General features: G+C 42.3%; 2 protein-coding genes across 7 annotated transcripts; one reads left to right on the top strand and one right to left on the bottom strand.

Annotated features, from left to right (window-relative positions):
• Nucleotides 1-122,303: 122,303 nt before the first annotated feature.
• LOC125457680 (probable cationic amino acid transporter) lies at nucleotides 122,304-208,603 on the top strand. 6 transcript variants are annotated; one of them, XR_007248672.2, is made up of 9 exons: nucleotides 122,304-122,494; nucleotides 146,855-147,359; nucleotides 173,444-173,680; nucleotides 175,127-175,344; nucleotides 182,191-182,337; nucleotides 186,510-186,718; nucleotides 189,381-190,258; nucleotides 198,091-199,355; nucleotides 207,932-208,603. XR_007248672.2 is itself a non-coding variant. In XM_048542233.2 (9 exons), the coding sequence occupies exons 2-9, from the start codon at nucleotides 147,056-147,058 to the stop codon at nucleotides 207,957-207,959; spliced, it is 2,289 nt and encodes a 762-aa protein (XP_048398190.1). In that variant the 5' UTR covers nucleotides 122,304-122,494; nucleotides 146,855-147,055; the 3' UTR covers nucleotides 207,960-208,603. The 6 variants fall into 6 exon arrangements, 4 of the variants coding, with proteins under 4 accessions (XP_048398190.1, XP_048398188.1, XP_048398187.1 ...); XR_007248671.2 differs by having other exon boundaries at nucleotides 198,091-199,446; XM_048542233.2 differs by having other exon boundaries at nucleotides 198,091-198,358.
• A 17,447-nt stretch (nucleotides 208,604-226,050) lies between these two features.
• Nucleotides 226,051-250,404, bottom strand: LOC125457852 (claudin-11-like). Its single transcript, XM_048542543.2, has 3 exons — nucleotides 249,956-250,404; nucleotides 229,805-229,969; nucleotides 226,051-228,601 (listed from the first exon to the last, which is right to left on the bottom strand). The coding sequence occupies exons 1-3, from the start codon at nucleotides 250,179-250,181 to the stop codon at nucleotides 228,357-228,359; spliced, it is 636 nt and encodes a 211-aa protein (XP_048398500.1). The 5' UTR covers nucleotides 250,182-250,404; the 3' UTR covers nucleotides 226,051-228,356.
• Nucleotides 250,405-288,358: the final 37,954 nt, after the last annotated feature.

The raw sequence follows: 288,358 nt of genomic DNA, 5'->3' as shown, positions 1-288,358 counted from the left end.
CTGAATCCAAGGTAGTGGATTGATGTGTTTCGCACAGGCTGCACAATAAGTGAAGTCAGTTGTTTCTGAGGACAATTTATGTGCCTTATATAGCAAATTTAACAGTAAAATGTTCCCAAGCACTTTGCAGACGTAATCAAACGATTGTGGAATTCAACTGAGGACATTTTGGGACAGGTGATCACCATGCTAGTTAAAGGTAGATTTTCAAGGTGGAGTGGTTACTGGAAGTTAGCTGAAATTAATGACTGCATTTTTGTTTGGCTAGACAAGTCACATATGACAATACAGAATGGTCTCAGCTTGTTTGCGGGGCTTTGGAGGTTTGAAACTGCATGTCATTGTGGAGAGTTCTTGAGCTTTATTTGCAATTTTTTTCAACTGGCAACTAGTTTCCAATTTGCTATGATTAATATTGATGGCTTTTGTGTCTCAACAGCGTTCTTGAATTGCAGCTTTGAGAACCCCACTGGACTTGTGACACTTACAAATTAGAAGTGGGTGATTTAAGCTTGCCCCACCATTTGGCAAGACTTTGACTGATCTGGTTGTGGCCTTAAGTCCATTTTCCTGCTTATACCCATATACTTTGACTCAATTATTTGTAAGAAACTACTTATCTCAACCGTAAACATATTAAATGACACAACCCTTACCACTGTCTGGAATTGCAGACTCAACCTGCTGACCGAATATTTTCTCTTTCTCTCTGCCTTAAATACAACTTATGTTTTAAACTGTATCCATCAGTTCTAGTTTCCCCAGAGGAAGAAATGTCCTTTTGGCTATTTCTGTCAAAATTTTGAATGCCTTAGTTGAGCCTACCTCTGCCATTTTAGGCAGTGCTCTCCTACCCTAACGAGTTGCTATATGAAAATACTTTTCACACCCAAATTGTCTGCCATTGTGGATCTGATATATCAGCACTTCAGTTAATTGCAGCAGCCACTGTGATTTAAAGTTCTTGTTGAATATGTCATGGATTTCATTGGTACCACGTTATAGTGTCTTCTGCATTCCCCCCACGCAATCTGTTTCAAAGGCAAGACAGATTCTTCAGTGCCCCCTCAAAACCAAAGCCCAAAACTCCCTATTCTCTTTCTGACCTGAACCATAGTCCTTTCTAACAGCCTGGGGCATCAGGAAGGGGTTTTGGTGGCTAAGTCATATAAAATGGCTTTTCTCTCTCATTCCATTTCCCTTTATTCAAAAAAAAACTGAAAGCAACTTCACCTCTAGACTTGAAAATGAATAAGTTCTTGGTTTATGAGCATTATGCAATGTCCAAAAACCCATAAAATTTTATTTTCACCCTGCTTGTTTGTCTGGAAATTTTAACAGGATAGTGTAGAGGGAGATGTACTCTGTCTCTAACTCAGTGCTGTATCTGTCCTGGGAGTGTTTGATGGGACAATGTAGGGAATATTTACTCAAATAATAGGAACTGCAGATACTGGAGATTCTGAGATAACAAGGTGTAGAGCTGGATGAACACAGCAGGCCAAGCAGCATCATCGGAGTAGGAAAGCTGATGTTTCAGGCCTAGACCCTTCTCCAGTTTAAAAGAGTAGAATTATCTTTAATTGCAGTTTATAAGTGTCGAGAGACCGGTACTTGCAGCTTAACTCTGTGTAAACCCATGATATCCCTATCCTGTGAGTGTTTCATCAGGACAGTGTTGAGAGGGCTTTACTTTCAGTTTGAGAGTAGCAAGAGCTTTACACTAACCAATCATGGAGACTATCACGAAAAATTTACATGGTACCTAACTCCACCTGTCCCTGTCCTGGGAGTGCTTAACAGAAACAGTGCTGAGGCCAGTTTATTTGCAGTTTACTTTGATTTTAAAAGAGTAGCGGGAGCCTGATAGATACCTCACCTATGCTGTACCTGATCTGAGAGTGTTTGACAAACTACTGTGGAGGGAGCTTTGCTTCCAGTTTAAACAAGTAGGGAGGGTTTACTTTCAGTTTGTAAAAGGAGTGGGGGCTTTCAACTGGATCTAACTCCTTGCTGTATCTGTCTTGGCAGTGTTGATGGAGACTGTCTAAAGGGAGCTTTATTTAGTATCTAACGTCATGCTGTACCTGACTTGGGAGTGTTTGATGGAGACAGTGCAGAGAGACCTTTCATCTGAATCTAACCCCATGATGTACTTGTCGTGGGAGTATTTGATGGGGACTGTAAAGGAAGCTTCACTTTTAGTTTAAAAGCATAAAAGGAGCTTTAATTTGTTTAAAAGAATAAAGGAAACTTTAGTCTGAATCTAAGTCTGTGCTGTGTCTCTCCTGGAAGTTTTTAGTGGGACTCTGGGGACCTTCAATGTATATAAGCCGGTGTCCACCAAATTGTCGGTCATAAATAAATGAAACACCACTCTGATCAAATTTTGTATGTCTCCTTCCATCAATGTTTTGAACAGGTAACCATTTCACATTGAAACTGTGCAACATTATCTTACTGTTTACTGGAAATACCAGCAGAGGGCAACATACGACAACATTTGGTGAAGCACAAGAGAAACACTGACTTAACATGGTGTCAGAGATTTATGGGAAATGCAGTTGGAGTTATCCTAATGGTTCAGAAGGTTAAAGGTCAAATATTCACCCTAGAGACCAGACAAGCCCCAGATTTTACTTGAATTCCTGAGCAAACTTTGTGAGAATTGGCTGAGAAATTGAATCTTCTGATGGACAATTCCCCTGCATCTTCAACTACCTCCCTCAAAAAAATGTATTAAAGTCAGAATTTGGATGAATTTTAAAGAAGTGTTCTGACCTGAAACTTTCCTGTTCCTCTAATGTTGCCTGCTGTGTTTCTCTAGCTCTATGTTGTGTTATCTCCAAATCGTAACAGTGTCCAGCAAAAGAGGTTTAAAACCAGCTCCTAACCAACTATTAAACTGACCATCCCCCTCCTCCCAACTCACCAGTGACTGGAACTATGCATTGCCAGATACTGACAAAGCCCCCAACAATTTCCACCCTTCACACGTTATCAGAGCTGACACCTCCCCAAGGCCAACCTGAAGCTGACCATCGTGGAACCAACACCACCTGCTTGACAGATCTAAACCCTTCACCCTTGGTGGAACCCAGCATGACTTCAAACTTGATTGACACTTTTGATGCCGTGACCAAGAAAACACGTGCGCAGAGTGGTAGACGTTGTCTACATGGACTTTAACAAGGCCTTCACTATGGTTTTGCATGGTAGACTGGTTAATTAGGTTAGATCACATGAGATCCAGGGAGAGCTAGCCAGTTGGAAACAAAATTGAATTGATCGTAAGAGTTAGTGATGGTGAAGGATCGTTTTTCAGACTGGAGGCCTGCGTTCGGCAGAGTTCCACAGGGATCAGTATTTTGTCCATTGTTGTTTGTAATTTAAATAATTGAGTTGGGTTTCAGTAGAGGAGGCATGATTAGTGAGTGGCAGATGACACCAAATTTGGTGGTACAATGGACAATGAAGAAGGCTATCTACCAGTATAATGGGATTTTAATCAACTGGGCCAATGGGCCGACAAGTGGCAGACAGAACTTAATTTAGACAAAAGCAAGGTGTTGCGTTTTGGTGGGAAAAACCAGGGTAGGATATACACTGTTAATGATAAGTGAGAGTGATGTTGAAGAGAGGGATCTGGAGTTCTGGTACATAGTTCCTTGAAAGTGGCGTCTTAACAAACAGGGTAGTGAAGAAAGCGTTTGATATGTTTGCCTTCAATAGACAGAGCATTGAGTGAAAAAATTGGGACATCATGTTGCTTCTGTACAGGACATTGGTAAGGCCACTCTTGTACATTTCTGGTCATTATTAAATTGGAAATGATGTACTTGGCTGAAAATAATGAACAAAAATGTACAATTTCACTGCTCATTGCGTTGACAGTCCACCAATTAATTGGGAGCATATGGAGACTTGCAAGAAACTTACAGTGGGATTCAAGAATTAGAGAGTAGATATAATGGATGTCTTCACTATTCTTGTCTATATTTGGATAATTAATGAACAGAGAGGGGCAGAGTTCCTATGGTTCCTGAGAGAGAAACTAATGTGTTGAGGAGAATTTTCGGCAGCAGAATATTTCTAGTCCAATGAGAGAGGTGTCACTGCTGGACCTGGTTCAGGGAAAGAGGAGAGCAAATGCATTAGGTGACAGGAGGTGAACTTGCAAGTAGCAGTGATCATTATGAAACAATGTTTAGGTTGTACATAGAGAGGAGAAAGAATTATCCAGAGTAAGGATTAGTAACTAGAGGAAAACCAAAATCAGTAGTGTAAGAATGAATCAGATAATTACCCATGAACAAAAAAAACTACCTTCCTGAGAGTTCACAATACTTCCCAGTTCCAAATCATCCCAAAAATTTTGAAATTGTGCCTTGTATACCAAAATCTAGGTCATTGAAAGACCAGGCGTCCTAACACTGACCCCTGAGAAATTCTGCTGTGAGCATTATTTCAAACCAAACAAGAGCCATTTACGACTGTTTGCACAAAACACTGGTCCAGCCACAAGTGGAGTCTTATGTCCAATTCTAAGCTCCCCTATTTGCAAAGATGTGAAGAAATTAGAGAGAGCTCAGAAAACGATCATGTGAATGATTCCAGTATGAGGAATTACTGAAACTTAGCTTGAAAAAAGTGAAATGGTTCTTTTCAGTGAAAGGACAATTGAGAGGAGATCTGATATGCTGGAGGGGGAAGTGGGTGCAGTAGCAGAAACAGACTGAGTGTGAGGTAACAGAGAGAAGTTGATATTTCCTGTTGGTGCAGCAGAGAGGTAATTGACCTTCCTGGGCATTGCTGGGCACTCCACAGACACAGGTGGCAATGTCAGACAAGCAGGGTCTGGTGTGGTTGTGTCCTCTGCCAGTTCTGGGAAAAGACAGCATTCCTCCATTGCACCACCCTCTCCTACAGGGATCTCCAGGTTCCCTGCCCACATAGTAAGCTGCCACTATTTCCTTATTTCCCCTGGTCAAAGGTCACAAACTGTGCAGGACAGCTCCAGACTGTCATTGCATGACCAGGTGCACAATGGCTTTTTAAATATTACACCAGCAGCAAGTATTCCAGGGGTGCTCAATATTCCACCCCCCGCAATTTACAGAATTGGGCTAGCACCAGATGAGAGTGGCATTATATGGGTCTGGTACCAATTAATGAAACAGGTTAGACCAATATCTGAAAAGAAAGAACATACAGGACAAAACACTTTGGCCGTAGGTGAACTGGTTCCTTGGAGAGGTTGCAGAGATATGATGAACCGTATGGCCTTTTTCTGTGCTGCAGCTATTCTGAGATTCTTTAGTAGGTTCAAGGGAGTAAATTGTTCCTCCTGTTTCTCTGAATGTTATTATTGATTCTGCCTCCACCCTATTTCACTCCTATGTATGTGGGACGATAAAAAGATAATTTGCAGTTATTCCTCTGGTTACTGACTATCCAGGCAGTGGAAAGCACAGAGCTACTGAGAACAGCATTTGCAGCACAGAATGTGGGAGCAAAGGTGCAGGGTGGCTTTAGTAATCTGCCACTCTTCAGTCCAATTCTACTGATTCTAAAATTGTCTGTGGTGAAGAGAGTGTATCCTGTGCTTCTATTCTCAGTCAAGGATACAACAGTAAGTATTGAACCTAGCTTTGTTCTGTGAAACAATAGTCATTGCATTTGTTTACAGTAGAATTCAAGGTAAATACAGGATAAAATATGCCCTGCAGAGTTGTCTAATCTGGGAGGAATAAATCCTCTTTTAAAATCACTCAAACTTTAAATAATTACCATATAGTTTATTAATGTAATAAGAAAGGCTAATCAAATGTCAGGGTTTATCAAAGGAAATTTAAAATGCGCAGAAGTTATGTTAAATTTGTATCGAACTTGATTATCCATACTAGGAGATACATTTTGTGTTCTTATGAAAATGATATTCATATACTAGAGAAGGTCACATCTTACAAGTTCAGCAAGTGATAAGGAAGCGACTGGAACGTTGGTCTTTATTTCAAAGGGAATGGAGTATAAAAATACAGGGGTCTTACCAAATCTACTGTTCACGCAATAGCTGGAATTCTGTGAACAGTTTTGGGCTTCATCAAAGGATAGACATAATGGCATGACAGGCAGACCAGAAAAGGTTCACCATGCTGATCTGGGATATAGAGGGAGACTGAGTATATTGGTCCTGTGCTCTTAGAATCATGTAGTCAAACAGCATGGAAACAGGCCCTTCAACCCAACTTGTCCATGCGGACCATGTTTCCTAAGCCGAATTAGTCCGATTTCCCTCATTTGGCCCATATCCCTATAAACCCTTCCCTATCCATTTACCAGACCAAACATCTTTGAAATGTTGTAATTGTATTTGCCTCTAACGCTTCCTCTGGCAGTTCATTCCATATATGCACCACCCTCTGTGTGAAAAATGTGCCTCTCAGGTTCAGTTTAAATCTTACCCCCTCACCTGAAACCTATGCCCCCTGGTTTTGGACTCCCCTAACCTGGAGAAAAGACTTTGGCTATTCACCTTACCTATGACTCTCATGATTGTATAAACCTTGAAAAGGTTATCCCTCAGCCTTCTACATTTCAGGGAAGAAAGGTCCCAGCCTATACTGGCTGTCCTTAGTTAAACCTTTCAGTATCAGTAATATCCTTGTAAATCTTTTTTGCACATTTCCTAGTTTAATAACATTCTTCCTACAGCAGGGCAACCAGAATTGTATGCAGTACTTCAAATATGGCCTTACCAATGTTTTAAACAGCTGTAACATCCGAAGTGTTTACTCAATACTCTGACTGATGAAGGCAAGCACGCCAAACACCTTCTTCATCATCCTACATACTTGTTACGTCAATTTCAAAGAGCTACATACCCACATCCCTAAGTCTCTCTGTTTGACAACATTCCCTGGGGCCCTACCATTTAGAGGGTGACACCATGGCTCACTGGTTAGCACTGTTGCTTCACAGTGCTAGGAACCTGGGTTTGATTCTGCCCTTGGATTACTGTCTGTGTGGAATTTGCCCATTCTCCCTGTGTCTGCATGTGTTTCCTTTGGGTGCTCTGGTTTCCTTCCATAGTCCAAAGATGTGTGGATTAGGTGAATTGGCTGTGCCACGTTTCCCATATTGTCCAGGGATGTGCAGGCTAGGTGGATTAGCCATAGGAAATGCAGGGTTACAGCAAAAGGGTAGGTGTGTGACTTTGGTGGGATGCTGTTTAGAGGTTCAGTGTGGACTGGATTGGCGGAATGGGCTGCTTCTACACTGTAAGAATTCTCGGTTTAACTGTGTATGTCCTGCCCTGGTTTATCTTACCAAAATACAACACCTCACATTTGTCTGCATTAAACTCCATCTAGCCCTGTTGATCAAGATCCCATTGTACTCTTAGATGACCTTCATCACTGTCCGCCATACGCCAATTTTGGTGTCATCTGCAAACTTACCAACCATGTCTCCTATATTCTCATCCCAATTGTTTAAATAAACAATGAACAACAGTGGACCCAGCAACGATCCTTGTGGTACTACTAGTCACAGGTCTGCAGTATGAAAAACTATCCTTTACCACCACCCCCTGTCTCCTACTGTCGAGTCAATTTTGTATCCAACTGGCTAACTCTCCCATGATCCCATGTGATCTAGCCTTACTAACCAGTTTCATGCAGAAACTTGTTGAAAACCATGCTAAAGTCCATACACACAACATCTATTACTGTGCCTTCATTTATCTTCTTTGTCACTTCTTCAAAACACTCAATCAGGATTGAGAGGTTTTACCAATCAGGAAAGATTGAAGAGAAAAGGATGCTCTGAAACTTGAAAGTGTTCAGCAACGATTTACAAGAATGTTGCCAGGATTGGAGGGTTTGAGCTGTAGGGAGAGGTTAAGTAGACTGGGGCTATTTTCCCTGGAGTGTCGGAGGGTGAGGGATGACTTTGTAGAGGTTTGTAAAATCATGAGGGGCATGGATAGAGTAAATAGCCAAGGTATTTCCCCAGGAGTAGGGGATTCCAAAACTAGAGGGCATAGGTTTAAGGTGAGAGGTCAAAGATTTAAAAGGGGTCTGAGGAGCAACTTTTTCAAGCAGAGGGTGGTGCATGTATGAAATGAGCTGCCAGAAGAAGTGGTGAAGGTTGATACAGTTACAACATTTAAAAAGAAACTGGATGGGTATACGAATAGGCAGGCTGAGAGGGACATGGGCCAAATGCTGGCAAATGGGACTATATTTATTTAGGATATCTAGTTGGCTTGGATGAGTTGGACTGAAAGGTCTGATTCCATGCTGTGCAGCTGTATTTCAATGACTCAAAGAGAAAAGTGAAAATTGAGTGAGTGGCCAAACGGAGGATATTAAAATTGTGAATGTTAAGCTGATAAACAGAGATATTTTCACTTGTGGCATAGATAAAAACTAGATGAATACGTGCATGGTGGTCAAAAATAAATCCAAACGGGAATTCAAGCGAATTATCTTTACCCAGATAGTATTGAGAACATGGAACTTACTTCCACAGGGATAATGGGAAATGCAGATGCTGGAGAATTCCAAGATAATAAAATGTGAGGCTGGATGAACACAGCAGGCCAAGCAGCATCTCAGGAGCACAAAAGCTGACGTTTCGGGCCTAGACCCTTCATCAGAGAGGGGGATGGGGAGAGGGAACTGGAATAAATAGGGAGAGAGGGGGAGGCGGACCGAAGATGGAGAGTAAAGAAGATAGGTGGAGAGAGTATAGGTGGGGAGGTAGGGAGGGGATAGGTCAGTCCAGGGAAGACGGACAGGTCAAGGAGGTGGGATGAGGTTAGTAGGTAGATGGGGGTGCGGCTTGGGGTGGGAGGAAGGGATGGGTGAGAGGAAGAACCGGTTAGGGAGGCAGAGACAGGTTGGACTGGTTTTGGGATGCAGTGGGTGGGGGGGAAGAGATGCTGCTTGGCCTGCTGTGTTCATCCAGCCTCACATTTTACTTACTTCCACAGGAACTGATTGAGCTGGATGACATTGAACATTGAAGGAAAGGAGAGAGACTTGCATTTACATAATACCGCACAGAGTCTCAAGACATCTCAAAGTGATTTATAGTTAATGAATTAGCTTTTGAAGTCTAGTCATTATTGTAAATTAGGAAATGTTGCAAACAATTGTACACAGCAAGATCCCACAAACAATAATGTGACCGTGACCAAAGAACCTATTAGTGATGAACAAGGAATAAATGAATACATTGCTGGGTGGGAAGAGTCCCATGTGAATCTGCATCTTGGAATACAACAGTTGGGCTGGATGGCTTGTTTCTGCACTGTAATTTTGATGTAACTGGGCAAGCAGTAAATATTGAAGTAAGGTTTGAACAGGAAAGTCCCGTCGGCTTTGCGCATAGTGAGCCATTGGGCTACATTTTCTAAAGAGCAGCCCCTGTCCTGCAGCACAGATTGATGCCAGTTCGCTGACCTGGCAATGGGGGAGCTTAACTGATGTCGATACCACCTCTCTGCAACTATCTCACCCATCCAATTCCTGAGTCGGGGAGAGTAGCTGAGGTATGGTCAGGCAATCATCTAACCAGGGAGCAGCTGGCACTTGGTACACCATCCCTTACAGTATGGTGGGTAGCACCAGCATTTTGCTCTGCCATAAAGCCTTCCCTAGTTGAATAGCTCCATACCAGATAGCACAAATCAACTGAAGCTCCTGTGCACTGAACTTCAAAGGTATGATCGACACATCACCCTTCATCTTTGTGGGATTTATCCTCACTGCTATTTCATTGTTGATGGCATGCAGTCTAAACGTCTAATTTTTGTGCACATTGTCTCCTTTCCCAGCAGTAGTGTGTTGCATTGTAGCTTCTTTATGTAAGCTCACCAATCACTACCCCCCGGTACCCCCTCAACACACACGCGTGCGCACACACGCATGCACACACACACACATGCACGCACGACTGGTAACTATAAGATAGTTGTATTTATTTCGAGACTTTCAACAAACAAATCTATTTTCAGGTTACAATACATGCAACAGCCACCACCACAGATACTGACAGCTGCAGCCCATTGGCTGAATGCTGCTTTACAGCCAGGTTCCTTATGTGATATGTTTACGTTATTTGCATACTTTCTTAAAATGATATCACAATACTTGCACCACATCGACTTGGTTACAGCAGTTTACAAGGGCCAAATGGTTGGGCTACAAATGCTCGCCCAGCCAGTGACACCTGAATGCTGCGAAAGAGTTAAAGTGCACGTTGACTCGTTAATAGTTAACATTCGGAGAGGCATATTGGACTTGAAATGATAACATTGTTTCTATCTTTACAGATGTTGCCAGATGTGCTGAGCTTCTCCGGCACTTACTGGTTTTATTTCAGCTATGTTTACATTTTCAGCACATTTCTCAAAACCTTTGCAATTTTCAAAAGAAAGTTTTAAGCAATCAAGAGGAGCACCTGGATTCTCTATAGCATAAGTCCATTGCTTCACCCAGAGGAAGAAGATGTCAAGATCACTGTCTTGACTCAGTTAGTAGCTTGTGCTTTCCAGCTCAATTTCAGAGGCAGCCATACAAATATACAGGGAGCTACACCAATGCAGTGCTGAGGGATGATCCCCTCCAGGGGAAGAAATCCTCTAATATTATGAAGAAGAATAGGAAATGTCATCCCATTATCCTGGGACAATGTTAACCATTAACCAACACCAGCAGAACAGAACTTATTCGGTATCACAAAGCTGTTTCTGACAGCTTGTGTATGCAGATTAGCTGCCATATTTCTTACATCAAAACAACAACCACACTTTAAATTGACATTTGGCTGTAAAATGCTTTGGAGTGTTATAAAAGGTGCTATCGAAATATACGTTTCTGTTTCTTTGTCAACAACGCTCACATCCTTACAATGCATTTGAAGAGCGAATTAATAATTAAAGAAATGATGCCATTTTAACTTGTGATATCGTCGTGGTGTATGAATGTTTTTCATTAGAAGCCTCTGTAATCAGTGTAGATGATTGTTGTGCTCATAATGTACATGCCACTGAACAATCAGACAATTGTGATTTCATTCTCAGCACTGCTAATGGAACAGTTTCCTGTCAGTTCGGCTTTCTCTCAATGCTCCACCTAATAGCGCCAGATTCCGGAGGATGTCTGGCTAGAATTCAGGGTTACTCACAGAATAAATACTGTACATCCTGAAAGCCACATAGCTACGAGCTTGGATTGGAGGAATAGGAAGATTATTTCGAAGCTTTCTGCCATTTTTCAATCCCAGACATGATTTCTGACCCAGTCATAACCAGCTGACTTCATCACTTTGCTTCCAACACTGCAGATTATCAGAAGTGTAAAATCTAGAAACAGAGTTTGTTTGTATGAACTGGGAAGTGAAGCTACATGTAGTGCAGTGTTCATTGTTCTAACACACCTGCTTCCTAGCAGCACAAGCTCTTATTGCTATGTCAAAGAATGAGATAGAAGAAAGCCTTGAGCTCTAAAGTTTGAATTCAGCACCTGTGAAAAACAAAGAGAAGGGTAATGGCTACACATTCATTCCAACTCTGCTATCCCCAGGTTCTAGTTTGCACCTAGTTCCACTCAGCCATCATCCCATCTGCCCACTAACCAACATTGGCTCCCAGTTCATCAAGCTTTAGAACGTTATCAGATGATTGGATAATACAGTCACATGTATTAGTTGGAATTTGATTATATGATAGCATCATGTTTCTTAATTTGAATAAAATTAGACAATACAGTCATGTGTGCTAAAGTAGACTATGTCAGCACTGTTGGTTAGAGGCACGGATGCGCTTTAGAATGTCATCCCTGTTTTCAGACTCCTCCATGGATCTCACCCCTCCCTTTCTCTCTAATATCCTCCAGCTCTGTACAAGCACTCTAAATAAGAGCAAGAGTAGACCATTCAGCCCCTCAAGCCTGCATTATCATTTAAGAGCATCATGACTGATCTGTTTGTGTTTTGAATGCCTCTTTTCCATCTGCCTCTAATGACATTTTATTCTTCTGCTTAACTGGAAACTGGTCACCGCTGTCTTGAAAGTATTCATTGACCTCACCTCCACCACCTTCTGAGGCAAAGAGTTCAAAGTCATATTACTCTCTAAGAGAAATAAATTCTTCTCATCTCTTGTCATCTCTGCAATCCTCTGATAATTTTGGTCTGATCAGCACCCCAGATTTTAATTGCTTCAACATTGTTGGCTGTGCCTTCAGATAGCTGAACCCTAAATTTTTCCACTTTTCTTTGTCGCTGCTTAAAACCCTTCACTTTGAACAAATGTTCCCAAATCATTTGTCGTAACTTTGAATGATAAGGCCCAGCGCAAAATCTTTTCCTGGTTATGCGGCAGTGAAGCATCTTGAGACACTCGGTTGCATTTATGGCATCGTCATCAGGCTGCAGCATGATTTGACAACAAGAGAATCAATTTTAAAATGAAGGTATTGTGTGATTATTGGTGATCAAGGGAAATGTGATTTGGGGAACTGAGGAAGTGGTCAAAGACACTGTTTAATGGATGATGTTTTATGGATTTGGTCAAATGAGTTAACTTCATGTAAAAGGTGAGATTAGAGGAAGCCAAGAGAGAGGGAAAAGAAGCATGGCAGAAGGCATCACGGAGGTGACGTGGAAATTACGTGAAAGAGAAATTAAAATAACTCTGCAGAGGCTGGTATCCTGTCACCAAGTTACCCTTTATTTACACGTGCATAGTACATGGCTTCATGAGAGTCAGTTCTCAGAGTGAACAGAATCTCTGACACTCCCGTTTACATCTGTCAGCCAGGGCTCACTCATTTTACCAGATTAACAGCACCAATCAGGGAAATATTTTATGAGGACTATCCAGCTGACCTTGTTACAATCAAAACACAAACTATTCACTACTTACCCTGAGGGAAATTGATCTAGGGTCAGTTGGTATGATCTGAAAAGTTGGGGCAAGCAGATTCAATAATAACTTCCAAAAGGGAAATAGAGGACAAATTCTTAAATGAAGATTGGAATAATTAAAAGACTTTTTCATAGATCTCATACAGATGGGCCAAATGGCCTCTGACAGATTCCCTCTTAGACCAGATCAGATTTGAATTACTTTGACTAGGCATTTATTCATACATGTATGAGAGATATATGTATCAAAAATGGCATACAGCTCGAATCTTTATTACACGATCAAATGTTTTATACCATTATTACAGATACCAACTTGCTAATCAACCATTTCTACAGGTAATAATTTCCAATCAAAAGGTTACACATTTACTCATCCGTGCCGCTAACCAACAGTGCTGACATAGTTTACATTCCAGGTTAGCACACATGACTGTATTGTCTAATTTTATTCAAATTAAGAAACATGATGATATCATATAATCAAATTCCAACTAATACATGTGATTGTGTTATCCGATCATTTGATAACATGTTCACATTTTCTATCTGTGAGTACACCTTCTAACTATAGTTATGTTCTTGTGATTACCAGAAAACCTATCCCCTTTCAGTCTCTTTCTGTACGGAAAGTTTCTAACCTCAGGTGGAATGACCCCTCTGGGACAAGTGACGCAACAATTTCCAATTTCTCTTCCATTTTTCTCCTTGTTATGTCATCTAGATGTGCATGCAAGACACAGCTAATTGCTGCATTCTAGTTTACAGCTGGTACAGGAGGCCTTGTCATTTTTCTCCTGAAACAGCCATTTCCTGGTGAATTCCTGGAAGGAAGTAAGTGTGTGTAAACAAGACCTGTTCAGACTGAAAGGCTTTTCCTGCCCTCTTGACAGAGGTGACTCATTTTCCAACTCATAGGTCAGACCAGGAAAGAACATTTCCTCCACAGGTGCTTTCCAGTTAACCATTGATTCATGTGCAGTTTCTCTCAGCTCACCGTTAAATTTACTGCAACGTCTCACATGGAATTTTAAGAAAGATGATTCATGATTCCTGGGCTTCCCAAAGCTCTTTCCAGCCAAATAAGTTCTTTTTGAAATGTGGTTACTGTTGTATATGTTAGGAATATGCACAGCAAGCTCCCACATACATAAATGAGCCAATATATGGATTGTTTTATTTTTAGTTCTGTGATGTTGAGTTGGGAGCACACCCCTTCTTGTCATAAATACTGTAGTTGAATAGGAAGATGAGAAGAGCAAGAAGCTATTCACTGAGACATGGCTGATAGTTGAATGCATTCCCAGAGCAATACTCAAGAATTGTTGCACTGTAAGATAAGATTTTGAATCAGATCCCTGTCTTCTCTCTCCACGTAGACCATAACACGATTTTGAAAAAGAATAGGGGATTTCTACCCATTGTCCTGGGCCACTATTCAGGCTTCAACCAACATCACTAAAACATTTGTTGCACTTTGTTGCTTCTAGGAGCTTGCTGTGCACAAATCAGTTGACACATTTCTAACATTTACAGCAGGTGACTACTCCTTGACAGTATCAATCATGAAGTGCTTTAGAGTGCCCTGTGGGGAAATTCAAATTCTTTCTGACAGCTGAACATCTCTGCTAATCTGCTTATGCTCAATGAATGTCGCTGCAACACATGGATTGAACCCAATGTAAATCAGTCTGAAGGCTAAAATCTGTGCAAATGCTAGCTGGCCTTCTGCGGGGGGCCCTGTTAGAATATATGGATTCGAACCCTTCTCCATACCCTAACTACATTCAAAGATACTATTTCCTGGACAACATGATGAACCAAGGCCCTTTATCAAGTGGGGATAAAGGACCCCAGAACCGCTGTTTGGAGAAGATCAGGGGAGCTTTCTCTCTAGTGTCCTGGAGCTAGCAATCGCTAAAGCAGATTAACTGGTCATTATCATGTTGTCGTTTGTCTGAGCTAGCTGTATGTATAATGAATGCCTCATGTCTTACATCACAACATGTGACCACACATGAAAAGGAAATTAATTGATTAGAAAGTACTTTAAGGTTACTTGAAGTTGTGAAAGATGTTATGCAAATGCAAATTCAGATGTTGTCCCAACATGATGAATGTCTTAGAGTGACCATAAGCCCTGGAATTGTACCTAATGTGGATCCTGTTGGATTTTGAGCAGTGAGGAAGGTAATGTATGAGGTTGCCCACAGTGTGGCACTCTACATAGCCAAATCCATCCCCAAATAATTCATATCAAAACCAATGAAAGGGTTTTGAAATATAACGTGCTGAAACACCTTTTCTTAGAATGGTAGGATCTTCTTTTTTTTAACTTCAGTCATTTATAGACATGAAACATTTGATACTGTACAGGCAGAACCTGCAAACGGCATTATCTGTACTTATTTAGTTAATATAGTTAAAGATACTTCGCAGGAACTTTATCATTAAGAAAGTTAGCACTGAGCAACATACTGAGCCTGACATCCAAAAGCTATGTGAAAAACTAGATTTTTGGGAGAACCTTAAGGGAGGGTAAAGAGGGATAGAGAGGGAGGTGGAGAGGTTTAGGGAGGGAATTGGTGTGCTTTGTTCCCAGGCAGCTGAAGGCACAGCCCCCAGGGAGGGTGCAATTAAAATCAGGGATTGTGCAACATTGGAGCACAGCAGAGAACTTGGATGTCATGGAGGGTGGAGGGTGTTACAGAGTTAGGCAGGTATGAGGCCATCGTAGGATTTGGACATGAGAATGAGAATTTTAAAATCAAGACATAGCCCAATTGGGTACAAGTGTAGGTCAGTGACCACAGGCATTGATAGTGAATGAATTTGGTGAGGGTGAACGGTTTTGGCTAAACTGAAATTGATAGTTCCTGGAATAAGGCTGGAGCCTGATCTGGGCAGTCTATCAATTCTTTTCTAGAAATTACAACTGAACACCAGATGAAAGCAGAATTTCTCTCCTTGGTGTTGCATTGTTTCAAGGTTTGTAGAACTCGTGTTTACAGCAGAGGAGGATCAGCTAAAAAATAAGAGATAGTAAGACTGTTGACGCTGGAGTCAGAGATAACACAGTGTGGAGCTGGAGGAACACAGCAGGCCAGGCAGCATCAGAGGAGCAGGAAAGCTGATGTTTCGGGTCTCTGAACAAGGACCCCAAACCGAAACATTAGCTTTTTTGCTTTTCTGAAACTGCCTCGTCTGCTGCGTTCCTCCAGCTCCACACTATGTTAGCTAAAAAATAAGATTATTTCAGGCAGGTATGAGGCTATACAAACAAGAAGTGGATGATTGAGATTTGATAATAGTCACATCAATTTGACATTGTGACCCTTGAGAATTAATATACAGTGATAATATGTTTTTGACTGAAACTGGCAATGGTACTGCCTGGGGCAGAGCACAGGTTAATAGCAACTCACTGATATTTCACATCAATCGATCAATGTCTCTCATTGAAATTTAACAATGGAAGGGAAGGAATAATTTGTGAAACCCAAAAATACTATGAGCAGCATGAAATGATCGGTTTTGGCAAGTCCAATCCCAGATCACTTGAATTCCTCCGACATCTGTCAATCATAAGATAAAAGGATATCAGACACATGGGCACAAAATCACCTGTAAATTCTTCTCCAAGCCACTTATCATCCTGATTTGGAAATATATCGCCGTTCCTTGAGTATTGCTAGGTCAAAATTCTTGAACTCTCTCCCTTACAGCATTGTGAGTGTTCCAACACCCTAAGGACCACAACAGTTCAAGAAGGCAGCTCACCGTGAATTTATCAACAGCAACTTGGGACGGGCAATATTGGCCCAGCCAGCAACAACCACTTCCCAAGTGAAAATGATAATGATGAATCAACTTGCAATTGTGAACTTAGCAGTTTGCTAGGGTGCTGGAGTAGGGAAAATGAATGTTGAATGAAAATGAGGGAGGAGAATGAGGATGTGAAGGAAGTAGAGCATGATGTCAAACATTTAATACATTGTTATGAACTACAGGAGGAAGATGCTTGAAATGCTTGAGCGGAAGCAGAAGAGAGGATGCAGTTGAGGGAAGGAGTTAAATTTCCAGACTGGGGTTTGAACCCTAAACTGCTGATCCAAAGCGAAAGTGCAAATTCTCTCTTCTTTTTGAACTTACAGGACTGAATATTGAAGGTGTTCTGTTGATCTGTCGGGAAGTAATTTGCTGAACTTGAAAACATAGTTGTCTCAGAACAGTGCAAGGATGTATTTCGAGAACGTATCTCACAGTTGTCGAACTCTCCCCACAACCCAGGATGATTTCACATGGTTCTAATTTCTCCACTCCTGCCCTCAGCTCGTTCAATTCAATACCACGCTCACGGTGAAGATCACACACACTGCATGTCACCTGTGTTGATGATTGATGGGGCAAATATCCTGAACCAGATGTGGGTTTTGGCAGCTGTGCGTCTGAGTGTGAGCAGGGTTAACAATGACTGCTAAAGATTAAACAACAAAGAGACTGTGAATCACAACATGTTTTCAGCACATGAACTCAGCTCTTGAGGTATAATAGCTCTGCCTCTTTGCTGCTTGTGTAATGAGACTATTTTTCCATTGCATTTTCCACTATTTCAGAGAAAGTACTTTATAGCCAATGAAATATTTTTCTGGGACGTGTGGTCACTGTTGTAATGTAAGAACCATGGCAGCTAATTTGTGCACAGCAAGCTACCACAACCAGCAATGTGATAATCATCAGATAATTGTTATGGTGTTGCTGATGGAGGGATATTGATCTTTTTTGGTGTTGGAAACACTTCAAATCCTTTCAGAAGTATCACCAGCAATACATCTTCAAAATCCTACCAATCCATTTGCAAATAGACGGTCCAATATCAGTGTCCTCTCTCACGTCAACATCCCCAGTATCACGTGCTGATTAAGGCTAATCAATTGTGTTGGGCAGGCTTCACTCAAGACTTCCAAAAAAAAATCTGTCCTCCAATCCTCATCATGACACACAGTTACAGGAGGAAAAACTTCAATTTCACCCACAAATTCTCTCTGCCAAAATGTGATAGCATCACCGAATTGTGGGAACTTTGGGCCTATGGCTGCCAAATTGGACAAGAAGCATCCGTGAAGGTACCAATCATTTCAAGTGAGTCCAACAGGCCAAATACGAACAATGGAAAGAATGTGCAAAAACCTGAGCATGCCATTCACCCAACTCTTCAAACACCACTTGCCCCATCTGTAGCTAACTGTGTGGTTCTAGTACCGGATTTCTGAATTTTTCTGAAGAAAGATCCCGAAATGCCAACTTTTGTGCTCCTCTGATGCTGCCTGGCCTGCGGTGTTCCTCCAGCTCAACACTGTGTTGTCTCTAATATTCGGCTGTTTTGTTCTCTCAGGACCCACAACACAGGATTGGAAGAAAGTCATCCTCAGTCTCAAGAAGCTGCTGAAGGAAGGAAGAAACTTGCCTTGTTCTTCTTTGAAATAGTGGCTTTGAGATCTTTTGGATTCACTTGAGAGGACAGATGGAGTTTCAATTCATGGAATGAATAAATGGTTACAGAGCAAGGAGAGGTCATTCAATCTATTCTGGTAATTCTGGCTGTCTGTTAAAGCTTGAAGCAAGTCAGTTTACTTTCCCAGGGGGTGTAAGCTATGGCTTTTAACCAGTAACTAAGAGATTTCACAATTTTTGAACCAATTATTCTGTTTCTCCTACAAGGAAGTAAAAAGTACCTGGGGCGTCACAGTGGCTCAGTTGTTAGCACTGCTGCCGCACAGCGCCAGGGACCTGAGTTTGATTCCACCCTTAGGTAACTGTCTGTGTGGAGTTTGCATATTCTCCCTGTGTCTGTGTGGGTCCCCTCTGGGTGCTGCACTTTCCTCTTGCAGTCCAAAGATGTGCGGGTTAGACGGATTGGCCATGCTAAATTGTCCATAGTGTTCAGGAATGTGTAGATTAGATGTGTTATAGGGGGATGGGCCTGGGTGGGATGTTCTGAGGTTTGGCATAGTCTTGTTGGGCTGAAGGGCCTGTTTCCACATTCAGGGATTCTATGATCGAAAGAGACAGACTGAGTATAGCAAGCCCTTGCAAATGGTTGTACTTTTCTACTGTCATACTTTTAACATTATTCCTTTATTCTTCTAGTTTTTATTAAGAAGGGCTTTAATGTTAACTATGACCTCATTTCTTTTTTTTCTACTTATTCTATGAAGGTAATGTTTAACTTTTTAATTTTATTTCTTTTGCTACTTTGCACCAAAGTTTTTTGTACCTAGCTACTTTTGTACCTAAGATGGTGCTACGTATGGCGATAGTATATGTGCCCCTGTATTTCCGTACTTGAATACACATGACAATAAAATCTAAATCTAAATCAAAATCTCAGTGAACTGCATGAATGGGGGCATTGAACTGCCTTCCAAATGTATTCCCTGCATTTGTATTAACACCATGTCTTTTTGTTTATTGATGCCTGTTTGTAAATGTGTGTCGTGTGAGTTGAACATTGAACATTGAACATTGAACAATACAGCGCAGAACAGGCCCTTCGGCCCTCGATGCTGCGCCGACCTGTGAACTAATCTAAGCCTCTCCCCCTACACTATCCCATCATTATCCATATGCTTATCCAAGGACTGTTTAAATGCCCCTAATGTGGCTGAGTTCACTACATTGGCAGGCAGGGCGTTCCACGCCCTTACCACTCTCTGAGTAAAGAGCCTGCCTCTGACATCTGTCTTAAATCTATCACTCCTCAATTTATAGCTATGCCCCCTTGTACAAGCTGAAGTCATCATCCTCGGTAAAAGATTTTCACTGTCCACCCTATCTAATCCTCTGATCATCTTGTATGTCTCTATTAAATCCCCTCTTAGCCTCTTTCTCTCCAATGAGAACAGGCCCAAATCCCTCAGCCTTTCTTCATTAGGCCTGCACTCTAGACCTGCACCTTTTCCAATGCTCCCAGATCCTTTCTGTAATGGGGCAACCAGAACTGCATGCAATATTCCAAATGAGGCCGCAGTTTTGTGCAGTTGCAGCATGACATTACAGCTCTGGAACTCAATCCCTCTACCAATAAAACCTAACACACCGTAAGCCTTCTTAACAGCACTATCAACCTGGGTGGCAACTTTCAGGAAGCTACGTACATGGACATCAAGATCCCTCTGCACATCCACACTACCAAGAATCTTTCCATTGACCCGGTATTCTGCCTTCCTATTGTTCCTCCCAAAGTGAATTACCTCACATTTATCCATAAACAAAAAATCTTTCCCAATACGATGGTATAGTTATTATGAAAATCATCTGAGGCTGAGGTGTTTCCACTATGCAATCTTGCATGTTTTTAATCAACCAGCTAGTGTATCTAATACATGTGCTCTTTCATGCTGTGTAATTGATTGTTATTTTTCATTGTTAGTATAGTCAGAGTTTCTACATTGGAGGGTCAAACTGTTCCTTAGAGGATGGAACCAAAGAGACCTAACAAATGTAAAAAAATGTTGAATTATTTTTCCGAGCCCTGCAAAAATAATCTGATCTGCTGCTCCCTGGGACCCTTCATCCATTTTGAACCATGACCAATATAGAATCCCTAAAGTGTGGAAGGAGGTCATTTGGCCCATTGAGTCCACACCTATTTTCCAAAAACCATCCAACTCAAACCCATCCCCCACTCTATCCTGTAACTTTGTATTAACCATGGCCAATGCACCTAACCCGCGCATCTTTGGACTGTGGGAGGAAACCTATGCAGACACGTGCAGAATGTTCAAACTCCACACAGGCTGTCACACGAGGCTTCAATCAAACTCGGTCCTGTACAGCAGCAATACTAAACATTGTGCCACCATGCCACAGATTTTTGAGACCTCACTTGGGTGAAATGCACTGGATACTTACGTGGCTCATCACAGCTCTTTTGCTGCACAGTAAATGCAACAAACATTCCAGTGACTAATAAAATTTTGTCTCTTGCTTGTAATTAAAATGGCTAAGTAAGCGTTGGTCTTTATCTAAAGAGGAATGGAATATAAAGGATGTCATGTTGCTGTTGCAAGACTTCCTGTGCTATTGTACCTTGAGCACTGCACCTAACTGTGGGCATTGCACCTCAATAAAAATAAAGTGGTCTTCAAGGAAGTGCAGTGCAGAGTCAACAGAACAACTTTGGAATAAAAACAAATTTTATGACGAGGTTAGAGTTTTATCTAGTTGAAGTATGTGTCAACAGTTCCTAAATGTTTACCTGTAGCCATAAACCCTTTAATTCTAATAAATAATAATTGCCATTGAATATCAAAACTGCTCTGTATATTCTGTTAACCTGGGTCTAAACAGACAAGTAAGGTGGGGACTTCTGTGTACTCTGATAAAAGTCTTCAACTTCTGTGATAACCCAAGGAATAGCAAAGCTTGATTTCCAGGATGCCACCCAAGTGATGTGTTACATCAAAACATTGGGGTTGATCTTTGAGTAAGAAGGTCAAAAGGAGACAACAGCAAGCCAGCTGCCAGTTTTACTGATTGAGTCTGTGGGATTGACACAAGGAGGGATATAACGCAATCTGGGAATCTACTATCACCCACTTCATGGTAACACAGAAAGGCCTGAGTGCCTGCAGAAACCTGATGAAGGAAACTACATCTGGATTATGTCATGATGGGTTCAGTGCTGCAACCTGACTTGTACCTGGTGCAAGCTGGCGACTGAATAAATAGGCTTGTGTTCTGTATGTCATTCTGTTATCAGCTGTTCTCAGGGCTGTTAAAGCATTGCAATTACCTGGATGCAGTTTTCTTAAGCATGTTGAAGTTCTTAAAGCAGTTTTTGGGAGGACATAAAACATGCCGTGGCACTTTTGGAAGATATACATTGTTGAGAATAGTTTAATGTTTGATTTCTGCCATCTCCATCTGACACCTTTTCCTTCTCTGACACAATGTCTCTCATCTCGCAGTCTTTGTCAGCAAGCCTTTCACAGCTTTTCCCCTAACCTATCCGCTCTAGCTTGACTCACATAATGTGCTCTCCTGGGTGACTGCCTCAGAGTGCCAGGGACCCAGGTTCTATTCCAGTCTTAGGTGACCCTCTGCATGGAGTTTGCACATCCTGCCTGTGTCTGTGTGGATTTCCTCTGGGTGCTTCGGTTTAGTCTCGTAGTCCAAAGACGTCCAGTTAGGTGGATTGGCCATGCTAAATTACTCATTGTGTCCAGTGATGTGTAGATGAGATAAACATGATAAATATAAGGTTATGGTGTTAGACTGGAGGTTGGGTCTGGGTGGGACACCATTTGGAGGGTCTGTGCAGACATGATAGGCCAAATGGTCTCTTTCTGCACTGGAGGGATTCTATTACTCAGCACAATCTCAGTAAGGGAATTATGAGTTATTGGGATAAAGTAGGGAAGTAGAATTGTGGATTATCAGATCAGCCATGGTCTCATCAGCTGGCTGATGGACAGACTGGTCAGCCTCTGCTCCTATGTCTTATGGTCCATGGTCAAGGATGTCAATTGCCTACCATCAAATTGTGGAATGATATAATGCTGATACAATGATACAATTGGGCCCAATGCATCTGAGTCAGCTTTTTGAAAGACCACTCCAGTTAGTCCCATGTTCCTGTCTCTCATAAGATTTTGTCTTTAATGTTTATCCAGTTCTCTCTTGGAAAGTTCTTATTGGATCTACTTCCACCGTCGCTTCAGGCAATGCATTTTAAATCACCATAACTCACTGGGTTAAACATGAATTCCTAACCAGCTTCTTCTTTAGTGCTGAATCTGGGACTCAAACTTCCTTACCATTGGCAATAGAAGATTTTTCCTATTTATACTATTTAACCACTAACAGTATTGAATGCCCCCTACTCAATCTCCTTCTATACTTTAAGAACAATCTCAGATTCTTCAGCCTCTCCATGTCTCTGTTCTATATCCCTGCTCTCATTCTCATCAATGCCTTCCTCACCAACTCCAAGGTCTTGATGTTCTTCCTAAAATATAAGGCTAGAAATAAGCATAAATCTTCAGCGCAGGCCTGACCAGTGATTTAGAATGATTATTGCTGCACTTTTGGACTTTGCATTCTCCTTTGCTTCCATAGTAGTTTGCAGCATACTTTTCTGCACAAAGAAATATTGATCCTTAACAATTTCAGAATGTAATCATAACGAACGATTTTTCCAGCAGTGGGTCATTCCATTGTTACTCATTTTACCTCATGTGCTCTGCAACATTACTCTTTAGCAACAAGCAAAACTAGAAGCAGTAGGCCATTCAGATCTTTGTGAATGTTCTGTAACTCCACAATTTCATGTCCGATCCTGTAACTCAACACCATCTTCCTGCTTTCTCGTTAAACCCCCCTGATATCTTTAAAATCTAAAATTTTGCCTATCTTTCTTTTGAATATACTCAGTGACTTGGTCTCCACAGCCTAGTGTGGTACAGAATTCCAAGGTTCACTACCCTGTGACTGAAGAAATGCTTTTTCCATCTCAGTCCGAAATGATCTACCCTGTATCCTGAGACTGTGTCCTGGTCCTAGGCTCCCCAACCAGTGAAAACATTGTCTTTGCTGTCGGTCTGTCTCAGTTAGAATTTTATACATTTCAATCAGATCACCTCTCATCCTTCTAAACTCTGGTGTTCTGCAGGGACCTGTTCTGGACCCTCTGCCCCTTGTGATCTTTATAAGTGACTTGGATGAGGAAGTGGAAGGGTAGGTTAGTAAGTTTGCCGATGACACGAAGCTTGGTGAAGTTGTGGACAGTATGGAGGGCTGTTGTAGGTTGCAACGGGGCATTGACAGGAGACAGAGCTGGGCAAAGAAGTGGCAGATGGAATTCAACCAGAAAAAGTGTGAAGTGATTCATTTTAGAAGGTTGAATTTGAATACAGAATATAGGGTTATTGGCAGGATTCTCAGTAGTGTGGAGGAACAGAGGGATTTTGGGGTCCATAGATCCCTCAAAGTTGCTACCCATGTTGATAGGATTGTAAAGAAGGTGTATGGTGTGTTGGCTTTCATTGGCAGTGGAATTGAGTTTAAAAGCCGCGAGATTATGCTGCAGCTCTATAAAACCCTGGTTAGACCACACTTGGAATATTGTAATAAAATGTGAGGCTGGATGAACACAGCAGGCCAAGCAGCATCTCAGGAGCACAAAAGCTGACGTTTCGGGCCTGGACCCTTCATCAGAGAGCCCGAAACGTCAGCTTTTGTGCTCCTGAGATGCTGCTTGGCCTGCTGTGTTCATCCAGCCTCACATTTTATTATCTTGGAATCTCCAGCATCTGCAGTTCCCATTATCTCTTGGAATATTGTGTTCAGTTCTGGTCATCTCATTATGGGAAGGATGTGGAAGCTTTAGAGAGGGTGCAGAGGAGATTTACCAGGATTCTGCCTGGACTGGAGGGTTGGTCTTACGAGGAAAGGATGAGGTAGCTAGGGCTTTTTTCATTGGAGCGAAGAGGATGAGAGGTGACTTGATGGAGGTGTACAAAATGATGAGAAGCAAAGATAGAGTGGATAGCCAGAGACTTTTTCCTAAAATGGAAATCACTATTACGAGGGGGCATAATTTTAAGATGATTGGAGAAAGGTACGAGGAGGTGTCAGAGGTAGGTTCTTCACACAGAGAGTGGTGGGCATGTGGAATGTGTTGCCGGCATTGGTAGTGGAGTCAGATACTTTAGAAACTTTTAAGTGGCTCTTAGATAGGCACATGGAGGTTAGTAAAATGTAGGGCATGCGGGGTAGTTTGATCTTAGTAGGATAATAGATCAGCACAATATCATGGGCTGAAGGGCCTGTGCTGTTTCCTCCAGTTATCCACCCTGTCACAGGCTTTCCTTTAGTCATGTCATCCTCTCCACCCTTTTCCCATGTTTGTGTGATTAGCTGTATTCCTCGAATGACCATTGGTGTCTCTTTCCATCAGGGAGAGCCAACTTACTATATATAACCGAGGGACATGCTGCACAATTTGGGACGTGATGAGGAACTAAGGCCTCTATGAACTACCACAGACAGGATGAAGATTAATCCCACATTACTGGGGTCTTTCTGCAACACACACTTGCTATCTGAGCTAATTGATCCCCACCTCACACATGTTTAAAACCTTTTACATCTTTAACATCTTCACATTCTGATGAAAGGTCATGGATCTAAAACACTAACCCTCTTTTTCTCTACATGTTGCCAGGCCTGCTGAGTAGCCTTTTCTCTTCAACCACTCATTGGATAGTGATCCATAGCAGGAGTGCCAGAATCGATATTCTGCCACAGTCTCTACTGTTAGCTTAAGGAAAGCAAGGGAACTCTCCACTGACCAGTGAAATCCTCTTGTTCACAATCGCAGCCAATTTAGTATAGGGCTGAAATAAAAGCAGAAGCTGCTGGAAATACTCAGAGGAGGGGTCTTTCTGAGGTGAGATTGAGAGGGGGAGTGTGTGTACTTACATTTCAGTCAATGACCTTTAGGCAGAAAATGGCTGGTGGACTGAGAGTTGAAGTAGTTCACTGAGCTACAATGAGAGCTCTGAACATGAAAGGCAGCCCAGGTGTTGATTTGTATCTGCCTCTTCTGCAAAACCTTACAAGACCAGTATAATTCTCATCCTTCTCTAACTAACCCTCTTCCATTATCTTTTGTATCTTCATGATTGACCCCTGATCTGTAGGTGTGTAAGAGCGCATGGGCATGTCGGTGTGTGTGTAGCAGAGGTGTGGTGTGTGGGGTGTTTGTACGTGCATGTGTGTGTTTGGGAGTGGGTTTCTGGGGTGCTTGGAAGGGTCTGTTGAGTGAGCATTGAGGGCTTTGCCAACAAATTGTGTTTGCATATGATGCCCTTTGCAGCAGAAAAGTCCATTTGCTCCTTCTCCTTCCTACAACATCTTTGCCTTTACTCTCTTCTTTTTTTCATATCCACCCCATGCACCCCGCTCTCGACTCATATCAAGTGTGTGTTCCAGTCTGTCCAGTTGGAATAATGAGATCTGCAGGTGTGCCCATGGCCATGTGGAGTCCAGATGCGGACAGGAACACAGTGATGTAGAAAACAGCATAAAACCCCTTTCAACTCACACTTCAAAGGGAACAAGCACTACTTGCTTGCTTGGCAGGGCACCTGCTAATTGTTTTCTGCACATTTTCCAAGTAAGCAGAGCTCATTTTTGATATTTCTGATTGAGAAAATGTGAGTTTTTAAAGCAATGATTCCCGTGTTTCCAAATTCCATCCCTCTTTCTGAGAACGATTAATCAAGTAGCTTCTTAGATCCCTTCCCAGCCATGACACAAAGAGTAATTATTCATCAAATAACAATATACTCCTCAACCCAAATTCAATGACTATAGCACTTTTTGCCACATCAGGATGTCTCAAAACAATTCACCACCTTTGAAGTGCTTTTGATGGGTAGTCACTGTTGTAATGGAGGAAGCGTAGCAATCAATTTGCACACAGCAAACTCAAAATATGGCAATGAGCAGATAATCTGTTCTGGCATAATTGATTGAGAGATTAATTATTGCCCAGGATACTGGGGAGAAATCCTACACCCTGCTTCCAAATAATATCTGTGGGATCTTTTACACATACTTAAGGGGCGTGTAAAAGGGATAGAGTTATTGTATTAAACAAAGTAACATGCAGGTCCTAATTTGCCAGAGCTTGGGCTTTTAGATTAAAAGACATTGGAGTTGATCATAGCTTAATATGCAAAGTTCTAAAGGGGGTGATGGTCTGTGGGCTGCCAGTTTTAGTCATTGAATCCCGCGGGATTAAACACAGAGAGGGATATAAAACAATTTGGGAATCTCCTATCGCCAGCTTCATGGTAACACAGAAAGCCTGAGATCTACCCTGTGTGCCTGCAGAAACCTGATGAACAAAACAACATCTGGATTATGTTGTGAAAGGATCTGATCCTGCAGCCTTTTTTGTAGCTGGTACAAGCTGGAGGCAGAATAAATAGATTTGTGTTGAATGCTGTTCTGACCTTCTGGTAGATAAGTCCAACTGTTCCCTGCACCAAATTTCCCTTTAAATTCACACATATCCATGTCTGCCTTAGTTCATCTGCTGCTAAAGTCTCAACTATGTCTTTGTTATCTCTAAATTTCACAAAGCCTGGCTGGCTCTCAAATCCTACTCTGTATAAACTTGAGATCATCTGAAACTCTGATCCCCATGTCCTGACTTTCACCGGATATCCTTTGTCTGTCACCTGTACTGTTTCCACTTCTTAGGCCAGAGATAGACTTCAAGATTGTCAAATAAAAGCAGAAAGAGCTGAAAATGCTCAGGTGACACATCCTCTATGGAGAGAAAATATTTCAGGTATTTTACTTTTGTTTAAAATTATCATCCTCATTTTCAAATCACTCCTTGGTCTTGCCTCTTCTTATCTCCGTAATCCACTCCAATTCCATAACTCACTGAGATTACTGTGCTCCTTCAAGTCTCTCATACATCTTTAAATTTCATTACCTCACCATTGGTAGACATGCCTTCAGTTACCTGGGCCACAAGCTGTGGAATTTCCTCTTTGCATCTCTTTGCTTGTGCTTTGTACCTTACTCTTAACACATTGGTGCTAATATCTGAAGAAGGGTTATTGGACCTGAAACATTAACTCTGTTTTCTCCTTCACAGATGCTACCAAACCTATTGAGCTTTTCCAGTAACTTTAGTTTGTTCCTGATTTATAGTATCTATAGTTCTTTTGGATTTTATGTGCTAATATCTCTGCCTGGCTCATTGTTAGATTTTTCTTCCTGTGAAGCTTTCTGCGACATCTTAGTAGGTTAAAGATGCTATATAAGTACAAGTTGTTATTGTGTTGATGAACTAAAATATTGCATTCTCTTGGAAATAGTGACAGAAGCTGCTTGTGGTTAACGTTCAACTGTCAGTCAGCTTCCTTCCCTCCCCTGTTTAACAAACACATTTGGAGTAAGATTGAGGCCCTGGGTGGTGCAGGTGTGGATACCTCGCTGATACTGAGCATAGCTAATTGGCTCACAAAGGCAGAAGAAATGGTTCCTGGATTTTCGTTCGATCTTGCAATTTGACTGAAAATCTAAATAAATCTGTATAGAGGTGATTTGATTGATTTGATTTATTGTTATTGTATCTCAGTATAGTGAAAATCTTTGTTTGTGAGCAGTACAGGCAGATTGTCGTAAGCAAGGAACTACAAACCATAATGTGCTTAGGCACAGTGAGGCATACAGGTTATACTGCACAGAGTTAGGCAAATCAAGGTCAATATTAACAAGATCAACATTATTTGAAGCTAGAGAGTCCATTCAACAGTCCAGTAATGGCCGGGAAGAAGCTGTTTCTGAGCCTATGGGTGCATGTGTTCCAGCTTCTGTGTCTTCTGCCTGATGGAAGAGATTGTAGGAGAGCATTACTAGTGTAGGAGAGATCTTTGTGATGATGTTGGCAGCCTTTCCATGGCAATGAGAAGAGTAAATGGGATGGATGGAAGAGATATCAAGGCCCGAAACGTCAGCTTTTCTGCTCCTCTGATGCTGCTTGGCCTGCTGTGTTCATCCAGCTCTACACCTTGTTATCTCAGATTCTCCAGCATCTGCAGTTCTTACTATCTCTGTGGATGGAAAGTTGGCTTCTGTGCACACAATCTTCTGTAGTTTCTTTTGTGCTAAATAACAGGTTAGAATTTGTTTTGCATCCGCCCCTTTGAATTCTTTGAAAACAGTCAATCCCTTAGCCAGTTATAACTGAAAGAAAAGTACTGAGGAGGCCAGTGATCTGAAATAAAAACAGAAAATGCCGGAGAAACTCAGCAAGCCTGGCTGCAACTGTGAAGTGATAAACAGAGTTAATGTTTCGAGTCTAATATGACTCTCCTTGTTTCCTTCAAAGCCATTTCCCTCAAATACGTTTTCCTGACTTACCACTTCTATTATCCTTTGAAGAATTGGCTTTATTAAAATGCTTTAAAATGATCATTAATAGGTCTCTTGCTGTGTTTATTATGGTAGATTTTATGGCAGTCTCTTGTTTCTATGCATAAACATTCCTTATAAATAATATTCAGATGTGTGGAACAAAAAACAAGCCACATTTGTTACATGTTGCAGTACCAGCTTCCAGTGCTTTGTTGTCGAGGTTGATCACTCATCCTTTCCTCTCTTTTTAATAAGATTGTGGACAAAATTAAATCAAATTAGCACTGACAGCTGCCCCAACAAAGAGGTAAATGTAAAGCTGCATAATTCGACTTTCTAATCGGAAAGAGACTGACCCACCCAGGGCAATGGTAAGAAAAATCAAAACAGGAAAGAAACTTACCAACCATAAATTTCACACAGAGCTTGGCTGGTCCATGGAATGAGCTGCAAGAGGAAGTGGTGGAGGTGGGTACAATTACAACATTTAAAAGGCACCTGGATGAGCCTATGTATAGGAAGGGTTTAGACGGATATGAGTCAAGTGCTGGTAAATGGGACTAAGTCATGGTGGGGTTGTCTGGTCAGTGGACAAGTTAGATCAAAGATAACAAAGTGTGAGGCTGGGTGAACACAGCAGGCTAAGCAGCATCTCAGGAGCTGTTTGGCCTGCTGTGTTCATCCAGCTTCACGCTTTGTTATCTCGGATTCTCCAGCATCTGCAGTTCCCATTATCTCTGATCACAAGTTAGATCAATGGTTCTGTTTCAGTGCTATATGACGCTATGACTATAAAATATAATTTTGGAGCATGTAGTGCTGCATTCCTGCTCCCATTGTGATGACAGATTGTGAAAGGGCCAAAGCAAACTAGCAGACACCACAAGCGCCCTCTCCAAAAACACCTAAGCGTGGATGTCACAGCAGAAGAGATGGAGGAAGTTGAGTGCAGAGAAACCCTCTCTTGCCCACTGCCTGGGCCTGTTAATGACCATCTTGGCCAGACCCCAGAGATTATGCACAAGGAAGCTCTCTGACCTGTCCGCCCATCTGCATCAGATGCCCAAAAACCTTGCTCTCTTCTCACAGCAGGATGCCAGTAGCCAAAGGTGATCTGAAATGACTCAAGGTTTTTTTATTTTCCTTTTGGTCACACCTCTGAACCCTCCTTCAGGGAACTAGGAAGATTCTATTCAAAGAAAGAGGAGGAAGCCTCAAATCTCTCCCACCAATCAATAGATCACAGCTGATCTATATATTAACTCCATTGACCTGTCTTGGTCCTGTAATCCTAAATAACCCTTGTCTTATATGAATCTCTCAACCTCAGCTATTCCATTTTCAGCTGTCTCCCACCTTCAAGAGCATTTTTGGAGGGAGGAAGGCAGGGAGAACCAGATTTTTTACTCTACGTTCTGTGAGAAGGTGCTTTCTAACTTCACTACTGTACTGCTTGGTGCAAATTGAAGATCTCTTTCCTCTTGTTTTGGACTACTCCTACCAAGGAGAATAGTCTTTCTCAAATCCTTTAATCATCTTTAAGATAGGAACAGAAACAATGGAACTGGAGAAGATAATTCATTCCATTGAGTGTGATCCACTATTTAAAAGGATCACAGATGATCTTCTATCTCAACTCATTTCAAGTCTGATATCTGCATCCCTTGATCCTTTTAGTGGTCAAAACACTTCCAGTAGATCACCTTTTAATCTCCTGTATATATTTCAACAGCCTTATCTACCTAACGAGCCTTCATAATTTAACTAGCCCAGAATCAATTTCAATGTCCTGGTTGTATTTGTGCGGGCAATCGTTTCAGTATTGAAGGGTTTGTTCCTTCATACAGTGAACAATAAGCATTTATTGTAGGTTGTGAGTAGAGAAAAGACCCTGGAACCATTTGCAAACAGAACGGTATTGAATTGATTTTAGGTTTGCAGTGGTTGGATTGTCCTTGCTCGCAGGATTAATTAGCACCCAGAGTTTTTTAAAGGCATTAGTGATTTTGGCTTCAACAAGGGACCCTCTGAAATGTCCACTTTCTTCCTCAATCGAGGATTCCCTGACACTGTTGTCGACAGGGCCCTCGAGTGGGTCCAACACATCTCCCGCACTTCCACCCTCATCCTTTTTCTTCTCTCCTGCAACAATGATAGGGTTCTCCTTGTCCTTATCTACCATCCCAACAGCATCCAACATCCCAAAGATCATCAGACAACATTTCCACCACTTTCAGCAAGATGACACCACCAGACACATATTCCCCTCCCCTCCCTTGTCTGCTTTCCACAGGTACTATTCCCGCTGGCCCACTCTTCCTTCACCCCCAACACCTCCCCACAGCACCATGGCACCTTCCCCTGCAACTGGCGAAGGAGCAGCACCTGTCCATTTACCTCCTCCCTCCCCAGTATACGAGGACCCAAACATAACTTCCAGGTTAACACTTCACCTGCACTTCCCAAAGCCTAGTCTACTCCTATTGCTGCTCACAATGTGGTCTCCTCTACATTGGGAAAATGAAACATAGACTGGGTGACTGCTTCACAGAACATCTATATTCTGCTCACAAAAATGACCCTGAGCTGGCAGTTGCCTGCCACTTTAACACACCACTCTGTTCCCTGGCCAACATCTCTGTCTCTGGCTTGCTGAAGTGTTCCAGCAAAGCTTAGTGCTAGCTGGAAGAGCAATACTACATTTTCTGCTTGGGGACCCTGCAGATGTCCAGACTCAATATTGAGTTTCATAATTTAGGGGCCTAGATTTTCCCATGTCCTAGCCCCCTACCCCATACACTACACCTTGTTATCACATAGCCTGCCATTACACACTACATATTATTAGTCACTAACAATCCACATTAACATCTATTCATCTTCCTAGCTAGATCATTATCAACTCCTATGGCTATCCAACTGCTTTTCTCTCTTTCAGGCTCAATCCTGTCATTTACTCCCTAACCTACCCTCCTCTCCCCATTTTCTGCATATAAACCAACACTTTCCCAGTTACCATCAGTTCTGAGGAAGTGTCACCAGACACAAAATATGAGCTGTGATTTTTTCCTTCACAGATGCTGTCAGATCTGCTGAGCTTTTCTAGAAACTTTGTTCGTGAATAGTGATATTGAATTTGAGTTGGAGGTGAAGGGATAAATCTCAAATCGGACACAGGAATTCCACTAGATAATGTTAAAGCACAGAATCCATCTGACATAGTCAATTCCCTGACAAAGCTTCCCTCTGTCCTCAAAATTGGTGATGGAACAGAAGATCTGAAGGATCTGAAGGGGAAATGTGGCATGGTTAAGTCTGAATAAAGAAGTTGGTGCAGTTCAATGCTCATGAGCTAGGATCATAATAAATTAGTGACCCTTGCCTGGAGACTGGTCGTAATAAACACAAAATATTGCAGATGCTGGAGATCTGAGCCAAACACAAAGAATTCTGGAGAACCTCAGCAGATCTTGCAGCATATGTGGAGAGAGAAATAGACTTAAAGTTTCGAGTACAGTATGTTTCATCTTCAGAATGCTTGTTTAGTAAAAAATTTGGGGCTCCTTGTCTGGAATCTGTGTCTACATATGAAATGAATAAGTTAGAGTAGGGAAAGTAAATTGTCTTTTGAAATCAATCTGAAAACAAAACAGATAAATTACAAAAGATATGCTTGAGTTTGTGCAACTAAATTTAGAGATATCCATCTTTGGTGAAATGTTTTTCGAGGCGAATCTCAGGAAGTTGCTTTTGAGAATGTTAAAGTTCTGCCCTCGGACAACTAAAAGATTGAGTGAGGCATTTAGGATTAGAATTTGGCTTCATAGCCAGAAAGCCCTGACTTCAAAAGTGGGGGCAACAGTCTACAGTGCAAATTGAGGATGATGAAGTGAACAGCAATAGAGATATTAACATAGGCGCAGTGGAAATTAGATATTCAAGATAAAGTAAAGGAAGGAAAAATGAGAAAGGAGGTGGAACATGGAGAGAAGAGAGAGAGATTTAAGACATGAGAAGGAAAGGGAATTTAAATTAAAACTGCCTTCAGGAGGCAGCTTGAGTGTACGCAGCAGGAATGTGAAAATCTTAAGAAATTTGCTTTTAACTGGTGGGTACGTGTATTTAAAACAGAAACCACTGAAATCCCAACAAATTAGTTCTCCATGAGGAGTTTAAAGCTTACATCTTTCTCAATAAGAACACACCTTGAGGAGCATAAAGGCAGCTATACTAACTGATGATGGTGAAATGATCCACAGACTCATGTTCCAGAAAAAGTCCTTCCTTAGTCCGCGTCATCTGACTGAAAAAATTAGAGCTTAGGAAACTGAGCACCAATAGGAGAGAGAGATCATCCTCAAGACTCAAATGGGATGGAAAGTGATACAAAAAAGCCCATGTATTTAATCATTGAAAGAGAGGGCACTTCCAGGCCAACTGCTGGAAGTTACAGGAAAAGCCAATAGAATTTATCAGTGCACCTAAATCCCATACAGACAATGGCATCAGCCAGAGCATCTGGCAGGCCCATCCTAGCTCTAAATATGTCTGTAAATCCTAATAGAAAGATTCTTGAGAGCCCAGAAGTGGGTAATGAATCCCTGAGAGTTGCCCTGAGATTTTGTACCCAACTGAAGGGTGGCTACATACCCCCCACATGTCCTACCTCTTGGGTGAGGGGAGCAAGCCTGTAGTTTTTTGAATGAAACCAAACTCTACTGCTATTCCTTCAGTGTTGTTGGGCAGAAGTCATGGAACTCCTTATGTAACTACATTGCGTGTGCTTACACCACAGGAACTGTACCAGTTCAAGAATATGGCTCAACACCTTCTTAAGGGAAATTAGAGAGAGCTAATAAATATTGGGCCAGTCAGCAATGCTCACATCCCATGAAATAAATAAAACAAATTTCACCCCTCTAACTGACCCGAGCACTAAACTCCCAGGTTTCCCCTCCTATGGGATATTTGAACAAACCTAAATTGCTTGAGAACAGCTCAGGGAGATTTGTCCACTTGCTCCACAAGTTGGAGATGAGGAACAGCTCAAAATGTGACAGTGACCATCCAAAGCCTTTTGAAGACCACCCAAAACACACTGAATGTCTTCCCTGAGACTTCAGTCCTAGTGTCTCACAGCCATTCACACCATGCCAAAGAAGCCACTGACTGGATTGTTAACTTTAACTTCAAATTATAATTATTTTCTTCGCCACACAAAATAATAATAAGCTACAAAGTGTTTCACAACCATTGGAGAAATTTTTTGTAGTGTAGTCACTGTTCTATTGTAGAAAATACAACAGTCAATTTGCCTGTGGCAACCTTTATCGAACAGAAATTAAATAATGACCATATAATTTGTTTTACTGAAGTTCAATGAACAAGTAACTTAGATGCAAGAAACTGGGTAGAGGTCTCATGCTATTCTCCATAATTGTGCTAAAGAAATCCTTTCAACAACATTAGATCTCAGACAGGACTTGACCTAATTTTCTGTCAAAATATAACACCTTTGAAAATGCAGCTCTCCCACATTGAATCTTATGTTTGAATTATATGCTTATGTCTTGGAGCTAAATTCAAATGTATAACCTTCTGATTCACAAGTGAACAGCTTTTTGTGATGCCAGCTGGTGGTAATTCTGGACAAGTCAGATCTCAAAGTGAAACCTGACTTGATAGATCATAGCTTATGCTTTTGCAATTTGGCTTCCATGGTAGTCAGTCACAGAACATATTCATGCAAGACTGCCAATGGTACACAAAAAAATAAAAAATCATTGCATAAAATAATTTTAATTTAAGAAAACATCTTTGTAAAAGTCTCATAAAAAGCAAAAAGGAAAATTCAGTCCTTTTCATGGCAATTACTTGACAGACACTAACCCTACTGAAATATCTGTTCTTTCTTTACCCTTTAACTTCTTCATCAACTGACTCTTTCCAGACCCTCACGTTGGATTGATGAAACAGCATAAGACTCCTTTTCGGCTCTGACTATCTGAAGACTATTTCCCAGTTCTGGCAGCCTGTGCATTTCTATCAACTCACTTAGCCTGAGAATTCTACAAATTAGGAAAAACTACCCTTTTGTTGGTATGTCTTCTCTTCTGGACTCAGCCAACTAGTGACACCAAATGATCTGTTTCTGTGAAGGTCATAAAATTCAATTGTCTAAACATTCAACAATCAACTCACAGGTAGCTGGCTGAGTCATATAACTTGACACACACTTTCTTGGAAAAACTGTCTTGAGTTTACAACCCAAAATGATTTTTAAAATTTACATTAAAACAACTTACCTTCACTGAAGTTAAAACTGCAGTCAATTTTTCCACCTATTTTAAAGTGAAGCTCCTAAATAATGACAATATTTGGGATGGCACAGCACCACAGTGGTTAGCACTGCTGCCTCACAGCACCAGTGATTGAACATAGAACTGTACAGCCCAGGAACAGGCCCTTTGGCCCATGATTTTGTACTGAACATGATGCTAAATTAAACTAATCCCTTCTACCTGCCCTTGATCCATATCTATCCATTCCTTGCATATTCATATGCTTATTAGAAGTCCCTTAAGTACCCCTATTGTATTTGCAAGCTAGGTGAATTAGCCATGGCAAATGTGGGGCTTGGGTGAGATGAACTTTAGAGGGTCAATGCAGACTTAATGGGTCAAATAGCCTCTATTTGCACTGTGTGATTCCATGATTCTACACATTACACACCTGCAACATGACACTACCCAATAAACCATGGATTATGCATACTAAATGCATCCAATATTTTACTTCCATTGGTTGAGTTGAACTTGTTGCATTGTACATTTTCATAGTTTGTAAGGATACAATGCTCCATAGGATATATTCACATGCATTCCTAGACACATATTCAGTTACTCTCAAACTCAAGCACACTCAGAGAAATTTCCTTTCATGTTTAGGTGCTCTAAAGCACATGTATATATTTCCGTACATACACATACATCATGTAAATTCTCCCTCACACGCATGTTACAGCATCCAACAACAGCTTATAGTTTAGTATAATATCCCAACATACTTTGAAGGAATTATCACCAAACAAAATGTTAGAATGAGCCATAAAAATAGATATTGGCACAGTGCAATGAAAGCTGGGCATGCCGAAGCGGCCAGAATTGGTGGACGGCAAGGATCTTTCAGGACTGTAGAGCTGGAAGTGGTTACTGAGATTGGGAGAAGAAATGCCGCAAAGGGATTTAAATAATTAGATGAGAATCAGTGGAGTCAGACTGGGGTCAGTAAGTGAACATGACACTTTACAGAGGTGGACGTAAGTAATCCATTTGATAGAGAACATGCGTTGTTGGAAGTTCAGCTCTGGGTTAAATAGGTCAAACACATAGGAACATTCCTACACAGTTTATTGTATAGAGATCAGGAAAGATATCCTGGTTAATGAACAGACTCTCCTGTGCACAGACTTTCAAATAATGCAGTGGGGCCCTGCTATTTTGAGATTAGTTTGGGCCATTTGTTCATTTCTGAAGAATTTAATACCCTGAGAAGGTCAAATCTTTAGTGCTTTGTCTAAATAAGGCAACAAGAGCATGTTTTTGAAGAAATGGAATGCGAAGGATGCACCTGAGGTCATGCAGCCTGATTACAACTTAAGATTTGACCAGCATATGTGTGCCAGTAACTAAATCTGTGAGATATGGGCTTTGAAACTAATGTACCTCAAATGTAACTCAATACTTGTGACTTATGGTTCCTGTGTTCTGGGCAGTGTTGGCTAGAGAGAGTAAAATATGTCAAATAGCTCGAACATATTCTAAAACTAATTATACACTTGTCATAGCTTTTCAATCAGAGAAGAATGTTTTCTCTCACGTGTGGACTACACCTCAACACATATCTCAGTGGCCACAACTTTGAGAGTTCCTGGAGTAATGGAAAGGGCTACATAAATGCGAGTCCATCTTTTAAAACTGCAAAGCAAGTGACACCAATGCCTTGGACGGTTACTGAATGGAATTCAATAATAAATATAAACAAGTATTCAGCCATTGAATGAAAGAGAGATTTTAATGAGATATAGGTACCACTGGCTCAACCAGCATTCATTGTCCAGAGGACGGTTAAGAGTCAACCACATTGCTATGGGTCTGGAGTCACATGTAGACCAGACTGGGTAAGGATAGCAGATTTAGTCTAATAGAGGTCTACAGCATGGAAACAGGCCTTTTGATCCAACTTGGCCATGCTACCCATTTCCCTCCCTAAAGGGCACTAGTGAGTCAGATGGATTTTTATGACAACTGACTGTGGTTCATGGTCACCACTGGACTTTCAATTCCAGATTTTTATTGAATTCAAACTCTACCATCTGCCATGATGGGATTTGAACCTATGTTGCCAGAACATTAACCTGTAGTTCTGGATTACTAGCTCAGTGATATCACCACTGCATCCCCATCTCCTGACAGTGGATTGTGTGTTGTAGAGAATAACGCCAGATGCAAACAATTACTTTTGGTTCATGGTGTTCTATGAGTCTATACAGGTGTCCCAGTTGGGAAAAGCAAACTGAATAGAGACCAGTGTAAGCTAACATTGGAACCTGAAGAATAAAAATAAAACAATTTAACTATCACCTTGTGCACGCAATATGCCTGCCAGGGTGGTATAGTATATCAGCGGTTAGCATTGTTGCCTCACAGTGCCAGGAACCCAGGTTTGATTCCACCTTACGGCAACTGTCTGTGTGGGGTTTGCACATTCTCGCCGTGTCTGCCTGGGTGCACTCTGGGCCTTCTGGTTTCGTCCCACAGTCCAAATACGTACAGTTTAAGTAGGTTGGCCAATGGCCTTTGCTTCACACTGTAGGGATTCTATGAATTCAACAACTCTCCAAATTTTATATATTTTTTTTCTTTCAGGTCTTGACTAATTTCTGCTCCAGGACTTGCCTGTCCCTATCTCTTGAAATCTCTTCCAACACTTCGACCCTCCAAGAACTCTGCCCTCCGCTCAATCTGACATCTTGATCATCTCTGAATTTGACCATTCAACATTGGTGGCCATACCTTCAGCTACCTAAGCCTAAAGCACCGAAAATCTCTCTAAGCATTTTTATCTCTCTTAATTACTCTCACTCTTCCTTTAAGGTGCATTAAACTTTTGAATATCTGTGAGTAGCTTGTAGAGTTTAATGTTGCAGCATATATGCAAGCTATTGTTGTCACTAATTCAGTTTTTGGGACAATTCCACAGTAACATCTCACACCTCCTGGAGATGCAATGGGCTAGCCACTGCTTTATGGGCTGAAGCTGATCGGTTTACAGACATCATCCACATGTGAAGGACTGAAGATGCCCACAACTGGCACGCTTTACATTGGAGTCCCTCCACTTTTGACGGAAACCATCTGCTCCAGTATAATCTGTTTTTATTTATAATTTAAGACTGTTCCTGCACCATCACCATCCCTGAAGCCTTGGTCTAAAACATAGTAATATAGGACAATGAAATCGCACTTCTTATGATATGCTGCATTGGCCTGTCAGAAAATTACATAAATTTGCTTTAATGAGAGCATTTTCCTGGTGCTTCTGGCACAAAATCTTGGCAAAAGAGCTCAGCTTGAAGAATATTGACTCAACTATTCTATTTTCCACAAAGGGATGGGAATCTAAGATTGCCTTTGTAAGATTTAGGCAACTGGATGAAAAAGATTAAGAACAAAAGTAGAACTTTCCTTCCAGCACTAGTTCTGAAAGATGCAAGAAGAGAAGATATATGCACAGGAATCTGCCAATAGACATTATAAAACTAACTGCAATTAAACTAGATCATTGCTGTTCTTTTATCTCAACCCCATACCATTTAATTCTTTGGGTGTCCTACAGTCTGTAAGACCATAAGGCATAGGAGTAGAAATTAGGTTATTCAGTCCATTGAGTCTGCTGTGCCATTTAATCATGGCTGATAAGTTTCTTAACCCCATTGTCCCACTTTTGCCCTGTATCCCTTGATTCCCCTGACAATCAAGAACCTATCTATCTCAGTCTTAAATATACTCAATGACCTGACCTCCACGGCCTTCTGTGGCAGTGAATTCTTTGGATTCACCACTGTCTGCCTGAAGGAGTTTTGACTTATCTCTGTTCTAAAAGATCTTCCCTTTACTCTAAAGGGACTAAAGGCCCTTGGGTCTTAGTCTGTCCTACTAACGGAAACATCTTCCCAACATCCATTCTATCCAGACTATTCAGCATTCTGAATTCAGTATTCAGTTTCAATTAGATCCTCCCTTTTCCTTCTGAAGTCCATTGAGTATATACCCAGAGTCCTTAAACATTCCTCATATGTTAAGCTTTGCATTCTTGGGACCATTTCCATGCATGTCCTCTAAAGCGGCTCCAGGGCCAGTCTAGCTTTCCTGAGATAAAGGGCCCAAAACTGCACACAATGCTCCAAATGTGGCCTGACCAGAGCCTTATAGAGTCACAGAAGTACATCCCTGCTTTTACATTCAAGTCCTCTCAAAATAAATACCAAAGTTGCATTTACCTTCCTAACTACTCACTGAACTTGCAAGTTTGCCTTAAGAAAATCCTGTACTAGAACTCCCAAGCCTCTTTGCACTTCATATTTCTCAATTTTCTCCCCATTTAGAAAATAGTCCATACCTCTAATCTTCTTACCGAAGTACATGATCTCACACTTTCCTATGTTGTACTCCGTCTGCCACTTGCGCATGAATATGACTGTGTCTTGCTTTCACATGACGAGTCTATGAGAAAACTCCTGACTTTGAGACTACCCCGAAATGTTAGTAAGGAGGACTTTGCAGTGTCGACAGGACTGTGTTTGCCAGTTGTTTCCAATGCCTAGGTTTGAAACCAGGTGGTTCGTCCAGTTTTATTTCTATTTTGAGACTTCATGTTACAACTGAATGGCTTGCTTGGCCTCTACAGAGTACAGCTGAGAGTCAACCACATTGCTGTGGGTCTGTAGTCGCCAGTAGACCAGACCAGGTGAGGACGTTAATTTCCTTCCCTCAAGGACATTAGTGAACCAGACGAGTGTTTTCGCTAATCAGCAATGGTTTCACGGTTATGCCAGAACATTAAATCATCCACCTCTGTGAAAATAACTCCGATTGCAGCATCTAGCACTGAATGTATTTAACTCTGTTCCATTCACCCTTCTTTCAAGAGCTGTCTACTTTTTGATGTAGGAACTGCAGATGCGGGAGAATCTGAGATAACAAGGTATAGGACCAGATAAACACAGCAGGCCAAGCAGCATCAGAGGAGCAGGAAAGCTGACATTTCGGGACCAGACCCATCTTCAGAAATTATATTTTATATTCAAGTCCTCTCAAAATAAATACCAAAGTTGCATTTGCATTCCTAACTACTGAATGAACCTGCAAGTTTACCTTGAGAAAATCCTGAACTAGACCTCCCAAGTCTGAAGAAGGGTCTAGGCCCAACACGTCATGCTTTCCTGCTCCTCTGATTGCTGCTTGGCCCACTGTGCTCATCCAGCTCTACACCTTGTTATCTCCTTTTTGATGTGCATGTCTTCAGGAATCAGTTATAAAATTGTACTAAGCTTGTAGTCATTCTTCCTCTCTAGTCCTAAGCAGCCAGTGCTGGCTGGTTTCCAACTGCAACTCCAATTCCACTCATACCTCGCGCCCTCCAATAGGAGATGTTAGTTAGTGACAGGGGCCAACAATCCCACCCATGCTTTATTCCACCTCCCAGTACCAGGTTGCTGAATTTTATTTTCCACCCGCTCCCAATGATTAGTACAAAGAATATCTTCTTCATTTACAAAAGTTCTGATTTTTTTTATTTGCTTTATGCTAGATCACTTCTTTGTGTCCAGCAGCTGTTTTTCTGTTGGAAAATGATCTTGAGGCCCGAATAGTGGCCTCTACATTGATCGTTTACAAAATGGGATAATTCAGAGACACAAAGAAGGATAGGATTAAGTAATAACTTTGTCATTGAATAGTGTATTCTTTTCAGGATTCTTCAAGCTCAATATCTTGCAGTGACCATTAACCAGAAACTGAAACGGATCAGACTTAACAGCAGCATGATTTGAAGAGGTTGGCAGAGGCTGTGTACTCTCATCACTGACTCCTCAGGGCCTCTCATCACATTTTATCTCATCTCCTCCCTTTAGAGCCTCTTCACATCTTCATGGCACAAATCAGGAATGTGGTGATACACTCTCCACTTGTATGGACATCTGCAGTTCTGAAAACACTCAAAAAAAACCTGACACCATCCTAGACAAAACAGACCGCTTGATTGGCATACCTATCCATCAACTTAAACACCCACCACAGTGTTACTATCTACAAGATGTACTGCAATAATTCATGATCAACAGTGCCTTTCAAATCTGTGTGCATCGCTGCCTGGAAGGACTAGAGCAGTAAACATGTGCAAATTCTACCTACCTGCAAGTTCCACTCTGAGCCACACAGCTATCCTGACTTGGAACGAAAATGTCATTCTTTCACTGTCACTGAGACAAAATCATGAAACTCTTTTCTAGACAACAGTTATTTTGGAGGATGAAAAATAAATCAAGATATAATGGCTGATAAAAAACAACATTGAAATAATTGTGGGTATTTTGTTCTTCATGTCGATTAGCTGAATCAAATTGGCAAAAGTAGCTTTCAGAATGAATTCATAATATCTTCACAGGAATACTAGAGTAAAACATTGTGGAACAAATTTGTGGTCAGATTATTTAAAACCTGGATATAGAGTCATAGAGTTAATCAGCACAGAAACTGACCCTTTAGTCCAACCAATCCACATCGAACATAATCCCAAACTAAACTAATCCCACCTGCCTGGTCCTGGCCCATGTCCCTCCAAATGTTTCCTATTCATGTACTTATCCAAATGCCTTCTAGACGTTATCAATATAGTGTGGAGCCAGAGGAACACAGCAGGTCAGGCAGCGTCAGAAGAGCAGGAAAGTCAATGTTTTGGGTCAGGGCGCTTCATCTGAAGTGACTTTCCTGCTCTGCTGATGCTGCCTGGTCTGCTGTATTCCTCCAGTTCCACACTGTATTACCTTTGACTCCAGCATCTGACGTTCTTGCTGTCTTTTAGACTTTGTAATTGTACTTATATCCACCACTTCCTCAGGCAGTTCATTCCACATGTGAACCACCCACTGTGTAAATAAAAATTTACCCTCGTGTCTTTTTTAAACCTGTCTCCTCTCACCGTAAAATTGTGTCCCCTAGCTTTGAAATCTCCCATCCTGAGGAAAAGACAACTACAATTTACTCTATTTATATCTCTCATTATTTTATAAACTTCTATAAGGTTTCTCTGCGACAGGACAGGATTAATTCATGATGTTATGGAAAAGGATCCTCTGCCATCCTGTTGCAACCGTGCGTGTTTTACATCTCAGAGCTGTGGAGAGATGACACTAGCTTCTCCTGTATGTGTGAAACAGATTTGATTTGAAATGCCTTAAGATTTATCCTTCTTGCTTTTCTATTAGCTTCTAGCTCTTTTGACAGGTTTGGTTACTTTCCTGTGATTCCACTCCCAGGTTTAAACATTCAAGCAGTGTGAGCAACATCAGTTACAAGTCTCAAATAATCAAGCAGAGAAACGTTAAACACTACAGTAAACAGCTGAGGATCTCACACCAATCCTTGTGTTACTCCACAAATTACAACTGAGCAATTTGTAACTGCCTCATAATCCCTTCTCTGCTTCCTGTCCATAATCTAATCCTCCATATTAATACAACATCCCTAGCTACTTGTATCATTATGTTGAGAATTAACTTTCTTTGTATTAAACATATTGTGCAGTTCTACCTTAAGGGCTCCCCAAGGCATGGCTGAGTAATGTAGTTAGTAGCTGTCTCATGCAAACCAGAAAAGGTTTAGCTTTCTGTTGCTGGCCCTTTTGCTGAGACAGCCGGAACTGATTCCATGGGTGGAGATGGGGCTGTTATATTGACATCCGGATTCACTCGGAGTCCTGCCAATCTTTCCACCCAAAGTGCAGGGAAATAGTAAGACCTTTAACAACTTAAATATCTCAAAGCCAATAAAGTAATTTTAAATTGCACTTAGGTTACAGTATAGGAAACCTGAAGTTTGTCAATTTCCAGTTGAGTATAGGACAGTCAGAACTTGCAGTTAGAAAAATTATGTCACGACCCAGATTTGAAGCAAAATCTAATGTAACACCAGGCCCTGCAATATTGCAATTGTGATTGGAAGCGAGAAATTCACAAACCATTTGATGTTTCACATTTTAATTAGGAGCATGTTCAACGTATGAATGACCAGTGATTTTTTTTTAATTAAGAGTTTTATGTTTTATTAGATTTCTCCCCACTTATAGATTCTAAAGTTCACCTCTGCACCTTTGAAAGTATCAAATTATTTGAACTGAGCACAGTGAATACCAATAGGCAACTGGACCATAGTTTTTATTAAATTGTGAGAGTTAAAATACGACCATGATTTGGGTGCAATGATGTGTAAAGGTGGCTTAGTGCTCAGCATTGCTGCCTCACAGTGCCAGAGTCCCAGGTTCAATTCCACCTTCGGGTGACTGTCTGGAATTTGCACATTCTCCCCGTGTCTGTGTGGGTTTCCTCCTTGTGCTCCAGTTTCCTCCCGCTGTCCAAAGATGTACAGGTTAGGTGGATTGGCCATGCTAAATTGCCCATAGTGTTCAGGGATGTGTAGATTAGGTGGTTTACAGGGGGATAATCTGGGTGAGATGCTCTGAGGTTCAGTGTGGACTTGCTGGGCTGAAGAGCCCGTTTCCATGATCTAGGGATTCTATGATTTGTGTAAAGTTGCATTGTATTGCCTTGAGACAAGATGATTCAGTGGTGGCCTGATTGAGCCTTGCATTCGTTCCTTGATCCAGCTTATCTCCAGTTTGTTAAAGTTTTCCACCTTGTGTTCAAACCCCTCCCTGAATTATCTCTGGTTTCTTCTCCAGCTCCACAACCTTCAGGATGCCTGTACTCCTTTGATTTTAAGCTGTAACCTGATTCTGCCCCATATCTAATGCTTCACATCGGCAGCCACGACTTTAGCTCCCCAGTCCTAAGTTAGAATCCAAGAATTTTACCGTACAGAAGGAGGCCATTTGACCCTTCATGTCTGTACTAGCTGCTGAAACAGCTACCCAGCCAGCCCCATCTTTCTCCGTAGCCCTCTAACTTCATCACTTCTGCAATTTCGGTTCCGACATTCCAGAAGTTCTGGAATTCTATCTCCAAATTTCTCCACCTCTCTGCTTCTCTCTCCTCTTTTAAAATGCTCTTTAAAACTTGTCTCTCACTGAGCGTTTGGAGGAGACTCCTTAATAAAACAGTAAATGTTGAAAATGCTCAGAAAGTCTGCAGCATCTGTGTGGAGACAAATAAAGTTAACATTTCAGACAGACCCTTCACCGAAACTAATATCTCCGTAAGTGGCTTAGAGCCAAATGTCAGATGACTGCTGTGAAAGTTTTTGGGGTGTTTTACTGCGTTAAAATTGCAATATAAATGCAATTTGTCATTGATGTGGAGCGTAAGTGGTGAGATGATGCTGGGATGTTCATTAGCCATCACATAAAAGAATCATCAAAGAGCTTTGAGTGCTTTATGTTTCCTTCATTCCCTTAACATTCATTCAGATATTCAGACGCCAATGTCAGGTCATTTACATCTCAGTCATAAATATGTTTTGATACAAGAATAAAGGTTTTGGTATTTAGAAGTTTAACACAAATCTTGCAAGTTACGCCATTTGGCACAGTTTAAAAATAAACTGTTTATGTTTGGTGAATAAAAGTTGCTATCTGTTTTGACAAAGAAAACCACCATTACAGGGAAAAGCAGAGGTAGAGCCAGAAGCTCAATCAATAGTAATCACAAATGTATCCGTCCTCATTCAAATCACAGCAATTTCCACTAGGGCTTATTCGTGATTGCCAACCTTCCAATTTTGTCCCACCGGCTTCAAGAGCAGAGGATTAATTTCATGGGCATTCAGATCATGAATGGAGGTTTCTTTCATCCTTTCCTGAGACAGCAACATCACTGGTTGGGTCAGCATTTGTTTCTCATCCTTAATTTCCCGCACAAAGGTGGTGGTGATGAGCTGCCTCTGGAAGTGTCCATGGGATGTAATTGCACCCACACTGCTGTTGTGGAGGAACTTCCAGGATTTTGACCAAGTCACAGTAAAGAAACAGCTACATAGATCCAAGTGAAGATAAGACTATAAGACCTTTAGCCAGACGAGTAGAAATCAACCATCTGTGCCATTAGTCCATTCCAACTTCAATTAGATCATGGCTGATCTGATATTTATCAACTCCACTTTTTTTCATATCCCCATGCTCTTGATTCCCTTACTGATTAAAAAACTTTCTGTGATAGGACTGAATTAGCTTACTGGCCCAGCATCAACAGGCCTCTGTCGTAAAGATTTCTATGGATTCAATACCCTCTCAGACAAAAACAGTTCTTTTCAGCTCAGTTCAAAATGACCTATGTTAGTTCCTGAGACTGTGCTCCCCCTAATTTTGGACTCCTCCTTAGCTAGGGAAACAATTATCTCTGCATCCAGTCTTTTCAGCCCTATCAGAAATGTATATGTTTCTTATACTTAGAATCCCTACAGTGTGGAAACAGGGCCTTCGGCCCAACAAGTCCGCACTGACCCTCAGAGCATCCCACCCAGACACATCCCCCATAACCCACCAAATCTACACATCCCAGAACACTACGGACAATTAAGCATGGTCAATCCACCTAGCCTGCACATCTTTAGACTGTGAGAGGAATCCAGAACACTTGGGGGAAACCCATGCAGACAGAGGGAGAATGTGCAAACACCACAGTCGCCTGATGGTGGAATTGGATCTGGGCTCCTGGCACTATGAGGTTAATCGCTGAGCCACCGTGCTGCCCTGCAAAAATTGCGTTCAAATTGTCCTATCCACCATGATGGGAATTGAATCCAGATACCCAGAGTATTATGTGGGTCTCTGAATTAATAGCCTAGTGATAATACCACTAGGCCATCACCTCTAATTTCAATGAGATTCCCTTTCATTCTTCTAATTTCCTGTGAGTACAGAACTAGCCAACTCAATCTCTCCTCATATGGCAAACGTAAATCCAGGAATCAGTTGAGCCTGCAAGCTTTGCTGAAGATGCAGAGTTGCGATGTTTAAGCATAGCAGAGAAAAAAAGATGTCGAAAAATGTGCAGGGTAAGTAGGTTGCCATGCTAAATTGCCCATAGTGTCCATTGATGTGCTGGCTAAGTGAATTATCTGTGAAAAAAGCCAGGCTACAGAGATGAGGTGGGATGTGAGTCTGGGTGAGGTGCACTTCAGATGGTTGGTTTGGACTCAATTGGCTGAATGGTCTGCTTTCACACTGTAGGGATTCTATGATTCTAAGGCAAAGTATACACATGAGGATACAATATGTAGGGGTGTTTAACACAATGTGAGGTTGCTAAGATTCTACTCTTTCACGTAAAAGGTTACGGGGCAAGACAGGAGTACATGGTGTTGTGGGTAATTTACTGACATGGATAGATTGAACAATTAATTGGAAGCAGAGATTTGGAGTTAATTGATTTTTTTCAGGTGGTAAATTATAATCAGTGGAGTGTGACAGTGGTCAAAGCTGCGGTCCCAACTATTTATAATCTATATTAGTATCTTGGATGAAGGCACCAAATGTATTGTAGCCATATTTACTGCTGATAGAAGAGAGCTAGTAAACTCTATAGTGAGGAAGACACGCAGAAAATACAAAGGGTTGAGTGGGTTCAGTGATTTGGAATGAGATGGCAGATGGGGGCATAATGTGGGAAATCGTGAGCTTATTTATTTTACAGGAAGAATAGAAAGACAAAATGTTATTTGATTGGAGAAAGACCACAGAATGCTGCAGAACAGATGGATCTGGGTATCCTCATACATGAATTGTAACAAAATTAACACACAGGTACTACAACTAACTAGGAAATCAAATGCAATGCTGGTCTTAATTGCAAGTTGAAATGAATGCAAAGTAGCACTAGCTTGTCACACCTGTAGTTATAAGTGATTAGTGAGACCATACCCAGAGTACTGTGCGCAGGTTTAGTTTGCCTTTTTAAGGAGTGATATACTTGCATTGACGGCTAGACCTGAGAGGTTCATGGGGATAATTCCTGAGATGAAGGGTTTTCCTTTGAGAAAAGTTTAAGCAAGTTGTCATATATAATTGGAGTTCAGGAGAATGAGAAATGATCTTGTTGAAGAAGGTAAGATTTTGAGAGGACTCAACAAGATAGATGAAGAGAAAATGTTTCCCTTTTTAAAGGAATGTAGAAATTTCAGTTTCAAAATAAGGATTGTCCATTTAAGATGGAGACAAGGAAAAATTTCTTCCCTCAGAGGATCATTAAACTTTGGAATTCTCTTCGCTCAAAGCATGGAGGCTGGGTTGTTAAACATGTACAAAGCTAATTTTTGATTTACAAGGGATTCAAGGGTTGTGAGGTGCAAGCAGACAGCAAAGTGGAGTAAAAATTATAATAGATCAGCCGCGATCTTACTGAATGGTTGAGCGAGTTCAACATTCTGAATGGCTGACTCCAGCTCTTGTTATGTTCTTTCCTTCCACTGCTGATTTAACCTGGTGCCTGAGAAGTGGCCCTCCAACTTGTGATTAATGATAAAAGAGTGAAATACGATGATCTGTTGATTGTCAGACTGATCTGTGTTTTGGGAATGAGGGTGCCAAGCAGATTTGTAATTTTCATGGGGCACATGCACTACTTCAGTCTAACTGAAACGTGACAACAGTAGACTGTCGTAAGCTGCTATGTGGAGCACTACTGGTGCTCCTTCCACAACAGATTCAGTTTCTTCTTGTGCTTCCCTAAAGTGCCTGTGCACTCTGAGTCTCCTTCTGCCTGCAGCTCCAGTCCTTACTGCTGTGCTAGGTCAGCCTGGCCCATGTACCTTTCCAATTTGGTATATTAGCTTAGGATAAATACTGGGCCAGGGCATAGGGGAGAACATCACTTTTGTACTATGAATAGTGACCATGGCATTTTTTCCATCCACGCAAGAGGGCAGATAGGATAACAGTTTAATATTTCAATGAAAAGAGTGTTCAGCATTTTCTCAGTATTGAACAGAAGTGTCGGCATAGACTTGCACTTTGAAGTCTCTAGACTGAGATTTGAATTTGCAATGAATGGCTTGCAATGAGCCAGGCAAAGAATTTTTGTTTACTTCATTTAACTTCGAGTGATTGCTGTGGTCAATTTTTAATGTGGTTTCCCTTGAGGGTTAGAGTTTATAATCTGTTTTCTCACCGTATTTGAGGAATTTTGCCAGTTTGGTGGCCTAATTTAAATGTTGTGTGCTTATGATGGAGAGCCATTGCTTCACACTGAGTCAGAGTTAGTGATACTCAGCAGCGAAAATTGGCAAAATATGACATAAAATGAACTTTGTGAAAATGACAGGTAGGCATAGTTTATATGTGACACAATATTAGCTTCCTTAGGCATTACAGAAAACAACTCTTTACTCACGGTCGGCTGCAGTCAAACATGTTCTTTTCAAGGCTATTATTATCAGATTGGAGATGGTCTGAGTTAAAGATTGATGCAAATTCTGTTTCTTTTACTGCAAAATTGCATTTAATCTGTCAGAAGCTAAATATTCTTGCCGTGTTCTCATTAATTTCTGTCAAAGCCTGGAATCTGCAATTAGAGAGATTGATATTCATTGCGTAGCCTCAAGCTGAATTTTCACTATCTTTTCTCCAATTTCTCTCTCACAGTCCTCCACTCCTATACCGTTAGACTTTGATTCACAGAATCCCTACGGGGCGAGAAAGAGTCTTTTGGCCCACGGAGCCTGCACCAAACCTCTGACGAGCATCCCACCCAGACCTGGCTTCCTCACCCTAATTCATGTAACCCCACATTTTAGCATGGCCAATCCACTTAGGCTGCACATCCTTGGGCACTGCAGACAATTTAGCATGGCCAATCCACCTAACCTGCATATCTTTGGAGCGTGTGGGGAAACCAGAGCGCCCCGAGGAAAGTCACGCAGACTGGGAAGAACATACAAACATAGGCAGCCATCCAAGGCCGGAATGAAACCCATGCCCCTGACGTTGTGAGGCTACAGTGCTAACCACTGAGCCAACGTGCTGCACCAATCCCACAAGATTCTATCTGTGCCTGTTCACCCTTGATAGCTTACCACACTTTCTGGCAGAGTGAAAGTGCAATCAGTGAGAGAGAGAACAACAGGACCCCACAGATACCAGACACCCTGACCCTGAATCTTTGAATCTTCTGAAGACTGCCGAAAGAGTTTGGGTTTCCCACAACATCTTAACAAAGGCTATTTTGACGTTGTTTGTATTTCATCGAGTAGTGAGGATGGAGGGGTTTAATGACTCGGTAAGGTCGATAGAGAGAACCAATTGCCTCTGGCAAATGAATCCAAAACAAAAGGGTTTGCTGCAAACTTAGAGCCAAGGCCATGCAGAAGTGATGTCAGTAAATACTTCCTCACACGATGAGACTGTGGAAATCTGGAACCCTCTCTCACAAACAGCTCTGGATGTTGGAGATTAATTAAATTACTCTGATGTGAGATTCATAGATTTCAGTTATTCATGGGCATTATAGATTTGGGAACAATCATGTGTAGAAAGAGGGTGTAATGATCAAATGATGTTATGGCCGGACTGTTAATACAGAGACCCAGGTAATGGGGATTGGGTTGGAATCCCACTGTGGTAGATGATTGAACATAAATTCAATAAAAATCTGGAGTTAAATGCTTAATGATGACCATGAATCCATTGTGGATTATCAGGACAATCCCATTTTATTCCATTAAGTCCTGGTGGGAATGAAACTCTCATCCATACCTGGTCTGGACTGTATGTCACCCCAGACCAACAGTAATATGATTGACTCTTAACTGCCTTCAGGGACGGGCAATAAATGCTGCCCTAACCAGTGATGTCTTCATTCTGTGAATGAATGAAAAACAAACATGTTTTAATCAAACAGTGGAACCTGCTCAAGGGCAGAAAGACCTACTCCTGTTCTTATGAATTTAAACTAATGGAAGATCAGAATGTGTAAATGAATGTAGCAAGAAGGAATGTCTTACATTTACATAGTGCCTTTTATAGTCACCAAATGAACCAAAGTGCTTTATAATTAATTGATTACTTTTAAAGTTACAGATATAATGCGCCAGGAAAATATATATGTTCAAATTCATCCTCTCAATAGTCACTTGATGTAATGTTAATAGAGTTATTGACTTTCTCAGAGACCAATACCTTTTAATGGGTCAACAATAGACCCACACATGAGGTGAGGAAATCCATTCGGTGTTGAAGAGACTTGGGAACCAGATATTCAAGGTCATCTTCTCCCCACAAGCACTTCTTTATGTTATGTACCAAATTACTTAGATACTGGATATCAAAACATTATTATCTAAAAGAAATCAATCCATTTTTTCTTTGAATGAAGCAATATCAATGAATTCTGTTGTCTCCCTAGGGAATCAAGTCCACAACTGGCATTTGTTCATTAAATATTATTTCCAGAAATTGATTTTGATTTTACCCACTTTCATATGCAGTTTCAGTCCAGTGATTCTACTATTATGGACAATGTGAAACATAATGGCATTATTCAATAGGTAGCATTCTCATCTCCATAGTCGAAGTGTCACAGTCATAAGGTCATAGAGTCAAACAGCATGGAAGCAAACCCTTCAGTCCAACTAGTCCATGCCAACCATGTTCCCAAATTAAACTAGTCCCACTTGCCTACATTTGGCCCATATCCCTCCAAACCTTTCCTATTCATATAATTATCTGGATGTCTTTTAAATTGAGGCTGTACCTGCTTCCATCAATTCCTCTGGCAGTTCATTCAACATGAACAACTCATGGTGTAAAAATGTCATCCCTCACATCGTAATAAAAATATTTTCCTCTTACCTTAAAAATATGCTGCCTAGTTTTGAACTCCCCAGTCTAGGGAAAAGACCCTTGCCATTTTATCTTTTCTATGCCCCTCATGATTTTATAAACTTCCATAAGGTCACCCCTCTTCATCCTACACACCAGTAAAAAACGTTCCAGCCTATCCAGCCTACTCAAACCTTCCATAGAACATAGAATAATACAGCGCAGAACAGTCCCCAAATGACACCAAAATTGGAGGCTCAGTGGGCAGTGAAGCTCATCTAAGATTGCAGAGATCTTGATTAATTCAGTCAGAGGGCTGAGGCATGGCAGATGGAGTTTGTTTTGGATAAATGTGAACTATTGCATTTTGATAAAACAAACAAGGGCATGGCTTATACAATTAATGGTAGGGCCCTTGGTAGTATTGGAGAACAGAGAGACTTAAGGGTTCAGGTACATAATTCTTTGAAATTTGTGTCACATGTAGACAGGGCGGTCAAGAAGGCATTTATCATGCTAGCTTTCATTGCTCAGGCCTTTCAGTATCGGAGTTGGGATGTCACGCCAATGTTGTACAGGACATTGGTGAGGCATCTCCTGGAATACTGTGTACAGTTCTGGTCACCCTGCTGTAGGAAGGATATTATTTAACTAGAGAGTGTTCAAAAAAGATTTACCAGGATGTTGCCAAGAATATTAGAATATTGCATGCAGTTCTGGTCACCCCATTACAGGAAGGATGTGGAAGCATTGGAAAAGGTGCAGAAGAGATTTACCAAGATGTTGCCTGGTCTGGGGCGAAGGCCTTATGAAGAAAGGCTGAGTGACTTGGATCTGTTCTCATTAGAGATAAGAAGGCTAAGAGGGGATTTAATAGAGACATACAAGATGATCAGAGGATTAGACAGGGTGGACAATAAGATTCTTTTTCTGAGGATGATGACGTCAGCTTGTACGAGGGGGCATAGCTACAAATTGAGGGGTGATAGATTTAAGACAGATGTCAGAGGCAGGTTCTTTACTCAGAGAGTGGTAAGGGCATGGAACGCCGTGCCTGCCAATGTCGGTAACTCAGCCACATTAGGGGCATTTAAACAGTCCTTGGATAAGCATATGGATGATGATGGGATAGTGTAGGGGATGGGCTTAGATTAGTTCACAGGCTGGTGCAACATTGAGGGCTGAAGGGCCAGTTCTGCGCTGTATTGTTCTATGGTTCTATGTCCTATGATCTAAAGGAATATATCCTGTGGGTTTCATTCTGGCTGAGAGGATCATGATTGCCAATTCAAATCACACTGTGTCAAATTGTGCAACTAATTTATAGGAAAACTTGTTGATTCTCTGCACACTTGTTGTCTGATATGAGGAATACTTAAAGGGAGAGATTTTCATGGTTAAGGGGAAAGGAGGGAAGTCTGGATAGCTCTTTCAGGTAGCTAGCATAGGCTGCCTGGCCTCCTCTTGTGCCTTGCAGTTTTTGATGCCCGGTCACTATATTATGAGACAAGCACATGAGCCCTTCTTTTAAAGGCACATTTGTTTTCTCATTATTGTAACTTTTTGATTTTTTTTGGGAAAACTGCACAACAGTGGATAAGCACTGCTTTCTTCCCACTACAGGAGGCAGCTCTGATAATTGAAGTACTCCAGCTGCATTCTTCCATCAAGTGATGGGAGCGAATGGCCTAGTGGTATTATCGCTGGACTATTAATCGAGAGGCCCAGATAATTGAGAGATCCAAATATTCGAATCCTGCTATGGCAGATGGTGGAATTTGAATTCAATAAATATCTGGAGATAAGAGTCTAATGACGACCATAAATCCATTGCTGATTGTTGGAAAAAGCCATCGGGATCACTAATGTCCTTTAGGGAAGGAAACTGCCATCCTTACCTGGTCTGGCCTACATGTGACTCCAGACCCACAGCAAAGTGGTCGACTCAGAGCTGCCCGCTGGGTAATTAGAGATGGGCAATAAATGCTGCCTTGCCAGTGATGCCCACATCGCGTGAATGAATAATAAAAATATTCACATCACACAAATTCCAGAAACTGAAAATGTCCAACAGCAGAGAATCTAACCATTGCGCCTTGATGTTCATTCCCATCTCTGAATCCAGCTCCTACCATCTCTGAACCCAAACCCCATCCCTCACCCCTAGCAACATGCTGGGGGTTACCGTTGACCAGAATCTAATTAAATCAGCCATATAACTAGTGTGGCTATGAGAGTAGGCCTGAGGCGAGGAATCCTGTCGTGAGTAATTTGCCTCCTGACTCCCTAAAACCTGTCCATCTTCAGCATGGCACAAGTCAGGAGAGGGATATTGTGCTGTCCACTTGCCTGGATTGTTACAGCTCTGACAACGCTCAAGGGACTTAATGTGATGCAAGACAAAGTGGCTTCATACCTGATTCAACACCTTCAACATTGCACTCCTCTATCATTGTTGGACTTTGGCAACAATATGTACTATCCACAAGATGCACTGCAGCAACTCACCACAGCTCCTTCAACAGCACCTGCAATCTCTATCAGCTGGAAGGACAAGGGGAGCAGAAGAATGCACACACCACTACCTGCCAGTTCCTCTCTAGTCCCTCACGATCCTGACTCAGGGCTATGTTGTTGTTTCTTCACAGTTAGTGAGTAAAAATCCTGGAAATCTCTCCCCAGCAGAATCTACACTCTAAACACGGCAGCATTTTAACAGTGTAGCTCAGTGCCACCTTCTCGAGGCAATTAAAGATGGTTGAGACATGTTAGTCTGGCCAGCAATCCTTACGTCTCATCAATGAATAAAAGTAAAATTAAAGTAGAATGAGTCGGCCTACAGCCTTGATTTCTCACTAACTGAAGCCAGAAGTTGCCATGGTGACCTCCTGCTCATTTCTTCTTGTTGATGGGCTTAAGCATGTTGTGCATTGTTCTGCAGGTCCTCTCGTTGCATTGAAATTGCTTTAAAATCAACCTTGTGGTTCAGTCAATGTGTTCTATTTTTGCATATCTTTCTGGTGACTACAAACATTGGCAAAGGCCTTGAGAGTAGTTTCCTGAGCACTTCTCTAAAAGATGAACTGGCAGAAAAACAGATCCTTCAGAAATAGGAAAGTCTAAATATTGCACAAATACTGAATACATTTATCAACTCCTATCAATTCAGTTCAGCTGCTTCAACAACCCAGATGTTCAGCAGCAAGTCCAACATAAACACAAAATAATTTAAAACATTTCAGCCTGTCTGATATGATAGCGTCAAGGTTCTGGTGGTGGAGTGGAGGTAGGGGGTTGGGTGCACATACAAAGCCGGATCAACCATGATCTAATTAACTGGGGAACCAGGATCAAAGGGCTGAAAGGTCTACTTTCACACCTAGGTATGTGTTCCTGTACATTTACAACCAGACCAGCCACATCTGAGGTTTAAAGTTCAGATTCTTCTGTTAAAATCCTTAAAATGCTTCCCCATAGCTATGATGTCCTCCAACCCTATAATCCTATGCAATCTCTAATGTCCTCAAATTCTGGACCCTGGAGCACCCCTAACTTTAATTCCTTTACCTTTGGTAGTTGTATCATCAACTGCATTTTTATTAATTAGACTTGGGATGTGGGCATCACTGGCCAGGCCAGCATTTAGTCCCCATCTCAAATTCCCAGCAGCAGCCAAAAGTAAATTGCTGTGGGTCTGAAGACACAATTAGGCCAGACCAGGTAAGGATGGCAGTTTTCTTCACTAAAAGACATTAAGCTTAGGCCCCTATCTCAGGAATTCCCTCAATAAACTCTTCCATCTCACCTCTTTAAGATGTTTTTTCGAACTTACCTCTTTGACTAAGATTTCAGTCATCTGTTTCAATAACACTGTATGTAGCTTCTCTGAAACACTTTAGGACATTTTATTATGTTTGAGGTGCCATATAACGGCAAGTTTTTGTTGATGGGTGTATGATCTGGGTAAAAAAACAAAGTTCTTGAGTTACAGCATCTGCAGTTCATTCGGTTTTTATATGATCTGGGTATATGGATGTATGTGCTATAATATGGTTATTGAATGAGCACGACTTTGGATTCAATGTGCACTAACAGAGTTGCATGCTTTTTCAAAGGTGTGACTGAAAGTTCACTGTGGACATTGGAGAGTGTTTTTTAAACAAAGCTTTCCATAAATCACATGACTGATGAGAATCACTGACTTTGCTGTTGTAGATCATTCCGGGGCTATTTTGAACAGTCACTGACTCAGAAATGTTTTACCTGGTTCAGGTGGAGGAAAAAATACTAAGGACAAGCTGAGTTGGAGAAAAGTTTGCTAAGATTATGTTGCTAAGCACATCACCCATTTCTGAAATGAAAACATTCTTGTTGAGTTCAGAGTGAAACACATTTGTTGTATTGAACAATTGATAGAGGGAATGTCTTAAGATTGTATTTTTGGACTTCACTGACTTGACTGCAGTACCAGAATAAATGTCCAAATCTTTGACAACAAAATGTGAGGCTGGATGAACACAGCAGGCCAAGCAGCATCTCAGGAGCACAAAAGCTGACGTTTTGGGCCTAGACCCTTCATCAGAGAGGGGGATGGGGTGAGGGTTCTGGAATAAATAGGGAGAGAGGGGGAGGCGGACCGAAGATGGAGAGAAAAGAAGATAGGTGGAGAGAGTATAGGTGGGGAGGTAGGGAGGGGGTAGGTCAGTCCAGGGAAGACGGACAGGTCAAGGTGGTGGGATGAAGTTAGTAGGTAGATGGGGGTGCAGCTTGGGGTGGGAGGAAGGGATGGGTGTGAGGAAGAACAGGTTAGGGAGGCAGAGACAGGTTGTACTGGTTTTGGGATGCAGTGGGTGGAGGGGAAGAGCTGGGCTGGTTGTGTGGTGCAGTGGGGGGAGGGGACGAACTGGGCTGGTTTAGGGATGCAGTAGGGGAAGGGGAGATTTTGAAACTGGTGAAGTCCACATTGATACCATTAGGCTGCAGGGTTCCCAGGCGGAATATGAGATGCTGTTCCTGCAACTTTCGGGTGGCATCATTGTGGCACTGCAGGAGGCCCATGATGGACATGTCATCTAAAGAATGGGAGGGGGAGTGGAAATGGTTTGCGACTGGGAGGTGCAGTAGTTTGTTGCGAACTGAGCGGAGGTGTTCTGCAAAGCGGTCTCCAAGCCTCTGCTTGGTTTCCCCAAATCTTTATCCTTTTGTTTTCAAGCAAATGTCCAATGCAAATATCTCTGCAGAAAAATATGTTTCTTTTTCCTCCTTTCCTGAATTGAGGGCTATTTAGAGGAATAAATATCACAGAATCCCTATATTGTGGAAGCAAGCCATTTGGCCTGACAAGTCCACATCAACGCTCCAAACAGCATCCTACATGGACCCACCTCCTACCCTCCATTTCCCATGGTTAATCAACCTAGCCAGCACATCCCTGGACTCTATGGGCAATTTTAGCAGAGTCAATCCACCTATCCTGCACATCCTTGGGCTGTGGGAAGAAACCAGAGCACTCGGATGAAACCCACAAAGACACAGAAAGAATGTATGTCTCCACATAGATGGTCTTCCAAGGTTGGAATCAAACCCAGGTTCTTGGCACTGTGAAGCAGTAGTTCTAATCACTGAGCCACTGGGCTGCACTGTACTTCGGTCTCTAGTGCTTTTAAGTACAAACAAGAATACATTTGTATTTTACTGATCATATACGGCAACCAATTATTGCACCTTAATTGAATAAAAATCCCACAATTGTGTTTACGACGAAACTTGGATGATGAATCTTTTTATCTCGTGATATGACATGGATAAGATGATCAGGTATCTCAGTAACTGAAAGAAAAAAGGTTGTTTTATATTACAACATGTGGGACCAGAGCACTAATGTGCTATTCCTGCCTTGTTCACAATACAATCAGAGTCTGCGTGCAAAACAGGGTTGGTGAAAGATCTACTGTTCAGCTTCAAAGAGACATATAATTAGAATTTCATCCCTGATCAACTGGGAGGAAGGAAGTGTTGATTTTGACAGTCTAATTTAGGAGAGAACAGATGAATATATCCTGATTACTCCACATAGGTATATTGTGCAACAGCAGAAGTCACTTAACTTTCAGAGTCTCTCTGAGTTTATCATAAGGGAGGCAATTATGTGAATTTTTCTAATGAGTGCAGGCCACTGTAGCTGATGCCAGTAATGTCCTTCCAGCAAGTTGCAACTTTTCTGTTTCAACCAACATTTGACAATGTCCAGAAAGGAATTACGTAGAAACATATGTAAAAACATAGAAGATAGGAATAGGAAGAGACCATTCAGCTATTTGAGCCTGCTCCACCATTCTTTATGATCATGGCTGATCATCCAACCCAATAGCCTAATCCTGTTTTCTCCTAATAACTCTTGATCCCATTCGCCCCACGTGCTATATCTAGTTGCCTCTTGAATACATTCAATGTTTTGGCATCAAATACTTTCTGTGGCAATGAATTCCACAGGCTCTTGACTCTTTGGATGAAGAAATGTCACCTCATCTCTGTCCTAATCAGCCATGACTGAATGGCAGAGCAGTACCAATGGGCCAAATGGCCTAATTTCTGCTCCTATGTCTTATGGCCTTATGGTCTTAAATCATCTACCCCAAAGCCTTGTACTGTGACCCCTGGTTCTGGACACACCCACCAAAAGGGAATACCCTCCCAGCTTCAACCCTGACTAGTCCTGCTGGAATTCTACAAGTTTCTATGAGATCCCCTCATTGATCTGAACTTTAGCGAAAATAATTCCAATCTGGTCAATCTCTCCTAATATGTCAGACTCACCATCCCTGGAATCAGCCTGGTAATCCTTTGCTACACTCCCTTGAGAGCAAAAGCATCTTTCTCAGAAAAGGAGACCAAAATTGCACACAGTATTCCAGGTCTGGTCTCATCAAGGCCCTGTACAACTGCAACAACACACCCCTGCTCCTGTACTCAAAGCCTCCCGCATTTTCCTTCTTTACCGCCTGCTGCACCTACATGTTTATCTTTAGCGACTGGTGCACAAGGATGCCCAGGTCCCACTGCACATTCCCTTTCCCCAATTTACAACCATTCAGGTAGTAATCTGCCTTCTTGTTTTTGCTTCCTAAGAGAATAACCTCACATTTATCCAGTATACTGTATATGCCATTGATTTGCTCAGTCACCCAACCTATCGAGACTACCCTCCAACCCAACATGTTCTCATTTGCAAACTTGGAGATGTTACATTTTGTTCCCTCATTCAAATCATTAATGTGTATTGTGAATGGGGGGGGGGGGGGGGGGTCCTAGCACTGATCCATATGGCATCCCACTAGTTAATGCCTGCCAATTTGAAAAGGACCCATTAATTCCTACTCCTTGTTTCTTCTCTGCCAACCAGTTTCCTATCCATCTCAATACGCTTCCCCCAATTCCATGTGCTTTAATCTTGCACATTAATCTCTTATGCGGGACTTTGTCAAAAACTTTCTGATAGTCTAAATATACTATATCGACTGCCTCCCTCTTGTGAGCTCTATTGGTTACATCTTCATTGAATTCCAACATATTTGTCAAGCATGATATCCCCTTCATTAATCCACACTGACTCTGTCTGATCCTACTACTGCTTTCTAATGTTCTGCTATAAAATCCTTGACAATGGATTCGAGAATTTTCCCCACTATCGATGTTAGGCTCACTGCTCTATAATTCCCTGTTTTCTCTCTACTTCCCTTTTTGAATATTGGAGTGGCATCCATCACCCTCTAAACTCCAGAGACTATTCCAAAGCCTATAGAAGCCTGGCAGATGAATACCAGTGCACCCCCTATTTCTAGAGCTAATTCCTTAAGTACTGTGGGATGTAGATTATCAGGCCTTGGGAATTGATCAGCCTTCAAACCCAACAATTTTCCCAGCACCATTTCTCTGCTAATATTGATCTCCTTCAGTTCTTCTGTCTCATTAAATCTTGTATCCTCCAACAATTCTGACATCTGATTTGTGCCGTCTTTTGTGAAGACAGAACCAAAGTATATGTTCAGTTGTTCAGCTATTTCTTTGTCCCTTATTGCACATTCCCTCATTTCAGTCTGTAGGGGGCCTACATTTATCTTTACCAATTTCTTTCTCTTCACATACCTATAGAAAATCTTAGTATCACTCTTTCATGTTCCCTGCAAGCTTATTTTTGTACTTTATCTTCTCCTTCTTAGTCAAGCCCTTGGTCCTTCTTTGCTGAATTCTAAACTGCTCTCAATCCTCAGATTTATTATTTTTCTTGGACAACTGTATGTTTCTTCCTTGGATCAGATACTATCTCTGATTTCCTTTGTAAGCCTGGATTGGCCCCTTTTACCCATTTTGCTTTTGTGACAGACAGGAACAAACAGTTGTTGCAGTTCCACCATACATTCCTTGAATGTTTGCCATTGCCTATTCACTGTCATCCCTTTAAGCAACTTTCTCCAATCTATCAAGGTGAACTTATGTCTCATATCCTTATAGCTTCCTTTTCTGAATCAACAACCTCACTCTCCATCTTGGTAAAAAAATTCTATCATGTTATGGTCTCTCTCTCCCAAGGAATCTTGCACAGCTAGATTGGAAATGATTCCCTTCTCATTATACAGCACCCAGTCTAAGATGGCCTGCTCCGTTCCTCTAAATATTGGTGAAGAAAATCATCCCATATACACTCCAGGAATTCCTCCTCTGCGACATTGTGGCTAATTTGATTTGCCCAATCCACGTGCAGATTAAAATTACCCATGATCACCGATATGCCCTTATCATATGATTCTAATTTCCTGTTTAATGCATTCTTGACATCACCGCTGCAGTTTGGGCGTCTATATATGGCACCCACTGATGTTTTTTTCCCCTTGGTATTTCTCAACTTTACCAGACTCCACATTGTCAGAGTTAATATCCTTTCTCACTATTGAGCCAATCTCCTCTTTAACCAGCAATGCCACTCCTCCACCTTTTACTTTTTGCCTTCCCTTCCTAAATACTGAATACCCTGGGACCATCAGTTCCCATCCCTGGCCACCCTGCAGCTATGTCTTCATAAGCCCAATTACATCATAACCGTTTGTATCTATCTGCATGATTAGTTCATCATTTTTTTGCAGATGCTCCACGCATTAATGCACAAAGCCTTTAAGCGTGTCCTTTCGACAGTGTTTGTCTCCTCCTTATTTTTCTCAATAGCCCTGTTTGAATCTTTTTCTGGTTTCTCAGCCTATCACTTTCCTTATTCCCTTTTCTACCTTTTGTTTTTGTCCTTGCTGCCTTCTTCTCTGACTCTTTACATAGGTTCCCATCCCCCAGTATATTAGTTTAAACCCTTCCCAACCGATCTAGCAAAAACTTCCCCTCCGACATCAGTACCAGTCCTGCCCAGGTGTAACCATTCAATTTGTACAGGTCCCACCTCCCTCGGAACTGCTCCCATTGCCCCACGAATCTGAAACCCTTCCTCTGACACCATCTTTGCAGCCACATAACCATCCAATATATCCTGTCATTACTCTTCTTGCTGGCACGTGGCACCAGTAGTAATCCTGAGATCACTACTTTTGAGGTCCAATTTCTTAACTTTTGTCCTAGCTTCCTGTATTCTGCCTTTAGGACCTCATCCATTTTTCTTTACCTATGTTGTTTGTGCCAATGTGTACCATAACCACTGGCTCTTCACCCTCTTCCTTTAGAATGTCCTTTGCCTGCTCCAAGACATCCTTGACCCTAGCACCAGGGAGGCAACATACCATCATTTGCGGCCACAGAAATGCCTGTCTATTCCCTTACAATTGAACCCTTACAATTATTACACTGGCACCATTTTTACTCCTCCCCTGACAAGAATGAGATCAAAATAACAGCAATTCAACATCATTAGTGATGAAGAATCTTGTTTGTAGAAGCAAAGTTTTGCTGTATTCTTTGAATGATGTCCTGTAGTGCTACATTGCCAACCAGTAGGAAGGACCCTCCCTATCACCTCTGTCGGTCCCAATTCATATCCTAAAAACTTTGATACAATCCTTAATAACATATTAATTTTCAGAGCCTCTGTCCCAATTGTGTAAATTCTCCTTGTAATGTATATCTCCAAGTACAGGTGTCATTCTAAAAAAATCGGGCAGCACTCCATCCAAGGGCAATATTCATTTGATGACATTTACAGAATAGCTCAGATTATCCAGGAGTGTGGTCTAACAAGGATTGGTTATCAGGCTGGAAACCTGTGACCAGCGGTGTGCAAACAAAGAACAGTGCTGGGCCCACTGCTTTTTGTCAATTATGTAAATGATTTGGGTGTGAAGAGAGGAGGAATGGTTTGTGATTTTGCAGATGGCACCAAAATTGGAGTGCACTGCGAAGAAAGTTACTCAGAGTACAACAGGATATTGATCAGATGGGCCAATGAGTCAAGGAGTGGCAGATGAAATGTAATGTAGATAAATATGAGGTGTTGCATTTTGGAAAGGCAAATCAGGGCAGGACATATACTCTAAATGGTAAGGTCCTGGGGAGTGTTGCTGAACAAAGAGACCTTGGAGTGCAAGTTCGTATTTCCTTGAAAGTAGAGTCACAAGTAGACAGGATAGTGAAGAAGGTGTTTGATAAGCTTGCCTTTAATGGTCAGTGCATTGAGTAGAGGAGTTAGGAGGTCATGTTGCGGCTGTACAGGACATTTGTCAGGCCACTTTTGAAATATTGCATGCAATTCTGGTCTCCCTGCTGCAGGGAGGATGTTGTGAAACTTGAAAGGATTCAGAAAAGATTTAAAAGGATGTTTCCAGGGTTGGAGTGTCTGAACTATAGGGAGAGGCTGAACAGATTGGAGCTATTTTCCCTAGAGTGTCAGAGGCTGAGGGGTGACGATGAGGGGAATCGATAGGGTGAATAGCCAAGGCATTTCCCCCGGGGTCCAAAAACAAAGGCCATAGGTTTAAGGTGAGAGGAAAAAGATTTAAAAGGGATCAAAGGGGCAACTTTTTCACACAGGTGATGGTGCGTATTGGGAATGAGCTGCCAGAGGACGTGGTGGAGCTAGTTAAATAACAACAATTAAAAGGCATCTGGATTGTTTTATGAAGAGGAAGGGATTAGAGGTATGTGGCCAAATGCTGGCAAATGGAACTAGATTAAGTTGACAGGCCGACGAGGGGAGAGGCCATTCTAGACTTGGTGCTCGGAAACGAGCCGGGGCAGGTATCAGATCTTGTGGTGGGAGAGCATTTTGGTGATAGTGACCATAACTGCCTCACATTTTACATAGCTATGGAGAAGGAGAGGATGAGGCAGAATGGGAGGATATTTAATTGGGGAAGAGGAAACTATGATGCGATTAGACATGAGTTAGGAAGCATGGACTGGGAGCAGTTGTTCCATGGTAAGGGAACTATAGACATGTGGAGATGGTTTAAGGAACAGTTGTTGGGAGTGATGAGTAAATATGTCCCTCTGAGACAGGCAAGAAGGGGTAAGATTAAGGAACCTTGGATGACGAGGGCGGTGGAGCTTCTAGTGAAAAGGAAGAAGGTAGCTTACATAAGGTGGAGGAAGCTAGGGTCAAGTTCAGCTAGAGAGGATTACATGCAGGCAAGGAAGGAGCTCAAAAATGGTCTGAGGAGAGCCAGGAGGGGGCACGAGAAAGGCTTGGCAGAAGGAATCCGGGAAAACACAAAGGCATTTTACACTTATGTGAGGAATAAGAGAATGGTCAAAGAAAGAGTAGGGCCGATCAGGGATAGCACAGGGAACTTGTGTGTGGAGCCTGAGGAGGTAGGGGAAGCCCTAAATGAGTTTTTTGCTTCTGTCTTTACGAAAGAAACCAACTTTGTAGTGAATGAAACCTTTGAAGAGCAGGTGTGCATGCTGGAATGGATAGAGATAGAGGAAGCTGATGTGCTGAAAATTTTGTCAAACATTAAGATTGATAAGTCGCCAGGCCCGGATCAGATTTGTCCTCGGCTGCTTTGGGAAGCGAGAAATGCAATTGCTTCGCCACTTGCGAAGATCTTTGCATCCTCGCTCTCCACTGGAGTCGTACCTGAGGACTGGAGAGAGGCAAATGTAATTCCTCTCTTCAAGAAAGGAAATCGGGAATTCCCCGGCAATTATAGACCGGTAAGTCTCACGTCTGTCGTCTGCAAGGTGTTAGAAAGGATTCTGAGGGATAAGACTTATGACCATCTGGAAGAGCATGGCTTGATCAAATACAGTCAACACGGCTTTGTGAGGGGTAGGTCATGCCTTACAAACCTTATCGAGTTTTTTGAGGATGTGACTAGAAAGGTTGATGAGGGTCGAGCTGTGGATGTGGTGTATATGGACTTCAGTAAGGCATTTGATAAGGTTCCCCATGGAAGGCTCATTCAGAAGGTCAGGAGGAATGGGATACAGGGGAACTTAGCTGCTTGGATACAGAATTGGCTGGCCAACAGAAGACAGCGAGTGGTAGTAGAAGGAAAATATTCTGCCTGGAAGTCAGTGGTGAGTGGGGTTCCACAGGGCTCTGTCCTTGGGCCTCTACTGTTTGTAATTTTTATTAATGACTTGGACGAGGGAATTGAAGGATGGGTCAGCAAGTTTGCAGACGACACAAAGGTCGGAGGTGTCGTTGACAGTGTAGAGGGCTGTTGTAGGCTGCAGCGGGACATTGACAGGATGCAGAGATGGGCTGAGAGGTGGCAGATGGAGTTCAACCTGGATAAATGCGAGGTGATGCATTTTGGAAGGTCGAATTTGAAAGCTGAGTACAGGATTAAGGATAGGATTCTTGGCAGCGTGGAGGAACAGAGGGATCTTGGTGTGCAGATACATAGATCCCTTAAAATGGCCACCCAAGTGGACAGGGTTGTTAAGAAAGCATATGGTTTTTTGGCTTTCATTAACAGGGGGATTGAGTTTAAGAGTCGTGAGATCTTGTTGCAGCTCTATAAAACTTTGGTTAGACCGCACTTGGAATACTGCGTCCAGTTCTGGTCGCCGTATTATAGGAAAGATGTGGATGCTTTGGAGAGGGTTCAGAGGAGGTTTACCAGGATGCTGCCTGGACTGGAGGGCTTATCTTATGAAGAGAGGTTGACTGAGCTCGGTCTCTTTTCATTGGAGAAAAGGAGGAGGAGAGGGGACCTAATTGAGGTATACAAGATAATGAGAGGCATAGATAGAGTTGATAGCCAGAGACTATTTCCCAGGGCAGAAATGGCTAGCACGAGCGGTCATAGTTTTAAGCTGGTTGGTGGAAAGTATAGAGAGGATGTCAGAGGCAGGTTCTTTACGCAGAGAGTTGTGAGAGCATGGAATGCGTTGCCAGCAGCAGTTGTGGAAGCAAGGTCATTGGGGTCATTTAAGAGACTGCTGGACATGCATATGGTCACAGAAATTTGAGGGTGCATACATGAGGATCAATGGTCGGCACAACATTGTGGGCTGAAGGGCCTGTTCTGTGCTGTACTGTTCTATGTTCTATGTTCTATGTTCTATGTTCTATGTTCTAAGTTAGGATATCTGGTCAGCTTGGACGAGTTGGACTGAAGGTTCTATTTCCATGCTATACAACCCTATGAATCCAAAACTCTATGAAGCTTTGTGCAGCCGAAGCATGATTTCACCCCCTTCATATTCTAGTTTACTAGATATAATGGCCAGCCTCTCATTAGCCAATTTGACTCTATTTTGATAGCTCTTCATAATGTGTTAAGGTTGCTTGTACTTGGACCCCATGATTTTTTTTGAAGTTACAGAACTTCTAGCTTATCAATGTTTTGAAAGTTTGATCCAACTCTACCCTGTTCGCATCCCGAAGTAGATGACCTTGTATTTTTTTCCATTGTAATTCATTTGTTAGGCATTTACTATTTACATAATCTGATCAACATAGTTGCAAGTGGGTAGATATAGTGAGCAGAAAGAGTATACAATGGGTTTAACAATTTCATAAGGTTTGGCAGAGTGAATATCATGTAACTCTCAACTGGCACTTATCACCTTCTGGGCTCCTTTCATTCAGTCGCACAGCACTCCTCTGATCAACTTGCAACTCTTTTCAGCTTCCTCCTCAAATCTCCATCACATTTGAAAACACTCACACTCCTCTTATAGCTGTGTTGCACTATTTCAGCTTTAGCTTGACTTGTCAACCAATTAACCAACTTTCCCTTTTCTCCTGTTGTATGAAGTGTTGCGATTGAAGTTTGGCATTCTCGTGTTTGCTCTGCTGAATGTGAGATGGAAAGCTTTGACAAGATATTTCTCTTTCAAAAATAAACAAACCAATATCTTCAGGATGAGAAGGTTGGGTTGGGGTGAAGAGGGTGACTTCTAATCTCATGCAAGGGGCCAGTCACCACTGACAAATTATAGGAGATTTTCATTGCGAACAAAGCCTGTCGTTCGGTCTACATTTCGATGATATTAATAATAAATCTTTCATAAGGGTTATCAAATATTTATAAATTACACTTTGTTTTGTGTAGACAGATTTACTGATCCATTACTAATGAATTATGACAACATATCAATGACTCTTAGTAAAGAGAGCCCCATAATTCTGCTTAGTGTGATCGCAGTGGAAGAGGGAAGAAAACAATCGATCAGAAATGGTCATGTTAATGTAACTCTACAAACAGTCCTATTAAGAAGGTTTCACTTAAAGTTACAGCAAGTATGCTTTGTCATAATAATAGTGCAATTGAAAGGCAGGTATATATGAATTGATTGTGTAGTTAATCTAGACAATATGCATAAGCAGATACATTGAACAAAAACAACTAACATTTATGTCATGTCGATAATGCTATAAAACTCCACAAGGTGTTTTAGAGGAGTATTTAAACAGAAATTGACAGAAAGCCTCATGAGGAGATATTAATACAGGTTTCCAATTCTGGATGTGAGTTTGCTCACTGAGCTGGAAGGTTAGTTTTCAGACGTTTTGTCACTTTATTTTTATTTGAAAAAAATATACTTTATTCATAAGATGTACAAAAAATAAAACATTGATACACCTACCCAGACACGCTCCAGGTTACCCAGGGGGTACGTGCACCAACTAAAGGAAAAAAACAAACAAAGAACAAAAAAAAGCAAAGAAAACACCCCGGCAGTCGTCACCCCGCACAGTCCCCGTTGGCCCCCTGACCAGTTGGGGAAGGCACCAGCTGGGCCCAGTTACCAGATAGGGCCCTTTTTTCTATTCTGGACGAGGGGTTTCATACCGTGGTCTTTCCCCATCGCGCCTTGGCGGCGGCTGCCCCAAGCTTTAGTGCGTCCCTCAGCACGTAGTCCTGGACCTTGGAGTGCGCCACTCTGCAACACTCGGTCGGGGTCAGTTCTTTCAGCTGGCAGACCAGCAAGTTGCGGGCAGACCAAAGAGCGTCTTTCACCGCATTGATGGTCCTCCAGGCGCAGTTGATGTTGGTATCGGTGTGCATCCTGGGAAACAGCCCGTAGAGCACGGAGTCCCGCGTCACGGAGCTGCTCGGGACGAACCTCGACAAATACCACTGCATCCCCCTCCAGACCTCCTGCGCATAGGCACACTCCAGAAGGAGGTGATCGACAGTCTCGTCCCCCCCCCGCAGCCGCCTCGAGGGCAGCGTGCGGTGGCGCAGAGATTCCGGGCATGCATAAAGGATCTCACTGGCAGAGTCCCTCTCACCGCCAGCCAAGCAACGTCCTTGTGCTTGTTTGAAAGTTCTGGCGATGAGGCATTCTGCCAAATGACTTTGGCAGTCTGCGTGGGGAACCACACGACGGGATCCACCCTCTCCATTTCCCGAAGAGTCCCGAGGATACTACGTGCTGACCACTGCCTGACGGCCTTGTGGTCAAAGGTATTTCCCTTCAAAAATTTCTCCATGAAGGACAGGTGGTACGGGACGGTCCAACTACTCGGACCGTTCCGCGGCAACGAGGCCAAGCCCATCCTTCGCAACACTGGGGACAGGTAGAACCTCAGTAAGTAGTGACACTTGGTGTTTGCGTACTGAGGATCTACGCACAGCTTGATGCAGCCGCACACAAAGGTAGCCGTCAGGGCGAGGGTGGCGTTCGGTACGCCCTTTCCCCCATTTCCCAGGTCTTTGTACATGGTGTCCCTGCGGACCCGGTCCATCCTCGACCCCCAAATGAAGTGGAAGATGGCCCGGGTGACCGCAGCGGCGCAGGTCCAGGGAATAGGCCAGGTCTGCGCCACATACAACAGTACCGAAAGCCCCTCGCACCTGACAACCAGTTTCTTACCCGCGATGGAGAGGGGCCGGAGAGTCCACCTGCCCAGCTTCTGCCTCAGTTTGGGGATACGCTCCTCCCAAGTCTTAGTGCACGCTCCAGATCCACCGAACCAAACACCCAGCACCTTCAGGTAGTCTGTCCTGACGGTGAAGGGGATGAAGGAGCGGTCGTCCCAGTTCCCGAAGAACATGACCTCGCTCTTACCCCTGTTGACTTTGGAACCCAAGGCCAGTTCAAACTGGCCGCAGATGTCCAACAGCCTGCTCACCGACCGACGATCGGTGCAGAAGACGGCGACATCGTCCATGTACAGGGAGGTCTTGACCTGAAGGCCTCCGCTGCCTGGGATAGTCACACACTTCAGGCTCACGTCCTTCCTGATGGATGCGGCGAAGGGCTCCACACAGCACAAGAGCAAGGCAGCGGAGAGCGGGCAGCCCTGCCTGACTCCAGATCTGATGGGAAAACTGTCCGATTCCCACCCGTTAATCGAGACTGCGCTAATGATGTTGGTGTAGAGCAGCCAGATCCAATTGCGGATGCCCTCCCCGAACCCTAATTTCGAGAGGACATCCCTCATGTAAGCATGAGAGACCCTGTCGAAGGCCTTCTCCTGGTCCAGGCTGATGTGGCAGGTGACCACCCGCCTGTCCTGTACGTAGGCGATCATATCCCTGATACGCGTGAGCCTCTCAGCGATCTTCCTGGCCGGCACAGCACAGGTTTGGTCAGGTTGAATCACCGACTCCAGGACAGACCTGACCCGGTTGGCTATGACCTTGGCCAGGATTTTGTAGTCCACGTTCAACAGTGAAATGGGACGCCAATTCTTAATTTCTTCCCTCTCCCCCTTCCTCTTGTAAATGAGGGTGATGATGCCCTTCCTCATAGGCTTGCAGATTTCCCCTGCCCGAAGCGCACTATCGTACACCTCCAGCAGGTCCTGGCCGACCAGGTCCCACAGAGCGGAATACAGCTCGACCGGTAAGCCGTCGCTCCAGGGAGTCTTATTCCTCTCCAAGGACTTGAAGGCTCTGGTCAGATCGTCCAGGAATATCGGCCGGTCCAGCCACTCCCTCGTGCCGTCGTCTAAGACCTCCGTGAAAGATGACAGGAACGACTCGGAGGCCCTGCTGTCCGTGGGCTTCGTGTCGTACAGTCCGGCATAGAAGGATCTGCTGATCCTCAAAATGTCGGGCCGAGACGACGTCACCGAGCCGTCGTCCTCCTTCAGCCGGCTAAGCACAGAGCTCTCTTTGTGCACCTTCTGAAAGAAGACACGCGAGCACGTCTCGTCCTGCTCCACGGAGTGGACCCCGGACGGGAAGATTATCCTGGAGGCCTCCGCAGCAAAGAGCGAGGCTTGCTGGCCCCTCACCTCGTGGAGGTCCTCCGTGACATCGACCCCCATCAACTGCGGAAGGAGCAGGTTCTGCACCCTTTTCTGGAGTCGCGACAGCTTTCCCTGCCTCTCTCTCACCTTCTGAACACCCTTGAGGACAAAGAACCTCTTGATGTTCTCCTTCACCATCTCCCACCAGTCGTTCGGACACTCAAAGACGGGTTTCACGGTTCTCCAACCTGCGTACTCCCTCTTAAGCTCCTCGACCGTCTCTGGGGTCAACAGAGCCGTGTTGAGCTTCCACGTCCCCTTGCCGGCCAGCTGGTCTTCCTGTAAATGACAGTCAGCCAGCAGGAGGCAGTGGTCAGAGAACAACACCGGCTCGACGCCGGTGGACCTGACCGAGAAAGCCCGTGACACAAACAGGAAGTCTATCCTTGAGCGAATAGACCTGTCTGGCCGCGACCAGGTGTACCTCCGCTGCGCACCATCTGCAGGGGTGCTGAAGATGTCGAGCAGCTCGGCGTCCTTCACCGTGTCCATCAGGAATCCAGTTGACTCCCCCCAACCGCTGTCCCCACATCGGATCTTCCATCTGCATCAATGATGCAGTTGAAGTCTCCGCCTAGGATGACCGGCCTGGACGTAGCCAGCAGGGGTGGAAGCCGCTGCAGGACGGCCAACTGCTCACTCCGTACCGCGGGGGCGTACACGTTGATCAGCCTCAGGGGAGCGTTCCTGTAGGTGATGTCAGCCACGAGGAGGTGCCACCCACCACCTCCTGAACTTGAGAGATGGTGAAGTTGCGCCCCCGCAGCAGAATAGCTAGGCCCGAGGAGCGACAGCCGTTACCCCCCGACCAGATTGAAGGCCCACAGGTCCAGGTGCCGGACCATTTCCCGTACCTGCCAAGGTGTGGTATCCTACACTCCTGCAGAAACAGGAGGTCTGCCTTGATGGTGGTCAGGTAGGCCAACGTGGATACACATCTTGCGGTGGTCTTGACGCTGCGCACATTAATGCTCGCAACTCGTACCCTCATTGTGGGCAGTGACCACAGTACCCTCCCCAAGTCCAAGGTCCAGCCCTTCCATCTGTCCCTTCATGCCCATTGCCCGGGCTAACTGCTGGATGCTCTCCGGGCTGAGGAAGCCGTCCGTGCTGCCTTCTGGGTGGCATCCCCCCATCAGGTGTACGGAGGCAGGAGAGTCTGGCTCTGGGTCAGGTTGGGGACGCGTTGTTTCCTCCTTCCCGCCTGGAAGTTTCGGGGGGCCCTCCAGAGCCCCAGTGGCGCGTGGCTGGGTGTCAGAGGGAGCCTCAGGATGCCTCCCATCACCTGGAAGCGGGGTGCTGCTTTCTTTCTCCCTTGAGATCTTTAGCTTCTGCTTTGGGCGTGCCTCCTCCGAATCTCCCTCGTCAGAGGAGCTCTTGTAGCCCCCCTGTAGCTGCCTCTTCCCGCCTGATGGTTGTGGTTCCTGGGCCCGCTGACGCACCTTCCTCCTCGCTTTCCGGACCATCGTCCACTCCCCTGGGTCGCCTGTCACCGCCTCCATCGACTCCGGGTTGTCGCGGGGGAGTGGAGCCTGGAGGTATGCTTTGCTGGCCTTGGGCCCATCCTGCGGGGCTGGGCCCTCCTGCACGATCTGGCCCTCCTGCACATTAGTGGGGTCCCTGCAGGGCCCTGGTGCCTTCATCTCCTCCGGCGGGGCTGGCCCTGCATCGCCCCTGCTGACGACCTGGGTGTAGGTGTTCCCCCGCCGCGGGCATGCCCTATAGAATTGGCCCGCTTCCCCACAAAGGTTGCAGCTTTTCTCTCGTGGGCAATCCTTTGCAAGGTGTCCCTCCTCCCTGCAGTTCCTGCAGATGGTGGCTTTGCAGTCGGCCGCCACGTGACCTGACCTACCACAGGCATGGCAGACTTTAGGTTGCCCTGCGTAGGTCAGGTAGCCCTTGCTCCCTCCGATCGCGAAGCTGGATGGTGGGTGTACAATGTTCCCGTCCGCGCCCATCCTCAGTGTCACCTTGACCTGCCTCTTACTCGTCCAGATGCCAAAGGGGTCCATGATGTCAGTTAGCTCCCCTTCCACCTTCACATACCTTCCAAGGAAGGTCAGGACATCAACTGCTGGCACTTGCGGGTTGTACATATGTACAGTCACCATACGGCTCCTCTGCGCTGGCATCACCAACAGCGGGACAGCGGTCAATACAGAGAGGGGGCCGTCACCTCTTTTCTCCTTGAAAACCTCCAGGAAGCGCTCGCAAAGCTTGGCAGTCCTGAAGGTTACATCGTCAAACCACCTCCGGGGAAATCCTGAGGGCAGTAAATGTCCGCAGCAGCGAACTCGCAACAGTCCAACAGGACCCTCTTCACGAAGAAGGTGCGGTCCACAGGTGCACCTTCATCCACCTTCTTCACGGAAACACGGATGGTGTTCCGGACCTCCTGACCTGGGGCACGAGCACTGGCCGCAGCCATCGTTGCAGGTTGGCTGCTCCCCTGAGCCAGCGTTCGGCCGAAGCCAGCATTAAGATCCACTGGTTGCAAGGGTGCACAGCCAACCCGACGTCCTCCTTTCACTTCCAACACAGCGTTCTCCTCCTCTCGGTCCACAAGAGAGTGGGTCCTTATTTTGTTCCAGATGTAAGCTGGTTCACTGAGCTGGAAGGTTTGTTCCCAGATGTTTTGTCACCTTTTTTTCTTTTTTTATTTGAAAAAATATACTTTATTCATAGAATGTACAAAAAATAAAACATTTATACACCTACCCAGTCATGCAAGCCACTCCGGGTTACCCAGGGGGTACATACACCAACTAAAGGTAAAAAAAAACAGAGAGAAAAAAAAAACAAAAAAAAGAAACCACCCCGGCAGTCGTCACCCCGCACAGTCCCAGTTGGCCCCCTGACCAGTTGGGGAAGGCGCCAGCTGGGCCCAGTTACCAGATAGGGTTCTTTTACCTATTCTGGACGAGGGGCTTCATACAGTGGTCTTTCCTCACCGTGCCTTGGCGGCGGCTGCCCCAAGCTTTAGTGCGTCCCTCAGCACGTAGTCCTGGACATTGGAGTGCGCCACTCTGCAACACTCGGTCGGGGTCAGTTCTTTCAGCTGGCAGACCAGCAAGTTGCGGACAGACCAAAGAGCGTCTTTCACCGCATTGATGGTCCTCCAGGCGCAGTTGATGTTGGTCTCGGTGTGCATCCCGGGAAACAGCCCGTAGACCACAGAGTCCCGCGTCACGGAGCTGCTCGGGACGAACCTCGACAAATATCACTGCATCCCCCTCCAGACCTCCTGACGGTGAAGGGGATGAAGGAGCAGTCGTCCCAGTTCCCGAAGAACATGACCTCGCTCTTACCCCTGTTGACTTTGCACCCGAGGCCAGTTCAAACTGGCCGCAGATGTCCAACAGCCTGCTCACCGACCGACGATCGGTGCAGAAGACGGCGACATCGTCCATGTACAGGGAGGTCTTGACCTGAAGGCCTCCGCTGCCTGGGATAGTCACACACTTCAGGCTCACGCCCTTCCTGATGGATGCGGTGAAGGGCTCCACACGGCACACGAACAAGGCAGGAGAGAGCGGGCAGCCCTGCCCGACTCCAGATCTAACAGGAAAACTGTCTGATTCCCACCCATTGATCGAGACTGCGCTAACGATGTTGGTGTAGAGCAGCCAAATCCAATTGCGGATGCCCTCCCCGAACCCCAATTTGGAGAGGACGTCCCTTATGTAAGCATGAGAGACCCTGTCGAAGGCCTTCTCCTGGTCCAGGCTGACGAGGCAGGTATCCACCCGCCTGTCCTGTACGTAGGCGATCATATCCCTGATGACCGCGAGGCTCTCAGCGATGTTCCTGCCCGGCACAGCACAGGTTTGGTCAGGATGAATCACTGACTCCAGGACAGACCTGACCCGGTTGGCTATGACCTTGGCCAGGATTTTGTAGTCCACGTTCAAAAGTGAAATGGGACGCGAATTCTTAATTTCTTCCCTCTCCCCCTTCCTCTTGTAAATGAGGGTGATGATGCCCTTCCTCATGGACTTGCACATTTCCTCTGCCCGAAGCGCACTAACGTACACCTCCAGCAGGTCCTGGCCGACCAGGTCCCACAGAGCGGAATACAGCTCGACCGGTAAGCCGTCGCTTCCGGGAGTCTTATTCCTCTCCAAGGACTTGAGGGCTCTGGCCAGCTTGTCCAGGGATATCGGCCGGTCCAGCCACTCCCTCGTGCCGTCGTCTAAGACCTCCGTGATAGACGACAGGAACGACTCGGAGGGCCTGCTGTCCGTGGGCTTTGTGTCGTACAGTCTGGCATAGAAGGATCTGCTGATCCTCAAAATGTCAGTCCGAGACGACGTCACCGAGCCGTCGTCCTCGTTCAGCCGGCTAAGCACAGAGCTCTCTTTGTGCACCTTCTGAAAGAAGAAACGCGAGCACGTCTCATCCTGCTCCATGGAGCGGACCCTGGACCGGAAGATTATCCGGGAGGCCTTCGCGGCGAAGAGCGAGGCTTGCTGGCCTCTCACCTCGCGGAGGTCCTCCGTGACATCGACACCCATCAACTGTAGAAGGAGCAGGTTCTGCACCCTTTTCTGGAGTCGCGACAGCTTTCCCCGCCTCTCTCTTGCCTTCTGAACACCCTTGAGGACAAAGAACCTCTTGATGTTCTCCTTCACCGTCTCCCACCAGTCGCCTGGAGACTCAAAGATGGGTTTCACAGTTCTCCAACCGGCGTACTCCCTCTTAAGCTCCTCGACGTTGTCTGGGGTCAACAGAGTCGTGTTGAGCTTCCATGTCCCCTTGCCGGCCGGCTGGTCATCCTGTAAGTGACAGTCGGCCAGCAGGAGGCAGTGGTCAGAGAACAACACCGGCTCGACGCCGGTGGACCTGACCGAGAATGTCCGTGACACAAACAGGAAGTCTATCCTTGAGCGGATAGACCTGTCTGGCCGCGACCAGGTGTACCTCTGCTGCGCTCCGTCTGCAGAGGTGCTGAAGACGTCGAGCAGCTTGGCGTCCTTCACCGTGCCCATCAGGAATCTGGACGTGACGTCCAGTTGACTCCCCCCACCCGCTGTCCCCACGTCGGATCTTCCATCTGCATCAATGATGCAGTTGAAGTCTCCGCCTAGGATGACCGGCCTGGATGTAGCCAGCAGGGGTGGAAGCCGCTGCAGGACGTCCAACCGCTCACTCCGTACCACTGGGGCGTACACGTTGATCAGCCTCAGGGGAGCGTACCTATAGGTGATGTCAGCCACTAGGAGGCGCCCCCCCCCACCACTTCCTGAACTTGAGAGATGGTGAAGTTGCGCCCCCGCAGCAGAATAGCCAGGCCCGAGGACCGACAGTCGTTACCCCCCGACCAGATCGAAGGCCCACAGGTCCAGGTGCCGGACCATTTCCCGTACCTGCCGAGGTGCGGTATCCCGCACTCCTGCAGAAACAGGAGGTCCGCCTTGATGGTGGTCAGGTAGGCCAACGTGGACACACATCTTGCGGTGGACTTGACGCTGCGCACATTAATGCTCGCAACTCATACCCCCATTGTGGGCAGTGACCGCAGTACCCTCCCCAAGTCCAAGGCCCAGCCCCTCCATCTGTCCCTTCATGCCCATTGCCCGGGCTAACTGCTGGATGCTCTCCGGGCTCAGGAAACCGTCCGTGCTGCCTTCCGGGTGGCATCCCCCCGTCGGGGGTGCGGAGGCAGGAGGGTCCGGCTCTGGGTCAGGCTGGGGACACGCTGTTTCCTCCTTCCCGCCTGGAAGTTCCGGGGGGCCCGCCAGTGCTCCAGCGGCACTTGACTGGGTGTCGGAGGGAGCCTCAGGACGCCTCCCGTCACCTGGAAGTGTGGTGCTGCTTTCCTTCCCCCTCGAGATCTTTAACTTCTGCTTCGGTGGGCCCTCTCGGAATCCCCCTCGTCAGAGGATCTCTTATAGCCCCCCTGTAGCTGCCTCTTCCCGCCTGATGGTTGCGGTTCCTGGGCCCGCCGACGCACCTTCCTCCTCGCTTTCCGGACTGTTGTCCACTCCCCTGGGTCGCCTGTCGCCGCCTCCATCGACTCCGGGTTGTCGGGGGGGATCGGAGCCTGCAGGGGTTCTTTGCCGACCTCGGGCCCATCCTGCGGGGCTGGGCCCTCCTGCACGGCCTGGCCCTCCTGTACACTAGTGGGGTCCCTGCAGGGCCCTGGTGCCTTCCTCTCCTCCGGGGGGGCTGGCCCTGCATTGCCCCTGCCGGCGACCTGGGCTTAGGTGGTCCCCCGCCGCGGGCATGCCCTATAGAGGTGGCCCGCTTCCCCGCAAAGGTTGCAGCTATTCTCTCATGGGCAATCCTTTGCAAGGTGTGCCTCCTCCCTGCAGTTCCTACAGATGGTGGCTTTGCATTCGGCCGCCACGTGACCTGACCTACCACAGGCATGGCAGACTTTAGGTTGCCCTGCATAGGTCAGGTAGCCCCTGCTCCCGCCGATCGCGAAGCTGGATGGTGGATGTACGACATTCCCGTCCGCGCCCATCCTCAGCGTCACCTTGACCTGCCTCTTACTCGTCCAGATGCCAAAGGGGTCCATGATGTCAGTTAGGTCCCCTTCCACCTTCACATACCTTCCGAGGAAGGTCAGGACATCAACTGCTGGCACATGCGGGTTGTACATATGTACAGTCACCATACGGCTCCTCTGCGCTGGCATCACAAACAGCGGGACAGCGGTCAATACAGAGAGGGGGCTGCCACCTCCTTTCTCCTTGAAAACCGCCAGGAAGCACTCGCAAAGTTTGGCACTCCTGAAGGTCTCGTCGTAAAAACCTCCTCCAGGGAAATCCTGCAGGCAGTAAATGTCCGCAGCAGCGAACCCACAACAGTCCAACAGGACCCTCTTCACGAAGAAGGTGCGGTCCACAGGTGCACCTTCATCCACCTTCTTTACAGAAACACGGATGGTGTTCCGGACCCCCTGACCTGGGGCACGAGCACTTGCCGCAGCCATCGTTGCAGGTTGGATGCTCCCCTGAACCAGCGTTCGGCCGAAGCCAGCATTAAGATCCACTGGTTGCAAGGGTGCACAGCCAACCCGATGTCCTCCTTTCACCTCCAAGACAGCACTCTCCTCCTCTCGGTCCACAAGAGAGTGGGTCTTTATTTTGTTCCAGATGTAAGCTGGTTCACTGAGCTTGCCGGTTTGTTCCCAGATGTTTTGTCACCATTCTAGGTAACATCAACAGTGAGCCTCCGATGAAGCGCTGGTGTTATGTCCCGCTTTCTATTTATCTGTTTAGGTTTCCTTGGGTTGTTGATGTCATTTCCTGCATTGGTGATGTCATTTCCTGTTCTTTTTCTCAGAGGATGGTAGATTGACTCCAAATCAATGTGTTTGTTGATGGAGTTCCGGTTGGAATGCCATGCCTCTAGGAATTCTCATGCATGTCTCTGTTTGGCTTGTCCTAGGATGGATGTGTTGTCCCAATCAAAGTGGTGTCCTTCCTCATCTGTATGTAAGGATACGAGTGATAGTGGGTCATGTTGTTTTGTGGCTAGTTGAAGTTCATGTATCCTGGTGGCTAGCTTTCTGTCTGTCTGTCCAATGTAGTGTTTGTCACTTTCCAATTGTCTAGTAGTGCATAGAAAGGTTTAAGGAGGGAATTCAAGAGCTTAATATCCAGAGAGCTGAAGATTTGTGAGTTCGAATCACGCCTTGTCAATTTGAGAATTTGAAATTGTATTTTCAAAAAATTTTATGAAAAATGGCTAATAGAGCTATCAGATTGTTAGAAAAACCAGTTTGGTTCTCTAATGTAATGTTAGGAACAAGACCTGTTTTCGTATTCTGTCTAGCCCAGTGTTTCCAGTCTCACACCAGTGTGATTGAATCTTGACAACCTTCCAAATTCGCCAAGTAAACCAATAAGTGATACCCAGATTAACCAGGTTTGGACAGTGAATGTGGCCTTGCCAGTCACATCCATATCCTGAGAATTATTTCAAATACAACTCCAAGTCAATGCCAGATGTATTCCATCTTTGTCACATGTAAATATCCAAGAATAAAAATGAGATTTTGTTTGAGAGAGCAGGAAGTTTGTTTCATGAACAGCAAGTAGAATCAGTGGCAGGATCAGGAACACACATGGTGTGTCCAAGCTGATATGCAGGTTTATTCTACGAGGGTTGCAATGTGAACCTCCAAATTTAGAAACAGGCATTGATATTGCAGTGTTAGTCAATATTGCATGATATCTTGTGGGATAGCAGTTATATTATGCTTAGCCAAATCACCTATTTTACATTTTGTCCAGTATCATACTAAACCCCAAAAAGTCATCAGAAGTAACATTGATTCACAGGAACAGGAGGTGGCCATTCAGCCCTCCAAACCTGTTGGCCTGTTACTGTTGTGTATTTCAATTCAATTCGAAAGCATTTGACAATAAAAGCTGGAATAGGCCATTTTGCTCATTGACACTGCTTTTCTACTCAATATGATCAGAATGAACATCAGCCTTGATTTCCCTACCTCATACTATCTGCACATCTGTGGTCCCCATAGAATCCAATGACCTGATAATTTTAGTCTCAAATATAATCAACAAATGAACATCCACAGCTCTCGAGAGTAGAAACTTCAAAAGATTGACAACCGTCTGAGTGAAGAAATGTCTTCTCATCTCATTGCTGAGTTCTGTGATCCCAGCTCTATACTCTTCAGACAGCAGAAACATTTTCTCAGCAGCCACTCATTGAATATTTTATCTGCTTCAGTTCACTTTTCCCAACATCAGGGAACTATTCCTCTTTAGACAATGCTCTCATCCCATGAATCAGTCTAGTACCTTCATTACACTTGCATTAAGGCAAACTTATCCTTCCTTCAGTCACAAGATGAACACTATGAATATTTACCAGTTAGAATCTCTTGTGTTATTTACTAAACAAAAATTTAATCAGTTGTTAAATTTTCAATTGACTCACAATCTCAAAAAATTATTTTGGGGAGGAAGCTCTTAATTTCCACTTCCATTTATGTGAAGAAGTGTTTCCTGACATCCTCTCTAAGCAGCTTGGCTCAAATATTTCTTCCTAAACTCAGTGTCCTTGCTCCCCATGGCTTCACCCCTTCCATTTTTAGTCTTGAATGAATTATTTCCCCTGTTTCCTTCAATCTCCTTTTCAGTGCTTCTGAAAAACATTTGTTTGGTGCTGGTCTTTGCCTGTGCTAGCTCTGTAATAAATCTGTTTATACTTACAATGGTCTTTGTGTGGGAAATCCTTCCTGAAATTGGAGCAGTGTGTACACAAAGAACTGGTCTGCCTCGGCTTAATATCTGTGTGTTTATTTAAAACAGATCGTCAAGCCTTTTGGTTTCCCTCAAACAGCTTTTCCTGTTACTGGTTTTCTCTTCAGTTTTTATCTTTGTACCTTGTTGCCATTTGATCTTTCCCTGATTTTACCCCATTCACAGATCTTCCCTTTTCTTCATTTCTTTCCTCCCCAAATTTTTTCAGATTTGCTGAAAAATCATCAGTTGGACTTCTTAAATCTTCTGGTTTGGTTATTTATTTTATGGGATGTGAGTGCCACGAAATAGTGCTGGGACGTTTACTTCAACCACTGCTATCTTTGTGCTGTAGATCTACCCACAATACTGTTAGGGAGGCCTATCCACAGATACTGCCCGAGCTGCTGAAATATTTCTGACGTTTTATGACTTTTTTTGTATCAGATTTCCAGGATCTGCAATATTATAATTTCTTGTATTAAGAGCAGAAGGACATGTTGATAAGAACAGGTAATGTTGGTTGGGATGTGTAGAATGATCTACTAGATAAGCTGGGCTAAATGCTCTGACTTTTGGCTGAAAATTATGCGTGATTAATTCTTTGTGTTTACCAACTGCTTTTGTCAGGTTCTACTTCATCTCTCGATCTGCTCTGTGATGTTATCCACACCAATACCCCTCAGATAGTTGCTGCTGTATCCTGATAGAAAGTGTTGGGCAGCAGAGAATGTGAAGGGAAGATTATACAACATTTGCCATAGAGGAGTGAAATGATGGTTCATTAATGCAATAGAGAGTTTGTCCTTTAACCAAAGAGTAAACTGAGTGTAAAAAAAACAAAAGAATTGTAAATCAGGAACAAAAACAAAGTTGCTAGAAAAGCTCAGAGATAATGGGAACTGCAGATGCTGGAGAATCTGAAATAACAAAGTGTGGAGCTGGATGAACACAGCAAGTCAAGCAGCATCTTAGGAGCACAAAAGCTGACGTTTCGGGCCTAGACTGGCTCACAACATCTGTGAAGGCAAAAACAGAGTTAATGTTTCAGGTCAGTTCTGAGGAAGGGTCACTGGATCCAAAACATTAACTAAATTGACTATAGCTTTGGGAACCTGAAGAAGGAGAGAGGCTCCGAAAGCTTGTGTTTTCAAATAAATGTGTTGGACTATAACCTGGTGTTGCGTGATTTCTGGCATTAAATATTGAGAGTGGTAGGCCATGAATCTTGCCGGGAGCTGGATATAATGGCAGAATTACAGTACCTTTACCTTATCTGGCTGAGGGTCAGTAAGTACCACCTCTGATTCAGTAAGTTGTGACTTCAAGTCAAGCTCCAGAAATTTGGGTACATTCACATATCAAAACTGAAGTGAGCGCTGGATGTCTTCAGGATGATGCATTAGATTGAGGGCCTATCTACCCTGTTAGATCATGTAAAAAATTCCACGGTAGTTTAGTGGTTAACAGTACTGTCTCACAGCACGAGGGGCATTGGGGTTCAATTTCACCCTCAGGCAGGCGTCTGTGTGGAGTTTACACATTTTCCCCATGTCTGTGTGGGTTTCTTCCAGATGGTCTGATTTCCTCCCACAGTCCAACGGATATGCAGGTTCTCTGGATTGGCCATGCAAAATTGACCGTAGTGTCCTGTGAAAAAGATATGGGAAATATGTAGATGAGGTGGGTCTGGGTGGTATGTTCTTTGGAGGATCAGTGTGGACTCAACAGGCCAATTAGCCTGCTTCCTCACAGTATGAATTCTATAATTTGAGGATGAATGAGAAAGATATCCCATCATCAATATTTAGGTTTCAACCAACATCACTGAAGCAAATGTGTTTTTTGTGAGTGAGCTGCTGTGATTTCTATGGATGTACAGTTCATAAATTTAAACAGTGACTCTGTTTCAAAGTAGCTGCACAGACTGCAAAACACTTTAGTCTGTGAGAGGCGTTACAGAAATGCAAATTCCTCTTCACTGAATCTTGATAAACAGCTATTATAGGATGTCAATGTGATTGCCTCTTAACACTCCCTGGGGTGACTTCAAAATATCATTCAGTTGTACTGTATCGTGACCATACCACAGGCTTTACCACATCGACTCCCATGCTTTGAAAAGGTATCTTGTCTTCTCAGTGTGACCAGGGATGTAAAATAAATGCTAACCTTAGCGTTGACACCCACATGCTAAGACTGAAATATAACCTTGCAGCTGTTGTTCTATCTCAGTGCTGAAACTTGCAATGACTTGAGTTGCCAGTGTGGAAGCTGTAAGTGAGAAAGGAAGTCAGACAGAAGTGTTCACAATACAGAGGGTTGTAAGCATAAACTGGAAGTGTGAGATTGTCAGTTCGAAGCCTGGGACTGCACTGAAAGTGCAAATTTGTAAAGTTGTTTATCTGGATAGGATGTGGGGACAGAGATGGCAAAAGTGTGAATTCTTCTCCTAGTTGTACTTGGGGTGTATATTTCCACAAGCGGAAACAAATAACTCACACTTAAGCAGCAACATTTATTGCCATAGGTCTCCACAAAGTGTTTTGTAATTTTTGAAGCTTTTTTGCATGCAGTAAATGCTTTATAAGGTAATTGTTCAAAAGGATTTCATGTTCATAATACAACATCATTCAATCTTCGGGTGGTGACAGTCAAGATTAACACAGGACTCAAAAGAGAGCAGTTTTTTCTTTATTATTCACAGGAAATGAGATTTTCTGACTAGGCCAACATTTATTGCATGTCCCTAGTTTCCCTTGAGAAGACAATGGTAAGCTGCCTTCTTGAACTGCTGAAGTCCATATACCCACAATGCCACTAAGGAGGGAGTTTCAGGATTTCCAAGTCAGGATGGTGAGTGGCTTGGAGGGGAACATGTAGATGGTGGCATTACCTTTCTCTTTGTAGATGGCAGTAATTATGAGGGTATGGAAAATGCTGTTTAAGAGGTTTGGTGAGTTTCTAATAGAGTGTTTTGTAGATGGTGTACACTGAATATGAATGTGATCCTTATTAAGCAGTCTACTTTGCATTTATGGAGCCAAGCATGAATGTTGTTGGAACTGCACTCATCCAGGCAAGTGGGAAGTGTTCCTATACACTCCTGACTTATGCTTTGTCATGGAGAACAGGCTTGGTGAAGTCAGGAAGTGAGTTACTCACTGGAAGATTCCGAGCTTACAATCTGCTCTTGTAACTACAATACTTATATGACTAGCCCAAGTGGTAATGCTATTGAATGTCAAAGAAAGATGCTTGGATTCTCTCTTGGTGGAGATGGCTATTTGCCCAACATCTAAGTGGTGTGAATATTACTTGCTACTTCTGTGCCTAAGTCTGGATATTGTAAAATCATGCTGCATTTGGGCATGGACTGCTTCAATATCTGAGGAGTCGTGAATGGTGCTGATCATTTTGCAATCACCAGCGAACATCTCACTTCTGACTTTATGATTTAGGAAAAGTCATTGCTAAAGAAGCTGAAGGTGGCTGAGGAACACCTGCAGAGAAGCCCTGGATGTAAGATGGCAGGCTTCCAGCCACTACAACTATCTTCTTTTGTGCCAGGCAAGAGTTTGTTCCCTGATTCCCATAAAATCCTGTTTTGCTAGGGTTCTTCAATGTGACTCATGGCTAGATTGATGTCAAGGGCTGTCACCCTCACTTCACCTTTGGAGTTTGTCTCTTTTGACCATGTTTGAATCAAGGTTAAAATAAGGTCACAAGCTGTATGGTGCTGGTGGAACCCAAGCTGGGAATCACTGGGCAGGTTATTGCTTAGCAGGTGCTGCATGATAACACTGTTAATGGGATGTTCCATCACTTTACTGACAACTGAGAGTAGACTGATGGGGCAGTAATTTGTAAGTTGAATTTTCCTTCCCTTGTGTATATAGTGTATATAACCTGGATAAGTTTTCACATTGTTGCATAAATGCCAGTGTTATAGTTGTATTGGAACAATTTGGCTAGGGTGCAGCAAGTTCTGGAGCAAAAGTCTTCAGCATAATTGCTGAAATGTTGGCCAGGCCCATAGTTTTTATGGAATCCAGAGCCTCCAATCTTTTCTTGAAATTGTGTGGAATATTTCAAATAGGTTGAAGACTGGCATCTGTAATACTGGAGGAGGCCAAAATGAATAATCCACTCGGTATTCTGCAGATTGCTGTGATTGCTTCAGCCTTATCTTTTGGATTGATGTGCTGTGCTCTTCCCAATATTGGGGATGGGGATGTTTGTGAAACCTCCACATCCAGTTCGTCAGCTAGTGAGTTATTTAATTGACTCCTACCATTCATGAGTAGATAAAGCATGACTGCAGAGCTTAGATTTGATCTACTAGTTCTGAATTCACGTAGCTCTGTCTTGGCGACCGCTTCACAAAACATCTATGTTCTGCTCTCAAAAGAGACCCTGAGATACCTGTTGCCTGCCACTTTAATGCACCAGCCTGCTCCCTGGCCAATATCTCTGTCTCTAGCTCGCTGCAGTGTTCTAGCGAAGCCCAACTCAAGCTGGAGGAACGACACCTCATTTTCCGCTTGGGGACCCTACAGCCCTGCGGACTCAATATTCAGTTCAATAATAAATGATAATTCTCAGACAATGAGACAAGCTTGAGACTCAGCATTTAGAAAGGAGGTCCGGATTAATTGGGACGTAATGCAGAATAGGTATGTTTGAAGGCCTCCTCACAGACCAGTTCCTGGTCTTTGCTAAAGAAGCCATTAATAGTTCCAGGCAGGAGGCCATGAGGAAATGGTGGGAAAACTGACTGTATGCCCTCTTCAGTAGTTATATCCACCCCCACCCCACCAGTACATGGAGGGAGAGCATGGATACCGATGCAGTAAATGGCCTGTAGACACCGTAGGGGCTTGCCTGCATCATTATCCCAAAAATAATAATTTAACTTAAGTTTGATAAATATTCAATGTACTTTAATAAGACTTCATTAAAATGTGCATATTTTGATTTACAGTGCCCCACCACTTGAAAGAGTAGAGAAAAGAAGCCTGGTGACAGTGAGCTACCCAAACCAGACTATGATAACTCCTGTTGAAATGTAGGACACCTGACAACCAATTTGCACACAGAAAGATTCACCAATAGGCACGTGATAATGACAAAAAAAATCTCCTTTAGTAGCATGCAAGGAGAATGAGTACAGGTACAGGATATCAGAAAAAACTCTCCTTTTGTTCTGTGAAATACCGATTATAAGATCTTTCATATAGGAATATAGGAACAGAAGTAGCCCCTTGGGCCTTTTCTGCCAAACAATCAGGCCATGGCTGATCTGTGGCCTAACTCCATATACCTGCCCATGTCCCTTAATACTTTTATGCTACAAAAATTTATCTATCTTAGATTTAAAATCAACAACTCATTCTGCATCAGCTGCCATCTGGAGAAGAGAGCTCCAAACCTCTACCACCCTCTATGTATAAAGGTGTTTTCTAACATCTCTCCCGAAATGCCTGGCCCTAATTTTTAGACAATGCTCCCGAGTTATAGAATCCCACACCAGAGGAAATTGTTTATCTTTACCTAATCTGTCTTTTCCTCTTAATATCCTGAGGGCAGACAGTGCCTCAATCAAATGCCTTATCTGAAACAGAACACTTTTGATGGTGAAATATTCCCTTAGCACTTCACTGGGTAAGCCAGCCTGGATTAGTTGCCCAAATCTCTTGACTGCAGATGAGAAGAATTGATCATAAAAGTAAGAATTTAAGTTTAAACTATATAATGTATTGGTGAAAGCATAATTCAAATACTATATGTAGCTTTGGTCTTTTTCTTGAAGGAAGGATGTAAATGGTTTGAAGGTGGCTCAGAAGAGGGTTACAAAATGATACCTGGAATGAGTGAGTGATAATGGGAACTGCAGATGCTGGAGAATCCAAGATAATGAAATGTGAGGCTGGATGAACACAGCAGGCCCAGCAGCATCTCAGGAGCACAAAAACTGACGTTTCGGGCCTACACCCTTCATCAGAGAGGGGGATGAGGTGAGCGTTCTGGAATAAATAGGGAGAGAGGGGGAGGTGGACCGAAGATGGAGAGAAAAGAAGATAGGTGGAGAGGAGAGTATAGGTGGGGAGGTAGAGAGAGGATAGGTCAGTCCAGGGAAGACGGACAGGTCAAGGAGGTGGGATGAGGTTAGTAGGTAGGAGATGGAGGTGCGGCTTGGGGTGGGAGGAAGGGATGGGTGAGAGAGGAAGAACAGGTTAGGGAGGCAGAGACAGGTTGGACTGGTTTTGGGAAGCAGTGGGTGGAGGGGAAGAGCTGGGCTGGTTGTGTGGTGCAGTGGGGGGAGGGGACGAACTGGGCTGGTTTTGGGATGCGGTGGGGGAAGGGGAGATTTTGAAGCAGGTGAAGTCCACATTGATACCATTGGGCTGCAGGGTTCCCAAGCGGAATATGAGTTGCTGTTCCTGCAACCTTCGGGTGGCATCATTGTGGCACTGCAGGAAGCCCATGATGGACATGCAATCTAAAGAATGGGAGGGGGAGTGGAAATGGTTTGCGACTGGGAGGTGCAGTTGTTTATTGCGAACCGAGCGGAGGTGTTCTGCAAAGCGGTCCCCAAGCCTCTGCTTGGTTTCCCCAATGTAGAGGAAGCCACACCGGGTACAGTGGATGCAGTATACCACATTGGCAGATGTGCAGGTGAACCTCTGCTTAATGTGGAAAGTCATCTTGGGGCCTGAGATAGGGGTGAGGGAGGAGGTGTGGGGGCAAGTGTAGCATTTCCTGCGGTTGCAGGGGAAGGTGCCGGGTGTGGTGGGGCCGGCACCTTCCCCTGCAACCGGAGGAAATGCTACACTTGCCCCCACAGCTCCTCCCTCACCCCTATCCCAGGCCCCAAGATGACTTTCCACATTAAACAGAGGTTCACCTGCACATCTGCCAATGTGGTATACTGCATCCACTGTACCCGGTGTGGCTTCCTCTACATTGGGGAAACCAAGCCTCTGCTTGGGGACCGCTTTGCAGATCACCTCCGCTCGGTTCGCAATAAACAACTGCACCTCCCAGTCGCAAACCATTTCCACTCCCCCTCCCATTCTTTAGATGACATGTCCATCATGGGCCTCCTGCAGTGCCACAATGATGCCACCTGAAGGTGGCAGGAACAGCAACTCATATTCCGCTTGGGAACCCTGCAGCCCAATGGTATCAAAGTGGACTTCACCTGCTTCAAAATCTCCCCTTCCCCCACCGCATCCCAAAACCAGCCCAGTTTGTCCCCTCCCCCCACTGCACCACACAACCAGCCCATCTCTTCCCCTCCACCCACTGCATCCCAAAACCAGTCCAACTTGTCTCTGCCTCCCTAACCTGTTCTTCCTCTCACCCATCCCTTCCTCCCACCCTAAGCCGGACCTCCATCTCCTACCTACTAACCTCATCCCACCTCCTTGACCTGTCCGTCTTCCCCAGACTGACCTATCCCCTCCCTACCTCCCCACCTATACTCTCCTCTCCACCTATCTTCTTTTCTCTCCAACTTCGGTCCACCTCCCCCTCTCTCCCTATTTATTCCAGAACCCTCACCCCATCCCCCTCTCTGATGAAGGGTCTAGGCCCGAAACGTCAGCTTTTGTGCTCCTGAGATGCTGTTGGGCCTGCTGTGTTCATCCAGCTTCACACCTGGAATGAGTGAGTTGTTTTAGAAAGATAAAATAGACAGGCAGGGCTTGCTTCAGAAGGGCAAAGGGTGGCCTGATTGAAATATATGAGATCCTGAATAGCCTTGACAAAGTGGATGTAGAAATTATGTTTCCTCTTGTGGATGAGTCCAGAACCTGGGGACATTGTTTAAAATTAGAGATCATCCTTTTATGACAAAGATGATGGTATTGTTTTCTCTTTGAGGGTTGTATGACTTTGGAACTTTCTTCCTCAGAAAGAAGTGAAGATGGAATCATTGAATATTTTTAAGGCATGAGGAACTATACTTTTGTTAGGCAATGAGTCAAAGGTTACCAGGACTAGATATGAATACGGAATTCAAAACCTCCATTATCATATTAAATAGCAGAGGGGATGAATGGTCTACTCCTGCTCCTCATTTGCATATTTTTATGAAACGTACAACCATCTGACACAAACATTCCCACTGAGCCACACACAGAGACCATAGAATATAATATACCAGAAAAACTTATTTTCAGACTCCTGCAGATTTCTCTCTCTCTCCATGTACGTTAAAAATATTGAGAAATCTATCACCCTTTAGACAATATTCAATTTTAATGTTTTTAAATCTATTATCCAATTAAACTGCACTTCCTTGATAATGGTATGGCATTTAAATTGTACGTAATCTCTGCAATGTTCTCAGTGACTCATTCTAGTGACTCATCTTTGTTCCTTTCTGCGATGAATAACTTGGTGACGCTTCAATCAATCTTCTTTGGACTAACTTTGAATAAATAGAAGGTCAGCAGTAAAGGGTTTTGGCAGCTGTTCTGTTTAGCTCTGGATTTGGATGAAAATGTGAACTGTGGCCCTTTGAAAGATTCAAATCTCACTTTTCACTTTGAGCCAATTCTCCAAGCTCATGCTTCATTGTAAAACTAAAGGAGCATGACTCTGATGTAAGCACAACTCTCCAGATAAGGCATCACACTGAGGCATTGTCGATCTGGTTTTGTGCTGAAAGCAGACTCGATGACACTATTTGAGGACTTGGGACATTCTTCTGGGTTGGGGATTGCTACTTTGCTGGAGTTCTATGCTTTCAAGTGCAACATTTAATCTGCCCTTTGAGTTGGAGCAAACAATGTCACTATTTGAAGACAAGGAGGGGACGTTTATTGTAGGTACATGAGTCAATAATACTTTAGCTAATGTCAGCAAGCTAGCTTAGCTATTCTCTTCTCTCATAGCCATTAATGGGAGCTTCCTGTGTACTAACAGTGACATGTCTCCAATTGTATAACAATGACTGCATTTAGAAAGTACTTAATAGGCTATAGAGCATCTTAATACCTCTTGAGATAAGGAAAGATGTGAGAGAAATACAAGGGCAAAAGGGTGGCATGGATACCCACATGGGTTCCAGTCATGCTTGTCTCTTTGTGGGGCACGTGAAACATTCCTTGCTCCAGTCCTACTCCGGCCTCCAAGCACAACTCTTTCTCCAGTATCAATGGAATCATGAATGCTGTTTCTCTCTCTCATCCAGAATTGTAAAAAATTATATACTTTGCTTCCAATTTCCACGCTGCTCTCACTTCATCTGGTCCATCTCTGACTCCTCCTTTCCTCTCCTTCAAATCTGATCCTGAGCTTCCAGTTGCTTGCCACTTCAACACGCTACCTTGTTCACTGGCCAGATTTCTGTCTCAGGTTTGCTGCAGTGCTCCAGCAAAGCTCAACACAAGCTTGAAGAACAGCACCTCATTTTCCGCTTGGGAACTCTTACAGCCCTCTGGACTTAATGTTGAGTACAATAACTTTAGAGCTTGAGCAGCTTTCCCCATGCTTTCCCTCACCCCACATAGCAGACCTTGTCATCACATGGGCTGCTACCACACACTACCCATTGTCAGCTACTAATAGTTCTCATTGGCAGCTTTTCATTCCCCCAGGCTGGTCTTTATACATTCCTTTGACTGTCCAACTGTTGACTTGTCCAACTTGTTGTCCAAATTTGACTGTTTCCTTCTCTTTGGGCTCTATCTCAACTTACCATTTACTCCTCCCACTCCCCTACCCTATCTTCTACATGAAAACTATCCTTTTCCTAGCTATCATCAGTTCTGAAGAAGGTTACTGGACCCGAAATGTTAACTCTGATTTCCTTCCACAAATACCACTGGATCTACTGGGATTTTCTAGCAATTTCTGTTTTTGTTTCAGATTTCCAGCATCCACAGTTTTTTTGTTATTTTGTCAAGAGAAATACCACCCCTTTCTTTCTTTCTAATTGTATGATGACATAGATCACATATCTCTCACCATCAGGAGCAAATGTTACTTCCATATGAAGCAAAGTAGGATGTGCCAGAAATGACAGAGAACACACCTTAGGATGAGAAGCTAACCAAGTGAAGTGACAATGATGAACAATCCGAATGTTGCCATAAGAACACCCAGTCAGAATGTAAATGAACGTGGTCCTCAAACAATGGGTATGGGTAAAGATTTGTAGTCCTACTATTTTCAATTAAGAATGATGGTAGGCTAATGGGAGAAGAGCATTATGTGATCATGACACATTCTACTATGTCAGACTAGGAATATTTTGCAAGCATTTTCAACCAGATATAATGCACCAAGTTCTACTAGGACTTTGTCTATAGAGCCCCAACATCAAGGACAGCTATTTCCACACAACATTAAAGTCAGCTGTTGAATTTTTTTTTAACTTAGAGTCATAGAGATGTACAATATGGAAACAGGCTCTTCAGTCCAACTCTTCCATGTCAACCAGGTCTCCTAAATTAATCTCGTCCAATTTGCCAGCTTTTGGCCCATATTCCTCTACACCCTTCCTATTCACATATCCATACAGATGCCTTTGAAATGATGTAATTGTAACAACTTTGACCACTTCCTCTGGCAGTAAATTCCATATCTGCACCACCCTCAATGCTCTCCTGGCCAACATCTCACCTTTCACCCTGCATAAATTTAAATCTAGAAGCTCTCCACTTACTGTCTAGATCAGCCACACCTCCAGTGGTCACTGATACACACTGGTCCCATTCCAAGTAAACTTAATTTTAAAATTTGCATCCTCATTTTCAAAATCCCTCCTTAGTTCCATAACCTCCTCTAGTCCCTCATTCATCCGAGATCTCTGCACACCTCTAACTCTGACCTATTACTACTCTTTGGACTTTGCACTGGCGCTGTTGGTCTGGAGTCTGCTATAGAAATGACCAAATTTTTACCTGACGACAATGGAGAGGAGAAACGATTGATGTTTACAGATTGAAGAATCTTATGATGCAGGAGGAGGCTTGCGCTTGTGCTGGCTTCTTGCAAGAGCTAGCCACTTAGTTCCACTCAAGCCTATTCTTGCTCCAAAGCCCTGGGAGTTGTACCATTCAAGCTTTTTATTTTTCTTTTAAATTATTGCTGAATCTGCTTTCAGTGCCGTCCCAGGCAGCATATTCCAGAACAGGGTAACACACTGCCTTAAACATGTCTCCTCATAGTACCTCAATTTTTTGGGCTCATTTAATGCTTGGTTTGCACTGTAAAGTTATGCCAACAGTGTATGTTCAATTCCTGTTCTAGTTGAGGTAATCATAAAGGACACTCCTTCTCATTCATTCCTTTTGCTCGAAGCATAATGACTCTCAGGTTAAATCACCACCAGTTGTCTCTTCTGAATGAGAAAATAGGGTTATGGTGACTTTACCTTTTATTTTTATGAATTTTTGTTTACCTTTTGCAGAAATCATGCAGTGACACACATAAGGACAAGTGAATTGGAAGTTGTAGATGGAAGCAATTATTTCTGAAAGCGTCTTTTACAAGTTATTGTTTGGGAAGTGAGAGAGACAAGATTTTCTAGAGTGAAAGCAAAGGCCAGGAATGTTTGAGATGAATGTACGTCTACATTGGAATTTCTCTTGTAAACCTGAGTTGATAAAATTGATATAGCTAAAACAGGACTGTTGTGACGGTGAACAGATCCAGCATTTGTGCAGAATTTAGACCACATATCTGAATTACTTGTTTCTTGTTAATTTCTCTTTCAGGTGAGGTGTTCATGAAACACTTTGCAAGACTTCCACTGAAGTCTGTGATTGACAAGAACATATGAACATAAGAATTTGGAGAAACATAAGTGCATTTGACCCCTTGAGACTGATGTACCATTCAACAAGATCATAACTGATTTCTACCAGAAGCCCAAGTTGATGGACTATATTTATACTCCTTAATTCTCTTGCCTAAAAATCTATGGATTTTAATCTTAAAATATGCTGAACTACTGAAATGCCACAAAATTATGGCACAGAGAAATTGAAATATTCATAATTTCCTGAGAGAAGAAATTTATCCTCATCTCATTCCTAAATGGCTGAGACCTTAACATGAGACAAGAATATTATGCTTTATGCTTCTCAGCTGAAGAACCATTTAATGCACATCAATAGCAGAAATTGAATTAATAATAGCCACTGTTATTATTCAAGGTTTAACATAATGAAAGAAACATAACAATCCAGATGCATAAATTGATGCTCCAGACGCAGGTTGCTTTTAAATTCATTCACGGTATGTGAATATCACTGCCTGGGCTGACATTTATTGTCCATTCTTAAGTGTCTCTGAGAAGGTGGAAGTGAGTTGCACTGTTGAACTGCTGCCGTTCATTTGGTGCAGGTATACTTAACAGTGGTCTTTGGGAGGGAGTTCCAGGATTTTGATTCAGTAACGGTGAAGAAATAATAATATATTTCCAAGTCAGGATTGAAAGTGGCTTGGAGGGGAATTTGCAGATGTTGATGTTTTCATAACGCTGCTGCCCCTTTCCTTCGAGATGATGTTTGTGGGTTTGGAAGATATTGTTTGAGGCCATTGGTGAATTAATACAAATGGGGCACATTGCTGCAATTGAATGTCGATGGTGGAGAAAGTAAATGTTTGCGAATGTGGTGCCAATCAAGTGGTCTGCCTTGCCCTGGGTAATGTTAAGCTTCTTGAGTGTAGCTGGAGCTGCAAAAAATTGGGAAAGTGGTGAGTATTTTATCAAATTCTTGACTTGTGCCTTGAAAATGGTGAACAGGTTTTGGGGAGAGTCAATTGCTCACTGCAAGATTTTTAGCTTTTGAGCTGCTCTGGCTGTCACAGTTCAGCTTCTATATGAACATAAAAGTAAAAAAAGAACAAGAGAAAAGGCCACTCTACCTATTGGTTCAGTTCTGCCACTGAACAAGACCACAACTGACCTGATTTTAACCTTAGATCTACACTCCTCCATGCTCAAGATAATCTTTCATCCTCTGATAATTAAGGATCTATTTTCCTCTGCCTTAAAAGTAGTTAAAGATTCTGCATCAATTGCCTTGTGAAGAAGGGAATTCTAAAGACTCACACTCTCTGAGAGAAAAATGTTCTCCTTATCTCTGTTTTCAATGGGTGACTCCTGATTTTTAAACTATGATTCTTAGTTCTAGACTGTCCTATATAAGAAAACATTCTTTCCACACCCACCCAACCAAGTCTCTCAGAATCTGATATGTTTCAATTAAGTCACCTCTGACTCTAAATTCTAGAGGAAACAGGCCTAACATTTCCTCATAAGGCAATCAGCTCATTCTAGGTATTAGTCTAGTAACCCTTCTCTGAGCCACTTACAATGCATTAATATCCTTCCATAAGGATGGTAACCACTACCAGACACAGTACTCCTTCTGTAGTTTCATATCCCTACAATAATATTCTCCCTACTCTTGCATTCAATACTCCTTGAATAAAACATGCTATTAGTTTTCCTGATTACTTGGTAGATCTGCTTACTAACTTCCTTTGACTTGTGCACTTGGACACCCAGACTTCTCTGCATCTCATAGTTCTGTGACCTCTCATCATTTCGATAATATGCTTCTTTCCTATTCTTTCTGCCAAAATAGACAATTTTATGCTTCACTGTCCATTTGCCAGATTGTTGCCCACTCACTTAACTTTATCCCTTTGTAGACCCCTATTGTTCTCTTCACAACTTATTTCCTTACCTATTTTTCATCATCAGTAACGTTTGCTTCCACATCCTTTGTCCTTTCATTCACATCACTTATATAATTTGTAAAGTGTTGAGACCTAGTACTGACCCCTGAAATATGTCACTCATGACATCCTGCCAGCCTGAAAAAAAAAGTCATGGGCCTCAATCAAACACTTCCACCATCTACAATCCGACACCACCACCCAAGACATTTTTCCATCCCCACCCTTGTCTGCCTTCCAGAGAGACCACTCTCTGTGTGACTCCCTTGTCCGCTCCACACTCCCCTCCAACCCCATCACGTCCCGCACCTTCCCCTGCAACCGCAGGAAGTGCTACACCTGACCCCACACCTCCTCCCTCACCCCCCCATTCCAGGCCCCAAGATGACTTTCCATATTAAGCAGATGTTCACCTGCACATCTGCCAATGTAGTATACTGCATCCACTGTACCCAGTGTGGCTTCCTCTACATTGGGGAAACCTAGCAGAGGAGTGGGGACCGTTTTGCAGAACACCTCCACTCGGTTCGCAGTAAACAACTGCACCTCCCAGTCGCAAACCATTTTAACTCCCCCTCCCATTCCTTAGACAACATGTCCATCATGGGCCTCCTGCAGTGCCACAATGATGCCACCCGAAGGTTGCAGGAACAGCAACTCATATTTCCCTTGGGAACCCTGCAGCCCAATAGTATCAATGTGGACTTCACAATCTTCAAAATCTCCCCCTCCCCCACTGCATCCCAAAACCAGCCCAGCTTGTCCCCTAACCTGTTCTTCCTCTCACCTATCCCCACCTCCCACCTCAAGCCGCACCTCCATTTCCCACCTACTAGCCTCATCCCGCCTCCTTGGCCTGTCCATCCTCCCCAGACTGACCTATCCCCTCCCCACCTCCCCACCTATACTCTCCTCTCCACCTATCTTCTCCTCTATCCATCTTCGGTCCGCCTCCCCCTCTCTCCCTATTTATTTCAGTTCCCTCTCCCCATTCCCCTCTCTGATGAAGGGTCTAGGCCCAAAATGTCAGCTTTTGTGCTCCTGAGATGCTGCTTGGCCTGCTGTGTTCATCCAGCTTCACACTTTGTTATCTTGGATTCTCCAGAATCTGCAGTTCCCATTATCTCTGAAAAAAGAATGATTTGTTCTCACTCTTTGCTTCCTGTTAACCAGCTAATCTGCTACCCATGTTACCTGCCAAACCATTAGCTTTTATGTTCTGCAATAACCATGATTGTTCACTTTATCAATGCCTTCTGGAAATTTAAGTAGGATGCATTCACTGGTTTCCTTTTACTCACACCATATGTTCCTTCTTCATAAAACTTTAGTAAATTAGTTAATTATGATTTTCCTTTAATGAAAGAGTTATTTTACCTATTTTCAATCTAAAAGAGCCTTTCCTGAATCCAATAAGTTTTGGAAAATTAAGACCTAAAGGTAAACTATCTCCCTACATATTACTTTTAAGTCCCTGGGATGAAATTCACCAAGACCCTGGGATTTGTCAACTCATAGCTGTCAATGTCTTCATGATGACATGCTTCCCTTTCAATTCCTGACTGACAGCTCTTTCCAGGATATGATGAAGGGTCTAGGCCCGAAACGTCAGCTTTTCTGCTCCTAAGATGCTGCTTGGCCTGCTGCGTTCACCCAGCTCTGCACTTTATCTTCTGTTATTAATTTCCTAGACTCATTTTATATGGGATCAACGCTTTATTTCATTAATCTTTTTTTCTTGTTTAAAGATCAGAAGAAACAACGCCAATCAGAGTTTTATATTTTTGGCTAATTTTCTCTAGTCCAATAGTTTTACCCTCCTTATGAATCTTTTTGTAATTCTTTGCTATTTTCATACTCTGTTCAATCCTCTGATCAGCCACCTCTCTTTGCATGTTTATATGTTTTTTGTTTTGAGTTTAATACTATCTTTGGCATTTCTAATTCATCATGACTGGCAGATACACCCTTTAGGAATTTTCTTATTTGTTGGGATGGATCTATTCTGGGTTTTCTGGAAAATCTCCGTAAATGTTTGCCACTGCATCTCTATTAACCAATCGCTTAACCTGAATTCCCAGTTCACTTTCATTAGCTCTGCTTTTATGCCCTCATAATCATCCTTGTTTAACACAATAGTCTTAGGTCAATAATTTTCTCCCTTAAACTGTATGTAAAATTCAACCATGTTATGATCGCTGCTACCCAGAAACTTTCACTGCAATGTCAGCAGTTAATCCTATCTTGTTGTTCAAAACCAGGTCTAGTATAACATGCTTTCTGGTGGTGTCATAACAGGTTGGTCTAAGAAATTCTTCCAAAAAACATTTCTGGAGAATGGATTTTGATAGTGGAGGGTTCAGTTAATACCATTGCATGTCAATAGGTTAATGATTAGATTCTCTCTTGTTGGAGAGGGTCATTGCCTGGTGCCTATGTGGTGTAAATGTTGTTTGCCACTGACAACTTATACCTGAATTTCATCTTGATCTTACTGCATTTAGACATGGACAGCTTCTGTATCTGAGGAGTAATAAATAGTGCTGAACATTGTGAAATCATTGGCAAATACTTCCATTTTTGACATTTCAATAAAGGGGCTGTAATTGGTGAAGCAGCTGAATATGGGTGGGCCCAGCATACTATCCTTTGGAACTTCTGCAGAGATGACCTGGGTCTGACATGATTCAATGACAGCTGGTGAATTTATGTTCAATTAATTATATAATCTGGAATAAAAATCTAATGTTCATAATAGACTTTCTTATTAGACCCATCTGTGTCCTAATGGGAGGAAGTCCTGGTGTCCTTACCCAATCTTTACTAATATGGTACTCCAGACCTACAATGATGTGGTTGATTCTAAACCATCTTCTTAAATGACCTAGCAAGGAACATATTTATATTCAAGAAATCATCTCAATTGCACCTTTTGCAATGGAGACAAAAAATTCATTTCTAAATTGTGTCTTACATTTCCAAAGCACACTGCAAAGGGGTTCACAAGTGATGAAGCACAATTGTTTTGCACAAAGTGTGACAGCCAATATGCATGAAGTGAGCTCCTGAAAATGTGATTAAAGACCAGACAATTTATTTTTGTGTCATTGTTTCGTGGACAAATAGTGGCCATGACATTGAAGAGAAATCCCTGTTCCTCTTTGAATTCATGCATGATTCCTTTGCCTACCAAAGAGATAGTTGAGGGTTTCAATTTAACATCAAGCACATCTGAAAGTACACCTTCATCCAATGTAATTGTAGAAGTCTTGTTCCTAAACAATGTTTGATTTTTGTTATTCAGTGCAATCTCATGGTTAACTCGTCTGCCTGTCTGTGTGCACGTGTGGAAGAAATCATGAGATGTTTCAAGTACTAATTTGTCGACCTTAGTGAATTTGGTTTAATTGTTTACTTCTAGTTAGAATCTAATTACCTGTAATCATGATAATAGGGTTTATTTAGAAATCATGGGTGAGCAAGAGTTACAAAGGAGGTTCATATAGTAAAAGCAGATCTTCTATGAATCACAGCATGCCCGCTTGTTTTCTTTATGGAGATTGGAGATTGCACAATCCCTCCAGCTAGAATGTAATAGGATGTTTGGTAGTCATGGCAGCAGCTACTTTTGCTGTTGGAGTACCTGGTATGACAGGTGCAACATCACAGTAATGCATCATGAGTACTTGCTTAGATGTTCGTGGTCAAGTCTCTACAGAAGGACTTGAGCCCACAACCTTTGGAGATGGTGATGAGAGTGTCATTCAATGAACCACAGCTGACATAGCAAACAGAACCAGGGATGGAAAGTTAGTGCTGACCTTACAAATGTGACTACATTCTGAGAAAGAAGAAAGCAGTTTGCCTCACACTGCAGAGATGAGAGAAACTATTAACACAGCAACAAGGACAAATGGGGAAGGAGTTGCCTGGAAAAATTGGGCCTCTGTCAGCTGGGATATAAAAATTTCTAGCCTAGCCTACTGAATTAAAATGATGCAATGATTTGACTGAAACTTATCACTATGTGCCTGCGCTTCACATGAGGAAGATCAGTTATATTGTCACGATTCACGGGGGTAGTGTACTGAAAATCAAACTCCACTATTTCTGGAGTCATCACAAAGTTAAGGCTTTTAAAATAAAACACAAAGCCTTCAAACTATCTAATTTTCAGACCCAGGTTGTTAAAAAAACAATAGAGTCCTGGTTTTTGTACAATATTCACTAATACAGATCATTAGATTCTAGCTACAGGTAAACAATTAAACTAAATTTCATAAACTCTTCAAATTAGAACCCTAAACCCCTTATAACCTCTCCCTACACAGACATGAGCAGGGAAGCAAAATACATGGGTGGATGGAAAATTGTTAAAATGGTTCCCTAGTCTTTGTTTGCAATAACTGTTCAGTTATGCTTATCTGAAATTTCTTCCCGGCCTTCCTTTTTCTAAATGCTTCTACTAGTTGGCAAGAAGCACAGGGTCACTGGTTCATAGATGAAACTTTCTGACTGATTCAATTCAAAGTTACGACTCACAGCATCTGCTGAAAGAAGGATAAATGGCTCTTCTTCTGGTTCAAGGTTGGAAAGGACCGTTGTCATTGGTAACCAGTCCCTAATTGACAAACCTATCAACTCACTCACAAACAACCATTTGGCTTCATTTCATCTGCACTTGGCTGGAGTTCCCAGCTATAAAAACAGGGTTCACAATAATTAACAAGTGGGTCGATTTGAAAACTGCTGATTTCCTGGTAAATCCCTGGTTTACAAAACAGTTCTTTCTCATTATAGTCCACAGCTTTAAGAAGTACAAAAATAAAAAGACATGGTCCTGTAACATCTATTCATTCAAAAGGCTCTTTAAAAAATCTATCCAATTAATTTCTGGGTTAATTCTCTTAACCTAGAAAACTTTTTACTTTGCAGGTACATACCCAATTTCATTTGAAAGTTTCAACTGAATCTGTTTCCACTGCCTCTTCCAGATAGGTAATTGTGTAAAAAAAAATCGTCATGTCTTCCTTGAGTCTTCAAATATCTTGAATCCATATTCTTCTGGCTGTAAGCCATCCTGCCACTGTTAGAAGTTCCTCCCTTCATATTCAGTTAAAACCTCTGTGATTTTAAATGCTTCTCCTAAATCTCTGATAAACTTCTTCAGTCTGAACTCCAATTTGTACAAGCCTATCTGCTCATAAGAAAAATTCCTTCACACCCAGGATCAATCTAGAACACCTCCTCTGCAGTGCTTTCAAGTGAATACATCTTTCCTTTCCACTCTATTCACAGTGTGACTTGACTAGTGCATTGCATAGATCTAGCAAAACCTCCCTTGTATTGTACCCCAGTTTCTCATCAAATGATTACTCTGAAGAGGAACAGATAAGTGTCCTATCCTCCCTAACAGCACTGTGGCTGTACGAAATGGACTGCAGTGCCTCAAGAAGATAGTTCACCGCCACTATCTTCTCAAGGGCAACTAGAGATGGGTGACAGATGATGGCCCAGTGAAGCACACATCCCTGAAAGAATAAAAATATTTATATTCACTGATGTCACCAAAAAAAACACGATTGTCTCATCATTACCTCATTGTTGTTTACAGGTTGTGTACAAATTAGAACATAGAACGTAGAACAGTACAGCGCAGTACCGGTCCTTCAGTCCATGATGTTGTACTGACCTATTATCCTAATCTGGGTTGGTCTCAAAGTGGGCTTTACCAGTTTCAAAATCTCATCATCCCCCACCTCACTCCATGGTCAATCCTCCCTCTCATCCCCACCTCCTTAACCTGACACATCCTGTCCATCTTCTCTCCAACCAATCCGCCCCTCCCACCTCACTGACCAATCCCCACCACTGCCTACCTGCACTCACCTATCACCGTCCCACCAACCTTCCCCAGCCCCATCCTTCCTCTCTCTATTTATTTCAGAGCTCCCTTCCCCTTCCCCCATTTCTGAAGAAGGGTCCTGAACCAAAATGTCAACTTTCCTGTTCCTCTGATGCTGCCTGGCCTGCAGTGTTCCTCCAGCTCCACACTGTGTTATTTCTGACTCCAGCAGCAGCAGTGCCTACTATCCCTACTGTATATGGTTTTGATCTCTTTACTTGAGAAAGGATGTACTGGCACTGGAGGACGTGCTGAAGAGGTTCACTAGGCTGATTTCAGTGTTGAGAGGGTTGATTTATTAGGAGAGATTGAGTGGACTAGGTCGATATGCATTGGAATTTAGAAGAAAGAGGGAGATCTTATAGAAACGTATAAAATTGTGAAGGGAATAGATAATATAGAGGCAGGAAGGTTGTTTCCTCTTTCAGATGAAACTAGCACAGGGGGGCATACCCTCAAAACAAGTTGGAGCAGATTTAGGACTGAGTTAATGTGGAACTGCTTCCTCCAAAGGATTGTGAATTTGTGGAATTCCACGCCCAGTGAAGCAGTTGAAGCTACCTCGTTGAAATGTTTTCACGGCAAAGTAGATTTTTGAACAGTAAAGGAAATCAGGGTTATGATGGGTAGGCGGGTAGGTGGAACAGAGTTCATGAAAAGTTCAGCCATGATCTTATGGAAAGGCAGACTAGGCTCAACAGGCCAGATGACCTACTCCTGCTCCTATTTCATATGTAGTATTGTTCTACATTAATTGGACTTCAAGTCAGCTGTAAAACATCTCTGATAGCCTGAGGTTACACAAAGCCACGTCTGTGTATATAGCAATTCAAGTTGTTTCTTAATTGTTAATACTCAAAAACTTCAAAAACATATGAAAATTCAAACACTAATTTCTATAAATTTCATCCAGTCTATTCTGCTTCAGGAAAGTCGGCAGGTAGTGAATCAGCTGCCAACAGATGCTGTGTTTGCTGTGACTTTAATTAAGTCCGTGCTGATTGTTTACTAATGAGATATCGGGATCACTGAACACACAGCACTGGAGAACAGGCGAGGAGAGGAAGAGATCTCAAAATGAGAAATTCCAAGCATGTATGTTTAGCGAAATACTTTAAACTGTTACACACGTCCTACCTACTCCCAACTAAATCCAATTTCCAGATTCTGTCCTACCTCTTAGTTCCAACTTAGAGTTAAGGCCTGACCTCTTATAATTCTACACTAAAAAAAATTCAAAATTGCACATATCTTCTGTAGTCCTTGGTGTAAAAATCAAAATAAAAAAGTTAATAATGATGATTAGCATAATGATACAACTGTGACATTTACATGATATTGAGGCTTGAGGAAGAAAGGAAACGCCAGAGTACTAGAGAAATTTAATCATTATTCTGCACATTAGAATGTGGATAAAGATTTTACAGGAATTACTAAGAATGATGGGTAGTCACAGATAGGTTAAAAAAATCATTTCAGCAATATGGGAGTGGTCCTATAGTGGTTAAGTCAGTGGACAAATAATTCAGAACCTTCCAAGATAATGTTCTGGAGAAACAGGTTCAAATCCCACAGTGGCAGATGGTGAAATCTGATTTCAATAAAACCTGGAATTAACATCCAGCTTCTGGTATTTAAAAGTGGTCAAAGTTCTCTACAGAGATTAAGAACTACTGTTACAGAAAAAAAAATTTGGTTCTCCATTGTCATTTTGGGCAGGAAATCTGCTGTGCTTCCCTGGCTTGGCCTACTTGTGACTCCGGACCCACAGTAATGTTGACTCATAGCTGCCCTCTAAGCAATTAGGTTTGGACAATATATGACGTGTGGTGTCCACATGCTATGAATGAAAAAAATGCTCAGCGCTAGATTGACCAGCATCAAGGGCTGCCCAGAATGCACTGCAGTTGGCAAAGTTCGCAAGGGTTAATGATGCAGTTTACTTGTATCAACACCACCATATCAGTACAACGCAGTTCTGTTTAAACATCATTTCCTTTGCTCTTGATCTACATTGTTTCTAGTTGTATTTAAAACTCTCGTATCTTGAAGGAGGAGAAATGCATAATTGAAATAAAAGCTCATGAATGAGAACAATTTAAATTTGTAATCAAAACAAGTGGAATCATGGACCACAGATCCACAAAACTTGTTAGGGCTGCTGCCACTTCCCTCTTACAATCAGTTGCCCTGCTAATCCCCACTATACTGGACCAGGTTGTTTAGCTCATTGGTTGGGCAGTGTCAGGTCAGTGAATTGGTGCCTCTGCCTGCTCTGGATAGCAGAAATTAACATTCGGCTTGGAATTTACACCCTGCTACATGCAGAATAAAATGGAATGATGTGTACAGACAATGATGCCATCGGCATCTGGGGATCTACATTGAACCTTTAGGAATCTGAGATGCACAAAAATTCCAGTTAAGATTATCACCTTATAGTCAGAGATTTGTGGTTTGCACCTCTTCTGCAGACAACTGATCTCACAATCCAGGATTACACTCTCAATGCCATGTTGAGGCAGTGCTACAGTCTCTCTGATAAACAGTTAGCAAAGCCTACCCAAATGGATATAACAGTTTCCTGTGACATTATTAATGTAAAGAGCGTAGATCAATGAATAGGTGTTGAGTGGCCCTGCCAATGGTTATCCCTCAATCAGCATCACAAAGCTTACCTTGTTATTATCATATTAATATTTGTGGGAAACTGCATAGCTAGGGAGATATGAGCTCTTATATTACAGCAGTGACTACTTTAAAACTGTTGTGTGTAAAGCGCAATATTCTGTGATTGTGAAAGGTGCTATACAAATGTAAGTCTTTCATTTAAAAAAACATCATTCATGTGATGGAGTCAACCACATTGTTTTGGGTCTGGAGTCACATGTAAGCCAGGCCAGATAAAGATGGCAGTTTCCTTCCCTCATGGGTATTGGTGAACAATTGACAACAATTGCATTTTCTCACTATCTGCCTTGATAGGGTTCAAACCCAGGACCCTGGAACAATATCTAGGTTGCTGGATTAACCATCCAGTGATACTACTAATAGGCTGTACCCTCCCCTTGCCAACTAAACAAGTAATTTGATGGCCCAAGTAATTGGTATCTGAGTTGAAATTGACTGTAATTTCAGAAGCTTGCTCTTAGTTTTGTGTCTGTGATTTTCTGAGGGCAGATATGATTTTAATAATATGGTTTTTATAACCCACAATCTGAAGCAATTTCCTGTCTTGGTTATTAGCTTCAGGTGCTATCATTTCCAGTCAGTGCAACATCTGATGGCTGTGTTTATGTAGCGTTGTTGATTGCAAATGCGGCTGAGCTGCAGAACAAGGAAGAACAGTCCCCTTCAAAACTAGAACAGGGTACTTTAACCTAGCACATGCATCTTTTTTGAACCGTTTTGAATGGTACTCCATTGGAGAAGAAGATAGTGTTCTCCTCAATATCCTGACCCACGTTATCATTAAACCAACACCATGAAAGAAACGGGTTGTTATCACATGGCTGTTTGTGGGAACTTGCTGCGTCTATATTTGCTGCGCCATTTCCTGTAACAGTGGCTACATTTCAACAGTGACAGTACTGGCTGTAAAGCATTTGGGACATCATAAAACTGAAAGGTGCTAGAGAAATGCAAGTTATATCATTTGTTGAGCTAGCTCCTGCCTGGCTAGTACCACGGGCCCATTGAACACTCAGAATCAGTAGCTGTTAACCTGAAAAGTCCTGAGCGGCAAAAATTGGAATACTTTGAGCTTCACCTTGTTGTTTTTTCAGAAAATATTCTCTACATTATAAAATCTACCCAAAGTAGACAGACCATTTGAAGAAACAAATTGGAGGCTATTGTAAAAAGAACCCCTTATAAAGCACATAACATATCAAAATTGGATTTATGCCAGATGTGTGTCTGCAATTCTTTTTGCAAAGAGTTGAGCATGAAGTGTTTTGGGAGACAACAGCAATGCAACTAATGGGTAAATGCAAACATATATGCATAAACACTCACACAAACTTGCATATGTACAACAAACATGCAAATATACATGAAGAAACTCACAACTGGAAACATGTCTCTGACACACACACACACACACACACACACACACACACATACACACACACACACACACACACACACAGTAATAGGCTGATATGGACAATGTTCTGAAAGAAAAAGTGCGTACTCAAAGTGTACTCCTCTATAAAAGGGGATGTGGAGGGCATTTCTAGTCAGTTATCTCAGACCAGGGATCAAACCTGAAATCAGTCTTAAATTTGTTAAGCTATGTACACAGAATCTCAAAATTATTATGGCGCAGAAGGAAGTCATTTGGCCCATTGTGTCTATGCTCACTCTTTGAGCATTTTGTCTCAGTGCTAAAGTCTGGCCTTTCCCCCTAACCTGTACATTGTTTCTATTTAAACCATCTGACTCTGTCTTGAATGCCTCACTTGAACATGCCTATACTATATGTCCAGACAATACATTCCAGACCCTAACTACATGCTGTGCAAAAAAGCCTTTGCTCAGCTCACAGTTGTTCCTTGTGCAAACTTGTGCCCTATGATTTTTTTACCTATCTACTCTGTCTGGACTTTGAAAACTTTTATTAGATTTCCCCTTAGCTTTCTCCTCTCCAACAAAAACAGACTCAACTTTTCCAATGATAACAAAGTGTGAAGCTGGATGAACACAGCAAGCCAAGCAGCATTGTAGGAGCTCAAAAGCTGACGTTTCGGGCCTAGACCCTTTATCCTCTCTGATGAAGGGTCAAGGCCCGAAACGTCAGCTTTTGTGCTCCTAAAATGCTGCTTGGTTTGCTGTGTTCATCCAGCTCCACACTTTGTTATCTCGGATTCTCCAGCATCTGCAGTTCCCATTATCTCTGATCCCAACTTTTCCAAACTTTCCTCCTACATGTCTCATCCCTGGAATCTTTCTTGTAAACCCCTACTGCACTCCTTCCAATGCTTTTACATCCATCTTGTAATGTGGCACCCAGAACGGTACATGATACTCCACATGAGGTCTAACTGCTGTCCTATATGAGTTGAAGGTTGAAGATAAATTCCTTGTTTTATAGCCTGTAGAATGAGTACAGAATAGTTAGGAGGCCATTTGGTCCATTGTGTTAGATTAGATTAGATTAGATTACCTACAGTGTGGAAACAGGCCCTTTGGCCCAACAAGTCCACACCGCCCCTTGAAGAATCCTACCCAGACCCATCCCCCAATAACCCACATACCCCTGAACACTACAGCAAGTTAGCATGGCCAATCCACCAAACCTGCGCATCTTTGGGCTGTGGGAGGAAACCGGAGCACCCGAAGGAAACTCACACAGACATGGGGAGAATGTGCAAACTCCACACAGACCGTCGCCCGAGGCTGGAATTGAACCCGGATCCTTGGCACTGTGAGGCTGCAGTGCTCATCACTGAGCCACCGTGCCCCCCCACGGTTAGTTCCAGCAGTCTCAGAGTTAAATTTGGCTAATCTCACATGCAGCCCTACAAATTGCTCTTGCTAGAATATAGCCCAAACTCAATTTGAAATGCACACTGAATCTTCCACCAGTACAACCTCATTGAGTACATTCCAGTTCCCAACCATCTGCTGTGCACATAATATTTTTCCTTACGTTACCTTTGGCTCTTTTGCCAACCCCATCAAATCGGTGTCCTTTGAATCTCAATCTTTTCACCATATCCTTACCTACTTTTCTAGACTCGTCATATTACCTGTTCTGGACTATATTATGTCCAGTCACTGGATCCATGATTCTGTAATGTTTAGCACTTTTTGCAGTTTCTCAGACACTGCAACAGCCCATGTTAATATGCAGCAAGCCCTGGACAATAGTCAGACTTAAACTGATAAGTGGCAAGTACCATTTGTGTTACATATGGACTAGGTAATTGCTATCATTGACTATTCATCATTAGAGCTCTATGAGGAGATAATATGCAATGTAGATAAAGGGGAATTTGATAAGGTATCACATATAAGGTTACTCAATAAGGTGAGCCCACGGTGTTTGGGGTAGAGAATTAGCACAGTTAAGAGTATAAAATAAGCAATTTTATGATGTCAACCTGTAACAAATGGGGTACCACAAGGATCAGTGCTGGATCCACAATTATTTACTCAACATATTCTTGACTTGAATGAGGAAAGTGAATGTACAATCAACAAGTTTGAAAATGACTTAAAATAGATGGGGAAAACATGGAATGAGGATGACACAGATTCTGCAGAGGTTTAAGAGCAAGTTAAATGAGTGGGCAAACACATGGTAGACGGAATCTAGTACGGGAAAATATGACATTATGCACTTTAGCAGGAAGAATGGAAGAGCTGAATATTATTTAAAATGGAAAGACAGCAAAAAGCTTTAAGACGGAGTATTTTGCAGATCTTTGTGAATGAATTACAAAAAGATAGTGTTCAAGTTCACCGTAAAACAGAAGACAAGTGAAATGATAGCCTTTATTTCAAAGGAAATGGAGTATAAAGTAGGTAAGTCTTTCTAAAAGTATAGTAAATGCAAGTCAGATCACATCTGGAATACTGTACAGATTAAATTACCTTATTTAAGAAAAGATATACTGACATTGAAGGCAGTTTGCAGAAGTTTCAATAGGTCGATCTCACGTATGGAGAGGTTTTCTCATGAGGGAAGGTTGAGTAGGTTGGGCCTGTACCCATTGGACTCTGGAAGAATGAGATCAAATGTTATTGGAGCAGCTAAGATTCTTAGGAGGCTTGACAGATGGAAAGGTTGTTTAGAATTTAGAGTTTAGAATTTATTGTCATGTGTATTTTTACATGAAAAGTACAATGAAAGTATTCGCTTCACCATGGTGCTTGTATTAATGACAGAAGTCATAAGTAAATTCATAAGTAGCAATAAAATGTAAAAGCAAGACATAGGTTCATCACAGTCCATTTATCAGCTCTTGGTTTCAGAAGAAGCTGATCAAAATACAAAACACACAGCTGGAATGAAGCCATTAAATGCCAGGACGAAATCAGCACTCAGGGCCATTGGAAAAACTGGTCTGAAAGCCTCCTCTGAAGAAAACTGCCACAGGGACAGGACTATGACCCTGGACAAAAAATGCTCCGCTGGGCTGCCAGAATGCTGGGCCAAAAGCATTTGCCAAAGAAAATGCCACTGGGAACAGATTGCCAGCCTGGACAAAGATTCCGTGCCGGACTGTCAGAATGCTGGGTTAGAAGTGTTCACTGGAGATTAAGCCAGACTGCCAATGAGACCTCAACCCTGGGGCAAAATCACCATGCCAGAAGACCACTCTGCAGGGCCAAGACCGCCACACCAGGAAAAGACCGCCACACTGTACTACCAGAAGCCACTCTGTTGCTGGATAAGCCATTAAATGAAGGGAAGATGAATTTTTAATATTAACTAAACCAGTTAGAAACATGGAAAGAAAAAGAAAATAAAAATTGTAAAAATGAACACAGTGGATGAGCTATGGCTCCTGGGCTGAGGAGCACGCACACTGCTTGCTACTCCGCCACTGCCATCTTGAACTGGCAGAAGAATCAAGGGCCAGAGGGCACAATCTCAAAGTAAGGAGTAACTTATTTAAGTCATACATTAGGAAAAATGTTCTTTCGCAGAGATCGGTGAATCTGTGGAATTCTTTACTGCAAACAACTATCAAGGTTGGATCATTAAGTATATTCAACACCGAAATAGATTTCTAATAATTAAAGGAATCAAGGATTATGAGGATAAGGTAGGAACGTCGAGTGGGGGATTATCAGATTATTCATGATTTAATTGAGTGGCAAAGTTGACTCAATATGAAGCAATTTCAAAGAGAAACAGCAGTGTTCTTTACATCAGAAGCCCTCCTTCCTGTCATCACTTTTATCTAAATGTCACTAATTCTTTTCAAATTATATTTCAGTATGCATAGGTACAATTTTATTATTAATGAAACCAAGTTCCCAGCAGTGAAGAGTGAATTTGGAGCTCATTATGCTCTCAGTGTTATGCAGCCTGACTCATTGTTTTCATGCTTGTATCTCGTGCTGAAGTACTTGGCTGACTGCAACTCGCACATGGAGCTTCAGGACTCAGTTGAAGAACCGCAACTTGCTGTCAATATCTGGCCATTGCTGAACATCATAGCAAAGCAATGAACAACTGGCTAACCTTTGATATCCTGGAACAGAGATCACAATTGAAATTGGAGAAGTTGCTATACAGAAGAAGGATATTTGGTCTAATATTATTGCATCCTATTAGGCCAACTCATTTGCTCTATATTCCATTGCTGTGTAAATTTTCCATTGGGACATCAGGGCCCAATATCAAGGATCTAGGGGACCCAGTGTGCTCATGCCAGAGGCCAGGGTCCCAAGGGCAGGACTTGTCATCAGAAAGATTTAAAATGCAGCTCACATGTGATAGCAACAAAGTCCAACTTCATATTGAGAATAACCTCCATGTGTTGTGTGGCAGTATCAACATGCTAAATGGGACCGATTTTGAACAGATCTAGCAACTCAAGACCTTGCATCCATGAGGCTCTGTGGGCCATCAATAGCAGTAGAACTGTACTCCAGCACAATCTGTAACCTCATGGCCCGACATATCCCCCACTCAACCATTACCATCAAGCCAGGGGCACAACCCTGGTCCAATGGAGAGTGCAGGAGGACATGCCAGGAGCAGAGCCAAGCATTCCTGAAAATAAGGTGTCAACCTGATGAAGCTACCAAACAGGGCTAATTGCATGCCAAACAACATAAGCAGCAAGTGATAGAGCTAAGCGATTCCACAATCAACGGATCAGATCTAAGCTCTGCAGTCCTGCCACATCCAGTCGTGAATAGTTGTGGATAATTAAACAACTCACTGGAGGAGGAGGCTCCACAAATGACTCCATGCTCAATGATAGAAGAATCCAGCACATCAGTGTAAAAGATAAGACTGAAGTTTTCACAATAATCTTCCGTCAGAAGTGCTGAGTGGATGATTGGTCTCTTGCAGTGGCCCACAGAATTTACAGGTATCAGTCTTTAGCCAATTTGATTCTTTCCATGTGGTATCAAGAAACCGTTGGAGACAGTATGTACTGCAAAGGCTTCAGGCTGTGACAACATTCCAGGAACAGTACTGAAGACTTGTGCTCCAACCAAGTATGTTCCAATACATTTACAACACTGGCATCGACATGACAATGGCGAAAAATGGCCCAAGTATGTCCTGTGCGTATAAAGCAGGACAAATCTAACCAGGCCAGTTACTGCCCCATCAGTCTGCTCGCAATCATCAGCCAAGTGATGAAAGGTGTTGTCACCAATGTTATCAAGCAGCACCTGCTCAGCAATAACATGCGCAGTGACACCCAGTTTTGGTTCCGCCAGGGCCACTCAGCTCGTGATCTCATTTCAGCCTTGACATCAAGGCTGAATTTGACTGAGTGTGACATCAAGGAGCCCCAGCAAAACTGGAATCAATGGATTTCGGAAGCAAACTCTTTGGCGCTTGGAGTCATACCTGACACATAGGAAGATGGTTGTGGTTGTTGGAGGTCAGTCATCTCAACTCCAGGACGTCTCTGCAGGAGTTCCTCAGGGTAATATCCTCCGCTCAACCATCTTTGCCTGCTTCTCCAATGATCTTCCCTCTATCATAATGTTGGAAGTGGAGATTTTTGCAGACACTTGCATAATGTTCCACACCATTAGCAAATCTTCAGATACTGAAGCAGTCCATGTCCAAATGCAACAAGATCTGGACAATACCCAGGCTTGGGCTGACAAGTGGCAAGTAACATTCACGCTCCACAAATGCCAGTCTGTGATCATCACTAATAAGAGACAATCTAACCTCGGCATCTTGATATTCAATGGTGCTACCATCACTGAATTCCCCACTATCAACAGCCTTGGGGTTATCAGTGACTAGAAACTCAACTGGGCTCGCCACTTAAACACAGTAGCTGCAAGAGCAGGTTAGAGACTAGGAATACTCTGGTGAGTAACACACTTCCTGACTCCCCACACGTGTCAGCCGTCTACAAAGCACAAGCCAGGAGTGTGATGGAATTCTCTCCACTTCCCTGGATGAATGCAGCCCCTACGACACTCGAGAAGCTTGGCGTCATCCAGGACAAAGCAGCCTGCTTGATTTGCTCTCCATCCACAAGCATCCACTCCCTCCACCATGACACTCAGTAGCAGCAGTGTCAATAAGATGCACTGCAGAAATTCACGAAAGATACTCAGATAGCACCTTCCATACTCGTGATCACTTCCATGTAGAAGGACAAGGGGAGTAGATAAATGGGAACATTACCACCATCAAGATCCCCTCCAAGCCATTCACCATCCTGACTTGGAAATGTTTCGCTGTTCCTTCACTGTTGCTGGGTCAAAATTCTGGAATTCTCTCACTAATGGCATTGTGGTGGCAGTTCACCACCACAATACTCAAGGGCAACTAGGGACTGGCGATAATTGCAGGCCAGCCAGTGACGTTCACATCCCACAAATGATTAGTTTAAAAAGAATTAATTACCTAGGTAATATCCTTGGGACCTGGTTTCAAATCCTGGTATGCAGATGGTGGAATTTGATTCCAATAAAAATCCAGAGTTAAGAGACTAATTGTCAACTGTTGGAAAAAACAAACTTGATTCACTAATGTCCTTTAGGGAAGGAAACTGCCATCCTTACCTGATCTGGTCTACATGTGATCCAGAACCAGTTGACTCTTAACTGCACTGTGGGCAAATATAATTGATAATAAATTCTGGCCTAATCAAGGGCCAGAATTTATTATCCGTTCTATTCAATAGAATAATCGAGGATTTAGTAAGGGGAGGTCGTGCCTGACAAACGCGTTAGAATTCTTTGAAGAGGTAACAAGTATGTTAGAGCAGGGAAACCCAGTACATGTTATCTATCTAGACTTCCAAAAGGCCTTTGATATGGTGCCTCACAGTAGGCTGCTGAGCAAGGCGAGGACCTGTGGTATTCAAGGTGAGCTACTGGCTTGGATTAAGGATTGGCTGTCTGACAGAAGGCAGAGAGTTGGGATAAAAGGCTCTTTTTCGGAATGGCAACTGGTGACGAATGGTGTCCGCAGTGTTCAGTGTTGGGGCCGCAGCTGTTCACCTTATATATTAATGATCTGGATGAAGGGACTGGGGGCATTCTGGTGAAGTTTGCCGATGATATGAAGATAGGTAGACAGGCAGGTAGTACTGAGGAGGTGGGGAAGCTGCAGAAAGATTTAGACAGTTTAGGAGAGTGGTGCAGGAAATGGCTGATGAAATTCAATGTGAGTAAATATGAGGTTTTGCATTTTGAGAAAAAGAATACAGGCATGGACTATTTTCTAAATGGTGAGAAAATTCGTAAAGCAGAAGTATAAAGGGATCTGGGAGTGTTGGTCCAGGATTCTCTAAAGGTTAACTTGATTAAGAAAGCGAATGTAATGTTGTTGTTTATCTCAAGACGGTTGGAATATAAAAGCAGCAATGTGCTTCTGAGGCTTTATAAGGCTCTAGTTGGGCCCCATTTAGAATACTGTGTCCAATTTTGGGCCCCACACCTCAGGAAGGACATACTAACCCTGGAGCGTGTCCAGCGGAGATTCACACGGATGATCCCAGGAATGGTAGGTTTAATGTATGATGAATGGCTAAGGATTCTGGGATAGTACTCATTAGAGTTTAGAAGGTTAGGGGAGATGTAATAGAAACTTACGAGATAATGTATGGCTTAGAAGGGGTGGATGCTAGGAAGTTGTTTCCGTTAGGTGGGGAGACTAGGACCCGTGGGCACAGCCTTAAAATTAGAGAGGGTAAATTTAAAACTGAAATGAGACGACATTTCTTCAGCCAGAGAGTGGTGGGCTTGTGGAATTCATTGCCACAGAGTGCAGTGGAGGCTGGGATGTTAGATGCCTTCAAGGCAGAGATCGACAAATTCTTGATGTCAGAAGGAATCAAGGGCTACAGGGACAGTGCAGGGAAGTGGTGTTGAAATGCCCATCAGCCATGATTTAAATGGTGGAGTGGACTTGATGGGTCGAATGGCCTTAATCCACTCCCAAGTCTTGTGGTCTTATGGTCACCCATATCCCATGACTGAATAAATAAACAAGTGACCAGCGTGACTGTTGTTGGAGTGAAGTCTTACAATGTGGTATTATTGGGTTGGGTTTGCCATGGGGGCCAGAGACAAGGCCACACCCCTGTCCTATGTCCAGTCTTTCACTCATGCAGAGATTAACGCAGATTAAAGGACTCCCCTTCCACTCCCCAGATAACAGATTGCCTAAAGTAATCAGGCCTGCCGACCATTTCTTCTTTTACCTGAAGCTATCTCAGAGCAAACTGGGCAGGAATAGGCCATTAGATAGTTTTTAGTTGACCACTTAAGTGCATCAATCATGCTTCCACAGGACAAAACTTGGTCCTTCTCACTGAGAACTTAATATCCATTTGATATGGGAAGCTAGTGGGGTTCTGGTTCCATCTGCCTCACTAATTTAAGTTTCCTTTCCACCTCCTGGCTCCCTGCTTCTGAGCTCATAAATTTCTACCCAATACTGCGAAAATAATCTCTTGTATTTTTGTTCAGGATTACCAGGATTTTGGCCCAGCAATGATGATGGAATGGCTGATGACGCAGGACGATGAGCGTCTTGGAGGGGAACTTGCAGATGAAGTGCTCACATGTGTCTGCTGCCTGAGGTGGTGGAGATCATGTATTTGGGAAGAGCTGCTGATGAAGCCCTGAAGCAATACGTTTTGTACATGATACACACTGCAATCATGGTGTGCTGTCTCATCTCATTTTAAGTCTTCACTTTGACAAAACAGAATGAGAGATAAGTTGCACTTTGTTTAATATCACATGAGTTTCAAGTAGGTTTTCCTTCTGTTTTCCTTAGGGGAAGTGAAGATGCTCACTTTTCAAGAGTCATAAGTTTGTTTATGTTACATTGCACCTGACAACAGCAGGTAATATTTGACACAATGAAATATACATGATAGCAGCGTCAATAACTCACTTCTGTTTGTAGAATTGATTTTTGACTTTCTTTCTATTTCCCTTCAGATATGAGCCAGTGGGTTGCCTCTTGCCCTAAAATCAGAAAGTGATGACTTCAAGACACCTTTCGGACATTAGCGTAAATTATAGTCTGGTTCTCCCAGTACAGCATGGCATTGTCGGAGGTGCTTCGTTTGGATGAAGCATTAAATTGTGCCCCTGTCTAACCTCACAAGGAGACTAATAAAATCCTACAACTCATTTTCCTTCTGATTTTGTTTTCTTCTGTGCAGACCTCTGAGGACATTGTGAAGCAGTGACTTTTGAAACCAGTGTTGGGATTGATGTCAGCACACTGATTGGCATGTGCAGACCCTTGGAGTGGCTGCAGTGGAGCTCAGAGGGAGCATTACTCACAACCAGAAACTTGAAAATCAGTCAGGGAGTTCTCCCTAGTGCTTTGGCCAAATTTTATCTTTTCATCAACATCTATTAGAAAATAAAACAGATTATGTGATTCTAATCACCTTCCTGTTTTGAGCATAGCAGACACAGGCTAGTTGACACAATCAGCACGTTCCCTACTGCGAACAGTCAAAGACATGATGTTTGATTTGGACCAGCAGTCTTTGGATAAACACACTACTTACCTGACATCACACCAGAACTGAAAAATGTACCGTATTGCACATTTCTGTGATAGGCAAGAATGCCATTAATATTTACACTATGTCATTCTGTCATGAAAATCCAGATGTGCCACTACTTCATTGAACTCTTGATCTTAGTAAACTGATATAGTTGATCTCAGTTGCAACAATGCTCACAATGGTGACGTTGCCAATGTGACCCTCTCTAGGACTAGCTGTTGCTAACATCTTTGTTAAGAGAAGCACGTTTTTGATGGAATGCTGCTAAACTTTTAATGCCTTTAAGGTTTCTCACACATAGATGACGTGTTTGCTTTATTTGAATCCAATTTCGCATCAAAGAGTTTCTGTGCACAACTTAATAAACTCTATCCTGCATTAAAAATTATTGTTGAAATGGTGTGATCAAATGAACTCCCTTGATGTATTCACTGAGAAAGCCATCATTTACTCCTTTATTACTACCTACTGAAAACCTATACTGACGCCTTATATATCTGTTGGTATTTATACAATTCCAAGTCCTACAATATCCACCATTTGGCAAACTTGTGAATAGAGTCCTAGCCACTTGTTCCTTGAGCAAGCTTGATGTCCGTCTTGTGTAAGAGTAAAACAGGGAAGGTGGCTCAACCATTGCTAAGAAGGGAAATCAGGAATGTGTTATAACAAAAGAGAAGGGGTATAAATTGGCCAGAAAAGGCAGCAAACTCAAGAACAGGGAGAAATTTAAAATTCAATGGTGGAGGACAAAGGATTTAATTCAGAAAGGGAAAAAAGCATATGAAAACAAGCTTGTGGTAAACATTAAAAAACTGACTGTAAAAGCTTGTACAGATACATGAACAGAAAAAGACTGGTGAAGATAAACATAGGTCCCTTGCAGTGAGAATCTGGTGAATTCATAATGGACAACAAAGAGATGGCAGACCAGTTGAGAAAATATTTTGGATCTCTCTTCACTTAGGAAGATACAAGTAATCTTCAGGGAATGCTAGAGGACAGAATTTCAAGCATGAAAGAAGAACTAAAGGAAATCCTTATTAGTCCAAAATGGCATTGTGGAAATTGGTGGGATTAAAGTCTGATAAGTCCCTAGGCACTAGGCTCTGCATCCCAGAGTACTTAAGGAAGTGGGCCTAGAAATAAGAGATGCAACAGTTATCATTTTCTGGCATTCTGTAGATGCTGGATGAGTTCCATTAGATTTGTAGGGTAGCTAATGTAACCCCACTCTTTAAAAAGGAAGGAGGGAGAAAATGGGGAATTCTAGGCCGGTTAGCCTGACATCGGTGGTGGGGAAAATGCTGGAGTTAATCATTAAGGTTGTAATAACTGACCATTTGGAAAGTGGTGACAGAATCATCCTCGTTAGCATGGATTCCCTAAAGACAAATCATGCTTGACAAATTTTCTGGAATTTTTTGAGAATGTGATCAATAGAGTAGACAATGATGAATCAGTAGATGTTGTGTATCTGAACTTTTAGATGTCTTTTGACAAGGTTCCACACAAGAGATTAGCGAGGGGAATTAAAGCTCGTGATATGGTAGGTAATGTATTGATGTGGTTAAAGAACTGATTGGCAGACAAGAGGCAGAGAGCTGGGATAAACAGGGTCCTTTTCAGAGCACAGGCAGTGTTGTGTAGGGTGCTGCAGGATTCAGTGCTAGGACCTCAGCTATTCACATTATACACTAACTATTTGGACCAAGGTATTGAATGTAATATCTCCACATTTGCAGATGACACTAAGCTGGGTGACAGTGTGTGCTGTGAGGAGGATGCAAAGAGGCTGCAGGGTGAAGTGGACAGACTGGGTGAGTAAGCAAATGCTTGGAAAATGCAATATAATGTGGATAAATGTGGGGTATCCATTTTGGTTACAAAAAAAGACAGGAAGGCAGATTATTATGTAAATAGCGGTAGTTTAGGAAAGGGTGACATGCAATGAGACCTGGGTATCATGGTGGAACGGTCGCTGCAGGTGCAGCAGGCTGTGAGGAAAGCTAATGGCATGTTCTCCTTCATAGCAAGGGGATTTCAGTATTGGAGGAGGGATGCCTTGCTGCATTTATGTAGGTCACTGGTGAGGCCACACCTCAAATATCGTGTGCAGCTTCGGTCTCCGAGACTGAGGAAGGACATTCCTGCTGTTGAGGGATTCCAGTGCAGGTTCACTGGGTCCTGGGATGGCAGGATTGACATATGAGGAAAGACTTGGATCAACTGCACTTACGTTCACCGGAATTTAGAAGAATGAGGGGAAATCTCAATGAAACGCATAAAATCCTGATAGGACTAGACAGGTTAGATGCAGGAAGAATGTTCCCAATGTTGGGGAAGTCCAGAACAAAGGGTCACAGTTTAAGAATAAGGGATAAACCATTCAGGACTGAGAGGAAAGAGACTTACTTCACTCAGAGAGTTGTGAACCTGTGGAATGCTCTCCCACAGGAAACAGTTGGGGCCATTTCATTAGATATATTCAAGAGGGAGCTGGACATGGCCCTTTAAAAGAATCAAGGGGTGAGGGCGAGAATGGGATACTGAGATTGTATTGAATGGTGGTGTAGGCTTGAAGGGCCAAATGGCCTACTCCTGCACCTATTTTCTATGTTTCTATGGTGCTGCGGTAAGTCATATCAAAGCTACTCTGCACGATAACAAATACCATGTGCAAATCATCACTTGTTTCCTGTTACACAGACTCATGAAAGAAACTTTGGCCTCGGGTTTTGGCCCTGACTCTACCTCTGGTTACCCAGGAAGAGGATAAAGTCTGAAAAATTTGAGGAAAAGGTGGGGCTACCAACTTCATGCTGTTGCAGGAAACTCATTGGGGTTTGCTACTAACAGGATGTTGCCATCAGCCAAAATTATGTTCTATCTAGTAGACAAATGAGTAATGTAATGTGGTGCGTGTGATGTGATATATGAGTACAAGTGACCAAGTAATGTAAAGTATGTTAGTCATATGTCCCATTGACTTGTGAATTGTATCAAACAATATATCCCTTTTACCATCCACAACAGACAATGTGCTTATCATACTCAACCAGCCTGTGCTTACAAACTCCAGATCATTGTATCCAACATGTGATATGATTCTGCTTTTAGATAATATTTACTAAGTAACCATTGCTGCTTGTGAGAACTTGCTATTAGTTTACATTAGTTGCACTATTTCCCAAATTCAATAAAAACGACCATTGCTCAAAAAGCATTTAATTGGTCATTGAACACACTTAGATAGATTATGGTCAAGGAAATGCTGCTTAAAAGCAACTTTCTTTTCTTTCTGTGTCCACCACGTCCCTACCCCACCAATGTTTGGGGTTGAGACTGGGCACGCATGACGGAAATTGAACTACCTGGCTAGCACTGCCAGAGACCTAGTACAGGCACTATAGGCTAAATGACTTCCGAATTTCAGAGCCTGACCTACTCAATCCGCATTGGAAAATGAAATTATTTCAGTTTCTCTGCTCCTGACTACCCTCCAGAGACTTATGATGCAGCGCTGGTATGTTTAATTATTGTACAGTCAGAATGATATTTGGCTGCACTCCTTCAGTCAAATAGTTTGCCAAAATTCACTGTTAAATTGTCAGATACAAAGTTGCTGTAGTTTTAATAACATAGTGGTTATGTTCTTGGACAAGTGAGTCATAATCAATAAGATCTACTGCCATTATGGGACTGGGAGAATTTAAATCAAATTTTAAAAACTGATGTCAGTAAAAGTGACCATGAATCTGTCAGATTGGAGCTACAGATTAACTTGTCCATTAATCATGGAGCGATTTGACAGATGGAGTCTGTTCCATCCATCGTGAGCTCTAAGGGCAAGTCCATTCCCCATGCTTTCTCTTGAATTTGTAACTCTTCATTCGACAGCTCCTTGTCTAATTTTTTTGTCAACGTTGCAATTGAATCTGTCAGCATCAGAATCTCAGGCAGTACATTCCAGCTCCCAATTACTTACTGTGAAATAAAACGCCAGTTTGCCTGCAGCTCCTTTGCCCATCTTTAATCAGAAAATAAAAGCAAAATATGATGAATGCTGGAAATCTGAAATAAAAATAGGAAGTGCTGGAGAAACCCAGCAGGTCTGGCAGCATCTGATATGGCTGTTCTCCAGAATGCCCTAAAGATGAGCCATTTTGGACTGAAAATGTTAATTGTTTCTCTCGCGACAAATGCTGCCAGACCTCTCTTCCTTGAGCTTTCCGCAGTGGGAGCAGTTTCTCCCTATCAACTCTGTGCAGACCCCTCGTGATGTTGAAAACCTCAATCAGATCTTCTCTCAACCTTTCATCCATGTCGAGAACAATCTAAGCTTCATCAATATATTTCTGTGATTGAATTCTCTCATCTTTGAGGCCAAACGCCAACTCTCCGACACCACCTCCTACCGCCCCCTCGATCATGACCCCACACCCGAGCACCAAACCATCATCTCCAACACCATTCATGACCTCATCACCTCAGGGGACCTCCCACCCACAGCCGCCAACCTCATTGTTCCCCAACCCCGCATGGCCCATTTCTATCTCCTTCCCAAAATCCACAAACCTGCCTGCCCTGGTCGACCAATCGTCTCAGCCTGCTCCTGCCACACCGAACTCATCTCCACCTATCTGGGCTCCATTTTCTTCCCTTTGGTCCAGGAACTCCCTACCTATCTTCTTTTCTCTCCATCTTCGGTCCGCCTCCCCCTCTCTCCCTATTTATTCCAGAACCCTCACCCCATCCCCCTCTCTGATGAAGGGTCTAGTCCCGAAACGTCAGCTTTTGTGCTCCTGAGATGCTGCTGGGCCTGCTGTGTTCATCCAGCCTCACATTTTATTATCTTGGATTTTCCAGCATCTGCAGTTCCCATTATCACTGATTCAGTAAGTCCCTCTGGTTCATCACTGTACTCAGCGAAAATGTCCAGTACGACCTTTCTAGGGCAACTAGAAACAGGACAATTATTGCCAGTGACAACTGGAGAAATAATTGTTTGAAAGACAGATATAATCAATGTTTAGTGATGTGGAAAGGAGATATTTGTCTTGTAGGTAACTTCACCACCGACATTCTCTGTCATTTTGATTCCCAATTTTGGGCAAAGTAATTTAAGAGATTCAATAGATTAATTGCTGAGGAGAAAAAGAAATATCAAGAAGTGCCTTCTAAGCATCTCTATCACGGCACTAGTGATTTCAATTTTCATTTGTTTAAGTGCTCTTGTACTCATTTCATCAGTTGCAGTAAGTAGTCTAAGTTGTCAGTCATTATGACATTATTGTCCTCCACTATCTCCTTCAACTCAGCGAGGAGCCTTTGGCAATTTAGCAATGATGATTGTTAATTAACATTTTTGTTTAAATATTGGCAGCTTCAACAACAGCACCCTCCTTCATTGCAAATTTGGCTTGTTCATTGATAACATGCTGCTTGAAACAGTTGACAGCCCTGGTTCAATGGCTAGCATGCTTCCTGGTGATTTGGAAAGCTGTGGGGTCAAGACGTGCTCTAAAGATTTAAGCATTCAGCCTAGGCTGGGGGTAGGTTGTCATGGAGTGTAGTTTTAATGTTCCACCCTCTTGATCAGAACGTCTGTTTAAATCTCACTTGTCATGGAGATGTTTCATAAAAGTAATTAAATTCAAGACTTACTCACCTAATACTGTGCTGTGGTCAGTAATGTAAAAAGCATGGGTTCAGTTCCTGGACCAGCTGAGGTTAAGGGACTCTCTTTTACAGCCTCTCACCTTGACTCCAGGCTAAATCATTCCCAGTTGTCTCTTGAATGAGAGAGCAGCTGTTTGGTCTGGTAGGACTATTAGTGACTTTATTGCTTTTAAGATGATGGTGTATCAAGGTCCCATCTGACAATAAAGGTCCCACAGTGTTATGTGGAACATAGTGGTGTTTGTGCTAAACTACAGATTTACAAATAACGTGCGTATAAATCTCTGAAAGCATTTTTTTTTGCTGCCTAATTGAACATCAGGAACGATCTCCTTGCTATCCTGAAAAATACTTCAATCCTCAATTAAAAAGTAAAACAAATAATTCAGTCCATCTCACTTTGCTGTTAATGGGATATTTTAGTGTGCAAATTGTTTGCATTACAGTAGCAAAAATTGTTAAGAGCTGATCTGATGTTAAAGAAAGGTAGCAATTTACTGCAAGGGGAATTAAGTACCGCAATTTTTTGAAGTGTCATCATTGTTCCATGGTTCTAGCTGATGGTAATACTGGATAAGTCAGGCTCCAGTGTGAAACTTTGTCACTGGGAATGGTGGGGCTTGAGAGTTGGAACACTTTCCCAAATGGGGTTATAACAGTTTTCAGAAATGGCTTCTTCTCCACGGGATAGTTTGCCCTTGTCTTTCTATTTGGTAGAGTTTGTGTTGTTGGTAGATGGTCTTAAAAGAGACTTAGTAAGTTGCTGCAGTGCACCTTGGAGATGGCACGTACAATTCCCATTGTGTGCAAGCTGTGGAGGAAATGGACGCTTAAGGAAATGATCAGATTCCAGTCAAAAGAGGTGCTTTGTCCTGGATGTCTTTGAAAGTCTTGAATGTTTTTGGATCTGCATTCAACCAGGCAAATGCTAAGAATTCCATCACAATCTACATTGAGCCTCATAGATGGCTTTGGAGTGAGAAAAAGTGAGTTATTTGCTGTAGAATTTCCAACCTCTAAACTACATTTGCAAAGAAAGTATTTATGCAACTTGTCCAATGAAGTTTCTGCTCCCAGGGTGTTGATGATGGAGTACCTAACAAAGGAAGTGCTGCTCATTGTCAAAGGAAGATGTACGGTATGACTCTGTACAGTTACCCCCTCTGTAAGTGATTTGTATTGACTTCAATATGTGAAAATTTCTATCCCAAATGGTGCATTACTGAGTGTGTGCCACATTAGGGAGAGCTCATGCTCCCTTTAGAGGAATTTTACAGGGAAGGGGTGAATCCAGGTTTAGTCGTCAATGTTAGAACAAACAATATAAATAGAAATAGGGAGCAGGCACCACTTAATGACTATCAGGAGTTAAGTTCTAAATTAAAAAGCAGGGCCTTAAAGGTTATAAGCTCTCAGTATTTCCCAAGCTATGTGCAAATTGGCATGGGACTTAGCAGTTCAGGAGAATTGACACATGGCTAAAGAGCAAGTTCACTGCCATGAGACATTTGTACTACTCTGGGACAGGAAGTGTATGCATCAATAGAATGGGAAGCAGCTGCAAAAAGAGTAAATAAGGAGTAACAAGGCCTTTAAGCTCATAAAATGGGAGGACCAACATACAAGAAAGATAAGCAGCCTATATCTATTCAGAACAGGGCAAATGGATGTAGGAGAGACAAACGTAAGACAGGACATTAATGCCAAGGGGATAAATAATTATAGAATAGGAGTCTATAGGTTGGTGAAACATCAGGTGAGAGAAAACGCTAGTAAAAATGAGTTAAAATGCCAATGCAGAAATACAGAGCATTCATAACAAAATAAAAGCTAGAAGCAATGATGCTTAGGTGGGGGGTGGGATTGTTGGAGGTGGGAGGTGGGATTCAACACAGTTAGAAATATTGAGACACAACTATGGAAAGTTCTGGGCCAGGAATTGAACATTATAGGTTGTTACAAAGCTGGAAATAATGAGGAAACATATGGATGGGGTATCTGTACTTTGTTGAGGTAATTTCATGGCAATATAAAGAAATGTTACAGTTATCAACAGGACAAAAGTAGAATCAGAAGGGAAATGTTGAATGTTTTTATTAAAGATGTTATAGAAAGGCACTTAGAAAATTCAAAGTTATCTGTCAGGGTCAACATGCATTTTGTGAAAGGGAGATCACGTTTAATGTTATTGATGTTCTTTGAAGAACTGACACGCGCTTGGAATAAAGGAAAATATGTGTAGATAATGAACTTTAATTTTGTGAGAAAGAAGGATTCTAGAAAGCAATAAAGCAACCATGGTTAACCAGAGGAGTTAGGATAGCATTAAATTGATAGCAAAAAAAACTCCTACAATTTGGCAAAGATTAGTGCTAAACCTGAGATTTTGGGAAAGATTTAAAAACAAATAAAAGACGGCCAAAAAGAAAATGGATAAGATAAACTTTGAGGGTAAACTTGCAAAAAAATGTCAATTTAAACAGTAAGTGCTTCTTTAAATGTATAAGTAGGAATTGAGAATTCAAAATGAATATAGGCCCCTTACAGACAAGGTCAGGGAAATAATAATCAAGGAGGAGTGTGACAAAAGTTGAATAAATATTTTGCAGTCTTCATGGTACAAGACACAAATGACATTACAAAATTATGAAATAGCTAATGGACAAAAAGTGAAGAGAAAATAAATAACAGTTGGTTCTTCATCGTAAATTGGTTTTAACACAATTGAACAATTATAGAATGCTATTTATAAAATGTGAATTTTCCCTACCTGTATTGGCTATAATGTGATTCCATACCCATCACTTTAAATGTCATGGTTATTGCATGATTTTCTTATAACACGAGATCTCATGAGAATGGAACTATCGCATTATATCAGAACCAACCGTAATAACTATTGCAAAAGAAAAATGCTTGGGAAACGCATGGACTAAAGACTGATTAACCCCCCTAATGGTATATGTTAAGGATATTAAAGGGCGTAGCTATAGAGATAATGGATGCACTGGTGGCAACAGACTCCTTAGATATTGGTAGTCACAGAGAATTGGAAAATTGCCAACGTAACACCTTTATTTGAAAAGGGAAGGAAACAAAAAGGTGCCAATAGGCCACTCAGATAACATCTGTTACTCGGATAATATTAGAGTCTATTATAAAGATGTAACAGCAGAGCATTTATAAATACACAATATGGTATATGATCAAACAAAGTCAGCTTGGCTTCATGATGGGGGAACCATACCTGACAAATTTATTAGAGTCATTTGAGAAGGTAATAAGCAAGATAGATAAAGGGATGTGGCGTATGTAAAAAAATTGGATTTTCAGAACGCAGTTGACAAGGTACTACACATGAGGCTGCTAAATAAGAACCATGGTATTGACTGTAGTATACGAGCATGTGTAGTGGATTGGCTAATGAATAGAATTTGTAATAACAGGGCAATTTCAGGATGGAAATCTGTAGCATGTAGGGTTTTACAGGCATCAATGCAAGGACTATAATTATTTACAACATATATTACTGATTTGGATGAGGAAAGTGAATGTACCAAAGACAAATTTATACATGACAGAATATAGGTGGGAAAGCAAGTGGTGAGGTTATGGGAGAAAGACAGGAAAGTGAATTTTAGGATTATTAGAGCAACCATGATCTCATTGAATGGTAGAGCAGTCTCAATGTTCTAAATGGCCTACTTCTGCGCCCATGTCTTAGTCCATAAGACTGTAAGAAATGGTAACAAGTGTAGGCCATTCTGCCCCTCAAGCCTGCTTTGGCATTCAATAGAATCATGGCTGATTTGGCAGGTCACACTCCCACTTCCCTGACCTTTTCCCATAACTCTTGGTGCTCTTACTGATTAAGAATCTATCTCAACCTGAAATGTACACAAGGACTCTGCCTTCACAGTTCTCTATGGTAACGGGTTCCAAAGACTCATAACCCTTTGAGAGAAGAAATTCCTCCACATCTCAGTCTTAAATTGGCACTCCTTTATTCTGAGATTTTGCTTTCTCATCCTGGATTCTCCCATGAGGGGAAACATCCTCTCAGCATTTACCCTGTCAAGCTCCTTAAGAATCCTATGTTTCGATGCGAACACCTCTCATTCTTCCAAATTCCAATCAGTAGTGTCCCAATCTGGTTAATCTTTACTCATAAGGCAATCCCTCCACTCTGGAGAGAATTCAAGTGAACATTACTTGAACAGACTCTGATGAAATAATATCTTTTCTTAAATAAGGGGATCAAAACAGGTGGCATGGTGGCTCAGTATTTAGCACTGTTGCCCCACAGGAGCAGGGACCCAGGTTTGATTCCACCCTCGAGCGACTGCGTGGAGTTTGCACATTCTCCCTATGTTTGCATGAGTTGTCTCCAGGTGCTCCAGATTCCTCCCACAGTATAAAATGAGCAGGTTAGGTGGATTGATCATGCTGGTTTGCTCATAGTGTCCTGGGATGTGCAGGCTAGGTGAATGAGCCATGGGGAATGCAGGGTATGGTGATAGGATAGAGGAGTGGGATGCTCTTCATACAGTTGGTTTGGACTCAGTGGGCTGAACGACCTGCTTCCACACAATGCTTTAGATATGGTCTCACTGATACATTTACAGCTGCAGTAAGTCTTCCCTACGTTTATACTCCAACCCCCATGAAATAAGGGCCAACATTCCATTTGGCTTCCTAATTGCCTGCCGGATCTGTGTGTTAGCTCTCTGTGTCAACTACCCTTTTAGTCTTATTGTAGACATTTAATAAGCTGTCATCTCAAAGGCAGGTAACGGAGATTTAGAAAGGGTGGTAGGAAGATCATCATGGCATGGTTCAGTTGAATGATCAGTATGAGATAGCAGAGCCGGGCCTAATGGCTGTCCAATAGTCAGTCATTTTCATTCTGGGAAGTCTCGCAGCAGTGATAGGTAAATGCAGAGAAATCGACTAGCCAGATAAATGGACTAGCTGGAGAAAGACAGCCTGGCTGGCCTCCATGTTAAGACGGGAATCAGCAGATAAAAATCCCAGATAATTAAAATAAATAGCAAGTTCTCGAATGGTAACCATTATTTGTACAAGAGCACAATAGACCCAAACTTAACAAAAAGATATATGCTCACAGGTACAAGAACACACACGCGCTAACATACAGACATAAAAAACAAATAGACGCTTTCTTCTCTCACTCCACCGGCTTAGCTCAGTATTAGGTAATATAATAGCAACTGATGTCACCAATTGTTTACTATTTGCTGTGAGTCGCCTATAAATTGAACAAAAAAAGCAGGTAAAATCCAAGGGAATGTTCGCAGTTGAATGCGCGCATTGAGCGTGCTTTAACCCCGAATTGCTGTTGTGGGGGGGAGGCGGGGGTTGGGTGAGAGCAGGGGGGGGTGAAGGTGTTGGAGTCGAGGGGGCGCTGGTCAGACAGTCTGTGTCTCCTTCCGTAACCCTAATACGTTGGGTAGTCGCTCTTTGACGCAGAGCTGCTGCTGGAGCCGGTATTTAAATAATGAATTGGCCAGGACCCACGTGATCTCTGATTCTGAATAATTCAGCGTGTTCGCCAGATCGCATCGCCCTCCTTCAATAAAACCAGCATCAAAGCGACCCTGAAGCAGTGCAAAGATGTGTGTTTTTACCTGAAACAATCCTTGACTAATCTTTTGGGGGGGTGGTGAGTGTATCTTTTTAAAATCGTTATCATTATGCTTTGTTTTTGTTCCATCCGCGGATGATGAGCCGAGCAGAGTCAATTTATTCTTTTATTAAATCTTGTTATTGTAGAGCAGAGATGTGTTATTTATTAGAAGCCGTTTATTGTTAAGGGAAACGCAGCCCCAGATGCATGTACCTGGCGCCTTGTTATTGATCACGCAGATTTTCTCTGCATGAACAGAACAGCACTGCAACAAACCCTTCAGTCATACAGTACGTCGTCATGCTTTTATCTAACCACATTGCAGTTTTCAGCAATATTTTAGCAAAACATCCTTCAAATATTAGAAAGAATTGGAATTTAATTTCTTTAGAAAAGCAGATCACAATATCTGAAGTACGTAATTCACGAGGCGGACGTGATATTGCTCAAGTTTGCAGTAACATTAGAAAAAGCAACATATCTGTCCTCTCACTCGTAAGGAAGTAGAGAAGCTGAAGTGATCCCTCCTGCACGCACTTCCATTCAGACGAAGGAGTCCCCAATCAGTCTCTCTTCAGAGGTGAGGACTTTCGGAGGTGTTTAGACTGTCCAGCAGTTTCTCTCCACCTGTTCAAGGAGCGGTGTTAGGGTGAAAAAGACTGCGAATATTCGGCACACAATTCATTGGCTGATCCCTGGTTCACCCTGAAACCGCCGAATCCGCCCACTTTCTCCCCAAGGGCCGTGCGCTGTCCCTGGTGCTGAAAGGCGAGACGAACGGGCCATCAAGACAAACAATTGTTAAAGACGGGGCCACTCCTGCCGTAGTATTCACGGATGGTGAGAAGATGTTCGATTTAGTTTGGAATCATTTAAGGGTTAATGAATGTTTTGGAGTCGGGTGTGTGTTTGGTTGGATACTGCAATGCATGCAGAGTGAATAAGATGAGTGCTGTGAGTCTCCTAAGGAGTTTAACAACCTGTCCCTATACTATTCTCAACAGTCAATGTAAATTTGACATTTTTCTCAACTGAACTGCATCTCGCCTTCCTAGGAAGAGCCTGTTTCTCCTGTTTGAAGATTGATTTTGTTTAGCTCTCCAAGGACTAAACTAGCAGCTGTTTCGCGTACTGAACTCTGCTTTGAACTAATTACACACATGAAGCCTTCAGATGTAGCTGTTGCGTATAACATCAGTATCTGTAGTATATGTGTATCTCTACATACATATCTCTCTTTATTCATTCGAGTGTTCAATTTCTTGCTCGTATAAAATATATATATACACTACTTTTACACTAAAATTTCAATGACAGATACGTATAAACCATTAGTTTGCAACTAAAGCATGAATTCTACATATAATTTGAATTATAGGTTTGGACTGGGATGATGGAAGGGCTATGCTTCTACCTTCTCTGCTCAGTTGCCTTTCCACATTGCTTCTAGTGAAGATCATATGTGGATCGTTCACATTCTGACAGTATCTTTTCTGCTCCCCCGCATTTCCCACACATCATTCATTGCCACTTTTACAGTCTTTCAAATCTGAATCACGATTCTTCCTAGTACCTTTTGTTCTTCTGTACATGTTCCATTTCAAATTATGCTCCCCAGATCCCAATAATTCCTAATAATTCCAACATACTAGATGGAATCTTATGGAGGTCTGAGTGAATGTGCTATGATGTGGTTTGTGGCAGAATCAGATGAAAAGTCCAGCATTATTGAATTCAACATCAGGAGAACTCATTCCATCTTTTTATGTTTTGCTGAGCAGCAGAGTAAGCTTCTTATTCACCAACAGGTTGCCAATTAGTTATACAGAGAAAATTGACTTGACCAATAACAATGCAGCAGGATTGTTGTTTGTTAAATGCACTGTTGATGGCCCAACTCCATATTTCACTTTGTGTCACTAAACTCACTTAAAAAGCTCAACATTGAGAAAACGTAACTTGAGAACTATAATGGATACCAGACAAATTCAGCTTGCTACTTGCTTCAAAGGACTTCAATGTTGGTTACTGGGCAACAATGTCTCAGGAAATATTCCATGGACCCTAGCACATGCATCCCAGCAGACATCTGCATGTGTTAGATTCCATTCACTAACAAGCCTCATGGCAGATCTCCAACACACTTACAGGATGTTTTTGCACTTTGGAATGCATCAGCAAAGACACTGTGCTCTAATGCTCTAATGCAACTAGTTCAGCGACTGGACCAGGCTGCATTTCAAGGTCCTTTGTTCAGTGTCATACTGAGCTGAGCTGAGTGTACAGAACATTCCTGCCTTGCATTGTCTTGCTTTGCCTCTTTGTGTTTTGCCCCTTCAATCAGAGATGTCAGGTTCATACTATCTCTATTTTGCCTTCTGTTTAGTGCAGACGTAAACGAGGAAGCTTTCATGTTGTTAACATGCTTCAGTAAAGCCAAGGGAGATAGCCTTTGCTTTTGGAGGCACCAACCCCTCCACTACACTTGGTACCTTTCCTTGCAAACATAAGAGAGTACACCTGCCCCCTCATGTCCCCTCTCACCTCCATCCAAGGACACAAACAATCCTTCCAAAGCTGGCAGCGACTCACTTGCACTTCATCTAACTCAGCCACCGTATCTGTTGCTCCTGACGTGGTCTCCTCTATATTGGGAAGACCAAATGCAGACTTGGGGATTGGTTTGTGGAGCATCTGTGCTCTGCACACACCAATCAACTGGACCTGCCAGTTGCCATCCACTTTAACTCCCCTCTCCCACTTCCCTGGTGACATGTCCATCATCCTTGGCCTCCACACTGTCAGAGTGACACCAGACATAAACTGTAGGAACAGCGCATCATATTTCACCTTGGGAGCTTACAGCCTAATGGACTGAATACTGGCTTCACCAGCTTCAAAATCTCTCTGCCTCCAACTTGTCTGTCTTCCTGCTCCTTATCCACTGACATGAAACCATTTCAAACCCTTATTGAAATGGCTTTCAATATCTCCACCCACCCCAACTCCTCAGATGACATGGCCATCCTTGGTTTCCTGCATTGCCACAATGATGCCAAAAGAAAGATGCAGGAACAGCATCTCATATTTCACTTGGGAACCCTGCAGCCCAAAGATATCAATGTGGACTTCACAGGCTTCAAAATCTCCCCTCCCCTGACTACATCCCAAAACCAGCCCAGCTAGTCTCCGGCTCACTAACCATTCCTTCCGCCTCAAGCCCCACCCCCATCTCCTACCCACTATCCTCATCCCGCCTCCTTGACCTGTCCGTCCTCCCTGGACTGACCTATTGGCTCCCTAACTCCCCACCTACATTCACCTTCATGGCTCTAACCCTGCCTCTTTGACCTGTCTGTCCCCTCTCACCCTATCTTCTCCTTTATCCATCTTCTATCCGTGTTCCTCTCTCTCCCTATTTATTTCAGAATTCCCTTCCCCTCCCCCATTTCAGAATAAGGGCCTCGACCCAAAACGTCAGTGTTCCTGCTTCTCTGAAGTTGTTGAGTCACTGATACAACAGGACATTCTTCACTAGTCGACATCAAGGGATTCTGTCTCAATATAAAATATCAAATACAAGTTTTACACTTACCTCAGCTAATGGCATACATCCATGCATTTTCTATCAGGAGTTACTGAAATTAATCTCAGGGAATGAGAAAAACATCTCCTGAGGTAATATTTCCTTACCCTTAATACACAGACAGGACAATAGCTGAACCTCAACAAAATCAGATCAATTCATTGCATACTGTGAGTTGAAATTATTTGACAGATGTCATTGGACAAGCTTTTAGAGGACCATGTTACCTCTTTTTAGATTGATAATTGCATGTGCAGAGTTTCAATCCTTTGCCCACAAAGTTACTTGAGGTACAAATTCAGAAGGACAACAGGCCATATTGAGTAATGGGAGACATGGCACTTCTATTTAGTCATAGAACAGTTACAGCACAGAATGAGGTCATTCAACATGTCTTTTTTTGCCACCTTCAAAGAGTATTACCTATTCTAATGATTTTTCCAAAGCTCTGCGTTTAATTTTTCTTCAGATAATAATTTGGTTCCCTTTTGAAAGCCTCTGTTGAACCTGCCTCCACCCACATTCTCAGACAGGACGTTCCAAACCCTAACCACTCACTTCGTTAGATGTTTTTAACCACATGTTGTCATTTGATATTGATCAATTTACTTTAAGGATTGTGAAATGTTCACTGAAAGGGAGGTAAATTAAGTTGAATTAGCGAAAAAGAGGGAAAACAAAGCTTTCATAATGAGAGAATGTTCACCTTTATTTGAATCTCTTAAAACAATTCACAATGAGATTTCATTTCTATTTTTATTCAATTTATTCAGACATATTGTTACACATTTCCAGGGCAGCTATTTCAGTCCTATATTTGTTCACTTTCTGAGCAAGAATTGGTTGGCATTTGTCACATTGTTAAATGTATTCATCTTTTCTCTGGACTTCGATTTCTAAGATTTCTTGTGGTGCAGTGGTAGTGTCTCTACTTCTAAGTCAGGAGACCAGCGTTCAAGTCTCACCAGACGTGCACAATAACGTGTCTGAAGAGTTTGAACAGAAAAAAAAACTAAGTCAAAGTTTCTGCGTGCATTCAATGTGTACTTAGTGTGCAAAAGCAGAGAATTTATCAACAAAGAGGTAGGTGTTAAGCTTAAATTTTGTTTCCATAAATTTCTTGGTAGATGAATGACAAATCATTGAACAACCAGTGGCAATTTCGAATTCATGAGAAGTTTCATCCTTGTCGTAAGCTGTAGAATGATTGACACATTAATGTTGGTGATTTTAGTTCACTCACCATCGTCATGATATACTGCTACCCACATGGGTGTTCCCCTTTGTTTGGGGTACAAGTCTACAGGCTAAGAACTGGAAAATAGGACTAGAATAGATAGGTGTGGACATGCTGGGGCAAAGAGCTTCTTTCTCTGGGAATGGGTTGGAAGGCAAAGCTGGAGTCTGTTTGAGTATGTAAGAGAGTAAACTTACTGGTGCAGCAAACACTGCGAAACTTAAAAAAAAACTAAGTAGAGATGGCTGGCCAGATAATATGTTGTAGTTTTATGATGTGGGAGCTAGCTGATCTCATTGAGAATGGCAGTGACCACATCAGCAGCAAGTGTTGCATGCTGGAGGAGCCCTAGCTCAAAATTGATGACTGTCAGTGAGGCAGATAGAGGGACCCTGCAGACAGGAACACAGGAGCCGTTGCCCTTGACATTGTCCCACAGGTATGATGCACTCGCTCCCTGTGTGGATGAGGAACGGGAGTGCCAGAAGATTGAGCCAACTGACCATGGCACCATGGTCCAGGATGCCATTTAGGAGGGGGGAGCAAAAAAACAGATTGTAATTGTAGGGGATTCCATCATCGGGGGATAGACAGTATCCTTTGCGAGCAGCATAGAGACTCCCACATGGTGTGTTGCCTGCCCGGTGCCAGGGTGCGAGACATTTCTGATCAGCTTAAGAGGATGCTAGAGAGGGAGGGGGAGGATCCAGTTGTTGTGGTCCACGTAGGTACCAACAACATAGGCAGGACGAGGAAAAAAGACCTGTTTTGGGATTATGAAGGAACAAAATTAAAAAACAGATCTTCCAGGGTCATAATCTCTGGATTGCTGCCCGAGCCACGTGCAAATTGGTACAAGGAGGCGAAGATCAGGGAAGTAAACATGTGGCAAAAAGAGTGGCGTGGGAAAGAGGGATTCTTTTTCATCAGGCACTGGCATCAGTTCTGGGACAGAAGGGGTCTATACCACTGGAATCGACTCCACCTGAACAGGGCCAGGTCCAGTGTTCTGGCAAAAAGGGTAAATAGCGTGGTTAATAGGACTTTAAACTAGTAAGTAGCGGGGAAGGGAGAAGTAAGCGTAGAGAGACAATAACAATTAATGTAAGGCAAAGCAGCAGGTTAGCAAGTGACGAGAAAGCTTCAACTCCATTGAAAATTAGGGAAGGAGAACTCAGGGGAGGTAATAGGACCCAAAAAGAAGGTGCAAAAATTGGCATAAGGGCACTTTAGCTGTTTGCTTGGAGCACTTGAAACAAGATGGATGAGTTGACGGTGCAAATCATGGCAAATGGGTATGATTTAGTGGCCATTACACAGACATGGTTACAGGATGGTCATGACTGGGAGTTAAATATCCAGAGGTATCAAACTGTTCAGAAGGACAGACAGGAAGGTAAGGGAAGGGTGTTGCTCTGATTTTTAAGGATGTGGTGGTGAGAGATGATATAGGTTCTACTGAACAAAACGTTGAATCCATTTGAATGGAAATTAAGAATAGCAGGGAGAAGAAGTCACTGTTGGTGTGGTCTATAGGCCACCAAATAATGACATTGTGGTGGAGCGGGCAATAAACATAGAAATAACTCATGCATGTAAAAATGGTACAGCAATTATCATGGGGTATTTTAACCCACATATTGATTGGTCAAACCAGGTCGGTTATGGCAGCCTTGAGGAGGGATTCATAGAATGCTGTGAACAATGTGTAATGGAACCTACGAGGGACCAAGCTATCCTAGGTATAGTCCTGTGTGATGAGGCAGGAATAATTAATGATCTCACAGTTAGAGATCCTCTGGGAAGGAGCGATCACAGTATGGTCAAATTTAAAATAAAGATGGAGCGTGAAAGTTAAATCCAGTACCCATGTCCTGTGCTTAAGCAAAGGAGAAAACGGAGGGATGAGGGAGGAGTTAGCTAAGGTAGGGAGCAAAAACTTTTCAATGGATCAATTGAGGAACAGTAGAGGACTTTCAAAACAATTTTTCACAGTGCTCAGCAAAAGTATATTCCAGTGATAAGGAAGAACTGTAGGGAAAGAGAGAGCCAGCCATGGATGTCTAAGGAAATAAAGGAAAGTACCAGAATGAAAAAAAAACACACACAAAAAGCAAAGAGTAGTGGGAAACTAGTAGACTGGGAAATCTTTAAATGCCAACAGAAAGCCACAAAAAATGTTATAAAGAAAAGTCCGATACATTATGAGTAAGCTAGCTCCAAATATAAAAAACAGGCAGCAAAAGTTACTATAAATAATTAAATCGTAAAAGAGTCACAAAGGTAAACATTGGTCCTTTAGAGGATGAGAAGGCCAATTTAATAACTGGGAATGAGGAAATAGCCAAGACATTAAACAGTTATTTCATGCCAGTCTTCACAGTGGAAGACACAAATAACATGCCGAAAAACTAATGGGACAAAGTTTATAGCACGTGAGGACCTAGAAACTATTATTATCTCTAAGGACGCAGTGCTGGGCAAGCTGCTGGGGCTAAAGGTAGAAAAGTCTCCTGGCCCTGATGAAATGCATCCCAGGGTACTAAAAGAGGTGATAGGGGAAATAGCAAATTCACTAGTAATTATTTACCAAATTTCAATGGAATCTGGAGTGGTTCCCACAGATTGGAAAACACCCAATGTGATGCCACTGTTTAAAAAAGGAAGTAGACAAAAAGCAGGTAACTACAGGCCAGTTAGCTTAACTTTGATAGTGGGGAAAATGCTCGAATCTATCATTAAGGAAGAAATAACAAGACATCTGGATATAAATTGTCCCATTGGAAACACCCAACATGGGTTCATGAAGGGTAGGTCATGTTTAACTAATTTGGTGGAATTCTTTGAGGACATTACTTGCATCATGGACAATGGGGAACCTGCAGATGTGGTGTATTTGGATTTCAAGAAGGCATTTGACAAGGTGCCACACCAAAGGCTGCTCGATAAGATAAAGTTGCATGGTATTACAGGTAATGTATTGGCATGGATAGAGGATTGGTTGACCAGTAGAAAGCAAAGAGTAGGGGTAAATGGGTGTTTTTCTGATTTGCGGTCAGTGGCTAGTGGTGTGCCCTAGGGATCAGTGTTGGGACCGCAATTGTTTACAACTTACGTAGATGATTTGGATTTGGGGACTAAGTGTGATGTGTCAAAATTTGTAGATGACACTAAGGTGAGTAGTAGAGCAAAGTGTGCAGAAGACACTGAAAGTCTGCAGAGGGATAGAGATAGTCTAAGTGAGTGGGCAAAGGCCTGGCAGATGGAGTACAATGTTGATAAGTGTGAGGTCATCCATTTTGGTAGGAATAACAGCAAAATGGACTCTGTTTTAAATGGTAAAAAATGGCAGCATGCTGCTGTGCAAGGGGACTTGTGTGTCCTTGTGCACGAATCGCTGAAGGTGGGATTACAGGTGCAGCAGGTAATTAAAAAGTCAAATGGAATTTTATGTGTCATTGCTTGAGGGATGGAGTTTAAATACAGGGAGGCTATGCTACAGCTGTATAGGGTCCTGGTGAGGCCACACCTGGAATACTGTGTGCAGTATTGGTCTCCCTACTTGAGAAGAGATATACTAGCACTGGAGGAGATGCAGAGGAAATTCACTCAGTTGATTCCAGAGTTGAGAGGGTTGGATTATGAAGAGAGACTGAGTAGACTGGGCATATACTCATTGGAATTCAGAAGAATTAAGGGAGTTCTTATAGAAACATATAAGATTATGAAGGGAATAGATAAGATGAAGACAGGGTGGTTGTTTCTGCTAGCAGGTGAAACTAGGACTAGAGGGCTTCGCCTCAAAATAAGGGGAAGCAGATGTAGGGCTGAGGGCAGGAGGAACTTCTTCACCCAAAGTGTTGTGAATCTCTGGAATTCCCTGCCCAGTGAAGTGGTTGAAGCTACCTCACTGAATGTTTTTAAGGCAAGGATAGATAAATTTTTGAACAGTAAAGGAATTAAGGGTTATGGTGAGTGGGCAGGTAAGTGGAGCTGAGTCTTAAAGATCAGCCATGATCTTATTAAATGGCAGGGCAGGCTCCAGGGGCTAGATGGCCTACTCCTGATCTTAGTTCTTATTTCTTAGGTTTCCATGTTGTAAAACTTTATGTCTCTGCAAGTAATCGGGGCACTATGGCACTTTTTTCTGAACTTTTCTTTTCACTTATTTCACTTTCCACTTACCTAGGGAATGGCAAGAATTTGATTGGTATCAGTACTCAGCAAGGCAAAGTCCTGACCTGACATTGCTTGTCAATCACAGTTTTACAACATCAATGGTGGCACCTGGAGATCTGATACTACAGAGTTGTGTACTACGATGATTGACAACACTCTGGATAATTTGAGTACGGTCAGGGGTTGTGGTGAGGATTATGTTTGTGAGCAGGAGCAGTTGGGAGCAAGGACAAGCTAGAAAGTTGATATTATAATGTTGACTGCCAGCATGACCAACATATTATGAATAAATTCACTGTCACCAATCCTTCCTATTGATATTAATCAAGCTAGTGATACTAAGTGCAGAAGGGTGGCCGTGTAATATATTCAGCAGAAGATCGGCACTGTCTTTATTTTAATAGTAAAGAACTGTTACATTTTCCTCAATAGCTAGTTACATCGTATCTAAGATATATGGTTGCCACTTATGAAAGACCAGGTTCAACTTTAGATTAAGTACGTGCTGTCAACGCTAAAACAATCACTGAACCAATATTTTGGACCAGCAATTCAACTCTTATTGAACAAATGTATAACTGAATCCTTCAGGAACAGTTCTTTATTTCCTCAAACTTATCTTGTGGGGCTTATCTTGTGATGTCAGTTAACCTTTTTCAGACATTAAATTTCTTATACAACAGTTTTATTTTCCCAGTTGAGCACCAGCAGTTGTAGTATGGGGCCCTCAACTGATGATTAAGTGGCAAATTAAATACTTTAATTAGCTGCCACGAGGGATGGCCACCTGCAAGATTTCATAGCCCAGACTGAGTCAAATGGAGGTGGGGAAGGTGGTGCAACGTCTTCTGTGCATTCCCTACTGGTCTCCAAGCTCAGTTGAAGTACGTCACTACTATTTCAGAGGCAATAATGTTCTGCATTTACAAATGGTTCTAAACACTATGTTGGTAATTTCAAGTCAACAGCAACCACTATTTTATAAAGGAACTGAACGCAATTAAAGTGATTACTACTTTCCACTTTGAATTAGTTGTGGGGATTGAACCAGAAATATGTCTTTCGAGGGATTAATATAGCTATTGATTTAGATGAAGTGCTTTTACTGAAGCTTTGTTATATTTATCCAAGGAACAATCAGAAATGGAATTTTCTGCCATTTTCTTTTGTCCTGGAGCAGATTTTGACTTTCTGGCTTGGATACAGTATTATCATTCCAGATCAGCTACCTTGTATGGAAAATATCCAGCTTTCATTTCCAAATAGCAAAGGGAAGCTAATTGACAATGCCAGGTACACAGCTGGAAGGCATGTTGAAATACATCCCCAACTATTCCCAGATAGCCAGTCAGGGTCAAATACATTTAAAGACAGCAGAAGTAAGCAATACCTAAGGCATAGTGCTGCTGGCAGACTGTTTTGAAAGGATTTACCAGAGTGATGACTCCAAAAGGTGGAGACAGTCTTCCCCTGAAGATGTGCATGTATATGGTCACACAGCAATCATGAAAGTAATGCACAGTGAAATAAGAAGGCCACACAAAACCAAAGAGAATTCGAAGGAAAATTGAACAGTTACAGGGAGAGACCAAATTAGTGAATTATTTCCTTTAAAACAAAGATAAGTGCCAATTTAATTACTGTTCACAAAATTGGGAAGGGATTTGGTAAAGGAATAAAGATGAAACTGTAAGAAGGAACTGTTTTAGTGTGTATGACAAGAAATTTATTTCATGTGCAACTAATTAGCAAAAAACACAGAAGGGAATGATTTGGAGAAGTTTTCACTTGTGAATTATGATGATTTGGAATTTACTGTGGGAAATATTGAATGACACAGATTCTCAAGATATTTACAAAGTGATTGGATAAACGCTGGAAGGCAAAAAGTGCTGTGGGAAAAGAACAGGGAGAATAAGACCAAATGTATAGGCACTTCAAACGGCCAGCACAAAGCATGTTAGGCTGAATGGTTTTGATCCGTGCTTTATCACTTTATGCAGAAGGTGGGAAGCAGGAAGCTTTTCAAGGTAAATGAAAACAGAAAGTGCTGGAAATATTCAGCAGGTTTGGCAGCATCTGTGGAAAGAGAAACAAAGCTAATATTTTGACTCTGATAAGGCTTCTCCAGAACTAAAGATAGAAATACGAGTGGGCTTAAACTATTGAAAGGAGAAGAAAGAAGAAGAAGAAAGGGGAAAGCCAGGGGTACAGAGGACGGAAAAGATTAAATGACAAAGATGTCATAGTATAAAAAAAAGGATAGTTATAGTTATAGTAAAGAGCAAAGCATATGACCAGACTGAGTGTGAGTAGCAGAAGATTAAACATTTCTCTCTGAAAGCAAAACATGAAAACCATGATTTGTGTTTAATCTGGACATATGCCTCATTTCATTGCTACAGCTATTATCGTTCACTTTGTCTTTTGTTCCACGATATCTTTGTCATTATTGTTGATACCCATTGAATTTCTACTTTCTTCAAAGCTGAAAAAATGTATCTGCTGAATATTTAGGCATTTTCTGTTTATGTTTCAGATTTCCAGTTTCTCTAGCATTTAGCATTTCTATTTAAGGTAAGCATGTTACTATTCTTTATGGAGTTAGGAGAATTGGCAGAAGCTTTCAACTGCCCAGGTCTCTCTCTTCCCCTCCCCATCCCGTCACGTCTCTAGCACCTCTATTCAAGACCTTCTAGAATTCTAATTCCCCAACTTACTTTAATGTCAAGCGGCTGGACAAAGATGTCTTCAAACCTCCTCTCGTTCATTTCACTGCAGCTGTGTGTTTATAAGTCTTGGCAATTAAAGCCAATTGTGGGTTTACACTACGTCTGTTGAACTGTAGGACCTTCTTTATGATGAAGTGGGGGACCACTTTGCAAAACAAAGCACCTCCACTCAGTGCATATGATATTTCAACATACCATTTGACTGTTGTACTTACAATTCAGTTCTAGGATTGCTGCAGCTTCCCTTTGGAAGCCCAACACAAGCTGGAGGAACAGCACTGTTCCCTTTCTGAGGCAACTTCTAGCCTCCAGGATGCAGGATTAAGCTCAACAACTCCGAACTCTTATTCCGTTTTGATTATACACCCCTTCCCCAGTGTATTATTTGCAACGTTTTGCTTTTAGCAAATTTGACCTAGCTGTGCTCGTAACACCTACCACATAACTAGGTTACTTCACTAAAACCATTGCTTTTGAACTTATGTTCTGTGACATCTGTGATCTCTAACTCCTTCACCCTTTAGCTTTTCCTGCACCTTCCCTTGTCTTCTCTTCCTTTTTTTTCCCTAAAGTATCCATCCATCACTTCCCCATGGTCCCCTAAAGAAGGTAAATATTGATGCCACAGATGCTGCCAGACCTGCTGAGTTTTAAAATGAGTTCTGTTTTTATTTCAATTCTCCATCTTCTGAAGTACATTGCTCTTGTTGAGGGTTTGCTGGGAATTGAACTGTTCTCCATGCATCAATGTTGGTCGTATATACTCATTCAATAAATTGAAATAAATTTCCCTCTTTGTCAATAGAATAATTTATGAGCCATATAGTTTGTCAGACCATTTGCAAAAGCTGCATCTTTGATAAATTGCTTATTAATCATTGACAATAGCCAGCTCCCTCTCACCTTTTGTATCCTCACATCTGTGTATTGATTTTTAAGAGTACTTTACAAAGGAAAAATGTTGTTTCTTTAGTTAATTAAAGTGCTCGGACTTTCATGTTAATGAAATTGCACATCTGAATGTTTCTAGCATGCTTCATTCCATTTTCTCATTCTTTCTTTGAAATAGCAACTGCATCCTTCCCTATCAGACCCATCTGTCTCTGCCAACTCTCTTTGTTTATCTTTTAAAACATCTCTTTGACAGTGTTCTGAAAAATGGGCTGAGCCCAGACAGTGGGACCTAATTTTGTGATGGATTTGTGTCAGTTTCACTTCAGAAGAATCTGTCAAGAAAAAAATTGCCAACACAATTAACAATGAAGTGGCTACACTTCTATGGACATAAAACTCAATGGAATGATTGTATCATTCCGAAAAATAACAATGAAGAAGTATTGGTTCAAATGTGCAGAGCAATGGGTGCAACCCATTTGGAGTTTCTATTTTCAGTTCTGGACATGTATTTCATAAAGACAAGTTGGTCTTGGGTAGGTTGCTGCACAGATTAATCGGTCCCTTCCTGAATTGTGTCACCAGGATGCAGTTCTTTCATGATCAGAGATAATGGGAACTGCAGATGCTGGAGAATCCAAGATAACAAAGTGTGGAGCTGGATGAACACAGCTGGCCAAGCAGCATCAAGATGCTTGACCTGCTGCGTTCATCCAGCTCCACACTTTGTTATCTGCAGTTCTTTCATTATAGCTTAGCTAGAAATTTATAAAGGTTAAATATAACTTTTTGCATTCAAAATCACTATCGATGGATGGCAAAATTACATGTAATTTTGTTTTTACCCTGTCATTATGGCCTGCGAAAGTAAAGTGTGGCCCACTTAAGGCAGTGATGAGATGAAATTCTCTTTCTCCAACTGCCCTAATTCTTAAGAATGACCTTCCTCAAAAGGCAGAGCTAACAGAAATCTGAATCTTGCATTTTATCGACAAAGTCCAAGATGCATCAAGTTTGTTTTTTGGAGGGGTTTCTACTGTGGGGCCTAATGAATTTTCTCACTGTATCTTACCAAACATGTCTTGTTACCCATCCATTCTTGCCCTAAGGCAGCAGCCATATCTGATTTCAGACTCACCCTAACACTTGCCATTCCCAGAACAACTCTGCATTATGTGGATATCCCTGAATTTATTGACATCCCTAGCACCCGCATCATCATTAAACACCTATCTTGTATCTTGACAAACACTGTCTGTCTGGAATGTGCTGCAAGATTTCTGAAACTTGCCCTGGATATGGCCAACAGGTGAAAATTGGAACCTTGATTTTTGGGCATGGAGCTGGAGGTCCTGCTGGACAGAACAGTGCAGATATGGGACTTTCTTTTCCTGCAGGAACAGCAGTGGAATACATGACACCAGACAATTGCAGCTTTGTCCAATGTTACCACCTGGAATTCTCAGCTCTAAAGAAGGTCAATGTCCTTCTCCACTCCATTAGCATAAGCACCATCTTTTCTCAGATATCTTACTTACACACTGCCTCAGCTATTGTACTCACCTCTGACCAAAGCTCATGCTTGACCACTTTCACCATTGCCTACAATACTTCCCTCGCACCTTATCACCCACTGCAACCCTAACTTATTTTTCACATGTATGCCCTGCTACCTTCAAACATCTGTGCATGATTGCCAGGAACTTCTGTCTCTGCATTCTTTACCACTGGGTCATTAAGCCTATATTGCCTGTCCCTATCCTTTCTGCCAAAATACATCACCTCACACTTCACTGTATCTGTCACTTGCCCGTTCACGCTGCTAGTCTAGCCATACTCTATAGTACTTAAGTGATACTATCCTCACTGTTTGCTACATCCAAACTTTGATGTAATTGGCAAATGTTGAAGATTTATCATGTATTTCGTGCCAAGGCATTTATACATATCTTTAAAAAAGAAGTTATTGTTGCACTAGCCCTTGGGGAACACCGTCATCTACTATCCTTCATTCTGAAAACAACCATCCATCTCAACTTACAGATTTTTGTATTTAGGTTTGTTTTTTATTATTTTCCAACTGCCACTGACCCTCCAATTTTACGAGATTCTAGTTTTTTTTTAAAATTAGACTTTTATGTAGCAATTTGCCAGATATTTTCTTAAAATTCAACCATTCAAAATCCAATGCATTCCTTTCACCAACCTCCACTGTTACTTCATCAAATAATTCAAATAGATTCATCAAGTAGAAGCTTGATCAACTGTTTACAATACTGTGTTGGCTCTCCTTAATTAACTCAAACCTTTCCTAACCCCTGTGATAGAGAGACTCTGAGGAGTCAGGAGGTGAGCCCTTTTGTTGATATTCCTCTGAAACATTTCTGAATGTAGTCACAAGGGTGAATAGCTTTTTTAAGACCCAGATTGCAGTCTGTGATAGAGTTGTCAAACATGCCAGCTCATAGGAGGAGAATCCCCACATATCCAATACTGTCTCATGTAATGATATTTAGTTAATTATTTCTGACAATCCTATTCCCAGTGTACCTTTGACTTTGTGCTGAAGCTGAATATTTTCTGGGCTATGATCCTGGCGATAGAAAATTAAACACATACAAGACTTTATTGCTACTGGCTTTTCTAATAATTCTTTCCATGTGTTCGCTTTTTTTTGGGTCAAGCCTCCCCATCTGTTTAGTTCTGCCTGTGGGGAAATTAAGTCCTGAGATTGACCCTGTTTTATGCAGATCAACAGTTTTCAGTCAGCCTCAACAAACCACTCTCATCAAGAAAGGGAACCATTAGCTACAGTTCGTGTTTTTGGTCATTGTGCAATGAATTGTGTTGGAGGTGCGACAAAAACTATGGTTGAGAACGAGTTGAACTGAGTTTTAATGATCTGGACAGTCAATGATGAACCTCTCATACGATGAGTGACTGGACTGGCCCCTGTCCTGCTGCGCTGATAGAAACTGAGCAAATATAGGGGAAGCCCATGATCTTGCATCCCAGGAAGCAATGAGTGTTGGAATGGATTTGGGGAGATAAATTGACTTTGGGGAAAAATGGAGCTGGCAGGTGAGAGAACTGGAATTTCCAGGATGAGCAGGTTTCCTTGTGAAGAAACTTTAAACAGGCTAGTTTTGTTTCCATTGGAATTTAGAAGAGTGACAGTGAAATGTGATCAAAGCGAATAAGATCTTGAACAGTTCTTGACATGGTAGGTGTGGAAAGCATAATGTCCCTATTGAGGCTGACTCGATTACCCTCTCTGGCAATGCATTCCACGCCCCTACCACTCTCTGAGTAAAAAACCTACCACTGACGTCTCCCCTGTATCTACCTCCACTCACTTTAAAACTATGCCCGCTCATACTAGCGACCTTCACCCTCGGAAAATGTCTCTGGCTGCCCACTCTATCTATACCTCTGATCACTTTGTACACCTCTATCAAGTTACCTCTCATCCTTCATCATTCAAAAGACAAAAGTCCCAGCTCTCTCAACCTTTTCTCATAAGATCGTCCCGCCATTCCAGGCAACATCCTGGTAAATCTCCGCTACACCTCTTCTGAGGCTTCCACATCTTTCCTGTAATGAAGCAACCAAAACTGGACACAATACTCCAGATGTGGCCGAACCAGGCTTGTGGATAGCTGGAGCCTAAAATCATGGCGCTTGAACTCAATCCCTTTATTAATGAAAGCGAACACAACATATGCCTTCTTAACAACTCTGTCCACCTGGCAACTTTCAGGGAACTGTGAACATGAACGCTAAGATCCCTCTGCTCCTCCACACTGCCAAGAATCTTTACGTTAACCCTGTATTCTGCTTTCAAGTTTGTCCTACCAAAATGAATCACCTCACACTTTTCAGGGTTAAACTCCATCTGCTATTTCTTAACCCAGCTCTGTGTCCTATCAATGTCCCTTTGTAACTTAGAACAGCCCTCCACACTATTCACAACTCGATCCACCTTTGTATCATCTGCAAACTTACTAATCCACCCTTCCACTCCTACATCCAAATCATTTACAAAAATCACAAATAGAAGAGGACCCAAAACAGATCTTTGTGGTACACCACTCGTAACTGAGCACCATGTTGAATATTTTCCGTCCACTACCACCCTTTGTCTTCTAAGGGTCAGCCAATTCTGAATCCAATCTGCCATATTTCCCCCTATCCCATGCCTCCTTATCTTCTGCGTGACTCTACCATGGGGAACCTTATCAAACGCTTTACTTAAGTCCATGTATACCACATCCGTTGCTCTACGTTCATCCACGTGTTTGGTCACTTTTCAAAGAACTCACTCAGGTTTGTGAGGCATGATCAACCCCTCACAAATCCATGCTGACTACCATAGATCAAACTGCCTTTCCAAGACATCATAAATCCTTTCTGTCCAATAATTTGCCCACCATTGACGTAAGACTAATTGACCTGTAATTTCCAGGGTTATCTCTATTCCCTTTTTTGAACAAGGGAATGACGTTTGCCACTGTCCAATCTTCCGACATTATATCCGTGGACAGTGAGGATGAAAAGATCATCATGAAAGGCCCTGCGACCTCTTCCCTCGCTTCGCGTAGTATCCTTGGATAAATCCTATCAGGCCTGTGGCACTTACCTATCTTCAATTTCCTCAAAATTCCTAGTACATCTTCCTTACTAACATCAACCTCCTCTACCTACATGCCTGTTGAATAAAATAAAGGTGACATAACATCTTAGTCACTCACAAGAGGTCTGCAGTGAGTGCTCTTAAAGTTCACAGAAGATCATAAAGCTTGATGACTCATGACTGCTGCACACACAAATGAAAAAAAACCACATACTTACAAATGCAAAAACACACACATGTTCAACAATTTATACCCACAGACAAATACAGGTTTGCATTCAACCAAATGAAATGCGCATAAATCAAGGGATGATAATATTCTTAATTTATTTCTTCTGATTCTTTAAGTTCCCTAAAGAATGTGCAGGTTTAAGTAGCAGGGTCACTGCAATCACATCACAGGTCCGCCTCTATAGGTTGTAGACAGCACCATTGTAAGTACCTCTGTACTGGGACTGTTAGGTAGATTGCATGAGCTGCTTTTATTGGCTAATATTCAGAGTGTGAGTGAAATATAAAGGAAGAGAATTGAATTTGCATTTATATTATTCCTGGGACTCTCCAAAATGCTTTATGTTGTAGAATTGCTATATGAAGTATAGTTAGTGTTGTGTTGATGGATTAAACATGGAACCAGTTTTATACACAGTATGATTCCACAGACAGCAGTAAGATAAATGACCAGATAATCTGTTCTTTCATCATATTAGTTGAGGGATAAATATTTGCAAGCACATGGGAAGTGGAGGAAATGTTCATTTATCTTCCTTAAATAGTGCCATGGGATAGCTCATGTCCATCTGCATGGGTATTTTTATATGATTGTAGAATGATACAATGCAGACAGAGTCCATTCAGGCTATCATGTTTAATCTGGCCTGCAAAAGATCTAATCAGTGAGCCACGTTTCCCAGCTATTTCTGTATTTCTACCTAAATCTTTCCTTTCAAATATTTATCCAAATATCATTTGAAAGTTAGTATTGAATCTGCTTTCATCATGTCTCCTAACAGCAAATTCTAGATCATAACAACCAGCTGAGTAAAAATAATCCTCCTCAACTTCCTTGTTGTTCTTTTGCCTAATAGTTACCGACTCTCATGCCAGTGGAAATAAGTTCCCCTGTTTGAGAAATGAGATGACGAGTATCAGTAAATGAAGATCATATTGCTCTTGTGAAATCTTACCTGTATACTCCATTGCTCTCCCAATTTTCATGTCTTCGAAATACCACAAAAGTAAAGACGTTTCTATTTTGACTTCGTCATTGGAAATTCTAGATGTTATACCTAAAAATCGCGGCCAAAATCACATGTCCATAGCCTAGAAATGGAAAATGCCTCTGCCAGAACTTTTTGTTTTCAGTTATATGAAACAGTCAATCTCCGTTGTACGGCTTATAAGGTTGACTTTAAATGAGTTGGAATCACTCCACTTTTTTGTAACAATTTATTGATTGTGATTGACTATATATCATTACAATTGAACTCAATGTGGTGAAGATCTGGTCTGTTTTAACTGAGGGTGTAAATTGTCCCACATTCCAGGAGTGTGACTCTGGTATAAGTAAAGATAAAGTCTCCATAATCCGACCAGATCATTAGTGAAAGAGGGATGGCCAGTGGTGGCTTAACCTGAGGATCACCATGCTTCAAGCAAGAGGAGAGTGTATGATGGAGAATCCTTTATGGTAACCTTGGTTGATGCAGAAATTGAACCCTTGTTGTTGGCGCTGATCTGCATCACAAACCAGCCACCCAGCCAAATGAGCACTATTAGTAAAGGCAAAACACTTTAACCCATTTCTTCTAATGTCTTGAATCTGAAATACCAATCCATGAGTTAGATGGAGATTGGTTGGTAGAATTCCTTCTTCTGGATCAGAAGGCTGTGGGTCCAGCTGAATGTCAACTGGTTGCTACAATCAAAACAAGACTTCTTTTCTCCTGAAGTGATCCAGTGATAAAGTTTTGCATCATCTGCAAATTTGGAAATATTACAGTTAGTCCCACATTTAGATTTTTTAAAAAATCAACCTATTCTATGTTCTATTCAGGGATGCCATCCCAGGCATTCCTTGGGTTGTGAAAAGGACCTGGAATCTGTTTGCAAGTCAATTTGCGTGGTCATACTTTATAGTTTAAGCAAGTCCTTCCCATTTTTATGCTCCAAAGAAACAAAAAATAAATTGGAACCTATTTAGAGATTATAAGGTGCCCATGGACAGAAAAGTCTCCTCAGTGGTAATCTTAAGATCATGAGTTCTGAGTTGTGTTGTTACCTGAATCTGTTTTACACAACTTTATTGATGAAGAATTACTCATTGTCCAGCTATCCAATACATCAATTTGGATCGGGCTTCCATCGGATTTCAGCTCATTCCTGTATCACTGCGGCTTTGTGACATCACATCATCTAAGGTGACATGCCCACTTTAGCTCTCTTCCAATGTTTTCTCCTTTCATCTATGAAAAAGCTTTGCATTATGGATGAGCTGAAGTTTTGTTTTTAATCATTACCCAGCTCAGTGCTGTTAATGTAACCCAAGAGCTAAGTTTGAAATGAAAGCAGGGCTCTATTTTAACCTGTGTCATGTTACACACTCCTCACCTCAGAAGACTATTGACATCGCAGCTCGCTGCTGATCTAACTCTTTCCATGTTAGAGTTTTCTTATGTAGGTCAAGCCCATGAGGTGTTCTGTGTTCTCTCATACAGCATATAGTCTCGGGAACTGTCGGATCCATGTATTCTATTAATATCCATTTGTAACTGTAATCCATTTCAATATACTTTAAATTGGTAGCTGCTGTTCTCTTACAATGACAGAATGAACACATGGTTACAATTCTCTCTCTGGAGTTCTCTTTGCTCTCTCAACATTGCTGACACCTGCTATGTTTGAATATTTTCAGTGCTGACCTCCATAAATATGTTGCATTCAGAATGGGTAGGAATGGGATTTTTGCAGGATAGAAAATGATAGGAATTGTAGTTAATGTTCTAAGCAAGCTTCCAAGAGAGTTAACTTGTTGAGTGACTATTGGAAAGAATGTGGGGTGGGGCAATTGGATTTGAAAGGTCACATGATAAAACCTCCCAATGTAGTCCAACAAAAGTTGACCATCTTCATTCAGAGATTGTTTGAATGATCAATTAAAAACTGAACTGTAAACCAGAAGCAAAACAGAAATTGCTGAAAAGGCTCAGCAGGCCTGGTAATATCTGTGGACAGAAATTGGAGATATTTTTTCAGGGTCAGTGAAACTCTCTCAAAACTGATGGTAGTCAGGAAAAAGTTGTTTTTTTTCATACAGATGATAGGGTGGGAAGAGGATCTAAGAAGTAAAGGATAGTTGGAGTAGAGCCCAAAGAGAGAGAATAATAATTGGACAGACTAAGGTATGGAACAATCATTTGCTAGATCAGGACTTGAGTATTGTTGAAGAAAGACAGACACAATTTGTTGAAGATTTCCATCTTGTACTCATCAGGACAATTCACAAGAATACTGTTATACCGGGAGTCAACAATTTTATAATGTAGAGTAGAGCTTGCTAATGGTTAGCACGTGGATTATGATTGGTTGAAGTGTTGCCTTGGAGAATACTCCAGTTATGTGATAGCTCACACTTAACTGTCTGCTTTGTTTAAATTTAAATCAGGCAGATTGGCTCTCATTGCCTTAATGAATAAATCATGGCTGTTACTTTATTATTCTTCTGAATTGTCCGATGAGAGCAAGTTGGGAAGCTTCACCAAGTTATATCTTTTTCAATGATACACAATATTAAACCCATTCTCACCCAAATCAGTAAAATATACGATAATGATCAGGGTCAGAACTTTTGGTTAAACCTTTGATCTCTTTGGCCCTGAACCAATTAAATATCCATTGACAAGAAGACTGAACAGAACCTAACAGAGAAAACTAGATGGTGCAAATTGAAAAGGGGCAGAGGAAAAAGAGACTTGGACCTTTATCTACGTAAATCTTTGAAGGTGACAGGGCAAATAGAAAAAGCTGTTTTGAAAAAAGCAGAGACAGAAGCCAAGAATTTATGGTAGCTATTTGTAAAGCACCGATTAGGCGCAGCCTGGAATCTTGTGTTCATTTCTTAGCACTATACTTCAGCAAGGACACAAAGATCTTGGAGAGGTTGCAGAGGAGATTACTTAAGATGGCACCGGGGTGTGAACCTCAATTCTGTGGAAAAACTGAAGAGGCTGGGATTGTAGCTAAGCCAAATAAGATATTGTTCAAAATCATGAATTGTTCTGAAAGAGTTGACAGGGAAAATCTGTTTTCTAGTGACAGCAGAATTAACAGCCAGAGGTCATAGATTTTAGCTAATTGGCAGAAGAAGCAACAGGTAGGTGACTGGAAAACTTTTTATTCAGTAAGTTGTTGTGGTCTGGAATGTGTCCACTGAAAAGGCAGTGCAAGTAAATCCAATAGTGACTTTCAAAAGGCAATTGAATGAATGTATGAACAGATAAAAATTGCAGGATGTGGGAAAAACAGAATGGTATAGGACAATTAAGTAGTTTTTTCAAAACACTGGTAAACATACAATGAGCCAAAGGACCTTCTCTGTACTGTGAAATTCTGATTCAATGAATTCAACAAATCTGATCATTTGTGGGGACACCCACCAGGAATAAATAATCATGAAGCTGTCAAATTGCATATACAAAAAAATTAATTCATTAAAACCTTTTGAAAGTTGCATAATTTTGTTTGCATAGATTGTTACATAGTTTTGAGAATGTCAATGACAGCTTCCTACATCAATGTCCTGGGTATGTCAAGAGACAAGCAATATTTGATTTAGTAGTGAATAATGAGCTGGATTTAATTTGTAATCTAATTGTGCATGATCATTTGTCAAATAGTGATCATAACATGGTTGAGTTTAGTGTAGCATTTAAAAATGAAAAGCATGAATCAGCTACTAGTGTTTTTGATTTAGGCAACTTTAGGCCAGCTTTAATGAGATGATACAGAGGCTGTCCACTGTAAACTGGAAAAATGTACAAATGTGTGAAACAACTGAAGAACAGTCAAACATGTCTAAAGAAACATTCAACACAATGCAAAACGAGTTTATAACCCTGAAAAAAGGAAAGAAACAAAAACAGCCCTGGGCAACAAAATAGATAAGGAACAGAATAAAACTTAAAAAAAAGTGTTTCCAAAAATACAAAAAAAACACGGCACAGATCCTGAGATAACAAGGTGTAGAGCTGGATGAACACAGCAGGCCAAGCAGATTCATAGGAGCAGGAAAGTTTGATGTTTCGGCCTAGACCTTTCTTCAGAAATGGGGGAGTGGAGGGCATTTCTGAAATATATAAGGGGAAAAGGGGAGGTGGATAGAAGATGGATAGAGGAGGAGATAGACCAGTCAAGGAGGCGGGGATGGAGCCAGCTAAGGTGGGGGTAGGTGGGGAGGCAGGAACGAGATAGATCAGTCCAGGGAGGATGGTCAGGTCAAGGGGGTGGGATGAGGTTAGTAGGAAGAAGATGAGGGTGGGGCTTGAGGTGGGGGGAGGGAATAGGTGGGAGGAAGGATAGTTTAGGGAGTCGGGACAAGCTGGGCTGGTTTTGGGTTGTGGTAGGGAAAGGGAAGATTTTGAAGTTTGTGAAGTCCATATTGACACCATTGGGCTGCAGGGTTCCCAAATGGAATATGAGTTGCTGTTCCTGCAACCTTCGGATGGCATCGTTGTGGCACTGCAGGAGGTCCAGGATGGACATGTTGTCAGCAGAATGAGAGGGGGAATTGAAGTGGTTCGCGATTGGGAGGTGCAGTTGTTCAGTGCGAACCAATTGTAGGTCTTCTACAAGGTAGTCCCCAGGCCTCCACTTGGTTTCCTTGATGTAGAGGAAGCCACAACGGGAACAGTGGATGCTGTATGCTCTTCCACAGCACAGATCCTGCTGAATTGGAAAGCTACAAAGACCAGCAAAGGGTTCAAAGTAGCCTTTAAGAACTACTGAAAGAGCTTATGAAAGGAAATTTGCCAGGAACATTAAAATTAATGGGAAAAAAATTTATCGTTAGATAAAGGGAAAGTGGGTGGTTAGGAGCAATGTTAGCCTACCTAAGACTGAATGGGGGATATTGTCAATGTCAATGGGTAAATGGCAGATATGTTGAATAATTACTTTTCCTTAGTATTTACAGGAGAGAAGGAAGATAGCATGCCAGAAATCCTGAGAAAATTAATAGAAGTTTGGAACAGGGGTTGGATAACATTAACCTAAGTAAAACTTCAGTAATGAAGAAGTTAATGCAGTTAAAGAGGGACAAACTCACAGGATCTGATGGTTTCCATTCAAGAGTATTAGAACAGCACATTGTAAAAACCCTATTTATAATCTTCCAGAGATCCCCAGATACAGACATGATCCGTCTGGATTGGAAAATTGCACATATCATGCCACTTATTAAGAAGGGTGAAAGGGGACATTTCTGTGATAAATCTTGGGTTTATCACTGATAAGGCTTGCATTTGTTGCCCATCCCTAATTATTCTTGAAGTTAGTGGCTTCCCAGTACATTTTTGAAGATAGGGTTAGGGTTAGGTTTAGGAACAAAAACAAAGCTGCTGGAAAAGCTCAGCAGGTCTGGCAGCATCTGTGAAGGAGAAAACAGTTAATGGTTCGGGTCCGGTGACCCTTCTTTACATTGGTTGAGGATTCTAGAACTAGGGGTACAAAGTCTGAGAATTAGGGCCAGACCGTTCCGGTACTTCTACACACAAATGTTGGTAGATATTTAGAACATTCTTCCATGATCGGCAGTAGATGCTGGATCAATTGTTAATTTTAGGCCTGAGATAGATGCATTTTTTTTGTTAAGCAAGGGCATGAAGAGTTATTGTCCAAAGGCAGATCTATGGAGTCAGGCCACAGATCAGCCTTGATTTCACTGAGTGGTGGAACAGGCTCAAGGGACTGAATGACCTACTGCTGTTCCTGTGTTGCTGTTGCCCAAATGTAACCCTGGCCCCACACAAACCTCTCATATATGTTAGTTGTTGGATAAGAAAGCTCCCTTCATTTTTTTGAACACTGTCCTTTGGAAACTTTCTGAAAAATTCAGTCCTCAACATATTGTTTTTTTCAGGTTGAACAGATTTCCAGTGGGCAGCATTCATTTGGACTTCAGTCATATTCTTAAAGGCTCAGATGGTCTTCATGTAAATAGCTGGTTTCCCTTGCATTGCAATTTGAATTATCCGCTGAAGAACTCTGGATTCAATTGATAGCTGTCACATCAGCCGAAGAACGTTCCCTAATTCACGTCTCTCCCACCTGCTTTGCCGATATGAGCGGATTCCTTTCATACCTGGACCCTCGACGGGTTCACTGGGGCGCGACTTGGATGGCATTACACTCACGGATTCTTCGCACTAAGCCTGTGGAATCTATGCTTGATGATTCCAACCAACAAGGAACGGGTCACTCCAGACTGGCCCAGGTACTCACCACGGTCGACCTTGTGTCTCTTGGAGTTGGCAGCTGTGTGGGGACTGGCATGTATGTAGTATCGGGACTGGTGGCCAAGGAGATGGCGGGACCTGGTGTCATTGTGTCTTTTATCATCGCAGCAGTGGCCTCCATCTTATCAGGTAAATGGACAAATTACTAAATATTTTTGTCTTTGTCCTCAGAGCCAAGTAGTTAATCCACTAACTGGTGTCATACTGAATCCTATAGACCAAGCAGGTTGAGGAGATGGTATTGTGGTGTAGTAATGTCAATGACAATAGGTGCAGGAGTAGGCCATTCGGCCCTTTGAGCTAGCACCACCATTCATTATGATCATGGCTGATCATCCACAGACAGTATCCTATTCCTGCCTTATCCCATAACACTTGATTCCACAATCTTTAAGAGCTCTATCCATCTCTTTCTTGAAAGTATCCAGAGACTTGGCCTCCACTGCCTTCTGGGGAAGAGCATTCCATATATCCACCACTCTCTGGTGGAAGAAGTTTCTCCTCAACTCTGTTCTAAATAGCCTACCCCTTATTTTTAAACTGTCTCCTCTGGTTCTGGACTCCACCATCAGCGGAAACATGCTTCCTGCCTCCAGAGTGTCCAATCCTTTAATTATCTTATACATCTCAATCAAATCCCCTCTCATCCTTCTAAACTCAAGTGTTTACAAGCTCAGTTGCTCCAATCTTTCAACATATGATAGTCCCGCCATTCCGGTAATTGACCTCGTGAACCAATGCTGCACTCCTTCAATAGCCAGAATGTCCTTCCTCGAATTTGGAGACCAAAACTGCACACAGTACTCCAGGTGCAGTCTCACCAGGGCCCTGTACAGCTGCAGTAGGACCTCTTTGCTCCCACACTCAATTCCTCGTGTTATGAAGGCCAGCATGCCATTTGCTTTCTTCACTGCCTGCTGTGCCTGCATGCTTGCTTTCATTGACTGATGTACAAGAACATCCAGATCCCGTTGTACTTCCCCTTTACCTAACTTGACTCCATTTAGATAGTAATCTGCCTTCCTGTTCTTGCTACCAAAGCAGATAACCACACATTTATCCACACTAAACTGCATCTGCCATGCATCTGTCCACTCACCTATCCTGTCCAAGTCACCCTGTATTCTCATAACATCTTCCTCACATTTCACACTGCCACCCAGCTTTGTGTCATCAGCAAATTTGCTAATATTACTTGTAATGCCTTCATCTATATCAGTAATGTATATTGTAAATAGCTGTGGTCCTAGCACCGAACCTTGTGGAACCCCACTGGTCACCGCCTGCCATTCTGAAAGGGACCCGTTTATCACTACTCTTTGCTTCCTGTCAGCCAGCCAATTTTCAATCCAAGCCAGTATTTTGCCCACAATACCATGTGTCCTAATTTTGCTCACTAATCTCCTATGTGAGACTTTATCAAAGGCTTTCTGAAAGTCCAGGTATACTACATCCACTGGCTCTCCCTTGTCCATCTTCATAGTTAAATGCTCAAAAATTCCCGAAGATTAGTCAAGCACGATTTCCCCTTCGTAAATCTATGCTGACTCTGACCTATCCTGTTACTGCTATCCAAATGATTCGTAATTTCATCTTTTATAATTGACTCCAGCATCTTTCCCACCACTGACGTCTAGAGGACTAAACTAACACTAAAAGAACAGGGACCAAGGTCAGCTGAGGCAACTGATGGAATTAAGTTCAATTATTAAAACATGTATTTGAAAACTACTTTCTGTGATGGTACCTGTGAAAACATCATCAGTTGTCATAAAAACCCATCTGGCTCATAGATGTTCTTTAGCAAAGGACACCCTTACCTGATCTGATGAACAGTGACTAAAGATCCATTACAAAGTAATTGAACTTAACTATCTTCAAAAATGTCCTAGGAAGCCACTCACTTCAAGAATAATTGGGGATGGGCAACAAATGCTGGCCTTACCAATGATAAACCCAAGATTTATCACAGAAATGTTATGTTGGAGAAAGAGACTATTTGGCCTATTGCATCTGCTCTGACACTTCAAATGAACATCATTATTTATTGCCTATCTCCTTTATTTCCATCCAAATAATCATCCAATGACATCTTGAATCCCTCAATTGATACAGCCTTCACAATGCTTCCAAACAGCGCAGGGCAGCACAATAGCTGAGTGGTTACTGCTGTTACCTCACAGTGCCAGGGATCCAAGTTTGATTCCACCCTTGAGTGACTGGCTATGTGAAGTTTGCACATTCTCTCCCATATCTGTGTGCGTTCCCTCTGGGTGATGCAGTTTCCTGCCACACTCTAAAGATGTGCGGGTTAAGTGGATTGGTCATGCTAAATTGTCCTTAGTGTCCAGGGATGTGCAGGCTAGGTGGATTAGCCTTGGGGAAATGCAGGATCCGAGGGATGGGGTGGGGGTGGGTGGAATGCTCTTTAGAGAGTTGGTATGGACTCAATGGGCCAAACGGCCTGCATCCACATTGTAGGGATTCTGTGATCATGATCTATATTCTAACCACTGGCTGTGTGAAAAAGTTATTATTTTCTCACCTTGTATTTGCGTTTTCTACAAATCACTTTAAATTTGCATTTCCTGGTTCTTGATCCATTCACAGGTTCTGCTGTTTTGATTTAGGCTGGAGTCGGTATAAAGGGAGACCATATTCAGGAGCATTGTACACTGACCCCTCTGACCTGTTCCAATGTTCAAACATATAAGCACTGAACTAACTAGCTTCGCTCCAAATCCTTGAATATCATTACCTCACAAAGACTAGTCATTTTCAGTGTTCAACTTTTTAATTGATCACTGGCATCAACAGGTTGTTGAGGGAATAAGTTTCATACATCAATACTTTGCGAGCAAATGTGTTTCATTTTCACCTCCAAATGTTTGGTCTGTTATTGAGGTTGTGTCCTCCAGTTCTAGAATCTCCAAAGTTTTACTTCAGTTAACCTGTCAAATCCCTTTAATCATGTTAAACACCTTGATCACACTTCAACCTTTTAAACTCAAGGGAATACAAGCTAAGTTTATACGCCCTGTTTTTTCAGCAAGGTCTCATGGGTCATAGGGGTGCTGCATGTGAAATCGGAGGCTCAGACTTCACTTCTGAGCACTGACAAATCTGGTTTTGTTCAAGCCTCATGATGATATTTAAAACCCCTGCTCATAACCAACCAGGTTTTTATTATCACTTCAAGGACTGTGGATATCAATTTGACAACGAGCCTGTGAAGGTTCTTAGAGATGTTTTATTATGGCAAAATTCTCTATAAATACAAGGGGTGGAATCTTATAGGAATCTGTGTAACATAGGCTATGGCAAGGTTTGTGACAGAATTGGATGGGAAGGCCTAACTTGATGTTAGTAGTATTTTTATGCAGTCTTCCTAACTCACAATCCCTCCACATTCTAACATAATGGATCCTGTCTGATCGCAGTAGGGAACGGTGGCTTAGCAATACACTTGCCTCTTCGCCCACATTTTCAGTTCTTTTAGTTTAGATCGAAAGCGAAAAACATCATTCCAAGAGAAAAATTCCACTCAGAATATAACACTAAATGCTTTACCTTAATCCCCAGGCTCACTACACAAAGGCAATCTGTCAATGCCCATCCTGTCTAATTAATGTGCTTGTAAAGTATCCAGTCTCAAATCTTGAATTATTGATATGAATCATCTGTTCCACATCCTAAAAGGCTTGGTTCCCTGGTGACTCTTGCTTTACTTTGATATGTGAAATTGGCCTTGTACTTGCAGAAACATTAGATTTAACATGTTTATTCATGGTGGAAAGAGAATATAATTAGACAGGATGGTAGTACATCTATACTCCAATACCATCTCTGCCAGAAAAGTTCCAAACAGAAAATTCTGTGCTCATCCTCCCTGCTACACCACTAACTGAAGCCCTTGGAGTTTCACCTCGCTACCATTGTTGTGAACTCAGTGTTGTATTAACTGGTGCCTGTCATTCTGACAGGAGCCACTGCTCTCTTTGTGGCACTGCTGAGTACAAGCAATACCTATTTCTGATTCATCAACGGCTCTTGGTAGGCAATCCTCCTGCCCCCTTTCCCCACTCCTCAGCCCTCTCATCCCCGCCTCCTTGACCTGTCCATCCTTTCTACCACCTACCACTCCTCCAACCGCACTGACCAACCGCCACCCCCACTTCCTACCTACAGTCACCTCTACTAGCTTCATCCCCACCTCCTCGACCTGTCCATCTTCTCTCCCACCTATCTGCTCCACTATCCACATTCTGTTACTGCCCCCCACCACTCACTATTTCTTTCAGAGCCCTCTTCACCTCCCCCATTCCTGAAGAAGGGTCCAGACCCGAATGTCAGTTTTCCTGCTCCTCTGATACTGCCTGGCCTGCTGTGTTCATCCAGCTCCACACATTGTTAACCCCTAGACTCTTGATGCTTCAATAAGATTCTGCCTAGCCACTCAGTTAATAACTTACAGTGCTTGGAGTCTTTTTCCCTGGGGTAGGGGGAGTCCAAAACGAGAAGACACGGGTTTAAGGTGAGAGGGGGAAGATTTAAAGGGGACCTAAGGGCAACATTTTCATGCAGGGGGTGGAGTATGTATGGAATGAGCTACCAGAGGAAGTGTTGGAAGCTGGTACAATTACAACATTTAAAAGGGATTTGAATGGGTACATGAATAGAAAGGGCATAGAGGGATATGGGCCAAATGCTGGCAAGTGGGACCAGATTTATTTAGGATATCTGGTCAGCATGGACTAGTTGGACTGAAGGGTCTGTTTCTGTGCTGTATATCTTTATGACTCTGAGTCACACTGACAAGAAAGATCTATTTAAGCTTCCATTTTCTATCAGAACTGTTACCTAATGATTTGGCCGTGTGTTGTGTGATGAATTGTAAAATCAGCCAAACGGGTTCCCTTGCCTTGTCTATGATTCCATCTATCCACCAGTGGCTCCTGTCAATCATAGGGCTGCATTTTCCCTAAGTGCAGAAATTCCCTTCTCAAGCATCTCCACTTCTCTCCTATACTTTAACATGCTGCTTCTAACCATTTCTTTGACCAAACTTTCCACTACTTATTCTCCTCCTTTAGCTTAGCACCATTGTTTTCTCTGATTAACCTCTGCAAAGTGACCCAGGGTACTTTATTTTGTTAAAGTTGCTTGCTGTTTCCAATGGCAAGATAGTTTGTATACCAGAGGTCACAAATATGAGCTTGTTGTATTCTCTATTTCTAAACTAATATAAACAAAGCTGCAGGTAAAGAGATAGAGATCGTTCATGGATACTTTGTCTTACTGCTTCTTACTGTACTGATGAACAACGGCAGCTGGATGATATGATATTGCATTACTTCCTGTGATGACATGTTACATAATCATATACCTTGCGTAGTAGCAAGCAACTATTAAAACAAAAGCAACTGGCAAAAGAACTAGAAACATGATGAGGAAAATTTTATTCAGCAAGTTGTTGTGACCCTAAAATACAAGGGCTAAAATAGTGGGGAAGCAGTTTACTGGAAATTTTGGACGTATGGCAGGAAATATTTGCAGGGCTATTTGAATAGCTAGCTTTTTCAAAAAGGTGTCATATCTTGATGAGCTAAATGGCCTTTCATAATTCTGTTATTTAGTTTATTCTTGTCATAAATTGAAGATCAGGGTAAAATTGAACTGTGTCAGAGATAATGGGAACTGCAGATGCTGGAGAATCCAAGATAATAAAATGTGAGGCTGGATGAACACAGCAGGCCAAACAGCATCTCAGGAGCACAAAAGCTGACGTTTCGGGCCTAGACCCTTCATCAGAGAGGGGTCTGATGAAGGGTCTAGGCCCGAAACGTCAGCTTTTGTGCTCCTGAGATGCTGCTTGGCCTGCTGTGTTCATCCAGCCTCACATTTTATTATCTAAAATTGAACTGTACTGCTTTGTCTTCGCACAGTTTTGGTTTGCCAGCATAGCGGATGGATCCTAGAATGAAATGCTACTCACTGGCAAGAACCTTTCGAACTGTAATCTTGGTTTGTTCATGAAAAATGGTGAAACCTCAGAGGAATGCGCTGAATAAGAGGGAAAGAGATCTTGTTACTAACTGTGGAATAACACTTCCCTCCACTTAAGCCTGAGCGCAAATCCTCTAATCAGTAGATGCCTCATGGTGACTCAACTTACAACAAATTCCATCAATTAAATAGCACATAAACAGGCCATTTGTCCCAACTGGGCTATGCTGGTGTGTATTCACAACAGGATCCACACTGAACCCTGCCGAATCTTCACCATCCCCCCAGACCTCCCACTGACTGAGGACGAATGGTCAGTCCTTAGCAAGGGGCTCACCTTTGTCCCCCTACAACCACACATCAACGAATTCCAGTCACGATTGGACATAGAACAGTTTTTCCGCCGCCTTCGCCTCCACGCCTACTTCTTCAACCGGGAGCCTAACCCTCCCTCCACTGACCCCTTCACCCGCTTCCAACACTAGTCCTCCTGGACACCACCCCCAGGCCTCCTACCCTCCCTCAACCTCTTCATCTCCAACTGCCGTCGAGACATCAACCGCCTCAACCTCTCCACCCCTCTCACCCACTCCAACCTCTCCCCCGCAGAACGGGCAGCACTCCGCTCCAACCCCAACCTCACCATCAAACCCGCAGACAAGGGTGGCGCAGTGGTAGTATGGCGCACTGACCTCTACATCGCCGAGGCCAGACGCCAACTCTCCGACACCACCTCCTACCGCCCCCTCGATCATGACCCCACACCCGAGCACCAAACCATCATCTCCAACACCATTCATGACCTCATCACCTCAGGGGACCTCCCACCCACAGCCTCCAACCTCATTGTTCCCCAACCCCACACGGCCCGTTTCTATCTCCTTCCCAAAATCCGCAAACCTGCCTGCCCTGGTCGACCAATCGTCGCAGCCTGCTCCTGCCCCACTGAACTCATCGCCACCTATCTGGACTCCATTTTCCCCCCTTTGGTCCAGGAACTCCCTACCTACGTCCGTGACACCACCCACGCCCTCCACCTCCTCCAGGACTTCCAATTCCCTGGCCCCCAACACCTCATTTTCACCATGGACGTTCAGTCCCTATACACCTGTATTCCGCATGCAGATGGCCACAAGGCCCTCCGCTTCTTCCTGTCCCGCAGGCCCAACCAGTCCCTCTCCACCGACACCCTTATCCGCCTAGCCGAACTCGTCCTCACCCTCAACAACTTCTCTTTTGACTCCTCCCACTTCCTACAGACTAAGGGGGTGGCCATGGGCACCCACATGGGCCCCAGCTATGCCTGCCTCTTTGTAGGTTACGTGGAACAGTCCCTCTTCCGCACCTACACAGGCCCCAAACCCCACCTCTTCCTCTGGTACATTGATGACTGTATCGGCGCCGCCTCTTGCTCCCCAGAGGAGCTCGAACAGTTCATCCACTTCACCAACACCTTCCACCCCAGCCTTCAGTTCACCTGGGCCATGTCCAGCACATCCCTCACCTTCCTGGACCTCTCAGTCTCCATCTCAGGCAACCAGCTTGTAACTGATGTCCATTTCAAGCCCACCGACTCCCACAGCTACCTAGAATACACCTCCTCCCACCCACCCTCCTGCAAAAATTCCATCCCCCATTCCCAATTCCTCCGCCTCCGCCGCATCTGCTCCCACGACAAGACATTCCACTCCCGCACATCCCAGATGTCCAAGTTCTTCAAGGACCGCAAATTTCCCCCCACAGTGATCGCGAATGCCCTCGACCGCGTCTCCCGTATTTCCCGCAACACGTCCCTCACACCCCACCCCCGCCACAACTGCCCAAAGAGGACCCCCCTCGTTCTCACACACCACCCCACCAACCTCCGGATACAACGCATCATCCTCCGACACTTCCGCCATCTACAATCTGACCCCACCACCCAAGACATTTTTCCATCCCCACCCCTGTCGGCTTTCCGGAGAGACCACTCTCTCCGTGACTCCCTTGTTCGCTCCACACTGCCCTCCAACCCCACCACACCCAGCACCTTCCCCTGCAACCGCAGGAAATGCTACACTTGCCCCCACACCTCCTCCCTCACCCCCATCCCAGGCCCCAAGATGACATTCCACATTAAGCAGAGGTTCACCTGCACATCTGCCAATGTGGTATACTGCATCCACTGTACCCGGTGTGGCTTCCTCTACATTGGGGAAACCAAATGGAGGCTTGGAGACCGCTTTGCAGAACACCGCCGCTCAGTTCGCAACAAACTACTGCACCTCCCAGTCGCAAACCATTACCACTACCCCTCCCATTCTTTAGATGACATGTCCATCATGGGCCTCCTGCAGTGCCACAATGATGCCACCCGAAGGTTGCAGGAACAGCAACTCATATTCCACCTGGGAACCCTGCAGCCTAATGGTATCAATGTGGACTTCACCAGTTTCAAAATCTCCCCTTCCCCAACTGCATCCCTAAACCAGCCCAGTTCGTCCCCTCCCCCCACTGCACCACACAACCAGCCCAGCTCTTCCCCTCCACCCACTGCATATCAAAACCAGTCCAACCTGTCTCCGCCTCCCTAACCTGTTCTTCCTCTCACCCATCCCTTCCTCCCACCCCAAGCCGCACCCCCATCTACCTACTAACCTCATCCCACCTCCTTGACCTGTCCGTCTTCCCTGGACTGACCTATCCCCTCCCTACCTCCCCACCTATACTCTCTCCACCTATCTTCTTTTCTCTCCATCTTCGGTCCGCCTCCCCCTCTCTCCCTATTTATTCCAGAACCCTCACCCCATCCCCCTCTCTGATGAAGGGTCTAGGCCCGAAACGTCAGCTTTTGTGCTCCTGAGATGCTGCTTGGCCTGCTGTGTTCATCCAGCCTCACATTTTGTTGTCTAGGATCCTCCTCCCATTCTGCCTTTCTTGATCTAATAATATGTTAATTTTCTTTCTGCTTTTAGTGTATATCAATCTTCCTCTTAAAGATCAACAATGTTCATCCCCCTCCCAAGCCTATTCCCTGCAGCATTGTGGTGTTTTAGTCTTTAGCTGCTGTTCCGAATTCCTGTTGAAGGCCATGATTGAATCTACGCCTACACTTTTGGGCGGTGTGATCCAGATCCCAACCACTCGCTGCATGAGCAAGTTTTCGTCCGTCATCTTTGGCTGTTGTCATTGTCAACCATGGGATCAGTTACTCCCTATCTCTTCAGTTCAGAGCAGCCCCAAGATTTTGAATAACTGTATTAAATTTCCTCTGAAACCTCTTTAGAAATAACAGTTCCAGGTTCTGTAATTTACCTAAGCCACTGAAATCTCACATCTCTAGAACTATTCTTATAAATCTATCGTGTGCTTTAATGCTTACACATAGTTTCCAAAGTGTGGTGCCCAGAATTTGTTGTAATATTCCAAATGAGGCCAAACCTGTGTTTTATAAAGAGTCTTTATGATGTCCTGGCTTTTATGCCGTATGCTTCTATTTATAACACCTAGGGTCCTGTGTGTGTTATTAACCACTTGCTAAACCTGCCCTGTTGGTTTCAATGATTTGTACACTCATGCCTCCACGTCCTGAAAATAATAGAATCATAGAATCACTGCAGTGCAGTTTGAGGCCATTTGGCCCATCAAGTCTGCACTGACCCTCCAATGAGCATTCCATCTAAACCCATCCCAGCTCCGTAACCCTGCATTTACCATGACTAATCCACATACCTGCGTATCCCAGGACCCTATGGGGCAATTTAGAATGGCCAATCCATCTAACCTCATCGAGGCATAGAATCATACAGCATGGAAACAGACCTTCTAAATCGTCCATGCCAACCAATTTTCTCAAACTGTAATGATCATACTTTCCTGCATTTGGCCCGTATCCCTCAAACTTTCCTACTCTAGTATTTTTTTTATTCCTTTGTGGGATGTGGGTGTCACTGGCTGGCCAGCATTTCTTGCCCATCCTTACTTGCCCTTGAGAAGGTGGTAGTGAACTGCCTTCTTGAACCGCTGCAGTTCTGCGGCTGCAGATTGACCCAAAATGCCATTAAGAGTGGGAATTCCAGAATTTTGACCCAGCGACAATGAGTGAACAGTGATATATTTCTGAGTCAGAATGATGAGTGGCTTGGAGGGGAACTTGCAGCTGGTGGTTTTCCCATGTATCTGCTGCCCTTGTCCTTCTAGATAGAAGTGGTCATGGGTTTGGAAGGTGCTGTCTGAGGATGTTTGGTGAATTTCTGCAGTTCATCTCGTAGATAGCACACACTGCTGCTACTGAGCATCTGTGGTGGAGGGAGTTGGTGCTATGGATGTTGTGCCAATCAAGCGAGCTGCTTTGTCCTGGATGGAGTCAAGTTTCTTGAGTGTTGTTGGGGCTGCACGCACCCAGGCACGTGGGGAACATTCCATCACACTCCTGATTTGTGCCTGTAGATCATGGACAGGCTTTGAGGAGTCAGGAGGTGAGTTACTCACCACACTATTCCTAGCTTCTGGCCTGCTCTTGTAGCCACTGTGTTTATGTGGTAAGCCCAGTTGAGTCTCTGGTCAATGGTAACACCCAGAATGTTGATATTGGAGGATTCAGTGATGGTAACTCCATTGAATGTGTTCAAATGTCTTTGAAATGTTGTAACTGTACCCACGTCGACCACTTCCTCTGGCAGTTCGTTCCACATGCACAACACCATCTGTATGAAAACATTGCTGCTCAGGTCCCTTTAAAATCTTCCTCCTCTCACCTCAAAAATGTGTCCCCTAGTTTTGAATTCCCCTACCCTAGGGAAAAGATCTTTGCTTTTCACCTTATCAATGCTCTTCATGTTTTTATAAACATCGATATGGTCACCACTCAACCTCTTACATTCCAGTGAAAAAAGTTCCAGGCTATCCAATCTTTCTCTATAACCAGTGCACCCCAGTCCCAGCAACATCCTATTAAATCTTTTCTGAATCCTCTCCAAGTTAATAATGTTAATCCCAAATTAGGGAGACCAGATCTGTACACAGTACTCCAAAAGTAGCCGTACCAACATAACCTGCATATCTTTGGATTGTGGGAGGAAACCAGGACACCCAGAGAAAACCCACACAGACAAGAGAAGAACATTTGAAATCCGCACAGACAGCTGCCTAAGGCTGGAATCAAATACAGGTCCCTGGTGCTATGAAGCAGCAGTGCTAACCACTGAGCCACCATGTCAACCTAATACTGTGCCCCTTATTTTTATATTTCCCTTCCTCATGCTTCCATAAAAATGTAGTGCTTCATAGTTCTTGGCATTTGAATTTTACCCTCATTTGTCCACACATTCTAGCAGCCTATATGTGTTTTTTTTAAAATTGGTCACAATCTTTCTCTCTATTTACATTATCTCCAAGATTGCCAGTTCTTATGAATGTACATTCCGATTTTAACAAAGAACATCTTTCAACATTCATGACGTCAGATATCAGTGTGACCCAGGATCAAATCTACCCTTCTTTACTTTAGAATTTCCACTCCTTGGTTAGCTGTTTCAGCTTATATTGATCATTGAGTAGCAGTACAGAAGGGTGTGCTGCATTGTTAAGAGGTGCAACATTTCAGATCAGATACTTATTCTTGGTCTCCACATAGCTATGATAGAAAATCTCATGGCACTTGTTGGGGAAGACAAAATGAAGTGCCTTGCTGAAATTATTCCCTTGATCAAAAGAAAATTAACAGTCAGTACTCTCCTTTGTTGTTTGTCAAATTCTACAGAATTACCTTTTCCAGCAATCCTTGTTGGCCAAAAGCCAGAACTATGTCTATGCACCAAACTGAATAAACAACTGAGGCTATGGGGTAGACTTCTTCATCCAAACTCCAGTGGACACAAATGTCTTCATCCATTTGGTTCTTTCAGGAAAAACTTCGTTCTTGCACAAACACTTAGTGTTAAGGTCAAATTCTCTCCATGGTGACCAGTTTATGAGAAGTCTGAGTCCTACACCAGTCTGGCCTGTTGTTGTAAAGCATTTACAGTATTAGGAGTGAAACCTGCCAGGGCCAATAAGCCTACCCAATTGAGACAGCCATGCTGGCTGATGCCAGGAAATCTCACTGCAGCAGGTAAGTGGGGGTCAACTCAAAAGGCCATTTGTTTTGTGTTTGTGCTCTTGTTCCATGCAAGTGTTTGGTAAAAAGCTACCAGATGTGTACATTCTCCGCATTGGAATAACGATTAGTAGCCTGCTAGTGTGAGATGCTAAGTGTGAAAACAGAGTTCCACCTGATGATTCAGATGCTATTTAAATTGTTGAATGCATTATCATTCTCAGAGAGAAAAACAAATTTAGAATTTTCATGATTACATGATTACAGGATGCCACAGGTGTATTTTTCCTGCTGTTGTAAAGTAGGAAACATGCAGCCAATTTATGCACAGCAAGATCCCAAAAAACAACAATGTGAAAGACAAGATTTTCATTTTTAGTCATGCTGGGAATGACTATTGGCCCAGGTCACAGGGAAGAGTAAATAATCCAATGATGCTGTATCAGAATTCTGGTCGATTTTGTTCAGGATATTTGAAATATTCCAGAAATGGAATATTAATTTTTCATTATTCTGGATTATTGTCAGTATCATTTTCATCAGCTTTAGCAATATTGATTATTAGCGATCATCTCAGAGGGTCAGAGAGCAAATTTTTGCAGTTATTTCTCCCTCTTAGCAGGCCCTCAGCTTTGTCTTTGCCTCTGCAGGAAATCGCATGGCTGTGGTGTGTGGTGGTGAGGAAAGTTGGGAGGACATGAAAGTGCAGGGCAATTTGGCTAATACAGTTGATTTGTTTCTCCCTGATTTTTTTAGGCTTGTGTAGAGCACGACATGAAATCTCAAAGTAAACAAATGATGGCTGAGGCAGCTAATACCAGAACTGCCAACAGTCCAAAGTTTAAATGATTGCAACCATACTTAATCCATTTTTTCAATACTTTTTGTCATTCAATCTTCGTTCATTCTCCTCCTTCAGCAGATGGCATCTCTCTATGTGAGCATTCATGCCAATTCCCATCTGCTGTTTCAATATTACCATGGTAACTTTCACAAAACACGTATGCACGATTCCCTCCCTCTAGATGCTCCTCTCTGACCTCTAAACTCTAACCTGTGCTTATTCATCATAACTGTGGACTTATCTTCTATTTGATCAATGAAATGACAGTCCTTTGCACTTGTAGCTACCAACAGAATTATTGCCTTCTTGAAACCCATATTACTGCAGTTTCCTACTCTCATCCTTTCATTTCCAGGAGCTGAGACAATGAGAACTCCTTGCCTTCCTTAACCTTCATTTCCTCATATACCATGTCTTCCTTTATAAGACTGTAAAAACCCAAGTTCAGTGTCATCTGACTCACATTTCCATTTCCCAATCACTGCATAACCTCAAACAATTTCTACAGCCCTTTTATTTGGCCTCTTTGTTTGAGGCTTTGAGGGTCATTCATTAAACTGGTTACCTGCTTCAATTATGAAGGAGAACTGGTGTCATTTGACAATGACTAAATCTAATCATAATTCTATAGTCCAAGTGCCATCTGGCACCTTGCTCTATGTCAGATAGCAATAATGAAATAAGCATCACATTGTGACGAAAAAAGCTGTGATACCTTCTGTGCTATGATCTCTGGGACCCTAGAACACAAGAATCATTAGGAATATAATCAGCAACATATCCTTGTAATACATTATAATCCTGACCTAACCTTTAATTTACCATTTCTTTAATCCAATATTTTCCAAGGCTTTGTTATAGCAAATTTGGAGATTCTGTTTCCAAGTGCAGCAGGTTGGAAATCAGAAGGTACAGGTTTAATTTGCTCAGGAACAAGAGGAGAGCTGTGCAATGTGCTGTCTGAAAGGGGGAGAAACCAGTCTAAATATTAATTTTCAAAAGGGATTTTCAGAAATGCTTCAAGGAGAAAATGTCAGTGTTTAGGTAAATTGGAGGTATGTGGGATTAATTGGATAGCACTTTCAAAAGCTTATACCGATGCAATAGGCCAAATGATCTCTTTCTGCAGTATGTTATTGTATGGAGTCATAGCTTAAATGTTACTAGACCCTGGGTGATGGGAACAAGCCCTATTAAAACAATGGGAGCTGTATTGGGTACTGTCTCATCAATGGAAAGTTTCCTGCTGGCAGGCTGCGAGCTGGATTGGTTCTCCACTCCACCTGCTTTTAAGGGCTGAATTTTAAAGGGTTACCACTACTTTTCCTTGACGGGGCCATCTTCCTGCCTTGTAAGTAGCCAGTGTGAGGAAGGTGACTTCTTTGTGGTAGCTAGGGAGCTATCAGAGCACAAGCCCTAAGAGATGGTCACAAGGTTGAGAGATAGCTGATTTGATATCAATGAGTTCACAGTGGGTAATTCTTCCATCTCATCAAGTCTGCCTGCCTTAGCACCACAAAGCTTAGCTTTTATAAACATATCAGGCGGCCCTTTCACTATGAGGCACACCATGCTTTCCTGTCGCTTTCAGCAGTGCCCTCCTATCGCAGTATATTTTCTTAAAGTGTCAAAGCTATCAATCCTCTTACTGGACAGGCAACATCAGGAGCCTGCGTGCTGTCCTGAGTTTTATAATGGGCACGTAGGCAGCCAATTAGGAGGTCTCTTGTGGTAAGATTGCTGAACCAGAGCTTGAGCTTGAGATGCAGTTTTTGGCCTGATGTTAGTGTCTAAAAGCTGGTAGTAACTTACAACCGTATGGTTCTTAATGGAAAGGAATACTTACCACCTTCCTTGATGCTGAATTGTATTATCTTATGAAGTTTAATACTACCCAAAACACTTGGCAACCCTGCAGCCCAATGGTATCAATGTGGGCTTCACCAGCTTCAAAATCTCCCCTTCCCCCACTGCATCCCAAAACCAGCCCAGCCTGTCTCTGCTTCCCTAATCTGTTCTTCCTCTCATCCATCCCTTCCTCCCACCCCAAGCCGCACCTCCATTTCCTACCTACTAACCTCATCCCACCTCCTTGACCTGCCCATCTTCCCTGGACTGACTTATCCCCTCCCTACCTCCCCACCAATACTCTCCTCTCCACCTATCTTCTTTTCTCTCCATCTTCAGTCTGCCTCCCCCTCTCTCCCTATTTATTCCAGAACCCTCACCCCATCCCCCTCTCTGATGAAGGGTCTAGGCCCGAAACATCAGCTTTTGTGCTCCTGAGATGCTGCTGGGCCTGCTGTGTTCATCCAGCTTCACACTTTATTATCTTGGATTCTCCAACATCTGCAGTTCCCATTATCTCTATTGGAATGCAAGTTCTTTCTTTTGCTGTGACTCCTTTAGAGCATTATGACCACATAGGAATAGGCAAATTCAATTTGGAAAAGCAAGGCCAAATTAATCTTGAAATTGCTGAATCATGTGCATCAAATCAGGAGAAAAGTGCTGTGCTATTATTAATAATACAAAGAAGGAAAACAGCTCCATAAGAGTGATAAAACAAGCACTTGGGACTATATTTAGGAACATTAAGCGTGACCATTTTCAAAATTGCACTTTCCAACAGCTCTGTGGATCCGAATAAAATTGTCATATGTAGGTGGCTTGAGCTGGTAGCTCATGGCCAACTGCGAGGCTGGTTAAGTAGAAAAGATGACAGTAGCATCTCTGGGGAATTTGATTAAAAATTACATAGAATCTACAGCACAGAAACAGTTCATTTGACCCAACTGTTCAATACTGGTAGTTGTGCTTCAAATTAACTCCTCGTGCCCCATATTTAACCATATCCTCATTCTTTTTTCCCCATGTGTTTATTCAACTTCTGTTTAAATGTATTGAAATTATTCAGGAAAACCACTGTTTTTGGTAGCCAGTTTCACATTCTCACCGTTGTCTGTGGAGATTTTTCCTGAATTCCTTTAATAGTAACCGTCTTTTATACATTGTCACTCATTCTATCCTTTTATGCAGGTAGAAACATTTTCTCCACATCGACCCAAATTTCCAAAATTTTAAAGAACCTCCACCAGAACATTCCTCTGTTCCCTTGGGGGTGGAACAGGCTCAAGGGGCTAAACAGCCTACTCCTGTTCCTATTTCTTTTGGTCTTTCCTAGAGAAAAGAATTCTAACCTGTTTTGTCTTTCCTGAAAAGTAAATCTTTCTGTGTGGTAGCATTCTTATATGTCTATCTGTATTTATTCTAGTACTTGTATAAAGTGTCAGTGGAAGCTCAGTTCAGAGTGTTCCTGCTTCTATTTCAAAGGCTATGAGGTCAAACTCCACTTCAGGAGGGTGAGCAGATAATCCAGGCAGACATGCCAGTGGTGGTTCTTGAGGCTCTGATTTTTTGATATGTTATTAAACTGAGGTTTTCCCTGCCCTCTCAGTCGGGTGTATAAGAACCAGATTATTGTATGAACAAGATCACAGAAGTTCTCTCTGTTGTCCTAGATGTTACTAAGCCCTCACTCAACATCTCAAGAGTAGGTTATGTGATTGTAATCACATTGTCATTTATTTGAGGACTTTCTGTGTGCATTTACTTGCTGCCTTTTTACATTATAGCAGTGATTTCACTTCCAAAGGTACTCAGCGGGCTACAAAAAACTCTACGAAAGGTGCTATAGCAATGCAATGCTTTCCTTACATCTCCAATTATCTGGTGAAACAATCAGCTGGGGTGGGGTGTGGGGGTGAACAGAATTTTGTAAAATCCTTTTCCAATTCTTTTGACAGATGTTATGTTGTGGAAGTCATGTTGACATAATGAGGAAAGATTTAACTTAACAATGAGATAGGAGATCAATGGTAAAGATAATAGGAACTGCAGATGCTGGAGAATGGAGTTCAATGGGGTGGGTTTGATGCCTGTTTTACACCTCACCAACAACTCTTTGAATTCCAGTAATATGGGAAAGGGTATAACACTTTCAAACAACAAAATCCATGTTTGCTTCCTGTTTGACAGGTGAAGTGAAAGATATCCTCTGGAGATATTCCGATAATCAGTTTTCATTGACAATACATATATTTTAATATAACACCCAAATGGAACCCTGACTTGGATCATATGTTTTTGTGCAGGTGAATTTAAAGCTGGGTTTGGTGGTGGTGTTGGGGAGGTAAGATAAATCCAGTGAACAGTTCTGGCTATACAACAGGAATTATACCAGAAATGAGTGGATTCATATAGCCCACCTACCAGTTGGCTAACTGAGCCTCTTAATCGCCCACTTAATGGCTTTTGCATACCATCACTGGCATTTAACCAGTAGGAGAGACCCATCACAAGTGGCCAGTCTGACAGATTTCCTTGCATAAGCTGGCAGTCAACTGGAGCCTGCCCCTCTTTAACCAGTCTGATGGGTGCATCAGATGTCTATCATACTCTCTCAAACCTGAACCCTCCACTCCCTCCTCAACCCCCAGCCATTTACAAAGTTACAATCTATCGCAACTAGTTTCCTTGTTGCAATCCCAGAAGACACCACCTCTCCCATTGGCACTACCAGAGCTGCATACTTCTGAATGGCCAGATGCTGCGTGAGATGTGACTTCCTGTCCCTGAGGAAGTTCTGTGTCCCATCCATTTGTGGCCAATTGAAAGAATTCTTCCCTTGGCTGGGCTTCGCTAGACTTTTAGCCAGGCCAAAGTATGGTGCAAGCAATACTCCAGGACTTGAGCTCAAATATTAAGGCTGACAGACCAGTGGAGAAAGTATCTTTTTGATGAGATATTAAATTGGAGTCCCATACTTCTTCTTGGGTGGACTTAAAATGTTACTTCAGAGCAATATAGTTCTCTCTGATTTTCAAATCCAATATTTACACATGAATCAATAACGCAAGTGGATAATCTGGTAATTGTATCATTGTTGTTTGTGTAAACTTACTATCCCATCATATTCTCTACATTAAAACAGTGACCTCCCTTAAAAATAAAAATGAAATCCTTTAAAATGTTATTATGTAACCACAGAAGATGAGATTTTGTAAAAGCTTCACAGAGGATGTGAGGAACCTACAATCTCTTCATATGGTTTAACATAGTGATAAAGAAGCAAAGTGACAGGCCAACATTGTACACCAGGAATCATAGAAATTAATTGATCTGAGTCAAAAGATATGACAATAAGAGTTGATCTAAGACCCTGTACTCAATGACGGCTCTGACAAAGCTATGGCCATCATTTTTATGAGATGAATGTGTGATTTTTCTTCCATGGGAAAACTAGCTGGAAGGCAGAGGTCCTCAGTATAAAACAGTAATGATTAATGGAAGAGGATGGATCTTATGAAGGCAGATCTAGAATTGAGACTGGTTGGGAATGGATAAGAACAAAGGAATTATAACCACATCAGAATAGAATTATGTTGACTGTGCAACACAGAAATAGGTCTTTCAACACAGTTAGGCATATTAACCCGAACCTCTTCCATCTCTAATTATATTTTCCAATTCTGCCCACTTCCAATCTAGCTCTATTCCCTAATTTTGCTTTTGTTTCTATGTGTGATTTTTCTTCCTTCTATGAAAATTGCCAATATGTTACAAAGAGTGTTCTGACTGTTCTTTGGGATAACTTTTATTTTTAATGACTGGCATTAAATTTTGTGTTTGCTAGCAGCCTGAGCCAGAATGCATTGCCAATTCTGTTGGACTCCAACAGTTTTATTTGTTTTTGGATAAATTTCTGTGTTCAGCTAGTGATCAATTACAATGCTGGGGGATGGAGTAATTTTCCAGTAGTAAGAATTCCATCTTTATCTATAGTGGTTAGATGCAGAACAAATCCTGGTCTAAGGGATGGCCCATGCAGTTAATTGTTTCCAAATGGGGCTCATTCCTTTATAGGTAGGTGATCATGTTGAGGCCATTAAAATTATGAAGAAGTTTAATATAGGTGTAGATAGAGAAGCTGTTTCAACTGTGGGAGAAACCATAAGTAGGAGTTATTAATAGAAGATTCAGTGATCACTCATAACTCCAACAGAAAATTCAGCAGGAATGTGTGTACCAAGAAAGTGATGAGGATGTGGAACTTACTACCACATTGAGGCAACCAACTTTGGTACATTTAAGGGGAAGCTAGTTAAGCGAATGAGGGAGAAAGGAACAGAAGCATGTGCCAATATGTGGGATTGGGATTGTGTAGTGATTGCAACAAGATCAGATAGATAGACCTCAGAGTATGAGTTCCCTAATTGGAGCTGTTAGCCTGGTCCAGTCAGGGAGTCCTGACTGACAGACATAAACAGGAGTGTCAGGGATTGTGGTCACTCTGGGAGCTGACTCTGAGCTATCTGGGGTCAGTGTCATGTACGATACACATGTAATTAAAGGGTGATTTGGTCATGGGATACTGGTCTTTGTGGAGTTATTTCAGATTTCTAATCTGTTTCTGTGTAGTAAATACCTTTCCTGGAAAGCACGGTGGCATGGAAGGGCTATAATGTTTGAAATGGAATTCAGTTGGCCATGGAACTCATGGTCTGAGATTCACTCAGCAATACTGTGGATTTATTCTATTCACACCTCCAGCATGAAAACTTGAGCATCAATCACATTCAGATGAATAAACTGATTATAAAAACAAGTGTTTAAAGCAAACAATTTGCACTCAAACGGTATTGTTCATGATATGGTAAATGCCTTCTTCGCTATGCTGTCTATCTGTGACTCCACTTGCAAGGAACTATGAAATTGCACTCCAAGATCTCTTTTTTTAGCAACACTTCCCAGGAACTCACCATTAAGTGTATAAAGTCTTCCCCTGGTTTGCCTTTCCAAAACACAGCATCTCACATTTATCTAAATTAAACTTGATCTGCCACTCCTGGGCCCTTTGTCCAAACTAGTCGAGGTCTTGCTGTACTTTGAGGTAGCCTTCTTCGGTGTCTACTACACCTCCAATATTGGTGTCATCTGCAAATTTGCCAACCATACTGCTTGTGTTCACATTGAGTATAGGAATTAGGTGGTCATACTGCAGCTGTACAGGTCATTGGTTAGGCCACTTTTGGGATACTGTATGCAATTCTGTTCTCCCTGTTATTAGAAGGATGTTGTGAAACTTGAAAGGGATCAGAAAAGATTTACAAGTATTGCCAAGGTTTGAGGATTTGAGCTATAGGGAGAGGCTGAAAAGTCTGGGGCTGTCTCCCTGGAGCTTTTAAGGCTGAGGGGTGACCTTACAGAGGTTCATAAAATCATAAGTGGCATGGATAGGGTAAATAGCCAAGGTCTTTTCCCTGAGGTGGGGGAATCCAAAACTGGAGTAAATATGTTTAAGGTAAAAGGGGAAAGATTTAAAAAGGACCTAGGGGGTAACTTTTTCATGCAGAGGGTGGTGCATGTATGGAATGAGCTGCCAAGGGAAGTGGCGGAAGCTGGTACAATTACAACTTTTAAAAAGGGTTCTGGATTGGTATATAAATAGGATGGAGGGAAATGGGCCAAATACTGGCAGATGGGACCAGATTAGTTAAGGATATCTTGATGGCATGGACAGGTTGGACTGAAAGGTCTTTTTCCATGTTGTACAGTTCTATTAATCTATGACTGTATCTCAGAACAAGCCAAAGTGCTTCACAGCCAGTTAACCACATTTAAAGTGTGGTCACGGTTCTAATAATAGATGTGTAGCAGTTTGTGCACTGTAAGACCCTACAAACATTAACATAGTAAATAATCTCATAATTTGTTTTTCAATAATCTTTGAGGGTTAAATGTTGACCAGAACATCAGTGATAACTCCTTTACTCATCTTCAAAATAGTATCAGAAACTTTCACATCAAACTGAGAGAACAGGCAGGGCCAGCTTTAATTCCCATCCACAATATGGTTTGGTTTCTGGGTTGACAGCGTTTAGAGATTGAATCAGAATGCCCTGTAACAGTTTAGGACAGAGATGAGCTGGCATTTCTTTACTCTTAGGGTTGTGAATTTTTGCAATTCTCTGCCACAAAGTGCTAAGGATGTTTAGTCATTGAAAACATTCACAATCAAAGGTGATACACTTTTTTGGACACAACAGGAGTATATGAAAAGGGGAAAAAGTAGAATTGATGACTGTGTTTGGCCTGGATCTGACTGAGTGGTAGATAGGTTTGAGGGAGCCATATGGGCTACTCCTGCTCCTTTCTCATTTCTTCTTGCGAATCACTTCCAAATCACAGCAAACAAATGCAGTCACTTCTTACAGCCTAGGCAATCATCTGATAAGATGCAGGAAAACAAGACTGCCAGATGTATGTATGAAATAATGAGAAAATCAAATAAGACAACATTTGCAGATGCCATCCTTGCAATTGCCAAGTTTACATTTTGTTCCAGGGACCAAACTATTCTCTTTCCTTTGTGTCTGCCTTCTCCTCTTCAAAGAGCTGATAGATGCTGGGGCACATTTCAATTTGCACTAGTATTCTGTAAAACCTGCCCCAGGTGTGTTTATTACTAGTGGTATTAGTACAGACAATTGCAGATAATACTTTTGATCATCCATTTCAATGAATAGTACGAATGAATTCATAGTTTCAATGATTGCCTAAACCTATACATAAACATTTACAATTATAAAAGAAAGTATTGGAGATGGAGTTTTGCCAGTTTGCAATTATGGGATTAAGGGAGTCTGACTCCAAAATTATTTTTTCTGATAATTTGCCATAATGTGACAGCCAATGGCAAGGTTGTTCTTTTTTTACTTGCCTCTCCCTAGTTATCTCTTGAGGAATTAGTAGTGGCGTCTTGAATAACTGCAATCTTGTGTGGGTAAAGGTCTTTACAATCATTCTGTGCAAAAATCGTGGCCCTCAGCTTGCCCCTCAACACCTTGCATGAAGTGGGTCAGGAGTGTTAATCAAAGGAAGGATTGAAACTTAACCCTTTTGCGGTTCTGTGGCTTTCCTGAAAAGTTGAGTGGGACAATCAGTGGAAGATTTCCTAAATCATAGAATCCCTTTAGTGTGGAAGCAGGCGATTCAGCCCATTGAATCACACCATTCGTCTGAAGAGTATCCACAGGACCATAAGACACAGGAGTGGAAGTAAGGCCATTCGGCCCATCAAGTCCACTTCGCCATTTAAACCATGGCTGATGGACATTTCAACTCCACTTCCCTGCACTCTCCCCGTAGCCCTTGATTCCTTGTGAGATCAAGAATTTGTTAATCTCTGCGTTGAAGGCATCTAACGTCCCGGCCTCCACTGCACTCCGTGGCAATGAATTCCACAAGCGCACCACTATCTGGCTGAAGAAATGTCGTCTCATTTCCATTTTAAACTTACCCCCTCTAATTTTAAGGCTGTGCCCACGGGTCCTAGTCTCCCGCCTAACGGAAACAACTTCCCAGCGACCATCCCTTCTAAGCCATACATTATCTTGTAAGTTTCTATTAGATTTCCCCTCAACCTTCTAAACTCTAATGAGTACAATCCCAGGACCCTTAGCCGTTCATCATACGTTTAACCTACCCTTCCAGGGATCATCTGTGTGAATCTCTGCTGGACACGCTCGAGGGCCAGTACGTCCTTCCTGAGGTGTGGGGCCTAAAATTGGACACAGTATTCTAAATGGGGCCTAACTAGAGCTTTATAAAGTCTCAGAAGCACATCACTGCTTTTGTATTCCAACCCTCTTGAGATAAATGACAATATTACATTCGCTTTCTTAATCACGGACTCTACCTGCAAGTTAACTTTTAGAGAATCCTGGACCAACACTCCCAGATCCCTTTGTACTTCTGCTTTCCGAATTTTCTCACCATTTAGAAAATAGTCCATGCCTGTATTCTTTTTTCCAAAGTGCAAGACCTCACATTTGCTCACGTTGAATTTCATCAGCCATTTCCTGGACCACTCTCCTAAACTGTCTAAATCTTTCTGCATCCTCCCCACTTCCTCAGTACTACCTGACTATCCACCTATTTTCGTATCATTGGCAAACTTCGTTAGAATGCCCCTAGTGCCTTCATCCAGATCATTAATATGTAAGGTGAACAGCTGCGGCCCCAACACTGAACCCTGCGGGACACCACCTAGACCCACTCCCCATCCCTGGAGCCTTGCATCTCCTATGGCTAATCCACATAACCTGCACATCTCTGGACTGTGTTAGGAAACTGGAGTACCAAGAAGAAGCCTATGCAGACTGGGGGAGAATATGCAACTTCCATACATACAGTCACCCAAGGCTGGAATCAAACCCACATCTCCGATACTGTGTCACCCATGCAGGAGACTGATGATAATAGCCACAATATTAATTGGATAGTTTTAAATTAATTCTTTTTAGCTTCTGACACTGAATCATAGAATCTACAGAAATACATAGAAACTAGGAGCAAGAGTAGGCCTTTTGGCTCTCCAAGCCAAATCAACCATTCAATATGATCATGGCTGATCCTCTATTTTAAAGTCATGTTTCTGCTTTCTCCCATTCCCCCGTAATGCCTTTAAAATTCAAAAATTTACCTATCTCAACCAATTTGTTCAAATTCTCAAAACTGCTGTTGCAGCTATCCTCAATTGCCATATTCCAATACAAAACTGCGGGTGCATGTGTAAAGCAGCATTAGTACTGTTGGAGAATATGGAATCAGGCCTTCACCCTGAGTGCATCTGACTGTACATGCTTGCGTGGCTGTGGCTGACACAGTTTTGTTGCAATAACACCCGTGGGACTAAATGTTGATGCCAGATATAGCTCAGAGAAAGACAGTTCATCTGTCCAAAAATCAGTGACGCAATCTTCAGAGATTAATTCCATCCACAATATGCCATCCTGTTCTAGATAAAAACACAGAAGGCAAAAAGACAAAACCCTGATGCCTGAGTTGGTAGAGGTATCTTGATTTGCACAAAGCATTTTCTGGAAGACACTGCCTGACAATAAAACTACAAGGAACCAATCAGTTTCCTGGGCTTGTCGCCCAGTTTTTCTTTGTGAAAGATTTTTGCTTACTCACTAGAATTTAAGATGTTTTGGGAACCAATGCAATAAGTCAATAGCATTTAGATAAGGAATAATCCTTATCCTTTTGAATAAACAGGAAATCAATACCAAAGAATGGCCAGACCTAATTCTCAAAACTACTATACATTTACACAGTCACATTCACTAAACAGCAATTCCATATACAGTAAATAATCCTTCCTTAGCTGAAAAAAATTGCTACATTGTATGGTTACACAGATCGTAATCCTTCTGCTGAATATGTAATGACTCCGTACAGTTACACAGTGAGAAACCCTTCCCTGCTGAATAAACAGTGATCCCATTCAGTTACATAGTGAGTGTTCATTTTTCTGCCAAATGAACAATGACACTGCAGAAATTTACCTATATCCTAATTTTCACTGCAAAAGACTCTATTGAAGAGCAACAGATGGAAAAGGTCCGAATTTACATTTTAAAATGTGAAATACATAAATGTGTTTTTAAAAAATAACATCAATAATTGCAGCTTTGAACAATTTATTGGGACTTCAAAGATGTAACTACTGATGCCTTTTAAAAAAATTCTGAGTTATGCATTTAACATTTTTAAATTTGAGTTATGATCCTTATCATTTCTTTCTGTCTTCATACCTGGTATTATTTTTAACCAAGTGGTATTTAAACATTCTGCCGTCCTGGTTCTGCTGATATCTCTGCACCATGGCTCAACGGTGCACAGTTAAAGGGCTATGGATGAGAATGTCTGACTAACATAGAAGGCCTTTACATTACATTGCACATCATTCTAATACAGTTCAGAGTACCTAGGAATTTTTTGGTGAGAAGTAACTATAAGGGCCCCCTGACTTATCTGGTACAGATGTGTGATACAGCAGCATTGCTGGCAATGGAACAATAATTTGCCAGTCGTTGGAGAAAGGAAAATTTAAGGACCCATAATCCAAATCTTTAAAATGTTGAGAGCCACATATATCTACAAAACCCAATTTTTTTTGGCTTGAACTGTTGAAATTGAATTTTGCAATTTTGAAACGACAGATTAGTGAAAACCATTTATCACACGGAGGGGAATTGTTTAAAGAAGCTTCAATGCATTTTAATATCTAAATAACTCTCAGGAATGTGGAGGATATTTTCAAACAAACAGCTGAGATAACCACATTTTTAAAAGGAGTTGAGTAAGTATCGGGTCAGGAACGTGGTTGGAAACTGTAAGAACAGAAACTGAAATGATTAAAATCTCTCCGGTGCCATAATGCTGATGGGATTGGGGAAGGGAAAGTTAATGGGAGTAAGTTGATTGTTATCGATAGTAGGCAACATATGGAAATGTAACAAGTAAAGTATTGCAGTTATAGTTAGGCCCTTACAATTCAAACAGATCGCCATATCTCTGTAATGGCTTCCAGCCCCCATCACTTAAAGATCTGCGTTCATTTAATTCTACCCTTTGAAGATCCACAATTTTAATTTTTCCACTGTTGATGGCCATACAGCTGGTTAGAATCTAACCTATGAAATTTCTTCTCGAAATCATTCCACCTTATGTTCTTCCTTAAAGTCTGCATCTTTGACAACCTGTCCCAGTAATGCCTTACATGAATGCTGTCTAATTTTGCTTTATAACACTCCAGTAAAGAGTTTTTGAGCAGAATGGTAGCTTTGGTTGTGGATGAGGTTGGAGACTTGATTGTGATGCTGGCGTGTTTGGTTGCAGATGTTTTGTCACCCTGCTAGCTAACATTGTCAGTGCGTCTCTGGTGAAGTGTTGGTGTTCTTGTCTTGTCTGTTATTTATATGCTTGGTTTGCTGGGGTGGTTGGCATCACTTCCGGTTCTGTTTTTCAGTGGTTTGTATATCGGGTCTAGTTCAGTGTATTTGTTGACGAAGTTCCAGTTGGAATGCCAGGCCTCCAGGAATTCCATTGTATGCCTCTGTTTGCCTTGTGCTATTATGGATTCGTTGTCCCAGTCAAATTCGTGATTTTCTTTGTACATGTGTTTTGAGACCAGTGAGAATTGGTCATGCCTGTTGGTGGCTAATTGGTGTTTATGTATCCTTATGTATCCTACAATATTATATTATCGGAAACTGTAAGGACAGGAACTACAACGGACCCATAATATAATATAATAACCCATCTTGATATTACGTGTTTCATCCAACTTCATACTTATTAATGTTTTGACTGAAGGTAACACATATTGACTTCTTCGCCATCTTGATGCAGGTATTTTCTCTTTTTATCTTCCAGGTGTGTGCTATGCTGAGTTTGGTGTGCGAGTACCTAAGACTACGGGCTCTGCCTACACCTACAGCTATGTGACAGTGGGAGAGTTTGTGGCATTCTTCATTGGGTGGAACCTGATTTTGGAGTATCTGATTGGCACAGCAGCTGGTGCCAGTGCTTTGAGCAGTATGTTTGATTCACTAGCCAACCATACCATCAGCCACTGGATAGTGGACTATGTTGGCACTTTAAATGGACTAGGTAGGTCAGTACAATCACTACTAGATTCAAACAAAAAGAATTTGATAGTTCTCAATGTTGACAGAAGCACTGAAATCATGATTCTTAGCGTTGGTTTTCTGTTATCTCAGTTATCTGGTCACCACTCCTTACTGTGTTCACTGAGTTAAATGAAAATAATAACTTGCACACAGTTTCATGAATATGCGGTACAGAAGAATGCCATTTGACCCTGCAACTTCATACCACAGGTTAAACTCCACATGAACTTCTGCTCACCATACATCATCTCACACAACTGACAGATTCCCTTACTCCGGTTTCCCTCTCCTGAAATGATCTTGTTATTTGCCTGAATTGTTCTCTGTGGTGATGACTTTCCTATCTTCACCCCTCTTTTCCGAGTACCCTTTTCAGTTTATTAGTACCTATGTTATATTTGCATACTTCTATTTCTGGACGACTGCCCAAAACATTTGGAAATACTTTTCCCATTTTATCTGTTTAATGTTGTCACAAGTTTGAAGCTCTCTATCAGAACACCCCTCAGTGTTCTCATTTCAAGAGAAAACAGCCCCAAATTGCAATATTTATATCACAGCTTTCAGTACATCAGGGTATGACAAAATATTTCACAGCTGCACAGATGCTGCCAGACCTGCTGAGTTTCTCTAGCACTTTCTCTTTTAATTTCAGATCACTAGCTTCTGTGGTATTTTATTTCCATTTTGGTGATGTTGTTTGAGAGATAAACATTGGCCAAGGCTCCCACGCATACTACGCACATTACTTTTCAAAAATATCAACAGAAGCTTAATATTCACCTAACATCAGAGATAGGACTTTTGGTTTAATACTTCATCCAAATGGCTACCAGAGGGAAAAGCCAATAAAACTTGGAAATAGTAAGTACTGGTCAAATCTAGAGTTCCATTTTAAGGCGTACAAGACCAATTCAGGCCAATGCCCATTCAAATAAGATTTATTGGTTCTTCCATCTGTTTTCTGCACCTTAAAAGTTTTCACTTGGATATTAGATGAATTTCCTTGTCATTGCCCCTCACAGTCCCACTTTTAACTGCATTTGCAGAAGAGCAGCCCTATGTACTGTTACAACCATTATCCTGGTCATCATGATTAAGTTGGAATTATTCTAAATTGTGATTTGGACTTATACCTGCTTAGAGCGCTTATCCTCTAACTTAGTTAACCTTAATATTGAATTCTTACAGCAAGATCTATCGGTATGAAAGAAGTTTGGAGTTTAGTCTAACATTAAACCAACCCCTTTGCTACTTCAGCAACATTCAGTTTCAATGGCTGGTAAATCCTAGGACCATATTTTTGGCATTGCTGGTTTCCAAAGTTTGCTGAAAGACCTTGATTTTAAGCTTAAAATAGTGGCTTGCTGTTGTTTGGTAAATTTGTGACTCAGTGGTCTTTGTTTGCTGTGTCTTGTTTGTACAGGAAAAGGGGAGGAATCCTATCCTGACCTCCTGGCGCTGTTCATCGCTGTTATTGTGACAGCCATTGTTTCCTTAGGAGTGAAGAACTCTGTGGGATTTAACAACGTGCTGAACATCATCAACTTGGCTGCCTGGGTCTTCATTATGTTCTCAGGCCTGTTCTTCATCAACAGCGCCAACTGGGATGAAGGAAGATTTCTACCTTTTGGATGGTCTGGGGTTAGTAACAAACCCTACAGTTCATTATTAACCAATTCCTTTTGGGAATGGGGGTGAAATTAGTTCTCAGCAGTACCAGTAGTGGTTGACAGTAAATTGGATGCATTTTAAGTTGCGACTGATTTTCCTTTCTAACAGTGAAGTAATTTTGGGGAAAATGGGAAACAGGGCTGCTAATTCTCTTCAGATTCTGCTACTGGTGAAGACTGCTTACATCAGCAAAATGTTTTCTAAACTCTGTGTCCACTACCATGGCTTAAACAGTAAATCCTAAATCTCCTGCTTAATTTACTTATTTAAGCTCAAGGATATATTAATTGATATACTGGATCAAATTTTATTGTCAGTCATCAAGTGACAAAGACCACTAAAGATCTCAGTGGAATCTAATGATCTTTGTAGCACCAGTTCCCTTTTCTGATACTAATTTTACTTTGACCTCTGGAGATCTCTGATGGTCCAGCAGTGGTGTCATGAAACAGAGTAAGCAACCAACCACACTGCAGAATTCTCTCTGACAGCAACGCAGGAACTAAAAAAGTGCTGATCATCCATAACATTTCAATCATTTCACAGAGAGTGCAAAAAAAATTGGGATACACGTTTTATTTAAACATAAGCTAAGATGCTACAAACAATCTACTACCTGTATCAATCAATACAACTCTTACTCTTCTAAACTCCAGCGGGTACAAGCTCAGTGTGTCCAACCTTTCCTCATAGACAACAAACACATTCTAGGTATTAGTCTAGTCAACCTTTTCTGAACTGATCCCAACAAATGTATTATCTTTTTTGAATAAGGAGAGCAACTCTGTACCCTGTCCTCAAGATGCAGTTTCACTAGTTTCCTGTATAACTGATGCAGATTCCTGTCACAATAAATTCTATTAGTTTTCCTAAATGCTTGCTCTCCCCGCATACCAACTTTTTAATGACTCATGCACTCAACCCTTCGGCATTTCAGAGCTTCACAGTATTCCAGCTTTTAGATTGTTTTTATTCCTGCCAAAATGGCTAATTTCACATTTTTCTGCATAGACTTCATCTGCAAGAGTTTTGCCCACTCAATTCATTGAACTATATACCTTTGTAGTGTCTTATGCTGCTTTCACAACTTTCTTTCCTACATTTATTAGTTTCATCAACAAATTGAACAACCATACCTCTGGTCCCTTCACTCAAATCATTTGTATAAATTGTAAAAATTGAGGGTCCGGCACTGATCCCTCTGACACAGTACTCATTCCATCATGCACACCAGAAAATGACCCATTTATGCTGCTTCTCTGATTCATGTTTACAAACTAATCTCCTATTCTTGCAAATGTGTTAAATATGCTATCAAATTCTTTGATGTGACACCTTATCAAATGACTTCTAGAAATCTAAGTACAGTACATCTGTTGGTTTCCCCGTTTACCCACAGCAAATGTTTTAGTCTCAAAGAGCTCCAATAAATTAACTGAACATGATTTCCCTTTCACAAAACTATGTTCTCTCTGCCTGTTTACCTTGAACTTTTAAGTGCCTTGCTATAACATCTTTAATTATACCTTCTGGCATATTCGCGATGACAGGTACTCAGCTAACTTACCTACAGTTTCCTGCTTTCTGTTTCTAATCCCTTTTTGAGTAAAGCTGTTACACTAAATGATTTCCAATCAAATGGAGTCTTCATTTTAGAAATTAAACCCAATGTGTTAACTAGCAACATCATTTAAGACCCTAGGAAAACATTCTTCTGGACACAGGGACTGGTCAGCTGTGGCTTCTACAATTTGATAGGGCTACCTACCTGGTGATTGTAACTTCTTCATTTTCTCATTCCCATCTATTTTTTGATTTACAGCTATTTCTGGGATTTTAATTCTACTCTCTATACTGATCACCAATGTAAAACATCTGTTCATCTCCCATCTCCTTATTCTTTAATATTAACTCCCCAGATCACTTTCTTTGGGACCAGTGCTCATTTTGTTAACTCTTCACATTTCACCTATCCATAGAAAAATATATCATCTGTTTTGATGGCTCTATCTAACTTTCTGTCATATTCTGTTTTTCCCCTCTATGGGCCACTGCCACCTGATTTCACTGCATCAAAGACACCTATTCCATAGCTGAACAATGATCTCCATGAAAGAATAGAAGCTCCAACTCATACAAAATCCAGCAGGAAGAGTACCTTACCAACATTTAACCAGTCATTAATCTGATAGCACATATTATTCATTCACTGTTGGGTTAGTTGCAAAAGTACAAATTAATTTAGTGTGCTTGTGTTTTAATGAATAAGCTTGATATGCTAACACTTCAGAGTAGGCTCCCAACCTTTGCATGTAGCAAGCTAAATCTATCCGCAACCATAGTTCCCTAATTTCATTTCACTATTGAGAAGCTGTAAAATTGACTTCAGTGCAATTAACTCCAAAACCCCACCTCATTTCCCATTGCAAAATTCTGACCATAAAGTTCTATTTTCAGGAGTAGAAAGATTGCTCAGATAACATGGTCTAGTTTAGTACATCCTGTGAAACTCAGTTAGAACATATCCAGCAAGGCATAATTTTTTCTAGTGTTTCTAATGGAGGCAACATGACCATAAAAAGTGAAAGTTGCTAGTATTGCTGAACGAATTGAGCTTGGACATGCGCATACTCCTGGTACTCCTTATAGTAGCGGCAGTTAATTGGAACAGAATTGACAAACTGTTTTGGTGTTTAATATATGAAAAAAAAACATTGTGAGGTTTGGCATGGGTAAGAATAACATTCAATTGTGTGTAAGAATACTTCTGGATATATAAAAAAGAATAAATTGGTTTGTTTTGGGCTCTTGTGAGCACAGTTGTGTATCCCCAACTCTAAGCCAGAAGTCCTACCTGTTTCAGAGTTGTATAATGACATCACTGAACAGGTTGATTAGAAAATATATGAAGTGGATTCTGGCTGTTGCAGAGCACTGGCGGTGTCCCTCCCACAGACCCAAAAAGCATGTGCTCAAGTCCTAGCTCCTCTAGAGGTGTATGATAACATCTCAGAACAGGCCAATTGGAAAGGTCCAACTAGTGATGATGGAGTGCAAAGTGGGGTGTTTGCAAGAACACAAACTGGTTTATTCTTGGAAAAGCGGACTGATTTGCCATAGAGTATAATCGTCTGTGTTTATACCGGACTGTGGATGGTTAACAACTAAATGTGGAAGACAGACCAACTCCTGTTACGCATTTTATTGGATGACTATTTATCAGATTTATGAAAGTTCACATAAATTCAAGTGAATTCCAAAATGTTAACATGTCCATGACTTCAACACTGCAACTTGGAGCACTTGCTGCTAGCAACCCCTGGATTTCCACATTTTCCTTGCAAGCTCCAGAAGTTGCTGTCAGCTTTCCGATAATAACCATGGGGACTAACAGTTCTGCCGTCATTGCAAATACAGGTTTGGGTTATTACATTTCGCTCTCCAACAAACAGAAGATGACTGACACCAAACTGATTTGGCCGCTGCAGATGTCCATGGAGTATTTTCATCCAATTAGTATTAATATTGTGTTCCTTTGTATCATCCTGAAATTGAATTATTTTAAGTGGTTTTCTGGCTGTATTTCAAAAGCAGCCGCCGTCAGTCACTTAAAAGTACTATGCCACAGTTTTGGAAACGGAACCAGCTTGTTTACAGCAATGTGGCTACTTAGCTTATTAGCTTGAATGTATTCCAGAAAAAAAAACCTTACTTTGGTTTGTGATGCAGCTGCTTCCCAGTTGCTCTGCGCTTGGCTTTGAGCTAATATTTGACTCTATGTTAAAGGACAGCTGAGTCCCAGAATTCAAAGAGCCTAAAAAGTATAAGGTCAGCTAAAATGGTTTATTTACTGCATGAAGCAAGGCAAACAAGAACTGTTAAGTTTGGAGAAGGAATTGAAATATAGAATGTACAGAAATAGGTTTTAGTATTGCACTGTGCAATGGGATGCGCGAAGTCCTGTGATTGTACCTTAAAGACAAACACTTCACGTTATGAATTTCAGACAAGTGCAAGTCCGTGGAAAATCTCAACAAATTTCAACCTTGAACCTGCTCCTGATCACTGTCACCAACAGCAGTGCAAGATGGGAGTTTTCACATAAATAAACACCACAATATATTCGCATCATCAAAATACTGGAAGCACAATGAACACGTCCTGTGGTTGTTTCTGATTTGAAATACTAATCAGCAAATCTGCGAATCTACATGATTTCTGGGCCTGATTTTCAGAATCAATTGCCAGTGTGTCAATACTTCTTGCGTTAAATTGACTTGCTTGGTGAAACATTATGCAATGAAATACCAAATTTTTCCTTTGCATTTCCCAAGAGGAAAGGATTTGCGTTGTACAGTATTTATGAAGGTGGCATGCCTTTTCCACGTCATCAATTTTGGTGGACTTCAATTGTTACCTTTATTACCTGTACTGGTGATGATAGTCCATCAGCTGAGACCGCAACTACTCACCTTTGACATTAACAATTTGGATGAAAGAACTGAGGATATTGTTGCGAAGTTTGCAGATGACACAAAGATAGGTGGAACAATAGGTAGTGTTGAGGAGGCAGGAGGTTGCAGAGGGACTTCGGCAAGCTAGCAGAGTGGGCAAAGAAGTTAAAAAGTGTGAGGAAAGGAGAACAGATTAGAACATCAAAGTACAGATTGTTTTCTCAATGGGGAAAGACTTTAGAAATTTGAAGCAAAAGGGACTAAAGAGCCCTAGCTCAGGATTCTGTTGAGTTTAACATGCAGATTGAGTCGGCAGTTAGACAGGCAAATACCATTCATTTCAAGAGGGCTGGAATATAAGAGCAAAGATGTGCGACTGAGGCTGTGTTAAATCATGTTGGGAATATTGTGAGTAGCATTGAGTCCCATATCTAAGGAAGGATGTTCTGATATTGGAGGTGGTCTAGAGGAACTTTGCAAGAACAATTCTGGGAATGAAGGACTTGTCATTGGAGCAGCTGTTGAGGACTCTTGATCTATACTCAATGGAGTTTAGAGGGATATGGAAGGTCTGATTGAAACTTGCAGAATACTGAGAGACCTGGACAGTGGATGTGGGGAAGATGTTTCCGCAGCCTCAGAGTAAAGGGACAACCCTTTAGAAGTGAGATGAGATGGAATTTCTTTAGCCAGAAGATGGTGCATGTGTGGAACTCATTGCCACAGTAGGCTATGGAGGCCAAGTCATTGACTGTATTCAAGACGGGGTTAGTAGGTTCTTGGTTAGTAAGGAGATCAAATCTCACAGGGAGAAAATAAGAGAATGGGGTTGAGAAGCATATCTGCTGTGATTGAATGGCAGAGAAAACTCAATAGGCTGCAAGATCTAATCTTGCTCCCAGAACTTATGGTCTTATAGAATTTGAGTACCCAATCTTTGGTCATAATGTTTAGTCTCCATGATATTTTTCTTGGATCCTGCATCTGCTTCTGTAAGACCAATAATCAATTGAAACCAAGGGGCTTCCAGACCCAAGACCTCAGCTGGGAGACAGTAATGAGTCAGTGCAAATACGAATCAATGGTGATGGTATGTGATCAAGCATCAATGTAATTACTAATCACTGGTCTTCATGTAGAAACTGGATTCCAAATAAAAATGCTAAAAAATGTATAAGTATTATTACTTAGTGTGGCTACCCTTTGACCAAACAGGCAAATGAGCCCAAGAACATCCCCATCTGGGATGGGGGCAGGAATCACCACCAAACTGTGCACAACACCTTGCCCATCATGATCTCACATCTGGGGGAGATTTAATTAGTTTGCCTGAACTAAGCAGCAGGGATTTGTATCTCCCAGCGCCATCAAAGGTTAATTGAATCTCAATTTTGAAGTTGTTTTTAAAGTACTTTAATAACTGAACTGGTTCATCTGAAAGACAGAAAGATAGAAACTGAGAATCAGGAAATCTCAGTTATGAGAAGAGACTGGGCAGATTTGATTTGTTTTCTCTGAAGCAGAGGAGTCTAGGGATAAATCTGATAGAGGCGTATAAAATTATGAGAGGCAAAGGCTGGGTAGATTGTAAGAATCTTTTCCCCAAGGCAGATGTGTGTAAGACCAGAGAGCAGAAGCTTCAGGTGAGGAGTGAGTTGCTTTAGAAGGGATCTGAGGAAAAGTTTTTTCTTCCAGAGCGTAGTGAAAGTACAGAATACACTGCCTGACATGGTTTTGGAAGCAGGTACTTTTGCAAATTTATGAAGCACCTGCATGAGGACTCAAATTCTCGGCCACAGTAGGCTATAGACAATGTGCAGGTAAATGGGATTGGTGTAAGTTGGAGTTTGTTGGTCTGTGTAAATGTGGTAGGCCGAAGGGCTTGTTTCTATGCTGTATAACTTTGAGTTCTTTCAAAACACCAGCATTAGCACGATGATCTAAATGGCCCATCAATGTTGTCAGATTTTATGTATTTTATTCTATGAAGGGAAGACTCATATTTATACAACATCTTTCATAATTTTATGATGCCCCAAAGTCTTTCACTGACAATACTTTTTCTTTCAAAAGCATGGATATAGTTCCAACGTAGGAAGAATGGCAGACAATTCTTGCATGGCAAGATCCTAAAGACAGCATTTATCAAATATCCTGATAATTGCTTTGGCTGGGGGTACATATGGACCATACTATCCAATAGTTAAGTACATCATCAGGACTGCACTGTTTGAGAGCATTCCATCTGAGCCATGACCAATACATTTATTGTATCTGAGTGCTTTCAGGATTTCCCTCTGAATCTCTATAAAGAATGTCTTTACACCCAATGATTTAAAAAATTTATACTTACTGACTACAGGTTCTCCAGGGAGCAGCAACGTGTTTCTATGCGTTTATTGGCTTCGACATAATCGCCACAACTGGAGAAGAAGCAAAGAGTCCAAACACTTCCATCCCATATGCTATCACTGCATCTCTGGTGATCTGCCTGACTGCATATGTATCTGTGAGTGGAAAAAGTTCTGTAGTTAATTGTAATCTAAATTTCCAGTGCTACGCAACATTTCTGTTCCAAACCTCTGTTTTACTCTTCCCCTTTATGACACTGTTACCAGTCCTTTCTCTAATATCTCATACGATTCTGTATCAAATTCACCCATGAAACACCTTGGGACCTTCAAATTAAGTTAATTGCACCATATACACAAAAGATATTGTTATTTTATCTATATAAATGTATTAGCATAATCATCTTCCTGTGGAGGATACTGAATCTCGACGCAATTTTATTTGTAAATTATATCCCTATCCCCTATTGGTTAGTAATCAAATCTGGTCCAGATAGGCCTAAGATTTAGTATTTGGCTTGCATTAAACTAGTTGGTAGTAATTCAGGGCTCCAGATATTGTTTTATGTTTGACCTAAACCCATCTGGGAGTGGTCAGCTTTTCATCTCCTGATTTTGATCCACTGGGAATGTCCTGTGTAGTCAGAATTGAGCTCAGCTACATGTATCTCAATGGGATTGCTTCCAACACTCCCAGGATTGTCCAGGTGTTTGTTCAAATTGAAAGTCAATCTCTGGGACACAGCTGCAAGCAACAGCCAGGAGAAGAAGCATTGGGTATGATACATAATTGTGAACTTCATAACTTTCCTTTGAACATTTACAATTATTTAAAGACTGGAAAAAGAGGGGGAAAGGCATTGTTTTTGCCAAAATAATCCAGTTAGGATATAATGATTCTGTTTCCCAGATGGCCCTGGGGAGACAGCACACTTGGTGGACAGACCATTGTCAGGCTAGTGGTTTGAGGAGGGGCATCTTGTGAAGATATCGAAACCCTTGTTTATGGTCAAACACCTACCCATATTCTTCATCTATTCTCGAACATATAGAACAGATGAGCCCAGGTATATAAGATTTAAAAAAAAAGGAATAATGGAGATGAGTAAAATAGGAAGTAACAGCAAGCCTAGGGAGACAGTGAATAAAGGAATACAGGAAAATCAACAGTTAGTTGAGAATCCAATTATTTGTCCGATCCATCGTGTGAAACCAGGTGACAAGGACCATTTAGGAAATAATTAGCATTTTTCTTTTCAAAGGCGTTGAGAGGTGGTGAAAAAGGAATCTTCAAGATTATGAAACAGTTCAAAATGATGCTAGTATAAATGATATTTCCACTGGCAGAACTACATGAAAATGGTCACTAATAATCCAATGAAATGTTAAAGGAAACATCTTTTCACAGAGAACAGTGTGAATATGGAACCACTACCATGGGCAGCAGTTGAACACAAGCAAAAAAAGAACGCAAGGATGTGTTGATAGATAAGCTGCTGAGCAGTGGGAGTAATCTCACATAGAGCATAAAAACTGACATGAACCTGATGGATTGAATTGTAAATACTTTGCATTATTCTGCATTTCATCTTTCCCCCCAGAACTATGACCAAATTCCCATGACACGATAATTAAAACAAGAACAATCAATTCAGTCCCTTAACCCTGTTTGATCATTCTATTATAACACAGCTGGTAGGTATCTTAACCACATTTCCCTTAACTTTAAATAAAATCTACAACAGTCTTGACAATTTCTCACAAGCTTTCTTTGGAATGAATTCTCTCATAACATTTCCATTCATTTAAAGGAGGAGGAAATGATCATTCAGCCCCTTAAACCTTGCCAGTTTTTCCATTAGACCATGGCAATCTGTGACCACTCTCAATATTTAATTTTTCCCATATACATTTTGAATAACAAAAAATGTCAACTTAAATTTTAAAGTGAACTCAAATGTAGTATCCAATTTTTTTAGATGAAGAGTTTTGTAATTTCATTCTTGAAAGATGTGGGTTCATCTTTTCAACTATAACCCCTATAAACCATGTAGCCCTATTGTTGCTCCCAATATCTTGCAACTTTTCATCAAATCAGCCTTTAAGCATTTGAATTCCTGAAAATACAAGCCTTGTTTATGTCATCTTTCATCATAATTGACCATTCGGGTCATACCTATAAATTAATGTTGCACTCCTTTGAAAGTGAATAGGTCCCTCCTGAGGTCTAGTACACAGATTATTATGTGCTTAAGTATGCTTAACTTGTTCGATTTGTAGTACACTATTTATGCACAGTTGATTGAGGAATGGGATTCCTTTCCAGTCGAAGAGGCTGTGTGAATTTAGACAAATAATTGATGCTTGTATACACTCCACAAAGTTTCTCTTCCATGTCAATTTACAGAATAGTTCTCAGTGAAAAAGTGGATGCATCAGCACTCCACCCAGGCCATCAACCTGACTCAATATTCTGGCCCAAGTCAGGAACTAGCCTCTCCGTTAAAGTCAAAGTACTGCAAGTGTAGAAATCTGAAAGAAACACAGAATGCTGTAGAAACACAGCACGTCTGGCGATATCTGTGGAGAAAGAAAGAGTTAGCATTTTGAGTCTAGCACGGCTCTTCTCCAGGACAATTCTGAAGAAGTCATTCCAAACTCAAAACTTTGTTTCTCTCTCCAGAGCTGCTGCCAGATCTGCTCAGTTTCCCAACATTCTGTGTTTGCTCCAAGCTCTCTGTGCCTAACCGTTTCCTCTCTCAGCAATCACATTCAAGAAATGCTTTCAGTAAGTGTTTGACGGTAGTGGCTCTGCTTAACTTTGTGCCTGGCTCTGCATTTCACTTCAATCTACCCTCTATTCCTCTAAGATCCCAACTTTGCCTCCCCACTTTGTCCTACGAATGGCAACTCCCAGTTTTGCCTGCACAGTAGTTCTGAATACAAGAGTATTTCTCGTGGAATGAGCATAAAACTTCACACAAGCAGCTTTTGTTCCCTCAACTAAACTTTTGAATGTCAGTCTAATTGAGGATTGAAGGCATGACATGCAAGAATTAAAATGATATTCACTCTGCCAACTTTGTCACCCAATAATGATTGGGCATGGGACCACTGACGGTTTTACCCTTTCAAATTTCAGGTCACTGAGGTCCTTGCACCCCATTCCTCTTCTAAGGCTTGTGAAAATGGACCAGGATTGAACTTGGGACCTTGCTAGCCTGTGGGTTGAGATTGTTCACTGTAATATACACTGAGCCTTCAATTTTAGCCATACAGTCTCCAGAACAGAACAGCCATTTTCTCCTGGATTGCATTAATAGTTGCATACACAACCTGAAGTATGTTGACTGATGGAGAAAACTGAGACAAGCGAGTGAATAACACAGCTGATATCTGGCTGAGAGCCTTCCTGACTGTTCCTGTTAAATGTTCCATTACGCTTATTTCAGCATTCATACTGTATTCTACAGCAATATGCTCCAGTTGAACAGTTGCCAGAAGTACCTCCAGCAATATTCAAGCAGATGGGATAGAATGACAGACAAGCAATGGTAACAGAGACATCTGAATATAGATCTGACATCAAACCATTAAACAGATTGGAATGAACCCTAATATAACAACGGGTATTAAAAATATATACTTTAATGAGTAATTTAAAAGGAATTACTGAAATGTGTTTATCAAACATTAAGATCAAGGATATAAGTTAAAATTAGTAAACATTTAGTAACAATGAAAGGAGGTTGATTTTGTTCGCCCATGATGTGGAGGTGCCAGTTTGGGACTGGGGTGGACAAGGTCTAAAATCACATAACACCGTTGCCCTTATCGCAGTTGGACAATAACCTGGAGTTGTGTGATTTTTTTACCTTCATTCATCCAAAGAGTGGTCAGTTTGTATCATACATTTTGAGTCAAAGGTATTGAAATGGGCATAAATCAATGCATTTCTGGAGGAATATTGGAAGAAGTTGAGCAGGTGGGTTTGAGGGATATGGGGCGGAGGTGGGTTGGTGGGATTGAAAAATATTGGAAGATGATAGATGAGTGCTGACGGAACCAATGTAAAACTGGCGTGGATCAATTGGGCTGAACAGCAGGCTTACACTTCGATATAATTCTACATATGATAGGTCTTTCAAACAGAGCACAATGCCCTGACATTCTTCTTCACATGGCCAGCTGTCAAAGGAGTGCATCTGCTGCTTTGTAGGTAGCCAGTAGACTCTGCTGGTTAAGCCTTTGCCTGCTACTTGTGGATAATGGTAAGTGTTCATTGCACTGCATTACTGACAGTGTTATATGTCTCTCCTTCCTTTACTAGGTCAGTGTTATCCTGACACTGATGGTGCCTTATTATGCCATTGACACGGAATCTCCGCTCATGGAGATGTTTGTACTGCACGGATTCCATGCAGCCAAGTACATTGTTGCTATTGGTTCAGTGGCAGGATTGACGGTTAGTCTCCTGGGCTCCCTCTTTCCAATGCCCAGAGTGATTTATGCCATGGCTGACGATGGTCTACTCTTCAGGTTGGTGGTCTCTCCTCACATTCTGAACCCCACTTATAGAGCAGGAGATTATAACTGTGAGAGGAAAACGTTTTGAGATTATTTACAGCAGGGGATACGAAAATAGCTATTGTCCTTCCCTCTGCAACATCAACTGTCTTCTAGCTTCATCTTATTTACCATAAATGTACATAATTAGCCTTGAGGTCCAGCAGCCTAGTAAAAGAGCCTGGATCCTCCTTTGAGGACCCACCACTGCATGTCCATGTTACTTTATGGCATCTTGAATGCACAAAGAAGCCATTGTCTCCTGGATTGCATTACTATTCGCATATCCAACCTGAAGCATGGTGATTGAAGGAGAAAATCACAGCCGATGGCTCAAATGACCTTTTTATCTGTTCATCATGTTAGGGAAGTCTTGGATAAATTGTGGCCTGGCTGGAAGTTAGAGTTTAACACCATAACAGAGGTGTACCTCACAACAAATACATTGCATTTACAGATTCACTGTCATGACATCGAGAGGCTCTAAACAATTCAAAATTTCCTTTCAGTGATAATGGGAACTGCAGATGCTGGAGAATCCAAGATAATGAAATGTGAGGCTGGATGAACACAGCAGGCCCAGCAGCATCTCAGGAGCACAAAAGCTGACGTTTCGGGCCTAGACCCTTCATCAGAGAGGGGGATGGGGTGAGGGTTCTGGAATAAATAGGGAGAGAGGGGGAGGTGGACCGAAGATGGAGAGAAAAGAAGATAGGTGGAGAGGAGAGTATAGGTGGGGAGGTAGAGAGAGGATAGGTCAGTCCAGGGAAGACGGACAGGTCAAGGAGGTGGCATGAGGTTAGTAGGTAGGAGATGGAGGTGCGGCTTGGGGTGGGAGGAAGGGATGGGTGAGAGAGGAAGAACAGGTTAGGGAGGCAGAGACATGTTGGACTGGTTTTGGGAAGCAGTGGGTGGAGGGGAAGAGCTGGGCTGGTTGTGTGGTGCAGTGGGGGGAGGGGATGAACTGGGCTGGTTTTGGGATGCGGTGGGAGAAGGGGAGATTTTGAAGCAGGTGAAGTCCACATTGATACCATTGGGCTGCAGGGTTCCCAAGCGGAATATGAGTTGCTGTTCCTGCAACCTTCGGGTGGCATCATTGTGGCATTGCAGGAAGCCCATGATGGACATGCAATCTAAAGAACGGGAGGGGGAGTGGAAATGGTTTGCGACTGGGAGGTGCAGTTGTTTATTGCGAACCGAGCGGAGGTGTTCTGCAAAGCAGTCCCCAAGCCTCTGCTTGGTTTCCCCAATGTAGAGGAAGCCACACCGGGTACAGTGGATGCAGTATACCACATTGGCAGATGTGCAGGTGAACCTCTGCTTAATGTGGAAAGTCATCTTGGGGCCTGAGATAGGGGTGAGGGAGGAGGTGTGGGGGCAAGTGTAGCATTTCCTGCGGTTGCAGGGGAAGGTGCCGGGTGTGGTGGGGTTGGAGGGCAGTGTGGAGCGAACAAGGGAGTTAAAATTTCCTTTAAATGGTTTGGTCTATTAGTCAAAGTGACCACTTGCAAAATTGAAGCAGTTTAACTTCAGAAATCATGCAATTTTACATCCTTAGCCGACATCATGATGATGTAAATTTTAACCCAACAAAAACACTTTTGCCCATATTCTAATGGGGAGGCAATGACCCAGTGGTATTATCATTGGACTATTAATCCAGAGGCACAGATAATGTTCTGGAGACCCGGGTTTGAATCCCACCATGGCAGATGGTGAGAATTTGAATTCAATAACATATTTTTGGAATTAAGAATCTAATGATGACTGTGAATCCATTTCGATTGTCGGAAAAACCCATCTGCTTCACTCATGTCCTTTCGGGAAGGAAACTGCTGTCCTTACCTGGTCTGGCCTACATGTGACTCCCAACCCACAGCAACATGGTTAACTCTGAATTGCCCTCTGGGCAATTAGGAATGGGCAATAAATGCAATGCCCTCACCCCATTAATGAATACGCAAAAAATTCACACCAAGTACTGTTCACTCATCAGCCAATGTGCTCACTGATTGATTGATATTAGACCAGGAACACTTTGATTTTAAAATATTTTGTCTTTGTTTTAAATTCCTTCATGCCCTACCCCCTCCGTGTTTTAGCCTGCTCCAGTTCCACAATCCTCTGAGATCTCTGTATTCTATTTCTCGTCTCTTGAGTACTGCTGTTTTTTTTTATCACTTTGGTAGCTGAGTAGCACAGAACCTCTGAGTGCTGGAATTTATTTGCTGAACCCCTCCTCCTCTCTCCCTCACTCCTCCTTTAAGATCCTCATTAATGCTTACCCCTTTATGGTCTTCAGACTTAATACTTTCTCATGTGACTGTTTGGTACATTATGTTTGATCATGTTTTGTGAAGCAGCTAGTGATGTTTTACTCCAATAAACATATGAATGCAAACTGATGATACATAATCATTTGGATATTTGAGATCAGAAGCAGAAATTCTTTTAAGTGGAAGCTACATAAACAAATGAGGGATGAAGGAATAGAAGGAAATGAATAAGGCTGGGAGGAGGCTCATGGGGACTATAAACACAAGAATAGACACATTGAGACAAATGACCTGTTTCAAAGCTGTACTTGATGTTGATATAAGATCATGCTATAATGTTTATGGTTATGGTTGTCTAGGTTTTTTGCCCATGTAAGTAACTACACGGAGACACCGGTTGTGGCCTGCATTGTTTCAGGATTCCTTGCAGGACTTCTCGCCTTGCTGGTCAGCCTACGGGACCTTATTGAAATGATGTCCATTGGAACGCTCCTCGCCTACACCCTGGTATCGGTGTGTGTCCTACTTCTCCGCTACCAGCCTGAGAGTGATATTGATGGCTTTGTTAAGTTCTTATCAGAGGAAGGTACTAAGAAGAAGGAAGGTGTGCTAGCCGAGTGTGAGAAAGAGGCCATTTCCCCTATGAGTGAAGGGGAACATTATACTGACCTTGGGAAGAACACTTGTGGAGCAAAGAACCTACCATCTTTGGGTGACAATGAGATGCTGATTGGGAAACCAGACAAGTCCAATTATAGCATGAACCATCCTAACTATGGTACGGTGGATATGAGCTCAGGAATAGAAGCAGATGAGTCCGAGAATATCTACTTAATAAAGCTTAAGAAGCTGATTGGACCTCGGTACTACACTATGAGGATTAGGCTCGGCCTGCCCAGTAAAATGGATCGTCCCACCACTGTCACTGGACGCACAGTCACCACCTGTGTAATGTTACTCTTTGTCTTGATGTTTGTCTTCTGCTCCTTTGCCATTTTTGGGGAAGAGTACATCTATGACCGGAGCTGGTGGGCCATCCTACTGATCATTCTGATGGCACTGCTGATCTGCTCACTGATCTTTGTGATCCTACAGCAACCTGAGAACCCCAAGAAGCTGCCATACATGGCACCCTGTGTCCCCTTTGTGCCTGCATTTGCCATGTTGGTAAATATGTACCTCATGTTGAAGCTCTCCAGTATAACTTGGATCCGCTTCGCAGTTTGGTGCTTCGTAGGTAAGTGTGATTAAAGGTTTGAGTACATCATTGATGCTCGAATTAGGCTGTATAAAAGCATCAAACCTGACTATGAATAACTTAGCATCATCCAGGCAGAAATATCATGAGGCATTCCACTCCTGTACATCTCAGATATCCTCATGTTTCAACGACTGCAACGTCCCCATCCCTCAGTGGTCAAGGATGCCCTTGGCTATGTCTCCTGCATTTCCCACAACTCATCCCTCACACCCCTCCCTGCAATAACAAACAAAACAGAATCTCCCTTGTCCTCATGTACCACCCCACCAACCTCCGGATCCAACGCATCATCCTCTGACACTTCCGCCATCTGCAATCCGACCCCACTGCCAAAGACATTTTTCCCTCCCCATCCTTATCTGCCTTCTGAAGGGACGACTCTCTCCGTGACTCCCTTGTCTGCTCCACACTCCCCTCCAGCCCCACCACACCCAGCACTTTTCCCTGCAACCGCAGGAAGTGCTACCCCTGCCCCTACACCTCCCCCCACCAAGCAGTTGTTCATGTGCGCATCTGCTAATGTGGTAAACTGTATCCGCTGTTCCCGTTGTGGCCTCCTCTACATAGGGGAAACCAAGCAGAAGCTTGGGGACTGCTTTTCAGAGCACCTACGCTTGGTTGGCACTAAACAACTGCAACTTCCAGTTGCAAACAATTTCAACTCCCCTCACATTCCTCAGACAATATGTCTATCCAGGGCCTCCTGCAGTGCCATCATGATGCCACTCGAAGGTTGCAGGAACAGCAACTTATATTCCGCTTGGGAACCCTGCAATGGTATCAATGTGGATTTCACAAGCTTCAAAATCTCCCCTCCCCCTACCGCATTCCAAAACCAGCCCATTTCATTCCCGCCTCCCTAACCTGTCCTTCCTCCCACCTATCCCCTCCTCCCACCTCAAGCCCCACCCCCATCTCCTACCTGCAAAGCTAATCCCGCCCCCTTGACCTGTCTGTCCTCCCTGAACTGACCTATCCCCTCCCCACCTCCCCACCTACATGCACCTTTACTGGCTCCATCCCATCCTCTTTGACCTGTCTGTCTCCTCTCCACCAATCTTCTCCTCTATCCATCTTCTATTTGCCTCCCCCTCGCTCGCTATTTATTTCAGAACCTCCTTTCCCTCCCCCATTTCTGAAAAATGGTCTAGGCCTGAAACACCAGCCTTACTGCTCCTCCAGTCCAGCTTTGCCTGCAGTTTCATCCAGTTCTACACCTAGTTATCTCAGAAATATCACAGTGCTTTTTGTATGAAACTGTAACAAATTTACGTTAAATAGAAAACCTCCACTGATTGTTGAGTACTTTTCTCTTGCAATTGTAATTGGAACAGTGGAAGATTAATGGCTAGATTTCCACAAAGTCCCTTAGGTAACACCTGACTGATGATTTTCTCTCTGCTGCATCCTAAATAAAATTTATGGGTCACTATAAGCCCAGTCCTTTGTGAGGATTGTCGAAAAAGAGAAATGAAAAGGAAGGGTGAGGGAGGCACTTCTTAATACAGAAACTTGTTCAGGCTCGGGAAATTGGGGATGGATGGGCTTGTCAGTGGTCTTATTCTGTTGTGTAAAAGCCACAGGTTTGATGGTCCTCTGCTGTAAAACAAAAAAGGCATCAACAAAAGATGACACAAATGCTCCAATCAAACATGCAGAGGATCTAAAGATAGTTCTGGCAAACACAAATGTTACAATGGTGCTGAGAGAGTAATGATCTCAAGTTAGGGTTCATTTACTTTATTAAGGATGTGAAGAGTGAAAGCTTATGAGTTCTCTACTTACTGGACTCTGCCTCCAAAAAAACACTCTGAGCTTTCAGTAACTTGTCACTTCAACACACGATCTTGATCCCTGTCCAACACCTTTGCCTTAGGTTTGCCAAAGTGCTCCAGTGAAGGTCAGTGCAAGCTGGAAGACCAGAACCTTATTTTCCACTTGGAAACTCTACAGCCTTCTGGACTCAATATCAGGTTCAACAGCTTCAGGGCTTGAGCCTCGCCCATGTCCTCACTCCAAGCCTCACATACCAGGCCTTGTTATCACATGGTCTGCTATCACATGCAACCCATTGTAACTGCGAACAGTCCCCATTAATAGCTCTTCATCCTCTTAGCCTGATCATTATTCACTCCTTTTCTGTCCAACTATCTTTCCCTCTCTGGACTTTATCACTACCTATCATTTATTCCTTACTCCCCTCTCCCCCAGTCTTCTGCATTAAAATCAATATTTTTCTGGCTGCCATCAGCTCTGAGAATGGATCACTTGACCTAAAACATTAGCTCTGATTTCTCTACATAAATGATGCCAGACCTGTTGAGTTTATCCAGTAATTTCTGTTTTTGTTCCAGGCAGTAGTCAACGGCAGTTGTTGTTCTGCAGTGTAAAGTGAACATGATTCCATTGGCTAATAATCCATGCTTAAAGATTTCTAACCCTACAAAGGATTGGACCATTTTTCAAGTATCCTTGGAAGCTATGAAAACAGGTCTTAGGGCTCCTTTATAGAGTCATAGAATAATAAAGAATGGAAACAGGCCCTTTGGACCAAACTTTTCCATACTGACCATAATTGCTCACTCAGTTCCAATTGCCTGCGTTTGGTCCATATCCCTCTAAACCCTTCCTATCCATGTCCATATCCAAATGTTTTTTAAATGTTGCCATTGTACCTGCCTCAACCATTTTCTCTGGCAGCCCATTCCATATATGCACGACTCTCTGCATGAAGAAGTTGCCCGCTAGGTCCTTCTTAAATCTTCCCCCTCTCACCTTAAACCTATGCCCTCTAGTTTTCAATTTCCCATCCCTGGGAAAAAGACTACAGGCCTTCATGCTATACATGCCCCTCATGATTTTATATATCTCAATAAATTCACCCCCCAATCTCCTACACTCCAAGGAATAACGCCCTATCCTGGCCAACCTCTCCTTGTAATTCAGGCATACTAATCCTGGCAACATGCTCGTAAATCTTCTTTGAGCACTTTCCAGTCTAACTATGCCTTTCCTATAATAGGGTGACCAAAACAGTACACAATACTTCAAGTGCGGCCTCACCAACAACTTATACAATGGTAACATAACATCTCAACTCTTGCAGTCAATGACTCAACCAATGAAGGCGAGCATGCTAACTGCCTTCCTCACAAGCTGTCCACCAGTGACACCGCTTTCAATGAACTATGTACTTGTACACCTAGTTCTCTCTGTTCACATCACTCCTCAGGACCTTACCATTTACTGTATAAATCCTACCTTGGCTTGACTTTCCAAAGTGCAACATGCCACATTTATCTGTATTGAATTGCATTTGCCAATGCACAGCCCATTTCCCCACCTGACCAGGAGCCCTCTGTAATTTTTGATAACTTTCTTCACTATCAACGATACCCCTTAATTTTGTTTCATCCACAAACTTCTTAATCATGCCTTGTATGTTCATATCCAGATCATTTGTGTAAATAGCAAATAACTAAGGTCACAGCACTGACCCCTATGGCACACCACTAGTCACAGGCCTCCAGTCCAAGAAACAACTTTCAACAATCGCCCTCTGCTTCCTATCATCAAGCAAATTTTGAATCCAATTAGCTAGACCTCCCTGGATCCCTTGCAACCGAACTGTCATGATTAGTCTGCCTTTTGGGACCTTGTCAAAGGCCTTACTACATCCACTGCCTACCCTCATCTATCCTCTTAGTTATGTTTTTGTTTGTTAGACAACATTTCCCATGCACAAATCCATGCTGACTATCCATAACCAGACCTTGCCTATCAAATGTTTGTTAATCCTGTCCCTCAGTATCCTCTCCAATAACTTGCCTACCACTGATGTCAGGCTCACTGGTCTGTAGTTTCCTGTCATGCCTTTGCTACTTTTCTTAAACAATGGAACAACATTAGCTATCATCCAGTCTTCCAGAATTTCACCAGTGGCTAAAGATGAAGAAAAACCTGTGCAAGGGCCTCTGCAATTTCTTCGCTAGCCTCCCACAATATCCGAGGAGGGGCTTGATCAGGCCCAAGGGATTTATCCCCCTTACGTGATCTAAGGCAGCAACCACCTCCTCTCTGGTAATATGTATGCCGTTCAAAACATCCCCACTTGCTTCCCTTATTTCCTTAGGATCCATAATTCTCTCCTCTGTAAACACTGAGGAAAAATATTCATTAAGAATCTCTCCCATTTCCTGTGGTTCCACACGTAGATAGCCATGCTAATCTTTAAGGTGACTTATTCTCTCCCCAGCCACTCTTCCACACTTAATACAGCTATAGGCCCTCTTGGGATTATCTTTAACCATATGTGCCAGATCCATCTCGTACCATGATTTTGTTCTTCCGATTTCCCTCTTAATTGTGCTTGTACAATTTTTTTTAGTCATATTGGGATTCACTTGAGCCTGATAGCTTAAATCCAAAGTATACCTTCTTTCTCCTGACCACAGCCTGAATATCCCTTGTCAGCCAGGGACCCCTAAACCTGTCAGCTTTTCCCTTCACCCTAACAGAGACCTATTGCTACAAAGGGGTTTAAGGCCAAACTTAGGCCAGTCAGGGATAGTGGATACAAATAATTGAATGTCATGCGATGCAAAGAAGTCTTCAGAGATGATGTAAGTTTAACAAAAAAAATCATTTTTGCTGAATAGAAGGTGGAGTGTTGCTTCTACTCCGCAGAATTCACCCTCATTATCTGTGACTCCACAAAAAGTCAACTGCTATCCTACCTCACCTCTTCCAGACCCTCACTAATCCCATTCATGGGATTTAATCTTAATTTTTTGCTAATTCATCAGGTGTGCTGCCTGTGAACTGAAATTAGCAAGTTACCCAGATATTTTTAATGAAGACTAAGCATGCTTGGGCCCTGTTTGTTTACATAGAACATTACAGCACAGTACAGGCCTTTCGGCCCTAGATGTTGTGCTGACCTGTCACACCGATCTCAAGCCCATCTAACCTACACTATTCCATGTACGTCCATATGCTTATCCAATGACGACTTAAATGTACCTAAAGTTGGCGAATCTACTACCATTGCAGGCAAAGCGTTCCATTCCCTTACTACTCTCTGAATAAAGAAACTACCTCTGACATCTGTCCTATATCTTTCACCCCTCAATTTAAAGCTATGCCCCCTCGTGCTCACCCTCACCATCCTAGGAAAAAGGCTCTCCCTGTCCACCCTATCTAACCCACTGATTATTTTATTTGTTTCAATTAAGTCACCTCTCAACCTTCTTCTGTCTAACGAAAACAGCCTCAAGTCCCTCAGCCTTTCCTTGTAAGACCTTCCCTCCATACCAGGCAACATCCTAGTAAATCTCCTCTGCACCCTTTCCAAAGCTTCCACATCCTTCTTATATTGCGGTGACCAGAACTGTACACAATACCCCAAGTGCGGCCGCACCAGAGTTTTGTACACCTTCACCATAACCTCTTGGTTCCGGAACTCGATCCCTCTATTAATAAAAGCTAAAACACTGTATGCCGCCTTAACAGCCCTGTCAACCTGGGTGGCAACTTTCAAGGATCTGTGTACCAGGACACCCAGATCTCTCTGCTCATCTACACTGCTAAGAATCTTACCATTAGCCCTGTACTTTGCCTTCCGGTTACTCCTACCAAAGTGCATCACCTCACACTTGTCTGCATTAAACTCCATTTGCCACCTCTCAGCCCAGCTCTGCAGCTTATCTATGTCTCTCTGCAACCTACAGCATCCTTCGTCACTATCCACAACTCCACCGACCTTAGTGTCGTCTGCAAATTTACTAACCCATCCTTCTACGCTCTCATCCAGGTCATTTATAAAAATGACAAACAGCAGTGGACCCAATACCGACCCTTGCGGTACACCACTAGTAACTGGTCTGCAGGATGAGTACACCACTAGAAACTGGTCTCCAGGATGAGTACACCACTAGTAACTGGTCTCCAGGATGATGTTTTGACATGTACAGTGTTTGGATAGTGTGATGTGGTCACCAAAGCTGAATTTGTTGGACAAATAAATCTGCCTCCAAAAATTATAGGGCATGTACCATATGTGATGTCACAGGGCATAATAGCTCACTATGATTTTTTCTCTTCTTTTTAGCCCTTTTAAAATAAGATATTCTGACATTGTGCACTATTCACTCTAAACTTTCTTCTTAATTGTTGTTTTGTATTCACATTCATCCATAGTCTTACTCCATGCTATTTTTGTAATCTCCTCTAATTTGACTACCATCGGAGATCTCTGTGCTCCTTTAATTCTGGCCTCTTGAGCATCCCCGCTTTTAAAAGTTGCAAATTTGGAAGCTAAGCCTTCAGCTGTCTGTGTCCCAACTCAGGAATCCCTTCCCAAAACATTTGCTTCCTCTGTTTCCTCCAGGCTAATTAAAACTAGTCTCTTTGACCAAGTTATGTGCCACCTATCCTAATATTACCACTTGTGTCTCAGTCTTAAATTTAGTATAGCAATTTGGGACAGTTTACTACATAAAGGGGGCTACGTAAATGCAAGTTGCTGTCACCAAGATGGAAGCAAAGCGTTGACCTCACTCCACCTCACAAACGTTACTCTTTATACTCTTGAAAAGAGATGGAGGTTGGCTGAAATCAAAGATGAATCATTTTTATAAAAAGATAAAAGGGGTTCCAGATGCAAAATGTTGTTAGGCTAGACTACTGTTGATTATTCCCCTCATCTTGTTGAGCACACTATCCTATGTTATGCATCTGTCTTATGACTTCCCATTTGAAGGGCAACAGAAATAATGATTAGAGAAAAATCTGACAATGCTGAAGGGAGATTTTCTGGGGGCAAACTCAAATTAGGTGGCATTTTCATAAAGATACAGCAATGTTTTCGGTTGGCAGGTAAGTCACTTCAGTGGACACAAATAAGTGAGTTGGCAAAAGAAGAGTGGGACGACGAAAAAATAATGTTACCCAGTTGAGTTATTACGATTTGAGATGAAATAGTTAGTCCAGACAGAAAGAATTACAGAGCAATGGGAAGAGAACAAGTGTTGGGATGAAAGGGATAATTCTTTCCCGGCACCTTCTGCTCTGCGTCACTCTGTAGGTGATTCTATAGCACTATATTTGGGTTTTACATATCAGCAGGTTGCAGGAAGAAATGAGGATTGTCGAGGTCGCTGGGTTAGAGATTGAACGAAAGCATTTTTAAAATTAATCTTACATGGAAAATTGGCATTGCCAGTTTGTCCAGCAGTTATTGGCCTTGGGAGAGTGATGTTGAGCCATCTCATGAACCCCTCGTGTAGGTATAACCATAATGGTCTGAGGAAAGGAGTTCCAGGATTTTTACCCAGAAAAGGTGAAGGAACGGATACAGTTCCAAGTCAGGATGGTGGAAGAGTTGGAAAGGAACCTGCACATCATAGAGTTCCCCCAGTAACTCTATGACAAATTTGGTTACCAAGGCAAAACTCATGGAAGACCATAGAACAGTAAGAATTGTGCGATAGTTTCTAAAACCACAAACCATTCAGACTCTGGAAGGAACATACTCAGTAGCCATCCTTATGGAATGGCTAGGGAGATGTGAGGAGTTGAATGGCCTTCCCTTTTTTTGAAACTTCTCATAAAATCATACAGCACAGAAGATCATTCTGGTTTATTGTCCCTCTGCTGGTTCTTTCAAACAACCTTCTAACTACGCCCAGTCCCTCTATATTTCTTCACCTCCACAGGCCTGAAGATATTGTCAAATCAAATATCTAGTTCTTTTCTGGATTTCATTATTGAGGCTGCTTCTGATAGCAATTTTGTTTTCCTGTTGCTAGGTTTACTCATTTATTTCGGATATGGAATTTGGAATAGTAGCCTGGAGATTGGAGCACGTCAGGAAGCCCTGAGTCAGAGCACGTACCAGCGCTATGATGTGGATGACAGCTTCATGGTAGACGAAAGCTTTGCCTACCCAGAGGAGGAGGTGACTCAACACCGTGAACAGTGGTCGCCAGCAGAGCAGACGGGGTATCAGGCCCAGCAGTCAATGCCTGACATTGTGGGAAATCACAGGACCTACAACAAAGGCAGGAGCAAAGGGAAGTATGTCAGGAAATCTGAAGCACTGATTGCAAATGATGAGCTAGATTATTCCCCAGAGTAAAGGGTACTAACACTCATACCCTTGGGCTAGAGTCTTGGACATCATCTCTTTTATATGAAAAAAATGCTGTCATGTGACATAAAAAAGGCAATGTGTTTCTTTGTTTTTTTCAAACTTCACTCTTTCTTACTTCTTAAAAGGATTTCATGCTCCTGTATAAATATTTGGCAAACTTTTATCCTGCAGGAAGACCAGAATTGTGATATCACAGGGATATGAGTGGACGGGGTGATTTTGTGTGATTTGTATTGCCCCGGTGTTTCATGTATGTGCAATTATATAAAAGAATTTGCCAGATATTTATCGCAGTGTCCCTTTGATCATTAAATCAGCCAAAAAAGACTTTATTTTGAAAGATTATTCTCCACCCAATTTAAATCCCAATCTTTTTCAATGAGGCATGATTGTGAATACTCCAGAATGACATTAAATTGTACATGAAGTCAGAAGCAAAGGTCAAGTTAACCTACATATCACTAGAACTGAGAGCCTTGTAACCAGAAAGAGTTGTGTCAGTTCAGTGAGTACATTCTCATTATATGTTCAGAAATTGGATGGCGAATGCTTGACCTGAAAGACTTGATCAAGATTTGATAATAGGCATTCAGCCTCAAAAATGTTTAAATGCAACGTGTTGCCTTATGTAAGTCTGGGACTGTCCAGACTCAGTCCTTAATTAGTGCAGAAGTAGCCAATTGTAATCAGTGCTGATGGGACAGGTTACCAAAAGCCCCATTGTGCCTAATTAGACAAGTGACAACATTATACAATCAGCTAAGTTTTCTGTTGTCTAACCCACTGACTCCCTGCTGTGCATACATTTTTTTTTAGAAGGGCTTGGATGTGATGCCACTCAATGTTGAATCCCCTGCTGATTAGCAGAGTCATTACTCGAGAATGAAGGAGAAGGAGGACGTTTGAAACTGCAGGTCCATTGTGAGTCACCATCTTGAGAGCAGGAACATCAAGCAGTGCTGATAATGTATAGGGGAGTTAGGAATTAGAGCATCTTTCGCTGGTTTCATGAGTAAGATTTGCCACTTCTGTTCATTTCATAAGTAATAATTCCTTTATGATTGTAAGATTTGCTGCTCCTTCATCTTTCAATACTACATCTGTGCAGGCATGAGGAATTATTGTTGTAATCAAAAGTTACACAGTTTATGTTATGACAGACTGGACTGTATTTCTCTCTGATTTTCCAACAATATTTATGCGAACTGTTCAAGTTTCTGAACTTGTCTATAAAAAGCCCTTCCGTTAGAAGTCAGGCAGGGCACATACAAGGAAGGCTAATTACTTTGCTTCCTTTCTGGCTCATAATATTATTCAACCAATGATCATGCAATTTTTTTTAAGACTCTTAAATTGCATTATTTGTTTTGCAACATAAAGTTTACTTACATTGAAAAATGATGAGTGTATCCAAACATCAGTTACAAGGCTAAAGCTGTTGGGTGCAACTGCTGTCTGATCCCAGAGGGAAACATGTGTTTTGTCATTCTTCGCAGGAGAAATGATACCTATTTCCTTGAAACAATTCATGGACTTTATACAGATTCATTTTCTCCTTAGAAAATTTATTTTTAACCCCAAGGGCAGTTTTTTAGTTGAGGTGGTGGGAGGACCCAATAATGAAAAGGAATAGAAGTGAGAACAATCTTAATATTAAGCTGAATATTGTTTTATTTTACTGTAAATAATGCTTTCAATTTGACAAGTTTCTCAGTTTGATAAAGATTAATTATTTTTAACCTGATGGTATGGAATTACCAGTTTGCACATTAATTGATGCCCTTAGCATCTCCTATTTGGATGGAAGCTCATGGCTACAACATTGGCTTTGATTTTTCAAGCTGGATTGGCTGACAATGTCTATTGAAAGCAGCTTATTCTAATTGATATTAGTTTAATGATGTTAATTGAAGGCAAGTGTTGTCCTTGGGAAGAACCACAACTTAGTCAAAATAGAGTGAAAAAAGGTAGAGATTGGAACAAATAGCCCCAGCCTCCAACCCACCATCTCTCAAATACACTTCAGAAATTTATTAGAACATACCTCTGCTTTAATTTACTACTCGAGTATTGCCATGCCTTGCCTTCCTATAGGCACAAAAAATTTCAAGCACTAAAATAATGTATTGTGCAGATAAAATAAACTTCTAAAAGGGGTACATCAAGTCTGAACCTCTAGCTCACTCTTGTTTCTTGCATCTGAATGTATGCTATTGTGGCCTCAAAACATTAACTTTAAATCAGAATTGAAACCAGTCATAGGTATTACTTGTTGTACAAACTCCCATCCATTGTCTTACTAGAATGCATGCCTGTGCAGTGTCTTTCCAAAGTATATTTGAAATATATTTCTTGTTATTGTGATGTGTGTATATATTTCCTTGCGTTTTTCAAAATGTGTGCACATTTGTAGTGTTATAACTGCATGCAATGTCTGGTACCAAGAGTAACAGAATTGAAACTTGCATTCTATATTATCTGTGTGGTATTTCTGTTCCATTCACAAACTTCACTGGCAAGACCAGCATTGTGGATTGCCCTGTTGAACCATTGACAGAAATTTGGCATGACTGAGTGAGTTACATTGAGAGCAGTTAATGGTCAATTAACTTGATGTGTCTCTGAAGTTACATATAGGCGTGCTCTGGACAGAACAGCAGGTTGCAGATTTTCTTTAGAAAAGGACATTAGTGAACCAGTCAAATTTTTCCCAATAATCTGACAGCTTCATACTCACTATTACTGAAACCAGATTTCTATTTCCAGTTTAAATGTATTTTTAATGGATTCTCAAACTTGCATAGTGGTATTTGAACTCACATTCTCTGCATTATTAGTCCCATAACATAGCCACTCAAAGATGATATCCAATTTTATGTCTGTGTGACATGCCATAAGGTCCCATTTTCCTTTTAACCTCAATATCATTCTGATGTATCTACATTCCCTTGTATCTAAAATGTCTTTTTTGGAATGGACACCTTGAACTGACCACAGTTAATTAAGATGACAGCTTTTATGTACTTTTCAGTAAAAGAATAAACTTGTTGAAAATCACCTCAAATTTCAAATGCGGGGTTCTGAAGGAGAAAGCACATAGACATTTGTGCATCAAAATATAAAAATGTGAATAGTGATTTTTATAATGAGGAAATGAATGCTTAGGAAATCCAGGAAAGTTTGAAAAAATTGTTATTTTAATGAGAATTGTCTATCCCACATTGCTCTATCATGATGTACACCAGCTTTCAGTTTGGAGTCAACCTTGCTGGTATGGGTTTGGTCTCATGTACAGGCTCAGACCAGATGTTGTTGGCAGGTTTCTCAAAGGGATGTTAGTGAACAAGTTGAGTTTTTAACAATAAGCCAACAGTTGTTTGGTCATTTTTACTGATACCGGGATTTTGTTTTCAAGCAAAATGAGCTACTCTGCTGGAACAGTACTTGAATGTCAAACCAGTAACATAACTACACTGTTGCATCTGCAAAATGCAGACTACAAGGGTGGCATGGTGGCTCAGTGGTTAGCACTGCAGCCTCACAGCTCCAGGGACCTGGGTTTGATCCCACCCTCGGGTGACCATCTGTGTGGAGTTTGCACATTCTCCCTGTGTCTGTGTGGGTTTCCTCCCGCAGTCCAAAGATATGTAGGCTAGGTGGATTGGCCATGCTAAATTGCCCGTAGTGTTTAGTGGGTTATAGGGAGATGGGTCTGGGTGGGATGCTTCAAGTAGCAGTGTGGACTTGTTGGGCCAAAGGGTCTGTTTCCATACTGTAGGTAATCTAATCTAAGAAATTCTAACAACTGTTTATGATTGGAAACTCAGAATGTAGCAATGAAGATCGGAATAAATTTCAGGAGCACATTGACAGAAATATGACAGATGAAAGTCAACGCAGAGAATGTGAGGGGAATCAGCTTCATCAGTAAAACAAGGAGATGAAATATAAAATACATTGAAATAACATGAAATAAAATGTGGGCCGGGCAGAGAGTGACACATTGTTAATCTTGATAATCTGATAATCCAGAGCCCTGGGCTTATTACTTGGAGATAAGGGTTCAAATACCACCAAAGCGTCTGATAGAAATAAATTCAACTGATAAATCTTGAAAGTACAGTTAGCGTTAGTGATGGTGATCAAGACACCTACAGTCAATTTTTGTAAAATCCATCTGCTTCACTGACATTCCTTAGGGAAGGACTTCTGCAGTCCTTCCGTGTCTGGCCTACAGATGACTTCAGACACAAAGCAGTTTGGTTGATTCTTGACTGTTCTTTGAGATGTCCCTCAAAAGCAACTCAGTTTGAGGGAAATTAGGGATGGGTAACAAATACCACGTTGCTACTCAAGCCCATATTTCATAAATGAATAAAGAAGATGGTCTCATCTGTGACAATAGTAAACATAGTTTTGCACTTTTATGTTTGATAAAACAGATTAACTGAAGTGTAAGAAAGTACTGTAGATAAACACCAATAGTCAGGGATTCATGGAAATCAAAAGAAAATAGTTGAATGAACAGAAAGCAGGACAGGACCATAGAAACATGAAGAGATCATTCAACTTATGAAAACCGAAATAACTACAGATGCTGTAAAACAGGAACAAAAACAGAAGTTACTGGAAAAGTTCAGCAGTTCAGGCAGCATCTTTAAAGAAAAATCGGCGTTAAAGTTTTGGGTCCGGTGACCCTTCCTCACAATCTATCCACTTTTACTGAACCCGAAATGTTGACTGATTTTTCTTCATAGATGTTGCCAGATCTGCTGAGCTTAGCCAGAAACTTCTGTTTTTATTCAAGTTACGAAACTTGTCCAGATTTTCAATGAGATCAGGTTAATCTAAATTTTAACTCCATCTCATACCTGTCACCTTATTTTCATAATTTTAAGATCCTTACTCAACAAAAATTCTTTGATTTCAGCTTTGAAATGATCAATGGACTTTCCACAGCTTTCTTGGCTTGTGGTGGATTAGAACTTTAAATGTAGAGGGCATGTTCAGGGATGTCAGCAAGGATAGAAGATTGGCGAAATATCAGGAAACAGAATATGCATAAATAGGTCTTTTGAAAATTGGGAGGATGTGACAAGTATAGTCTCAAAAGAGTCTGTGCTGGGCCTTTAACCTTTCACAGTTTATGATAATGACTTAGAGGAGAGGAATAATGGCATTGTAGCTAATTTTGCCAATGACAGCAAGACAGGGATGAAAATATGTTGTGAAGAAGACATAAGGAAGTTGCACGATATAGGTATATTAGTAAGTTGGTATGAATCTGGGAAACTGAGTAATGTAAGAAAATGTGAAGTTTCTCATTTTGGTAGGATGAATAAAAAAGCAGATAATTACTTAAATGGAGAATGATTGCAGAATTCCAAGATATAGAGAGATTGACGAGCTCCACCGCATTCATGACAAAATGTAAGTGTACACTCAACACAAAATCAAGAAAGCTAATGGGATGTTTTTTTTATTATGAGGGAATTGAACATTAAAAATAAGGATGTTATGCTTCAAATGTACAAGACACTGGTGAGACTACATCTCAAATTCTGTGTGCAGCTTTGTTCCTCTTACTTGAGGAAACATGTAAATGCATTAAAAGTGTTTCAGATGAGGTTTACCAGATGAATACATGAAATGAGTAAGTAGGGTTGGAGAAAGGCTGGGTTAACTCCCACTGGAGTTTAGAAGAATTGGAGGTGACTTAATTGAAGTGTATAAGATGCTGAATGGTCTTGCATGGCAAGGGTGTTTCCTCAGGTAGATCAGCCTAGAACTGGGGGCCAGTTTTTTTTTTAAATTGTGGGTTGCTCTTTTCAAACAGAGATAATGAGAATTGTTTTCTGTCTGGGAGTTTTGCAGTTTTGGACCTCTCTGCTTCAGAAGGCAATGGGCATTGGATCAGTAAATATATTTAAGACAAAAGTAGATAGATTCATGTTGGGAAAGGAAACCAAAATTATTGGGCATCCATGAGAATTTGCCATTCAAAACATAAACCATTCTCTCATTGAATTACAGAGCAAGTTCAAGGGGCTGAATAATTACAATGTGGAGCTGGAGGAGCACAGCAGGTCAGACAGTGTCCGAAGAGCAGGAAAGCCAACATTTCAGGTCAAGACCCCTGATGAAGGATTCTGACCAAAAACATTGACTTTTCTGCTCTTCAGATGCTGCCTGACCTGCTGTACTCCCCCAGCTCCACATCTTATCGACTCTGATTTCTAACATCTGCTGCCCTTGGTATCTCAAGTGGCTGAATGTCCTACTTCTGCACCCGGTTCACATATTTATATAAGCTGGTTAAATAAGTACTGATAGATACATTCAATGTTTCTGTTTATGAAATGCATGTTCTGAGGCATTGAGAGCTTACAGGAGCCCGAGATATGAACTCCCGAATCCTGGATGGAAACCAAATATACTGAATGATGTGATTTCCTGTCCATTATGTTTGTTGTGGAAGAAAAAATATATTTGATGCCCATTAGTCGGGAATAGTCATTTTAAACCTTAAAGTCAGGGAAGTCATCATATTAGACCAATGTGAGTCTTTTCCAATTCCCTTTATCTCTTTGCTGTGTCTTAAGGTTTGGAGAGCAACCTAAAGCTGACTGTAGTTGTTCCACTTTTTTGTTATGATATTGTTTATCTTGAATTGTTTAATTTGTCCCATAGAATGATAGAGTCATTGTCACAGAGGTCTACAGCACAGCAAAAAGATCTTCAACCCATGAAGCCTGCGCCAGTTAAAAACAACCACCTAACTTCTCAGTGGAATGTAACTCTAAAGGTTATTTCTTATACAATAGAACACAGCCGTTCCCACTAATGCCAATTTGCCAATCTCTGGGAGCACAATTTTTTTGTGAAAACAAAGGTTCCAATTGTTTAAATATGCTGATAAAGCAGAATTCTGACATACTAAATTTGGTGTTTTTGGCACCTAACAATGAGAGGAAATCTCCCATCCCCAATCTTTCATGAAGACTGATAACTCCCTTGCTTCCAACTCATTTTATGAATCACTTCAGTCATTAGAATAGATTTTACAGCACGTCATAAGCACCAGCATATACTTGAATGCATAAATATTCATTAAACCTGGGTTTAATGTCTGAGTTTTATTTGAATGTCAGTCTGGGGGGCAAATAAAATTCAGACCTTGAACTTGTCTGAAATCATCAAAGCTGATGTTTGAATGATGTCCCTTTGTCATTATTTTAAAGAAAGGTTAAATCCTTTGTATTGTTTGATGTATAATTCCAGGAACATGATTCCCTATATCTTTAATATGCCACAGACTATCACATGCCAAGGTAAATTTTGTGAAAGGAAGTAAATGACAGCCTGCAGTATAATTTTTTTATGTGCTTAAACTCTTTTCAATTGTCTAGTTGAAATGAACACCGAAAAACACACACTGGCCCCTGAGCCAAAAGAAAATCACGCTGAAGATGAAAGAGGGGAATGCATTTTATCTTCTAATCAACTTTTTAATTTTCATTAGAGAGCAGAGAAATAATGTAAATTGTCAGATGTCCAGCAACTTTGAAGGATATTTTTCTTTATTGATATGTTGAGAAATATTGAAGACTATGATACGGTCGTTGTCAATAAAATTCTACTTTGTTGTCGTTGGGCCATTGATTTTTGATGTTGTAGCAAACATAATGTTTCATCTCAAAAGGAACGAGAACAGATGGAATATTGACAATTAGAATATAGGAGCAAATTACTGCAGATCCTGGAATGTGTAATGAAAACAAATACTGGAGGTCATCAGGTCAGACAGCATCCATGGAGAGACAGCAAGCTAACACTTCAAGTCTAGATGACTCAGCTCTGATGAAGAGTTGACTCGACTTGAAATGTTAGCTTGCTGTCACTCCTTTTGACAGAATTAGATATGTACAGTTTTTGCTGATTTATAGAACTGTGGTTGGAGTGTAATTATTTTCCCCTCCCTGGAGGAAGGTGGTGAGAAGGCAAATAATTGCGTAGAAACACACCAACTCCCTTCCTCCCACCTCAGAAATATATTGGAGTGAGATATCAATTGTGACCCTTTCTCTTTTGTATCCTTTATTTATGTCCAGAAGTGATATTTACACACAAATGAACATCTTTTGTTTTTCCATCACCAAATCATCCATGGCATCTTTTCATCTATTAACTACCACCACCAGTGAAAAAATTAGAGTTGGTAGTGGAGAAGAGCCCAGCTGTTGGTTATTTTCCAGCCAACTTGTTCACAGTTTCAATTTCACATCTCTGGAGAAAGCTGGGATGTGAGTTTAGGTTTCTTACCACTCCAGCTGTAATCCTGACCTTCTTGACCTGCAACCAATTGTGACCCTTAAATGACCCAAATAAAAAGTGCAGATTGCAATTGCGTCTCAGATTCCTTGGGGGCACACAAGGCAGTGGTCTGCATTCTTAAATAAATATCAGTTGTGAATCCAATTGGTTCAATGGAACAAGGTTTGATTGAATTTGGGACCTACCTCCTTCTACCCAGCTTTATATTTTACCGGGTCACTTCTCAAGTACTGAAGGACTTATTGAAGATAGAATATTGAAAGAAATGTCTGAAGATAGCTTTACGTGGGAATATAGAAACATAGAAGGTATGAACAGGAGTAGGACATTCTGTTCTTCAAATCTATTCCACCGTTCAACATGATCACAGCTGATCATTCAACCAAGTACCCAGTTATCTCTTTTGCTCCATACCCTTTTAACCATTTAGCTCCAAGATCAATATCTAAATCCTTCTTGAAAATAATCGGTATTTTGTTTTCGATCGCTTCCTGTGGCAGAGCATTCCACAGGCTCACCACTTGCTGGGTGAAGAAATTTGTGATCATCTCAGTACTAAATGGCCTACTCTGTATCCTTACACTGTGAGGCCTGGTTCTGGACTCACCAGGCATTATGAGCAACTTTCGTGCTACTGCAGTCCATGTGATGATGAGAGTACTTTCACTGTGTATTGATGTAGCAAGTTCTAAGATTGTGCTCCAGCAACAAATGGAGGAACAGTCAATATGATTCCAAGCTTTATGACAGTGTGTTTGACTTGGTGGAGTTCTTTCATTATCTTTCTTTGTGCCGAAGGTGATGGGTTTCAGAGGTGGAATCGCCTTCAGGAGAGAGGTTAAGCTTAAATGGAGGAGGAGGTTGAGGTCTACTTTGAGTGGCACAGATGAAAGGCTGGAGCAGTAGCAGCATTCCAATATGTGTGCTGTTAATGTATTTCAGTCCCCTTACTGACGGGGGTTGGGTCAGCCAAAATTTCTCTTTTTAATATTTGTTGAATTTTCTATGCTGTATGTCATCTGTTTGTTATTGATAATCAACTATATTATTTTCATGTTGTTTGTGAATGAATGGTTTGGAGACTAAGGACCTGGAATGTCAGTGAAAGTGTTGTCTACAGTGACTGTCTGTCTTACATATTTCACTATTTCTTTTTGATCTAGTCCAAGGGTCAGCTACAAGAAGCAGTGACTTCAGGCTTATAATATCTGGGAATAACTCCTTCATTAATCCTTGAAAAATGCATGAAATTGATGCCATACTGCACGAAGGTCCAAAGTGCTGTAACTTGACAAAGAAAGGTATGGAGACCTCTTCACTGAAATCAATGGATGAATATGAACAAAGACCCATGGACAGACAGAGGTCGGAAACTAAATCTTGTTCTTTCGCATTTAACATGACGTTTCACAATATTTCTCACTGCTTGTTGATAGTTTCAGTACTAAACCCTACCCTGGTACCGTTTTACCCTGTAAATTGCCCTTTTGTTTTAACTCTGTAGTCTGAGTTGTGATATTGTTGAGTTTTGCATTTTTATTCCGGGAATGATTTTGGTTGAGTTTTCTGTATATCTTGAATTTCGGCTATGGAATTGCTGTATATTTGTTACAAGTATGTACACTGTGGTTTTGTTTTGGTGTGTTTTGTCTCATTGCTTCAGTTGTACCAAAACCATACAGAAAAGAAAAAACAAAATTTGTTGCAGAAACATCCAATGAAGTGACTCACTTATTGATTTATTTTTCTTATGCTCATGCTGAACTGTGCAAGATAAATACTTACATTTGCAACTAAACCTGTGTGTGTGTACATACATTTATACACAACATTAAAAGGGCCATTTAACATATTTGTATGCCAAATATGTTTGTTTGTACTAAACTTAATCCAAATATCCAATTTTTTACAGGGGATGCTATTGTATCTTTTTCCAGTTTTCCCTCAATACAAAAATAGTTTTGTATCTGCCCTGTTAAGTTCCTTTGTCACCTGAAATGCTTTCAAACTAGTGGGAACACAAATGCTGTCTATTGACTTGCTTATACAAGCTAAAATCTTGGGATCCAACTGATGTGGTATTCCTTCCAAGACCAGGGTAACCTTCCTGAGAAACAATTCGCAAGAGTGTACAACGTTACTGTTGATGTGATCCATCATATAAGTCTGGAAAACAACAATTAATCACTTTTGAATTCCAACAAACCTGAGATAAAAGCCATCATTCTATTACTTTTCTTGGAGTTAACACTTGTGAGTAACTTGGAAGATTAGTTCTTTCATGTTCAATAATGGAATAATCTTACCGAGGAAAGCCCTTCAAGCAGCCTGGGGTATTTTGTCAATCTCAGCAATTCCTCACGGTAGGTATCTGTACATACATGACACTTGGTCTCTCGTGTAAAATAAATTACATTCAGAGGACATTTGGGTCAATATAGTATTCTGCTCAGGCAGGCAGACTCTTACTAAGTTTACAGTTGTGATTTTTAATGCAGTTTGAGACATATTAACAGGCCCTTCATATATCAACATTAGTGGGCTTGAAAGGTACCCTTTGTAAAACCGAGATTAGTTAATTTTACAACCTACAGTTGCAATTTATACAATGTCATTGATAGAGAAAAATGCCACATATGCTGCAGAGAAGTGAAGTCAGACAAAACTTGATATGGAACCATATAAATAGCTGCTGGATCAAGCAAATAAAATGTTGGGAAATTAAGCTTTAAGGTGCTTCCTAATAGAAGAGAGATTTTAATTTAGACTAGTGATCTTTTTGAGGAACAGCTGGCACAAATTGCATTGTGATCCTTTTGTGGAATTCCATTGACATGATTTCCTCAGTTTGTGATTGGTAATGATATTATTTCTCTTCAGTAAAATTTCCTTTTTATATCTGTAATTAGCTGCCTGAAACACGTCCTTTTGAGATATAGTTCTGTATGTCCAATCTACCCTTTGATACCATTCTTCACTCATGTATTTGTATGCAGTAAGTATTTGCAGGTTATTCAGCAATGGGGAAAGGAAAGAGACAGATACACTGCCTGAGTGACCTCCCACTGTGCTGAAATTCCCATTGTTTCCATTTTTTTCAATATTTATTTTTGAGTTATTTGCTGTGTTTTCCATTATACCTCTGTGAATGCTTCCAGCAAAGATCACAAAGACCTATTTTTGACACAAGGATGTATTTACTTGATTTCATGAAGCATTGAGTGAGAATCTTGTACAGACTTACAATGATAAAACCATGATAAAGCCATCCTGTCTAACTGTAAAAAGCTTTCAGATAAGATAGCATTATTTCCTATTTTACAGAGGGGAAAGAATCAGCAATTGGCGATTTTTATATCACAATTACATTATGTCTCCACCTGTGACTTGTATAATCATGTCTTATCTTTGATATATGGTTGCATGTCCACATTTAAGAGTTTGAGTTCAAGAAGTCATTGTCATGACCTGTTGTCAGGCTTAGGCTTCTTCAGAAGTAATGTGTCCTAATGCCAATTATTTCCATATGTGGTAACCTGAGATATATCCGGCTCTAATTTTACTGTTGCACTTTTTGATGGCTATTATCTATTGTGCTTCTTTGTTCACATTAACATAACTCCACCACATTGTGCTATTTATGTCCAGTGGAAAGTATTCCTGTGATATCATCTCAAGATTGCTCCATGGCCCTGGAGCCCTTTCATAACATAAATTTTTTCACAAACAAGAAAAGATTGTAAATTTGTTCGGTGTTTAGTATTTGCACCTTAGTCTCAGAAACTCAAAATCAGGAATTTCAACGCATTATCCAAGTTGATATTCCTAGTTCCAGTCTTGAGGTGATGTTACAGTGAAAAACTCGAAGAGATGGTACCTTTCAGGTGTTTACTCGCTCCACCAGTGACACTCCATAGCCGCAGTATGTCTTGCCTATGAGAAGCTCTGCAGCAACATGCCAAGGTTGCTGGTACGGCACCTTCCAAGCGCTCAAATACATCATGGAAAAAGTGCAGCAGGATCATGCAAGGATCACAACTTACCAGTTCACTGCTGCGTCATGTGCCACCCTGGCCTGCAAAACTAATGGTCATCGCCACTGTTGCTCAAACAAAATTCTGGAACAGGATCTGCAAGAATACTGTGGGTATACCTACATTGTAGTGGTTGAAAAATGTGGCTTGCTATCAAGTTCCGATGGGCAAACAACAGTGGCCAATAAATGCCTACCTTGCTAGTAATCTCAAATTCCATTCAAATATAACAAGAATGAATAAGGCACTACCCACCCTCTCAGAGGATACAAATGATCACACAATCAATATTTAAAGATGAGGGGAGTCCTCCCAAATCCACCTCAACGAAAAGCAGATTATCTTACGGTTCAGAGATAATGGGAACTGCAGATGCTGGAGATTCCAAGATAATAAAATGTGAGGCTGGATGAACACAGCAGGCCAAGCAGCATCTCAGGAGCACAAAAGCTGACGTTTCGGGCCTAGACCCTTCATCAGAGGCTGATGAAGGGTCTAGGCCCGAAACGTCAGCTTTTGTGCTCCTGAGATGCTGCTTGGCCTGCTGTGTTCATCCAGCCTCACATTTTATTATCTTACGGTTCTCTCATTTTTATTTTGTGGCTCATTACTCTGTTTGAAATGTTTTTTACATCTTCAAATAAAATAGGCATGGACTGCACATTTAAAAAATTTATTGAGCATACAGTATTTTGGGACTTCTTGAGACAAAATAATTTGCCTTCTGTTTAAAAATACAGTAGAGAGGTTTCAGTAAACAACTGTGGGGGCAATGGAGCAATTTCTAGAAGTTTAATCGTTACTGTTTGAGACTCCTGTACTATGGCGATAACAATTTGCTGAATCAGCTTTCCTTTTCTCTCTGTCCTGCACCTACTCAGCACTTGAACCACAACTGAAACCTTTCCATTTAAGGCAGTCTTGTTTTGTAGGAAATACAACAGCTAAATTCTGAATATAAATCTCCTACAAGCAATGATGAGATGAATGATTAGATAATTTGATGTTGCAACATTAGTTGCTTTGTCTTCCTACTGAAATAATGTCCTAGCTTTTATTTCTAACTGAACAGGTATGAGCAGCCTTAGTTTAATATTTCATCTAATAGTACAGCCCTCCTCAGTACCAGGAATGTCAGCCTAGGTTATGGGTTTATGTTTCTAGAGGGGATTTGAGCTCACATTCTCCAGACATGACAAATGAATGTGTTATCTAGTGATCCAGGGTTGTTTAAAAGCAAGCTCTATGAATTGATTGTGTAGGCAGTGGTGGTTGGCTTTAAGAGCTTGATATGTCTAATCCATAGTTGTCACTGGAGATAGGACTGGGGTATCGCCTAGGTAGGAAAGGAAAATTGTGTCTACACACTCACTGGTTGTGATTTGGAATACGCTGACTGAAAGGCAGTGGAAGTATATTTATGAAAGATGGATAAATACTTGAAAGGGAAAATTGTACAGAAGTACAGACAAAGTTCAAAGAGGGTGACTCTTTTGGATAGCTCTACTAAGGTGCTAGTGTAAGAATAATGGGCTATATATTCTCATTCCATGCTGTATGATTCCATCATTCCAAGTGGAGAACACAATCTTCTCATTTTGTACGTTGAGGGACATCTGTCTTAATCATTCAGGGTGAGTGGCATTTCTAAAATTTCAAATGTAAATCATATAATCTACTGATTATAATCCACAAAGGTACTTCAGTCTCCATCTTCCTAAACTTGGAGCATTCACTCACTATATTATTTTTAGTATAATTTATACTCCAATAATCTGCATTGTGTATTTCTGTTAGAATTAGAATTAGCTTTATTTTCAGATGTACTCAAATGAGCACAGTGAAAAGTTTATAAGTTGCCACCTGTGGCACTAACTTAGGTAGAAAGGTAACTAGGTACAGATTCTTAAATACAAATTCTTAAGGAAAAGAAAGTTAAAAAAATATAGAAATAATAGCCAGAATAATAGTTCTACCAATCCAATCAATGTCAAAACCTAGCCTCTAGGCTGCGCTGAGCTTCATTTTTGTGGCCGGAGGTCCATATTCAGGCCATGTTGGGCCTAGAGGCCTCCATGCCGGGCTGGCAAACAGCAATGTTTTACACTACAATGCAATTTAAGACTGTGTTTGTTAATTTGGAGTGAGCAGACAAAATTAATTTTGTGGCTCTTCACTGGTGATTTCAGAGTAATGGGCTGATTGCCTGTGCAACACCAACAGTAACATAATAGTCTTGCGTAAATTGAACAATAGCATTCACTTCACAGCTGAGAACACCCTGGGAATCAATAATCAAAGAGGCGGCAGACACAGAATGGAGCTGTGGTTACGTTTTCTTGCTTATAAGAGATAGCATAAGCACCTTGCATTGTGAAAATGAACCAATAACTGGTGCTGTTCAATGAGATGAAAGCAAAGAATTATGTTCAAGTGCATGACCATTCAATGTTAGTTGGAAGCATTAAAAGATCTCATTAGAATTACAATAACTTGGAGTGGCAATATGGTCTTATTACGGCAACCAGGTTAGTGAAAGTAGGGTCTCCAATTGCATCATTTATTGCCTGTGGTTTTAGCTACAATATGCTACATTAGTCTTTCAAAGAACCTTAAGCTTGGTAACTAAAATCCTAAAGTGAACATGTATCCTTAACTTTGTTACTTCTAGATCTGACCATTCCAATGTAATGCTGGCCAGCATCCCGATTTCTACTCTTTGTAAATGTGATCTTATCCAAAACTCTGCAGCTGAATCTTATATTTTTTTGGCTGTGTCAGTTGCATAAAATTTTTTGGAGGGTTTTAACTATGAGGCTGAGTAAGATTTCTCACCATATCCGAAAATCCCGCCATGTTATAAAAATTACTTGCTTTATGGCATCTCTCTTGCCTGATTCTATCCCCATTTTAACAGAAGTTGTTCCTGGCTCACTTTCCACTCAGCAGATATCCGACAAAAGACCAGCATCCCTTGTATATGGTCTTCCTTGAGAGGCCACTGTGCATCCAGACATGCATTGACAATCTGGTGTTGCCCTTCACTGGCAATGTAATCACACAGCAGCCACAAAGCCACACAGCCCATATTGCTGACACTCCCTTGCACCATACATCCCCATTCTCTCACCCTTGTCTCTGTTTAACCCCTGGACCTCACATTTGACCTGTCATTAACTACATTCCATCTGAACACCCTCTGCAGTTCACCAGCAACCCAGCCTCAATGCCCACAGAAGATAATAGACAATAGATAATAAACAATAGACAATAGGTGCTGGAGTAGGCCATTCGGCCCTTCGAGCCAGCACCACCATTCATTATGATTATAGCTGATCATACAATCAGTGCCCTGTTCCTGCCTTATCCCCATACCCCTTGATTCCACAATCTTTAAGAGCTCTATCCATCTCTTTCTTGAAAGTATCCAGAGACTTGGCCTCCACTGCCTTCTGGGGCAGAGCATTCCATATATCCACCACTCTCTGGATGATGAAGTTTTTCCTCAACTCTGTTCTAAAGGGCTACCCCTTATTTTTAAACTGTGTCCTCTGGTTCTGGACTCACCCTCAGCGGAAACATTTTCCCTGCCTCCAGAGTGTTCAAGCCCTTAATAATCTTATACGTCTCATCAGATCCCCTCTCATCCTTCTAAACTCAAGTATATACAAGCCCAGAGATAATGGGAACTGCAGATGCTGGAGAATTCCAAGATAATAAAATGTGAGGCTGGATGAACACAGCAGGCCAAGCAGCATCTCAGGAGCACAAAAGCTGACGTTTCGGGCCTAGACCCTTCATCAGAGAGGGGGATGGGGAGAGGGAGCTGGAATAAATAGGGAGAGAGGGGGAGGCGGACTGAAGATGGAGAGTAAAGAAGATAGGTGGAGAGAGTATAGGTGGGGAGGTAGGGAGGGGATAGGTCACTCCAGGGAAGACGGACAGGTCAAGGAGGTGGGATGAGGTTAGTAGGTAGATGGGGGTGCGGCTTGGGGTGGGAGGAAGGGATGGGTGAGAGGAAGAACCGGTTAGGGAGGCAGAGACAGGTTGGACTGGTTTTGGGATGCAGAGAGAACCTCATCCCACCTCCTTGACCTGTCCGTCTTCCCTGGACTGACCTATCCCCTCCCTACCTCCCCATCTATACTCTCTCCACCTATCTTCTTTACTCTCCATCTTCGGTCCGCCTCCCCCTCTCTCCCTATTTATTCCAGCTCCCTCTCCCCATCCCCCTCTCTGATGAAGGGTCTAGGCCCGAAACGTCAGCTTTTGTGCTCCTGAGATGCTGCTTGGCCTGCTGTGTTCATCCAGCCTCACATTTTATTATCTTATGTACAAGCCCAGTCACTCCAGTCTTTCAACATATGATAGTCCCACCATTCTGGGAACTGACCTTGTGAACCTATGCTGCACTCCCTCAATAGCCAGAATGTCCTTCCTCAAATTTGGAGACCAAAACTGCACACAATACTCCAGGCGCAGTCTCACCAGGGCCCAGTACAGCTGCAGAAGGACCTCTTTGCTCCCACACTCAATTCCTCTTGTTATGAAGGCCAGCATGCCATTAGCTTTCTTCACTGCCTGCTGTACCTACATGCTTGCTTTCATTGACAGATGTACAAGAACACCCAGATCTCGTTGTATTTCCCCTTTACCTAACTTGGCTCCATTTAGATAGTAATCTGCCTTCCTGTTCTTGCTACCAAAGTGGATAACCACACATTTATCCACATTAAACTGCATCTGCCATGCATCCATCCACTCACCTAGCCTGTCCAAGTCACCCTGTATTCTCATAACAACCTCCTCACATTTCACACTGCCACCCAGCTTTGTGTCATCAGCAAATTTGCTAATATTACTTTTAATGCCTTCATCTATATCACTAATGTACATTGTAAACAGCTGCGGCCCGAGCACCAAACCTTGTGGTAGCCCACTAGTCACTGCCTGCCGTTCCGAAACGGACCCGTTTGTCACTACTCTTTGCTTCCTGTCAGCCAGTCAATTGTCAATCCAAGTCAGTATTTTGCCCCCAATACCATGTGCCCTAATTTTTCTCACTAATCTTCTATGTGGGACTTTATCAAAGGCTTTCTGAAAGTCCAGGTACACTACATCCACCGACTCCCCCGTCCATCTTCATAGTTACATGCTCAAAAAATTCCAGAAGATTAGTCAAGCACGATTTCCCCTTCCTAAATCTATGCTGACTCTGACCTATCGTGTTACTGCTATCCAAATGAGTCATAATTTTATCTTTTATAATTGACTCCAGCATCTTTCCCACCACTGATGTCAGGCTAACCAGTCTATAATTCTGTTTTCTCTCTCCCTCCTTTCTTGAAAAGTGGGACAACATTAGCCACCCTCCAATCTGCAGGAACTGATCCTGAATCTATAGAACATTGGAAAATGATTACCAATGCATCCACGATTTCTAGAGCCACCTCCTTAAGTACACTGGGATGCAGACCATCATATCCCGGGGACTTACCAGCCTTCTATCATAACAGTCTATCCAACACCATTTCCTGCCGAATATAAGTTCCCTTCAGTTCATCCATTACCCTCGGTCCTTCAGCCACTATTGCATCTGGGAGATTGCTTGTGTCTTCCCTAGTGAAGACAGATCCAAAGTACCTATTCAACTCTTCCGCCATTTCCTTGATCCCTATAATAAATTCACCCGTTTCTGCCTTCAAGGACCCAATTTTAGTCTTAACCATTTTTTCTTCTTTTCACATACCTAAAAAAGCTTTTACTATCCTCCTTCATATTTTTGGCCAGTTTGCCTTCGTACCTCATTTTCTCACCGCGTATTGCCTTTTTAGTTATCCTCTGTTGCTCTTTAAAAGCTTCCTAGTCCTCCGGCTTCCCGCTCATCTTTGCTATGTTATACTTCTTCTCTTTCATCTTTTTACATTCCTTAACTTCCCTCGTCAGTGACGGCCACCCCTGCCTCCCCTTAGGATCTTTCTTCCTCTTTGGTATGAACTGATCCTGCACCTTCTGCATTATATCCAGAAATACCTGCCATTGTTGTTCCACTGCCATCCCTACTAGGGTATTGAACCATTGAACTTTGGCCAGCTCCTCCCTCATAGCTCCATAGTTCCCTTTATTCAACTGCAATACTGACACTTAAGATTCTCCCTTCTCCCTCTCAAATTGCAGATTAAAACTTATCATATTATGGTCACACCTCCTAATGGCTCCTTTACTTTGAGGTCCCTGATCAAATCCAGTTCGTTGCACAACACCAGATCCAGAATTGCCTCCTCCCTGGTAGGCTCCAGTACAAGCTGTTCTAAGAATCCATCTCGGAGGCACTCCACAAACTCCCTTTCCTGGGGTCCAGTACCATTCCGATTCCTCCAGTCTACCCACATGTTGAAATTTCCCATAACAACTGTAGTGATACCTTTGTGACAGGCCAATTTCAACTCCTGATTCAACTTACACCCTACATTCTGACTACTGTTTGGGGGCCTGTAGATAACTCCCATTAGGGTCTTTCTACCCTTAGAATTTCTCAGCTCTATCCATACTGACTCTACATCTCCTGATTCAATGTCCCCCCTCGCAAGGGACTGAATATCATTCCTCACCATCAGAGCCATCCCAGCCCCTATGCCCATCAGTATGTCCTTTTGATAGCACGTATAGCCTTGAATATTCATTTCCCAGGCCCTGTCCACTTGAAGCCACGTCTCAGTTATCCCCACAACTTCATACTTGCCAATTTCCAACTGAGCCTCAAGCTCATCCACCTTATTTTTATGCTTCGTGCATTCATATATAATATTTTTAATTTGTTACTCCCCTCACCCTTCCTGTCAATCCCTATTTCACTTGGCCATACTGTATGATCCCTTCTTGAGTTTTCTGCTCCGTTGATTCTCTTGTCTTTCTTAACTTCTCTTATTCTCACTTTCCCTATAACTTCATTCTTAAATTTCCAGTTTGTCCCCTGCCCTCCACTACTTAGTTTAAACACTCCTGTGTTGCAGGGACAAACCTGCCTGCCAGAATGCAAGTCCCCCACCTATTAAGGTGCAACCCATCCCTCTTCTACAATTTATCCTTACCCCAAAACATACCCCAGTGATCCAAGAATTTAAATCCTTGCTTCCGGCACCTGTTCCTCAGCCACACGATCAAGTCTATTATCTCCCTGTTCCTGCCCTCTCCAGCCCGAGGAACTGGAAGCAAACTGGAGTTAACCACCCTGGAAGTCCTGCTTTTTAGCCTTCTTCAGAGTTCACTGAAGCCCTGCTGTAGAATGCTCCTCCTCTTCTTCTTTCCGGCATAATTTGTGCCTACATACACCACCACCTCTGGCTCTTCACCTTCGCCCTTGAGGATTCCCTGCACTCTGTCAGTGGCATCCTGGACCCTGGCACCAGGAAGGCAACACAGCATCCTTAAATCCTGCCTATTGCCGCAGAAACTCCTTTCAATCCCTTTCACTATGGAGTCCCCTATTACCACGGCTCTGTATGATGTCTGGCTAGTCAGCTCTGCCTCTTCGCCAAGTTTCAACTTGCAGGCCCACAGCCTCTTTGCTCTGACCTCACTTCCACCCAGCTCCCGCTGCTCTCTGCTGCAAAAAAAAATCTGCATATATTCGCCCAATCAGGGAAAATTGCATACAGGCAAGCATTCAGACAGTTCCAAACATGAAGTTTAATTTATAGGAAGCAAAAGCAAACGTAAAAAAGTAGAGGCCATAATTCACCCTTACTTTGTAAACAAGTGTTGGCATGATGATCGATGACTAGTCCATTGCCTATGATGGTCTGCTGGATCCTGCTTTTGTCTGCTGGAAATGGGTATCTGTCTAGTTTGTAGCATGTGACACAACAAAGCACAAGGAGACCTTCCCTTCCCCAGTGACCTCATCCTCCTATGAGGAAGACTACTCCCATTGTCCCAATTCCCCAGCATCTATCATCTGGCCTCACTGCTTGCTTCAGTTGTGCACAGCATAGCATGCCCGGAATATATAGCTCACTATCTGCACTACGCTGGAGAGAACCTCCACTACCTCCAGGCATGCCCAAGCAGCAGTTGCACTTTAGTAGCCCCATTTCAGCACAACATCATGGGACAAAGGGCCAGTTCCTGTGCTGCACTGCTCTATGTTGTTCTATGTTCTATTTTCTGCTCTATCATGGTCCTGATCACAACATATGTGCCAACTTGGTGCAAGTGCTGCACCGGCTAAGTGACTGACACATTACTTTGAAAAGGAAGTGCTTCCTGCACCTCAACCCATTGCCATCCCAGACCCCACCTATTCAAGGTTTCATTGCATTCATTAAAGCCCATTGTCATACTTACATTTCTCACTCCTTGTTGATACAGTACTAACCCCTACCCTGTTTCCGTTTTACCCTGTAAATTGCCCTTTTGTTTTAGCTCTGTAGTCTGAGTTGTAATATTGTTGGGTTTTGCTTTTTTATTCCAGGAATGATTTTGGTTGATTTTTCTGTACATCTTGAATTTCGGCTATGGAATTGCTGTATGTTTGTTACAAGTATGTACACTGTGGTTTTGTTTTGGTGTGTAAAGCCCATTGTCATACTTACATGACAGATGATAACATGATATTCCCCTCCTCCCAGAGCACCATTCAGCATGTATCGCAAATGGGCAAAGAGATGATTGCAAATGGAATGCAGGTGGAGTTTAATATGTTATAAAATCCGGATGGTATGCCATGTCAATGTCCTTGTATTCAGTAGATAGGGGTCCCGTGCTTTTGGCAGTCAAGCTAACATCGACTCCACCCAAACTGGGTGTTGCCCAAGCCAGTTGCATTTTGCAGATGGAGAACAATAGGTGATGACAGGGAATGTAGATTTTGATAAATAACATCAGGACTGCGGTTTGCCTGAAAACCAGGTACAAACACAATGCTTCTGTGCCTTGTTTTATTTTGCTCATCACTGACAACTTATTTCTACTCATCACGCCATGTGGAAACCCATCATGTTGAACTTTGCCTCCAACCGTCCACCTTGTCCCTTTGACCCCACATTAAACCTCAATGGTGCCCATCATGGTCCTAAATACTCCCGCTGTGGAAGCCACAAAGGTGGCCACTGCCAATAACGCCCATCCATCAGCCTACCCTGTCCACTTATAAATGGATGCTTGTCCACTTATCTCCCATACATCTTGAGTTTTTTTTCTGTCAGTATTCATGTCCCTATTTCCACCATTCCCTCTGCCCACAGACTTGAATCCCAGTCTTGTTGGCAGCAATTCCTCACTGCACCTAGAGGATCTCTCACCCCTCAACAATGAACAGAAAGATGCTCCAAACTGTATTCACTGCAAGAGCTTGATCAACTTCAACAAATAGCCTCTAGTCACGACTGATCAGACCTCAGCATTTGTGACTCCCAGATGAATGATATACAAATCACATGAATGCTTGCAATGGCCCTACAAACTTGACCATTATCTGCTCACTGACTGTAGTCCGATAAACTATCTGACTGTCGTTGCCCTAAGTGGATGACAGACCATTATCAAGCCTCTGGAATGTGAGCATTCTGTGTTCTTGACTCACAGAGACCACTTGACCGACAGCAGTTCCCTGCCTCACTGGACTGAGGACTAGTTCCCATGCACCATTTAACATGGCCATTTAGGTGAATAAATATGCCAAGTGTTGCTGCAGAAGCAGCTGGCGAATGCCTTAGGTGTTAGAATAGTGTCACAATATGAAGTACAGGAAAAAGTTACCCCAGATGTCCTCCCTTCAATCAGGGACTATACCAAATTTGGACAGACTGTGACTGACAAACATCCCACGCAGCTGTTGGAATTTAAATTAAATTAGCAAAATCTGGAATTGAAACCACAGAAGTTTCAATGACCACAAAATTATCATTGATTGTCATCAAATCTGTGATTTACTGATGCAATTTAGGGTGGGAAATCTGTCGTCCCTAATCGATCTGACCTACATTTGATTCCAGACAATGGCCCTCACAAGCTCTGTTGAAAGGCAATTAGGGAAGGGCAACAAATACTGATGCTGCCAGCAAAGCTCACACCCTATGAAATAAGACATTTTAAAAATCACTCATCTCATTTCTTGTTCACACAGCTCCCTTTGCTTCAAGTTAAGCAATATGTTATCATCTTTTTTCAAATACCTCCACTGCTTTGCTGCCAGTCTATCTCTGTTACTTGCTCCAGCTCCACGACCTTCTAACATATCTGCACACAAAATAAGGCTGTTTGTATCTTTACAGCCATTCCTTTGATGGAGCAACATAGAATGAGCATTGTTCAGGAATTCCGATTCATTTATTCGTGCAAAGTCTCAAGTATCCCAGGAATTTGTAACTGTGTTAATGAACTCTGGAGTTTCTGAGATTGCAATCCCAAAATTCCATAATGCTTGGTTAGATTTTGTAGATGACATTCTTTCCAGTGAACAGCCCACATGTTTGGGCCATCCATCACTAAAGTGTTCAGTAATAAACTGACCCTGAGTCATGTAATGCCATTGCTCAATGAGGGACGTCTCTTCAAATCTCAAAATGATAACTCATTAATTGGTATCTTGAGAACTCTGGGCATTTTGTGTTAGTGTTCCTTTATGAATGAAAAGATAAAAATTACACTGAAATCTGCGAACAATGCCCCACCACATACTTACACACAGTTAACTGACAAAACAGACTTGCGTTTGTTCTTTATTATACAATCATACAACCAGTGAACAGATTACATACGGAAAGTGTGAACTATCTACAGTTTCAATACATCACATGTAGAATGTAATTCCTGCAGATGTTCCCTGCTCACATCAATGGTTATTTTGATCTTTATCCATTATTTCAGTGTTGCATTTGCAAACTTCACAGACCACTTTCCTAGGCAAATTTATTTCTGCTATAAAATATGACTGATAATCTTTCTGCGTTGGTTTAGCCAGTTGTAACTAACTGTAACTGCTGTTTAACAAACCAATCTAACTATCATTGCTTGGTTTTATTCATATTGTGTTCCTTCATCTGTAATCAACATGATCAGTCTTGTGTGGCATATTATTTACATTACATTTGCTAGCAGAATACAGATCAGTTGGCACACCTTCCCATCCTCCTCCGACCCAATGTGGTAAACATATGGAAAAATCTTCTAGGAGAAACTGTATCTTTCAAAACTGAGTTACAGAATTATCTGATTGGGAACACAAATAAATAACACACTGACCATTGGTAACATGGAAGAACAGAGTCGAGGCAGATGTGGGTTTAGAGGAGAATGGATGTTGTACCTAGGCTTATAAATTGCATTAACATCATGCATCCTAGCCTTACTTATACATTCCGATTGTAATTTCCTGTACCAACGATTATAATGGGAACTCAATATACTTGTGGCAGCTATGTAGACTATAAAAGCTTTTGAGAAGATTTGTAGCTCAGGTTGTGATTAAGGTTGTAGACTTAATAGCTGAGACAGTGTGTTTGATTGCAGACGTTTTGTCATCGCACCTCCGTTAATGTGTTGGTGTTCTGTCCTGCTTGCTATTTATGTGCCTTAGTTTGCTGGGGTGGTTGGCATCAATTGCAGTTCTGTTTTCCAGTGGTTTGTATATTGGGTCCAGTTCCATGTGTTTGTTTTTTTTTTCATTCACGGGATGAGGGCGTTGCTGGAGAGGCAGCATTTATTGCTTATCCCTAATTGCCTAAAGGGCAGTTCAGAGTCAACCACATTGCTGTGGATCTGGAGTCACTTGTAGACCAGACGAGGTAAGGATGGCAGTTTCCTTCCCTAAAGGGACATTAGTGAACCAGATGGCTTTTTCTGACAATTGACAATGGATTCACGGTCATCATTATATTGTTAATTCCAGATCTTTATCGTTGATGGAATTCCAGTCCTCCAGGAATTTCCTGGCAAGTCTCTTTGGCTTGTGCCATTATGGATGTGTTGTCCGAGTCGAATTCATGTCCTTCTTTGTCAGTGTGTATTGAGACCAGTGATAATTGGTCATGTCTTTTGGTGTCTAGTTATAGAATCATAGAATCCCTACAGTGTGGAAACAGTCCCTTCAGCCCAACAGGTCCACACTGACCCTCAGAGCACCCACCCAAACCGATCACCTGTAACCCATCTAATGTACAAATCCCTGAACACTACGGGCAATTTAGTATGACCAATCCACCTAGCCTGCACATCTTTGGGCTGTGGGAGAAAACCGGAGCATCTGGAGGAAACCCATGCAGACACAGGGAGAATGTGCAAACTCCACACAGAGGGTCACCTAGGGGTGGAATTGAACCCAGGTCCTTGGACCTGTGAGGTAGCAGTGCTAACCACTGTGCCATAGTATTCATGCATCCTTAATGCCAGTTTTCTTCCTGTTTGGCCTATGTTCTGTGTCTCATAGTCCTTGCGTGGCATTTCGTATATTATGTTAGTTTAGTCGGTTGTGGGTGTGTGATCTTTTATGCTCATCAGTAGCTATCGCAGCAAAAAAAAAGCACAATTCACTGTTACCTCCGCGACAGACCACAACAAGAAGACACGACATGGCCAGACACACTGGCCACCCTAGCGTACATCAAAGACATATCAGAGATAACCACAAGGCTGCTCAGACCCCTAGGTAACAGGGTAGCCCACAAACCAACAACCATCCTGCAATAGCTCCTGATGAACATAAAGAATTCCACACCAACAAAAAATAAAACTAATGTAATATACAAAATACCATGCAATGACTATGAGACACAGAACATAGGCCAAACAGGAAGAAAACTGACAATAAAGATGTATGAACACAAACTAGCCACCAGGGAATTCCTTGAGGTCTGACATTCCAACTAGAACTCCATTCACAAACACATTAAATTGGACCTGATACATAAACCAGTGTAAAACGGAACTGGAAGTGACGTCATCCACACCAGCAATCTGAGGTATATGAATAACAAGCTAAGCAGAACACCACTGCTTCAGCAGAGGGGCACTAGAGGCATTACCTAGCAGGGTGATGAAACATCTGCAACCAAATACACAGGTTCAGCGAGCAAATCTGCAACCTTACATAGACTATATTTTCTTTATCATTGTAGGGGAGGAAACCATTCAGTCTACTATGCTTGTACTGGATCATGATAGGCTTATTCAGTCAGACCCAGTCTCCTGCTCCTTACACAGATTACTGCACGTTTTTCTCCTTCAGGTCTATATCCAATTTTGTTTTGAAGTTACTGGTGATTCTGCTTCCAATATCCATTAAAGTTGTGCATTCTAAATCAAAATAACTCATTGTTTAGAAACAATGTTCCTTATTTTGTCCTTTTTTTGACTCATCTGTGTCCCCTAATTAGTGAACTTCCTTCAAATGGAAGTAATGACTTCTTATCTGAAACCCTTGTAATTTTGAATTCCTTAACTTTATCTCCATTTTAACACGTTCAATCAGAAACACAGGCGGACCATCTGGCCCGTTGAGTCTGTTCCACCATTCAGTGAAATCATGGCTGATCTGATAATCCTCACCTTCACCTTCCTTCCTTGTCAGTATAACTCTTGATTCCCTTACTGACAGATTTTAAAAATCTCAGCCTTGAATATATCCAACGACTCAGTCTTGACAGTCCTCGATGGTAAGGAGTTCCTCAGGTACACTACCTCTGACAGAAGAAATTCCTACACAACATTGTTTTTACAAGAAATGGTTGACACCTCATTCTGAGATATGTCTCTGGTCCCAGACTATTCCCTAAGAGGAAACAATTTACCTTGACAAACCCCTGAAGAATCCAATAAGTTTCAATCAGGTCACCACTCATTCTTTTGCACTCCAGTTAGTAAAAGTCCAAACTGCTTAACAGCTCATAAGAAAATCATTCATGTCTGGGAACACAATATTACAAATAAAGCCAAAGCAATAATTGCTGATCCAATTTTATGAATATATATTTGAGTATTGCTGAACAAAGACAAAATAAGTCACAGCTATTCAATGATGCGTTTCTCGGGGCAATGCCTTGACCAATCTGATTCAACATGCCTGTTTTAAATTTTAAATAAAGCCTGACAGGTAACTGTCAATTGTCATTACTTGGTGAATTCTCCATGCCAGCCCTCTTCCCTCTCAAAGTATAAATATTGGTTTTCCACTTTTTTTAGGATTCTTGTAAACTGTCCTGATAAGTGCAAGACAAAAAAGCTTTGACTTTCTCTCTTTTTGGTGATACTCAAGTTCTGTACTACCAAACAGTGAGTGGATCTATGAAAATGTCCAATGTCCAGTCAACTGAAGCTGCTATCTTGTGCTCCTGAAATGCTGCTTGGCCTGCTGTGTTCATCCAGCTTCATGCTTTATTATCTTGGATTCTCCAGCATCTGCAGTTCCCATTATCTCTGCTATCTCCATAGGCAGGTTTCTGCACTAAAGTTCTGGAAAACAGGGTGGCAGCACTAAATTCTCCAGGACAATTAGTCAGAGAAGGTATGGGCTGGTTTTTATGCTAACATTTTATGAATGAATGAAAACAAAATTAAGCCACTATATGTGACCCTCCCTACACTGTCAATTCATGAAACAGATAGGTACAACATTTTAAATCTGGAAGAGATTAGTCAGAATCCAAAGGCTGTGACAATTTAATGGTTTCAGTATTTTTGTTTTTCATGTCAAATCGTGTGTCATCAGAAAACTGTGGCATCTCATAAAGTGCCTTTTTAAACCAATTAAGTATTAGATATGTCACACAGAACACAGAGATAGGAGCAGGAATAGGTCATTTACCCCATCGAATCACATGACCATTCAGTTCCTCAGATATTGAAACATTCCATATCTAAACTGGCAAGACCTGGACAATGTATCAATGTGGACTTCACCAGCTTCAAAATCTCCCCTTCCCCCACCGCATCCCAAAACCAGCCCAGTTCGTCCCCTCCCCCCACTGCACCACACAACCAGCCCAGCTCATCCCCTCCCCGCACTGCATTCCAAAACTAGCCCAGCCTGTCTCTGCCTCCCTAACCTGTTCTTCCTCTCACCCATCCCTTCCTCCCACCCCAAGCCGCACCTCCATTTCCTACCTACTAACCTCATCCCACCTCCTTACCCTGTCCGTCTTCCCTGGACTGACCTATCCCCTCCCTACCTCCCCACCTATACTTTCTCTCCACCTATCTTCTTTTCTCTCCATCTTCGGTCCGCCTCCCCCTCTCTCCCTACTTATTCCAGAACCCTCACCCCATCCCCCTCTCTGATGAAGGGTCTAGGCCCGAAACGTCAGCTTTTGTGCTCCTGAGATGCTGCTTGGCCTGCTGCGTTCATCCAGCTTCACACTTTATTATCTTAGACCTGGACAATATCCAGATTTGAGCTGACAGGTGGCAAGTAACAATCGCACCACCCAAGCGACAAGCAATAACCATCTTCAACAGGAAATGATCTAACAATCACCCCTCAACTTTCAAAGGCATACTGTCACTGAATCATTCACTCTCAACATCTTGGGGATCATTCAGAAACCAAACTAGATCAGCCATTTGTAATACGGAGGACTAAAAGAGCAAGTCAGTGCCTCGGAACCTTGCAGTGAGTAACTCACCACCTGACTCTCCAAATCTTGTTCATCATCTACAAAGCACAAGTCAGGAGAGCGAAGGAACGATTTATGTGTGACTGTTCAACAGGCTTGACACCATCCATAACAAAACAATCTGCTTGGGGTTGGTCTTCCATCCACAAACTTTCACTACCTCCACCAATGCTCAGTAGAAGCTATTCCATGCAGAAATTGAAAAAGGCATCTTAGATAGCACCTCCAAACCCAGGACCAATACCACCTAGAAGGACAAGAGCAGCAGACACACAGGAACATGAACATCTATAAGTCCCCCTCCAAACCACGTACCATCCTGTCTTGGAACTATACCACCATTCCTCCACTGTTACTGGGTCAATATCCTGAAACTGTTCCCTCAGTGTTATGGGTCCACCTACACCAAATGGACTGGAGTGGTTCAAGAGATAACTCACTACTACCTTCTCAACAACAAGTAGGGATGACAATAAATTCTGGCTAAGACAGCGAAGCCCAAATCCCACACATAAATTTAAAAAGGGCAATTTTCTCTCTCAATGCCTGACTCATGCTCCCTCCCGCAAATCCCTTGACACCTTTAGCCTTAGATATACTCAGTAACCTGGCCTTTACAGCCTTTTGTGGTACAGAATTTCAAACGGTCACCATTCTGTGCTGAAGAAATTTCCCTTCATCTCAGTCTGAAATGGCCTATGGCACATTTAGAAACAGTGACCCCATATTCTGCTCCTCTCCTCCACACCCTACCAAATGAGCCCCCCATTCCCCTCACCCCACTGGCCCAGGAAACATTATCCCTGCATCCTATCTGCCTAGCCCTGTGTTTTATGGGTAATTTGCATTGTTCAGTTATTGCTCAAGGTCAGCTCCCCTTGATTTCAATTGATTTCATTGTTTAACAGAAACTGAGGAAATAGTCATTGCTTTCGATAAATTTTCACATTTATATATATGACAGAATGTGGAGCTAACGAGAAAATAAATCTGCATGGTCTGAAAAAAAAGTGTTGCGTGGTGCAAAAGAACTCCAAATAACTCATGTCACAACTCAATACATCAGACCAACCCTATCAAACTCCTGTCCACCACCTAACTCAAATCATTCTGTTCCCTTGATACAATTTACATTTTCCACTTCAATGTTCTCTCCTTGTAACTTTTTCAAAAGATCAGTTAGCCCTTTGATGAATATGTTCCATTTGGCTTATTTTCTTACTCCTAATACCCTGGAATATATTTCTTAATCCTTTAAATTTGGTCATCCAGCAGTCTGGGGATACTTTCACCGCCACTGCTTCCTCCCCTCACGATTCCATTGATCCTCATTGTTCCCTTCCTATTTTTGAGGTTCCATTGTAGTTAACAAGTTACGTGCAAATTTGCTGACACTGAACAAAAGTACAGGACCTGGTGCAAGCCAGCAGGGATCAGGGACTAAATACAGATCTGGGAAAAAAACAACAGCATACTTTCAGATTTTTAGTTTAGTTTTGAAGATTATTCCCAATTGACAGTTAAGATGCTGCATAATACTGTTTGAGTTACAAGCCTGCTATCTTTCTTTTATACTTTACTGACAAATGCAGCTTAGGTCAGTAACCAATCAATAACTATTTAACTTTTATACTGTCTCAAATCCATAACCTGACACATCTGAATGAATCCAGACTGGATCTTGCTAATCTGCAGATTTGATGCATCAGATTGGATATTAGATTTTACATTTTTTCTCACTGAGGCAAGAGTTAATGGTTTCCATAATTTAACATTATCCATGACAAGATGGCAATAAAAATCACAAACAAGGGTTGCTTTTTCTATTCAATGTGAAGTAAAACTTCAATCTGCATTGTCCTTCAAGTCAGGAGAGAGGCTATTTTAAGGTGGGTATTTGTCATGGGTTTTACCAGTCCCTTGATGTTAGAGCTTCTCCTTGTTCCTTAGACGTGTGCACTTTTGGCATGTGTCGGGTTTGTTATTGAGTTGGAGCCTTGTGAATTGGGGTAATATTGGTTTTCCTGGCGTTGTGGTGAAGGGCCAGTGCAGCACGCAATCACTGTTCCCCCGAGCAGACACAGCATGGTGCCTATCCAACCCACAAAGAGAGAGTAGCCGAAATTGAAGAGCCGTGCATTTTGGTGGACTCCCACTGGGAACCAGATTGTGGCAACAGCTGCACAGATTGCTGTAAAATACAAACACAAGTAAAACCATACATTTATGTAACATCTTTGACAATGTCTTCCAAATAATCACTTATAAATCACTTCCAGTCTCAACTGTTGCTTTCCCTGCCCAACTCAGGCCTTATCTAATAAAACAAAGCAATTTGTTTTTCAGTAGTGCTTTTCTTGACCACAAGATGTTCCAAAGCACTTTGCCATCAGTTACGCCCTTTACTGAAATTAGTCACTATTGCAATGAAGAAAACATGGCAGTTAATAGTTAGGTAGCAAGATCCCACCAATAGCAATGAGATAATGTTCCGATAATCTGTTTCAGTGATATTGGTTGAGAGGTCAATGCTTTCAAAGGCACCAGCAAGAAGTCATTTACTCTTTTTCAAAATAACAATACAAAATCCCTTGAGTACACCTGAGACAGCAAGTGGAGCTTGGCTTACCAAACTAAATTTTGTGGTCAAGCCTGAGAAGGGCTTGAAAACTATAGTTCTACCAGTCAGTTGCAGCTGACCCCAAGCATTCTTCAGTGAGATCAGTTAAAGGAGTGATCCATTTCATTTGAAGGTCTAAGGACCGATGAACTATTTACGATTGGTAACTATAATCACTCACTAGAAAGTGGAGAGGATGAGAGGGTAAGGGACTACCCCTTAAATAAACAGACTGAAAACAGAATAACCTGATTTCTGTCACAGTTATCTCTAAGTGAGCTTGTCTGAATAGCACAGTTTTGTGTACTTGGCGCACAGTTGCATAGAACTGGACTGAGCATGCTCTGCATTGATTCCATGTGAAGGCTGAAGAGAAGTGGATATTCACTCTTTTGTTCAACTCTGGCCTTAATCCAGATCAGGGAATGAAATTAGATATGCTAACTCTCAACGAGACTCAACTTCTTTCCCACTGAGATCTTGGAATGACTGGAAGTGGTGATGTGGGGGTACATCTTTCCCAATAGTTGATCTGGGTAGTGGTGAACCAGCCATCCATTTTGTAATGATCTTGTTTTCCAATTAAAATGTTAATGTATTAGTAATGTGAGTGCGCAGTGACAATTCTCTCTTTTTTGCACATTTTCTTCAGATAGAAGTGGGCTTGCTGATTAAGCAGAAATAATTAGGCTGCGAGAAGGCTGGCCCCAGCACTGTCTACTGAATGTTGCTTAATAACCAACTACTGAGACAGTCTGGTGATCTGTAACTTACCCATCAACATGTAGAGAATGGAACCCAGCAAGGATTGCTTGTGCTTAGAAGAATGGGATTCGGCTCCAAACCTCATACATGGTAATGATGTGAGTATGAGGAGAGTTGCTGGCAGTCCCAGAATGGAGGCAGTGATCATCAGGGCTCGGCTGGTCTGCAGATAGGCTGTGTGAGGGAGAAATAACTATCATTAATATACCCATTTCAGAGATAGTGGAGATCAGTCAATACCAAGTGAGCTGATTAGTTAAGTTGCTATTTGACTTGAAGAGAGACATCACTGACTGGGGTAGTTTTTACTTTTAGTTCATTTTTAATAGTGGTTCATCATATGAGGGATAGAATCAGAGGATCGTGATACTTTATGGTATCAAAGATGGTGATTTGGCCCATCAGCTTCTTCTAGCTCTTTGAAAAATTTGATGGTGAAACAATGTAATGTGTGGCAGAATTTGGCTTTATAAATAGCGTATATAAAAAGTGCAATAACATACACAAAATGAAACTTGGATTCAATTTTTGTAAATCACAGATTACAGTTCAGTAGGACCATTGTGTCCAGTTATGGGCACTGCACTTTGAGAACGATGTCAAGATCTTGGAGAAGTGCGCAAGAGATTTACCATGATATTTGAAAAGACGAGAGAGTAGAGAGATCTGAAAAGCTACCATTGTTTGGTTAAGAGCAAAGAAGGTTCATAAAATTTTCTACAGATGTGTTTAAAATTATGAAGTCTTTAAGAGAGAGAATAGGAACAAATAATTGCAGGAGGGAAGTCATTAAATATCATTTTTAATTGCCAAAATGTTTGTGAGGAACATTAGGAGAATTTTTCTGTGTTGGGAGTTATCATGAACTGGAATGCATTACTTGAAAGGGTAGTAGGAGTAGATTGAATGATAACTTTAGAAGGAATTTGGCTATATTAGAAGCATTGAGTGGGTAGTGCAGTGGATGTTGTCTACATCGACTTTAGTAAGGCGTTTTGACAGGATCCCACATGGCAGACTGGTCAAAAATGTAAAAGCTGATGGGATACAAGGTAATGTGTCAAATTGGATCCAAGGTTTTCTTACTGACAGGAAACAAAGGTTGATGGCTGCCCTCATGAAAAATGGAAAGCTAATTCAAGTAGTGTTCTGCAGGATTTGGTGTTGGGACCCCTGCTGCTTGTTTCATACATTAACAATTTCGACTTGAATGTAGGGGTCACAACTGGGAAATGTGCAGACAAGACTAAAAGTGGTTGCATAGTAAATAGTGCGGAGGATAGCTGTAAGCTCAAAAACAATACAGATGGATTGGTGGAGTCAGCAGGAATGTGGTAGATGGAGTTCAACCCTGCTAAGTGTTAGGTAATGCATCCCAACCATTTCGACTCCCTCTCCCATTCCTCAGAAACCATTTCAACTCCCCCTCCCATTCCTCAGAAGCCATTTCAACTCCCCCTCCCATTCCTCAGATAACATGTCCATCAGGCCCCAAGATGAACTTCCATATCAAGCAGATGTTCACCTGCACATCTGCCAATGTGGTATATTGTATCCATTGCACCCAGTGTGGCTTCCTCTACATTGGGGAAACCAAGCGGAGGCTTGGGGACCGCTTTGCAGAACACCTCCGCACGGTTCGCAACAAACAACTGCACCTCCCAGTCGCTAACCATTTCAACTCCCCCCTCCCTTTCCTCAGATGACATGTCCATCATGGGCCTCCTGCAGTGCCACAATGATGCCACCTGAAGGTTGCAGGAACAGCAACTCATATTCCGCTTGGGAGCCCTGCAGCCCAATGGTATCAATGTGGACTTCACAAGTTTAAAAATCTCCCGTTCCCCAACAGCATCCCAAAACCAGCCCAGCCTGTCTCTGCTTCCCTAACATGTTCTTCCTCTCATCCATCCCTTCCTCCCACCTCAAGCCGCACCTCCATTTCCTACCTACCACCTCATCCTGTCCATCTTCCCTGGACTGACCTATCCCCTCCCTACCTATACTCTCCTCTCCACCTATCTTCTTTTCTCTCCATCTTCGGTCCGCCTCACCCTCTCTCGCCATTTATTCCAGTTCCCTCTCCTCATCCCCCTCTCTGGTGAAGGGTCTAGGCCCAAAACGTCAGCTTTTGTGCTCCTGAGATGCTGCTTGGCCTGCTGTGTTCATCCAGCTCCACACTTTGTTATGTTAGGTAATGCATGTTGTGAAGTCAATCAGTAAAAGAACATAAAATAAATGGGAACATAACTGGGAGGTGTGGATAAAGTGAGAGATCTTGGTATGCAGGTGCACAGGTCCCTAAAAGGTTGTCGTACCAGTAGGTAAAATTGTAAAGAAGGCAAATGGAGTGCTCTGCTTCATTGGCAGAGGTATAGAATATAAAAGTAGGGATATAATGGTGAAACTGCATAAGACACTGGTGAGGCCACAACTGGAATATTGTCTGCAATTCTGGTCACCACATTACAGGCAGAACATTATTGTTCTGAAGAGGGAGTGCACAGTAGATTTGCTAGAATCATAATTGAGCTGGATAATTGTAGCTCTGATGAGAGATTAAAGAGGTTGGCGTTGTTTTCTGGGAACAGAGAAGGCTGAGGGGCAATATGATTGAGGTGTACAAAATTATGAGCGGCAGAGATAGAGTAGACAGGACAAACCTGTTTGATTTGTCAGAAAGTTCAAACACCAGGGGTCATAGATTCAAGCTAAGTGCAGAAGGATTAGAGGGGGCGTGAGGAAAAACTTTTTATGCAGAGAGTGGTGGGTGTCTGGAATTCACTGCCTGAGTTGGTAGTGAATGCTGAAACCCTATAACTTTTCAAAAAGCACCTGGATCTGCACCTTGAGTGCTGAAAGAGGTTTAAGAAAGGGTATTTAGATGTCTTTGAGTTAGCAAAGACTAGATGGGCCAAATAACCCCTTCCGTTCTGTACCATTTCTATGGTTTCTCTGGTTCTTAAATGCCCCTGCCACTCACTTCCTCCTGCGATATCCCTGCCATACTCTACACATCCAATCCATTCCAATCCTCCCTGTCAGACCACTTCTTCCCATGCCATCCTGCTCACCTATACCAAGGCTCCCAATGTCCCTAGTGACATTCCATCTCCCCTTTCCCTCCAATGTTCTACCTTCCCTTCCATTTATTTCTGTCCTTTCTTCCCATGCAATCTTCCCTTTGCCCATCTTGCTTTCCACTTTTTAGCTGCTTTTTTTTAAAACTGGAAAACAAGGGTCTTGTATGTGTAAGGAGTTGGAATTGAGTGCATAGCCTTGCTGTGTAATGATACACCAATTACATTTTACCTTTACACTAAATAATTACTTATATACACTAAATAATATAATTAGTGTAGTGATTATATGGAGTTCAGTGATTGGGGCTGTTAATTTTGTCCAAACAGCGAGCCTTGTCTGACAGATAAAAACACACGTATCAGACATTCACTCCTGAGATCTACATCTGAGGGAGCTGGATGAATGTTGAGGACTCCCCATGTGACAATGAATGGTGACTTGGTGATGGGATACTGGCCTTATTCGAGTTGTTTCAATTAGTTTATTTAGTTAAACTTAGTGTCACACAAATCTTACTTAGCCTGGAAATCCTGGTTCAGACAAGGATAATGATTGCTTGTTTGCAGAAGTGAGTGGGTTTAGAGGGGGTCAACACAACAGTGATAACCTAGTATTCCGAAAAGCATTAGCACCTTCATTGCAAAATAGGAGTGTCGCATTAGAAAACAGACAAAATAAACTTCTGAAACTTTTAAGCGTTTTCACCATTGGACTTTTGCAAGCTATCTGACTATCGAACAACTAAAACCCTTGTCTTTTACCAAGTGCTGAGTGCTCCTCACTCTTTTTGACCTAACTGTTTGAGGATTATCTGTCCTGCACGATGTTTATCGAAGGAAGACATTCAAAGCTAGGAAAGGAAATCCCAACATTGACTGATTCATCTAGTTCCAGCACATTTCCTGTTAGATCATCAGACAGAAATAGGATGTGACTATAGTAGGTCCAGAATTTAAAATAATGTTTGAAATTGTGTTCTGTAATATAGCTCACTGAATTGCCGTTGATATGGGGATGAGAAAGGGAGCAGAGTGTTTTGAGTGAGGTGCTTCAGAAGCACATTGAGAAGAGGCTGAGATATGGAAAGAATGTGGATCCACAGAGTTGCATTTCAAAGTGAGTCAGGCATGTCCTTTCATAATCTGAGACACGTTCATAAAAAATAAACAGAGAACTTGGGTTTATGTCTCAAAAAGATGGTAATGAAAACTAAAATTATATTAAACTTGTATTGAGCCTTAGTTGCTAGTGTGTTTAGTGTGCTAATTGTCAAAGGATATAGAGGCACCAAGAAAAGTGCAAACAAAATGTCCAATGATGATACCAAACCAAAGATTTACCTCTTTTGGCTTTGAATCAGAAGGATAAGGGGATGACTTCTCAGATATTTCGGGGCAGCATGGTGACTTGAGACAGCATGATGGATCAATGGTTAGCACTGCTGCTTCACAGTGGATCACACAATGTCCATGTGGATGATGCACTGTCACTCTACAATAATAGGTCACTCATATCCTCTCACGCTCTGGGACAATGGTTCACAACACTGTCCCTTCACACATTGGAACAGTGATTCACAGAATGCCATCTAACCTTCTGGTACAATGTATCACACAGTCTTTTTCCGAGGAGGATGACTTCAGCTTGTACAAGGGGGCATAGCTACAAATTGAAGGGTGATAGATTTAAGACAGATGTCAGAGGCAGGTTCTTTACTCAGAGTGGTAAGGGCATGGAACGCCCTGCCTGCCAATGTCGTTAACTCAGCCACATTAGGGGCATTTAAACAGTCCTTGGATAAGCATATGGATAATGATGGGATAATAAAATGTGAGGCTGGATGAACACAGCAGGCCCAGCAGCATCTCAGGAGCACAAAAGCTGACGTTTCGGGCCTGGACCCTTCATCAGAGAGGGGGATGGGGTGACGGTTCTGGAATAAATAGGGAGAGAGGGGGAGGCGGACCAAAGATAGAGAGAAAAGAAGATAGGTGGAGAGGATAGTATAGGTGGGGAGGTAGGGTGGGGATAGGTCAGTCCAGGGAAGACGGACAGGTCAAGGAGGTGGGATGAGGTTAGTAGGTAGGAGATGGAGGTGCGGCTTGGGGAGAGAGGAAGGGATGGGTGAGGGGAAGAATGGGTTAGGGAGGCAGAGACAGGTTGGACTGGTTTTGGGGTGCAGTGGGTGGAGGGGAAGAGCTGGGCTGGTTTTTTGGTGCAGTAGGGGGAGGGGACGAACTGGGCTGGTTTTGGGATGCGGTGGGGGAGGGGAGATTTTGAAGCTGGTGAAGTCCACATTGATACCATTGGGCTGCAGGGTTCCCAAGCGGAATATGAGTTGCTGTTCCTGCAACCTTCGGGTGGCATCATTGTGGCTCTCCAGGAGGCCCATGATGGACATGTCATCTAAAGAATGGGAGGGGGAGTGGAAATGGTTTGCGACTGGGAGGTGCAGTTGTTTATTGCGAACCAAGCGGAGGTGTTCTGCAAAGCGGTCCCCAAGCCTCCGCTTGGTTTCCCCAATGTAGAGGAAGCCGCACCGGGTACAGTGGATGCAGTATACCACATTGACAGATGTGCAGGTGAATCTCTGCTCAAAATGGAAAGTCATCTTGGGGCCTGGGATAGGGGTGAGGGAGGAGGTGTGGGGGCAAGTGTAGCATTTCCTGCGGTTGCAGGGGAAGGTGTCGGGTGTGGTGGGGTTGGAGGGCAGTGTGGAGCGAACAAGAGAGTCACGGAGAGAGTGGTCTCTCCGGAAAGCAGAGAAGAGTGGGGATGGAAAAATGTCTTGGGTGGTGGGGTTGGATTGTAGATGGCGGAAGTGTCGGAGGATGATGCGTTGTATCCGGAGGTTGGTGGGGTATTGTGTGAGAACGAGGGGGATCCTCTTTGGGCGGTTGTGACGGGGGCGGGGTGTGAGGGATGTGTTGCGGGAAATACGGGAGACGCGGTCAAGGGTGTTCTCGACCACTGTCGGGGGATAGTTGCGGTCCTTGAAGAACGTGGACATCTGGGATGTGCGGGAGTGGAATGCCTCATCGTGGGAGCAGATGTGGCGGAGGCAGAGGAATTGGGAATAGGGATGAAATTCCATCTCCTATTCCCAATTCCTCCGCCTCCGCCGCATCTGCTCCCACGATGAGGCATTCCACTCCCGCACATCCCAGATGTCCAAGTTCTTCAAGGACCGCAACTTTCCCCCCACAGTGGTCGAGAACGTCCTTGACCGCGTCTCCCGCAACACATCCCTCACAGCCTGCCCCCGCTACAACCGCCCAAAGAGGATCCCCCTCATTCTCACACATCATCCCACCAACCTCCGGATACAATGCTTCATCTTCCGACACTTCCGCCATCTACAATCCGACCCCACCACACAAGACATTTTTCCATCCCCACCCTTGTCTGCTTTCCGGCGAGACCACTCTCTCCGTGACTCACTTGTTCGCTCCACACTGCCCTCCAACCCCACCACACCCGGCACCTTTCCCTGCAACCACAGGAAATGCTACTCTTGCCCCCACACCTCCTCGCTCACCCCTATCCCAGGCCCCAAGATGACTTTCCATATTAAGCAAAGGTTCACCTGCACATCTGCCAATGTGGTATACAGATTCCACTGTACCCGGTGTGGCTTCCTCTACATTGGGGAAACCAAGCAGAGGCTTGGGGACCGCTTTGCAGAACACCTCAGCTCAGTTCGCAATAAACAACTGCACCTCCCAGTCGCAAACCATTTCCACTCCCCCTCCCATTCTTTAGATGACATGTCCGTCATGGGCCTCCTGCAGTGCCACAATGATGCCACCCGAAGATTGCAGGAACAGCAGCTCATATTCCGCTTGGGAACCCTGCAGCCCAATGGTATCAATGTGGACTTCACCTGCTTCAAAATCTCCCCTTCCCCCACCACATCTCAAAACCAGCCCAGTTCGTCCCCTCCCCTCACTGCACCACACAACCAGCCCAGCTCTTCCCTTCCACCCACTGCATCCCAAAACCAGTCCAACCTGTCTCTGCCTCCCTAACCTGTTCTTCCTCTCACCCATCCCTTCCTCCCACCCCAAGCCGCACCTCCATCTCCTACCTACTAACCTCATCCCACCTCCTTGGCCTGTCCGTCTTCCCTGGACTGACCTATCCCCTCCCTACCTTCCCACCTATACTCTCCCCTCTACCTATCTTCTTTTCTCTCCATCTTTGGTCCGCCTCCCCCCTCTCCGTATTTATTCCTGAACCCTCACCCCATCCTCCTCTCTGATGAAGGGTCCAGGCCCGAAACGTCAGCTTTTGTGCTCCTGAGATGCTGCTGGGCCTGCTGTGTTCATCCAGCCTCACATTTTATTATCTTGAATTCTCCAGCATCTGCAGTTCCCATTATCACTGGATAATGATGGGATAATGTAGGGGGAGGGGCTTAGATTAGTTCACAGGTTGGCGCAACACAAGGCTGAAGGGCCTGTTCTGCGCTGTATTGTTCTATGTCCTATGTTCCATTTCACACTCTGGGACAGTGGGTCACAACAATATCCCGTCACACTCTGGAACAGTGAGCCACAGGCTGTCCTCTCACACACGGGGACAGGAGGTCACACAATGTCATTTCACATTCTGGGACAGAAGATCATCTTTTTCTGTAAATCAGGGAATGGGGCAGTGAAAAGAAAATAACATAATACCAAGGTGAGACAAAGAGTGAAAGGAAGGGAAAAGAAAAATCATAGAGAAATGTACAAGTATCAAGATAGAGAGAAAAATGAAAAGTGTCAAAGAATAGAACTGAAGGTTAGTAATTAGATGGACGAATGAAGAGAAAGAGAAGTATATCAAGACCAAGAGGGGAAAAAGAAAGAGATGGGTATCAATGAAATTAAACAGACAGCAAAATGAAGACAGACTAAGTCAGTCAGTCAGACAGATGGTGAATATCTTAAAGCCACACACGCCTTATAAAAAGGAGATAGACAATGCGAAAGGAAACCTGATCACCACATTGTTGATGCTGGGATTGGGCTGATTGCTGAGTAAATGGGTCCTGTTTAAAGGGCAATCCTGTCGGTCAAATTATTTCTCTTGTCAGTAAAGGGCAAAGTAACTTGCATTCAATGCCAATTACATAACATCACAATGATTATTAATTATTCACTTTCAAACAAAACAAAAAATAAATGAAAATCTTTGCCAAACGTTCTTTGATTTTGCCAAGTTCATGCCCCTTTAAGTTGCTTCAGCTCGCCTCATTTCCTCTGGTCGTATAGTGCAGAGCCCAGCTGCTAGCACGCTTTCACAGATTACACAACCACAGCTGCAAAAGCATTGACTTCAGCCACAATTTCACTCACACGGTGCTATCTTTACCTTGACCTACGCTTGGAACAATAACTGGGAACTGCAGCAAATTAAAAGGGCTATAAAAGGATAATTTTATCCGTGGTGGTGGAATTGTGGTTGGAAAGATTTGTTGCAAACAATCATGTGACTTTCCCCATCTAGCTGTCCACTATCTGTGGAAAGCATAGCACATTGTAGGCACAAAACTAAGAGAGATCAGGGAGTAAGAGGCATTGGTAAATCGTGGTTCTGTGAGATTAAAGACTATGTGTTCGATTCCTACTGTGTAGTGGTTTTAGCCCCTAATCCAGACTGATCCGCCTAGATCACAAGTGAGGAAAGCTGCACCATTTGAGATGTCATGTTTCATATGAGATGTTGAAACAAGGACTTGTCTGTCATCTCAGTGAATATAAAACACCTGACATCATTTCACAGAATAGTAGAATTTTCTGATGTTTGTTTTTCAACCAAAATCACAAAACTACAGTTCTCTCATTGCTGTTTGTGGGGTGTTGCTGTGTGAAAAATGGTGGCCACACTTCCCTTGCCACAGTAACTGCACTTGAAAATATACCTCATTAACTGTCAAGCATACTGGATATTCTGAGGTTGTAAGAGGCTCTGTAAATTGAAGCTCTCTTCTTTTCTTCATTATGGTTTCCAGTGTAGAGTGTGGCTTGTTTCTTGCAGAACCATGAGTGTTAAACTTTGTCAGGTGAGGCAGGTTCAGTATATTCAGAACTAAGTTCATTGCTCAACGTTCATATAATCTATGATATCACAGAATCAGACCATTCAGCCACCTGGGCTTCTTTATCCAAACTTCAGGTGAGGCTCCTCCACCTTTATTCACTGTAAGAATATGAGCTCAAAGGATATTTTTGTGGATTAGACATTTTAAAAGTTAAACGGCTCTACAGTTTTTTCTGGAAAGCTTTTTATTTCTGAGAAACAAAATGCTGTGGATTTTCTTCTGACTCAACACTTTGAATGCATTGGAAATGCTGCAAACACACTTCTAGTCATTCAAAGAACAAGGGAAACTTTCTTCTGAATAGAGAAATACATGGAACTTCTGTAAACTTTCAAAATACAGTGAATTATAAATCATCTTCACTTAATTTCTGTGCACTAAACATTGATACTGCTAGAATACGTGCTAATATCAAATGCCCGGATTGCACCATCACCATTGAAACAGAAGCCAAGAACAGAATTTTTTTGCTAAAAGAGATGACAGAGGCCGAGGACACCTTACCCAAAGACAAACATTATCAAGCTTGTGATTGCATGAGATAGTCGTGTGTGTTTGTATGTCTGTGTGTGTGTTTCTCTGGTGTGTGAATACTTTCCTGTCTTTAAATGTTTAAGAAATTGCAGCATAACTGTTCTTTAAAAGTCTGTCTTCTAAAAAAAGCCTGATATTGAGTTTATATTTTATATTGTCATAGTTACCCACAAAGGAATCAGTATTTCTAAATTTCTATGCATTTGATTGTGTATTTGTTTTAATTTAAGATTACGCACCCAGAACTGAGGAAAACTTTGAAAGGCATTTTAAATGAAAGACATTGTTGTAGATTTATTTTTAATTAAAATTTACTTGGATAATTGTGGAGAGGCACCATTGAGCATGTTTTATAAAAGATAAGCTTCAACCTTGAAGTTACAGTTGCCAATGTAACTGGCAGAAAATCAATTCAAAGCACTTGGTTTTAACAGAATTTGAATAAAAAAACTTCTGCTGCTTCATACTGTTTAAATTAAAGAAGTGTGGTTTTATTTTACTTTAGCTTGAGCAGTTTACCAACGACACGAAGATAGGAAGCATGAAAAGCAATGCAGATGGTAACTCAGCTAAGTATTATTTATAAATTAAGCAAATAGTCAAAATTCTGAAGAATGGTTCAAAGTAGGGAAAGTGAATTACATCCATTTTGATTCATTGAAGGACAGAACAGAGTGCTTTCTAAATGGTGAAAAGATAGAAACAATGGAGATCTAAAAGAGATTTGGGAATCCACATACATGAATTATTAAAATGTCACGGCTAGGTCATAGAATCATGGAGTCATATAACATGAAAACAGATTGTTTGGTCCAATATATTCATGCTGACTAGATATGCCAATCCTACCTAGTCCCATTTGCTATCATTTGGCCCATATCCCTCCAAACCCTTCCTGTTCATATACCCATCCAGATGCCTTTTAAATGTTGCAATTTTGCCAGGCTCCATCACTTCCTCTGGGCAGCTCATTCCATACATGCCGAACCCTTTCCATGAAAAAGTTACCCTCGGGTCTTTTTTAAATCTTTCCCCTCTCACTTAAACCTATGTCGTCTAGTTTTGGGCTTCTCCACTGTAAGGAAAAGACCGTGGCTTCTTATCTTATGCCCTCATGATTTTATAAACATCTATCAGGTCACTCTTGACACTTCAAGGGAGAAAAAGCCTATTTAACCTCTCCCTACTGTTCAAATCCTCCAGTACCAGCAATATCCTGGTAAATCTCTTCTGAACGCTCTCCAGCTTAATAATATCCTTCCTACAACAGGGTGACTAGAATTGAACACAGTACTGCAGATGATACCTCAACAATGTCCTGTACAGCCATAACATGACATCCAAATTCCGATACTAAACATTATGACCGATGAAGGCAAGCCTGCCAAATGCCTTCTTCACCATCCTGTCCACAAATGACTCACTCTCAAAGAACTGTGAACATGTACCTCTTAGTCTCTTTGTTCAGCAACACTCCCAGGGCTCTATCGTTAAGTGTGTAAGTTGTGCCCTGATTTGCCTTCCCAAAATGCAACACCTCATACTTATCTACATTATACTCCATCTGCCACTCCTCGGCCCATTCGCCCATGTGATCAAGGTCCTGTTGTTGGCCTTCAATGTGATAGATTTTGAATACAGGAGCAGGGATGTGTTGTTGCAGTTATACAGGGCCTTGGTGAAGCTATACTAAGAATATCGTGTGCAGTTTTCTGAGGAAGGATGCTGTTGCTTTCGAGGAGTGCAGCGAAAGTTTACCAGGCTGATTCTGGGGATAGCGGACCTGACGTATGAGACAAGATTGACTAGGTTGGGATTGTTTTCGCTAGGGTTCAGACAAATGAGGGTGAATCTCATAGGGAAGTATAAAATTCTAGCAGGACTGGACAGGGTAGATGCAGGGAAGATGTTTGATGGTGGGTGTGTCCAGCACTGGGGGTCACAGTATGAGGATTCAGGGTAGACAATTTAGGACAGAGATAAGGAGATATTTTGGTGAGCCTGTGGAATTCATTACCACAGGAAGTAATTGTTGCCAAAATGTTGAATGTATTCAAGAGGTGACTAGATGTAGCAATTGGGACAAATGGGACCAAAGGTTATAGCGAGAAAGCAGGATTAGGCTATTGAATTGGAATATCAGACATGATCATGAAGAAGGGCGGAGCTGGCTCAAAGGGCTGAGTGGCCTTCTGTTGCTCCTATCTCCTATGTTTCTAAGTACTCTGAAATAATCTTCTTCATTGCCCAATAAACCACCTATTATGGTGTCATCTTCAAATTTACCAATCATACCTCCTAGATTCACATCCAAATCACTTATATAAATGACCAAAAGCAGTACAGAGATGGATAAAAGCTCAAATTAGATCTTGACCTTTATAATATAGAGGACAACAATACAGCAGAGTTAAAGTCATGCTTTGGCTATACAAAACTCTAGCCAAACTATATTTGGAACAATGTGAACTGTTTTGGGAACCATTTCACAGGAAGAACGTGTTGGTTATGGAAAGAATGCAACATGTATTGACCAAAATTGTATCTGGAATCCAAGGCTAAACCCCCAAGAAGAGAGCAAGTAAAAACAGAAAGTGCTGGAGAAATTCAGCAGGTCTGGCAGCATCCTCGGAAAGAGAAACAGAGTTAAAGTTTCAGTCCGATAGATTCTGAAGAAGGGTCATATTAGACTCAAAACATTAACTCTGTTTTTTGCTCCACATATGCTGTTAGACTTGTTGTGTTTCTCCAGCATTTTGTGTTTTCATTTCAGATCTCCAGCATTTGCAGTATTTTGCTTTTATTTAAGAGATTAAATAAAATAGGGTTGCATTTTCTGGACTTTACAGGTTAAATAAGCAATAATTTGATCACAACTTTCAAGGTATTAAAGAGATCCAGCAGATTGGGAGAAATTTAGAGATTGATTACAGTAAGTAATTGCATTTTGTGCAAACATTAACAAGTAATAAAATGATCTAGAATGGGATAACTTAAAAAAAGAGAAGATTGTATCCCTGTTCTTTTGTAAAAACTGCCAAATTGCAGTGTACTGCTTTAGTTCCACTGGCTGTAATTCTGCCATATTTCCTTTTCTTTTATCAGAATAGTTTGGTTTAACTGTGAAAGCTAAAGGGTTTATCTTTCTTTTACATCAATTGGAAAGGCATCTGATGAATGAAAAGAAAAAAAAGACTATTTACTTTTTATTGCTTTACTTTATGTGCTTTATATTGTGCTTAGTTTGTAAAACATCTTTTATTCATTAACAGAATGTGGCTTTTGCATGTTAGGTCAGCATTTATTTCCCATTCCTAGTGCCCTTGAGTCTGAATTATTGAGGCATGGATGCTGAGTAAGCTGGGGAAATAAATAGTGATGTCTTGAGGAGAGTACACCAGTACACATTACGAAAGAGGGGTTGCTGGAATTCCTAAAACACGTTAAGGTGGATGAACCTCTGGGACTTGATAAAGTATATTCCAGATTTTGTGGGAGGCTAGGAAGGAAATTGTGGAGCACTGAGCAGAGATATTTGTATCATTGACAGCCATGGGTGAAGTGCCTGAAGACTGGGGGGTGACTAATGTTATGCCATTGTTTAAGAAAGGCTGCAGGTAAATGCCTGGGAACTATAAGCTGGCAACCCTAATGTCTCTGGGGAATAAGTTGTTGGAGGGGATTCTGGGAGACAGGATCTACAGGTATTTGGAGAGGCAAAGACTCATTTGGGATAGCCTTAGTGCTCATGAAATCATGTCTCACGAGTTGATTGAGCTTTTTGAAGGGATAATCGAGAAGGTGGACGAGGGCAGTGTGGTAGACATTGTCTGCATATACTTTAGCAAGGCCTTTAACAATGTACTTGTTACTTCAATGTACCTACATTAACAATCTTAGGATGTTGCGTAAGACTAAATTTCATGGAATCCAGTGAGAGCTAGCTAATTGAATACAAAATTGGCTTGACAGTAGTTCATAAAGGATGGTTGTGGAAGGTTGTTTTCCAAACAGGAGACCTGCGACCAGTGGTGTTCCACAGGGACTGATGCTGCATCCACTGTTATTTGTCATTTTTAGAAATGATTTGGATGACAATTTAAGAAGTATAGTTAGTAAGTTTTCAGATGACACGAAGGTTGGTGGTATAGTGGACAGTGAAGAATGTTATCTGGGAATACAGAAGATCTTGATCAACTAGGTCAGTGGACTGAGGAATGACAGATGTAGTTTAATTTTGATAAATGCAAGGTGTTGCATTTTGGTAGGTCAAACCAGAGCAGGACTTACTCCAGTCAATGTAGCACCCTGGGGAGGGTTACAGCAAAAAGAGATCTAGGGATACAAATTCATAGCTCCTTGAAAGTCGAGTCAAAGGTAGACAGGGTAATGAAGAAAGCTTTCGGCATGCTTGCTTTTACCGATCAGAGCACTGAGTATAGGAATTGAGACATCTTATTGCAGCTATAAAAGACACTGATGAAACCACATTTGGAGTTTTGCATGCAGTTCTAACCATCCTACAGTAGAAAGGATATTATTAATCTAGAAAGAGTGCAGAAAAAATTTACGAGGATGCTACCTGGGCTGGAGAGTTTGAGTTCTAAGGAGAGATTGGGTAGACTGGGACGTTTTTCCCTAAAACGTACAAGACTGACGGATGACCTTATAGAGGTCTATAAAATCATGAAAAGCATAGATAAGGTAGATAGCTAACAGCTTTCCTCTTTGGTAGGGGACTCTAAAACTAGAGGGCATAATTTTAAGGTAAGAGGCAAGAGGTACAAAAAGGACCAGAGAGGCAATGTTTTCATTGTTGTGAGTGGCTGGATTGGGCTGCCAGAGGTAGCAACGAAGGTGAGTACAATTTTGTCATTTAAAATAACATTTGAATAGGTGTGGAAGGTTATGGACCGAATGCAGGCAAATAGGACTAGATTAATTGTGAAAACTGGATGGCATGGAAAAGTTGAACTCAAGGACCTGTTTCTATGCTGTAAACTTCACTGACTGATTTCAGTTTGCTGGATATAAATTTCTGTATTGTTCAGTGTTAATATTTTTCACTTAAGTGGATCTTTACCCGAGGTGAAACTGTCAGCTGAGAAAATAACTCCTTGACATTTAAAGCGAAGCACCTGTTATTTCTTTCTGAAGAAGAGACGACAGTGGGTTCACAGTCCATGGGTGGAACTTTACCAGTTTAATGTGGATTATGTGAGGCAATGTGATATTTGAGTGTGATATGTTCGATGAGGCCCATCTCAATGTCAAGGTCATGTGTTAAATCATCCCCTGCTCATTTTGCTCAAGAGCCGTGTACAGATTCTCACCAGGCAGTGTCAAGTTCCGAAATGGTACTCGTTATTGCTTGTTAACTGCATTGTTAACAGCTCAACTCACCATGGGTTGCTCTCTCAAAGTCACAATACAGATCTGGACTGATAATGCTCATCCAGGTACTTTTAAATACAGTGCTGAAGCTATGGATGCCTATCAATTCCAAGGCCTCCAATGAGAAACAAGTTTCATCAGAAATGGCATGTAGTAAAGGAGGGATAGGAATTGGACATGTCTTGCTGTGAAGGCTCAAATGCTAATTATTCCAGTGAGTTAATAAGACAGAGAAAATTCGTTGGGCTTTGCAGCGATAATCACTCCACGAAACTCAACATAACTTCCACTTTTGCCAAAAATATTAAGATTTAGCCATACAAGGATGACATGGTAAGACAAACAATTCTCCTCAGTTTTAAGAATTTAATAATTTTTCTGCAAACATCAGATGTCACAACGTATTGAGAAATTGGACTAAAGGTTTGCATTTCAAAAAACTTTCTTAACTGTTTCAGGTCCCCCGTTAGCTACTGGAACAAAGCTCGGGAAGCTGAGTTGTGGAGGTTAACTCCAAGTATCCCTATCTCTAGTAGAAAACCACCAAGCATGGTAAATTTTGTTTTTCAAAGTTAAAAACAAGGTGACATGAATTGCAATTTCAAGTAATCAATTTAAAATTTTACCCGATGATTAAAGACAAAATACATTTTTCATTAAAAGAAGAAAGAAGAAGGCAGTTTTATATCAATGAAGAAAGTTTCAGGGAAACAAAATAGAACATTAACAATCCTGTCGATCCTGGTAATATGACTACGGTAAAACAAACTCAGCCACAATGTGTCAGGCAATCAAAAGTCAAGATTGGCTTCCTAGCAAGCAGCATTTCACAGGATGTGAAGTTCAGGCCAAGCTAAATCAGATGGAGATGGAGCTTGTTGAGGTGTAAAGCATGCGTGTGTGTGTGTGTGCGTGTGCGTGTGCGTGTTGTTTGCAATGTCACAATTTACCCTCCATGTGAGGAATGAATGGATATTTTTAAGGGCAGCAGAGTTTTGATGTGGACTACATTTAGAGAAGGTTGAAGATCGGAGAAGGGGGAATAGCCATTGATGAGAATTTCTGCAGCAGATGACCAGAGGCAGCTGCTTATGGAGTGGAAGTAGGTGCTTTTGTGTGATGCCATGGATATGAGATGGGAAACACAACTTTGGGCCAAACAGATCCATCAAATGGCAGAAGTCTGAGATAGTGAGGAGGAAAATTGTGGCTCATTCAGGAACAGAAGCAAAGTTGTTGGAAAAGCTCAGCAGGTCTAGCAGCTTCTGTGAAGGAAGAAAACAGGCTCATTAAGGACTAATTGCCAGACACAATCTGACAGCAGTGAGGCAGGGGAGATGGTGAGAGAAATAAACTAGTGGTGTTGTCATTTTGTGGATTAATTGCCATGGTGTGTCCTTCTGAAATGGGACTGGAGGAATTGGGAGGATTGGTGTAATTTGGGAGCACCAGGAATAACTGTGTGCATGCAGCAAAAGAAGCCATTGTTAGAGATCTTCTGGCTTCAATAATTTCAGCGAGTGAGGAGCCAATCCAGGGCATGGCAAGTGGGCTATAAAATGTATGAAGGGCATTGGGGGAAGATGGTGAGATCAACCATATCTTAGATTGCAAAGGTGGTGATGAGGAAAACACAGCAATATATTTTTAATGAAGATCATGGCTATCGTCTTTTGTTCACCCCTTGAGGTGAAGATGTCTGCGTTCATTATTTGTATCATTTGCCAAAAACATAAATGACAAATGATACAAAGATGATGAGAAGGAATTGGCTGTGGTTTAGATTATAGTAAGGGAGAGGTGCCGGTCATCAACCTCTCTCCGTCGTCTGGATCAATCTTCATCCAGTGATACTTATGACTAAGCATCTTGAGATAAATCAGGAGCTGTGGGTGAGGATGGCGTTTTTAAAATTCGACATGTTCGCAGCACCACTCTGATTTATTTCAAAGCTTTTAGACCTTAAATTGGTCTCATCCACTCATTCACCCAGAGTCAGTCTTCCCATGCCCAGGCAGACAAATCCATAAGTCACCGAGGGAAATAGTCACAAATCTATGTTTTAATAGCTGTTGTCATGCGGAAGCCGCAGGTGAGAACCAATACAGTATGAGCCTCTCAAATGAGTGCAATTAACCCACCAATGAGAGGTCCTACCCCTCCCTTACACCCATGTTAGAAGTGACACTTCAATCCTGATAGTATGATGAAATCCTGAAAGGAGGGATTCCAATGTAAAGTTCCAGAAAATACTGGCACAGAGCTGAGAAGAGACAATGACTTTGAAGAGGAAATCAAGTTGAAGATACACAGTGCAAGTTTGCAACAAAAGGTAATTTTTCAGAATGGAAGAGAAATTTCCTTAATTTTTGAAATTGAGTGGAGCTATGGCTGAGATGGAGGTATTCCTCAAGTCATGAAGTACCAAGAGTCAGGAAGGGAATTTGAATACTTGAGAGTTCAATGGAAATGAAGGACAATATCAATCTGGCAGCTGACGTGTTCTTGGGGACAAAGTGGAGAGGGATGGGCCATATCTGGAAAAGTCACTTGAGATCAGGATCATTCAGAATCACACATTCATTACAACACAGATGCAGTAGTTTGTTACATCATGTCTATACTGACTCTCCAACGAGCATTATGTCTTAGTGCCATTCTCCTTATATTCTTGCATTGTTTCTATTCAAACAATCATCCAATGGCCTCTTGAATGCTTCAGTTGCCCCTGCATGTGGCAGGAGCAACCCAAAGGTGGAGCATTTGTCTTGTTGAATGAAGAAAATATAATTTTTTTCAACCCTTTTTAATGTTATTTGTGGTGATGGTGGTCAGTGTTGGATGGCTAAACTGGCTGCACACAAAGTCTGCTCAAATAGGTGCTACTGCGCTTGAAGATAAGGAGCATGCTGTGAGTACTTCCAGGATTGGCCAAGGTAAGGGCATGTGTTCCAACAGGGTATCAAAGCTCAGAAGATGACTATACAGACTTTACTAGTACTTGCTGGAGGGTAGAGAGCTAAAGGCTCGGAATTCATCCTTTTGAAAGAACAACTGTAAGTTACTTGGTGGGGTGGAACTTGTTAACAGGATTGGCCACAGAAAGAAGTGGGAAGCTGAAAGCGGGCAAAAGCATGTTGCTGGCAAGGCATACAGAGAAACAATACAGAGATGCTTGTAATTGAGAGCATGGAAGTAGTGAGGGTCTGGATATTTCTGTGGTGACTTCATAAGTGAATAGGGGAGGCCAGAGGAATAGGTCTAGGCAGGACAGCTGGGGGGTCAGGTCACAGGAGAGAGTGTGAGGGGAGCTGAGACAGAAATCAAAAGGATATGGAATCATAGAGTGGGAGGATGAAGGAAGAAAGGGACATTGGAAATTTAATTGAGAATCTAATTGAGGGGACAGCAAACACCAGTGGTTTCAACGAAAATATGAGAGGGCCAAAACAAATAAAAAGTTTTGAAAGTGAGCAGGGTGCTGGAAATGTAGGAGCACCAAACACAGTATTAGTCAGTAATGTTGTCCCTTTTACCATTACTAAATTGCCAATTTTCATTGGGTCTGTTACAATATCTTGCATACTTGGCACAAACAGAATTAGGAAATATAATGTGTAAAATGACATTGGAGTAAATTATCATGCAGCAATCTCAGGAACTGTGAGAATTACACAATTATACATTCACTCAATTCGTAACCATGGAATTTTGAGCAGGACAGAATAAGGATGAGGGGATTAGGGATGGGAAAAAGGTTTTAATAGTGTGGCTGAAAATACGGCTGCTGAAAATCCTAAGATAATTATAATATCTGCCAGAGTGCCCATATATTTCTATCAGAGGCGGAAGCTGTGATACTGAGTCTCGTTGTTCAGAAACCATTTCATTTCAAATTTACAGTTTTGGAATCATCAAAATTTCTCACCTACACCCAGAAGAGTAAAAATTCTAAATCAGCAGAAAATAGATTGAAAAAGAATAATATATCCACATTTTCACAGCATCTTTCACAACATCAAGATTCCTGAATACGCTTTATTGCCAATGAAATGCCTTTTCAATGTAGTCATTCGTTGTAACAAATGCAGCAAACATGCAGAGTGAGATCCCACAAACAGCAATATGATAATCACTACATATTGAGGCTGAACACCATAGTGAACAGCTGTGTTCTTATTCCGAAAGTGCCATTGAATCTTTTAATTCCCCTCAGAGTGCAGATGGGCACTCAATGTAAGAACCTATCTGAAAATCTGAACACCCAATAATGCAGCACTCGCTCCCCACAGTATTGCACCGGAGGGTTAGCCTGGATTACGGGCACAAGACTCTGGAGTAGAACATGAGCTACAAGTTCTTTCTCAAGTTCAACCGATTAAGTCACAACTAATACTTAGTGAGAATATTCACGTACCTTCCTACAGGGAAGTAATGACAAATATGCAGAATGAAAGATTAAATTGCTGCCCACCTTTGAGTTAGTGTCTACAAAAAATATTTATGATCTCCCGTTAGCACATATTAGTGAATGTCCTCAAGTTCTCTTTAAGTTCAAATTAAGATTCAAATGGAGAATAATTACCTCAATGAATTAGCACAGGAAAAATTAAGGAGCACATATAAATTAAATTTTTACCCAGTATTTTACCACTTGAAGTTAAATGGATTAATTCATCAGGTAAATCAGTGGAACATCAGATGGAGTCGTAAATTAGCTTCTGCAATGTGGCTTTGAAGAATATATTAATGGCTTGAAAGCATTCAGGGAAAGTTAAGAACCAGAAATTGAGGCAACGTATAAAATCAGGGTAGGAACAAAGTAAAGGAGGAGCAGGAGGAGGAGGAAATATGGAACAAAGTAAAGATGATGACACAGTAAAAATATTTAGATAAAATGATGCAAAGGAAATCAAGACAACGAATGGACAAATTGTATTTGTTTAAAAGTGGAACCAAAGGTGACATATATATGTCTAAAAATTAAAAAGCATTGGGGCATATTTAAAAAGGAGGTGGGGTTAATGTTGTCACAAGACTAATAGTGATGGATAAGTTACCTGGCATTGTCAGGATGTCTGTCAGAGTCTTGCAGTGATAACTGTCAGTTGATCGGTAACATTCAGTCCACAGTCCCTTCAGCTTCAATCCATTGAAATGGAGGCAATCACTCACTCCTGTTGAGCAGCTCTGAACCCATTCTTTGGTGATGGTGGCAATCAGAATAGCGATCCAGCCCAGGGAGCTCAGCATGAATCCCAGTAAATGCAGGCACACAGATGACATTTTGTCTTCAACTAACTGAATAATTCACTAATACAAAAATGTGGAAATATTTCAGGCCGGCTCTGTTCCTCCTGTAAAATATTCCTTCCAAAAATATAGAGCTTGACAGTCTCCAAGGTCTCTCAAGATACGCAAGATGCCCACGATAGGATTTGTGCTTGTTTTCAAAGTGAAAGTCTCTCTTTAGTTGTCCGTGTTCTTCTTAGAACAAAAACCTTTAAGCAGCACGATCACAGAAAGTGAGGCTGAATCCAAAACCAACTCTAAGAAAGTCTGAGCTTAAATTCTCCAAACCAATCAGGAAAACTGGGAGGGGACGATTAGGCAGGAACTTCCCTGGCCAATCAGTAAACGGAAAAAAACATTGAGTTTTTTTCTGTTCATGTCTAATTCCAGTAATAGGGAACAAATGCACTGACTGGAATCACATAAATAATAATTAACACAGATTATAGTACTTGATTTTAATAAAGAAAAAGACTTGCATTTACGTCATACCTTCCACAATCTCACAATGTTTAAATGTATTTAAAGACAAAGCTGTACTTTTGAGATGTGGCCACTTTTGAAGTGCTGGAAAGGTGGCAGTGAAGTTGTGATTAGGCAAGTTTTCAAAAACAGCAACATAATAATGAACAGAGATAGCAAAGTGTGGAGCTGGAGGAACACAGCAGGCCAAGCAGCATCAGACGTGCAGGAAAGCTGACGTTTTGGGCCTAGACTCTTCTTCAGATATGGGGGAGGGGAAGGGGTTTTTGAAACAAATAGGGAGAGGGGGGAGGTGGATAGAAGATGGATAAGGGAGAGGATAGGTGGCGAGGAGACTGACAGGTCAAATAGGTGGGGATGGACCCAGTAAAGGTGAGTGTAGGTAGGGAGTTAGGGAGGGGATAGGTCAGTCCAGGGAGGACGGACAGGTCAAGGCGATGGGATGAGGCTAGTAGGTAGGAGATGGGGGTGGAGCTTGAGGTGGGAGGAGGGGATTGGTGAGAGGAAGGACAGGTTAGGGAGGCGGAGACAAGCTGGGCTAGTTTTGGGATGCAGTTGGGGAGGGGAGATTTTGAAGCTTGTGAAGTCCACATTGATGCCATGAGGTGGCAGGGTTCCCAAGTGAAATGTGAGGTGTTGTTCCTGCAACCTTCGGGTAGCATCGTTGTGGCACTGCACGAGGTCCAGGATGGACATGTCATCTGAGGAATGAGAGGGGGAATTGAAATGATTTGCGACTGGGAGTTACTGTTGTTTAGTGCGAACCGAGCGTAGATGTTCTGCAAAGCGATCCCCAAGGCTCCACTTGGTTTCCCCAGGACAAGCTTCAAAATCTCCCCTCCTCCAACCACATCCCAAAACCAGCCCAGCTTGTCCCCGCCTCCCTAACCTGTCCTTCCTGCCACCTATTCCCTCCTTCCACCTCAAGCCCTCCCCCCATCTCCTACCGACTGGCCTCATCCCACCCCCTTGTCCTGCCCATTCTCCCTGGACTGACCTATCCCCTCCCTAACTCCCCACCTACACTACTGTCTCCATCCCTGCCTCTTTGGCCTGTCTGTCTCCTCTCCACCTATCTTCTCCTTTACCCATCTTCTATCTGCATCCCCCTCTCTCCCTATTTATTTCAGAAACCCCTTTCCCCTCCCCCATTTCTGAAGAAGGGTCTAGGCCTGAAATGTCAGCTTTCCTGCTCCTCTGATGCTGCTTGGCCTGCTGTGTTCATCCAGCTCTACACCTTGTTATCGCAGATTCTCCAGCATCTGCAGATCCTACTATCTCTATAATAATGAACAGAGTTTTGTTCCAGAGGTTTTAGGCAAGAGATAAACACTGGGAGAATTTCCTTGACATTTTATTAAAGTTATACCCATGGGATACCTTCTATTAAAAGGATATATAGGGCCCCAGTTACTTTTCTGATCTAAAAGAAGACAAATCTGACAGAGTGGCACTCCTGTAGTACTGCACTAGGAGCATCAGGATAGATACTGGGCTCAGGCCTCGGGTTTGAGACTTCAATTTACAACCTTCTAACTGAAGTGTCAAGTTTTGAGATGTGGCAACATATCTATACATTGTTTATTTGTCATTGGTTTAATTTCAGACTACTTTCATGTACAATTTATTGGTAAAATGATTTCTGGTAGTGACTTTGTGATATAAATTCTCAAAACTCTGAAACACATATTGGCGGCTTGGGAAGGGAAAATTAATTGGTGAAAGCTTTAAACTATTTGCTGATCTTGTCACCCAAAGTTTTTTGTCACACTCTAGTGCTGAATCTTTGTATTGCGGCCTCGAAGGGCACTCACAACAGGGATATTGTTTTGTCTGTCCAGAGACTCATGCCTGAGGAAGATGTATCTAATGTTAACAATCTTCTACAGATGATGAGAAGACTCAGTGTGCCAAAATGTAATACCATGAAAACCCACCTGCCATTTTTCCAGGATTACTTACTCTGGTTGGAAGTAATCCAGGCAGATTCACCATGTTTTTGATTTCCCAGGGGATCAAGAATTCTAGGGAAATGGACAAGAAAGTGGAGTTAAGTCAACCAGGCCTAATCTCCTGTCTCTAGCTACTGGATAACAGACACAACTATTCTCATAAGACATAGCACTCGACATCAATTGGACCTGCAACTAGTCCTGGACCTGCCCTGGACTTCACATGTAAATGTGATAGTCAAGAAGGCATCACAACATCACTTCTTCCTTGGGCAGCTCAGGAGATTTGACGGGGCTTCATGGTGGCACAGTGGTTAGCACTGCTACCTCAGAGTCCCAGGGACCTGGGTTCCATTCTACCCTCGAGCAACTGTCTGTGTGGAGTTTGCACATTCTCCCTGTGTCTGTGTGGGTTTTCCCTGGGTGCTTCGGTTTCCTCCCACAATCCAAAGATGTACAGGCTAGGTGGATTGGTCATGCTAAATTGGCCGTAGTGTTCAGGGAATCGTACATTAGGTGGGTTATAGGGGGATAGGTTTGGGTGGGTGTTCTGAGAATCGGTGTGGACTTGTTGGACCAAAGGGCCTGTTTCCACACTGTAGGGATTCTATGATCTATGTCCATAAGGTCCCTCACTATCTCCTACAGATGCACTATTGAAATCACACTGTGCGGGTGCATAATGGCCTGGTATGGCAACTGCTCTGTCCAGGACCATCAGAAACTACAGAAGGTGGTGTGCACAGCCAAGACCATCATGGAAGCCACCTTCTATCCATGGGCTCCATTCACACGGCTCCCTGTCATAGAAAGGCGGCCAACATCATCAAAGTCCTATCGCATCCTGGTAATGATCTCCTAATGACCATCAGGCAGAAGATACAGAAATCTGAACACACACACAAGCACACTCAGGAACAGCTTCTTCCTAGCCGTTATTAGACTGTTGAATGGACTCTAGCCTCAAATAATGTAACCTGCATGCCTTTAAGTCTTTTTGGTCTGTACATTCTTTGCTTGCTGTGATTTTCCTGTGCTGCTCGTAAACAAGGCTTTTCACTGTATTTCAGTGCACATGACAATAAATTAATCAATAGAATCCCTACATTGGGGATGCAGGTCAGTCAGCACATCAAGTCCACACTCACCCTCTGAAGAGCTTCTCACCCAGACCCACACACCTACCCTATCCCTGTAACCCTACATCTCCCTTGGCTAACCTTGCCTGCACATCCCTGGGGACCATGGGGCAATTGAGCATGGCCAACCCACCTTAATGTACACATCTTTGGACTGTGGGAGGAAACTGGAGAACTCAGAGGAAACTCAACCAGACACAGGGAGAATGTGCAAACTCCACACAGTCAGACGCCAAAGGCTGAGATTGAACTCGGGTCCCTGGTGCTGTGAGACAGCAGTGCTAACTATTGAGTCTCCATTCTGCCATCTTCAACAATAAGCAATAAAGGCATTCAAAGAAAATGAGTGGGAAATATATATTTCCTTTAGTGGACCAATTAATTGCTTCCAAGTTTACTTGAAGTAATGTTATCATGATTAGTTGTAGAGACTTCAATAAGAAGGGCGAAATTAAATTTTTTTTAGATTCGATTAGATTATTGGTTGTTTCTAGCTGGCATTACAGATAATAATGCGAATGAAACTGCCATGTGGCCACAAATGTTGAACTGGTTCACTCAATATCTTTTGGAGAAGGGAACCTGCTGTCCTAATTTTTGTTGAAGTTAGAAAGCGAGCAGCAGTGGGTCAACAACTTATTGTATGTTCTTCCCTATTTATATCTTTGTAAAAGCAAAATATGTGGATGCTGGAGATCTGAAAAAAAACCTATAAGTGCTGGAAATTATCATTAGGCCAGATAGCATCTGTGAGAGAAAGAGGACTAACGTTTTGAATCCAATATGACTTCTCAAAACCATGTTTTTACGACAATGTCAATTGTCTTTTGAAGCTCTCTGCCAAAGAATGCTGGATTTGGGCTTTGATACGAGTCACAGTGGAAATGTGGGGAATTTGTTTGTGTGGTGGGTTGTTAATTCAGAACTGAGTTTCAATGGTTGTTTAATGGATTAAGTTCAGCTTTTAATATGAGAAAACAAAATGAAAATATCAGTAATGAAATTGTGGAATAGTTAAAATAGCTCAGCATGTTACTAAATACCCCTTTGGGAAGCAAATCTACTAGCCCTCTCTGGTCTGATTTATGTATCAGTTCACACCTGCAGAAATGTGGTTGATTCTCAACTTCATCTACAATTCCAATCCCCAATCCCTATTTTATGGTAAAAGCATTTAATGTAAAGATTTAAGGCATCAAATTCAAACACGTCTGGGCCATTAGCTCATGTGTACACCCGTCACACCCATTCTGAACAGTGTTTGTGCAGATTCAAATAATAATTACTGAACAAAATAATCAAAGAACCGCAGATGCTAGAAATCAGAAACAATGAAGAAAAAAATTACTGGGGAAACTCACCCGATCTAGCAGCATCTGTGGAGAGAAAACAGAGTTAAAGTTTCTGGTAGAGTGACCCTTCTTCAGAAATGATTGTAGCTGGGAAAAGGTTGGTTATATATACTAGAGATGGAAGGAGGAGGAAGGGTAAAGGACAGATGGAGATGAAGCTGAGAGAGACAGACAATCAGGAGGACACACAAAGGAATGGGTAAAGGTCAGCCTGGGAGAATGAATAACTGCTAATGAGGACCATTCGTAGTTGACATTTGTAGTAACAGTCTATATGATACCGAGGCCTGGTGTGTAGGTGTTGGGATAAGGACATGGGAGAAGGTGCTCCAGCCCTGAAATTATTGAACCTGGCATTGAGTCCTAAAAACTGCAGGGTCCCCAAGTGGAAAATGAGATGTTGTTCTTCCAAGATAATAAAATGTGAGGCTGGATGAACACAGCAGGCCAAGCAGCATCTCAGGAGCACAAAAGCTGACGTTTCGGGCCTAGACTCTAGGCCCGAAACGTCAGCTTTTGTGCTCCTGAGATGCTGCTTGGCCTGCTGTGTTCATCCAGCCTCACATTTTATTATCTTGGAATTCTCCAGCATCTGCAGTTCCCATTATTACTGTTGTTCTTCCACTTGTGCTGAGCTTTGCTGGACCACTGCAGCAAGCTCGAGGAAGAGAAGTTGGCTGGGGAACATGGTGGTGTGAGTTGAGGTGACAGGCAACTGGAAGCTCAGGGCCGTTTTGCGGACAGAACGTAAATATCCTGCACAGCAGTCGCCCAGTCTCCCCAGTGTAGAGGAGACCACATTGTGAGCAGCAAGTACAGTAAACAAAATTGAATGAAGTGCAGATAAATCACTATGTCACCTGGGACATGCATCTGAAGTCTCGAATAGTGACAAGGGGGGAAGTAAGCAGGTAAGTGTTATAACTTCTGCAATTGTGTGGAGGGGTGCCGTGGGGATCGCGGAAGTGTTGGAAGGGAAAGAGGATGCCCCAGCGGAAGGCTGACAAGGGAGTGGAGGGGAATGTGCATTTAGTGGTGGCATCCCTTTGGAGATGGCAGCTAATGATCCTTTGGATGTGGATGCTGGCGGGATGGTAAGTGAAGACAACAGTGACCCTATTGCTGTTGTAGGAGTGAAGACAATAGGTGAGGGCCAAAGTGTGGGAGATGGGTCAGGCGGAATTGAACGACGGTGGTGGGGAATCCTCCATTGAAGAAGCAGGTGAACATTTCAGAGGACATCTATCTTTTACTCTGCTCCCAAACCCCACCCCATCTTTGGCATATATACCTACAATCGATTGTGAGGAAGGAGCACTGAACCTGAAACATTAACTCCGCTTTCTCTCCATTGATGCTGCCAGATGTGTTCAGTTTTCCCAGCTGCTTTCCTTCTGCTTTTGTTAAACGACAATTGCATTCATTTTGTCAAGATCAGGTTTGAGAGTGGGATGGATTTTTGGAGCTTCATTTCTTCTGGGCAGATTAAGAAAAACATGATCATGATCAACAGTAAGCAAGACGAGATTTCACCATAACTGCGTTGAATATCTCAGGAATTCTGAGTAAGCACTTTGTCGTCCTCTAGTGACAACAGTATGTAATTACCAGTGCATAAGACAAAAAGAAACACCAGATCACTTGAGATGTTTGGAACTGCAGATGCTGGAGAAGGGTCTAGGCCCGAAACGTCAGCTTTCCTGCTCCTAAGCTGCTGGTTGGCCTGCTGTGTTCATCCAGCTCCACGCCTTGTGATCTCAGATCACATGAGGGAACAGAATTCAAGACAACAGTGTGGAGCTAGAGGAACACAGCATCAGAGGAGCAGGAAAGTTGACGTTTAGGGGGCCTTTCTTCAGAAATGAGGGGGAAGGGAACTCTGAAATAAATAGAGTGGAGGGGTGGGGCTGGGGAAGGTCTGTAGGATGGTGATAGGTATGTGCAAGTAGGGAGTGGTGGGGCTTGGTCAGTGGTATGGGTGGGGCGGACGGGACTGGACTCAGCTCTGCTTACCTTGACACTGTTATTCCCCGGTCCAAGAACTCCTAAACTACATCTGGGACACCACCCACGCACCCCCCCCCCCACTCCACCTTCTCCAAGACTTCCAATTCCCTGACCCCCAACATCTCATTTTCACTATGGACATCCCTATGCCTGTACACTTGTATCCCCCACACAGATGGCCTAAAAGCCCTCTGCATTTTCCTCTCCTGCAGGCCCAACCAGTCGCCCTCCACCGACACCTTCATCCGCTTAACAGAACTTGTCCTTACCCTGAACAACATCTCTTTTAACTCCTCACACTTCCTACAGAATAAGGACGTGGCCATGGGCACTCGCACGGGCTGAAGCTATGCATGTCTCTTCATAGGATATGTTGAACAGTCCCTTTACCGCTGTTACACTGGCACTATGCCCCACTTCTTCCTCTGCTATATCCATGACTGTATCAGTGCTGCCACGTGCTCCCATGAGGACCTTGAACAGTTCACCAACTTTACTAACACCTTTCACAACAACCTCAAATTCACATGGAACATCTCTGATACCACCCTCTCCTTCCTGGACCTCTCCAGCTCCAGCTCTGGTAACCGGCTCGAAACTGATATCTATTTCAAGACAACAACTCCCACAGTTACCTGGACTACACCTCCTCTCACCAACCTTCTGGCAAGAATGCGATCTCCTACCCCAATTTGTCCGCCTTTGCCGCATCTGCTCCCAAGATGGAGCGTTCCACTCTTGAACATCCCAGATGTCCTCCGATTTCAAGGTCTGTAACTTACTCCCTGTGGTGATTGAAAATGCCCTCAACCACATATCTTGCATTTCTCTTGCAACCCCTCCACCCAGTAAAAATAAAGACAGAATCCCTCTTGTCGTCATATAATACCCCACCAACTTCTGCATCCAGCGTATAATTCTCTGTCACTTCTGCCACCTCCCCACCCCTATCAGCCTCTCGGAGGGACCACTCACTCCATGATTCCCTCATTCATTCCACACTCCCCACTTAAAACCACAGCCGGCACTTTTCCCTGCAAGCGTAGGAAGAACTATTCCTGCCCTACACCTCTCCCCTCATCTCCATTGATGGCCCAAAACAAACCTTCCATATTAGACAGGGTTTCACCTGCACATTGTCAACTTGGTCTCCACTGCTCCAGATGTGGCCTCCCTTACATCGGTGAGACCAAGTGTCGACCTGAAGACAGTTTCGTAGAGCATTTGCACTCTGTACGTGACAAACGACAACACCTCCCAGTCGTCAACCATTTTAACTCTCCCTCCCACTCCCTGGGTGACATGTCCATCCTGGGCCTCCTCAAGTGTCACAATGACAACACCCGCAAACTGGAAGAGCAACGCCTCATATTCTGCCTTGGGAGCTTCCAGCCCGATGGCCTAAACATGGATTTCACCTGTTTTAATATCTCCCCACCCCTGGCTTCATCCCATGTCCAATCCTTGCTTTCAAACCCACCACCATTTCCTGACACAGCCTGTCCATCTTCTCTCCCACCTATCCACTACTTCCACCTCACTGACCAATGCCCACCACTCTCTATCTGCACTCACCTACCACCATCTCACCTACCTTCCCCAGCTTGACCCCTCCTCTCTCTCTTTATGTCCCAGCTCCTTTCCCCCACCGTATTTCTGAAGAAGGGACCTGACCAGAAAGGTCATATTTCCTGCTCGCTGATGCTGCCTGGCCTGCTGTGTTCCTCCAGCTCCACACTGTTTACTCTGACTCCAGCATATGCAGTTCTTCCAAGCTCTGAGGCATCAGAGTAAGTCTTGATTTGCAATAACAGATTTGCATGGAAAGTTGAGGAACGAATCAAAGAATTGCCTTTCTACCACACTCACTTGCACTGAAGGCATATGACTCTGTTCTCCCCAAACATTAAATCACTTGAAGACAGAGATTCCTCCATTTGTATCTGTCTGAGGATATCTTTCCTTATGTCGGACAGAACTCATCTCCAAAGTTGTCATTGGTGCCCAGTTTGGTATCCTGGCTAACGATGTGAATCCAAACCTACTCTGAGCAGGTCTAAAATGTTCACTTCATGTTCCATGTTACAGGATGGCACAATCCCTTTGCAGTGGGGGCACCTGGTACTGTAAATAGTCAATTACCTCCTCATGAAGTGTATGTGAACCCCAGCCTGACTCCACTCTCACATCCAAGGCCTCTATTAAAGAACAAAGAACAAAGAAAATTACAGAAAATTATTGAGATCTATTTACCACAATTGCGCTCTACATTTAATCTGCAAATGTTTGTTCCATAATATTTTGCTTCCATACACATTACTGACAATGCTGTTTATCTTTCTGTCATTAGGAGACTTTCATATGTGGCTTCCCAAACCAGAGAGAGGGCTCAAACATAATCCGCTCTGTGACACCAGTAGTCACATGTTGCCAATCAGTGAACCTGTCCATTAACCCTATCTGTCTCTTGCTGCTCAGTCAATTTCCTATTTTTAGAAATATTATTCTCTCAATTTACAAGCATAAGTTCTAGCAAACATTTTCTTAGGAGCGACTGTATAAATGGCTTCTGAAACATCATATGAATAACATTCATAGACAGTCTTGCTTTACTACTTGAGCTACTTCTTCAAAAATTCCATCAGACATTAGGGAATGAACAGAAAGCTGAAATACAGCATAAAATCAGGGATCAGGCATATTCATATTGAATAGTGGAGTAGACTCGTAGGGCTGAATGGCCTACTGATTTTACTAGTAACAAAGTGTGAAGCTTGGATGAACACAGCAGGCCAAACAACATCTTAGGAGCACAAAAGCTGACATTTTGGGCCTATACTGTTCATCAGAAAAGGGGGATGGGGAAAGGGTTCTGAAATAAATAGGGAGCAAGGGGGAGGTGGATCTAAGATGGATAGAGGAGAAGATAGGTGGAGAGGAGACAGACAAGTTAAAGGGGCAGGGATGGAACTTGCAGAGGTGAGCGTAGGTGGGGAGGTAGGAAGGGGATAAGTCAGTCCGGGGAGGATGGACATGAAGGGGGCGGGATGAGGTTAGTAGGTGGGAAATGGAGGTGCGGCTTGAGGTGGGAGGAGAGAATAGGTGAGAGGAAGAACAGGTTAGGGAGGCGGGGATGAGCTGGGCTGGTTTTGGGATGCAGTCGGGGGAGGGGAGATTTTGAAGCTTGTGAAATCCACATTGATACCATTGGGCTGCAGGGTTCCCAAGCGCCCTACCAGTCCCCCTCCACCGGCACCCTCATCCGCCTAGCCGAACTCGTCCTCACCCTGAACAACTTCTCTTTCGATTCCTCCCACTTCCTACAGACAAAGAGGGTGGCCATGGGTACCTGCACAGGCCCAAGCTATGCCTGCCTCTTTGTAGGTTACGTGGAACAATCCCTCTTCCGTATCTACACTGGCCCTAAACCCCACCTCTGCCTCTGTTACATTGATGACCGTGTCGGCACTGCCTCATGCTCCCACGAGGAGCTCGTACAGTTCATCCACTTCACCAACACCTTCCACCCCAACCTTAAGTTCACCTGGACCATCTCCAATACATCCCTCACCTTCCTCGACCTCTCTGTCTCCATCTCAGGCAACCACCTAGAAGCCGATATCCATTTCAAGCCCACCGACTCCCACAACTACCTAGAATACACCTCCTCCAACCCACCTTCCTGCAAAAATTCCATCCCATAATCCCAATTCCTTCGATTCCGCCATATCCGCTCCGAGGATGAGGCATTCCACTCCCATACGTCTCAGATATCCTCATTCTTCAAGGACTGCAACTTCCCCCTGCAGTGGTCGAGAACGCCCTCGACCATGTCTCCCGCATTTCCTGCAACACATCCCTCACACCCCACCCCTACAATAACCGCCAAAAGAGAATCCCCCTCATCCTTACATATCACCCCACCAAACTTCCGATACAACGCATCATCCTCCGACACTTCTGCCATCTACAATCTGACCCCACCATCAAAGACATTTTTCCATCCCTACCCTTCCAGAGAGACCACTCTCTCCATGACTCCCTTGTCCACTCAACACTCCCCTCCAACCCCACCACACTCAGCACCTTCCCCTGCAACCGCAGGAAGTGCTACACTTGCCCCCACACCTCCTACCTCACCCCCATCCCAGGCCCCAAGAAGACTTTCCACGTCAAGCAGATGTTCACCTGCACATCTGCCAATGTGGTAAACTACATCTGCTGTACCCATTGTGGCTTCCTCTACATTGGGGAAACCAAGCGGAGGCTTGGGGACCGCTTTGCAGAACACCTACGCTCGGTTCGCAATAAACAACTGCACCTCCCAGTCGTGAACCATTTCAACCCCCACCCCCATTCCTTAGACGACATGTCCATCATGGGCCTCCTGCAGTGCTGCAATGATGCCACCTGAAGGTTGCAGGAACAGCAACTCATATTCCACTTGGGAACCCTGTAGCTCAATGCTATCAATGTGGATTTCACAAGCTTCAAAATCTCCCTTCTCCCCACTGCATCCCAAAGCCAACCCAGCTCGTCCCTGCCTCCCTAACCTGTTCTTCCTCTCACCTATCCCCTCCTCCCACCTCAAGCCACATCTCCATTTCCACCTACTAGCTTCATCCCGCCCCCTTGACCTGTCCGTCCTCCCCTCACTGACCTATCCCCTCCCTCCCTCCACACCTACACTCACCTCTACAGGCTCCATCCCTGCCTCTTTCTTTCTTTCTTTAAATTCAGATGACAACTCTGCTGACTAGTCCTGACTCATCTCACTTAGAGATGACTTGTTCTGGGATATTCCAGTGCTTTTCGTCATTAATCACTGCAATACTGTTGATTTCTGATTTTAATTCGGTGAGTTCCTACTGCGGACTCAATGCTAATTTTCTTGGTAGACATAACATGCTATTCTTCTCCTCGATAATGCTACCTTGGAAGGATAAAACATTTACCTTATATACTTCTGCGTTCACAGTAGCGTTTACTCCTATCTCCTAGCTGTAATTAAAACCACAATCTTGTGTCCTTTTCTTTATCTGAATTTCCTTCTGAACTCATTCTTATGAATTTAAATAAGCCCCATGTGGTTGCTCTAAACTTGCAGCATCATAACTGAATGTGTCCTAGTTGTTAAGGTGGGAACACTTTGGCTTCCAGGTTTCACCTCCAACATCAGCACTTCACTTCTGCTCTGGGTAGGAAACTAAGGGCATTCCTGGCTATGCATTCCACACCTTGGTTACTGATATTCCTTTCACTCTCCTGTTTTCAGCAGCTTTTGAATTTATGAGGGCGATGGAAAAAAAGGTTTGTTTTTAAGGATTAATTATAATCATCAGCTATTATTGCTACCTGTCTAATAGTTACAACCCTTTGAACTAAGAAGACAGGAATTGCAAAGGAAAGAACAATAAATATAGAAGTGAAAAATGAGGTGAAAATGATGGAACATGAACATAAACTTAAAATGATGCAGCTGAAATAGAAGATGTCAGATGCTGATGCAAACCCCAGTGGGGACAATCTGACATATAATTTGAAATTGGGTAAAGAAATGTTTATATGTGCAAATTAAATATTTTGAATCTGAAAATCTCAATCACTTTCTCATTGTACTTACACAGCATAACAGAATTTTTAATAATACATATATTTACTCATTTCCTTATATGCTCAGAAGAAACCATTTGAATTAGAACAGCTGGAAACATCATTTGTTATTTTTAGAACATCATGCACTTTAGCTGAAGATATGTTGATGGGGTAAATATTTGCCTTGTAGAATTAAGAATCATGGTCTGCAGTTCACCTGCCTCCTTGCCAAATGTCAGAATTGTACCCAGTCAGCCTAAATATCAAATGGATCCGATAACAAGTGATTCTGCTTGTTTTGCAAGATTGGCGAAAATGATTTTATGCACTTCAACTAAATAATAAGCGTAACATTGCATCAGGGGCTATTGTCCACAGACCCCAAAACAGGGTGTGACCCATCTCCTACACTTCTGCCTTCACCCCCCTCTTTTCCCTCCTGCAACAGCTACAGGGTTCCCCCTGTCCTTACTTACCATCACACCAGCATCTACATTGTTAAGATCAGAAGCCACCATTTCCACCACCTCCAGTGAGATGCTACCACCAGACACACTTTCCCCTCAAGATTTGCCCATTTACCTCATCCCTCCTCAGTATCCAGGTGAAGCAGCACTTCACACAATCTAATCTACTGCATTCAATGCTCACAATGTGGTCATGTCTACATTGGGGAAATGAAGCATAGACTGGGTGACCGCTTCGCCAAACATCTATGTTCTGCCCACAAAAAAGACCCCAAGTTCCAGTTGCCTGCCACTTCAACATTTACCCTATTCCCTGGCTAATATCTCTGTCTCAGGCCTGCTGCAGTGTTCTAGCAAAATTCAGTACAAGCTGGAAGAACTACACCTCATTTTCTACTTGGGGACCCTGCAGCCCTCCAGACTCAAAATTGAGTTCAATAATTTCTGGGCCTGAACTCTGCCATGTCCTAGCCCCCTATCCCACACACCAGGCTGTGTTGTCTCATAGCCTGTCATTACAGATTGTAAGTGATTTACAGTCTCCATTGACAGCTATTTACCCTCCTAGTCAAATCATAATCAACTTCTTTGAGCCTGCAACTGCCTTTTATCTCTTTGGGCTCTATCCCCATCCGTGGTTTAGTCCTTACTCCATCCCCCAGCCCATCTTCTGCGTATAAACCAACATTTTCCTAACTAGCATCAATTCTGAAGAAGGGTCACGGGACCTGAAATATTAACTGTGATTTCTCTCCACAGATGCTGCCAGACCCGCTGAGCTTTTGCAGCAACTTCTGTTTTTTTACATATTGCTTAAAGGGCGGTCGCTCGGTTGTGTGGGATAATACTTCTGGGTAGGAAAAAAATAATTTAAAAGAAGACACTGCATGAGGGAATAGTGCATCAGCGGTTTAATAGGCTGCTAGATTAAAATCCTGGAACTCCCTCCCTTAACACCACTGCGTACAACTTCGAAGACTTCAGCGCTTCAAGAAAGCCGTTCTGCCATTTATGATTTAATTGGGACCTAGCTAAAGACGCCATTTCCGAGGATCTACATAGAAACATAGCAGTAACATTGACAGCAGTAGGACTTACAGGCAGTCCAACAAAACTGGAACATTTGGTCCAAGCAGAACACTTTTTGTTTTATCATTGAAAGTGTATCGCGGAACAAAAAGAAATATACTTACCAATCAACAGGAATTACATTTAATAACGAGCAACTTGAGATGTTGACCTTGCTGTGCTGAAACTGTTCAACATTTCGCAGATGAGTCAACGGAAAATCGTAGAACTTCAAACGCTGGCAAATCGAGATAAATGTCAGCACTCGCCAATAAAACAAAACAGAGAAAAACAGAAATTGCAAGAAAAGCTCGGTAGGTCCGGCAGCATCAGTAGAGAGAGAAATTCTTAGAGTTCAGTCACCCTTCAGAACTGTTTTTTTTCTCCACAATACGCTGCCAGACCTGCTGAGTTTCTCCAGCGATTTCTGTTTTTGTTTCAAATTAAGGATTACATTTTCCAATTACAAATTTATTTCACTTACAGATCTCTCTGACTGCACAGATGACATCCACCCCAATTTGCTCTTAACAGTTTCACTCTGCCCCCTGGGTTTACACCTGCAGTTTAATGCAAACCAAATTCTGGGTTACTAAACGATGATTGCAAAGTCCGGATTAAGTGATTTTTTTTTAAAGCAAGCGATTCACCCTGCCCATTGAAGCCTCTTGTGTATGACTGCCTCTCTTGCTTCTTGGAAGCCATATTTTAATATATTATACCAAGATAGTCCATGTAGTATGTTGGACTTTCATAATCAATTCCACCTACATCATCTACTTTAGACCCCAAGATTCGACAACATATTTGTTTTGTCAATGGCTGCTGGGCATTCGTTCCATTAAGGGACCTCGATCTCCCTCAGTTTCATTATTTTCTATATCAATACCGGCAGTATTTCAACCCATATATTTTTCCAATTTCAGTAATGTCCCATTCTTCATAACATTTATTGGTTAAATATTTTGTCCAACTCATTCCATCATTTCTGTTAAAATTCTGCTCGCACTATGAGTTTGCCCATGTGATATGCAGTTTCTGAATTTGAGTTATTTGCGTGATCTAGCATCGTAATTGTCCTTAGCCATCCTTGGACCTTAAGTTGAATCGTCACAATTCCGAATCGATGAAATAGCTGCGCTCCTTGAACTTTATTGGTTTTGTTTTGGAAATCGAAATGCATTTTATCTTCTGAGCTAGGATAATTCCCTTTTTGTTGTTGACACATTGCGAATGAAATTGCATTGACTGGTGAGCTAAAATGCTCATCCTCTCACTGTGTTGAATACACAATACAGACTTAATTATCCACGCGCAATAACTCATAAAATCGTAATTATTTTACTGCAAGATGAGAATACACTTTGAGAAATACTTCACTGCTGTAACATGGATTGGGACATCTTGAAGCAATAAAGACACTAGAACTACATGTCTTTCTGATTCTATAATTTTATTTATGCACGCTCAATTCAGCTGCCCAAACAACACGCATCAATATGGTACCTTGAACAGAAAAGAAACAACCGGAAGGCAGTTTATAGTGTTGAATTTTAAAAAAAAATCACTATTGATGATGGGGAAACTGGGAAAGTAACTTAAGGCATAGGAGAAGATAACATTTTTAATGTAAATTATAGAAAGAAGGATTTACAGAGGTGCAGGCAATTAGAAGTGATCTCCAGATGTCAGAATTTAGCTAGTATAAACAATGTAAGTTGCTTGAAGGGATTTCAAGATGCAGAAAATCAAAGCTGGAAGATCCAGGTACCTAAGCAAAGGGTTGCCAGTTTGGTAGAAACTAATATGATAGTGACAGATGACATCAGAATCATACAAGACATCAAGAATAGCATCACATTTAGGATTTGGGTACCTGGAATCAATGGCATCAAGCAATAAACATGCAAGTGGCACATTAGCTTTTGTTACAAAATGAGTGGCGTATAAGAGGAAGGAAATTAATGTGGCCCACAGCTGATGTGCTGTTTACAGTTTTGGTCTCCTTAGCTAAACAGGGGTAAACTTGCTCCAGAGAAAGTGAAACATGGGTCTTTGCAGTGGTTCCTGGGATGAGGGATTTTTCAAAAAAGAAGAGATTAAGTCGACTAAATCAATATTTCCCAGATATTAGAGGTAAGAACAGGAATATAATTGAAGCAGTTAAAATTCTCAAGTGCTTGACAGGGTTAATGCAGAGAAAATGTTTCACTTAGTTGGGTAATTTGTTCTACTTGTTTCTAAGTTCGAAGAAACAGCCATTTACAACTGAGGTGAGGAGACATTTTCATCACTCTAATCATTGGGAATTCTTTACCCCAGTGAACTGCATATGACCAGTATTGAATTGAACTCACAAAAGCAGCCAGCAGATCTCTGGATACTAAGGAAATTAAGAGATTTCGGAACATCATTTGGTGGTGGATTTAAGGTAGATCAGTCACAATCTCACTGACTTACCAAACAAGCTTCAAGAACTGAAGAAATTACTTTTTTCCCCATTTTATGTTGTTATATCTAATATGTAGTTCTTTATCCTCGGGCTTTAATTCAACTTCTCATTGAAGCAAAAAATCATAGATGGAGACCAATCAGCACATCAAGCCTTTGTTCATTCTTTGAAAGTGTTATACAATTACACTGACATATTTAAATAATACTGTTACAAAACATATGGATGCATATTTTAATAATCAAATACAACATATTTAAAAGGAACACTAAAAATGTTTCTCTGTATCTCCTGCACCATCTTCACTTTTTATCTCTGTTAGTTTACTCTGATGTGATCTCACGTTTGCCTTTATCATTTTTTATTTCTTCTCCTGACCCACCTAATCTACACATCTCTGGACACTATGGCCAATTTGGGTTATGGGGGATGGGTCTTGGTGGGATGTTCTGGGATGGTTGGCATGGACTTGTTGGGCCAAAGGGCCTGTTTCCACACTGTAGGGATTCTATGATCTATGACCTTTTGTAACTATAGTCTCACTGTTGATTGCTGTATTTTAGTTTGCCCATAGGACATTTCTCCATCCATCTTTATTTCAGGACCTTGTGTCCTTTTGCAATTTTGTTCTGTGTGCTTTATCTACTTATGGGCTCTACACCCAGTTCATTCTGAGGAGAAAATGTATTAAAAGATTTCTAATATGAATATAAATCAGAGTGGAAAGGCTAAAGCAGATCAGGAGAATTTTCTATATCTGCGTAGTTTTTTAAATGCTCTGCATATTTTTATTGAGTCAAGATATGAAACAATTAGATCAAACAATGTCATTTGACATTTCGCAGCATGATTTGAAGTGTGGCTAATATACACAACACTGTGAGATCACAACCAGCCAACTCAAAAATTGCAGATGATTGGGAACCTGTGTTGATTTTGGACACAGGATTTGCCTTAATCAAGGTGAGATGTTGGGAGTCGGGATGAGATGTACAACACAGATGATTAGGCATGAGAGATAATGGGAACTGCAGATGCTGGAGAATTCCAAGATAATAAAATGTGAGGCTGGATGAACACAGCAGGCCAAGGAGCATCTCGGGAGCACAAAAGCTGACGTTTCGGGCCTAGATCCTTCATCAGAGAGGGGGATGGGGAGAGGGAACTGGAATAAATAGGGAGAGAGGGGGAGGCGGACCGAAGATGGAGAGTAAAGAAGATAGGTGGAGAGAGTGTAGGTGGGGAGGTAGGGAGGGGATAGGTCGGTCCAGGGAAGACGGACAGGTCAAGGAGGTGGGATGAGGTTAGTAGGTAGCTGGGGGTGCGGCTTGGGGTGGGAGGAAGGGCGCCGCCTCTTGCTCCCCAGAGGAGCTCGAACAGTTCATCCACTTCACCAACACCTTCCACCCCAACCTTCAGTTCACCTGGGCCATCTCCAGCACATCCCTCACCTTCCTGGACCTCTCAGTCTCCATCTCAGGCAACCAGCTTGTAACTGATGTCCATTTCAAGCCCACTGACTCCCACAGCTACCTAGAATACACCTCCTCCCACCCACCCTCCTGCAAAAATTCCATCCCCTATTCCCAATTCCTCCGCCTCCGCCGCATCTGCTCCCACGATAAGACATTCCACTCCCGCACATCCCAGATGTCCAAGTTCTTTAAGGACCGCAACTTTCCCCCCACAGTGATCGAGAACGCCCTTGACCGCGTCTCCCGTATTTCCCGCAACACATCCCTCACACCCCGCCCCCGCCACAACCGCCCCAAGAGGATCCCCCTCGTTCTCACACACCACCCTACCAACCTCCGGATACAACGCATTATCCTCCGACACTTCTGCCATTTACAATCCGACCCCACCACCCAAGACATTTTTCCATCCCCTCCCCTGTCAGCTTTCCGGAGAGACCACTCTCTCCGTGACTCCCTTGTTCGCTCCACACTGCCCTCCAACCCCACCACATCCGGCACCTTCCCCTGCAACCGCAGGAAATGCTACACCTGTCCCCACACCTCCTCCCTCACCCCCATCCCAGGCCCCAAGATGACATTCCACATTAAGCAGAGGTTCACCTGCACATCTGCCAATGTGGTATACTGCATCCACTGTACCCGTTGCGGCTTCCTCTACATTGGGGAAACCAAGCAGAGGCTTGGAGACCGCTTTGCAGAACACCTCCGCTCAGTTCGCAACAAACAACTGCACCTCCCAGTCGCAAACCATTTCCACTCCCCCTCCCATTCTCTAGATGACATGTCCATCATGGGCCTCCTGCAGTGCCACAATGATGCCACCCGAAGGTTGCAGGAACAGCAACTCATATTCCGCCTGGGAACCCTGCAGCCATATGGTATCAATGTGGACTTCACCAGTTTCAAAATCTCCCCTTCCCCTACTGCATCCCTAAACCAGCCCAGTTCGTCCCCTCCCCCCACTGCACCACACAACCAGCCCAGCTCTTCCCCCCCACCCACTGCATCCCAAAACCAGTCCAACCTGTCTCTGCCTCCCTAACCGGTTCTTCCTCTCACCCATCTCTTCCTCCCACCCCAAGCTGCACCCCCAGCTACCTACTAACCTCATCCCACCTCCTTGACCTGTCCGTCTTCCGTGGACCGACCTATCCCCTCCCTACCTCCCCACCTACACTCTCTCCACCTATCTTCTTTACTCTCCATCTTCGGTCCGCCTCCCCCTCTCTCCCTATTTATTCCAGTTCCCTCTCCCCATCCCCCTCTCTGATGAAGGGTCTAGGCCCAAAACATCAGCTTTTGTGCTCCCGAGATGCTGCTTGGCCTGCTGTGTTCATCCAGCCTCACATTTTATTATCACAGATGATTAGGCTACAGGTAGAGATCATTGAAAGAAAACAGAAGCATTTAGAGAGCGGGGGATAGAACCTGTAAGAGTAAGGGTCATAGGTAGGTGAAGTGACAAAGACAGTAAGATGACAAGATATTGACAAACAGTATGATGAAAGTAAAGATACAGAGATACAATAATAAGGAAGAGGTTGCTATCCTCAGGACATAATAACAAGTAGACAGGTGTTCAGACATTCCTTCCTTGCGCGCTTAAATAGCACATCATACTCATGTTGTTTTAATACACTTTTTAAAATAACATTCATGAATTTAAAAAATGGCAAGTAATAGCAAATAACACCACTTTCCAGCCTCCCCTTATTAGTCTTAACTCACTTGTAGATCAAAAATTTGTCTAACTTTGCTTCAAAATTGAATTTGTCTTTCAGATGGAAATCAGAATGGAGAATAAAAGAGTGGTGAAAGTAAAAGAAATAATAAGAATAGGAGAGCAATGAAAAGAAGAACAGCCAAGATACAAGTATAGGAAGAAAGAGGGCAAAGAGGAAGCAAAATATCTTTCAAAAACATTTTGTCTAATCAAAGGTAATCTGACTGAAATGTTGACTTTGCTTCTCCATGTTTGTTGCCTAGTTGCTGAGTTCTTCTATAATTTCCATCAAACTTTACAGATGCAATGTAATGCACAAAAATGTGCAGTTGTGCACTTTGGTAGGAAGAACAGTGGAGATGCGTATTATTTAAATGGAGCAAAACTGCAGGAGGCTGCAAAACAGAAGGATTTGGGAGGGTGTATCTATGAATGGCAAGTCATTAGATTTAGTGGGTACTAGGGAAGATGATGGAATGTAGGCCTTTATTTCAAAGAGAATTGAGTTTAAAAGTAAGAAAATTTTCCTAAAATTACACAAACCGCTTGTTAGATTACAACTGGAATACTGTGAACATGTTTGGACCCCTTACTTAAAAAAAGATATACTAATATTGGAGGCAGTCTAGAGAAATTTCACTCGGCTGATACCAGGCACCAAAGTACTGTTGTATGCAGAGAGGTTGAGGAAGCTGGATCTGTACTCATAAAGCAACTTTATTGAAACATTTAAGATTTTTAGTAGAGTTACCAAGGTAGATGTGGAAAGGTTGTTTTCCCTTGTGGGGCAGTCTAGGATCAGAGGGCATAATCTCAGGATAAGGGGTCAACATTTAAGGCAGAGGTTAGAATGAATTTCTTCTGTCAGAGCGTAGTGAATCAATAGGATTCTTATCACAGAGGACTGTAGGCTGGGGGTTTCAAGGTTGATATAGACAGATTTTTAATCAGTAAGGAAAACAAAGGTTTTTGAAATGATAGGAAAATAGACTTTAGAATTATCATATCAGCCATGATCTAATGGAATAATGGAACAGACTTGATGGGTTTTGTCATGAACTTCTGCTCTTATGGTTTATTGTGTTTTTTTATGTTCTCATTTGAGATGTCTAGAAATTACATTATTTAGCTTTTGTAACTATTTCCTTATTAGCAATATGGATTAACATCAATGTTCTTAACGTAAGAATTGCAGCAAGAGGACAAAATAACTTTTAGAAACACTCTTATCTAATTATTCAGCCTTGAATTTGTAACCAAGCATGTATTTCTGAATGGATGTAAATCAATGATGTGTGCTTTCTCAAACAATGCTATGTTATTAGTACTTCAGTTGATTAACAGAAGACTGACACAGGGTCAATGAATATTAGTATTCTGGGCTGTATGCTCAGTAGGGAGCAGACTATTGATCCCTTCTTAGAACCTATCAATATTAACTATGTTGAGAGTACATAACATTCTGTATCCCAAAGTCAATGCTGAATATGACACTGTTTCGTATTATCTTAACTAATTTCTTAACTGAGGCAAAAAAATTCAGGATTCCCTTCAAAGAAAATGGTTCAATACAATGATTGCAATGTGGGTCACCTTCTGTCTTCAAGGCTTCACCAGACCATCTTGGGTAAGTATCAATTAACTTAATCTCACTCAGTGAGATCTTTTTTGGCATCTATGAATTAGAGACAAAGAACAGGGAGAATCAATATGTTCTAATTCACAAAATTGGTTAAGATTGTCAAACAATCCACTGTTTACTTCAATAAAGGAATATACAGAAGTACATCCAAATTTACTTGCAACATCAAGTGATGTATTACTAATGGAATTTTGGAGCAGAGATATTAATAGGAATGTTCATTGAATGAGTTGCCAAAGTTGGTGCATATGATATGTAACATGAAAAGCACAGCTAATTAATACTACATCAAAGTATTTTCAAATGTTAAGAGGTTAGGGATTACTGAAATGCTGTGAGATTAGGTCGTTAATGTTAGCCTTGAACTAAAGACAGCTGGTATACAAAGGGTTGCAGCTATGTTGTGGTTAAAAAAAACCTCTTCCAATGATATTTGGAGTATAGAATCCCAGTAACATACAATGATGGGAGGAGTACAGCATTGATTACCAGAATCATAAATAGCTAAGTTGTATGTGCACATATCACAGACAAGGTTTGCACTGAAGATTAATGGTGATACAATTGAAGGGATGTAATTAGCTAATTTTGTTTGCATTGGCTGTGAAAATGTGTAAAATGGCTTAGTGTCATTCTGCTACCTTTTCCCAATACTTTTTTCTACTTAAATAATTCCCCCTTGAATGCTGAATTGATCTTGTTTCTTCCACATTTCCAGGCAGCACATTCCAGATTCAAATTTCTCATGTCTGAGAAAAAATTTTCCATCACACATCACTCTTGCTTAGTTTACAAATCCTTTTAAATCGGTGGCCTCTCATCCTCGATCCTTTAATGACCAGGAAATGTTTCTCACTAAATACTTTATTAAAACACTTCATAAATTGAAAAGTTTTATTAGATCTCCTCTTAGGCTTCTTTTCTCCAAGAGGAATAGTCCTGACTTTTGCAATGTATAACTCAGCCCAAGAACCATTCTGGTGGATTTCTCCTGCACTGTCTCCAAAAATCACATCCTTCCTACAGTTTGGCACCCATAAATGGACACAATAACCCAGCTGATGTCAAAGACGTGACTTACACAGATTCAACAACAACTCTTTGCTCTTGTACTCTGTATCCTATTAATAAATCCCAGCCTGCTGTATGCTTTACCAACTGGTCCTCCCACCTCTCCTGCTACCTTCTATAATCGGTACATGTAAACCATTTCAATGGAAATGGTTCTCTCATGCACGTATATTCTTCAAACATTTGTTACCTTAACATATCTTCATGCTTCTACCAGTTATTCTTACTACCACACAGATCCACCCTGCGATTTTTCTCTCTTGGATTTGCATCATTACTCTGTTCCATAATCTAATCAACATTTCCTTTCTGCTTTATATTCATATCCCATGCCTTATTTGGTATAGAGTCATAGAGTCATGGAGACGTACAACATGGAAATGAAGCCTTCGGTCCAACTCATCAATACAGACCAGATATCCTCAACTAATGTAGTCCCATTTGCCAATGCTTGGCTCACATCCTTCTAAACCCTTCCTATTCATTTGCCTATCCAGATATCTTTTGAATGTTGCAATTGTACCAGCCTCCACCACTTCCTGTGTCAGCTCTTTCCATACATATACCACCCTCTGTGAAAATGTTGCCCCATTTTTCCCTTTTAAATCTTGCCCCTCTCACCTTCAGTCTATGCCCTCTAGTTTCAGACTCACCACACTGGGGAAAATACTTTGGCTACTACCCTATGAATTTATAAACCTCTATAAGGTCACCCCTCAGCCTCCAACACTCCAGGAAAAATAGCCTCAGACTTTTCAGCCTCTCCCTACAGCTTAAAGCCTCCAAACCTGGCAATATCCCTGTAAATCTTTTCTGAACCATTCCAAGTTTCATGCCACCATTAGCAGGGAGGCCAGTATTGCACACAGTATTCCAAAAGTGGCCTAACCAATGTCCTGTACAGCTGCAACATGACCTCCCAACTCCTGTACTCAATGCACTTACTAATAAAGGTAAGCATACCAAACGCATTCTTCAGTAACCTGTCTATCTGGGACTCCACTTTTAAGGAACTATAAGCCTGAATTCCAAGATCTCTTTATTGAGCAACACTCCCCAGAAGCTTACTATTAAGTGTTTTAAGTCCTGTCTGATTTGGCTTTCCAAAATGCAGCACCTCACACTTACCTAAAGTCCCGTTCTTGCTTTTATTTCTAATCATCAAATCCCTACAGTGTGGAACAGGCCATTCTGTCCAACGAGTCCCCATACTGACCCTTGGAACATCCCATCAGACCCATCTACCCTACACATCCCTGAACACTGCAGGCAATTTAGCATGTCCAATCCACCTAACCTGCACATCTTTGGACTGTGGGAGGAAACTTGTGCAAACTCCAGTCGTCTGAGGGTGAATTTGAATCCGGATCCCTGGCGGTTTGAGGCCACTGAGCCACCAGGCTGCCCTTACTCTGTAGGATGCTATTTCAGACCCTCAACTTTCTGCTATACCCTAGAGAATAAAGTGACTTTCTATCTTGGAAGAAGGAATTTTGGGATGTCTCCCAAGTTTCTGTCCCTTTCCGATCTCTGCTTGATTCAGCTCCTCAAGTTCTGTGCACAGTTAGGATCTTTTCATCATATGTTTCTTTTAACATCTGTCTCTCCTAGGCAATGTATGTCGCTGCGGCCTGCCTCCCCGCCTACGTCTCCGAATGTCTCTGTTGCTCCTTCTCACGCTCTCCTCAACTACCTGCAACTGTTTCTGTTATTTTCACTGCAGTACGTTTTTACAGTGATCGCTAACGCTGTCACATTCTCTGGCTATCTCCCGCACCTTTGCTGCATAGTAATTGATCACACTTTATAAGCCCCATTTTGTAGCGAATAATATGGCACGGCTCCCAAAACATCAGCACCAAGAACAAGTGCTCTCCCAGCTCTCTGTTGGCGTCTTGATTTTTATAGGTTGCTTGTCTCCTCGCGATAATGTGACACAACCTCTTGCTTTGAAATATTGTTGATCAATTTCAAGTCACACATCGTTGTCTGACTCTCGATTGTTGGTTTGTTTCATTGCTCGTGTGTGGGGCACAGCGACAGTGTCGAACGGAGATATCAATTTTCCCAGTTTCTGGTAGGGTGACATGAGTTTAAACATTTTAGAATAATCTAAGTGGCAAATTGCAGAATTTATTTTAATTCAATATGATGGGAAATCAAAGTTTGTTCATTGATATTCACAACGTATATCCATCACTATTGTAGCCCCGCCCTGCTGCCATTCTATTACAGAGATGTGAATATATATTAATGGAAAAAATATTTCCTATTTCTTTTGCACAATTTCTCCTTAAGTATTATCACACTTTTGCTTGTTTGCTATGGTCTTTAATCTTTGGTTAACATCATGTTTGTCTTTGACGTCTCGCTGTCCTGTTCATCGATCTGTCCCGCTTTCACCATTGGTGTTTCTAATCATGGAACGCTTGATACAAATTCTCCAATTCTGGGTTGTTTTCCTTACGGTGGAGTGAGATTTAAATCAAGAAATTGGACAGGGACATGACAAGGAACACAGTTTTCGGAAATTAATCCTATTTGAGAATGGAACATACTGACTAGAGGAAACATACAGTCACTGATAATTTCAGATCATCTGTTCTGCAGTGTCCAGAGGGAAGTCAGAACTCTGAATGTTGATGGTATGCTGGAAACAAGGCTCCAGCCCTTCAACATCTGGGTTTCATTCTTGTACCTTAACAACTGCATGTAGCCCCCTCCAGTAAGGCGAATCCAAAATAAATGTTAGTTGTACATTACGAAAATATTTACGAGTTTCATGTCATTTTCACGAGTTTCCAGAGCTAGCCTTGGATTCGCGAGTGAAGGGAAAGTGATTGCAATTGAGGAAGGCTGAATCAATCTCATGAAAACATTGCAATAAATATTCAACCCATTGGATCAAAAAGTCATACATTTACCGAGGCGAAGTCGGGCTATGTTTTTTTAATATTGCAAAGAATGTGGTATTGTGACGTAGTTGAAATGAAGACGGCATGGCTGGGTGCCATTGGACGGAACGGCTGGTCTTAATTGCGTCACGAAGATTGGCAACTACTTAGGTCAACATTTCCACCAGTAAATTATTCGAAATTCCCGTGTTTTGCCAAGCAACGTCCTCTACAGTTGTCAATTAGGTATTGCGTTATGTTCCGTTCTTCCAACCTCACTGGCATTCTTTGCTCTCTTCTGCAGAAAGATATAGGTAGCCATTTTCAGTTAATCTGCTCGGGCACGTAATGACACATTACATGGGAGGATGGATTTGAACCCTGACCTTCTGGCCCAGAGGTGGCCTCTACCACTGCACTACAAGAACCCTTGCAAGACAATATTTACGTGGCCTATGAATGAGTACAATGTGCACAGTTCAAAACAGAGAATTGCAATCGGGGTCGAGAATGTATCGATGGGAATGGGGCAGATGGAGAGCAAAATAGATTGCTGCGAGCTACATGGATGTGAGATTTATTGTGATCGAAAGTGTTTGAAAGAAAGAGTGGGGAAGCATACAGCAAGATGCAGATCAATGTTATTAAACCACGAACAAATATTGAAACTGACAGTGTAACAACATACTTTGCCGCTGATCTCCGACCTCCAGTGAGTCAGGCTCTCCACCTATCTTCTTTTCTCTCCATCTTCGGTCCGCCTCCCCCTCTCTCCCTATTTATTCCAGAACCCTCACCCCATCCCCCTATCTGACGAAGGGTCTAGGCCCGAAACGTCAGCTTTTGTGCTCCTGAGATGCTGCTTGGCCTGCTGTGTTCATCCAGCTCCACACTTTATTATCTCTAACACCCCAGTTCAGTTGCAGGCTTCTTCTTTCTGTTGTCAGGGAAATTATCTGTCCTCCGCCTCACACCACACAGTGATCAGCGAATGGAGGCGTCTGCACGACTGGAATCCATCAACCTGCCCGTAAGGCTATAAACTCTGCAGTCTTGTGGCACAGTGGTAAAGTTCCTACCTGTGAAGTGCTTTAGTCCTGCATTCAAGTTCCACCTGCTGTAGAAGTGTATAATAACGTTGCTGATTAGGTTGATTAGGAAAATAGCTCCAAGACCATGAAACGTAGAAATAGCCCATTTAGCCGATCGAGTTTGTTCCACCGTTTAATCAGATAATTAGGATAATCTCATAATCCTCAAATCCACGTTGCTGCCTTTCACCATTAATCCATATGTTTCTCTTGTCTTCCACTTCCGTCTTCGGTTTGGCTTTTAAATGTTGGAGATGGAGTAGTGCCTTGTGGAGTGCACATCATGTCCATTACAGTTGATTAGACAAAAAAAATTGAATAAGCTTTCTGTTACAAAAAATCAATGAAAATGTTTCTAGATTTTCCGTAATACCTGACATCAGGACATCCAGCACGCCCTGCTCAGCCTCTTGTTCTACGTTTATGACATTTGCAGAATTTGCCGCCCTGCCCGCAGAATCGTCCATTTCCTGCTGATACCTTGGCCACCATCCTTATGCCATACTCGATTTTCCACAGTCTGCCAACTGCACCAAGTCTTCTTTCTCCATCACCAAACTAGTTTCTCTTCCGCCATCAACTCAAATTTAGATTTGTCATTCTCCATTTCAAATCATTTTTTCACTGAATCTTCGCCATCTCTGTGACAATTGCCAGGCCAATAACGTTCTGAGAATTGGAACCCTCAATTTCTTTTCTTTAATCCAGCTGGCGCCCAGCTCTGATGCTTGTATTTTCAACCTGCAGATGTTAAACTCGAACAATTTTGCTTCAACTGCATTCAATTAACTCTCAATTCGTTGTTCAGGATTTTATCAGACCAGCCTGATGTTTCCCTTCCTTTTATTCTGTGAACTGTTAGAATATACTTCTGGGAGGAGCCACGTTTGTCTTATTCGTCATATAAATGCAAGTTTGGGCTCTTGTGGTGGTGGTGCCTGGGCTTGGGTTTGAGGTCGGGGCGCGCGGATGGGGAAGCAATTGTTTCTACCTCAGCGTCAGGAGGTTCAAGTTCCAACTGGCCTGGAGACGTGTCACAGGAGCTCTGAACAGTTCATTAGAAAATATCTACAAGCGCAAATTGTTATGGATGAAGTATTGTGAATCAATTTCAAGAACGGATGCATATTTACGTCACTTTTACCACAGTTTAGGTTCAGAGGGGCAATACCTAATCTCACCTCTCAATGAGTGTGAACAATTGAAAAAATCGCATTGGATCATTATTAACGCCACTGATGTAATGCATTTTGAACTGCAAGAAGGATTTAAGAAATTGTTTAACCCAATTTCTGTTCATTTAAACTCACGCCTGTCTGAATTCAGCCAAGGCGCTGAGAATGGATAAAAGACTAAATAAGTGAGGAAAGAACATAAATAGAGCTCGCATCTGCAGAAGGTTTAAATGGTTCAGTGGTGCAATAACTTGTTTCTAATTATCCAAAGCCATATGGACTGAAGCACTATATGCAATGTTTTACAATTTACCGGTTACGCCAAGCTAAAAGAGAAAGCAGAACTGGGAGACAACCTTTAGAATTTATAGAATGAAATAAATAAAATAAATGCGTAAAATGAACAAAGGAAGATCAGTTTACTGGGGGTAAATTTGTTTGCATACTGCCAATGTATAAGTGAATAAAGGATCAACTAAGTGAGTCCATGAAATTACCATGGAGTCAAGAGTAACGTGTCCAATCAATGCAGAGAATGAATCAAAAGCAGTATAACTTTGAACTACGTGGTTAAAGTAGTATGTGTTAGCATTGAGATGGAGGAGCTATTAATGGTTTTAGTTAACTTGGAAGTGATAAATACCCACGCCCAGATGAGACATATTCAAGGCTGCTGTGGGAGGCAAAGGAGATGATTGCAGAGGCCCTGGTATTAATTTTCAAATTCCCTCTGAGAGATGGCAGAAGACTGGAGGACAGTTAATGTGATACTATTGTTCAAGAACGGTGGTAGGGATAAACCAGAAAACTACAAGCCAGTGAGTCTAACATTTGCTGTGGACAAACTATTGGAAAAAGATGTGTGGGGCGTAATTAATCTCTATTTGGAGAAGAAAGGATTAAGAACAGATCGTCAGCATGACTTTGTAAGGGGACCACGCATGTCTAACAAAGTTGATTCATTTTTCGAGAAGGTGACGAGGTGTGCAGATATCAGTGCAGCTGATCTAATCTGCATGGACTTTAGTAAGGCTTTGGACAAGGGTTTGCAGAACAGACTGATGAAGAAGCTAAGAGCCCATGGGATCAGGGCAATTTTTCAATTTTGACCAAAATTTATCTTAGTGCCAGGAAGCAGAGGGTAGTCCGGGGGATTTGCTGAACTTTTTTTTCATCCAGAGGGTGGAACTCAATATCTGAAGAGTGGTAGAGGCGGGAATCATCAAATCATTTAAGAATATTTCGACAAGCACTTGAAATACAGCAGTGTGCAAGATTATGGGCCAAGTTCTGGAAAATGAGGATAGAACAGATGAAGGCTAGGGTGGACAGCTTGGACCCTCGGGGCCTCTTTCTGTTTGGTAGAAACTCTATGCTCCTAGATCCTATGACCAATTGTGTGGAAAACATTTGAGACAACATCTTGATTTCAGTGCCTATTGAGAGTCATAGGCAGGCACAGTGAGAAGTAAAAACTAAAGGAACTGTGGATGCTGTAAATCAGAAATCAAAACAGGAATTGTTGAAAAAGCAGGTCTGGCAGCACCTGCGGAGATAAATCGGAGTTAGCAGTACGGTTCGAGTGACCCTTCCTCCGCTCTGAGGAAAAGTCACTCGACCCGAAACGTTAACTCTGATTTCTTTCCACAGATGCTACCATACCTGCTGAGCTTTACCAACAATTCCTGTTTTTGTTTAAGGACTCAAATGCGTCATCTTAAATCGAACTAGATATTGTGCGGGTCTTGTGCTTTGCAACCATTTTATGTCTAGCTCAAACATTTGAACTCCAGTGTTCGTAAGCAGTGAGAAGTTGAATATAGATATTTTTAATTGACTCGTTCAAACATGCCCCGAGCAGGTCAGCCAGGGTCTCCAGGCGCTAAGGAGAGGAAATATTACTGCGTTACTTGGAAACCAGTGCGATTTTATGGAGACTAAACTTGGACATAGATAATCTATTCGAACTATCTGAATTACCCAGGTGTAGTGTACAGATTGTTGAAAAATGATGAAATGAACTTTCTTGTGGTTATGATTCACTATTTTCAATTTTCTTTAAAAATACAGGTTACAGGTAAGGGTGAAAGTAGACCCAACTGTAGACTGGCCACAACTTGCAAGGTTGCTGAAGATCAGGGTTTATCCACCAGGATGTCAGAAAGCAAGATAATCTCCATGTTGAAGAAACCAATGACTCACGTTTCCGCAGAAGCTGACAGTTTGAAGTACAAGCTCATCTACCCAGTGTGTGGTTTCATTTTAGAAATCGCTTTGAAGCCGATAGTTCACACAGAGTTTGGAACTGTGGTCTGGGATGCAGTAAGTTGATAGCAGTTTCTTAATTGTCAAATGTATTTCATGGGGAAGCAACTGCAGGCAAGTGGTAATATGTCTCAATCACACATTTAGCCTGAGCCCAAATGCTTCTCAGGAGGGCTGAACGAAACTGCCTCACTGAACAGTAACATTACAAACTATGGCAACTTCACACAGACAGATTGCCAGATAAATGCTTTCATTAAAATGAATTCTTAACAGAATAATCGCGCGCTGTTAATATCTGACAGAAATGAATGTGTAGATACTGCCTCATATGGCAATAGTGAAATTCTGCCACCACATCTGTCATCACATCTGATCAAAGTAAATTTGCGAGTATTTTGATTTTGTAAACTGCCACCCCACCTCCGACAACTTGTAACTGTACCTGCATCCATCACTTCATCTAAAAGCTATTCTATATATGAACCACTCTCTGTGTAAAAAAAAGCCTCTCCTGTCTTTTAAAAATCTTTTGCCCATTACCTTAAAAATATTCCCCGAGCCTTGAAATCTCCCAACCTATGGAAAGGACACCTGTTATTCACATAACCCATGCCCCTCATGATTTTATGAACCTTGATAAGGTCACCTCTCAACCTCCTATGCTCCAGTGAAAAAAAGGTTGCAGACTATTCAGCCGCTCCATATAACTCTAACCCTGCATTCCCCACAGCGTCCTGGTAAATCTCTTCTGAACCCTCTTCAAGCTTAATAATATTCTTCCTGTTATCAAAGTCACAGATGACAGTGTGACACCGAAAGCAAATAATAAAGCATTTGCTTCTCGTCCTTTTCGAACTATCACCCGCCTTTGATTTATTTGCTCACAGCATTCTCCACTACCACCTTCCACCAGTTAAATATTGGGAAGACTAAAGTTACTTAGCTTGCTTGTTGCCAAAAAAAATCCGCTCCATCACTATAAACGGCATACCTCCCCTTACAACTGGCTTTAAAAAAATATATACAATAACCAAGATGGTATATATCATAGCACAATGAGCCTTTCTGACCGTTGCAGCGTTCATTAGAGGTGATTTTTCATAAAGCTGCAGGAGCTTTACTTCCAGCGAATGGTAAACTTATGGAAGTATCTGCCTGAGGAAATGACAGAAACAGTCAGTGTTGCTTTGTTCAAGCGCACGTCAGATTACTTTCAGATGATATTTTCTGATAAAAAACATTAATAATATAAGACACGCTGAATGTAACATGCTTCGGGAAGCCATTGGTATCTTTAGGTATCTTTGGAGCTATGATTCCTAAAACTCACCAATATCTGTTGCCTTGTCTCATGCCTGTGTTTGAACTGATGGATGGATATTCATGACCATGGCTAGTTACAGAAAAAAATTATATTGCTTTATTCGTCCACAATAACGGGAACGGAAATGAGACCAATAATTTTTCCCAATAATTCTCACGCTTCGAAGAAACAGATCAAGAAGTTGTTCCCTGGCGAAGTGTGACTTCAATAACTTCAGGAGTGTGATAAAATACTCCCCACTTATCTGGTTATGTGCAGCCCCAACAACACTCAAGAAGCTTGACATCATTCAGGGACAAAACAGCCCGCTTGATTAGCATTACATCCACAAGCATTCACTCCCTCCAACACAGATGATCAGTAGCAGCAACATGTACTATCTACAAGATGCACTGAAGAAATTCACCAAAGATCCTCAGATGACACCTTCCAAACCCATGATCACTTCTACCTAGTCGGACAACTGAATCAGATATATGGGAACATCACCACCTCCAAGTTCCCCTCCAAGCAACTCACCATACTGACTTGGAAATGCATTGGCATTCCTTGACTGTGGCTGGGTCAAAATTCTGGAAATCCATCCCTAATAGCAGGTCTTCAAAGAGGCAGCTCAACATCACCTTGCCAAGGGCAGCTAGAGATGGGCAAGAAATTCTGGTCAGCCAGTGATGCCCACATCCCACAAATGAATAGAAAAAAATACACAAACACAAAAGCAAACCACCAAATATGCTACACATTTGACAAAAAAACAGGAAATGTTGTAAATACTGAGCAAATCAGATGGTATCAATGACTAACTGGAGTTATTGAGGCCCTGGTCAAGTAAAAAGGAGGCATATATTATGTTTAGGCACCAAGGATGAAGTGAATGCCTTGAGGAGTAAAGAGGCTGTTGGAGTATACTGGAGGAGTACAGAAAATGTTGAAGTACATTTAAGAGAGAAATCGGGAGTGCTAAAAGGAAACACAAGACGGATTTAGTAGATAAGGCAAAGACAAATCCAAAGAGAATTTACAAGTGCACAAAGAGCAAAGGGGTGGCTCGTGAGAGAATAGGGCCTCTTAAAGATCAACAAGATCGCCTATGCGAGGAGCCAGGCGAGGTAGGTGAGATCGTAAGTGAATATTTCTCATCAGTATTTCCCATTGAGAAAGGCATGGATGTAAGGAACTTGCGGAAATAAAGAGTGATGTCTTGAAGAGAGTCGACACGACAGAGAGGAGGTGTTGGAAGTGATAAAACACATTAAATAAGATAAATCCCTGGCATATGATGGAATATATCCCAGGGAGGCTAGGGAGGAAATCGCATAGCCTCTAGCAGAGATATTTGTATCATTGACAGCTACGGGTCAAGTGCATGAAAACTGGAATATGGTTTACGTTGAGCCATTATTTAAGGCAACGGGGAAATGCTTGGGAACTACAGACAGGTCAGCCTAACTTCTCCGGTGAGCAAATCGTTTGAGGAGATTTTGAGAGAAAAGATCTACAGGCATTTGGAGATGCAACAATTCATTTGGGATAGTCAGCATGGCTTTGTGCAGGAGAAATCGTGTCTCACAAATTTTATTCAGTGGTTTGAAGGGGGTGACCAAAAATGTAGACGATGGTAGCATGATAGACGTTGTTTGCACGGGCTTTAGCAAGGTCATTGAAGAAGTACAGCATGTTAGGTTGATGACTATGGCTAAATCTTGCAGGATCTAAGCAGAGCTAACCAATTGGATACAAATAAGGCTTGACAGTAGAAACAGAGGGTGGTGGTAGAGGATAGCTTTTCAGATTGCAGGCCTGTGACCAGCAATGTGCCACATGGATTGGTGTAGGGTTCACTGTTATGCATCATTTATATAAATGATTTTGATGAGAATTTAGGAGACATGGTAAGTAGATTTGTGGACAATACCAAGATTGGTGGTGTAGTGGACAGAGGATGCAATGAGATCTTGATCAACTGGGCCAGTGGCCTGAGCAATGGCAGATGGAACGTAATTTTGACAAATGCAAGGCATGCATTTTGCTAGTACAAGCCTGGCAAGGGCTTACACAGTCAATGGTGGGGCCCTGGAGAGTGTCAGAAAACAAATAGATCGAGGAGCACTGGTTCATAGCTCCTTCAAAGTGAAGTCACAGGTAGAAAGGTGATGAAGAAGGATCTCGGCATGCTTGCTTTAATCGGGTCAAAGGATTTTGCAGGGTTGGGATGTCTTGTTACAAGACACTGGTTAGGCAAGATTTGCAGTACTGTTCTGGTTGCACTACTATAGAAAGGATATTATGAAACTGGAAAGAGTGCGGAAAATACTTGCTAGAACGCTACCTGGACTAGAAGCTTTGAGTAATAAGGAGAAGTTGGATAGACTGGGGCATTTTTTCCCTGGAACATATGAACTTGAATGGTGTCCTTATAGAGGTTTATAAAATCATGAGAGGCATTGATTAGGTAGATAGCCAACTCCCCTTGGTAGGGGAGTCTCAAACCAGAGGCCATAGTTGAAAGTGAGAAGGGAGAGAAACAAAAGGGTTGGGAGGCAATTTTTTTTTCTCATAGAGGATAGTGAGCATCTGCATTGGGCTGCCAGAGGTAATGTTGGAGGCGAGTACAATTTCTTCATTTAAGAAACATTTAGGCAGGTACATGGATGGTATAGGTGTGGAGGGATACCGACTAAGTGCAACCAAATGGGACTAGTTTAATTGTGAAAACTGGGAGGCATGAACAAGTTGGCCAAAGGGCCTTTGACTCTATGACTCTAAAAGCGGCGTGTACCACCTTTCATCAGAATTGAGGAAATGCAGGTGTGTAATAGATTTTCAGCAAGTGAAAGGAGGTGTAAAGGAGAGATAGAGTGGGGGGGGGCGCGCGGGAGAGATTACATGACAAAAGGTTTCATAGCACAAGCGCTAATGAGGGTGGTCATGCATAACAAAAGCAAAGTTCCGATCAGATTTGACTGTCTCAATATAAATGTAGCAATAAACAAATAAATATACAAAAAAAAGTCAGAAGCATCAAAATGTTGAAATACGATCAATGTGGAGATCATGATGTAAAATTGTCGAGCTGAATGGCATCCTAGAAGGCTGTAAAGTATTGAATGAAAGATTAGATGTGATTCCTTGACGATACATTGGAACTCTGAAGTACTGTAGGAGGCAGAGGTCTGAAAGGTTAGAAAGGGAGCAAGGTGAAAATTTGAAACAACAAGAAACAAGAAGCTCAGAGTCGTGCTTACAATCAGAAAGGCGATGCTTAGCCAAACATTCACTCAGTCTATATTTGGTGTCGCCAATGTGGAGGAGATCAAATGGTGAACAATGAATTCAACTACCTTGAAAGAAATAGTGCACTTGGCAGGGATGTTTGGATTTAGATTAATCGAAGTGAAAATGTGAAAGGACGGGAGATGCATCTTTAGTCATGGCTTGGGAAGGCAAAGTAGGAAAGAGAGAGGTATTTGGGGTAAGTGAGGGAGTGGACCAGAATGTTGAGGAAGGAATATTGCCTTTGCAATGGGAGAAGAAGACAGGAAGATATGTTGGATGGTGGCATCATGTTAGAGGTGGCAGAAATGACAGAATGATCGATTGAATGGATTCTAGTAAAGACGTATGGAACACTATAATCGTAGTGTCATGGAAGTGAGGGTGCATGGAATATTAACATCTGGAGAGTAGGGCCAAACTTGGAAGAGTTTCCCACATGCTAGTCAAACAACAGACTGAAGTAATCATTGTCACAGAATTATTTCTTGCCAATAAAGTGCCAGACACAACCATCAGAACCCCCAAGTATGCCCTGTCCTAGTGGAAGGATGGATCATACAGAGGTGATGGCACAATGGTGTAAAGTCAGGAGCTAGTTGGCTTGGGAGTACTTAACATTGCTTTTGGAAATCATGAAATCTTCTGAAATCAAGTGAAAAATAGCCAAGTAAACTGATTGCCACTTGGCATTCCAACACCTCCCAACTCCAACAACAGCATCCATTTTCTCGATGATGAATCAACAGTCCTTCAGAAAACCAGTTGGAGGACATACTGATGGTGGTAAGGGCACAAAATGTATTCTCCATAGGGATCTCCAATGTCCATCATGACAAGTGGCTCATTAGCACCACCAATGATTGAGTTGGTCAAGTCCTAATGGACATCACTGATGGCTTGAATCTGAGGTGGGTGGTGAGGAAACGAGCAAGAGAGAGAAAAACCTTATCTAGCAATGTGATACTATTGCATCTGTTGCAGATACAGCTATCTATGACAATATTCGTAAGGACAACTTCACCCAGTCCTTGTGGAGATGAAGTTCCACCTATTGATATTGATGCTACCTTTTTTTTAGTATTGTGTGGTTCTGACACTCTTGTAAATGATATCGAATTGAACAGATCTACTCACTTAAGACTGGGCATTCATGAAGCTCTGTGGGCCAATATCATCAGGAGAATTGTACCCCAACACAATTTCCAACCTCTTTGCCCCAGATGTTGCCTATTCTAATAGTGCTATCAAATCAGGGGATTAACTACGATTTTATTATCCACGTATAATTTAGTGGACTTTATTGATCTTCAGTAGTAGGAGGGACATTGGGATTTGAGTTCGATTCCTCAATCATTTGGGTTCATACAGGTTAGCAACAAATAGATAAACAGTCGGAACAATGCTCCCACTGATCCCCGGAATCCTGGATTCGTCATAGTGAATCGAACAAATCAACAGGAAATTCTTCATTCTCCAGCAGTGGAAGAGACTGATCGATGCAGTTTCACTGCTTTTTTTTTTGCCAGGACCGCCTGGGTGCAGCAGTTATAATTTTGGTTGCTTTCTTTGTTAGGCTCTTGGTTTGTGTCAGTACTTTGAGGAACAGAAGATGGATTTCTCGCAGAAGAAAGTCATTGAACTGGGAGCAGGCACTGGGATTTTGAGCATTTTAACAGTCCTTCTAGGTGAGTGAAATGGATCCTTACCCAAATGAGGCAGCAAGGCAAATCTTAATGTGCTTCAGAAATATTGAGAGGTTACTTTAAATAATTGTATATATAATGAGATGTGGCATTGCTGGCTATGAAATAACTGGTTACTAAACCAAACAATGAATTGGAGTTGAGTTGACTTCAGTTCATATAATCCCAAGCGGATAGTAGCTGATCAATCTCCAAATGTTGCTGGTGACAGAGGACTCTTGAACTATGGTTTACAGTCTAAGTACACAGGGTAGGCCATCAGGACTGAGATGAGGATGGATTTATTCAGCCAGTGAGCGGCGAGCCTGTGGAGGCTTCAGCCATTAAAAATGATTGACGTCAAAACATTGAATGTTTTCAAAAAGGAGTTAGATATAGTTCCGAGGGTTAAATGAATCACAGATTGCGGGGCAAAAGGAGATACAGAGTACTGTGTTAGATGATCAGCTATGATCACATTGACCGCCCTCCTTTACTGAAACGTTGATGATTTGCAGTAAACTCGACAAGGTAGATGTGAACGGGTTGTTTCCCGTTGTGGGACAGTCTGGCACGGGAGGGGGGCAATCTCATAACAAGGGATTACACATCTAAAACACAGGTGAAGAAAAATTCCTTCTCTCAGAGGGGCATGAATCTGTTGAATTCGTTAAAGCGGAGGAATGAGAAGACTAAGTGCTTCTGTATATTCAAGGCTGAGCTATACTGAATTTTGATCTATAAAGCGAATGACGATTATTGAGGAACAGACAAAAAACGTGGAGTTGGGCATCATCAGATCATGATCTCATTGAATGTCGGAGCAAACTAGTTCTGCTCCTATGTGTTATGGTCTTATGTATAAATGGTGGCGGGATGAAAAATTCAGTGGGTTACATCGTTAAAACGGTCTGTTCGGTTATATATAGAAGCAACATTTTCTGTCATAAGAAGCGAGTAACCTCCATTTGTAAAACATCTTTTTTGTCACAGGCACTTCAAAACGGTGCGCCATATCTAGGCTAAATAATGAGGTAGATTTTACCTCGCCGCAGGAAAACAACAGAGGCAGAGATGTTTAGGGAGAGCAGTTCTAAGTAGTCGAAGGCATAGTCACCAGTGAAACTCAGGAGCAAAATCCTCCAAATTAAGGCTGAAATGACAATTTTTTTTTGCAAAATCCACCGTAATAGAAATTTGCAAACATCCCCTACGAATGCCTGTCCACGTGCAGACATCAACTGAAAGTGTCAAAGCTAAAATTGACACACCACTTCTGCTTCATTGAAATTACACTGAGTGTGTCAATCACTCTACCCCAACCACCATCACGATAAACCGGCAGACCCAAAAAGGCTGGAAGAACACAGCAGGCCAGGCAGAATCTGCAGCAAAAGAACAGTCAACGTTTCGGGTATTACCCTTCTTCAGGGTTGGATGTGGGACAGGGGAAGCGGCGGAAAAAGTGGAGGAGGGTGGGGTGGACGCGGAATGGTGGGCTGTAGGTGGACACTGGTTGTAGATACGACCTGGTCGTTCGATGGCAGGGATGAATCCGGTTTGTAGCTGGAGGGGAGGTTCAGAAGTTGGTATGGAAGAGAGGAGGTGGGAGCTGGAAGGGGAGGTGGGAGATGAGTGGCAAGGTTATTTGAAATTGGAGATCTAAATGTTGAGACCTCCGGACTGGGAGGAAGGTAAAGTTTTGTTCTTTACATTTGTATTCTGAGTCATTGCGATACTGGAGGATGCCGAGGAGAAAAAATGTTGGAGGGGAGTGGGATGGGGAGTTGAAATGGGCAGCGACTCGGAGGTTAGGTTGGCTGTTACAGGTCAGGCGGAGAAGCTTGGCGAAATGATCACATAGCCTGCGTTTGGCCTCATCAGTGTAAAGACGACCATATCGGGAGCAATAGAGTACCTTGGAGGAAATGCAGGTGAAACTCTGTCTCACTTGGAAGGATTGTTTAGGACCAACAAATGGAGGTGAGGGAAGTGATGTGCGGCAGGTGTAGCATCTTTTGCTGGAGTGGTT

Source organism: Stegostoma tigrinum, chromosome 14, assembly GCF_030684315.1.
Source record: "Stegostoma tigrinum isolate sSteTig4 chromosome 14, sSteTig4.hap1, whole genome shotgun sequence".
Classification (NCBI taxonomy): Eukaryota; Metazoa; Chordata; class Chondrichthyes; order Orectolobiformes; family Stegostomatidae; genus Stegostoma; species Stegostoma tigrinum.
This window is presented reverse-complemented; position numbering and strand designations above follow the sequence as displayed.

Excerpts from the sequence above, each read along its gene's own strand:
- LOC125457852 (XM_048542543.2), bottom strand. The coding sequence starts at position 250,181 with ATGTCATCTGTGTGCCTGCATTTACTGGGATTCATGCTGAGCTCCCTG. Across the intron at positions 229,970-249,955 it reads AGACATCCTGACAATGCCAG|CCTATCTGCAGACCAGCCGA; the intron begins GTAACTTATCCA and ends TCCCTCACACAG. Across the intron at positions 228,602-229,804 it reads CATTCTCTACATGTTGATGG|CAATCTGTGCAGCTGTTGCC; the intron begins GTAAGTTACAGA and ends TGTATTTTACAG.
- LOC125457680 (XM_048542230.2), top strand. The coding sequence starts at position 147,056 with ATGAGCGGATTCCTTTCATACCTGGACCCTCGACGGGTTCACTGGGGC. Across the intron at positions 147,360-173,443 it reads AGTGGCCTCCATCTTATCAG|GTGTGTGCTATGCTGAGTTT; the intron begins GTAAATGGACAA and ends TTTATCTTCCAG. Across the intron at positions 175,345-182,190 it reads TACCTTTTGGATGGTCTGGG|GTTCTCCAGGGAGCAGCAAC; the intron begins GTTAGTAACAAA and ends TACTGACTACAG.